The 272,851-nt window shown below is 36.8% G+C and overlaps 10 protein-coding genes, 1 long non-coding RNA gene and 1 other non-coding gene across 26 annotated transcripts; 9 read left to right on the top strand and 3 right to left on the bottom strand.

Annotated features, from left to right (window-relative positions):
* Window positions 1-1,383: 1,383 nt before the first annotated feature.
* On the top strand, window positions 1,384-15,772 carry LOC139967298 (rRNA N(6)-adenosine-methyltransferase ZCCHC4-like). Of its 4 annotated transcripts, none has more exons than XM_071970954.1 (12): window positions 1,384-2,051; window positions 4,626-4,714; window positions 5,504-5,711; window positions 6,022-6,205; window positions 6,604-6,695; window positions 7,257-7,332; window positions 8,070-8,265; window positions 9,269-9,372; window positions 9,788-9,909; window positions 10,420-10,547; window positions 11,595-11,733; window positions 13,443-15,772. In XM_071970954.1, the coding sequence occupies exons 2-12, from the start codon at window positions 4,630-4,632 to the stop codon at window positions 13,699-13,701; spliced, it is 1,593 nt and encodes a 530-aa protein (XP_071827055.1). In that variant the 5' UTR covers window positions 1,384-2,051; window positions 4,626-4,629; the 3' UTR covers window positions 13,702-15,772. The 4 variants fall into 4 exon arrangements, with proteins under 4 accessions (XP_071827055.1, XP_071827056.1, XP_071827058.1 ...); XM_071970955.1 differs by lacking the exon at window positions 1,384-2,051 and adding an exon at window positions 2,109-2,345; XM_071970957.1 differs by lacking the exon at window positions 1,384-2,051 and adding an exon at window positions 2,391-3,083.
* LOC139968154 (uncharacterized) lies at window positions 2,858-3,193 on the bottom strand. Its single transcript, XM_071972549.1, has one exon. The coding sequence runs from the start codon at window positions 3,191-3,193 to the stop codon at window positions 2,858-2,860; it is 336 nt and encodes a 111-aa protein (XP_071828650.1).
* Window positions 15,773-46,036: 30,264 nt separating the features above from the next.
* On the top strand, window positions 46,037-148,409 carry LOC139967297 (slit homolog 2 protein-like). 6 transcript variants are annotated; one of them, XM_071970952.1, is made up of 34 exons: window positions 46,037-46,602; window positions 52,579-52,650; window positions 54,458-54,529; window positions 72,562-72,633; window positions 93,379-93,450; window positions 97,292-97,363; window positions 101,884-101,955; window positions 102,928-102,999; window positions 106,976-107,139; window positions 110,864-111,002; window positions 118,350-118,421; window positions 119,826-119,897; window positions 120,958-121,101; window positions 122,186-122,257; window positions 124,987-125,150; window positions 126,404-126,554; window positions 126,953-127,027; window positions 128,387-128,458; window positions 129,979-130,050; window positions 133,468-133,539; window positions 134,333-134,404; window positions 134,798-134,961; window positions 135,503-135,635; window positions 136,550-136,618; window positions 137,511-137,582; window positions 138,339-138,410; window positions 139,103-139,174; window positions 139,798-139,961; window positions 140,218-140,431; window positions 140,834-140,973; window positions 141,331-141,424; window positions 142,008-142,720; window positions 143,053-143,302; window positions 145,694-145,851. In XM_071970952.1, the coding sequence occupies exons 1-34, from the start codon at window positions 46,430-46,432 to the stop codon at window positions 145,704-145,706; spliced, it is 4,188 nt and encodes a 1,395-aa protein (XP_071827053.1). In that variant the 5' UTR covers window positions 46,037-46,429; the 3' UTR covers window positions 145,707-145,851. The 6 variants fall into 6 exon arrangements, with proteins under 6 accessions (XP_071827053.1, XP_071827051.1, XP_071827049.1 ...); XM_071970948.1 differs by lacking the exon at window positions 97,292-97,363 and adding an exon at window positions 96,468-96,539 and having other exon boundaries at window positions 46,039-46,602; window positions 143,053-143,262; window positions 145,694-148,409; XM_071970947.1 differs by having other exon boundaries at window positions 46,040-46,602; window positions 143,053-143,262; window positions 145,694-148,409.
* An 8,759-nt stretch (window positions 148,410-157,168) lies between these two features.
* LOC139967296 (uncharacterized) lies at window positions 157,169-164,730 on the top strand. Of its 4 annotated transcripts, none has more exons than XM_071970946.1 (3): window positions 157,169-157,592; window positions 159,406-159,723; window positions 163,245-164,730. In XM_071970946.1, the coding sequence occupies exons 2-3, from the start codon at window positions 159,620-159,622 to the stop codon at window positions 164,173-164,175; spliced, it is 1,035 nt and encodes a 344-aa protein (XP_071827047.1). In that variant the 5' UTR covers window positions 157,169-157,592; window positions 159,406-159,619; the 3' UTR covers window positions 164,176-164,730. The 4 variants fall into 4 exon arrangements, with proteins under 4 accessions (XP_071827047.1, XP_071827046.1, XP_071827045.1 ...); XM_071970945.1 differs by having other exon boundaries at window positions 157,170-157,592; window positions 163,242-164,730; XM_071970944.1 differs by lacking the exons at window positions 157,169-157,592; window positions 159,406-159,723 and adding an exon at window positions 162,295-162,664.
* A 10,221-nt stretch (window positions 164,731-174,951) lies between these two features.
* LOC139967292 (nose resistant to fluoxetine protein 6-like) lies at window positions 174,952-189,335 on the top strand. 2 transcript variants are annotated; one of them, XM_071970937.1, is made up of 16 exons: window positions 174,952-175,321; window positions 176,264-176,500; window positions 177,082-177,224; window positions 177,739-177,832; window positions 178,333-178,438; window positions 178,852-179,057; window positions 179,976-180,161; window positions 180,522-180,618; window positions 181,578-181,670; window positions 181,939-182,101; window positions 183,270-183,349; window positions 184,162-184,275; window positions 185,633-185,768; window positions 186,881-187,070; window positions 187,304-187,446; window positions 188,253-189,335. In XM_071970937.1, the coding sequence occupies exons 2-16, from the start codon at window positions 176,287-176,289 to the stop codon at window positions 188,364-188,366; spliced, it is 2,079 nt and encodes a 692-aa protein (XP_071827038.1). In that variant the 5' UTR covers window positions 174,952-175,321; window positions 176,264-176,286; the 3' UTR covers window positions 188,367-189,335. The 2 variants fall into 2 exon arrangements, with proteins under 2 accessions (XP_071827038.1, XP_071827037.1); XM_071970936.1 differs by having other exon boundaries at window positions 174,953-175,321; window positions 176,259-176,500; window positions 188,253-189,333.
* On the bottom strand, window positions 188,904-251,151 carry LOC139967293 (uncharacterized). Its single transcript, XM_071970938.1, has 6 exons — window positions 250,995-251,151; window positions 250,137-250,405; window positions 248,466-248,533; window positions 241,991-242,240; window positions 241,106-241,446; window positions 188,904-189,033 (listed from the first exon to the last, which is right to left on the bottom strand). The coding sequence occupies exons 2-4, from the start codon at window positions 250,399-250,401 to the stop codon at window positions 242,004-242,006; spliced, it is 570 nt and encodes a 189-aa protein (XP_071827039.1). The 5' UTR covers window positions 250,402-250,405; window positions 250,995-251,151; the 3' UTR covers window positions 188,904-189,033; window positions 241,106-241,446; window positions 241,991-242,003.
* LOC139967294 (uncharacterized) lies at window positions 189,266-218,438 on the bottom strand. Of its 3 annotated transcripts, XM_071970940.1 has the most exons (9): window positions 217,965-218,438; window positions 216,031-217,346; window positions 211,134-211,402; window positions 210,633-210,706; window positions 193,450-193,617; window positions 192,589-192,857; window positions 190,920-190,987; window positions 189,919-190,168; window positions 189,266-189,373 (listed from the first exon to the last, which is right to left on the bottom strand). In XM_071970940.1, the coding sequence occupies exons 6-8, from the start codon at window positions 192,851-192,853 to the stop codon at window positions 189,932-189,934; spliced, it is 570 nt and encodes a 189-aa protein (XP_071827041.1). In that variant the 5' UTR covers window positions 192,854-192,857; window positions 193,450-193,617; window positions 210,633-210,706; window positions 211,134-211,402; window positions 216,031-217,346; window positions 217,965-218,438; the 3' UTR covers window positions 189,266-189,373; window positions 189,919-189,931. The 3 variants fall into 3 exon arrangements, with proteins under 3 accessions (XP_071827041.1, XP_071827040.1, XP_071827042.1); XM_071970939.1 differs by lacking the exons at window positions 216,031-217,346; window positions 217,965-218,438 and adding an exon at window positions 215,354-216,000; XM_071970941.1 differs by lacking the exons at window positions 216,031-217,346; window positions 217,965-218,438 and adding an exon at window positions 213,579-214,353.
* Window positions 198,172-206,980, top strand: LOC139967289 (uncharacterized). Its single transcript, XM_071970912.1, has 3 exons — window positions 198,172-198,801; window positions 200,617-200,836; window positions 203,031-206,980. The coding sequence occupies exons 2-3, from the start codon at window positions 200,636-200,638 to the stop codon at window positions 204,627-204,629; spliced, it is 1,800 nt and encodes a 599-aa protein (XP_071827013.1). The 5' UTR covers window positions 198,172-198,801; window positions 200,617-200,635; the 3' UTR covers window positions 204,630-206,980.
* Window positions 230,105-237,722, top strand: LOC139968153 (nose resistant to fluoxetine protein 6-like). The gene is made up of 8 exons (XM_071972548.1): window positions 230,105-230,305; window positions 231,225-231,410; window positions 231,771-231,867; window positions 232,827-232,919; window positions 233,188-233,350; window positions 234,295-234,374; window positions 235,185-235,298; window positions 237,566-237,722. Exons 1-8 carry the CDS (start codon window positions 230,128-230,130, stop codon window positions 237,720-237,722), a joined length of 1,068 nt encoding a protein of 355 aa, XP_071828649.1. The 5' UTR covers window positions 230,105-230,127.
* Window positions 234,665-234,736, top strand: Trnay-aua (transfer RNA tyrosine (anticodon AUA)). The gene has a single exon. It is a non-coding gene; the product is annotated as a tRNA-Tyr (tRNA).
* LOC139967295 (uncharacterized) lies at window positions 238,948-240,439 on the top strand. Its single transcript, XR_011792961.1, has 3 exons — window positions 238,948-239,139; window positions 239,369-239,511; window positions 240,312-240,439. It is a non-coding gene; the product is annotated as an uncharacterized lncRNA (long non-coding RNA).
* Window positions 251,152-255,712: 4,561 nt separating the features above from the next.
* LOC139967287 (uncharacterized) lies at window positions 255,713-264,500 on the top strand. Its single transcript, XM_071970911.1, has 3 exons — window positions 255,713-256,347; window positions 258,163-258,382; window positions 260,577-264,500. The coding sequence occupies exons 2-3, from the start codon at window positions 258,182-258,184 to the stop codon at window positions 262,173-262,175; spliced, it is 1,800 nt and encodes a 599-aa protein (XP_071827012.1). The 5' UTR covers window positions 255,713-256,347; window positions 258,163-258,181; the 3' UTR covers window positions 262,176-264,500.
* Window positions 264,501-272,851: the final 8,351 nt, after the last annotated feature.

Genomic DNA, 272,851 nt, shown 5'->3' with positions numbered 1-272,851 from the left:
TTAATTACTAATTAGTCCTTGAAGTTTTCAAGGTGTTGAGGATAGTTTTGAACGTAGATTTTCTCATAGATTCAGAGGAAGTTACTCTCGATGAGTTGGATTTTTCGTGTCATGGCCTCTTTAATTGACGGCCAAGTAGTTGAGAGGGTAGAAAGCTACAAGTACCTGGGAACGTATACTATATTGATAATAAACTTAATTGGAATGTTCACACAAAAGCTGTTAAGGGTAAAGCCTGCCAGCGAATTTATTTCCTTAGAAAATTAAAACAATGCAGAGTTAATTATACCATCATGAAATTATTCTACCAGTCAATCATCCAAAGTGTCATAACTAGTATTATATGTTTCTTTGGCAGTATGCCGAAGAAGTACAGGGCAGAGTTGGAACGTGTTCGGAAGTTAGCTGAACGTTGCATTGGTTCAAGCCTTCCGTCACTCTCATCCATATATGAAGAGAGTCTGATGAAGAAACTAAAAAATATAAAAGAAGATCACACATACCCTTTTCATAGTCTTACCATTTCAACAGATCCGGGATACGATTACAGGTGCCCAATACTAAAACGTCCAGGTTCCGTAATTCTTTCTTACCTGAGGCAATACACTTATTTAACTCGCGGCGTGCAAAGCGATTTGGCCACAGTGTGTGATCTGTCACTTGCAGCCCTCTGTGCTGCCTCTGTTACTGTTCTGGTTCTGCTTATTTAGTTTTATTTTCGTAGCTGTTCACTTATAGTTTGTTTATTGTACGATTGTGTTTGTATTCACTACTGTTTTATGTTTACTGTCGACGGGAAATAATTTCCGTTTTCTGTTTTCTGTAATGGACAATAAAGTTTCTTTCTATCTATCTATCTATGAAATCACAGATCCTCTTGTGTGAGCCAACTTCCTGGAGTAGTTTAATACGTGTTTAGCCAGTCAAAATAGGTTACATTCAATCAATCGTATCTCAAGTAAGTTAGTTTTTGTTACAGTTTAATCAATCTATTTATTAAAGCCTTAACAGGTTTTAAAGGTATTTTCTCGGAAAATTTTAAAGTAATTCTTCTTTCTGATAGCAACAGTATCCAGTTTTGTGTTTGGCAACTTGATAATTAGAACGGAATTAGAAATATCTAACAGTTGGGGAGAGCCCAAGAAATATAACGAAACTCTGTAGCTAATGGGGACATCAAGGGAAATCTCCCATGGCTCCCAGTGGGATTCTTTGGTGACTACCTGCAACCCAACAAATAACAATTTAAATTATCGAATGCATGAAGTCAACCGTTGGGTGAAACTTATTTTACATCAATGCAACCTTTCATGCTGGTTCGCATCGAGGTAAATGAATCTGGAGAAACTATCACACAGTAAATACGCGCGTACCATGCATGGAGGGTCATGTGATGTGTTCCAGGGTGGTACTCATATATTACTCTCCCCATTACGCATGATGATTTCACCCAACTAGTACGTAAATGTGTATGCGTGCTTAGAGCAGCAGACGACACCCGTTACCTAGCAATAACCGTGCCTGTAGCCTAACGTGATAGCTATACTCCCGTCGAGCAGCATTAGGCTCTGTTCCATGGAGAATTCCGTGGTTGCACTGAACTAAACATTTCCCCACATTTCCCATTTCTACATTCACTTATAGCAAGTAGTAATAACGTTAGGCCATATGAGACAAAGCTTGCCCCTGGAGCTGTATTAATAAGTAAGATCTATTATGTAGAAGGCCTGCCTTCATCAAGAGAATAAGGTTGAACGTTAGCATATTAGCACTATTTCGTAGGCCTGAAGTACCAGTACCTTCTTACGCCGTTAGTTCCCATGTCCGATCCGTCTTGGTGCAAATCTTTCACGAAGTCACGAACACTGTTCTCGAACTGCTACAGAGAAATATCAGTTTGGTACCACCCTGGAACACATCACATGACCCTCCATGCATGGTACGGGCGCCCAATTGACATGAATCCTCCAGATTCATTTACCTCGATGCTAGTTCGCGCAAAAATCTGCTGGTTCGTGGTTTCCAAAGGCTTTACTGACATCATTAATCGGGTAATTATTCATAGCTGTTGTATTGATCTTAGCTTCTAATGTAATTTGACAAACTTATGCTTCGTATTATGTTTAGTTGTTGCCAAACATTTTAATAGGCAAGTTTCCCCTTGATCTATGTTTACCTTTTGAATATGGTAACTGCCGTGTTTACGTTGTTGGTACTAGTTTAGCGACTACCATACGATCTTATTGAAACGACATCAGGACAGATAAAGCGTACTTTTTACTCGTCCGGCTGTGGGGCGAAAACATCATATGTTTTCATATTTGACAGGCAGTCAGGAAAAAATTGTAAGTGTTAGTCCACATTCTCCTGGCCATTCAAACATGGAATCACATATTGAAACCTGCATGTTCTGTGTCCAGTGAAATACTAATAGTAGTTAGTACAGATAGTCTTGGTCTTGGTGTGATACTGCACAAATCGCCCCTGATGTGGCTGTTGATGTGCAGTCCTTCAAGTTTTGCTAGTGGTGCTGCTGACTTCCCAGCATGAACTTGAAGGAGGCGGTGTTTGGTACTGATTTTAGATCAGGTGGGAGTGCGTTCCACTGAGGAATGGTGCGAGGATAAAGCGAATATTTATAACAGTTCTTTTGAGCTTGAGGAATTTTATAATTCAAACTGTGAGATTGACGTGTAGTTGGTTTGTCTTTGTCTTCAAGAAGGTTATTTATGTTGCTTGGAATTAGGGCATGAGCCTCTTTATATATGGTAACAAGTCGTGCTTTGATTCTTCTGTTTTCGAGAGTATCCCAATTGAGATCTTTTAACATGTCTGTGACACTACTAAAGCGACTATACTAATTTTTGACGAACCTGGCAGCTCGTCGTTGAACTTTTTCCAAGGATTCTTTGTGGATTTGCTGATGAGGGTCCCAGATTACACTGGCATATTCCAGTTTGGGTCTAACAAGAGCTTTATAAGCTGTTTCTCTTGCCGATGATGCACAATTCCAAAAATTACGTTTGATAAGACCAAGGATTTTATTGGCACTGTTTACCGACTGGTTGATGTGTTTTGACCAGGTAAGGTCGCTTGAAAGTTCGACTCCAAGGTAGGGATGGTGTTTAACCTCTTGAAGGATGGAGTCGCCCATTGAGTACTCATGATTTGGAATATTCTTCTTGTGAGTCATCCGCATAATGAAGCATTTTGATTTGTTGAATCTCATCTGCCATGCTGACTCCCAGTTACAGAGTGAATTTATGTCTAATTGTTAACATATTATTTGCATGTGTGGATCAAGAGCTATAGTAGAGAAAGGTGCTTAAAACCTGGCATTTAACTTATGGGAGTTGACTCTCATCACCACACTGTTTTGAATTGGGGACATCATTGATCTTTTATCTCTCACAACATGCCAAGTGTTGTGTTGGATGGAAAAAGTAAAGCACCATACAGTATCGGTTACCAGTCAAAACGTCCCTTTACCAAAACGTCCCTTTGCCAAAACGTCCCTGTACCAAAACGTCCCCGCTTGTGGTCAAAACGTCCCCGTTGGTAAAAATGTCCCCGTTGGTCAAAACGTCCCCGTAAGTCAAAACGTCCCCGTCTATCACATTCATTCACAGTTGTGAATATATATTAATTTTAAGTTATAATTTGGCTAAGTTATCAGCATGCAAGTTGGTTTACAGGCGCTAAATAAATCATGAAGGACTATATTGTTTAATTATATTTGGTATGAAAAAGGTATACACTATATGTTTTTCAGTGAATTAACGATATAAGGAAAACAAAAAATATTATACAAGAGGAATAAAAAAAGAATTTGGATGTGTAAACTATACAATATATATATCTATATAACATTTTAAATTGAGTGAAATCACTTATCGTTTATTTTTACGAAGTAAAATTTTGTCACAGGTACGTGCACCTGTTGATATTTGACATTTTGAAGTATAGAATATATCGTTCGATTACCTTTCCTATTACCCTACAGCCCTCTTTCCCTTTTCTATTTATATTATCTTACCTCAGAAAAATATACTCAAAAATGTTTCCGCCCTCATAACCGGCACTTCCAACTCCAAAAAACTGTGTTTTCAACCTAAACTATACTTATCCTTACTCTTTGATTTGAACTAAAAACATCCACACTTGCATTCCAACTGATTATAAAAGCGGGGACGTTTTGACTCACAGGAACGTTTTGACTGCGATGACGTTTTGGTAAAAAGCGAGGACGTTTTGGTCTTAAAAAAGCGGGGACGTTTTGGTAAAGGGACGTTTTGACTGGATACCACAGTATCTTAGGATGTATGGTAACCATACCTTTTCCACTCATCATGTGATATGATATTCTATCTAACAAAACACTTTGGTTGTTGGGGGAGAATGAAGTTTAGACACAATTAATGATATCAAACCAGAGGTAAGAATAGGCCACTCTCCAAATTGGAGGAGTTAGTTTATATTGTAACTATCACATGATGTATCACATTAAAGTGACGGTTAACCATGTGTAATTTAAAGAAATTACTTGGAAATAATTTAGTTTATCATCTAACTAAATAACGAGGCAGACTGATAAGCATTTAATCTATCTTTCTTTTATGCCACAGAGAGATGTCTGGGAAAGACAGAAATCTGCAAGGGTGTGATGTTCTTATCAGTGAAGATATCTTGTCTACTTCTCCACACTGTGAACACGGTACGAAGCCACTTCATAAGTTATTTAACTTCGGACCATTTTACAGATATTGTGAACATAGCAAATATGTTGCCACGAGTGGACACTCAATTAATCTTGGCCGTGGTGAAATCATGTATGCAACACTTAATGATGTACCATCTCCCAAAAATCTTATGATTAAAAGATCATAAGATAGAGATATATGCATTGTCCTTCTGTTATGTTGAAATATCCTATAAATCACAAATAAACCCAGATAAAAACTTCCCAAACTTTCCTATGCACATGTGAATTTTATTGTTTAAGTTGATGAATGGTTGGAGAATAACATTGCTCCCATATTAAAGGATCCCAAAACCTCAGAATTTGTCTATCTGTGTGCTAAAGACTTAAAATGTGTCTCTTCTAAGCTTGAAAACTTTGTTGGGTTTATGTTTCACTCTCTTCAGATGTGCAACATTCCTGTCACTTTATCATGCATATGTATATTATATCTATCCTAGTCTATCTATCCTGATGTTTACTCTGTTCTTTTCTTTTGAGAACTGTAAATGTCTGTTCAAGGAGTTGCCCATCTTGCACTTACAACTCCTAGATCTCAGGTTCAAGACTGAATATCTCTTGATACCAAGCTAATCTAGTTCATTTAAGGTGTGGTTCCTCACACACAATTGTTATATAAGAACTAGTGTTGTTCCCAAACTGTAAGATATAATTAAAAAGCAAACTAAAAGTCTTATTTGTCATGACAGACTAAATTTATCGTGAGTTCCATTTTTTTCTATATATGTCATTCTAAACACACAGGTCCTACACTGCTCTTTGAGAAATACTATGGCAAAGGCAACGTTAAAAGATTCTTTGCTTGCTCAGCCTACCGTGATCGTAAATATTGTAAGTTTTATCAACCATTTGATGAGAAGTCTTTCATTCATTTGAAAGGGCAGAAATGCTCAAAGATGAATAAAACAGAAGACAACCAGGAGAAGGAAACTTCTAGTGATGCATATTCACGGTGAGTAAATTAAGGTTAATGCACAAGTAAAAAGTCACTGGAATAAATGTCATCAATTTATACTGCTGAGGTAGAAAATATATCCTTTGGCAAGCCTATTGAAGGAATAACTGGGTTAATCTGCAACTGTTCTCCAATCTGTCAATCTGTAACTTACAGTTCAATCAAGTTGGAAGCAAACCTGACCACTTTGGTAAGAGCTTATAAGAAAGTGTATCAATAGGTTACCAGCCTGAAGATTTGTCATTATAGGTGTTTTCTGTGATTATTCTTAATGCTTCATGAATTTTTATTTTGCTTCCATATACAGAATGGAGACGTTGAGGCTCGTAAAAGAAAGAGACCGTTATTATTGCCATTCTTGCAATTTGCTAACCACCAAGACTGAAATTGAAGAGCACAGGAATCATGTGATTACTACTGGAATTTCTGATACCCTGTTGAAACAACCTAGCAAATTGCTCTCTGCCAGAAATAACAACAAGTCCCAAGCAGTAAGTCAGCAAATAAAATGAAAAGATCAATTTCATTTAGGTGTCAATAGATGAAGGATGATATTGTATGTATGTTTTCAATATCATATTATATATATAAAAAGGTTAATATTTATAGATTATTCCTTTACTATGATATTTTACAGGTTTGTCTTTATCTTTGTATATTTTACAATACAATTAATGAAAACTGTTTGAGCAGCCTTTAAAAAAAGCAGAAATTAACAAGAGAAAAACAGTTTACACTTTGGGAGCTGCATGCTGGAATAAAATTTCTCTCTGGATAAGTGTATCCTGTTTGGTGCACTGAACATACATTTAGTACTGATTCAATGTATTCATGTCTGTGGATAATATGTAATACTTTCCTGCAATTACTCTTAACTTCTTCTCTTCAGCAATACCTGTTTTCAAAAGGAACAACTGAATTCTTGGTGAAGACGATTAAGTCTCTTCATTTTGACAAAGTCCTCTGTGTTGGAGTTCCAAGGTAAATGTGCAACATACCACACAGTATGAGCTACTTAATTAAATCTCAATGTTTTGAATGTATTACTGGAGACAACTGTGAAGTGTAAAGCATTGTTTATTTGTTTTAAACTCCTTCATCACTCAAAAGAGCAAGCCTGTGCTCTTTGCAACATATTGGTTGTTCTATGATAATGAAGACACATCTCTCTATAGTCATAATATTTCCGCATACGCAACAAGAAACATTGATTACCGTGCTAAGTTTTCTGCTTTAGTATATCAATTCACTAGTTGACAAGTTAAATCATTACTATACACATTTCTTCCAAAGTATCCTATTGATTGTTCTTTCTTTTGTTTCAAATTAATGCTATTGTTCCAAGCATCAGAAATGTTGTTTCTGAACACCTCCATTGTGAACACATGATTCATGTCATAGGGCTAATAGTTTAAACTTTGATCAACTGTGGATAGGCTTTATCAAAAACCTTGTGCTAAGCAATCACATGAAGTGAACTTTGTCTTCCCACATGCATGTTTACTGATGAAAGTTGAAATATTTGATGATTCTCTTCTTCAGACTTCATGAGACTCTGCTAAAAGACAAAGCTCAACTCAAGATAGATAGCTTGCTGCTTGATATCGATGAGAGATTTGTAAGTAAATAATTTATTTACCATTTGCGAAAAATAGTAAGTACACTTATATGCTAAATTTTGATGAAATTGTGATTTAAAATTTACCTTGTATGTTACATTTGGTACAAATGATGGAAGTTTATGTGTCCTCTGATTAATACAGTGGCTTCATTAGCTTGCCTTCATATTTGATCCCTTTGAGATTTTCCTGATCCGATAGATCTTATTACTTTTGGTGTTTTGTTTTTGGGATTCCATTTTCTGAGGTACCAGTAATTTTCCAAAAGGAAAAAAAGATCCTGTTATAGCAGATAAGTCATGGTTCATGTCCATCATCCAGATTTCAGTAGAAGGTGACTTTGATTCTAAATCATAGCTTAGTTATGTTTACTCAAGTCACTGAATCATGTTTACTCAAGTCAATTAAGCATGTTTACTCAAGTCACTTAAGGATTTTTACTCAAGTCATTTAATCATGTTTACTCAAGTCACTGAATCATGTTTATTCAAGTCACTTAATCATTTTTACTCCAGTCACTTTTAGCATGTTTACTTCAGTCACTTAATCATGTTTACTCAAGTCATTTAATCATGTTCACTCAAGTCACTTAAACATGTTTTTCAAGTCACTTAAGCATGTTAACTCAAGTCATTTAAGCATGTTTTCTCAAGCCATAATCGTGTTAACTCAAGTCACTTAATCATGTTTCTTTCATCTAACTGGTTGTTGCCTTCTATTTTTTTTATCTTACTAGGCTCAGTTTTTCAGCTCATCTGAGTTCTGTAGGTACAACATGTTCAACGATTATTTCTTCTGTGGTTCCTCGCGAGTCACCCTTCAGTCGTTTCTCCGAAACCAAAGGGTGCTGTTAGTGATGGATCCACCCTTTGGGGGTTTGGTAGAGGCTTTGGCCTTCACAATATCTCAAATTACAAATTCCTCTAGCTTAGGTAAGATGTATTTTCTTTTCCTTTTGTCTTTTGTGTGTGTGTTAAAGTGCATAGAATTTAGGATTGTAAATAACAAGGAAGTATTGAAAGCTATTTTTTTAATGATCAAGAGGGGCAAGGCAACCTAATAGATCAAATAAGAACTAATAACCTTGGACTTCCAATAAAATGGCCAGAAACCAAAGGCAATGCTTCAGCTTTCATGAGAGCACCAAATCCATTTAGAAAATTTGAGAGGACAGAATGGCAAGTTTGTGAAACTGCTGAGTAAATGACAGAAACCGCATGAAATCATTCATAAATTTGTACATCTAGACAATATTTTAAACCTGTTTGCTGATATTTTGTTCAGATATTTCTGGAATTGCCAACATTTTTTAGCTTTGATATATATTGAATTTGAGATAGCTATGAAGGCACTTACATCTGTTTGATTAAAGGGCGAGGCATATGATTTTGAAGGGCATTGCAACAAGTGTTTTATCAGTTCAGTTAATGCTCAGATTGGTTAGGTTAAGCTCTGGTTGTCTCATTTCTTTTAGGTTTTAGTTACAATTGAGTGTATTTGTGTAACTATAATCTGTTTGTTTTCTTGATTTATGTAGTTGGGAGGAATGATTAATCAAGCACCATTATTGAATTTGCAATGGCCTGGTGCATAAGAAACACTAAAAGAGAAAAAAAGAATTCGTGAAGACACTCACTTTAATGAAGAAATGTGGAATTTCAAAGAAAAGTATGCTAAACTTTTGATCAGCAACCGGGTTGGCCGCTCAAATAAAGAGTTTTCCATGCAATTGTTATGCACTCTCTTGTGTTTCTCCCAATATTTATTTAAGCAGGTCACCATTTATGTACTTTTCATTACCTTTCTGTGATTTACCTACTATATGGGAGACTCTTTGTATTTCAGTTTAGGTTATCAATCACTGTACATACTTCTGTAATATTAACATAATAATAATAATCAAATACATATTTTACTCTCCTCGTCGTTGCAAAGATACCAACTCAGCAGGTAGTTTACCAGTGATGTGGATATTTCCATATTTCATGGAAAAGAGAATATTATCAGCTCTTCCTAATTTCCATATGCTTGATTACAAGGTAAGAAAGCAATGGTGCTTCTTTTTCATGTTTGATGTTCCTGTTTAATGTTTAAGGAAGAATTTTTTCAAATGATTCAAAAAGCTTTCATGACCAAACACCAATTTCACTTTGATTGCTCAATGACTATGATATAATTGAACATTTAATAAAGAGTAAATGAGTGAAGTGATATAAAGTAAGGAGAATTATTATTTTTTCTTGTCTTTGAAAGAGGAATGAGAGGGAGGCGGGGTGAGGGAGGAGGGTGAGGGAGGAGGGGTGAGAGGGTGGTACAAGAATGTATAATGTACCCACAACAATGTTAAAATGACTTTGCCTGTCTTATCCTTCAAGCATTTATCAAGATATTGATAAAAGTTAATGTCTCGGAAAAGTTAACAACTTCAAGAATGTTTATCTGGTTTGTTGTCAGGTGTCTTACGATAACCATGTGCTCTTCAAGAATGGTTCAAAATCCAGCAAAAATTCACCAGTCCGTATATTCACCGACATCTCCCCGGCAAAAATTTCATTACCAGCTGATGAAGGTTACTGGTAAGGGAGTTTACTGATCCCACAGGAACTTAGGAGAGAATCGTATATGAGATTGCTTGACTTGATAGTATTATGCAGATAATAATAACAACATTGATAACCATATCCATTTGATATCTGATTTTATCCATTACTTTGTTTATATATAAGGTTTCTTAAATATGTTATCTAGGTCATACCTGAAGTGCTTTGGGAATGATTTCTGACATGTTGTGATATTAACCTTTCTTCAGGACCATTAGTAGGTTATACACAATACTAGTGTCAAGTATTAGAAATACTGGCGTATTCTGTCATCCACCAATCATCACTGTTCCATGCCTTCCACCTCCCCACATGTGTGTTCTCTTCTACACCTCCCCCACACCCCCCTCCCCCTCCCTCATCTGGTTTACATGTAAAAAACTTAAATGCTTTGCTAAGTACATTAAATTTAACTGTTCACAATGCATTAATAATGAAATCACAATAATGTCCTGTTGATGGTCTTTCTTTTGTTGTAAACTAAAGGTATTGTTCCAAGTGCAAACTATTCTCCGCTCCAGAAAATCTCCATTGTGACAAGTGCAATAAATGTCCCTCAAAGGATGGCAGTACATATCGCCATTGTACTAGCTGTGACCGTTGTGTTAAACCAGGTGAGAGGATCTCATACCTGATGCCTTCAAAGGGAGGTACAGGGTTTCAAACAGCAACCTTGTTGTCTTTTCTTTGTATTACCTCAATTGTTATAAACCTTGAATAAAGCCTACCTACAAACCAAGTTTGTTCTAAATGTGTATAAATTAAAACATACAATTACTTAGTAATGCTTACCTTAGATCAAAACCATCTAGGGTTTTCCCTTACAGACAAAAGTTGGCATTTTCTTTCGTCAATGTTTTACTTATTTTAAACTGATGTAATTTGGTATTTTTTGTTTGTTCTGAGACATTCCATTTAATAATAATTCATCTTACTACCATAATACGATGGGGTAAAAATATGTAAATTGCCTTTAGTTTCTACTCTGTTATTCCTAATGTAGTAATCCATTCTCTTCATAATGTAGTTTAGCTGCAATTAGTTTCCCATATTATATTGAGTTTAGTTTTTATGAAAGGAATTAACTCTTACCAAGTTATGACATGCATTAAGAAAAGACACATTCACTTAATATCCTTCCTTCTCTGCTCTGTGACTTTGTATGTTAAAGGTTATTAGTAGCTGGATCATTGAAGTGTTTTTGTTTCTTTCTCTGGAAAGAGTATAAACTAACCCTCCAATTGCAGCTTCAGGCTAATACTTTCGCCTACATACAAGTTATTGCATTCTTGTTACAAAAGGACAGTTTCCTATGATATTTAATATCGTACTCATCCAGTTTTGTGGGTCAAGGAAGAGTTTCCAATCTGTTAAGGTCATCATTTATGCCTCCAAATAGGTCATGAAGGCAAGTATTGCTAGTCATGCTCAAAACTACTGTACATCTCAGAAAGTACTCTTTGAAATTTTTAACTAGTTGTAGCAGGCTGAAAATTTGTCAAATGAGCTTTCCATAAAGAACATGTGACATATTCTTAGGTACAAATGCTAATACCGGTAACTGCAGCTCTTTTAGGTTAAAATGTAAAATTGAGAGAATGTTGATAGAAATATTACTATAAAGGGGCAATTTAACTGTTACCAAGCATTTCTTTTTTCAGCCTACACTCACTGTGCTCTCTGCAAGAGATGTGAACTCCCTTCTCATAATTGCAATCGAGTTTTAGCAGGCTGCCATCTTTGTGGAGATTCAAGTCATAAAAGAAGAGAGTGCCCTCAACACAAGACTTTTCAATTCAGGTGTACACTTTTGCAAAAAACTGGAATCAATAAAATTGAGACAAACAAAAAACAGAAAGAAAAACTTTTAAGTATTTCTCCTTACACTGAACAACAAATGAGATTACTTGATCGTTAGATGAGCAAGACAATACTTCCTTAATTACTGCCTTAATTACCTTAACTATACTGATTGTTTCTCCAGTAATGCTGTGACATCCTAATAGTAATAACCTCAGAATGATTTGTGAATCATTCCTTAAATCTCGTTATTTACTATTATTGTCCTTTTCAAGAATTTATACTCTCCGAATATCTATTTTGAATTTTCCAACCTTCCGATTTTTAACTGCCAGTTGCATTTCCAAAATGATTCATTGTTTTTCCTCGGTACGTAGTTTACATGGACCTCCCATGGCCTTTTCACCAGCTGCTTATATTGACAGCTTTTAACGGGTTGGTTGAGAATGCCCATGGTCAACATATTATCATGTAGCTGCTTATTTACATGTTAATATGTCTCTAAGTAAAAGCCTGATGTTATTTTGCCATGACTGTCTTATCCTGCTCTCAGTAGATAGTAAACGCCAGAGTTTGCACCTGTCAGAAGTGTTTATTTGGCATTAAAACCCTTCAAAGAACTCTAAGCTTAGCATCTGCGTCATAGTTTATTTTATATGTGAATGACTGGATAATAAGCATGGTGTGGATAGCATGTCTTGATGGTTTACACTGGCATTAATACCTCACCATCATGCGTTTGAATAATTTTTAGTTTTCATAAAGTGCGTAGCGAACGGCGGCAGGCTTAGGGATTCGGTCAAGTGGAAGATATTACTGATTGTCCTTACGTATTATTGATTTACTTTATCTATGTTGATGCTTTGACTGAGCTTGCAGTAATAAAAGCACACTACCAAAGACTAGCATATCATGATGGAAGGTATAGCGATATGGCAGGCCTATAACGAAACGTTATTAAAAATGAACCAAATAGTAAATCTTTAATTAACAAAATGGCCTGTACACAAGAAAGGAGAGATGTGGTACTGAGTGTAAGCATAATGTCTCAGGATATTGACAAATGTACGAAACAGATAAAGTAGTGCTTATAGTAGGGATAATATCAACATGAAGATGAATGTAGAAAAGGAAGATGTATTCTCAAAATATGGTTTGGAAGGAAATGTTCTGATGAAGAATTTGAATATCATCTCAAATGTAAGGTATGTTTGAATTTACTAACGTTACGTTTGTTGGTCACCTGGGTTCTCTATGTGTGGCTTTTACAACGACATAAATATTGTTCTATTGTTCCATCATGGGAACTGTTAATATCAGGATTTTGAAGAGAAAGAAATGGTTGATTTAACCCTTGTCAGATACAAAAGTACAGATGCAACAAAGAAAATAATAATAATAATAATAAAAATAGTACTGGCTTAAAGAGAAAAATGTTCGTTTTTTTGGACAAAGTATTAATGCATAAACATGTTAACATTTGCTTTTAATGTAAAAACATATCAGATTATCAATCGATGAAGAATGTATGCTTTCTGCGTTTGGCATGAAACAGCTTCCAATAGTATTTCTCAGCTTAGGACCACTTACTACTAATATTTGCATCACTGGGTTTCAGAGTCAGCCCAGTCAGGAGCAAGTTTACCCTGCAATTAATAATGAGTTTACTAAAGAATTGTTTTGTGACTTTTCTTCTCATTTCTTTTCAGAACAACAGACAAGCCTAATATTCTACATAGTAGAGAGGAGAAGAATTTGTCAGGAGAGGAAGGTCAACCGAACGAAACAGATGAAAATTTAGAGAGAAAAAGACACTCAAAGAATAGATTCATTCTCGGAAGCAGAAAGCTCGAGAAGAGATCTTATTCCAAACACTTACGCAGAGGTTTATACCAGGATTACATCAGGGAATACGTCAGTAGGCGGAGATTAAGAGGCTTGAGATCAACAATTAGCATCACCACTTAAAAAATGATTGATAATGAATTTAAATCAAGATACAATGGAATTTACCCTTTACATGTTGATTACATGATTTATGTTACTGAATATTCATACAGATGTATGAAATGATTAAATCAACATAACAGGAGATTTAGCAATGTATGCTGATGGGAGGAAGAATGTAAGATCAATCCAAGCAAGAATGTTTCAAAGATTGCTTACGGATGTAGAGACTGAGGAGTATCTTAAAATAAGGTTATGGACCTTATCTTATGAATAGAGAAAATGTACAAATCTGCATGGAAGCTGGAATCTGAAAACTTCTTTAATACTCAGCCAGTAATGTGTATGTGATATTATTGGACCTCTGACATGTGATTATCACAATCTCTGAGTAATGTTGAAATGGAAGGCAATGTAAAATAAATAGTTCCATTCATCTATCCCACTACTGACACCAGCAAATATAAGTCATTTCTTATGTCTATTATTTGAAGGCATCATCTTCCAACTCTTTACTATATTGTGATAAAATCTTCATTACATAAAAATAATGGATAAAGAAGCCATTAATATAAATCATATAATGTTACATTGACATCTTAGCTTCTTAAACTAACTGAAACATACATATTGTAGTAATGCAGCAATCGAGACAATATATTGACAAAAGTCTAACCATACTCTATGCGCATGTTAATGATCATACACCCGTATATGTGATACATTAAAAACATTAATGTTACATTGACATCTTAACATCTTAAACTACTGAAGCATACATATTGTAGTAATGCAGCAATCGAGACAGCATATTGACAAAAGTCTAACCATACTCTATGCGCATGTTAATGATCATACACCCGTATATGTGATACATTAAAAACATAAATGTTACATTGACATCTTAACATCTTAAACTACTGAAGCATACATATTGTAGTAATGCAGCAATTGAGACAACTTATTGACAAAAGTCTAACCATACTCTATGCGCATGTTAATGATCATACACCCGTATATGTGATACATTAAAAACATTAATGTTACATTGACATCTTAACATCTTAAACTACTGAAGCATACATATTGTAGTAATGCAGCAATCGAGACAATATATTGACAAAAGTCTAACCATACTCTATGCGCATGTTAATGATCATACACCCGTATATGTGATACATTAAAAACATTAATGTTACATTGACATCTTAACATCTTAAACTAACTGAAGCATACATATTGTAGTAATGCAGCAATCGAGACAACATATTGACAAATGTCTAACCATACTCTATGCGCATGTTAATGATCATACACCCGTATATGTGATACATTAAAAACATTAATGTTACATTGACATCTTAACATCTTAAACTACTGAAGCATGCATATCGTAGTGATGCAGCAATCGAGACAATATATTGACAAAAGTCTAACCATACTCTATGCGCATGTTAATGATCATACACCCGTATATGTGATACGTTAAAAACATTAATGTTATATTGACATCTTAACATCTTAAACTACTGAAGCATGCATATCATAGTAATGCAGCAATCGAGACAACATATTGACAAAAGTCTAACCATACGCTATGCCCATGTTATTGATCATACACCCATATATGTGATACATTCAAAACATTAATGTTCCATCCAAATTTCGACACACCTTTATGTTGACACAAAAGAAAATGTCAGTGCTGTAAATTATATTTTTCATGTCTGTTACTGTGTTTCTTCAATTCTAAAGTAATCGCTGGCAAGGATCCTTTATATATTTCGACGTCTTACTGCTCACAAGTTGTACACACGCCCTCCTCAATTATTTCGAACTTATTCATAAATCCGACCCGACAAAGTCAAGGGGAGATCATTTTGTGTGTTTCATGTTCTTTTAAAAAAAAAAAAAAAAAATGGTGTTGTCTTCGTTAACAGCTGAGAGTTTGTCGCCCCTAGCACAGAGAGTTGTATCTTTATAATTATGTCATGCCTAAATGTCACTTGTTGCTTAAAGTGTAACTGTGAATTATGGCGCCATATACTTACAGACTAACGGTCGTGGAATTTTTCCAACATATAATAACTGATCCTCTGTCTTTTCTTTCTTTCTTTTTGTGTCCGAGGGTTACACAGTTAAGTGAATGTTATGTTGGCCTCAGCATAATCCACAGACTGGGTCACATCATATATTTCTCTTTGAAGTGTTCATATTTTTTTTTTTGTCAAACACGTAGCACATGGTTGGAACTTTCGCCGTCTTTGTGAGAATTGCAATATGAGCATGCGCATGTTTTCTACCCTCCTTTCATATTGGGACGTCATTAGTAATCAATTACACAATTATGTACACAATGTGTTATTTATTTCGAGACCGTCATCGTTCCTACGGAAGCATTAGCGAAAGAGAGAAAAGAGTTGATCAAAATGCCAGTAGCGTCCCTTTCTAGATAATGCCTGCAGAGTAATTTAAATGTCGGTCTTGTGGGCGCGCTTTGTATACCGAAAGAGGGGTCAGGTGGACTACAGTCCCGACGGCGTCCATTCGGGGATTCGAGAAAATATGGGATAATAATAATTCACTCTCATCTTCATACTTACGACTTCGAGAAAGGGTGGGGGGGGGTGTCAGTGACGTACCGAATTTCCCCGGGGCCCACCTATCTCTTGACGCCGCACTGTATACCAACATGAGCCCTGCGAAGTCAATCAAACACGATCTCTTTCGCTTTAAATGAAAGTAGTTCAGTTTTGAAGTTATTCAATAGTTTCTCTGTACGGGAGACAACCGCCCCGCAAGCATACAGCTGCACACGGCAGGAAAATGACAGACGACATAATTGATGTAGTTATCGCTTACATTTCAAAACATTTCTACTGATAAGAGGAGCTTATCCTCCGCCTTCCAGCAGCATCTTCAGATAATCTGATATCATTTGTCGAGTAATTTTGCAGCTATTTATTCCTTTACAATCCTTCATCAAATAAATCTTCGATGGCGATTAAGCAGAGGGGTAATAAAATTGTAACTGTTAACGTCGCCGCATGTGATCACCGGTATATACTGTATATGTATAGGTTATGTTTCATGTATAGGGCAATGTAACTATAATACGGGCATGAAGAGCATAACACATGTCAAGTAAATTAATATGCGCATGTTGAGACTGAACTTTACAGCATTAAAAACAACTCTGTCTCAATACGTTTTAGTAAATGTGTGTCAAACGGTTTCGCTGTTCTGAGAAATTAAGACGTACACAAAAAGTAATCCTGTACGGTGCATTGGGGCCTAAGGCTTCTTTCGTGGCATCCAGTTTTCAGAAGTACTATTACGGTAACATTGTATTTTGAGATTGAACAACGTGGTATGTACTTGTTGGCCATAAAAAGTAAAGGACATTAATTAAATGGCTTCCTACAGGGATTTTGAGAAGCAAATTGCGCAAGAAGTACGAACACTGGTTCTGTTTGATAACTGAATTTTCTGGCGGGTATGCCAGGCAATGTCACTTTTGGAGCAAGCGAAATTGGTTTGCTTGTCGTGAACCCACCACAACCTCTGGCTACGCACTTACGCACCTTATGTTTCAAAACGTTGAGCCTCCACACAAGATCACCCACGCTGTGAAACTGCCCTGTTTTTCTTTTTTGAACAGAACGTACCTGGCACCTTTTGTGTTTGTCTCATGAATTGTCAACCAGAATTTGTAAAGGTCTTCGAGTCAACAGAAGTCTTTGATATAATTTCTTTCCGAAAATATTAACTGAAAGCCTATTAAACTGTAGGGCCTACGCATATCTTGCAAAGAACGAATCTATGAAAAATAATCCATATACCCGAAGAATTCAGAGCTAAGTTATTGAGTCAGATCCAAATCCAACTATACTATTATGATTCCGAGACGACTTAAAAGGAATGCAAGTCAGGCCGATGTCGAGGCAAATCAGAACCCTACATGCCATCTCGCATATGCCCCTCTCCCCCTCCCCACCCCCCCCCCCCATCACCACGACCATGAACACTATACATGCATATACAAAATATGTGAAGTCAAGAAAAGCCCGCACACAGAAAAAAAAGAGATAAGATTTCTTTGGCTTGCGTTATAATGTGTACCAATCTTTCATAACATGAATACGTTCGTCAGTACTTTCAGATGTGAGTGCTTTTCAGATACGTATAGAAACTTGGACTCGGTCTCATAATCCGAGCTATATAACTCAATTACATTAGATCTTATTACGTCACTCAAACCCTTTCCCTTCATGTCTCGAACTGTAAGCTCATGGGCTTATATGAGTGTCCTAAACAGTGAAGTTAGTATGAGTTGTCAACATATATGTTGTAGTTGAATGTCACTATACAGGGGCGTATCCAGGATTTTCTAACCCGGGGGCGCGAATTACTATCTAAGCGGAGCTCCACCATCGGTTGGCGCGCAGCGTACAAGAAAATTTCGGGTTTTGATACCCCCCAGATCACCGGAAATGGCACTTCTCGGGCTTGAAATGACCAACCAAATGTACACTTTTGCCTGAGAACCAAGAATTTCCCAACAGTTGTTTTTTCTTCCATAACCTTTTTGAAGATTGTCACCAGTCACACATCCTGTTCGACCTCATTGCATCTCCTGTGGATCATTGCTTTTTGTAGGTGATTCTACGTCGCGGCCCACAATACCCGTAAGCACCATTTTTCAAGGTTTTAAGCCCATTATTTGTTCAGAATTTGAAAATTCACAATTCTCGTGAATAAATTCACTTCAAAAATTACCCATAATGTTGCACAACATTTCATCTATTGACACCAATATAGAAAAACCTCCTTCAACCCCTAACAGACCGGTCAAAATTGCACGAGTAGAGGCCGGGAAGTATGATGAAGAATGGTGGTCAGGGAATTTTCGAAAATTCAGACACAGTTAATTTATTGGTGTACAAATATTAAACCTCTCTTAACGGCTACTAATACTATAAAACTTCGTTGAAGGAAATTAAAATATACCAGATATTTCCGGACCGGAACCGAACACTACGCACATCTACAGTTTTGAGGCTGTTGTCCCCGGAACGCCATTTTCATGCTCACTGATATGATGTGATATCTGCAGTTTGCTTTAAATATTCGAATAATTGAAATGAGACTGAAATAAATAACTATTATCTGTTTATTGTGCAATGCTCCACCAGTGGCGTAACTATGAGCCTTGGGGGGGGGGGGCTCCTGGCCCAAAGGGGCCCCCTACCAGGAGGCCTAGCAAGGGCGTCCGCAGAAACGTAGTACAAGGGGGGGGGTGGGTCAGTAGGTCATATAGGTGTAACACACTACTTGATACTATCTAATCGGAGCGCCACCATCGGTTGGCGCGGAGCGTACGACGATTTTTTTTTTGCCAAAATATACTCCTAGATCGTCGGAAAAGACACTTCCCGTTCAAGTTGCATTTACACATCGGTTATTTTGAGATCTCATGTCTTACTGAGGATTTTGACTTTCAAAAATTTCAGTAATGCATTATGGGTCAGTATGCAATGAACATAACTAGAGAACTGTTGGTTGAGGGAAATCATTGAAATGTCAAATGCTTAACTTTTTAAAAAATTTTCCAGGGGTGGGCAAGTGCACCCCCCATACTGTATGGAGTATAATGGAGACTACTGTACAAATACAGTTATCAAACCTAAGCATAGGGCCCATAGGAGTTGCGCCCCACATTCTTTTCATTTCGAAAGACGCACAGTTTCAAGTTAATTACACACTGAAGGCTTCGATTCTCTATCTGCCTTCAGTTTAGGGAAGATATTGGGATTTTCATCCCTAGATATCGCTAGATATTGCTAAATGTCCATATACAGTACAGTGCCCTTTGGATTTTCTCGGGGCCTGATCTTGGGAAATTGCAAAGTCGGGGGTGGTCACACTCCATGTAGGTCAGTGCACGACCTCTAGACGTCACTAATACGCAACCCAATCACTTGTTATCGATGAAGTGGTGTGTTGCCGGATTTTGTCAAGAGGTCTTGGTACTACTGGTGAAGGTCATTAATTAAGTTTCGTAACTCATTGGGAAGCGATGAGAGGGGTGGGGCCGTAGGGCTGTGGGCGCGCGTTTTCATGCATATGGGAACAATCTCAAGAAGTGGTGGGTGCGTCCTTTTCTCCTTTTTTTTCTCTTTCTTTTCCCTTCCTTCCTCTCCTTCCTCCTCTTTTCCCCCTCTTTTTTCCCTTTTTTCTTCTCTTTTTTTTCTCTCCTCTCTTTCTTACCCGGGGGGGGGGGGAGCGCGCCCCCAACGCCCCCCTGGATACGCGCCTGACTATATATGATCAGACTACTAGAATATCTCAGATTAGTTAAAATAATAAATATTTCAACAAGGAGATATCACAGAGCTTTGGTGGTTGATGGCTACTCGAGTTTTGAGGTGGGTTATATAGTGACGTCACATCTATGATAGCGTGGTAACGCTTCTCGGGTCCTACTGAACAAGCAAATTTTAAAATTCACTGGTATTTATAAATACGAGACCTATGCATGTGATTACAACCATTGACTCTCAAACCAGTAATTACAAAGAAGGCCGTTTCATTCAATATTCGAAAAGCTCTGTGCCAAAAACTTATATGTTAATGAACTCTCTTTTGTTTGCAGACCTTATAAGTTTATGACATCGCAATTTCACTGACCATTCATGAAATGAATTATAGATTAAAAGAACAGATAACATTTCACGTTTGTTGTTTCTTTGACTGGTATCGCATCACCACATTAATGAAGGCCCTATGTGGCGAATTTAACGCAAACGCTTCTTTGATAAAGAGGACACGTGATGCCTTTAAACGAATTATCTGATTGAAATAAAACTATACACTCCTCTGAATTATGTTTACTGGTGATTGACTTCGTGGGTGTCACAAAATAACAGGATGTGACGTCACAACATTGATCGGCCTTTGATCCTTCGTGATATCAAATCAACAACATAAAGTTGAATTTATTTGTAAACAAAGTCTTCAGTTGTAAAGAATACTATATGAAGAAGGCCTAGAAGTGGTGAAATAAACTGAAGAAGAGGAACAATCTGCAACTTTTCAATGTTTATCAGGATTTTATACAACCAAGGATGGTACAATGTTACTATAGTCTCGTTCAAGTTTAGGTTAAACCAAAATATATCTGAGAGAAAATGCATATGCATGGATTTGCCCAGGATTTCCTGAGTGCCGGGTATACTGATCGCCGTCCTGGGGGAGGGGTCTAAGAGGGAGGGGGTGAGATATTGTTCGATATTTGAAGGTGCTCAGATGCCAAATGCTGGCACTTGTGTAGCTTTTTAAGCACATACACAAGTACTAGTTTTGCTAACAATTTACATTTTTAATTTTTTCTTGTGTGAAATATATTACGTACCTGGGATTGATTCAAATGCAGACTGCAGTAGGTTGTACGACAATGCAATGACGGCCTTAACAAATTTACCCAGACATTCAGATGGCAGCTCCCTGGTATAACAGAATCTGTATAACATGACAAGGGACAATGATAAAAACTGTGTATCCCGCCGCCTTCTGAATTCCGCAATCTCGTTAGCTAAAGTTTATCGCCCGTTATCGAAGCGATGTGACGTTATTCACGGATGTCTTGTTTCTTTCAAAAGAATTAAAGGTCACTTTTAATTTAATGATGAGTAATAAAATTGCCAAGACATGATAAAATTTGACATGAGGTCACGCAATGCTCGTACTTGATTAAAGTGCAATGCTCGGGCCACACAATGATTCATGTTTTAGGAGCTTAAAATCACCGCTGCGAGAATGCTGGTTTCTTAAGAAAACTGGGTTATCTTTCAAAGCGATATTTTGCCAAGAAATGAAATGCATTCGAAAACAATTTTTCGTCTTTATGCCCGGATTTTAATCCGATGTACGTAAATATATAACAGTATGTGTTTCTACCTTAAGTTGGCCTTTCGCCATTTCGAAGAAATTTGTAGCCGTATCATCGGCAGACATTCACACGGCGGTTTAGTGTAGTACTATTTCTACTCGAATGGACTCGCAACTAATAATTTGGGGTTTGTATTGCTATAATTGAGCAGATGTGAAAATGTGTAGTTTGGTATTTATAATATGTAGGCGAATCTGTAGTTTGAAACAGAATCGGGACAAAACAATGAGATTCATGCCGACAATGAAAGTGTGAAGACGAAAATACACTATTTACTACTTGATTAAAGAAACTGAAATAAACTGCACTTCAGTTTGTTTCGATCAGTCGACCACGATCGCATCTTTTGTAGCGGCCCAAAGATCATGCATAGAGACGATGTGTTTGTGTGCATGTCCACTCTACAAGGGCGTATTCTATGTAGGCCTAATATCTGGAAAAAAAAACAGAAACAATTTAAATAATTTATTTCCAGGTTTTAAGTAAAAGTATAGGTCTATTATGCCGTTACATAAATCCTTTGTTCTTTTGGTCAGTATTAAAGAACACATGTCCTACTTTAATCGTGGGTTGTCATGGTAACAGTAATGAATAGTCGGCTATCATTTAAACCACTTGCCGTCTCCGCTTTCCTTGGCAACTTTGCCCTCAGCTTGTGGCCCATTAAAACAATCATATTGTGGTCACCCTCGGAGATATGGTCTTTCTTCAAGGTCTTTGGTTAATATAAAACAAAACATCGATTTATTATGTAGAAGAGAAATTACGATAAGATGTCATTTTCATTTAAATTATAATCAAATCTGATTGGAGAAGCCATGGTAGTTTAGAACTGCATATACTGGAATTGGCAATGATGTAACCAAGCATGGCATACATATATATAAAAAATACAGCTATGTACTTGGCTATAGGTTTGACGCGTGTTGATGCGTGAGTGTATGTGTATGGGAGGTAGAGTGCATACCTACTGGATTACGTGACGCGGTCAATATACAAGGCTTGTTATGTAAGCAAGTCAGTATCCCTCTCCAATTCCATATTGGTAGGGAACAAAATTATTACGGCCTAAGAATTACAAAGTGGAGCGGGCGGTGGAGGGGGTTCCAAGAAGGGACTTTTACCAGGACTAAGTTTAGTAAAGTACTCGTCAATCAATATTCAGGGGGAAGATTCGTTGGAGGGGGGGGGGGGAGAGTTGAAAAAGTTCATCCCTTCTTTTTGGATAGAAAAATTTATCACATTTAATGATAAACCGTACGTTTGCTTCACTTTTGTGGCTAGCATTTTCAGTCGGAGATTTCCAAAACGCTGAAAATATTGTTTCATTAAAGTTTGCCTATAAATACGAACTATTTTGCAAAAAATAACTTTGTGAGACCACACTAGAGGGCAAATTGCTACAACAGGTCTATTAAATATAGTTTATAAAGCTGTGGGGAATACATGTGTTCTTATCTCATCTGCTCATTCCTGCGAGAACCGATGTATTGTTTCAGTTGGCGATATCTAGTGTTTTTCTTTAGTGCATATTGCATACCGTATAGGCCTTACTCTCAGTGGTCACTACATTTGTTACCGTAGCCATAATGATTACTTTTGTCAATTAAATTTCACTTAAAGAAGGAGCGTGGTTTGAATTTCACTGTGTGCATATAGTAACATACACAGAATGGGTTGAACCCATCATGGCACTTCCCCCTGGTTATGACTCATAAAGTATAGACTTTTAACATAATGACAGACATCGTATTTGGGGGGGGGGACATTTGATGGAATGTCGTCCCCATTTACCCCTCCACTGTGACCCCTCCCCCCACTGAAGTAAGTAGGCAGCATCTTTTGACATTATTATGAAACACATGGTTCTGTGTGTGTTCATTTGTATGTCACGTTGCGACCTGAGAAAAGAGTCCAATTGAATTATTATGCGAAACATCACGTTTATTGTATGAACAACACATCCACACACGGAAATTAATTTTAAAGTGTGTATTAACATTTAGTGAATGTGTTATTTTTCAGTTCATTATGGAGTGACTTTGTTACACATCTATCTATTGAATTACATTTATAGAAAGGGCACACGGTGTGATTCAAACTATAGGAAGGTTACAAACCGTACACAAGTTTGGGGGCTATATGTATATAATAAGCCGTACGTAATGAAGATGCGATAAATCAGGCAAATAGTGGTTTTATTTCTTGTTATGCTATACTCTTTATTCCTTAATAATGTTTGGGAGTTTTCTTGATGGGCTCCCTGTGCTGGGGTGCATGAACCCCCAGGGGGTACGTGAGTCCATCCCAGGGGGTTCGTGAGACGTTTCTGAAAGTCAAAACTAGAGTACTTTTGTTGAACTAAAATCTGATATATCATATAATTTAGTAATGTACAAAAGTATCGACAAACTCTTTTCGCGTTCCATACGCATATGTTGCCATAGTGGTACCGTACCGTGTATGGAATAAAATAATTGAATAATGGAACAGCCTGTTATGCGTATTATAGTATAATAATGACTCAGATCGTGTCTCGAAAAGTTGGAGGTTCGTGGACAATTCTGACATCCACTGGGGGTTCGTGGGGGGGGGGGATAAAGTTAGGGAACTCCCTGCTGTAGAGTCCTGGCGAAACACTCTCTTTGCCCTCGTCGCTTCCCGTGATTCTATTAATTATTCAGAATAAATGCTTCATGATAGAATGATTTTCGCTTATACATCGTCATGTTTGACGTTTTATCCCTAATTTTCGACACTGTATCCAAAATTGTCGACATTTTGTCTCGAAATGTTATCTCATATGTATACATAATTGAAATTTCGACGGGTTATGAAAGAAAAATATTGTTGACTTTATTGTTCATTATTTTTTTGGTAGCACGGACAGTCAATATCCATGACGCCTGAGCTATAGGAGCATGGGCTATGGGATATTCGGGACGAACAGATGTTTGTCAAGAAAACGTACCAACACCTCCCCCCCCCCATGCAAACACCCCCACCCAGTCGTAGAACCGTGGTGACGACCAATAACAGTAATAGATACTGTCTCCAAGTCCCTTGTCTTTCCAAGAGTACATACTAACGCCGGAGTGTGACAAATTTAACACAAAATTTGTGCATCTGCAGCTGAGCCATTACTACAACACGTTATAATGAAGAGTATGTTTCAGTAGTATTTGGTGGCGAGAGAAGAGGAACGTTAAAAATACAACAAGTTGGGTTGTCTTAGAGTAAGATTCAACAGTTCAATTCAAGAAACAAATGATGTTGCCGATACTAAATTTGAGCCAGTGTTCGCTTTGACCTACCTTATGATCAAATAATCAGCACGGATGAAACAAATTTGTCTCTTTTTTATCATAACCGTATGCAGGAACTATCAACTAATAGCTAGTTAAAGCGAATGACTGCGGCATAGTTTAGTTCCATTAACTGCAATCATATTTTGACATGGCCTACCGGCAGAGTCAGTTTTGTCCCTTCAATTCTGTGTAATTTAACGATAAAACACAAATTGTTGCTCATATTACTGATATTATGTAGGGCACCTCGGCGAAATAAAAAACCTTTAATAAACAAACTAGTTCAACCCCCTCTCCCCTGGCCCAATTATACCCCCCCCCCCCTTTCTGGACGGAAACAATGGTCGCTTCGTAGTAATATTGCCGATTCACACTAGAGGACGAATGTTTACTTCACGATAAAGTGCTGGCTTTAACGGACACTACAATCTGTCTTCAGAGCTTACTTTATAGGCTAAGCCTCATCACTTTTGGCCCCAGATTTTTTTTAAGTTACTTCTAGACAGTCGGAGAGTTAAATTTCCCTGGTTAAATTAGACAATTAAATGTTTCAGAGAGGAAAACAGTATGTTGAGTGTGGTAGTAAAATGCTTGCTGAAGTTAGAGTATGAGTGACCAATTGTTTGATTATCTAGCCATATTTGCGACCAATAGCGATGATCTTTAAGGACCCTCCATTCTCTGTAAGCTTATCTATACATCGCCTAATCACTGCTGACACGAGACGCTATCCCTTAATCCGGGACAGGTCCGTAAATGTACGGCTGTGATCTTGGGGGACCACAGGTAAACACTGTGGAATATCGTCAACCAAATCCTGTACATATCCCTCCCCCACATAGGCTTGAACGAAATATTTTTCGACCTGACAATCTTAATCTTCGTAACCACAGTCTATGGATTGATATGTCAACAATTAATAGACCACCCAGGCCTAAATACTGGCTAGTCAAAACCCAGGTCACGGACAATTTACTGTAAACTCCTTCCGCAAAGGAAAATTTGATAGTCATAATATTCAACAATTTTTGATAATATTTTGCTATTTTTTCCGAACACATGGTGGCCACCTTTATTCCTCCAAGGTCAATGTGCTAATCAGAAGCCAATTCAATGGAGAGGTTGGTTTACACTGCTACAAATGGTAGTTTTGCGCCCTCGTCGTTGGGGGTTGGGGTAAACTATGTGACCTTTAGCCCCGAAATAATAGCAAAATGAATATTCGATGACTCGGTGAGTGTCTTAACTGTTTAATGTTTAGACAGCTTCATAAAGAGGGAAAATGAAATTACAGGATTTGATTTGAAAGATAAACTTTAATATTTCTATGATTTCCACAGCCATTTGCCACACTCTGATGAAACCATAAATGAATATTGACAGAATTACAAAGTGAAGCCTAAATATGCATTATTTGTTACGTTAGTTAAAGGAAGGGACGCGGTTTGAATTTCCCTGTATGCATGGTTATAGACACAGAACTGGTTGAACCCATGGCGACCCCCTGGTTATGATTCATACAGTATAGACTACCCATATACATAATGTGAAAGATTCTTACAGATTGATCCTGTGAAGGATTCTTACAATCTTACAGATTGATACTGTGAAGGATTCTTACAGATTGATACTGTGAAGGATTCTTACAGATTGATCCAGTGAAGGATTCTTACAGATTGATACTGTGAATGGTTCTTACAGATTGACACTGTGAAGGATTCTTACAGATTGACACTGTGAAGGATTCTTACAGATTGATACTGTGAATGGTTCTTACAGATTGATACTGTTAATGGTTCTTACAGATTGATACTGTTAATGGTTCTTACAGATTGATACTGTGAAGGATTCTTACAGATTGATACTGTGAAATATTCTTAGGGATTGATACTGTGAAGGATTCTTACAGATTGATACTGTGAATGGTTCTTACAGATTGATACTGTGAAGGATTCTTACAGATTGATACTGTGAAGGATTCTTACAGATTGATACTGTGAAGGATTCTTACAGATTGATACTGTGAATGGTTCTTACAGATTGATACTGTGAAGGATTCTTACAGATTGATACTGTGAAATATTCTTAGGGATTGATACTGTGAAGGATTCTTACAGATTGATACATTAACAACATTCTCGGAACACATGACTGTTCGTATACGACCGTCAACCCGTTTCATGATGATCTTTGAAGTTGATGAATTTGGAGCAGAAAAGGAGATAAATCAAAACTACAGTATTAAATGTTTTCCCGAAAGGTAATTTGGGCGGTATTGAAGAAATTAGCGTGCATATAGACTCCGGAATTGTGACCCGATTAATTCGCAGATGACATTACAGGGGTTCTACCTGTACCGCATAAGATTTGTCACGGGGGTTCTACTCGCATTGTGTTAGGTTGGCATGTAATATACATTTGTGAGTAGACAAATGAGAACTTTACTTCAGAAAAGGCCTACATAAAAAGGAAATGTGTTCCTTATACGCCATCTGCCAAACAAGCAGTTATTTTCTTATAGATATATACATCCAATTTTGTTTTTCATTTAAAGCCATCTAACGTTACCCATATCAACATAATGGACTAACCTACAACGCTTTCGGTACATGGATTATTGTATATGTGGTTAACAATTTCTGTATCAAACACAACATATTTTAACATTGAAGGATATGTTAAATACATAATATTATCAACATTTACTAATTTTAATAGTACCAAGTACAATTTTAATACTCCTTTGATAATTTTATCCTAACTGCTATTTTTTTCTTCTTCTCACGTTGACAAGCAGTGCTGGCCCTATGTTTTTAGTAATAGCAAACTTTCTGAGGAATGACCGTCTGGCCTCCGCTGGTCAAAGGATTTGTACCAATGAAGCTTTCGGCTTTGAGTACAGTGTTTCTGCATGTTGCCGTGTTAGACAAATCTAACCGTAATAGTATGAGCGTTTTTCAGTAGAGGCATATTGGCTAGGCTATGTAGGAAGAATATATGTAGTTAGTGGAATAACTATAGGAAATGATTTAAGGGAGACAAGTAACGATAAGGGAGGAAATAACGCGTTTGGAAGTTAAGGAAACTAACATACTATTTTCAAGGGAGGAGACTGTTTGTTCTGGTGTAGGCTCTGACGGCATATTTTCTTTGTAGAGTAAGCTAAAGAAAGTTGTGTGAGTGTATATAACTTGTATAATATCTTCCAACATAGCCTCCGAGTCCCAGAAATATGTTACTTTCTTTCACTTAAAATCTACTTAATCATAAATGACATTTACTACAGTTGCTTCACTACCTTAATAAACGCTTGCCACATAGCCTAGCCAATGTGCTTTCTCTCTTTCCTCCCTTGAAAAACGTTAGTTTCCTCCCCTTAAAAACGTTACTTTCCTCCTCTATGGTTAAGGGGAGGAAACTAACGTTTTCTTCCGGGGAGGAAACTAACGGGTCCAGAAACTAACGGGAGCTGTAATTACCGACTATGCGATCAGTGGTATAGTCGCTGCTGACATTGCAATCCCCCCCCCCCCCCCCCCCGCTTTCCATCTCTCCACCTCTCTCTCTCTCTCAATGAGCTTAGATGATGATGAATTTGCATCAGAAATGAGATAAATGAAACGACACGAGATTAAATATTACTTTTATACATTCCATTTAACTGATGATATTGCTCAATCGATTATTCTACGATGAAAGAAATGCTGCACACATTTATAAAGATGAGTAAACTACGTAGAAATGATTTGTTCTGTCACACTTTCAACAGTGACAATCGTCATCTTTCTATACAGTGATGACAGTATATATCCTGTGTTTTTGCTGTTTATTTATAACACTACGAACCCAGATTAGAAATGCAAGCAGAGGGTCATACAACATTTTCTATATAATATGTTTGAATAATGGTACCGTACATTACATCGATGCGCGCCAAGTCAAGCACATTTCCCTATATCCGGTGTTCGCTCGCTCTTCCACTAAACGGCTCAATATTAAAGCAGCATATAACCCGATAATATATACTTATTGATGTATTCTTGACATATGCACTAGGGCCAGGATGGCTGTTACATCACTACTGGAGACACTTCTCACGTTATAAACAAAAAGATATATTAAGTACAATTATAGTGATGGTGATACCTATCGCAGCTTGCTGAGCTACAAATTCTTCCACCGACGTTCTGACAAACTGTCCTTGTTCTTGAAGACTGCTTCCAGATTCTGGAAAGAGCCTTTCCTTCCCAGTCCAACCCCATTTATTGTGTCAAACCATAGTAAGGGGTGTACACCCCCCCCCTTTTTTTCAGCCTCAAACAATGATGCGATTGTACTTTTTTAACACTTGCGTTAGACCTAATTATACACCTATAATTTATTGTCTACATATGCCTCAGAATACACCATTTAGCATCAAATATTCTGATGTTTCTTTAGAGGAGGTGTGTCTTCTCCAGCTTCGCCCCCCTCCACCCCTCCACCTCTCCACCCTTACACACCTGTTCAATTAATTACACTGTAACGTCAGTTCGCCCGGATCTCGTCCATATACAGTATTAAGCCATCTGTGGTATGTATGATCTCGGTATACTCCTTTAACTGGTGTAAGCTGTACTCAAGAGCTTTTGAAGTTTATTAAATCAATGTCATATAATGTTTAATCCACTTTACCGGTTAATCAGATAATGTGATATGCAAGCCACGGATCTGGTAGTCGTAGTCTTTATATGTTTAAAGGGATTGATATGTCTCAGTAATTATTGGTGTCTGAAGGATTCACTTTGTCGGCTCATTGGGGAATAGAATAATTTCATAATATTTAGCTTTGCGTGCGTGCCAGATGAAAAAAAATAGCATATTTAGGAGAGTTAATAAAATTGTCTCCTTGACAGTGAGTTAGCATTTTTCTTTTCTTTAAAATAAATTAATCCTTCTGACCAAAAGTAGGAGATGCATGGATTTGAGAGTCAACTTCTCGTGACCTTTATATTTTCTTCCAGTTACCATGTATTTGTTGTAGACCGCCTGCGAATTTCAAGATAACAGATTTGTAAAGTAGAGTTTACCCACAGCATGATAAAGTTGACTGCCATCCTTGATTAGGTCGGTTATTAGTTTACCAAGAAATTATGTGCAGATCAACTAAAAGTATTATATGTAAATTGTAAATATTTCAAGAAATGACATGTACAACGTCAAAGTTTGTCAAACTCAATGAGGGAATAATCACTCTATGTTACGTCATCATTGCGTCATCCGTTAGTTTGTTGTTGGTTAGTACAATGCATGTTCTCTTAAATCTGCATGTTTGGGTATGTACTTTGGGTTGTACCTTTTGGTCATTCTGATTAGACCACGTGATATTTTAACACAATTGGAAACGCTACAATCATAGTATGTAAGTTATACAGCCATTCGATATACTTAAACTTAATACTTAACGGTTGACTCAAACCAAGGAAATTTTGTGTTTCGCAAATTGAACGTATAGGCTATTATTTTGTTTCAGTTGCAAACCTTAAGTTATATTCCGATGCGGTTTTGGTTCACCAAAAGGAACAACCTTGCTTTTACGTACCTGTTTTCCCTTTGGCGGTCGTGTATCACCAGCCTATAACACCTTCAACACAAACTTCACCCAGAATCGTCGCTGCCGAGGGCACGTTCGACTAAATCGAACGTCCCCCGCCCCCAACCCCACTTACTTTTGCGAAAAACCCTATTCATAAAGTGTTCCTTTTATAAGAACGACACCTTTTCCCGATTTTTTTTCAATAACAAGGAAATACACTTCTGTTATTTAAAAGTGCCCGTTATTGACAATTCCATAAATTACTTAAAAAGTGCCTTATTAGTGATAAACATTCAAATACAGGAATTTGTGGTACGCATACTAGGGATGCACCGGATATCCGGTCCGGCCGGACTATCCGGCCGGATAGTGAGAAATTATCCGGTTCCGGTTCCGGCCGGATTTTGAAAAATATCCGGCCGGATCTTTTTCAAAATCTGGCCTGAATTATTCCTTGAAAAGGTGTTGGTATTAACTTAAATCAATGTAAACTATTATAAAAAATTAATAAAAACATTCAAAGTAAGGAAAAATTAGGTTTAACATGTTTAATTTAATTTTCTCAATGGTCTGACCCACTGTTTCTAAAGATCAACCAAAATAATACAACTACTGTAATAATATGAAGCTGTATATAACAAATACAGTGAAATCATTTCTTGCAGCCTTCATCAGTTTAATATTGTGCAGTTAAAATAGACCATTCATATACTTATCAGTCAAAATACTGTTCCATTGAATCTTTACTTTCCCATTATTGTTGGCATTCATGTTTTCTCTGAATTTTTATGTGTGAAACAATCTCTTATATGGTCAGAGAGAAACACTTGCATGAAATGAAATGTCCAAAATCCAAACATGTGCATTAGGACCTTAAGTCAAAACAATGGATCTTTTTGTGGACCACTACAGTCCATTTCCTGTCTAGAAAGCTGTCAATTGTTACTTATTGTTTGTGGTCATGGCAATATGCAAATTGTAATCTTTGCACTTTTATAAATAGATGAAGCAATGGACCAGAAGAGTTTCCACCAAATGGGGTGCCAGTCACAGAAAAACAGTGTCTAATTTTCTCACAGAAAGAGATATCTCTTGTCACCATGAAAGTTCCTAAAAGTTCATGAAAAACCTAAATCATTAAGTGTTCTAATGAACATTCAATTCCATTTTAAAGGATAGATAAAAGATAGATGAGAATTTTCTTCCACTTCTGGAAAGGTACAATGCTTTTTCTTTTTTTTTACAGATAATATTGCAGTGTAAAAATTTGTTACCAAATAATGAATAATGAAAGACAATTCTAAATCCTGATAGTAGTGTTACTACAACAATTAAATAATCTTTTTATTCAGTATAAAGTATGAGATTTGTGAAATGTAGCTTCCCGTTTTAAAACAAACTTCATAGGTAGTATGCAGTATTTTTCCAGCAAACAAATTTACATACTGTATCAAGCTTCAAGCTTGTCAACAATTATATTGCAGTTATTTTATTACAGAATGTAGATTACACCACTTCAAGTCATATTTAATCTCATAAATGGGGTCTTAATTTCACCTTCTTTATAATATGCATATACCTCACCTAAGATTTGCTCCTTGTTTCATACTTCTACTTCTTATTAATGATTTTCTTTTGTGTAATGAAAAAATCCGGTTCCGGCCGGATTTCATGTACTATCCGGCAAAATCCGGTTCCGGCCGGATCCAAAAATTTGGATCCGGTGCATCCCTAAAGCATACCCATGGAGATGATCATCAATTTTGTGGGCGAGTATCGCGGCCACTTTGTTGTTTTCCCCGTTGAAGTTACATGTCTCACTGTCCTTCTAAGTTTGTGCCCCCTCCCACCCCCTCCTACCCCTCCCACCCCATCTCCTCCCAGGTTAAACGTCTTCCTCCACACCTGAATATTCTTTTAATTGTAATGTGCATGTTATAAACCATGTATATTAAAATACATCACTTGGAAGGGGGGGGGGGGGGTTGTTCGAAGAGATCTGTCAGTGAATTTTACCAATTTCTAAATCAGTCGAGTCAAGCTTGGCAATCATTCAACATAGACGTTATTCACTGCCAGCTACATCCGCAAGGTATTTCCGCCCTGAGGCAAGCGGATCCTCAGCCCTTCACAGTGACCACGATTTTTCTTGAACTAACAATGAGAACTCTCGCAGATTACTTAGAATTCCAGCATAACAACACTGGCTGGGTCTTATACAACCATAGTGAGGTTTTATTTGTTAAGTTGATTGTTAGCTATAATTTTCCTGTGATGTGTACTTGCTTTCACGAGTTCCCCAAATATGGTTTATACATATATATTACAAAAATCCCTAGTGTTACATGTACAGTACACATAACATATATGTGCGGCAACAACTTAAACAGTCGAAACTTCTTCAATGTTGTTTCAAAAGTTGCAAATTAAAGAACGTTTGTGCAACTAAGCACCCTCCAGTTTCCAAACATTTCTCAAATGGGAAAGGACACCCCTCCTCTTAGACCACTGCCCTGCACGACATGCCATCATATCCTATCCCCCTCCCCTCCCCTCCCCTCCCCTCCCCTCCCCTCCCCTCCCCTCCCCTCCCCTCCCCTCCCCATTGCTATAAAAGAGATGGTTGTGCCCCTATCGCGCAATAGTACATGAAGAGGACCAGTGGCGTAGGAAGGTACTTTTGAGTGTGGGGGGGGGGGCTGAAGACTGATGGCCGGCCTGGGGGAGAGGTCTAAGGGGGTGTCCCCCTCCCCTTTGGAAATTTTTTGCATTTCCAGGTGGCCTCAGATGCAATTTGGTGCAATATAGCACACTTCAAAACCCACTCCATTTTGTAAATAATTTTGCATTTTCACCTGGCCTTAGATGCAATTTGGTGCTCCAAATGAGACTTTTTTTTCTGCCAAAATGTTCTGAGTAAAATGACGAATGTTGTTATCATTTATTGAGAAATGAAAAAGGGGCTTTCTGACTTGCGAAGCGGGGGGGGGGGCGGAATGATACTTCCGCCCCCCATATTTTTCACTGGGGGCTACGGTTCCTACGCCCTTGAAGAGGGCACAATAACGTCAGAAATTTTACTTTTTCAGAATAAAGGTTTTGCTTGGCGTGACCTACATATTAGTGTACAATCCTCCCCAAGAAACACCATAAATGGCAGAGTGTGGCGGCGTCACCTTCGAGTAAAACATAAAGAGGTCAAAGGTTACGAATCTCCCGATATGATTCATATCATCTAGAAACACATGTTCGCGTTTACCAACTGTATATAGACGCTTTTGCCGTTTCGTCGAAAATGGCGACGTAAATTCGATCAAACTATATATTTTACGATTATATATCTCATAAATGTAGAGGTTGTTAAGAACAAGCCGAGTGTCGTAAAAATGTTCAGCGGTGGGTATTATGCAGTCAAGAGAATTTTACTTTTCTCACGGGAAGCCGAGCCAACGACCAAGATGGAAAGACGTTAGTAATGATGAGACGATGGTTGCTTCGACATTTCGGGAAAGTAGTATCGATATATATGTTTTTCTTTATACTGACCATAGGCGTAGGAGGCGGGGGGTGGCTGCAGCCCCAAACCAAATATTTTTATGAAAATTCGGTCAATATGATGAGAATATTTCGGGCACCTACTGAAAGAAAAATAAATCGCAATGCGTTTTTCAATGGTTAAACTTTTATTATTATTATCATTATTATAGTAACGACTTCCCGAAAAATTATAACCAATATGGAAAGGGTAACAACACGGCAAATGATTGTATGTAATTGGCATGCGATGTAATAACCGATGCATGCCTATATGATATGTACATTAACATGTTAACGCACGCGGATTGGGCGAAAAATGTTGGTTATATTTTTCGCGCAAGTCGTAACAGCCCCCCCCCCCTTCCCCCAAATCAAATTGGGCTCTTGCGGACCCTTCGAATTACAATTAATCTTGCTGATAGTTATAAACCATGGCTTTGTCCATTCATAAGGAGTGGGATGAATATCGTCACTTTGTCTAAAGGGGGGGGGCGGGGAGGTGGGGGTCAAATTCGGCAGCTGCAGGTAGCTCCTAACTTTTTTATTGCAGGTTGAATCTCGCAGACATTTCATTCTTTCTTTCTTTCTTTATTTTGCTCGGGGTATCTGAATAAACACCGCCTTTCTGCCCCTGTTTTTATTGTGATTACATCAAATTTTATCTGCCAGACTGTTACGTATATTTAAGTTTCAAAAATATTAGGACGGCCAATGATGCAAGAAGTACTATAATGTACTATAAGTCATTTGTGGCCAAAAGACGAGTGAGAATAAAACTAAATCATAGCCGGGAAAAATGTGCCGCCCTCTATCGCTTACATAACATCCAGCGTCATGTGGCTCTGATATCATCCGATTACATATTCTCGTATTCAGCGCCATTTGTTTTGGGTGATCGAGGGCTTAATTCGAAATTAAATTATGGTGAAAGTCGATCATTCCATTTTGGTTTTCTCAAATCACACAGACTATATAATCATGTTATTTGGGTTGGTGTCTCCTTCAAACCTTGCTCGAATCACGCACATGTAATGCAGATACAGTTTTCTATATACAAATAGTGTAGTTTTCTCGTTTCCAGCTTTTGCTTAGTTCTTTCATTTTCTGTTTTTTGTGCAGCTGCAATCTACAAATGGAATTACAAGTAATTACGTTTTCTGAATCAGGAATACGTCTCAAGCGGAATTGACTGAACGATATTTCCACTGCGAGTTATTTTCGGCCGTTATGAAAATTGTCTCTCTCTTAATTAATTTTATTTTCAATTAATAGTTAAAAGATGCGTGTTAAAGATAATATTAAAAAAAAACAATGGTATTGACTGTGAGTGGTCGCAATGACAACTTTCAAACGTGGGAAAATATATTATCTGATTATTGAAAATACAGGAAAAGTAAAGGCATCTACATAGCTTACGTTTTTTTTTCAGATTCAGATGTCTGTTCTCTCGATTCTGAAAGTTTCTACAAATGCGGATAAATAATGTATATTGTGGTTACATTGGTAACATTCCAGAATCTAAGTTTGTGGAATATATATATTTAGGTATTTTTCACTTTTTTAAATTACCATGCTCATCACTGACTAACCACGAGTCTCTGGTATCTCTCTGCCAAGATGAAATCATTAGTGGCAGTCCAGTAATTAACCGCTATATAAGTTACAGTTGATAATAAACAGTTCCAATTCTACTTGCATATAACTTACCTTATGCAGTGTTTACCGATATTAGTGTTACATATATTGTAATTACCTGTCTCTTAGTCGTCCGTCGGTATCTGTGTATGTTCATATCATTTTGTTAGATCACGACGGAGAGGTTTGGCCGGAGGTATTGGAATATTCAACCGCAAGGATTCCCTACTGGGGCAGCTATAAATGGGCCACGGGTGTCCGTGACGGTGCGCAAGCCTATACTGCGGTGATGTGCAATGCAGCAATCTCACGTAATCTTGTACGACTGTATCTTATAGTTGCCTTTCATGTGGTTCCTTAAAGCAGTAAGGTAATGATGGTCAGCTTCAGTTCGTTTTGGGCAATCTTTGCCGTGCGTCAGTTCTTGCCATAAGCAAACCAGAAATGATCGGTTACTTTATAGTGTTGTAGTATTCAAAAAGTACTCGGTATACTCCAGAAAGGAAGGACTAGAATATTACAGATGTTTTTCATGCAAGTACCCGGTACTCGCACTTGAATAAAGTATTCTGATGCTAAACTACTCGTATTCGTACTCGATTTAAATTACTTGATACTCAGTACGAGTACTTCACGAGTCCTAATAAAAAAGTTGTGTAAAATGAACGTTACCTCAGAAAGACAAATGCTACTTCCGGCCCATATGACATTTCATTTGTACTGTCGGTACTCCATACAACGTTAATATACCTGTGATGAGCGTTGCTAACATATAGAACAAGTATAGAAGCATGGTTGCAGTGTTACTGTTAGTCTGACAGTAAGTCGTACACGTCAGGAAGCTGCTTGCTGCCGTTTTGTCATTCCAAAAATATCAAAAACTGTGGTGAGCAATAAAAAAGGTCCGAGCATTGCCGTTACATTCCACTGTTTTACGGATCATTCGCAATGACAACCAGTGAGCAATTTCACTTTCATACTGAATAAATCAAAGTACTCGGATGAAAAAGTACTTGGATGAAAAGGTACCCGTATACTCGGATTCTAAACTGCTGTACTCGGAAATTTGTTCTAAGTATAGTTGGATTCTAAAAAGCAGGACTCTAGCTAACTATGTTACTTCACACTAGAAACCTCAAGTATACCATGCTCGCTCTGCTATACTGTGTTTTATGAAGAATATAAGAAGAAAGCAGTGGGCAGGTTTAATGTCCTTGGTTAGTAACTCACATTATTTATAATTCCTCATTAAATAATTTGTGTAACCTATTAGCATCATAGGCTACTATACCTGTCCTACGGGACACCTTTCAGTCATAAAATTATTGTTGTACGATTCAGTAATGTTACCGGTATGTACGACTTTACCCTGGAAATACGAGAATAATTTAATAGAGACAAATTACCGACTGGGTTTTAGATATTGATGTAACCAATGGTGCTATACTTTAACGTCAAATTATAGTCTCAATAGGCCTGTCTCTCGTTAATCCTCGAGAATGAACCCTTTGGGATGAACTCTGGTGACTGACAAGATGCCATAGTTACACGTCTTTTAGCTCAGTGAGATGGCGAACATACCAACTCCATCAGGGGTGATGTAGGCCTATATATAGTCCTATATAATTATATCAAAGTAACCTTAGGCTAGACCTACAATATAACCAAAGGTCGTCGTGGGCTAGATCGAGAGCATATATGTACATAGTTTCAACTACACTGAAAGTGGAATACATATCGTACAATGAAAACTCATCCCCCCTTCCCCTCCCCCTCCCCGGGTAAGAACGATTCATTGCTTGCTGTAGTACATTTGCCAACGAGCCATTCCTCGTCTGTTACTTTGGCAAAAATGACGTAACGTTTTTCTCGGGGTATTGCAGGTCAATTCAGCTTATTGTAATATAACTTGTGGTGTTCCTCAGGGATCTATTCTAGGACCGCTCCTTTTTCTCATTTATATCAATGATCTCCCTAATTGTTCAAATATTCTTAAATTTTGTCTTTTTGCTGATGACACTAGCATACTATTTAAGAATAATGATTTGAATGCATATAATCGTATTTTAAATAATGAACTTTCTGCTATTGCAGATTGGTTCTGTGCTAATAAGTTGTCTCTTAATGTCAATAAAACTAACTTCATAGTTTTTCACACTTACCACTCCACCAAACCCAAACTAAAACTTATCTTGAACAATACAACTATACATGAAACAAAAAACGTTATGTTCCTTGGAGTTCAACTTGACCCACTCTTAAGCTGGAAAACCCACATTGATTATATTTGTACTAAAGTGTCTAAGACGATTGACATTCTTTATAAAATTAGGTTTCAGGTTCCTCATCAGGTATTATTATCCCTTTATTATACATTGGTTTATCCTCATCTTTCGTACTGTAATATTCTCTGGGGCAATGCGCATACTGTTCACCTGAATAGATTATTTGTGCTCCAAAAGAAGTTGATACGACTGATTAGCAAATCAGATTATCTTAGTCATACTACTCCTATTTTTAAGAATTTAAGTATCTTAACAGTTTTTGACATATATCAACTCCAACTTGGAAGCTTTGTTTTCAAATATCTTCATGATTTACTTCCACCTCCGTTTAAGTCTTTTTTTAATTTAAATAATCAACTCCATAGTTATAACACTAGACACTCAACTGCCATTCATTTGGATTACCCACGACTAGTTTTAAATACTAAGTCTGTAAGATTTACTGGTGCCACATTTTGGAATACTCTCGAACCCAAACTTAAAAAATCACCAACCTTATCAATATTCATAAAGCAACTGAAGCTATATTTGTTAAACAATGATTTGTAATATATGCGTTAAATTTATCACATTTAATAATGCTACTTGTGCTTCCCGTTTGGGAAGTGGGGGAGGGGGGGGGGGTGTAGTTAGCGTATTGTATTTAATTTGTTCATGGTGAATCTGCACTTTATGAGTGTACAAGCGTAGCTTTTTCAGATTTTCCATGCTTTTTTTCTTTCTTTGACATTGGTATTATACATTATTGTGAATGTAATTGTAAAAAAAGAAAAAAAGTGAAATAAACGAAACGAAACGAAACGAATTTATTGGTCATCAAGAAGACTCTTTGCGCGGCACACGTAGTTCTAGGACACTTATCTGACCTGGAACGTAACATGTATCAGTTTGTCGTGACCAGAAGAATAATAAATAGGCTATTTGATATATTTGGGAATCTGTATGTTAGCATTCAGCGCATATGAAACGTTCATGTCGATAGTCAAACCGGCTATTTGCGATCGAAGGATGAAGTGCAGGTAAAGATGGGGCAGTTGGTTCAATCAAGACGGGTTAGGTTAACGGTCGCAAAATTATTGGATATACCGTTAACATCCTTACATAGCTTCCGAACAGTTTGTCTCGGTGACACCATATATAGCTTACCATTCATACCCGAAGAGCGAGAGAGAGAGAGAGAGGTGGAGGTGGAGGGTGGGGCGGTACAGCCTCGGGCCCAGGGTCAATTACGGGTCCGGTAAAACATGGGATAAATAATATATTTTCGTTTTAATGAGTGCATGAAGAGTGTAAGAAGGAGACTCGGTGTCATAACTGTTCCCGGGGTCAGAACTGGTTTCGTTGCCTCTATTACTATTATCCGACACGTTTAATTAAACTACTGGCAAACCTATAGCGAGTGTCAGTGCAATAAGGTTCTTCATTACTTGACTTTTTTGGATCAGTGCCCCTATTACGCAGTCGTTGTTCTTTACTTGTCTGGGATATCGGTACTTGCATCATCCAAAGGGACCCCCCCCCCCCATCTTATAGCCGAGAAACATCGAAACACGTGGAGGGAGTGAAAGCCTTCATTTTTGCTAACGATTATGTATATATGCAATAGAAAAGGGGTCTAAAGTGTGTTTTGTAAATATACATAGTCTCTTGAAATTGGTGATTTCTTTTTGTTAATACTACAGTAGGTTCCCCCTCCCCCTCCCCCACCCTCTCTCCCTACACCCCTTTCAACATTCCAACGTTCGATCATAATAACTTAGTATTCTCTCCCTTCAAAAAGTTCCAGTTGGCAACGACACTGCTCTGGGAAACCTTGTTATACATTCCTCTTTGAATTATTTGAAATCTTTGGAAATTTGTGAGCTGGAAGCTACAATAGGAACCCCTTGTAAACCGGAAAACACGGACAACAAAAATTAAACAATACAACCTAAAAAAAAGGTAAGACCATTGTACGACAAAGTCGAACGGTTTAACGAGGGTAAACAGTATAGAAAAGACGGAAATCACATCCGAAAAATAAGTGACACTACATAACCCTAATGGTCCTTTGCAACTTGTTGTGACCTTTATAACTCAGATCGACAGTAATATAATTCTTAGCAGAGTTGGTGATTCTTTGACGATCGTGCTTCCTCTTATTGCTACATGGATTACTACAATTCCTTGTAAAGACCCAGGGTACTCGAAATACTTGAACGCATTGTAGTCTTCTTGTTCAGGTTTGACTCAATACTACCACCTATTATATAGAAACGGTGTAATCAATTGATGGGAAACACAATGATGTGTCCCTGTTGATGTCATATTTTCAAAAACTGGTGTTAAAAAGACAAATTTGTCAGCGGCACCAGAATTTGCACAGAGAGAGAGGGGGTGGTAGCAGTGGTGGTGGGGGGGGGGATGGGGAGGGAGTGAAGGGTAATCAAATAGTTCGAGGGGGATAAAACTACGGGTAAATTTAGGAGGGGAGCATAGGGGATACGTCCTCCCCCTACTTTCCATGGAGCACGTGAAGAAATAACAGAAGCGCTTTTTCTCGCTGCGTAAGTAACATCTACCACAAGTTCCATGTCAGAATTGCCAACTTAACGAACGTTAAAAAGCGATACTCTCGACTCATCGTCACAAGAACCTACCTCTGCACTTCTCTTTGCAGGAGAGACTAAAGCTAAATTCAGGATGACTTATTGATACAACAGATGCGGCTAAAAGGCTTTGTTATATTATACAGCCACACATTGTACTGGCCCACCTCTGATCTAAAGCCCCTTGGTTTCCTCTTTCTTTTCCTTTCTTTCTTTTGTTTTGATTACTTCTTAATATTTTTCGAATTAACAAGTTGTTGTTTAACTTCAATTGCATACATGTATTATCCAACATATCCAATATATGATACGCTTACTACAATAGGAGAGTACTTCAATCACGATATTATTTTCATATGTTTTGGTCTTCGTCGATTACTTTAAGGGCGCCGCCCTTTTGTACTCATTCTCGCGATAGCGATACTTTTACTTCCTTCACTCTGCAACTTTTGTTCATGTCACAACACAGAGCTAATTCGACTTAATTTTTAAGTTGACCTAAAATTTTTAAGTACATTGAAAACTATATTTACGCTCGATGGTTAAACGATCTCTCTTTCCAAACTTGGGAATTAACAATTTGGTCAGCCTAAACCGAACTTCTTGCCGCATATGGATTTACAGATTCGAAGTCATTCGCATGAAATTATAACAAATAAATTGGGTAAATGACCGCAATTAATAATCGTCATTTTGCGATCGACGTTAGTTTCAGAAACTCCGACTGATTGCAATCTCCAAATGGCTAATCAATGCTGTAAGATACGGGGCTACAATAGAGCAAAGTTAAGAAGTATGGAGTTAATCATCTTTGTGTGATGGGCAGGCAGTTGGCGTCTTTTGGTCACCCAAACTCCGCCTCATTATGCGGTTGGCTGATCCTTGTCGCCTTTGGTCACAATCGGCTCCTAAGAAGAAAACAGTCTCGTGTGTTCGTCAACATCCAAGTACAGGCTGACAATAGAACTGTCTACGTCCCTGTTAGGTGCATTGTAAACCATCAACAGTATTGAAAATTTAAGTAACCATTATGTCCATTAAGCACTTACGATGTTTGCTGTTTCATCCGAAGTAAAGATGCCTTCCTTAATGATCTTATTCCAAAACGAACCGTTCAGTTTTACTTACCTGGGATTCATCATCCTCTGCCTACAGAGTTCAAGGGCAAATCGTTTAGATGGGAAACCGAAGACATAACTTAATTCATTGTCTTAGCAGTCGGTGACTCATTGTAACCGTATCGAACTATTTTCCAGGAAAAATGGTTATGTTAATGACAGGATACATTAACTATTCTGTTTTTTAGCTGTTTGCTACAAATGCCAGCGAAACATCAACATGCAGCAGCTTCCATTGATGGTGTACAATCTTCGGTCTGCACCTGGGATGGTATTCTATTCTTGAACTCAGGGATATGCTGGGGGGGGGGGGGTCACCTATATAACTTCAGTTCTGTTCTTGTGTGTGTAAATATTACTTTTATAGGGCAAGGTCTTCAAATCAAATATATTTTGCATAGAAAACATTTTCTTTGCGTTTGGCCACACATTTCCCACTTTTACCGTAGCATACCTATGCTGAATATTAATCATAAGTTGATTGCAATTTCATCAAACCAAGACATGCCTTCCTAGAGATTCATAACATAGAGTATTTAAGGTTTGCTAAACACACGATTTTTACAAGAGTTCACAGGACCAGTCGATGAAAAAAATATTAATAAATATATTATATAAGAAGAAAATTCAAAGAACATCCTACTGTATGGCGATATTGATATACCGAATATCAGTCAGGTAATGGAAGTTGAGCAACGCATGCAGTAACATCCCACTCCCTCTATTGGTCACAGTTTTCATGTCATTGACTTAGGCCAAACCCAGATTGTCAGTTTTCGTATATGTAACACTGTGACCCTGTCCGGTGCAGACGGCTATATAAGCTTAATTGTAGCTTGCATAGAATTTGCCACTCGACAAAATTCACGATCGATTAGAGGAGGTGAAGAACTTCGGTGCCTTTGAGATAATCTGCTATGTATCCGTTCATCTTGCATACATAACAATGTTAACTGGCACCTCTTATCATCCTCTTGTTCATTAAAGCCATCGATACCCCAGTAATCATTCGCGGGTAATGTACAGCAGTTGACATAGGTAGAAAGGGCCGTACAGACGGATGAGCCTTCAAGGTTTGTCATTGTTTGCTCAACCACGAATGTAAGGCAAAGGCGTATGTCGACTATTGAACTACTTGCAAGTGAAGGTCTTCTCAACGCAATTGGCCAATAACAATATACTCGGACCTCGTAATGAGCAATAGTTATGTTAATTAAGTGCTTAAGAATTTGAATGCAGTGATAATATATGGTTAATACACATCCCATGATGTTTAGTAGGGAAAGGACGGAACTGTTACGGTTTTAAAATAATCCCGCAGGAAAGTGTTCAAATTAACTGTGAACTGAGAAATTAAGTTAGGTATATTTTGTCCAGACGTACTTTATATTTCCTGGTAAAAAAATCCGACCGAACACATTTTAAAGACGGACGAAATGTACTGTAACACCGGGCTTCAACAGAAGTATGTCAACACCAATCAGTGTTCAAAATGGTGGATGTCTGCACAGGTTGGCATGGAAACGTCAGACTCGATTTCAAATACTTTTGGATATGCAGCTTGAAGACGAACACTTGCATTATACATGCTTCACCTTTCTTCGTGATTTCTATTCCTTAGTGACGTCACTTTGAAAATGTTATTTTACATGTATGTATGTATTTTAGATCCTCCTGCAAGCAGAAACTCGCGAAGAAGCCATAATTGGCTTATCAAAGCCGCAAGCTAACCGAAGGCAGTCTCTTAGATTCATATTTAACGTCCATGATTATGAATTGTCAACTCTGTGACTGGACGACATACATTAATCTTGGAGTGACTCGATATCACTTGTGACTTGACTTGCGGTCACTCCTAGAAACAAATTCGTTTGGACAATACCTTAAATACAATACGGTGTTCTGAATTATCCAATAACCTATAGGCCTACGTTTTGGCGATAGACCTAACTTAAATACCCTTTTTCTTTGGTCAAATTAGTGAAAGCGATCGTCTTGATTATACAGTTCATTCAACTTATGAGTGGAATTTGTCTTCAGTATTTCCGAACCCCTTTTCGGCCTTCTCTGAGTGGCCCTTAATTCTTTTGTGTGGATACTGTTGACAACGAAGGCTTTTCTTCAGTGACGTATCCCGCCACTTGTTGTCAGACATGCGAGAAACAATGAGAGGTAGCATACATCAAGAAGTGTAACCATTAGCCTTCACTCGGTAAATTTGCCTTTCAAATTATTCTTTCTCAAGATGAGTAATGAGCATTCTTTGGTGGGTTTTAAGCTTTATTTTGACACTTCAGCCAACGGTAAACAAGCTAGTATCTCACACACCTGTGTCGGTAACCCTCGAAAACTCTCTTTGAAGCTATTACCCATCTACTGGCACAGCTATATAGCAAACAGTCGCTTGTTGGAGTGTTTACTCGAGTAACGATGGTATCGTTCTCTCTATGCCAGTTCAATGAGGGTTGGATGACAGCAGTAACTTCATTACAACAAGGGTGCATCCGAGCGAAACCAACCCAGTCTCTCTGCTCTACTTAATTCGATATTCGATTTCGCTTCGTACTGTCATAGTGGCCCCGCGTAATTGGCCTGTCTAGCAGGGTCGGGTTCCATATCAGTTAAGCATGTTTATCTTCTGCAAAACGGTCCTCAATCTTATAGTCTGAAGGAAATGAAAGACTATCACACAGAGAGCGATAATATTACACTTGCAGTCCATGACAGACATCTTCACTAGTAAACATTGGCAACTTGTCCAACGAACAGAAGGAATATAAAGAAAATAAAACGACTCCAATGTATACGATTGTTGACGTTTAACGCGTAATCACGTTTGTAATTTGCATAATGAGTTCAATCGAAGACAAAGGTTTTGCTAATTTCATGTGTACGGTGTGGTGGCATTTGGACTTTGGAAATATACAATGAAAAACATATGGTTCCCCATCCCATAAAATAATGTTAATGATGTATAATGGATTTAATTATGGAATAACAGGAATTAACAGGTGTTGATAGACCGGTGCTGTGGCCGAGTGGATAAAGGCGGTGGCACTTGAAGCAATGAGGCTTAGCAATCGGAGGTTCGGGGTTCGATTCCCGGCCGGGTCATAGTAAGGTGGGTTTTTCATCCAAGAGCAATCTACGGTTTTCCCATCTGAAATGACTTTCTAAATTGAAAAGATTCCAAATTTGAGTTAAAATGTTGAATTGGAAGCCACCCGACGTGTAAGTTGTATATAAACCCTTGTGGGCTTCTCCCCACATTTGTGGTCGCTTATGCGTCCTAAAAATAACTGCTGATTATCTCGAGAGATGGGACCAATAGGGCGTCAGATAAATACGGGCTTTGTGAGTAGAGAGATGGGACCAATAGGGCGCCAATGGTGTATGGTGAGGCAATCAACTGGTGACCCACGATAAAGATTCTGACAAACACAGAATAATCAAATGGGCGGTTGTTTCCATGAACATATTCGATGTTGACTTTGACATTGCTAGCTTCATGCGGGCCTATTATCATAACTTCCATTTCGGTTTCGTCGCGTATTCTCGTAGAGTATCACTGGCTTACCAGTGATGATATAACGCGTGGGGGACTATACTTAGCTTTGAGTCGCTGGGAATATTTGGGGTGGAGGGAGTCTTACATATAAAAGAGGACTGGTATGCGGATATGTCATATAGGTTACACACATAAAGATTATATGGGGATAAGACCATCTAAAAGAGCGAGAGAGGAGGGGAGGGGCAGAGACATAGAGAAAGGACGGGGAAGGGGTGGTGATAAGGGTGACATTCCCCAGTCCTATCCTCCTACCCTATCATTCCATCCCATGCCCCCCCCCCCACTTTCCCTGCTATATCCGCTCTAGAATTATTTAGAGATAACATCTTTACAGTGAAATAAAGTATGATAAACTTTCCTTTTCCCTTCGAGTTACGAAAAACAAAATGCCTGAATGCACTCGGGGAACCTTCTAAGTTGTACGACACTGTAGTCCCATTTCACGGTTTTTACCGCACTTGAAGTGGGAAAGTAACTTCAACTGTGTAAGATACCTTTCAACCGTTATAAGTTACCATCACGAGACGATGAAACAGACGTTTGTTTACATTTATTACACGTCACAGCAAGGACAATTTACTGTCTGCAAAGAAAATTTGTATTTTTTCCACACGAGTAAGCACGCCACTTCAAGACCTAGATTCGGTATTCTATGACGGGGACACTGTTACATCAAGTTTTGACTGCGCTGTACTCGAAGTTTTCAGTGGCAATTCCGGGAAGCGAACGCTGATTGGACGACTGTGTAAGGGTTACGTTACACTCAACTGACTGGTAACTTTGCTGCAGCAGTGAAGTCTGTGGTGAACTGTATACTGATCTACTGCTATTCGGTAACACTACGTAACTAACTCTGATAAAGTTCGGACACAACCTTTTGGAATAGCCGCGATAATGGAATTACATACGCTGTCTATTTCCCTCCCGTGGAGTTAATGAGTAGCGGCTTGGTGAAAAATACGTGATTTGCCTTGTTTTTTTTTTGGGTGGCGCTTACGAAATACAATCAAGTAGAAAATAGCTGTAAAAAATAAGAAGGGATATAAAAAAGCTGATAGCACCTCTCCGGCGGTACTCACGGCCAGGGACCTTGTGGATATTTATTGGAATTTAGCCGTTCGTGAGGATTTTGGTGGTATATGTTTTTGCAAATGCAAATGAAACTTGAATAACTACTCAAGATGAAATTAATACATGCTTTTGGATATTTATTGCTCACTTTAATTTTTTCTTCATTTGTGGAAGCAACTGACACATGCCCGCGTCCATGCTCCTGTTATGGTAGTGTCATGGACTGCCGAGAGCGTGGATTACTGGCAGTGCCTAATGGTATCCCTCATTCAGTGGAAAGATTGTAAGTATTAATCAAATATACATTTGTGTGTGTGTGTGTGTGTGTGTGTATATATATATATATATATATATATAAATATATATAGATATATATATAGATGTGTATCTATATATATATATATATATATATATATATATATATATATTATATGCATGGTTGTAAACAAAACTTTGTTTACTTGTAATACTTGATCTGTATGATAAACCCTCTGAATACAAATAGTGTTAGTGTTTCGTATATACATACATACATACATACACACACAATGACTACCCCTGTATAAATATGACTTTTATGCTATACGTGAATTGTATGACTGTCGGTATATTTGATGATATTTTCTTTTATTTCCTCTTCGTAACCATAGTTATTGTAGCATTTATTTCAGTCATTTTGGATGATTTGTTAGGAATAAGTTGTACCCAATGTATACTACCGTCGCAATTTCGTTCCCTCAAACATGTCATCAAAATATACTAAATAAATAAAAAGGTTGAAGGAGATAAAGGCCGAGCGTTTAGTTTAAAATTCGTTGTAACTCATGGGGTGCTCTTTCCTATGTGATTAATTTCGGTACATCTAACAAAGTAAATCGAAATGGATGACCTCATTAGAGAAGAGACAGCCTAGTTCAGGGTTCTTTAGTGAGGCCCATAATAAACCATGTTTGTAACACTGGGCAAACATTATGAGTACATGGAAGCAGTTGTGTGCGTATTATGTATGAGGCTATTTATGGACATTTCTTCACGGTAACAACTTTAACGAAATTTCAAACGGTTTGGGTCATCCACAACAGTGGCGTCGCAGAGGATTTCAAATTTGGGTGTAGGGGAGGTAGAGGGGGGGGCGTACACATTCTAAATTAACCCGGAGGTTCCCAACTGATTTGGGTAGGGGCATGAACCTTTATAGAAAGCTAAGGGGGCCGAATCAAGGATTTTTAGGAAGAGAAACATACAGTAAATGTTGTTTGTCTGTAGTGTCACACCTGCGGTCATCGAGGGAGTTGTTTTCTTGCATGACATTATACCCCATGCACATAATATTCTCATGGCAGTTTTTTTTTTAATACTAAATTTACATTACAAATAGCCTCGTATGCATCATGGACCATTATAAGTTCGTAATGTTCCTCTCACTGCAGCATGCGCTAAAATGCCCAAGCGTGTTACGACGTTTCATTAAAAAAAAAAAGTTTCCAATGGCATTCCACATTTCGTTTTGTGGTATAAAAGCAAGGGCGTAGGAACCGGGGGGGCTGGGGGGGCGCCAGCCCCCCCAGTGAAAAATGTGGAGGGGCGGAAGTATCATTCCGCCCCCCCGGTTCGCAAGTCAGAAAACCCCTTTTTCATTTCCAAATGAGAAAAAAATCTCATTTGGAGCACCAAATTGCATCTAAGGCCAGGTGAAAATACAAAATTAAGTTCACAAAATGGAGAGGGTGTTGAAGTGTGCTATATTGCACCAAATTTCATCTGAGGCCACCTAGAAATGCAAAAAAATCCAAAGGGGAGGGGGACACCCCCTCCCCTTAGACCCCTCCCCCAGGCCGGCCATCAGTCTTCAGCCCCCCCACTCAAAAGTACCTTCCTACGCCACTGTATAAAAGTATCCAACTCCCGATCGCTTACATGCTGTTATTCGACGGTTTACAATATTGATTGAGTGTAAACGGTTTTTTTTCTGAATCGGCATCAATCGTTGTTGTTCATTCAGCTACCGGAAGCGATAAAATCATATCATACATAAATCATTTTGTAAGTTAGGTCCATTTGAGTACCTTGTGTCAGCTTGTAAAATGTTAGCCTAACGTCGACTGAACAGAAATTAGTCAAACATCTGCACATTATTTGGGTCGCACAGTATCAAATGATATTCTGCATCCTCCCCTAAGTTCCGGTTAGTCGCTGCTCTTATCTTGAGGTTATCTGCACACATTCCATCTTCTGGCAGTTTTCGTCTCTTGCCGAGCAAGTTGGGTCTTTGAAGTTGGTTGAGATTTATACGATCCTTTATAGAGTATTTACATCAATATGCCACATATCTTTGGCTTTGGAATTTGTCTACAAAGTCTATGAGAAGGGTTAGGCTTGTAACCTAAGTTCTTTGTTTCTCGATGATTGCTTTTGCTGAGCCGATAGATTATATGCGTCTGTATATAACCGAAGCAAAAGAATGGCTTAACTTGAATTCCGAAAAGTCGTGTTTTCCTTGTAAAGTTCTATTGCGTCATGACTCGGGTAGTTCACTTCCGTAGATGTAAATAGGCTAGTTGTTCAAAAAAGTATGAGAGAGAAAATGACATTATTATCATGCACCAAACAGTTTAGATTTTTCTTTTACCAATTAAGCACGATTATTTCAAGTCTATAGGCCTAATTGAAACTGCATCCCAGTTCTTAATCTTCGACAAACTCTGAATGTTAATTTGATAGTATGTTACGCACATAACGTGTGTGCTGTTGTTTTACAGAACGTTAATAAACAATGAAGGCATATTTTCATGTTATTTTTAATTACCACAAAATACCGTCCTAACGTCGTGCCAAAGTATTATTACCTCAAAATTGTACCGTACTTTTATGTACATGTTTGTTTCTTAACGAACTTGCTGTACCTTCAAATTATTCCATTCATGCAGTTAGTCATTGTCTAACTTAATTTTTGAATAATTTTGACGACCAGTACATCTTGGGAAGGAGCCGTTCATTTTCATAAATGTGTAACAATTATTTTTTATATATGCATACTTCAAATTTGAGGGCAATACTGCGCAGGATCTTTCACTGTGCAACATTTTATTTTATATGCTGTGAATGACGGATCACAGACAAGACTGGTTTTGAACAATTGCATTAAAATGAAGGCGAAAGTGATTTTTTTAATGCCGTCTATGTCAGTCTATAAGGATAAGCCGTACGTCGGTTATCTGAATCATTGTCTTTCTAATAGCTTACGCGTTTTCATGCTCACGATATGTATCGTTTGCTACTTTTGTAGATGATGATAGAAGCGAGGAGAACACTTCTAACACAATTATTCATCATATTCTCTTTTAGTCAGCCACCTGAACAGCTGGCTGGCGCCCAAATCTATGGCCGCATTTGCTTATCATCTTGCAAAACATTTCTTTTAACCTATAATTCTTACATGCAGTTGCTGCAGGAGCATTATCTCTTATTCGGACAAGTATGGGAGGGATGAATGATTGTTTTTGTGGTTACATTATGCGACTGTGGAAAATGCAAACCCATCTGCTCTCGCCCTTAAACTTTCTGACCATTAACGGGTGGGTGTCGGGTAGGGATGATACGATTGACACGGGAGGAGGGAAAGCTTAAAGGAGGTTTTAGCCTATACTTTGTTGGATCAGTGGTTAAAGGATAACTTAACTTTTGAATCTAACACATTGAAGCCCTTAACATGACCTAAATAGTAATGATGGCGGTTTTACCTTGAAAATATGAAAAGATCAAAAAAGATAAAAATATTTCGTTCCTTTAGTGGTACGTGACATCACAAATTTACAAAATGACAGCTCCAAGACATGACTCAACAACCAAACGGGGCAAGAGTTTCAGGACTAGCAGTTTGGGCGACTTGTTCTTCTCAAAGATGCCCAAACGTATAGGTATATGTATAAGCTAAAGATGACGGTTGGTTTTGTGTATCATTTAACGATCCTCTTCATCAGAAAAATGGAGATTCAGAACGTCAAGAGAAGAATTTTTCAAATCTGTTAGCAATATGTTTAGCATATCCTTAAAGTTGGGGCGAATAGGCCTATACTTCATGACCTTTAACCTAAGCTGTTTAAATGGTCATTTCTCAAACTTAAACGTGTTACAGAAATATCCAATCTGGACTGATGGCAGTGTTTATCGATTTCAACCATCAAAATTAATTTCGTGCCTAATTCATCATTTAATTTCACATACAATGCAAACCATTGAACCCAGATCTTTCACTCGGGCTCATCATAATCTTTACAGTATAAATGTGTGTCGTTCTTGACACTTGTTGAACAAGCGAGATCTATCCACGTTTAGTCTGATCTGATGTTTACGACTTAAGTTTCGGAAAAGTACCAATTGCCTATAGCCTATATGAAGAAAGAAAATTTTATCTTTTAGCCTATGTGTAGGCAAATTATGCTGTGTAATCAACACTCTATTCAGTATTTAATCTGTTATATGTAATTGTAGTCTGTATAGTCTGCAGCAGACGATCATGTAATATCATTATCAGGAAACTTCAAAGTATATGAATATTCAAATTATGCTGTGTACTAGTCTAGTAGTAGTAGTAAGTACTATACTCTATGCAGTATTTAATCAGTAACACATAATCTGCAATCTGTCGTCTGCAGCAGAAGATCGTGAACTATCCTTATCATGGAACTTCAAAGTATATGAAGATGGGCTTGAAACATTGTCTTTTTATCTTAGTTTGTTCTCATTATTATGTCTATACACTTTCGAAACCTGAAGATTCCGTTAACCATTAATTTTATGTAAATTGCACCTGCCGAAAGTTATGCCAGTGATGGCCTAAGCTTAAGTCAGTACTTACTAGTAGTAGGCTATTCTCCATAACTTAATTGGTTCGCTAAAAGGATGATATTATTGTTAGGCGTTTTGTGGTCACATTATTAATAAGCCTATTAACACTGACTTAAAACTATCGTATACTGGTATGAAAAGTACAGGAAACAAAATACGACTTATAATTATTCATATTTTGGTCTTTGACACAGCTGCAATGTATTTCTCAGGAATGTATTTTTGCTATTTAAACAACAGGCTAAAATAAGTGTAAGCCTAGGCTAGTCCTACTCCTACTCCTAGGCTAATCTGAATCTGTATTATTTTGCTAGAGTATTGCAAGGGTCAACCCTATTAATGTGGCCCATGGAACCTTATAGTAATGAAAACATGACATATATGTATACATTGGTTGGGAGCTTAATTATGCTAGGAAAATTCAACATAATAGATGGAAGTAGAATGCAGTATTTCTATTTTCATGGGAGAAGTTACAACCTTAAGTGCCTTTGAATTGAGTACAAAGTTTTTCTGTTTCCCAAAATATAATTTTGTGCCCACCCTCCTCTCCCCCTACCCCCCACAGGGTACCCAGCTCTAACCCTTAGTCAGTAAACATGAGGCCTATAGCTATACCAATATCTAAAATCCAACAAAATCAATAATATTTATGGAAGAAACTTAGCTGTTTCATACATTTAGTAAATTTTTGTTTATCCTAGAAGGTAATCTTCATATATTCTGGTGGCAGATGCAACCAAGGCCATATAATTACAATTTTATAGTCTAATCCTTGGGCATGCGAATGGCTATGCAAACTTATACCCTGTACATATTCTTGATTGCTCTGAGGTTTTGTGACGGAGATTGAAACAGCTAAATGTTTCGGTATACTTGTATTATGGTATATAATCATTGATCGTGCCTGTGATGAGAATGCATGCTTGGATTTTAAACTGCAGTGTAGAACATTTCAAGTTCATGATCATGGTTGATGTAAATGTTTTCCATATAAAATTCTTTAATGAAATCTGAGGTTTGTTCTGTTTCATCAATTAAAAATTGCTAGTTATGCATATCAACTTGACCACTATTGCATAGCTCACATGTCAGTTTCCCCTATTAATGCAAAAAAGTAAAGTGGATTCAGGATTAGAAAGTAATGTAAGCATCTGTAAGAACTAAGAACTCATAGCCTTCTAAAATCCTTTGTATAATTTTAGCCTAGGCATAGTTCATTGTTGAGACTATGAATTTGATTCTCGTGGACAGAAAATAGTCTGTGCTGGTAAGTAAATATTATTAAGAACCTCCATTTTCTCTCTGTAACTAAGACCACTTAATACATTCGCAGTTTAATAAATATGGACATGCAATAGAATCTTGTAGATTCATCAGTAGTAATGAATTCAATGTATTTTACTTTCAGATATTTGGCAGGGAACAACATCACAGATATTAGACGTGATGATTTCAATGGACTTAGAGCGCTCAGAGTCATGTAAGTTTCATGCAAGTTTATTTTCTTGGCCAGTTCTATTAGCTGGATTCAGTTTTCAACTGTAGGCCAGTCTTTTCATTCTCATGCATTGACTACACAGTACACATTTTCTCATCCAAGCAAACACAAATATGCTGGGTGCCAATTAATATAAAACTGATGAACTTTAATTATAGCAATCTAGCTGCAACATGTTTTGAATAGACAAAAATGAACTGGATTTGAGATTCCCGCCAAGAGATGGACTTGGAAACTGAAGACCATCCAATGTGTTGTTACTAACCATGAAGAGTGGTATCAATTTAGAAAGTATTGTTCAATGTGTAAATGGGAAATTTAAAATGGTATGTGAGACTCTCTCTAGACCATAGATTTACGGATTGTTTGTGTAAGGTACCACTCTTTGTTTAAAGGCATTGAAGACTCGCCCCAAACCGCGTGCGGCCATCTGAAAAAGTTAACTTTCTGTTGCTTGCAAGTGATGTTTTGTTTGTGTCGCTAGTAATGCAGACAGTAATGAAATGTGATACCTTACCTGAGATGTCCATCGCTGTATAGCTTCTACACTGTCCTGTGGGTATTGACCGCAGCTGTATGTACTGACTGTACACTAGTGTCTAATTACTGAGGGTAGCAAGCTGTGTGTGTATTTTCTGGGATCGATGGTGGTGTCTAACACTTCTGTTACACCTCATTCGAAACTAGGTCAAATTACCGGCATTAGCCGTTTCTTTTTGCGTGAGTCTCACACCCTTTAATTGCAAAATGGGGAAAAAAAGGTGTCCGAGAGTGACTTGTTGATTCATACCTTGAGTGTTTATTTGGTATCTACCTCACTCCATAGACCATGCAAATCTACCGCATGCTATGTTACCCAAAACAAAAATTAGAAATGTCAACTTTTGTGTGCAGTTGCCTATCCTATTTGGGGACTGAAAAGGTACATGGACCACCCAAGGAATCACTGATGGGATGGTAATTACTTCATCATTATTAGGTCCTAATCCATTGTTGTTGTTTACGCATTTTAAGAAGATGGGGATAATGGTGGGGCTTCTGTTGTGACCAACCTTTTGTATTCCATTGTCCTCAATCACAAGACATTTACCATAAGTTTGCATCAGGTGTTCCATTTGCCATTCACAGTCCTTTTCACCCTAGTTTTTATATTTTGTAATGAGAATGCAACACAGATCAAAGTCACCAGTCATAGTTAGGCATTTTGATCGCAGTTGTGTTATTGGGACTGCTTGACAGGTTAACCCTGTTGAGTTATTTAAATTCTAAAGCTAAAGGCTGGTCTCCAATCGCCTTAGCTTTTAGTTGGAAACAGTTCCTAAGATTCTTAGTTGTGCAAATAATTGTTGTAGCGGTTGAAACCGTATAATAATTTTGTTAATTCAAACAAGCTGGATTCAGAAGTTTTATAAGATTAGTTTTATCATCAAAAAATATTTATTACTTTATTATGATGAGGTAGATAATACTTTAAGATTTAATGTCTTTAGTAATACCTACAGTATAAGCTTTTTTTCTCTTTTTGCCCATTGCCTAACACCCATCCATGCAGGAATTTCATCCATACAGGAATTTGGGGTTGTAAACATTTTCCCTAATTAATAATTACTTTCCAAATGTTTGGAGAGAAGTTGAAATGTTAGCAACCATCCACTGCCAATGTTTGACATGTTTCAATGCTTAGTATGTATCTTCTAAATTTGAATATTAAAGACAGCACTTCATTCTTTTAGTTAATATTTTCTTCTTCTTTTCTTTCATATTTGCTGTAAACTTGACTACGTTGCAGCACGTTGTCAGACAATGCCATCTTAAACATCGAGAGGGGTGCTTTCCATGGGTTAATATCTCTAGAAAGATTGTAAGTACTTATTCCATCATGGTATCACTTTGCTCTTGTTTAATTGAAAAGTAAATTCCAGTGAAGCAGCTAATCCATAATCCATAATCCCTTTAAAAGCAAATTTATACATTCAGTATGAAAAGTTTTAAATGCTTCCCTTGACCTCTTTTGAAAAGTAAAGAGGCAGATTGATGGAACTTATATCTACCAAATGGTTTTGAGATGAGTAATCTGTGAGTGGTTACTTTGAATGAACTGCTGGACTAGTGGTCATCTGTACAATGTGTCTGTTGGGGTTTCTGTTTGACCAAGGAGATTCCACATTTGACCAATGATTAGGTGGAATAAGAATGTAGGTTAGGTTATTATATTCAGATAACCTTAACATAGGTGAGTCATACAGAATACTTAGCATGTGTCAGTAGCTGTTGATGTTTATTTATCAGTTCCACTGAGCAGTTGTGTACATGATAAGATTAATAGTTATACCTGCACAACAACAAATAAGTCAAAAGTTCTTGAGCACTGCAAGTCTAGCACTAATGAGGTTTAGTTTAGATACATAATTCTACTTTGCAAAGTAGGTACAGTGTGGAAGGGTGTCGATAATTGTTGTAGCTGCATCTATTAGAGAAACAGATTTAAAATGAATGGTCAGTGGAGAAGTTTTGTCATATTTTAGGCTTCCTTTTGAGTGCACAGCAATTAAAATCTAGCAAAAATCTCAAAATAACATGAGGAATAGTTGCTGCATGAGTACTCTCCACCTCATCTGTCTGGTAAATTATGAAACAATCCCAAATGTTTATCATGTGAACCAATTTATTTTCAGTGCTCATATTAGGCTATGAAGGCCTATTTCTGATAGTTACAGTTAGTGTCTATACCAACAGTACAGTATCTAGGATGGCAGTTATGTGCATTGCTAAATAGATAGCTGCTAGTCTTCGGTATTAAAGTAATGTTAATGTTTACATTTTGGGTCATTTGTCTCTGTCTCTGTGTTTGCAGACCAGACAGGTTATTTGGGTTAATTGCTCTATTGAGCATTTTGTTAAGACATGTCAGCGAATTGTTTCCTCATTTTGCACTTTGCACTGTGTGAGATAGTCCTTACCCAGTGGAAACAATCATTGATAGAGAAATGAGCTGTTATGTACACAAGTGCTTCTGTCTGGTTTATTATGGTCGGTTGCCTTCACCTGGAAAAAGATTTATTGGCTTTGTCACACATTGTGGTGGACATCTTATTTATATGTAGTTCAGGATATTTGGAACTGCTTTTCTTTAAACAAAGTTTGCAAAGCATAAGGTATAAGAAAACAAACCTTTCCTGAATTTTGATGTCACAAAGTGTTTGTTGGTCATAGATTGAAAGGAACATATTGCATTTAAGTATCACCCCAAAGTGATGCCAGCCTACCATTTGTTATGGTCCTTATGCCACTCCAAACATATACCAAACATATTTTGTGCGAAAACATCTTAAATCTTACAAAATTTAGCAAAAAGGATGAGCACTTTAGTCAGCAAAATGGCTAATTATCCAACGATAAGCCACGCCTATAAACATTCTCTCTATTACATATGCATTTCATGCATGAGGTCACATCGGGTTGCCTCAGTACTGCGCAATACGTATGAAATTTCTGGACTACTGACCGTCCCATATACTGTACCAGTGTGTGAATGATATGTACACAGTAAAGGGCATTTTTATGCCTATATGAATGTTATAAGATGAGCTTGCCTATTGCATTGATATCTGTTTAGTTAGCAACACTTATCAACTTTTCAATAAGACATTAAACCCTTTAAATTGTAAGTTGAAACTGAACTGTACAAAATTAACAAGATCAAAAAGAAATCATGACTAAAAGTCTAAAACCATCGTTAATATATGGAAACTTCAAGGTCAAAGTCAGCAATGATTCACAATGCTATAACGTGAGGTCAATAATAATCAAACATGACAGAAAATACCCACACACTGATTGTTTAATTTGAACAAAACGTTAAATTGAAATTTTGAGAAAAGGTAGCAAATTTTTGGAACATACCATGGGTTATATTGAATGCCTTATAATGTCTAAGGACTATAGCGTATTAGTCTAGTCTATTCTTTATTGCATTAATACGCCTTGCATTTGCTGTGCTTGATTCGTTAACTAACGTTACTCATTAACAATACAATAATAGTATACTTGTACAGGCTGCAGATCATATACCTATAATTTGCCCGGTTGGCTAGCTAGCTAGCTCGTTTGTGTTAATGAAAGCTTCAGTACACGTAATATATACAAGTTTGTATACATCTATTAAGAGCTTATTTTTCTTCTTTTCGGAGGTTTAGATTGGCAAGTTATCATTACTACTGTACTGGAAATTACCCAAGTATAAATTTGTGGTTTGTAATGGATGACATCAGCTAGTCCCCAACAGCTTTCATGCAAAATTTGTAAGTGAAAGCCCTCTTCCATAAATGTTGTGGGGGTCCATGACCCTTCTCCAGTGCTGGGTATGGCACCTTTAGTCATATTCCCTCAACAAGTTACCTCATTCTCTGAATATGAGGACAAATAGTCCAAGTTCAACATACTATTACTATACAGTCTCAATAGATACTGATGTTCTGGTAGAGACAAACAAATACCTTTGAATTGTCTTTGCATTAACGTAATAGAAATAATATACCAGTGTCTAAGTTAGTTAAACTTATGACTGATCTAAAACTACTGGAGCTTCAAATTATAGTTCCTGCCGCATTTTGTTTGCAATAATAACGACCATAAAAAGTCTCTTCTGCATGGGCAAACCTTTTTAGTTATCCTCAGTGTGGGCAGCCAAATATTACAATAGGTATATACCACGTGGTTGCTGTGTTAAAGTATAGTAAGTTAAGGTGAGGCAATTGGAAAATATTGTAAAACAAGATTTAACCAGTAACCAGTTTATTCAGTTGTAATCAGTTTACAGTCCATGATTCCTTCTTTTATTTCTGCCCTTTCTGCTTGATTTTGACTCTGTACAGCTTTGAAATTTACCAATTTCTGTACAGTGCAAGTGAAGACACGGATGTGCACACAGTGTTGCATTTTGTGATCAAGCAACGATAACATTTGATAAAATTTTGTCTGCTGAGTTCCTCCTCCCTATTAAGGTGTTCAACTATATCCTTTATTACCAACAATTTACCTGGTTTGATTGGGGTGTGTTCTTCCATGTAGGGCATATGAGTAATACTAAAAGTTTCAATTCGGATGTTTATATGCTGTTTATAGTAATCGCACTTCAAATCATGTTGTAGCTTTACTGTATGGTAGAAATCTTTTGGACCCCAAAAACATGTCTGGACGAAAATGTTATTATATGCTTGTAAGTTTGGGAAAGAATTTTCCGTACACAATCTAAAGTGAATTAGTATGAGATGATGCACAGTGTGTAGTATTTTGGCAAGTAGAATTCATATCTCGAGAGTGTTATTTTTCTATGTCACTACATCATGTGGAGAATGGTGATATTTAATCAAAGAGAACTTGAAATGTGCATTTGTAAAGATCCTTCATAGATTTTATCAATGAGCAAAGCCAAGAAAAGAAATTGATAATTATAAGGAAGGAATTATTGTAATCAATAAACTGGAGGCTGCCGCTGTTATTTGAAATGATGAAGCTAATTTTCATAGGAGGTAGCAGTGAACATTTTAAGTGACAATGCATTTTGATACGGTAATTTGTCAAGCAAACTTGTCAGGAAAAAATTCAACACAAATGGAGGAACCCACTAATTCTGTACACTTCCTTATAGCTGACTCACTTTGGCATTCTTTTTGGGAGACAAAATTCACACTTGTCTTCAGTCTTCTATTCAACTCTAACACTTTCAGTTCATTGTGTGTCTCTCAGCCTGCCATACAACCAACAAAAATATTGGTCAAGAGAGGGATTATGTATAAAATTTCAGATTTAATTTTGGCAGCAAACACACATGCTCTCGACAAGGGTTTGCATTTTGGATTGGGTCGTGCCTGTTGGGACTGAACAGGAATTGAAAGAAGTCTGCTTTCGTCAAGGTTAAGATGTGTGGTGTTGAGAGAAGGGGAGTTTAATTGTTATGGGTGTCACTTCTGAGCCGAGTTGTAATTTAGGTTAGCAAGTGTTAGTTTGATTGACATACTGTAGACAGAGTCAACTTGTCGATAACCCTGATTTGCTTGGTTTGCAACTTTGCCCTGCGATAGTCAGGTAACAAAGATAACAGGTCAAAGAGCAAACACAATTTTGTTGTTCAGATGTTTGTGGCAGCAACCGAACATAAATCATCCTTGTTGATATTTACATGTCTACTTTGTTTCTTGGTTTAAGTTTTCCTTTGTTTTAGAAGATTTGTAAGATTGAAAAGAAAAGATGATTTAGACGAATGGAACTGAAATGTCGTGTGATGGGCATCCTTAAATAAACTGGAAATGAACTGCAGTTAGGTATTACTATGGCTCCAGGCATGATAGTAGGACCAACATTCAGGGAAATACAAAATACTAGTATCATGTATTAAAGTATCACATGTAATGGTTGAAAATTCAAAATCTGTTGGGGCTAATCAAGTTTTTGTGTCGTATTAAAGGTGGGTTTATTAGCATCAGTGTTTCATGTCTGTAGGGAGATCAGCTGTCTGTAGGGAGTGGTCAGCGGTCAGCGTCTGTAGGGAGATCAGCAGTACATGACTCTGGGTTCATCATATAGAACCTACAGTACTGCTAATGTAGGGAACTGGATAAGATCACAGAAATTAAGTTTACAATATGCATATATATGCTAAAGTGACTGATGTAACAAGCAATCACAAAGTGAAAATGTCAGAATTGTTCACAAATGCATAACAAACTCTTTAAGTCTCATTTAATACACATTATAAATGTCTGCTCAACAAGTCAGTGTGTATCAACTGCACACTGACTTGTGAGTCATAAGCTAATTTTGAATACAGGTATTTATTTACTTTTCTCATTAACGAGTGAGGTTATAGTATGGATTTTTATCTTTATGTGATATAGTATCTATTGGAATCATATAGATTTGATTTTGTGATAATACGAAAGGAAAGTCAAGACACTACTAAATTATACTACTTAGTAAGACTGGGTTTCCATACAATTATTCTGTCAATATTTCCTGCCTTCAGTTGAATTCAAACAAGAAGGATGGTTTGTATGGGTGTGTTTAGCCTTAGATTGTGCCTATTCTGGTTAGTGCATAATTAAGTGTAATCAATTGTACTATTTGTGTTGAAAGAGAATTTGGTTAATGTATGGAGTTTGACAGCGTGGGAGATATGTGAAACCAGATTTTTATGTTGATGATTGATAGGAGTATAACTATTACCATTAAAATTTCATATCTGTCGAAAGATTTAAGAAAGTGTGATGCGTTTAAATTTTTGCAAACTTGTTTTGCTTTACCTTTTTGCATTTAATGTTGTCGATTTTTGTGAAACGTACAACAAACTGACAGTGTCTTCCTAATTTCAATAGAGTAAACGTTTCTTTGATTGCCCTTAATTGGTAATAATGATGCAATGATGCTAATTTATTCTATTTGTGTGACTGTTATTTTCTGATACATCTATCTGTTCTGGGTTTTATGGTCTTAAGAAGAGAGAGAAAGAGGGACTTGGAGCTTTCCACATTTGTCTAGTTTTTGCCTGATGTACCTACATGTGGCAAATTCTCAGTTATTGTGTGAAGTGTGAACAAAGGTCACAGGGTTTATATTGACTATCAGTAAGAAGCTTTTTAAAATTCCATCTTTACTCTGGCTTCTGTTGTTGAATCGGTGAGCTAATCTCATGGAAAACAGAAGTGTTTTGGCTAAATGAGTGGTAGACAGGATTATGCAGCCTGAGTTGTAAGGATGGCACACATGCTCATTATCTATCCTCTACAGTTAGCATCTCTGGAGTAGTAGTAGTAGTAGTACCAATGTCTCCATTCATTTTCAGAAAGAATGGATTTATTTAAAGTGTGAGGTATCTATGGCATGCCTGTATGGACTTTGACTCAGCTGATCCTGGTTGAGTAGTATTATTTGCTAACATTTGACAGTTTATAAGTCATTCTCTACCTGACATTCTTGATAGCACAAAGCCATCTGAAGAAGAAGAAGGGGAGGAAAAAATCAATGCTAAGCCCCAGAAGCTTTTCAGACCTAACTGCAAAGACCCTTGGGTGATAATCCCTTGTGCTAACAGATTGCTTTCAGGAGTATTTTGAGAGACACAGTGGGTGGTTGCAGTGATAACTGGATCCCATTGTCCCCTGTGTCATAGTGTCCCCATGTGCCTACCAATGTACCTTTGCTACTTACAAGTAAAATGGGAGGAGTGTTTCTTAGTATTCTGCAAAGCCTGAAGTGCTGGGCCTCAGTGGCAAACTTTTCTCCAGGTTTATTTCTATTATCACCAAAGGCTTTTTACTCAAGTGTGCATGAGGCTAATTGTTAGCACAATACAGATCTCCTGAATTATTTAGTGAAAACAGACCGGTTTTTGAAGTAATTGGGTTAATGTATGTAAGTGCAACTGTTAATCACAGGCCAGAGTGTTTCACCGAAAATATTTGTTACATTGACGACACAAACTTATTAAAGGTTTATTTTGTGGGTTTATTGAAAAAGTTTGACTCTCAGATTTTATTAATGATATGGAAGACCAAAATGCATTGAAATAGCCAATTTCTGACAAAAAAAACTTTGTTGTAAGTGTAAAAAGCAAATTGGATGAAGAGGTGTATGTGACTTCATGCCTGGAAGTGCACAAAGTAATGAAAAAGTAGTTAAATACAGAAATGGTTTTAAGACATTCTTCAATAGCGGATTTGATCTTCCTTTGACAAGATACACGGATGGTGGTAAAACCGCAACAACAATCCACTGGTACCTCTGTAAACCTACACTAGGCATCATCAACAAAGGTCTTTTAATATTTCAAGAACCTAGTCAAAACTAGCTCTCATTCAAAGAATTGATAAGAGTGTGAAAGGTCAATGAGAGTTCACAATGACCTGATGTATGGACCATTGCCTGAGGGAGGGATCTTCTTTCCAGCTTTTGATTTTGTAAAGGACCTCTGGCATTTCTGTTTTCTCAATGTCTCCATTTTGTACAGTCTAGCACCTCCCAGTTATTGCTGTCTTTTGACTCAGCATCAACCAGACTGTAGTGTTTAGTAGACTGTGCTAAATATTTGGAAGTAACAGACAAATTAACCGATTCATTAGTTTGGCTGCATGCATAGTGAAATAGTGTATAATGAAAGTTTGGATTCATGCACATGTTTTGCATCTTTTCTTTGAGAGTAATAAACTAAACAATTGTAAATGTGGAATTTCTAGACCTTGATGTAAAACTAGTGTAAAACTAGTGTAAAACTAGCTCTTTTATTAATGCCAGTACTTCAAAGAAAGTGGCCATACAATATAGACCCAAATTCAAACATCATATTGAAATTTCTGCTTCCAAATTGTCAATTTATTTTACTGATAAGTCTAATTTCTCATTGGTCTACTATTAGTTATAAAACCATGTTTGATCAGCCCCAGGGTGATGCGGAGAGAATTGTTTCAATTCAGGATTCTAAATCTGAGGTTTTATCTCAAAGGAGCCACTCAACCCTGATGCTCTCTCAATCCTGAGACACATGTGTGGAAGTTTCTTTGAAGTTGCGCAAGTTTCTGTTGCAATAGTTGACCAGAAGTGGACTCCCAGTTATTCTGTGGCTAGTGGTGCATCACAGCTGAAGCCACCATCGGGTTTTGAGTAACCTGAACTCTGGTCATAAATGCTGAAATATGCCACTTTCTATTGTTTCAGGGTTTTTTAGGTTAAAATTAAAAGAAAGATTTATTCCACAAGTTGACTCAACAGTGGAGGGTTATGACCTTGTTTCACTATAGGTCAGTGACCCATCATATCTGAAGTTCAAGTTTGTAGCAACATATTTGGGTGTTTCATAAAGGGTACTATAATGAGCGAGGTAAAGTTTATTTGGAATTCTTTGAAATTCTCTCAAGGATGGCAGATAAAATTGTTACTATTTTTCAACATCCGCTTTGCTTTTGAGGAAAATCCTGAGCTAGCTGGATCAGAAATGTCAGGCCCTCCAACTGATACATTTACCTTCACCTGTAGACTACATTCATAATGTTATTAGTAACAGTTTTTCCTCTGTCAATTTTTCAAAATAGATCTGTGGGGATAAAGAAGCCAAATATGAACATAATGATTGTTTGGGAACAAACCTCCATTTTGTTGAACTGATGACTTTATTTGCAGTCAAAATTACCACAAGAAAAAAAAAATTTTCCTTGCTTTGTTGTTTATTTAAGTATTTAGACAATAAAATCACATGAATGCATACTGCATCATGTCTTCAATGCCATCTTTAAAACAGCAACAAGACGATCAGTAAAATGCTGTCTTTCCTTCCCAGTGACGTGTGTTCCATTTCAGGAGGGTACAGGATGGGAGGGGGGTTGGAGGAGGGGGTGGGGGTGGGTTGAAAATGACAAATAGAGAAGATGAGAGAAGTTGACTAAAGTTGAAGTTTGCATTATTTCCAACCAGACAATAGTGCGGACTATCAACACATCCCTATCAAGCGACTGCATGGATGCCAGAGAGCATAAAAGAAGATCTATCAAATCTATCAAATGTAACAGTGTGGTCAGAGAATACATTTAAATGTCATTGAAATGGGTTTGCTTGATGACTATGTGCTTAATTTCACAACAAATGCAGTGTGGATTTCTTCATATTGAAACATGTCCAGATCCTGGATATGTTAGCATGTTTGAACATCAATTTGAAAATTTGTGAGCAAGTACAGTATCTTTGCTTTAGAAGGCACTTGTGTGTGAACTAGCAATGTTGTCTATGCATTTGATTATTTAACCTTACCATTACAGGTGAAAAACACTTTATATATACTCCAAGGGTTTTAAAATGTATTTGTCTTTCTCGTTAATTCAACATCTACATTCACTTCTTGAATATCATTTCATAGACTAAATTAAAGAAATGTCAACAAAAGTTTATAAGTTGTAAGTTAGGAGAAAATACCTTCTATAGAAACTTGTTGACAAGTACTGTAGTAGTACTCAGACCTTTGAAGTTGGACAGACATAGCAGAGCCTTTGTGTTTTATCCTGCTACTGGTTATAGTGTCAGGACACCTTACTGTTGTTACTGGAGAGTTTAACAGGTTTTATCTAAAACATGTGACATGTATAGTGAATAGGGGCATCAAACAAATGTTGAATGCATTCATGGAATTCTTACCAGGACCAGTATACTTAAAAACTTAACTAACATGGACTTTGATGCAACTTGGTGGTAATGTTTAGTCAAGTAGGTTTCACTGAACATAACGTCTCGGCTTATAGGTTAACATTGTAAAGATCTCATTTTATTTGGAGATTAGTTTCATATATTTAGCTGACAATAATATCAATGATTACTGTCGATATTTCTGCTGCTAGCAGACAACCCCAAATATTTGGGTGAAATATACAGTATGTAGATTTTTAATTCAAAATTGTTTATTCAACTGCTTCGTATTTGGCAGACTTCATACGTTTACTGCACAGTGTAAGCTCTATAATGGTGTTTTCCATTAGCATGACACACTGCTTTTCTGTAACTTTTTCAGCAGTGCTTTAAAACCTGTTTGTAGAGTCACTGGCATCATCTGCAAGTCAAATTGTCGGTGCTAAGTGGAAGTTTATCCCTCATTTTAATCTTGATATATAAAGGCTTGGCTGTTTTGCATACTTTCGTTTTTATCAAAAACGTGTTCACTTCAGTTTGGCATTCCGGGTGGAAAAGATGTCAACATGACATGATAATAGGAAAGGTAAACTTGTACACTAAACTTGATATTCTTGCTTGGTGTTAGATCCATCATTCCTGTCATACTTGAGAAAATTAAGCCTGTATGCTATCATTCACCATTCATTGTGTGGAATACAAAAATAATGAATTTTGATCCTTACTATAAATAATGCCTCCAAGTGACATACCTTAGAGGTTTTGTACAAACAGATACTAAACTGAATTGCAATATTCATTCTGATGGGAAAGTTAGACGATAAAATTCTCAGCCGAGAGGGATATTTCAGTTTGAAAGGTAGAAAGTCAACAAGTAAACCCACACGCTGAGCCCCAATTCTGAATACCTGCTTCAGGGCTAATGGTAGTACTGTCCCTCAATTCTTTGGTGGTAAAGCTTCCACGAATGGCAATAAATGCACTTAAATGCATTGGATTTCACAGTTCAGGCATTGATGTTTGTTGTTGACATAGTTTTTGCCTCAGATTATGATTAATGGAAATCGTTGGGAAACTATAGTTTCAAATTAACCAAACTTGTAATACAACACGTTGAAGTACAGCAAGAAACACAGTACTGTGCCGGAACAATCTCTATAAGTAGGTACGGTAATAGTTGCATTATTACACTGCTCCTATTTGACCACTGTAAATTCTGTGATCTCCTAACCCCTCCACCTACTTTCCCCACCAATTGGTGGGAGACCTGGTCCCTCCCCTCCCCCCCCCAGCATATTCATGTTGTAATTCCACAGATCATTGCGTTGGAGTTTAGTGGGAAAAATATTGCTGTCCCAATTGTTTGTGGTATCAACTTGCAATTGCATGTTTTGCTTTAAATTGTTAATAAATTTGTAAGGCCTGTTTGAATATAAGGTCTTATTTGTACGATCAGACACTCTGCAGTTATGTTAGTGTACTGTACATACATTTGTTTTCCATGTCCTCCAGTTAACAGTCCTCCTTCTTTTCATGTTACTGTGACTCACTAAAGGTGGTTGCTTTGTTGGGCTTTTATCTAGTCACCTTTATTCCTGACAGCTTGTTTTTATTATATACTAATATTGGTTACATCAAAGAAAGTTTTGACTTGATAGGAAGGTTTTCAGGATTTGATTATAGACAAAGTGGTTTTAAGGGCAGCAGCTTCAACATCATAAGATGAAACTGATATGGGACAATCTCTAGGAATTTCATGCAAGAGCTGAGAAGTATAGTTGCACAATTCTGTCACCACTATCTCTTAAAAGTGAAGCAATCTGTAATATGTAGGTGTGTAGGTTATTATTAGGATGACAGGGGATTCTATCTACCTCCCTTTACAGCATAGATATGTTAGTGAAATCGATACAAAACATTGTCACCATCAAAGTCTAAAGTCCTTGTGAGTTGTAAACATTGCTCCAAAAGTTCTGTTTTTTTTTTTTGCTTGGTGTGTGGATCCACTATATATTTTGTGCTAGTCAGTTGAAGTTAAAAATGCTCAAAACTTGAAAAAAAATCTTGTTTACACTGTAACATTATATAAATGTTCTCATGTGTATTGCAAGATATCACCACTTGGCCTGTTGGAGTCCTGGTTGTTGGTAGATTCATATATCCAGTTTAAAACTTATAACCCTGAGCACTGATAATAACATGCACCGTGATACATACAGTACATTCAGCGCTATAACTGGCAATGTCTTTGTTTTTTGTTTTTTTTCACTGCATTTCACTTTTTGCCAACCATTATGATTTCATCCATAAAAGGGGAGAAAAAGATCCAAAGACTCGCTGTCATCTGTCATTTATTGGTTACCATTTTAATTTCATTAACACCTCATACTCCCCCTGCCATAGTACAAACGGAACCAAAGAAATCTAATTAGCTATAAACTCCAGTCGGAAGAGAAGTTGAAGCTTGACGATTCCTCACCTTACAAGGTGAAATGATTGAATAGTGCAGGAAATATCATGATATATATATATCAGGCTCTGGAAATGTTTCATATATAGACAGAACCTCAGATGTTGTCTTGTCAATTTACAGAATATATATGAGTATGGGAGTTGCTTGTGTCATCACCATTGCAGAGCTTTTGACAGTCTGTTGTGAAGGCCATGCATTGATTTGATGTCTCCTTCCCAGACTCAAACTTCTGAAGTGTGGTATTTGTAAGTTAAATACCACTGGGCAACTTCTCAGATAACCATGTTTAATACAAATTGTAACATCACAAGATCTTGTACCAAGTCAGTTCTAATAGTACTATAAAGATCATGGTGAAGCAATTTTTAGTTTTCAAACTTTGAGTAGCAGTTTTGAATGTTTTGAAATCTGCCTCATATCAAATGCTATGTTTCCTGTGTACAGAAGATGCTACTTTGTGCCCGTATAGCAAGTTGCCGATATTGAATAGCATTTTGCGGTGAAATACTGAAGAAGAATGTAAACACACTTTTTGTTGGCTTTTAAAAGTATGGTTAAATTCAAAATCATATTGGCAAGTAAGTGTCTAGCTGCAAATTGACTACTAGTGTGGAAATGTTGAAAATGAGACATCTCAGTCCTAGGAAATACATTTATAAGTGAGAACTAGCAATGAAAGGGACACAGCTTTGTTAGTAAACACTGGGAGTTGCTGACTGATCACACTACTGAAGGTACTGTTAGACCTGGTTAGACGGAGAGAGTAACTTGAACCGCAATGAGTGAGGCATTGGCTAGAACAGAGAGAACCAGTATCTCTCTATACCAAGATTAAACAATTTGTGCAGGCTTGGCTGACAGGCTGCTCATGCCTAAGGATTCGTGCAAGGTTGTCTCCGAATTGTTTTTGAGGGTTGGATTGCAGTCTTTGGCAGGCCGAATTTGGCTCAAAAACAGCTTATTGAGAACTCCTGGTTTAAACCATACAGTATGGTTTGATGGTTAATGAAAGGAACGTGGCACTGTGGCAGACAATCAAGGGATTTCCTTGTAGCATTATTGACGTCTGACACAGGCCGTGGATTAAACTATGATCTGGTAATGAATTCCACAATATATAGCAATATGGGTTAGAATTAATCATATATAATACACGTTACACATATATAATATGGATCTATCATACATTCTGTACACATAGCTAACAGCTATGTTATCTGAATTGCCATGGATTAAGGACAGTGGCAGTTCAATTATGTACTATATCGCATGAGTTTCAAGTCATACTTTTGTCTAATGATACCTTTGGTGTGTTTTCAAAAGATTCCTCTGTCCATGTCAATGTTTACACCTATAATTTTAATTTGCTCATTCTTAGCATTAGAGCTAAAATCTTTGGAAATTAGTAACTGGCTCAAGATAGTGATGTGCTCGTAAGGTACACCTGAACAGAGATGAGTTAGGCAATCGGGATAGGTATCCGTCTGTGCCTATTTATAAGCAAATGGGCCTACAATGCATGTGTCATTAATGGTTGATATTGTCATAAAGCCCTGCATGGTGATATTGGATGATAACACCTGTAGGTGGTGTGTAGATCGAAGGTGCTTCAAACAACATGTAGGTAGATAGCTCTGTTTGCTTGTTGGCTCAATGCTATAACATATTTAATGGAAGTTTGACTATTGTATCTAATGTCAAGTTTGAACAATCACTGTTTAAAGAGAGAGGGCTGTGCAACATTTCTGTGGTCACATTAATATTGCAAACTTTAAATGTCAGTGGTGGGGTTTCCATATTTGATGACTTATTTGCCTTACATTTCAGGTCAAGGAAATTTGTCTAGTCATAGTACCTGACCCAATGTATGTTTGTTTTAGGTGGTAATGAAAAAAGCTGAAATGTGGATTTTCATACCTCATCTCTAACTTCTAGTTAACATAATTTATGGTCACAGGTAGACCTAAACTAATTGTAAGGTCAACAGAGGTAAATAACTTATACAGCATGCAGTGGTGAAGTACAACATTTGACCAAAAACATCTTGTAGTATGTCCTTATATGACTATTTTACTGGCATAAAGATAGGGCTAAGAAATAAATAAATATTTCATTTTTTTATGAGCTATTAATGATTCTTTTTGCAAACTTGATTCAATATTTTGTCTTAGTGACGAACAAAGTTTGGCCAAGACTTGTCAATGTAATTACCAATTGATTCCTGTCATGCTCAACTTTAAAGGAAAAACATAACAAATATTGTGTGATATGGAACAGTTTTTTCACTCTCCCTGGAAGATTTGAGCTTATTATTTTATATATTACCATAGAATTCTATAGTTCCTATGTAGAAGACTGCTATACATCTTCACCCCTCTATAGCAACGTGTCCATTTTGTATAGCACGTTTGCAATGGGATACTGCATTAATTTTTCTCTGACCACTGATAAGCATAGGTTTACAGAGTTAGACAACCTATTTTATAAACAGTATATGTTACTCAATACAAATGATATATGCTTGGTTTTCAGGAGACAGTCCTAATTATACTCTGTGTGTTGGCTGCATTTCTGTGTAATATCACAATGAAATAAAATATATACTTAGAAATGATAAGTAGTAAAAGACCGGTTGACAAATGTTTATCAAGAAGGTCAGAATTTAGAGAGCAAAGGGTTTCATGTGGAAATAATTCTTCAGTATAAATAATCTAAGTTTAAATGCCATAACAAAGAACTGTAGCCACAATTCTCTGATGTTGTTGAGTTGCCCGGAGCATAAATAACCTTAGAACAATGTTTGCAGCACCTGTTGGAGCTAACATCCCAAATATTTGAGAGCATAAGGGCAAGTCCTGAGAGGAAACAACTCAGGTTCCCTTTTTTTCTGTTACTGATATTTTTTTTCCTCTTTCAGTTTGATGAGGAACAGCCTAGATCTTTGAACTGCTTGTTAAGCACCACTTGGCATACTCCAATCTTTTCATAATTCAACTGTTCAGATACTTTAACTGTCCGTTTCGCACCTAGCCTGACAGGAAACTCCCCTGTTGAATTCTCTTTTGCAGACAATTTCTTTGTGTGAAGAGGTCTTTCCAAGACGACCCATCCATGAAATAGATTGCATTCTTGCACACATCTCGGATAACCTTTTCATATTTTTGCAGAAAAGATGGCTGGCCTTCCTTTTATCCATAGGACTCATAGAATTTCAAAAGCTCTTCTAAGTAGTTTACTAAAATGGCATTCAATGGCGGCGGAAGTTTACATTTGGTAAAAAATTAATTACATGTTGCCTCAGCTCTAGTGTGTTGTATTTTTGTACTGTGCCCCCTGAGAGCTTATCAGTATATTAGGACATTCACGAAAGAAGGTGCTGTAATACCAGGAATGGTTGCTTTCAAAGAAGAACTATGAAGAAGGTGCTATCAGCTTCCAAGAGATGTCATGAAACAGTTTTCGCTTTCAAATTCCTGCATTGCTTTCCATTCCAATATTTCAGAAGTGTTTAGCTTTAGAGGGGTTTGTAAAATTCTTTAGATAATTTGAGAGATTTCTATAGATCTGGGTATGTTACGAGTACTAAAGATTGTTACAATTCCACCCAAGAAGAAGTGCATTTTAAATCTACTTTAACTAGAACAAGAGGTCGCTATAACAAGAGGTCGTCTTCTTTCTCTCTGCTAAAAGCAGTGAATTATTATATTTCACATATTTTGAGAAAGGTTTTGATATTCCTAACTCACTTTTTCCAGTTAATATTGTAATTCTTATATCGATATGTTCATCAAACTAAAAGCCCTCTGTGGTGTTCCAAAGTTTCTTATTATCCACTGAAGATAGATAGTAATTGAAACTGACGCTATTATGGTAGTTTAATATTGGCGTCCTCTGAGTTCAAATAGAAGAAATAGTTAGAACCAAGTAATCAGGGATCATGATAGTTCAAGGTTATTATAGGCAGCATGGGTCTGGCAACCTCCTACAGTGGACATATTATTGGTCAAAGGTTCTTTCAGAGAGCTCTCTCCACTCAGATTGTATTGTATTGTATTTTAGATCCTCCTGCAAGCAGGAACTCGCGAAGAAGCCTCATTGGCTTATCAAAGCCGCAAGCTGACCGAAGTCAGTCTCTTAGATTCATATTTAATGTCCATGATTATGAATTGTCATTTGTCAACAACTCTGTAACTGGACGATATACATTAATCTTGGAGTGACTTGAACTCGGGACCTTATGATTGGAAGGCACCAACGTTAACCACTGAGCTAACACTCCAGATCTGTTTCTATTTACTGTAACTGAGCAGGTTTGTCATGATGTATAAATATATAGGAATCTGCATTATCCAGTTTATCTTCCATATCTGGACCAACCCTCTCGTCCTGACCTGTTTCGATACAGATTTTCACTAATTATTGATGTAACACTGGCTTTAGTTCAAACTCCATGAAATAGAAGCTTAAAAAAGGGGTGTTTCTTCAGTTCCTAATGTTACACTATGTTTTAACCCTTTAATACATATCTGTGTTAACTCACATCATTCAAGATCTACTTGCTTTGGTGGTCAGTATTAAATGGTGACTTTTGGCACAGAACATTTAACTTTAATATGTACATTCCAAAAATAGTTGCATATTTTAAAGTTGATTATTTCAAACTTTTGAATAACTGAAGAAACATTACTAGTACAGTAGTACTTAAAATTTTGTTTTCTTGCAATATGATAAAATTCTGCCTAAAATAACCCTTTAAGTTTAAGTACTTAGCAGTTTGGAATCAACCAACATCCCACGATAAAATTCTCTGGGTATAGTCTGTAATTAATGTAAAAGCATCATTATAATTAACACTTCAACCTAATTAGGTATTAACACAATTGGTCTACTTCCACAAACCATTACAGTGTAAGAAAGTACTACAGAAGAAGATCCATACACTGTACAGTAAGTGTAATGTAAAACATGTGTAAGCCCAAAGGTTTTACAACAATATTTATTAAGTACAGTGGAGTGGGGATGCTTCTCTTCTTAAGTCTGTCAAAATAAACTTTTTCAACTGAGTTCTCTTCTTAAGTCTGTCAAAATAAACTTTTTTTCAACTGAATTTTTACAGACTTCACAAAGAAGATTGTTGATAAAGTTAAAAGTTGTTCTGTATGGGTGTTGTGAATGCCCTGGTCCAGTTTTACTCCTATTGTCATGAAGGTGGTGATTGATATGTCTATGAAAATGTGGCCTATTGTCCATCCTGTGAAAGTAGGGAAACCTGTGGTGTGCTAGTGGTTTAACACTTAAGACAGCAAGAATGTGGTGTCAAGAAATATTCCCATTATACAATAGGAAACGTTTTTGGGAGGCATGGGAAAAATTCTGAAATATTCTCATGGTATTGATGATGAGCTCAGTTTCAGTATTGACCAGCAGTGGAGCAGCCCTGTATCTGTCCATATGGTTTATAATAATAATAATAATAAATGAGACTTATATGGCGACAAATCAGTAGACAAAAGTCACTGCTCAAGGCGCTTTACAAAGAAATCAAATTAATTTACAAGAGAACAAGTGAAAAAATGGTATAAAATGCACATCAATTGACAGTTTCAAAAGTCAATAACAGGTAAATAAGGGTGGTCTTGGTTGCATCTTCGTTACATTTTAATATGATTTTCAAGATACGTATACTTCTACTTCTAGATAAATCATGGAATCAATAGGCAAAGCTGCCAACATTCAGAGTGGAATAGAAATCTTGTTAAGTTGGTATTGGTATTGGAAAATACTACTTCTGAATGGTTGAAAGTTTGCAACTTTACCAAATGCTCACGTTGATGTCAGGAACAAGTGTTTGTTGTCACCATGAAAATGCAAAGAGAAAAATAAGAGATTTCACCTCCCAGTAGCAGCCTCCTGATAATGAGTTTTGAACCAGGATATCTCCCAATCAGAAATCAAGTTGTATGGGGATTAAGTTGTATGGGGATTAAGCTGTATGGGGATTAAGTTGTATTGGGATTAAGTTGTATGGGGATTTCCAGCATCTCTATCATATAAGATGAATATGGTACGTGGGTTTGCTTTTCCTTTATGCAAATCCCTGGGATCATAATTCAAGTTGTTTTCAAGTTGGTTTCAGAAACTTCCAAAGTTACAGTAGCATGAAATTCTTAGATAAAGACTGAAAACTAAATTCTGTTCAACAATGAGTCTATACAATACAATGCTTAATTATGTTTTCCCCATTATTTTCCTTGCAGGAGGTTAAATAACAACAAACTTCAAAATTTGCCAGAGCTTCTGTTTTCGAAGATGGGAAATTTGTATACCTTGTAAGTATATACCTTGATTTTGTTTTCATTGATTGGATCGGTTACTAGGGTAACTAAGGTGTGTTACAATGCACCATCCCATTGTTGGGATGTGGTTACAAACAACTGTGAGAAATTCACACTGTTTTACAGTAGTGTAGCATGAATTGAAGGAATTACAGAAAATACTTTACATTTTTACCATGGAAGAACACTGACAGCTTGTCAAAACTGGCAACTATTTGTGCCACAGAACATGAGATTTACTGTCTCTAATTAGCGACTCTCAACAAAACACTGCTTTACATGATAAAACTCAATTTTAGGCTAATAATTTCTTTTCATCTCAAAATATATCATTTATTTGACTATCTATTTAATATTAAAATTCAGTTTGGACAGAAAAAACTAGTGAAATCTAACTATGTGAATATTCTCTTTTGTATTACACTTGTCTTGCATCTTCTATGTTCAATAGTACAAACAGATACAAACTAATACAAACAGACTTATTACTTTAAAATATTAAAATCGCTATTATAATAATCCATGTTTGTCAAATCTCTTGCACAAGACAAGAGTCTTCCAAACAGGTTATGACATAACTTAAAGAAGTCACATGGGGGGCACATTGGGTATACCTCAGAAAACTAAATTCCTTGACATGTCTTATGGAATGTAGAATGATTTGGTTTTAGTTTCCAGGAGATCAAAACTAGTCTGCATGGGCTGTGTGATTCAAGTGTTTCTTTAAGCATCTTGTATTGATGGAAAGCTGTTTGTTCCAGCCTTGCATAGTTGTCAATAGAATGTAATGATAGATACCCATTGCCAAATCAGTCTTAGATACTAAGAACATTATCAGTAATTTGAGTACCGTTCATAGAGACAGCGCGAACTAAAGGTCCCAGCAGAAGGAACAGGACAAGTGAAGAGCAATTTGGGATCTCCAATTTCTTTTCTGGCTTTGTGAGGAGGAGTCACCAAATAGAATTAAAAGGATTTGTCCATTGATGGCCCCTCTAATCTGGGATTTGTAAGTTGTTTTGTCTGTCAAACAGAATGGGTATCATTGGCACTGGACAGTGATGTGTGCTCTATGCTTTGACACAATGACTGAAGGCTAATGAAAGGGCACATAATACCTACAACCTGAAAGCAACCAATTGATTTGATATGGTGGATTGCTAATGATTCTCATGTCTAGGTCAGAATGGGGCAGCAATTTATTGATTGCCAGGCAAAACCAAAACTTCCTGCTTAAAATAATTACTAGAGTCTGCATGGAGTAAGCTTGAAAAGAATTCTAAGAAGTCTGCTGGAATGTTTTCCTCAATATTAAGAGACGGGGGAGGGGGGGAGGGGTCTTTGTGTGAGTTTATAAACACCATTTGATGAAGGTGGCTATATGTCTCTTAATACATTATCAGTCTGTCTTACTGTACCTTGCAATATTTTGCCATGTCATAAAACAAACAGCAAAGTTACCCTGTTATTTAGTTGTGCGTACTGGCTTGCCATGATACAGATGGATCTAACCCAAGCTGTCAAAGGTTTACACTTCCATGCTATCTTTCTTTCTATTCTTATTCTGCGTTTCATGTTACATCGCTCTGTGAATCAGCGATTAAATATGCACTACTGTTGGTTACCACACATCACAAGTTCCACCTCCTCCAGTGGGGTTTAAATACAAACATAAGCCCTGAGTTAAAAAGAAAAAAGTATGTTTAACACAGCATACTGTAATTGCTTGCTCTGATAATGTGAGAACAGCATACCATTCCCTAGCATTGTTAAATACGAGTTTGGGGGTTGTGTTCCACAGACTAATATAAGTCTGCTGTTTTTAAATTGAGCGGATCTTACCTTCATTAATTGAAATATGAAAACATAACCAAAGAGGTAACTGTGTACACAGTTAAGAACTTGATTGTCAAATGCAGTAATTTGAGTATTATGCTTACAGTTCTAGGTGGACTCCCTCCCTACCCCCCATGGTGTCCAAAGCTGGTTGTGTAAACTCCCGTAAAAGCTGCGTGCTGCATTGGAGTGTGTAAATACATGGCTCAATCTACATAGGAGATCTGTGTGGTTTCGCTGAACATTCATAGTGCATCATGAGCAGTTTAATACAGAGAATTGGTTCCCCCCCAACATGAAATACGATCAACATTGCAGTTACATAATTTATCATCTACTTTCATTATTCTTACGCTCATTTTGGTATTTGATAGAAGTAGACATATCATATTTTCAGGTACCTTTCCATTCTTCTACTGGTCAAAAAATATGGTATTGTGACATTAATTGAATGGAAAATGCAGCTTTAAATCTGATAGTGGTTTCTACCTACCATCATGACAAAACCATTTTACACAGCTGACTGGGCTACCAAATTGATCACATAGTGAATACTCTGGGAGAAGTGATCATGCTGTGAGGTTTCCATTCATGCCTTTGATCTGTCTAAGTGCCGAGAATGTCAATCAATACGGAGATCTCCAGGAGCAATGCTTTACTCCTCTCCCATCCGTCATCCATCAGCCTCACTGTCATGTCAGTCAGGGTAATGGGCCAAAGTGTGGTTCAAACTGTGAAGGCCATCACGTCTGAATGCGGGGGAAAGACTAAGAGATTTGCCGTAAATGAGTTAATTATTGGATAACCTGGCAGGATCTATATCAGTTACATTCATTCCAAATACTTTGGATATATTTCATCTCTATGAACATTGGCTTATGAATGCAGTTTAAGTTGAAAGTACGAGTGCACCGAACGAAACAAGAGTTCTCGACCGGTATCATGTATTAATGATTGTAGTCTCAGTAAAGGACCCCCTGTCAAGTTTGTTTCTCTTCCACTGGTTCAGAGATGTCATTGATTTGTTTGTGACATCCCAAAGAGCGGGCATAATAGTTTGGCAAGTGTGAGGGGAACATTGATGTGAGGTTTACATGCTTTAATTTATAATGTACACAGTACACTTATATTACAACGGGTTGAGACTATAGTGTTAAACTTAAATGAGTGGTGATAACATAGACTTGACGTTGTCACTTTAAAAAAACATCATGATATGCTTAGCTAACAACTGGCTAAAATGAATATGCTGAGATTTGTTAAAGGAAATGCATTTTAAGCTGGTACATGACTAATAGTATGACATTGGAATGTGTGTGTTCAGTACTGTGACAAAACAGACATGTCCATAACATATATGCACAGAAACAAATAGGAAAAAAGTTAGATAAGGCTGGATCTCAATTCAGGGAAGTTCATAGAATTCTTACTAGATTGTAATTTGTTTGTCCCAACAGCAACCAAACCATTTTTTTATTACAAACAATTAAACTGCATATTGAATAGTTACAGTAAAATATAGCAAGGTGTGATTTTATTGGTCCATAATTTCACTGTTCACTCACCTTCTTTGGAAATTCACATAACTCTCCTTAGTGATGAAACTTTTAACAATTTTTTTAAATTGGTCTAAAATGTACATTTTAGGTGATCTTTCTTCAACTTGTTCGCAATACAGTGAAATTCATGTATGCATGTAGGCCCCTACATTGGTTTCAAATGAGGAGCGTTGCAAAAGGTCAAAGTTACAGTAGTGAAACAGGGATAATGGCGTCTAATCTGCCTGTTTACCATTTGCACTTTTTGTTAAATTTCAAGGTACTTTGGAGACCTCACGCATGAAATCCTGTTAAACAACCAAATACAGACACTTACTCAAGTTTGGGGCCAAACCAAAAGAATTTATATTACAATTTTCATGTCTTTTCAAACCATTTTGGGCAATGCCCCATCCTCCTTAAAGGATTAAGGCATGAATCCAGGTGCATTGGAATGTTGCAGTCCATGAGTAGGAATCGCTGAAGAACTCAGCAGAATTGTCAATGTTGAAAGCCAATGTACCTCTTCAGAGGTAGAAATGCTGTTATCTCTGATGTTTAGTGACAAATGTACCCCCAGTGAACTGGTTTCTTTATTCTTCTTTCATAAGAAAGAACTTAAGTACCACCTAGGCAAAACAGTTACCTACATGGGACAATGGCAACTCACAGGAATATCCGTTTCATGCTTCATCACCCTGTAAGTCAAGGATAAATTGATTTTATGGATGTATATTGGTGAAGGGTTCAATGGCCTATGATAAGTTAAGGTCCTTTTAGAGTCAACAAAGATAACAGGTTAAGCAGGCGATCACTCAGGTGTATCTAATGGCTTGCCAGGAATCCATATTGGTTTATATGCAGTTAAATCTTTAACACCTTGAGAGATAATAGAATCAGTTGAGTACCCTTTCCATATGTGAAGGTTGCATTCATGGAGGTCTAATACACCACCTCCTGGAGATCTATGGAATGCCAAAATGACTAAAAATAAGTCCCTGTTTGAATCCTTGACTTGCATGTACCCTCACAATCCAGAGTGCCATACTTTAAACTCTACGCCACTATTTTTAGTTCCCAAATTTCCATTTTTATTTCCTTAAAGTCTAGGATAAAATAACCTGTGCTTGTGCTATAATTTTGCTGTGTTCCAGGCCTTTACTAGTTATCACAGTCACATATAGAGGGCTCTGTATATTGTGATTTACAGTAGTGTTCCACGCATTGTAAGACACCTTTAACGTTGATATAACCCCGAACTTGGTCTATAAATAACCTGCGATGTTATGTTGTAGTTTAGTACTTGTTAGCTGTGATAGCAGAATGATGTCAACTGAGTTAAGTAAATATCCAGAGTGCAATTGGTTTGTATATTTTGATGAAGTCATCACTGCAATGTAACTTGACAGCTCAGCTCACATTCCAAATGTATCTTACACTTCAAGGCCATATCAGCAACAGGGTTATGAAAGGTCAAACTAAGCTTCTAATGAACAGTCACGCTGATGACATCACAATCTACCCAATGTGATACATTTCCAATAACAACAAGTTATTTAACCATTTGCCTTTAAGATAGATTCTATTCGGATTTAAACGTCAGGCGCCATAAATTATTTTACTATCCAAAGTAAGTCACTGGAAAACATCCCTGTCTTAGAGTGGTACATAGTGGAGTTTTATAAGGAGCAGCATTTTGCAAACTAGTCATTTCTTAATTGCATAGATCCACTGTCTCTGATAATAGACTACGCTGTGTTCTTGTTTATTACCTACTATTATATGTTTGGTCAAGGAATTAACCCATTTACTGTAATCCATGGTTTTCCCACAACTCCTATAAAGGCAGTTACTAGTGACTTTTTGTAAGAGGAAACCTAAAGGCTGATTGAATATATACTAGTCCCTTGTGTGATATTAACAAGGTTTAAAATTGTTTCAAGAGCTGGATGGAACTAACTAGGTTATGATAATGGCCGATAGAGTTTGTACCAGTTGTTTTTGTGGATGGTAGCTGGAATTACTGTTAACTGTACAAGCATTAGATTAGAGGTTTTGCGGTGCACTCATTTCATGGGTAGTAATATGCTTTGGTTAGCATCTCATGTATTAGTATGCAATCAGTCATTTCCAATTGAAAAAATAGGATATTGCGGTGCTTAGTCTACAAAAGTGTGGCATGTCAGGAGATGTACCGAGATGGTGGCAACCTGATGAAACACTCTGTGAAAGCCTGTATGTAGTACATAATATACAGGGTAAATATTCTATCCCAAAACATTGAAGCATTTTCTGTGACCTGATAAAAGAGGTAATGTCTTCTTCCCCACTTTATGTATTACGAGTACAATAAGCATAAGTATGAGTACAATAGCATGAGTGCGAGTACAATAGCATAACAGCTTGAGTACGAGTACAATAGCATTATTGAGTACGAGTACAATAGCATCATAGCATGAGTATGAGTACAATAGCATATTAGCATGAGTACGTGTACAATAGCATCATTGCGTGCGAGTACAATAGCATTATTGAGTATGAGTACAATAGCATCATAGCATGAGTATGAGTACAATAGCATCATAGCATGAGTATGAGTACAATAGCATTCTAGCATGAGTACAATAGCATAACAGCTTGAGTACAATAGCATCATAACATGAGTATGAGTACAATAGCATTCTAGCATGAGTACAATAGCATAACAGCTTGAGTACAATAGCATCATAGCATGAGTATGAGTACAATAGCATTCTAGCATAAGTACAATAGCATAACAGCGTGAGTACAATAGCATCATAGCATGAGTACGAGTACAATAGCATTTAATAGCATGGGTACGCAAATGAAACCTTTTCATGCTTGCAGTCATACATCTTCCTCCTGCAACTGTGCAAGTGTAATGGCATATTACTGTATGGTGTGCTAAAAGTAGTCACAGCTTTGACTGTAAAGTCTGGTCAGTATTTCTACTTTTATAAGATTTCTGTCGATGCAATGTGTGCCTCTTAAAGTGATATGTCTCTTATTCCCAAACTATATTTATTTATCCATGAAGAGTGTGAAACATTTACACAATTAAAACCCAAAAATTCCTCTCAGGTCTATAATGAAGAAACTTTAGACAGTGTTTTTTCTCTTGTGTGGTTATTTTTGTATGAATACAGTTTGAGAAAGGCTTGCTGAAATACTAATGTTAGAATGTTGCATACCTTTTTGCCAGCTTGACAACACCTGGGAGCCCTGTTTCGTTCTGATTTTCAGTCTGGAGATAGACATCCAAGACTGATTTTCTGAGACAGGATATATTATGTAGGTTTTTTTCAGTAAGAGTAGCTGTAAAATTTCAAAATGTGAAAAGTAGTCAAGGTAGTTTGATGTAGGTTTGTATCACGCAGAATGACCACATGATTTATGAATACATTTTGGTAACGTTGTGCAAGAATCTCTGTATATACTGTCATTAGTGTCTTATAATCTGAATGGGGAATTTGTATTGTTCAAAACAACAAACAGATACTGTTGGTATTTTGTTTAATGACATTTATGAGGTATTTGGTAGTGCATTTGAGCCCTTTAGACAACTTTTAACTAAGCCAAAGGATATGATATTAATTAGGTGGTGTTATTGTGTAACTTGGGATGAGCTGTAACGATTCCATGAACTGCATCTCTATCAATCATATACAGTAATGTACCACTTGTGCATTGCAGTCTAGTTTTTGTCAAGCTCCTTTGTTTAATACATTAGGAGTGTAATTTCATTTCGTTTCTCATGAAATACTAAGATTCTTTGTACAAAATTGCTGTTGTCATTGCGTTTGTGAAGCAAATGCTATTTACTCATGTTTACATTTCAAAGCGGAAGTTTTATTCCCGGAATATATAAAGAAGTATAATGATGTGTGTTTTTAGTTTAGTTAGAAGCTGTCTTACTTTGCTTAATCATCTGTGAACACATCAGGGGGCCAAGCTTTTTGCTCTTATGTCCATTCAACCACCTGTGGGCAATTGGGGTTCCCATAGGAGGCACAGCAAGGGCGTTACATGACATTATTCCCTTGAGAATGCATTGAAATATGTCATACAGCTTGTTAAAGCTAAGAATAGATAAAAAGTTTCAGCACTCACTAATGGGATTCACATGGAATTAATAAGTTAAAGGCATGCTGTGAGTACCATGTGTTGTATAAAACTTGTTTGTTGATGTTACTTCGATCCAAAACAGTATACATATAATCTCCAAACCTTGTACTAACAGAAAGCAGGGAACATTATGCTGTTTATATTTTAAATTGAGATTTAAAACTTTGTTCGCAATAAAAAGGGTTTTTTTTTTTCCATAAAAAATATACGATATTATCACATCATAAAGTAACAGGTCAATTTCTTCTTTTATTGAAAGTTATTCAATGATTTTTCATGACAATCAGGAACTTTTTTTACCATTTAATCACTTACATTGATTTACCGAAGACAAAATGAAAGGCTTTTATAAGCAATAATAAATATATTAATATTGTCAATTTAACAGATGGGATAGAAGCTGAGGCAGGGACATTGGAGTTGGGGGGGGTGTGAGGATGGGGGAGGATGGGTCCTACAGTAGGGGAGGCAATAGCTATAGTCCCCATCTGCCAACCTCAAAAGGGGCTCCACTACATTGGGGGAGGGGATGGATTGGAGAGGAAGCTATTTTTTTTTAGATTCTCATGTCACTGACTGGAAATCCCACAGATCTAGCCAAACATTTTATTGCTCATATATGCAAATTCAATTTTAATTCAATTCCCAGAAACTTGCACTAGCACAAAGTTATTATCTTCCTGGTTGGGCTGGTTTATGCAATAACATTGGACCCTTGGGATATTTATACTTAGATCATGGAGCTATAAACAGTTTATAGCTCAATGCTTAGATTAAGACCTAGATCCAAGTCATCCTTGTGAAATATTAATTTACATTCATGATGGATTTATACATAATTGTTAGGCAGAGAACCTTTTTCTAAATCACACAAAATTCCTAATTATGTACTCTCTTATTATTTGTTTTTACTTGAAAATGAGAAAATGATTTTTCCCCAAGTTAAACATATGGAGATATTGTTTTACATTCATTCAATCACCAATCGTTAAATGCAAATTAGACAACATTTTCATGCCCGATTAAGGAAAAATCATACTGTATGTAATGGTGACCTTTAAAGCCCATGTCTAGTAACTCCTTGGGAGATCTGGTAATTTTGAGTGATTCAAGTATGGATTTAGTAATACATCAGGAAGCATGTAACCCCAATTAACCTACTTGACATTTGAAAGTGACATTTTTATGACATCTGTCAAGCATTAGAGTTCATGTCAAAAAGAGGTAATCCTTCTTGATGTCCAGGGTGTTCATGTATTTAAAGCTATATGTATACTACCCTTGGAAGGCCAATTCTAATTTACTTCCTTTGGTTTGGACTTAAATAATCTACAACCTGCATTGGAGTTTTCATTTGGAGGTAACATCGTCTTGCTGTACAAGAATAGAGAACAACATCTAATACCTAGTCCACTATAAAGGATGAAACCAACTGGTTGCTATTACTTGGAGCAACCAGTGGTTTTACCCACAATAGAATTCTTTGCAGTAATAAATAAGAGTGAGGTGTAAAGAATGATTTGTCCGTAATATGACATGAGTTGGCCTAAAGTTACAATTCAATGAGAAATGCATCTTGAAAGCAACTTTTTGCAATAATTGCTAATTTTTGAATTTACTAGCCAACACACAAACTTGCAATCTGTCATTTGAAGCAAGATTATCCTAAATGTTGTACCCAAAGAACTGTTAATTAACTATGAACTAATGTATCTATTGAATTCTGAATTTTGAATTGGGAACTCAGGGAAAATTTACTGTTTTCTCTGCCCTTATGTTTTTGAAATAAATTTGACTAGTCAAGACAAGAAACTGCTATATTGTGAAACTTGAGTATCAAACATTATCATAAGCTAACAACAACAACAAATCAAGGCCAAAAAGTTCTGCAGTAATGACTTAGTAACTGTTCTTTTCTTCTTCTTTATACTCTGATATGATATGTATTTAATCACATTCCATTGTTTGGTTCCTTTGTTGGCAAGGGCGTAGGAACCGGGGGGGGGCTGGGGGGGCACCAGCCCCCCCAGTGAAAAATGTGGAGGGGCATTCCGCCCCCCGCTTCGCAAGTCAGAAAACCCCTTTTTCATTTCCAAATGAGAAAAAAAATCTCATTTGGAGCACCAAATTGCATCTAAGGCCAGGTGAAAATACAAATTAAGTTTACAAAATGGAGTGAGTGTTGAAGTGTGCTATATTGCACCAAATTGCATCTGAGGCCACCTGGAAATGCCAAAAATTCCAAAGGGGAGGAGGACACCCACTCCCCTTAGACCCCTCCCCCAGGCCGGCCATCAGTCTTCAGCCCCCCCCACTCAAATGTACCTTCCTACGCCACTGGTTGTTGGTCAGAAACGAAAGGACCTTTTAATAACACAGACCGATAGCTTCTATGTCAGTGGATCGGACCATCATATCGCTTTAAACTATTCTTCTATTTGGGTCATGAAGAGGAATGAAACAGCTTGGACAATCAGGTTAAGTAAAGAAGATGTTGAAAAGTAGCAATTTGCCTTGAATTTGGTCATTATTTGACCTTTCACCAATGTTGGTTATTTTGAGGAATGCAGGAATTTAAGGCAACTGGTCAATTTTACAGTAACTTTTATTTTCTGACTGGCAAGTAATACCTATTTCACAGAGCTGGCTGGCTTTGGTTGTCTTTTGCTTGCAATAATCTGAGTTTTCATCTCCAGAACAGTGTCTATTTGACTTAGCTCAGCAGACAATTATATTCACAGACTTTTACCTTTCCCCAGATATTCCTCTATCTCCACTAAGTAGAGAGGTGTCTTTATAAATTATGCAAACTTAAAATCTTGAAATTCTTAGTGGTATTAAAGTCAACCTGTGAACAACAACTAACACACACACAAAAGAATGCCCAAGTATAGAATAAGCAAAGAGATAGGTTTTGATAATGAAGTGAAAAGTCCTCTCTAAATGAATCAAAGCCAGACGGTTTTTGTTGATTATACAAAGAAAACCCTTTTTACAGTTGTGTCGCGATCATGTCGTAGTCACCTTGAGTAGGCTCAAGTTCACAAACCAATATTCTTAAAATGTTCTCAAGGACAGTCAGTACAAATACTCATTCAAAGGGAACTGTGTAGTGCTGTACTATTTTGTTCCTTCTGTAAAGTTATAGAAAAGGGAATATTATTCAAAGCACTGCTGTCTACCAGGCTAACAATTAAGTGGGAAATTTCTCCACAAATGAAGTTGCTTCATGCTGCATATATGTACATTAGGCTTTTACTTTTTCTCTTCCAGGATTACTCAAGTGTTTATTTCTAAGTAGGTAATAATGTTTTGAACCACTGTGATACAAAATTGATACATGTATAACTACTCTGATAGTTTCCTGCATTAAAAACTGTGCCAGAATGGCATTGCTTGTTACCTGCCCCTTAGTTCATCCAATTGTAAAGACTATTCTCTTTCAATCCTAGCTGTTTACTATTTATTAATATATATTAATATATTTATTACAACATGGAGTTGTAGAGCTCACCGTGATTACACCTTCATAATGATAGAATCATGTTATTAATCACACTAAGCAACTAATAACCTTCTATTATTCCCATTCAGTATTATGGGGAATGTTTGAAGCATTGAGTTTTTGATGTAACTGGAACAACTCCCTGATGTAACCATGGAAGTGGGTATCCTCCTGTTCTGGTGTCAGCTGAACTCTTATTTAGATATTGGTAGATGGCTATTTTAAGGTGGTTAGATAGATAGTACAGTAGCCATTAAGTACAGTACATGTGGCTAGGGTTGTTATCAAGGGCTATATCCTTCTGTTAATATAGGTGTAAAACACTCTACATATGGTTGGGAGACTATAATAGACTCATGTGATTGATATTGATGGCAGCTAGAAAACTTGTAAAACTTTCATAATGCTTGAGTGACTTTGCCAAAGTTGAATTTTTTATTTTAAAGAATTGACATAATTGGTTTGCTTTGTAAAAGGTCACTGCGTCTTGTAAGGTGGTGTAGACAAGGTTCAGTGAGAATGAAAGACACATTGTGGGGCTGTTCATGCAGTTGTCAAAATTACTTCACCTGTTATGTTTGTAACAGTGATAGATTTTGGAGATAGGAACCTTAGTAATAAAGTAACCTCATTTGTATGCAAAGTAGTCCAGGCCTAGCTTGATCTGCTAACAAAGCTTTGCAGGCATAGAATACGTGAACATACATTTATTTTGATAACTATGGACGTTGTTGTGTTATATATGGTGCGAACACCAATATCACTAAACTAGTAAGAAGGAATTTTTTTATAGAGGTCTTTTGCATGACAAATGTTAGGATAGAAACATAACTAGCTGCAAATGGATAAACTGCATTGATCTCTGTCTAAATGCTACACCCGATGTGTCGGAATGTCACTTATTCCATGTTGTGTTTCTAAGAATTCTACCAAGTATAAATAAAGTTCATGTTTGATTGTAAATGCTACTCAGTGTAGGATTTCCCTGGTTTGATGCAACACTGTTAACCATAATACCAGAGAGTTTGCAAACCAGCACGGAAATATTGACAAGAATGAAATACCTGGCAGGTCAGAGGAATGAATGGTCATGGTAGTGGCTGTTTCAGTTTATCATCAAGGTCATAAAACTTTGCTTGGAAAAACCTTTTAATGCTTTCACTCAGGGGTGGTTCCCAGAGTATGATTCCCAATGGAGTTGTAAATACATCCCACAGGTCCTATGTTTACCCATATAATGAACCTTGGGAAGGATGATTGGACATATGCAAGAGCAGGGCAAGGTACACTGTAATAATGTGTGTGGTCCTTTCAGGAGGTACCTGTAAGATGTCCATCTACCAACATATCAGTTAGTTGGTTATATCTAGCATTATACAGCAAGCATTCTAATAGCGTACAGCAAGCATTCTATAGCATACAGCAAGCATTCTAAATAGCAAACAGCAAGCACTCTAATAGCATACAGTAAGCATTCTAATAGCATACAGCAAGCATTCTAATAGCATACAGCTAGCATTCTAATAGCATACAGCAAGCATTCTAATAGCATACAGCAAGCATTCTAATAGCATACAGCAAGCATTCTAATAATATACAGCAAGCATTCTAATAGCATACAGCAAGCATTCTAATAGCATACAGCAAGCATTCTAATAGCATACAGCAAGCATACTAATAACATACAGCAAGCATTCTAATAGCATACTAATAGCATACAGCAAGCATTCTAATAATATACAGCAAGCATTCTAATAGCATACAGTAAGCATACTAATAACATACAGCAAGCATTCAAATAGCATACAGCAAGCACTCTAATAGCATACAGCAAGCATTCTAATAGCATACAGCAAGCATACTGTAGCATACAGCAAGCATTCTAATAGCATACAGTAAGCATACTAATAACATACAGCAAGCATACTGTAGCATACAGCAAGCATTCTAATAGCATACAGCAAGCATACTGTAGCATACAGCAAGCATTCTAATAGCATACAGCAAGCATTCTAATAGCATACAGCAGGCATTCTAATAGCATACAGTAAGCATTCCAATAGCATACAGCAAGCATTCTAATAGCATACAATAAGCAATCTAATAGCGTACAGCAAGCATTCTAATAGCATACAGCAAGCCTTCTAATGGCTTTAGAATAATACTGATTTTTACAATTTAACTGAAATTTGCTGAAATCTTGTTCGTCATCCTGATTACAAATATATAACTGAAGAAAACAGAAAAGCAGAATTGATAGTGCCTTATAAAGGCAAAGTTTGTTCAATTATTATAATAATTCATAATTATGCCATCTAAAGACATACCTTTCATGAATACCACATTTTTTTAAAACTTAATATCTTTAAGAAAACTTCTTCAAATACTACATTGAGTTGCATTTCCATTGCAATATTACAATAATAGTCTGCCACTACAACACAATGACTGAAATGTGTCTCCATGGCTCTAGAAAAAAAGTTGTGCAGATTAATTGTGGATCTACACACAGAAATGAGAATTTTGTTGGCAGGCCTTCAAAGGAAAAATGTCAATATCTTGCAAAGTGTATCAATGGAGAGTGTATAGACCAATCAATAAATGGCTTCATATTTCAGTGAAGCAGGAACAATGGACCTGAGAGTATTAGAAGAAAACCCCAAAATGTAAAATACACAAAGGTTAGGGCCTCCTTCCTCAGCATCAAAACATGTCTCAATTTGTACAGTGTTCCTTAATTTGTAAGCTTTTGGAAATGCCATTAGTGTAATTTCACTCTGGAAATTGTTATTGATTTCTGGTGTTGGATCAGCTTTTCAGGTGTGGCAACATGAAAACAATTTGTAAATAGATGCTTGGTGTGTGTTACTAATCTGAGGCTCTAAAAGAGAGATATGCATTTTGTTTACATATATTGAAGAAGTGTTACAAGGCTACAAACAAGGATTTGATGATAGAAGAAAGTAGATCTTGTTTTATATTTAGAATTTGAATTAGCGTGGATAGGAAGCAATTTTCAGTATTGTTTTGTTTGTTAATTAATAGATTAATAGTAGAATACCTTTCGATACCAACTGGTTCAGGGCATTAGATTTCAATCTATCCAACTAACCAGAATGCCAACCTAACCAGAATTTAGGGCAGATGTAATCATGTAACCAGTTTGGGTATATTTTAAAACTCTTACTTCTTATTTCTCAACTATTTTTGGTGTCTTCACTTTAACTGCAGTTTTCAAATTTGTGTTGCTACATAAGATATCCCTGAAACATATTTTGCCATTGTTAGGCCTAAGTAGTTTGTGTAATTATTTTTTTCATATTAACCATATATATGAAAGGTTTTCAAAAACTGATTGTATTCCTTAAAATTCAGTCCCCAACAAGGCTTACTATTGAAGACAATTACCAATGATACAGATGATTCATCCATCCCAATCGTTATATCAAAATATATAGATCTTAATCTGTTCTTACTTCTTTCCAGTGTATAAGATTTAACACATGTCAAAAAGTTAATTGCTTACATAGATTAGGAAACCTAGGAAAGATCTGTAAACAGTGGTCATTCATACGGCCTAGAAGATGGGTCAATAGCTAATTACCCTTCAGTGTACTTGCTATTGGATTAAATTAAATGATAGCCTTGCAAGCATCAATTAAGGAATTACAAGCAATACAAAAGTGCTGTACATGGATTTGGATGACTCTGTGTGAACAATCATCATCGCAAACCTGCAAATAAACTTCTTGTGAAGCTGCATGCAGCAGAAATCAAATCCATCAGCAGATTAATCTCTGTAAAGTAGATTATATCAAACACAAGGCTGTTGGGTCAAACTGCTGTGTTAAGGCCATTAATTATTTCAAGAATCACTGAGGCAGACAGCACATATATGTATAGACCATAGGATGGATATTAACAACTGTATAGTAGTGATTGAGTAAGCAATTCAAAGCAAACCAAATGACCCAAAAATAATTCAACATATTTCAACATACTTCTCAAAACTTCCTTATGACAACAACTATAGAATATTTACATTTGCCAAAAGCAAAAGGATGCGCCGCTTTCGTTGGTGATGTAAATTTGTATGTGTGTTACACCTGACTGTAAATATGACTCAAGATAGTACCTGCTTCATTGAAGTTCACACTGGATATGAGCTAACCTTTGGTGTCTGCCAGAACCATGTCAAGATTTGTGGAGGTCAAATGTCATTTGAGGTCATAGGTCAAAAATTCTGACAACTTAGCAAATAAAATAATTTCATAAGGGTAAAGCTTGGATCAATGTCATGGTATGTGGAAGTTGGAACCACCTTTGTGAATAAAGAAAGTAGGGCAAATTTGTTTGGCATGGAAATCAAAGGTCATTTAAGGTCAGCATGAGATCAAGGTATGAAAACCTTGTAAGAATGATAAATCCAAAGGGAAGCTTGTGTGAATGTTATTCTTAGTGTGTGGATCCACCAGACTAGGCAAATCAATAAAGGATGTGTTTTTTTTCTCGGAGATCAGAGGTCACAAGAGGACGAATAATCTTTTAGACCTGATAGCTCCAATCAATAATGAAGCTTGGATGAACTTCATACAAGGTATGTGGATCAACTGAATCAGTTTGAGAACTCTGTTGTTTAGTGAAGAGTTAAAGGTCATTTGATGGGACCAAGAGTTCAAGTTCTTATAATCTCTGTACAACTTTACAAATAAGGTTGGATAAACTTCCTACTTAATATGTTGATCCACCCTGATGAGCATAAGAACTCTTTTGCTTTCTGTGGAGGTCAAGGTCATTTCACAGGCCAAAGTCTTAAAACAATGTATTAAAACACCTCAGCTCCAAAACGTGAATTATGAGTGCAAGAACCTTGCCGGTGGTCACTGGAAGTCAATAACAGGCACGATTTGAAAATCTTGCAAGCATTGATGCACTCAGTTTTCAAGTTCATTATGTATGGAAAGTAATATTTAATTGTATATATCACATAAAATATGGATTATACTGTCCCTAATTATCCAGATGCAATGTCCTTTAAGTACTCATAATTGCATAATACTTCACCTGCACCGTGCTGTAAGTTTGTTACAAGATCAAGCGCAGTAAATACAGAATATGACGCTAATGGTACTTTAATGCTGTAACACTGTAAATGACTGGTATCAAGTACATTCTATTGTTCATTACAGTAGCAATCTGCAATATGATTTAAGACACTGAACTATCTGGATTTTCTCTCATTGCTGGATAGCCTCGGTACCCAGTGTGTCAGTATCATCCAGGTTTAACTGTACCTATCTTATATATACTCCCATACATGTTCTCCTCTATGCTATCTTGTTGGGTTCTAAATTAAGACTTTAAGTTAAGAAATGTGATTGAACAGAATCCTTTAAATGTTTCAGCAGGCTTAGTTTGTCACATGAGTAAAATTATTATTATTGTCATCTTTATGAGGGTAGTCCTGCTCAGTGCAGAAGCACTGCTTTCCAGAGGAGCCCTCAAAATTAACTATTATACAGAAATTATATGATGTAGAAACTTTGTGTAAAAGACAACACTTTAGTTGCATGCATTTGTTTAGGGGAAATTGCTCTGAACTATGTTGGGACTTCACAAAGATTTGTAATTTAAAAAGAGTAGGGCAGGTTGAGTAAAGGCTTAATGAAAATGGGCTGGGTTAAAGGATAGCCGACAGGTTTTAATTGATCGGATATGTTTTGTGCCCTCTGCCTCACATTTATCTGTGTCAAGCTTCATGACCCTCAGAAAAAAAATCCACAGAATGTTGTAATAAATTGAGTTTTCCAAGTCATATTAAACTCATTCGATGAGAAAGCAGTTCAGAGAGTGTATAATTTCATTTTGTGTGAACAGTAATCTTAATTTGACGTGTGATTAATTGAAGTAAACTGCTGTTTGCCATATGGCATTTCCTACCACACACTTTGACACGAACAAACATTATTTGCTTGCTTTAATATTTAGAGAAGAAAAAGTGGTTTGGGGAAATCTTAAAGATGTTCTTTCCTGCATTTATATGTAAACATAAACAAGTTTCAAGAATGTTCACAGTAGCATGTTATATCCATGCACTAAACCTGCAATATATATATACTGTAGAGTCTCTACTGTTGCAGCTTTGCATATATGTAGCTTTACCAGATTTGGGAAAATAATATTGTTTTTTTTGGCCCACTTCCCTCCAGGAAGTTTGTCTAACTTTTAATGTGGTCATTATACCATTAGAGTGATTTCTTTATTTCAGGAAAGACCGTATTCCCTTGTGCTGTAGGCCGCCATTCCTAGGAGTGTCATAACCCTAAGCTTTTCAACTCTGAATCCCTCTGCTCAATTTGTGGAATATTTGCAAACTTAAACCAAATTTGAACTGTACTGTAGTAGCTTTAAACCCAACGCTATCCCTAGATGACGACCGCTGCCCGAAGACCACGAACACTGTGCTCTTGCATGTTATCAGACAATCAGCAGTATTTTGCCAGGTAGAGGCCTAGAAAAATGCCTGTTGATCAGCATGTTTGCATAAAGTTTTGTTACAAGCTAGTCTGTGAGTTTTCATTTTCTTTAAAACCCGGCAAGACTGTGATGTCTTGAATGGAAAGTTAGATTTCCTGAGGAGATTTTGTCAACTTAATAATGACTTTGTGGTGTAGCTCTTTGCTCACTGGAGGGTAGTGTCTTTATTACTGACCTGCATTGGCCCCAAGGTGCAAACATTGACGCCTAACTGTCGGAGTGGATTGGCAAAAATGTCCACTATTCTAGCGGTTGTTTTGTGTGGAAGTTATTGCTCTGTGGCTGCAAATCATCAAAGACTCATTACCCAATTTAAACCTTTGATGAACAAAAATGAACAGTTTCACGAAAATTGCATTCATATTTATTGTACTAAATGGTAAGAGTTTATGATGTGACAAAGTTGTGTACAAGCAACCATTCTATTTTATTTGGTTGAATTTATCAAACAATCTAGGTTTTTTGCAAACAACAACTGTTAAAAAAAGATAAAAGATAAAATGTTCATTTTATTCTACAGTATCAACTCTAGCACTGCCTCTTTATTTATGATTTATGGAGAGGATGACTGAGCAGAAAAGAAGTTTGACACAAATACTGTTACACAAAAATAATGAATGTAATGACAACATGTCATATGACCAACTTGTATGTTTCACAAATTACCTTTAAAATATTTCAGAGTTTGAAAACCAACATTCTATCTATATATATATTTTCTTTAGCTGATTGTTGACTTGAAACTAAGTGTATGGTCTTTAAGTGTCGGTAATATGTACAAACCCAAGACAAACAGCAATGAATACAAAGCCTATTTCCTTCCAAAATTTGTAAGCTATTCCAGCTGATATTATGGAGGATGCAAAGCAAAAATGAGATTATAAGGGTTAGAAATGTTGAGCTACTTTTTGTACGGTAATCTAGGTCACATTGAGAAGGAATTAGGACACACTCTCAATCTGACAGAGTAAATGTTTGTAAAGCTATGGTTAAGCAAAGCACAAAAGCTTCGAGAATTAGCTCCTGGACACAGTCGGACGATGATAATATTAAAGTCTTTCAATCCCTTTAGCAAAGAAGTTCTGTCAGGGAATGGAAAGTTTCCAGTGAACTTTAACCCACTTGTGTCTCTCTGTGCTCTACTTCTTGCCAATGCTTGGATAGCCAAGAGGAAGAATTAATGTATCAGTGCATTCTACAAAAAAAGTAGGGTTCCTGGTATTTACAGGTGCCATAATATTCCTGGCAGCAAACATCAATGAAATTGATTAAATGCAACTTTTTGCACTTTTGTCTACCATTTTGCCAAACCTACATATTCCCAGTGATCAAACTGTACGGACACGTACCACCCTGACCCTCCTACCCGTAGATGTATAATGAAACAAAGGTTTAATGATGAGTCAGTAATTAATGCAATTAATATGATTGTCAACATTACAACTGCCAGACACTTTTCATCGTGGTAGTTCTCTCATGAAAAAGTATTAAGTGAGAAAGTCAAACTTTACAAATGATATGTCACTTAATTCCAATACTGGGAAATTAAGGAACTTTATTGTTTAAAATGTGTTTTAAGTGTTAGATTGCATAGAAACAAGATCTGTCAAAATCAACTAAAAATGCTGTTTTAAGATGATTATTATTTGACAAAAACAGGAATTTACAGGAAAAGGAGTGTGTTTTAGAAACATTTCGGAAAGCATAAATTTCAAGCTTATTTTTATTGCATTGTGCAGGTATACAGTGATTGTTCTCTTAGTTGAACATACATGAATATATATAGGGCTTCAAAATACAACCATCGGCCTGGGTTTATGATAACTTGAGATGCACTTTTCTTCTCCCTTTTAATATTCTGCTATGCAACTTGGCTCAAAGTAGCAAAATTGAAATATTATTAAATTACTACCTTTTATATATATATCTTTTGTGAAGAGTGCTTGCTGTTTGATATATTCTCATTGACATCTCCATATAACCCCTGGCAACCAGGACATAAATTCTCAGCATCCTGAGATATTTAATTGTCAGCAATCAAATGTCCCTTTTCTCCTATCACCTGTCATTGGGATCTCTACACTTCTTGGATATTCTGTGCTAAGAGTTATGGGGACTTGTCATATTAAGAAACAACATATTGCAGGTTATGCAGACATCTGAGTGAATAAATATATCTGGAGATGAAAGCTTTCTTAAACATTAAACAATGTGAGGGTTAAAGGTCAAGAGGTTAATCATGAACTGTGAAAGATGAGGAATGTAGGAAGAGGTGAGAAAAGATAGAATTGTATGTCTCAGTGTGGGACCACTAGACATTCATAAAATTAGATACCACAATTGACAGGGAGATGTCAAATGATAGGCTTTGAAGGGAGGTAGGTGGGTTGATTGGTGCTTCTGGTTGGTCGGTCGGTAGGATGCTAACATTGCAGCTAAAACCATGAGACTGCTACGCTGGGAAAATACCTGTATTTATGGGCAAGCTGCTTGATGAACTTACAGTACGTTTGCTGTATGTAAGTTATTGTGCAGAAAAACAAATGATTTTGCCACAATGTCGATACTCTCTCACACACGTGCAGAATGGTTTTATTATAATCATGTCTGCTCATAAACTGTATTATGATGCTGTTGATTGTGATCTTTAGCTGCTCTTTACTTTATTATCTTACCCAGTGACACATCACAACTTTAGTGTATTTTTTACCAAGTGAACACTGACAATCATGTTCTATACCAAACAACATAATTAAGAAGGTTCATTTAACTACATAATTGGTATGTAGAGTCCATGAGTACAAGAATGCATATGTTGAAGGTGAAGGTCATTTTGAGGTCATAGTCATAGTCTTGAATCCTCATAAACACAATAACATATTATTTTAACTTGATACTTGGATATTTGGGGTCCACTCAATAAGACTCTTTTCACACTTATATTAGTCTTATTTCTTTAAAGCTATCAAAACATTTCTGAAGAATGTGGTTATCTATTTATTCCTGAAGAAAGTTCTCTTATTAATATTTCTACAGTCCATTTTCCAAGTTACATTCAGATTTGAACGTAATTATGTGCTTAATACATGTTGACATCAGCCTTAACCTTTGAAGTAAAAACAAACATTTGAAGGTATTCTAACTTTTCTGTGTTATTTCTTTCTTTCTCGCTTCCAGGGACCTCAGTAATAACAGGTTGCTGGTTACATCGAGGAAATTATTTCGAGGGCTCGGCTCACTGAGAAATTTGTAAGTATACCGAGGTACAGACTGTCAGTAAAAATCCAAGTGATCCTTTGAAATAATTTGAGCAAGTAAACTGTAGAACTTTCCGTTGGTTTGGTCTGACTGACAGATATGTGTTCAACTAATGGGTGAGGAACTATTTATGTACTTTAAAATACTTCCTTCCAGGTACCTTTTCGTTCATTATTTTTGGACAACTTCCCGTGTGGGATTTCAAACCATCACTTCTAATCCTTTGATTGTTGTTTAATACCCAGTGAAAAAAGTGGTCGCTATGGATCAAAATATTGCGAAATGGTGAACTTTCAATGTAGATGACTGAAACCTTCACATAATTACTGAATGCCATAAAGTAAGTGACATTGAAGGACAATATATTCTGCCCTAGCATTGCAAAGTTAATATTACCTACTGAAGAAAAGGAAGACTAAGTTTCATATTGTGAGACAGTTCTGTTATAGAAGGCATTTGCAATTAGCTATCCTGGTTTTGCTAATGGACTATAGAACTATGCCATTACTTAGAAAATTATTTTAATTAAATTATTTTTATTCCTACTCATATTGAACATTCATGTTTGATACCTTTTCTGGCGTACCCTCGGACATAGTTTTTCACTGTTGCCTTTTGCTATGAAAACTTTGGTATTGAGAGTGTATATTAAAAAGTGACAGATGAATTCTGATTGGAATTGGAGAGAGAAATAAGATTGCTTCAAATCTGGTAAAAACAATACAAGTCTTGCTTGATGTGTGGTTGAAGGCATGTCCTCCACTAACATGAGTTTTCAACTTGGCCCATTACAAGCTTCAATTTATATGAGGTTTGTGAATTATAGGAACAAATAACTGACTGCTTGTCTGAGATTTGAACATCTTGCATTTCTTCTGTGCATAACATTAGATCCAGAAAAGTATCCCACCAACAAAACAAAAGTTGAAAGATCGTAGAAAAAAACATGAATGTTCCAACCCAGATGAATATCTATCAATGTTTATTTCAAGAAATAGACAGAAGTTTAGGACCAATTTTGTGTTTGTTTGTTTGACCATTTAAGCATAAGAGAGGGAAGTGTGTGTAACAATGTTGTACCTGTTAGAAGTATTGATGTGAGTTGATTTATAGAGTTCAGGACATATCAGTTGTGAGTGGACGGTAAGACCTATTATTAATGTCTGTGGACAGTAAGACCTGTTATCAATGTGAGTGGACAGTAAGACCTGTTATCAATGTGAGTGGACAGTAACACCTCTTATTATTGTGAGTGGACAGTAACACCCATTATTAATGTGAGTGGACAGTAAGACATTATCAATGTGAGTGGACAGTAAGACCTGTTATCAATGTGAGTGGACAGTAAGACCTGTTATCAATGTGAGTGTACAGTAACACCAGTTATTATTGTGAGTGGACAGTAAGACCTATTATTAATGTGAGTGGACAGTAAGACATTATTAATGTGAGTGGACAGTAAGACCTATAATTAATGTGAGTGGATGTTAAGACATATTATTAATGTGAGTGGACAGTAAGACATATTATTAATGTCAGTGAACAGTCAGACATTATTTATGTGAGTGGACAGTAAGACCTGTTATTAATGTGAATGGACAGTAAGACATTTGGATAGTAACTTTTGATGTGAGTGTACAGTAAGAGTTATTGGAATATCAGTAGATGTTTGGACATGTAGGAGTGCTATTGGTATCAGTGGATTGTAAGTCCTATCTATATAGGACCATTCCACGTGAATCAACCTGATAACCTTTAGGACCTATTGATGTAAATGCATGGACAATGAAAAATGTTGGACATATAAATTAAGACGGTCAAGTAGACCAATTGGACATATTGATTGAAGTGGGACAGTAAGACATGTAGACTCTTTTGATTTCATGTGAAACTATGTTTCATTGCTCCTTCAGGTTTGCATCTTCATGAAGATTTAATTCCTTCATAGATATGCTGTACTTAATGTTTTAATCTCTGTTTGGCTATATATATGGAATCATGAGTTTGTATTCTCTGTCTTTTCAATGTGTGACTACTGACAAGTCGTTCACTTATTGATACCTTGGATGCGAGTGTGATGATGAAACGAGACAATAAATGCTCTTCTCTCCTCGTCTTTGTCTAGTTAACATAGTAACTTACTGTGGTTTGGAAAGTTAACTATCATTTCTATTTATTTTCTGGAATTACAGCATGACAGAAATTGAGTCTGGATCTCTTGTTTGTAACAGATAATGCAAATGTTTAGAAGTTCCCTTTCATATTCTGCATAATTCATGTTGATATTTTTGCTTGTGCTATTATCAGATCTGATAAAATGCTTAGATATATTGTCATATAGACCATAACAAGTCGGTTAAGCACATACTCTTAGCAATTGTGTTGTAGTTTTCATTAAAATAGTACTATCTTCAAATTGTCTTGAAAAGCATGGCAACCTGCAAGAGATGCTTCAGGAAGAACATATTTTGAGTCCCCTGCCCTTGCCCTGCTCTTAAAAATAGACACTAATTCATGCATAGTCTTGATGAATTAAGACAATCAATTTAACAATTTAACTAGAAGTCTTCATTGAAACTGGAATTCACCAAACTGTCAGTTCATCTCTCCACTCCAGCAAATTTAATGTGTTGTCTTCTTGGACATACACATATATATGCTCTATACGGTACTTCTCTAAAAGAAAAAAATGGAACTCTATCAATTTAATAATTGCAGCAAGGTACAGATAAAGGAACCTTCTTTGATTGCCCCAGATTTATCATTCGCCTCGTTTCAAAACAATGCATGAACTTTGGACAATGGATTTATGTTTCATTATGCAGTCAAGAATTATCATGAAATCAGAGGACTCAAATCTTGGGCATATGTGACTCATTTCTCTAAAATTTAATTCCAAGTTACCTTGATATAATATGTCATTTGGCATGGCAACTTACATGATAGCCTGGAATACAGAACTTGCTGACGGTTGATAGGGGTGGGTTTGTATCTCTTTTCTGTTTCAGAGCCCTCAGCCAGAACGAGCTGAAGTCTTTGCCTAGAAAGGCTTTTAGGGATCTAGGTTCTCTGAGGAGATTGTAAGTTGTAGTAGAACCCCCCTTCAAATAACCCACAGAAGAAACAGTCAATGTTTTGCTTGTCTGCAGGTTTGCACAATTATCAGTAATAATGGTAGTGAGTTGTTTGCTAGCATTCAGTAGTTACTAGTCGTATCAATTTACCTCAACAAGTTTGCTTTTTTAGTTTTGTACGACGAAACCTTCCAAAATCAGACCTGTTTTCTTTGTCCCCCTTTCACGAGTCTCTGTAGATATATATAGTGATGGTCGCACTGTTATGTTTTATTCCATTGTTGTGTGCTTTTAATAGTAAAAATATTAGACAATGTTCATTGTTTGCTTTGTTGCTAGCGGTTACCTTATTCCTTGTGTGTTCCAAACTGAATTTTGATGGATAGCCCTCCTTAGCCAATGTGATATCATGGGGATTATTATTATTATTTTTTTTTTCGATAAATGTGATTTTGAAAAATATGGCTTACCCAGATCTTTGAGCAAACTCTGTGGCAGCATACTCCTTCATTGAAATTAGAAGAGTCACACAGTATTATGAGTCTGCTGCTCTGTGCATGCAGAGAGAACCCCCCCCCCCTCCCATCTTCCTCTTTTATACTTCCTAATGTAGTCGAGCTTCTTGCAGATTGCTGTGTTCTATCAAGCTTTGTCTATAGTAGTAGGGATACAAAGTAGTAGCAAGTATGTGGTTAGTTATGCAAGTCACACTTGTATGCATGTTGTCGTCTGTTCAAGCAACGTTTAATCTATTACAGAAACCTCAGCAAGAACAAATTGATGTCTTTACCGAGACAGGCCTTTCGGGGTCTTAACTCGCTTCGGAAACTGTAAGTCTGTGCAGTAGTTCCAGTGGCAGTAGTTCCCATCCTGTTTGGCCAGCCATCTTTGTGTATTTCAAACATATTTCACTCCTATCTATATTTTATCAATTTTGCACCAGAATTTTTCACATTTAGTTACATAATCCTTTCTTTTGCGGTTCATGTAGCGTTCTGTTTAGAAAATGTGTTTGTTTACATATAAATATCTATATCTGTATATATACTCACCCTCTGCTTTTTAACCATATATTTTCTCCTTCATTTTAGCTTACTTCAGTTCCAGATTTTTTCTGTAAATTTTGCCTTTTCTTCAAGAATTTGCTCAAATTATTATTTTATTCTCCAGAACAGGATAGTTGGTGTACATTTTGGGCATTTTTGGATGAGTAATGCAAATTAATTGAATGTACCTATTTGCTTCATCATGACTTGATTGAAGCAGTTTTTATGTATCAAACAGTCTGTGTGTGTGAATATGTGTCCATGTCATGTGACATCCCGGCAAACTCTACCCAAACGTTTGTCATCAAGTGAACTTTTTAAAGTTGTCTTAATTGTTTGTTACCCATGGAGAGTTCATACCATGTTGCATTAATACGAAAGTTGTGCGTAAAATGGAAAGTGCAGAAAGTTAACAACTGCATTAACATAATGCACACATGTTCAATAAAACTGTTTAAAATTATTAAAGAATATTTACCAGGGGAACAAAATGAATGTGTGCAGCCCTAAACATTCTGATTTACAATTTTACAGGAATGCTCCTCTGTGGGGATTAAATTGTTTAGTATTTAATGGTGATCAATCAATTTCAAACTTTGAGAGATGTCGGTTCCCTCTCTAAACTCTCCAGAAAACTTTATTGAAACTAAAGGGAGGGATGAAACAAGCTCACCAACTTCATAAGATAATGGATAATAAAAACTCAAGAGGTTGTAGGAATAGAATTTATTGTACATGGTTGATTTATAATGTTTTCAACTTTGTGGTTTATTGTGTACAATTAACAGCTCATTGATTGCAAATGGCATTTTAGATCTTTCCAAGATCATGGTACACTGCATGAAAATGCTACAGTAGGTTGGCAGAGAGTAATTGTTATCAAATTAAAGAACAACTTTAAAACTTTGTGCAAAATTGAAGAAAAACAAAAAAATGGATGTCTGGATCTTGGATTAGCTACAGGAAATGAAGAGGAAATAAATTTGCAGATGGAGCTAATAAATAAGATTATTAATCATTGTAGCAGCGCAGTGGTTTGGGGCTGGATTGCTTGAACTATTGGGAAACAGGTGAATGGGCTATTAACCGACAATAATTGCATAGGTAGTTTAGATACCTTTGTTTTTTGCTGTTTTTAATTATCAAATAAATGTGCATGTGAAGTTGTTACTTCCTTAATAGAGTAAATCCATTATTATTTATAACTGCGTGAAAATAATAAGAAACTTCCAATGATTCTGGATTGCAGGTAATTTATTTGTTTGTTCGGGTTTAGAAAGAAAGGAACTTTGGATTGACTTTAAAATATTGAAGTGCTGAAAGAGGTACACACAAAGAGACACTTGGTGTATTTATTTTGCTCTCGGTGTATATTCGTTCGGTTGAATAATTTAATTGAGACAAAGGAACCGTTGGTGGAAAGTCATTGATGTATTATCTGGATAATTGCAGAGACTTTATGCTGTATGGAATTATCTTCTTTCTGATCTGATATAAAATTTTATACTTGATCTATTCATGAGGTTGGTTCATAGTAGCAAGATCTCCCATAAAGTGCTGGCATGAGCTATCTGGTGTATTACAATACTTAGAAGTACTCCGCAGGTTGTAACTTGAGAAACTTCATCTTTTGGTTCTAAGGTATCTTACATGTCTCCAAAAGAATGTTCTTGACAGGGAGGTCAAGATCTTCCAAGGAAGTAACAGCTGACATGTGGTTCGTACCACCCACCAGCTGTACATAGCAGAAAATCGTCTCTCACAATTGAGGTAAACAAAAGATACACCAACCCAACATAATAGACATTGCTGAATTTACATGAAAAGAGGACAAGACACATTGGTGTTCTGTTTCCAATGCTAAACGCCAAAACGTACGTTTTACTGAAGCAAGGAAGTTCCATGTTGAAGTCAGGGTGCAGAGGTGTTTCTTCTGATGCTATGCTGCTCTCTTAGTGATTACAGATTCCCAGTGGCAGCATACCTCATCTCAGTTAGTGCCAGTGTTTGGCAGTATAACAGGCTTTAGTAATCCATTCCTTGGACACTTCAGAACTATTTAATCTGTTAGCAGAAGAGTTTGGTTTGGGAGGCCCACTGTCCACCTCTACTACACAAGTGATGTTACATTAATTTGAGTAATTGCTCTAAAAGAGATAAAAGGCCACTTTAGCAAAGGATAAGATACCGTCTGTTTGTAAATTAATATACTCAGACATCTAACATCAGAGATAGGATTAATTCATGAAAGCAGATGACAGGGTCAATCAACACACAACACAGCTGGTGTGGAAATGCAGACATGCAGATATTTTATCTCTCATACCAACAAAGAAGTACACATTTTATGTATAAAATATTAGGTTTTAGTTGTTTCTGTTCAGTTCTGTCCTGCCATAATAAAGTGACTTAATTGAGTCATATAAACTGTGTGCCAATCAATTTTGGATATTTTATAGAGGAGAGACAGATTTTGGCAATTTTGGTATTCAGACTCAAGTTGTGTGTCTGGCTGGAGTCATTTTAAGGGTAGCTGCTGCATGCTTTTATGCTGGTATTATGATGGGATATATATGCTGTCCTAACTTGGTAGCTTGAGGGCATTAAAAAACTTATATACTACTGAGATTGTTTAAGTATTAATATTGTGAGTATACTTGGATATTAACTAATATTGGTATTATATTGTGGATGTGCTTAGACACAGAATTGTAACTGAGTTGTTAACAGCAGGGGCAGCATAGCTGGTGGGAGGAGGGGCATTGGGAGGGAGGGGAGATAAGGGCCATGTGTTCCCTAGTTCTGTGATAAATCTCAAACGTTACCATTTTCATACATGTATACGAAGTGTCACGTTTTGGCAATCATATCCATTTTTCAATTTTTGTAATTTAAAAAGTGCCTGTTGTTATTTGAGAGTGTCCTTTGTTGAACAATTTATGTTAAAATTGTAATTAAAAAGTATGTCTTCTGGGAAGGCATTCAAGTACTGGAGTATGTGTTAGGGAATGCACATACTGTAGGATCCATTTTTTGCTGAACATTTTTGAACGAACATTGCAGTTTGCAGCCTGAAATTAAAGTCACATTTTGCACTGCCCCTTGAATTTCCCCCCTCCCCTCCCCAACCCCCATAGATTGAAACCTCTTGCGCTATCCTCTGGTTGACAGAATTTCAGTCCTCATGTTCCACTTGGATATGGATGTTAAGTCATGCATGCAGTTGTTGTTCTTCCCATCTTTGGTTAACTTCTGCTGATGAAGTGATCAACATTTATCAGATACACATTTTAAATCCTTTCATTTTGTCACTCTATTATGTAGCTGAGATCATCATTTCTGTATATTCACAATTGTGTACTTCATAAAATCATATCATATGAGCCCAGCAAATCCATATATATAAGAACACAAATGCAAGCTATTTTATTATGTTACACCCCAAGTAAACTGTTTTGAAAGCTACACTATATATTGAAATTAAAAAGAAAAATGAACTTACAAAATTATATTTTATGAAAAGATAGCAAAAGTACTTGCAGTGAGCTTGCTTGACCAGAGGTAGTTGATCCATAAGGCTGCATGTTAATACTTGAAGGCAATATATCAGATTAGTACTTGTGATTGGTCACTTCTCATGCTGTAATCTGTTGAAAGATCATTTCATTACATGGAACTGTCTATTGCAACTGATAACACAGTGACCATAATCCCTGTCATGCATATTCAGACCTACAGTATGTGTAACCTTTGACCTACTGCTCCTTGCTTAATTTGATTTAAAGGCCACAAAATTGTGGGCAAGAGGCAACCATAGTTGTTTATACTTCATATTTTTTAGATTGTCCAACTGTTTTAGTATTTCAAACAACAATGACAACAAATTCCAGCTGAACATGAAATGTTAGATTGAATATTTCTACCACTTGCATGCATGTTCCATGTTGTTTTCTTGTTTCAAACATAATATGATATTATGAAATCATCCTACTTGTTGAACTGACCTTCATATCCCCCCCCCCCCCCCCCCTCCATGCAGTAGCAAAGAGCTACTCATTAAAAAAAAAAAAAAAACCTCTTCTACCAATCACCAATCCCCTTCCAACCCCAAGCAATCTAAATTTTACCTTAACAGTTGTCAACAGATCTACCCTTCTCAGATGAGGAAAGTTTTTAACTGCACCATTTACTTCATCAGCTCCTTGAGAAATACTATGAAATTTCTTCTAGCTTCTTTTGGTTATGCTTTTTCCATTTTCCTTTCACCCTTCCCCAATTTTCTGTTTCCCCTTATTGTTTCACAGGAGGTTAGACGGCAACAGAATAACCTGCATAATGGAGGGAAGCTTCAGGCCACTACGGATGCTTGAATCACTGTATGTAAAAACATATTGACCCTAACAATCTAAATCGAGTAGGTTTTAGATGTGTTGCAGATGTATCTCTTTTTGTGTTAGCAGCAAATATGCCAGAGAGATCATAAAAATAGTCACTGAGAAATTGCTTTTCTTATTAATCCTTATTTATGTAACCTCAGTGATATTCCTCAGGAGAGCATGAACTACCTAATTATATGGAAATATTTTACAGATTTAGAAACATTTAGGAAACTATTTTGGAAACATTTGCATTACATTCTCACTCTGACAGTTGGGGCCATTATAGATGACCTTTAGTTCCACAAACTGCAGGAAATAGATAATCACACATAGATCACAGTTTTGTGAAGCTTTTTGATCATCAGTTTTGGCATACCTGCAGCCATAATCAAGTTTGTGTACTTAAAAGCATAATCAGAGCTCCAATGTAACAAGTTTCTAAAAGTGTACTGTCATATGTGATCCTGATGAAATAAAAGGTTAATTAACCAATTTGAACTTCAGTTTAAGGCCGTTAGAAGTTATAGATATCAGAATGTTTTGCTGCATCAATGAGGGTGCAAAATAAGGGCCCAAGATTTTAGCCTCAAGATCTCCAGGAATACCTGTTTAGTAGAATTGCATTTACATCCAGATGTACAAATAAAAAACATTCTTGATTCTTGCCTCTGGATCGTCATCAGCAGTGCACTTTTCTTATGTAAAATGAGGTAAAATAAAATAAGGTAAAAATAGGTTTGTTCCTGTCTATAGTATGCAAACAATGTGCTTCAAACAATGATGAAAGTTCAGGCACAAGGTTGCATGTATCCCACTGCCTTATGAAAGTCACAGGGAAGGACAAACGTGGAATTAGGGAAAGTGAAACGTGATGGACGTAACCAACTTCATCTAGAAATTGAAATAAACTACTTTGTTTTGAAACTAAGCTTTGATTATTAACTATCCTGAGTTTGATTTTCCGTACAGGGCTTTGAATGAGAACAACCTGACCACATTATCCAGCAGCAGTTTCACCCATATGAGTTTCCTGAAGAACTTGTAAGTTGCATCACTTTTCAATCTATAACAGCTGGGAATCTGGTTTTGTTCCAAGAGTCACTGAAATAAATACTCACAAATAACATAGTCATATAGGAGTGTTTGTACTATGTAGTATGTCAATGATAATCAACTTTTAAGCAATTTGTGAAAATTAAAGGAAAATTACTGCATGCTTACATTGCAATATGTTACTAAATGTTTACTTTCATAGTTTGACTGTAGATCCACTTTAATGTGTACAAGAATCCTATATTGTAGGCTATATCATGGTGGTCAAAGGTCATTTGAGGTTACCATAGGTGTAAGCCTGAAAAGTTTGTGAAGCATAGCTTGGATGAACTTCATACTTTGTGCATGGATTCAAAGTACTCACTCAATTGTTTTATGTAGAGGTTTAAAGGTCATTTCAGGTCACCGAAGGTCAAGGTTTGTAAATCTCTCCACCACTCGAATGTTCATGTAAGAGAGAAAAGAGACATGCGCAGAGGAAAAACCCGAGTATGAAGTCAGTAATGACGTAAATAGTCTTGCTGAGAGTATCCATGGAGCTATACCCCGCTTGATTATGAACTTTACAACATACCTTGAAAACCCAATTCAAAGCTGTCTCAATACATAATCCTTAAGCTTTATCCCTTAGAGAAGGCATGCATTGAGCCGTTTGCATGTGGTGTAAGGCTTTAAAAAGATTGAATGACTTCCTGTTTCTGAACTGGGACAAATATTGTAATAGGAGGTATAGTCATATTATGCCATTAGTGTTCACCTGAATTCACAGGTATATTATCATCCAACGTAGCTCAGAGTTTTGTCTGTATATCCCATCAAAAATATACTCAGGAATGGTTATTAACCACAGAATCAAACTAAATTGCCTTAAAGAGGAACCCTCCACAGGTTTATTCATCACAAAAAATTGTTTTCACATCCCCAAGAGGATCAAATTTCATGATCTTGGTAAAAGCCACATTTAGTTTTCATGAACTAGTGGATAACTGTCCTGGTTGGCTAAATTGTCTCTGTCAGATTCATGATGGGATGCTTTTGCCCGAAAAATATTGGCGCCTTCACAAAGGCGTTAATAAAATAAGGCTTGGTCATGGACTCATGGTTGTTGTAAATGATAAAATACTATTGCAAGAAACGTGTCCTGATACAAAATTGTGCGAAGTGACACAAACCTATTTGCAGTAGTTTGAAAGAAATATCTCTCCAAGGTTTGGTTAGGTGTAATAATGTTTTACTATTACTGCAAAGAAACTTTGTGATGACACAAACCTATTTGCAGCAGTTTGAAAGAAATATCTCTCCAAGGTTTGGCTAGGTGTAATAATGTTATACTTTAAATTTCTAGGAAATAAGTGAGCGATGCAACTTCAAGAAAATCTTAGATTGACTTCATGACCGTTTTAATGATTGGCATGTAACTTAAGTCCTTTTGCAGGTGCCTATCTGGTAATTCTCTGTATATAATGACATGAAATGTTGGATTTCCGACTTCCGTAGAGTAATCTTCAGTCCTTCTGGTGTCACTATTAAGGCTTCGCTATCAACCATTGCTTTTGTTGTGGAGGACAGGAACTGCCGTATCTACAAGATTTACATCGTGATTCCTTTTGATGGGAACCTAAGTTAGAAGTGTCTCGTTTACGCTTGTCACTTTACAAGAATGATCTCGTTTTATATCTGATTTGAAAAGTGGATAAGGCAGATTGGATGGTAATGTGTTGGGATGGCTCCTTTGTTGTTGTTATTGGGGGCACTTGATAGGCTAAACCCAAAGGTCATCTGCCATGAAAACCATCTCATGGATTCAAGCTTCATTCATCAGCAGCATAAATGTAATGGCCGTATTATACAAGTTGTTTTAGTAGTACACATGTATGTGTACGGTTGTGGCACATATTCTGCAAAGTCCAGGATGTTTCTCTACCATTTGATTCACCCTATATGCTGCCCTTACTGCCTGTATAAGCATACTGAGAGAAACATGGTTTCACTTACTGAGTGCTGGGTGAAATCATTGGAAAAGGTACAAATAATCTGTTTTATGAAAACACTGATGCCTGATGGGGGAGTTCTCTGCAGTTTGCCCAAAGGAGTATTCTCTGTCAAGTTAATTAATACCAGAAAATTAATTTGGTGCAGTTTTTATAGCCAAGAGATTCTTTAACAATGTCGCAAGTTTTCGTAGGCATCAAATAATTTGCCCTTCCTCACTGTTCAATTGCTTATCTGTCCATATCATTTAAGCCTTATGAGTGTCTGAAGTAGATCTATACTTTATAATGAAATAAGCTGAAAAAAATGTCTAGCTTTAGCAGTAGGGAATGATGTAAATATAAGCTTGTTATAAGTGAATAAAAATATCGCCTTCTTCCCCAGCAAGTGTCCATCAATTACAATAAATTCCCTTCATAAAGGGATTTATGAACCCTCTCACCAGGCAGATGGGTTGCCATGCCAGTTAAATAGTCATTTTAATTGATAGAAATGTGGTGGGTACTTGCAAATTTCCAGCGGTGTCGATAATTTCTATCAAATCATTAAGGGTACCAAAAGATCTTTGTTGATATGTTTCTAAGAGGTATAACTGCCAGTGTTTATGGTGTAACACCTCCATGGAATGCGGTAACTTGTGTACCTGCAGGTGAACGAAGGACCTACTCAAGTGTGTTACACAGTCTCAGTGGGTCAATGCCATTGCACTAATCGAACAAAGTCTACGAATTCTGAAACTCGCAAATAAAACTCAGCATGGTTCCAGCTAAAGTTTTCTAAATTGGCAAGATTATACAAATGAATACACCAAACTAGTAGTTTTCTAATGAATAATAGAGACAGCTTTTCTTGTTATTCATACTGTAGCTGTTAGAGTTAAACCTCAGTGGTGTTTGTTAGTCTCCCGGTGGTATTTCAAAGAGTGTGTGGGTTGGTGCGGGTGTCAAAGTCAGGTAAAAAGAAGAATGTAACAGTGCAAGGAAAGGTTGGCGGTGTTCTTCTAACTCCATTGAAGATGAAGCAAACAGGATGTTTTGACCACTGAGTGCTGCAAAGTGCTATTCTGTATCTTTGCAAACATAATGCATGTAGGTAAATGGTAGCGGTGATTACAAAGGTTACCTTGTTTCTGAACTTTCGTATGCGAGTTTAATAGTACATGTCGGGTTAAATGCACTTATAAATAAAGATTATTCCTGAAAGGGGTCGAAGAGGAGTGAAACATATTAAAGTAAGAAATATATATCATTATAGGAACAGACAAAGCTATATATATCCCAGTATTATTGTATACCAGCATTGCAACAAACACCTCAGAAGGATACAAAGTTACTATAGGGAAGTTGGTTTTCTTTGCACATCCATTCTTCAACTATAACTGGAGGGAGAATAGAAATTGAGCATGCATAAATAACCCAGTAAAGATTCATTGGTTGCAGACAATTGTGGAATATTCTGATTCTTGCCTGCAACAACCTGAAAATATGGCATCCCCTCAAAATACAGAAACAATCGTGAAGTATTGCTCGCAACTCAGCAGCAACTTGTTTCAGTGAATTGTTGTTCTCTGTGCAAAATTAGAAATTTTTTAGTCTGAACCTAGGCATGTCTCCCTCTCACCATCATGGGTCTAGATATGCATAGCGTGTGCTGAGCTGACAAAGGCCTACTACATGATAATGATTGGAGTATGCATAACCTGAAAGTTTAGTAAAATCAAATGATTTTTCATAATTTGGATAGGTACAGTACATATGGTGATAACAACTTGGGTAAGCTATGTCAGTAATGTGATAACCCTGTTTGAGTGATATCTGTAATAACATTGGTGACCAAATGCAAAGAGCACTAATAAACTATAGAGTTATATCCAGCTATATCAAATTGTGTGCATTAGTATGTCAATGTAAGTTTCTATTGTCTGTCTTCATTTCATATGTGTAAATGAGGTTTTTTCTGATGTCTTTTGCAGGAGACTCACAAACAACAACTTAATGTGCGACTGTTACCTTTCATGGCTCTCTGTCTGGCTGAGGCTCCGCCCCCAACTGGGACTGCAGACTGAATGTGCTGGCCCAAGGCATGTGAGGGGTGTCAAGATTGTTGAGTTACAGCCAACTGACTTCAGATGTCCAGGTAAACCGATTTTAACCTTTTAGAATAAGCAGAAAGAGGTGATTGCCTTTGAAGAGACCAAAAACAGTCAGTATTCAAACAGTGTCTCCCGCACAGAAATGTTGCTCATCCCTGTATTTGTACTAAAGGACATTTTCTGAACCTAAATCTTAGCTTTCATACATGTGGAAAACATGATGAAATGTTTTTTGCTCCATTAAGTTTGTGGGTTACAGAAGATTCTTGTATTGAATTAAATGGTTGATACCCTAATAGGGAGTATAGGGAGTAGCCAGATGGGGTGTACCTCAATCCCCACATGATGGTTGACACCCTACTAAATAGTATAAGGAGTAGCCAGATGGGGTGTACCTCATACCCCACATGGATCTCTTGTAGCCAGATGGGATGTACCTCAATCCCCACTTGGATCTCCCGGCATTCCATGTGTTAGTTCATAATGGAGCTTGGTTGCAACTCAAGGTCCAACTCTTAATTTAAAAGGGAAAGTCATATCAGCCTTTATAAGCTGCTATTTGAAGGCTCCAATCCATTAAAATTTATCCTGCATTTCTACTGCAAAGAAAGAAAACTTGTGTTTTTGTCTTGTTCATGAAATTCTTTCCACCTTTGTTAAGTTGAGGGATGGAAGGGGGGGGGTGCAGAACTGTTTTTGTTTGCTTCATTAATTGCTAGGAGTGCAGTTTATAGTGTGTTTAGTAATGGACATTTCTTTAGGTGAAGTACCTCCCCCCCTGCCCCCACTATATTATATATTGGGGTCAGTCTCCCCCATGCCTTTAAAACACTTTATAATTTAATTGACTTTGCCAAATTCTTATTTCAGTGGTTCTGTCATTTCTTTATTTCTGGTTTTTGTGTTAAAGTTGAGGATGCCTTAATTCCTACGCTTTTCCTACATTAGCTGGAAAACTGATGAAAAAGTTTGTAAAATGTTATGAAGTAATTTCTGTAAAACATTCTGACAAGGTGGGTTTGAAATTAATACAACTCCCATTATGAACTATGAGTCCCTGGAGGTCACATGTTCTTCTCAATTTAAGCAGATGTTGACCAAACTATGTAGAAATATTGGGCAGATGCATGGCTAGTACACATTCTTGCCTTCCCATGAACCTCCATTAGACACTTTAAAGAGATAGTTTGGAAACGCTTTGGTGATCCGATAGTTGCTTTTACCAGACAGTAGAGAAGTTCCGTTTTGATGTTTTATAGAAAGAAGATTTTATAGGAGTAGTTCTCTACCAATAAACCTATGCAGTAGTTGAGTATTAATGTGACGAAGGATTTGCAAGGTGAACCACAGTCGATTTGACTTTACTTTTAGGAGGTAATATAATCTTTGACTCAGCCCCTCTTAAGCTTGGGGTGATTTTTGGAGGAATGGGGAAGAGGTAAGTGTGATCTTTTACAAGTCGCAGCTGATGCTATTCAAAGCTGGATTCTCTGTTTACTGCCTCTTTAAATGGTTGTCATGTTTGGGTCACTGATAGAGTCACTCATCCAGGGTAACAGGTCTGGACACCAATCCCCAGAGTTCCAACTCATGTTTTTGGTGTTCAAGTGTAAGAGAATCAAGTTGCAAGCCGCGAAAATTAGAAAATCATCTGCTAGGTGGGGATCTTTGTCTTGTGGAGTGTTACATGTTGCGAGAGGTAGTAGGTAAGCTGATTGAATTACATTAGTAACAGCAGGGACTGTGTTTGCTTTAATCAGCTTTAACTGGTAAGTGATGACCTACATGATGGGGAAACTTTCTCCTCAGGAAGAAGGAACACCAAGAAAATTGAGGTCTTTTAGAGAAAAAACCAGAGACCTGTAAAACTCTGTATGAAGTGTTACTTCGAAGAAAGACTGGTATCATCATGAGATTATACCAAAACATAGCATGATAGTCTACAACTAATAACTAATATTACTGCATTGTTAAAAGATTCCCTCATGACCTGTTCTGATTACAAACACTACTGTCCCTGCCTATCACTGTCATAGTGTCCATCACTTTTAGTGTCACAATGTTCACTGCTTTGTCGATTGTTTGAAGTAACTAGACTGAAAGCAAAAGCATATAGTGAATGACCAGAGAAGATGAAGGTAAAATTCTTCAAACAGGTACATGTTTTATCTTGTAGAGGTTACACTAGCTGAAGACAACCAATCTCTTCGGGATAATAGCTTCTCACGAATGTAACGTTAACAGTTGTGCAAAGTTAAAACCAGTACTGAACTACTAAGCTGATCACAGAATTGCTGAATAGTGTCCTAATAATCCCAAATTGTGACTGATCTCTGTACTTTTGCTGTGATTAGAATGGAGTCTACTATACTCTGATACTTATGATACTATACTCTGATACTTATGATATTGCTTCCAACATTGTGTGTTCAGAATAAGGTGTTGTGATGAAAATACATCGTTACTCTATCAATAAGTGGGCTCTTTCCTTGAACTTAACTTGTAATTTTACCACTAATACCACAAGTGCAATAATACATTCAACATGTTTCAAGCAATTGGAATTATGTTAGGCTCTAAGTAACCAAAAGTCCATGCATACTATAAAAACTAATTTTGATATAAAATACAAGAAATGATTCAACAAATTGTTTATAGAATCTTCCTCCAAAGACACTGTATATAACTCCTCTTTAATGGGTAAAACAGGCAAATAAAGTTCACATTATTATCGGACACACTCAACCACCGGCCTGGCTAAGTGGACTCTCTCCCTTTTACATCCCAGGTTAATGGATGATATTTCAAAGACAGTCGGAGGACTGTAACAGGTCGCAGGAGTCAATGACTCCTTCATTCATAGTCCGTTACCAACAAAATATCATCCAGTTTACTTAAATCTACCTCTTCCCTCTGGCAAAATAGTGAAAAGAGGATTTAACTAATTGTGTGTTTGACAAGTTGTGAAAATCATCCCTAGCATTTCATCCTGGCATGTTACATTAACAGCAGAGGAAATTGGGGGACATGTTGGTAATATGAAAGAAGAGATAAGTAAAAGTCTTCAAAAGCCAAAATTCTTGTCAGTTGTGAAAGATTGAAATAGAGGGAAATGGTTTTGTGTGAGGTTGAAGAATTTCCTTTAACCTTTAAGCTTGCCCCGTGAGGTGCACGAGGAAGCCAGCCAAACCTTGAAGCAGTCAACATGCTACGTTAACAGAGTTAGAAAGTTATGAATTATGGACAAATGAATCTTTTTTAAGTCTACAATCTTTTCGTAAACTTACCTCTCTGTTTGATCTGTTCTATTTCATAGTTATTGCTCAGTGCTCAATCTGAATTTGAGCTTTGTTGACTGAAATGTACATTCATTTCTCTACTTGATAAACTAAAAGACATAACTTCGTCAATGTACTATTAAAAGATTCTGTTTCCTCTCCCCCTTCCTCTGCCCTCCCCCCACCCCATAATTCCCTCTCTCCACGTAAACTATCTATCAATCATTTGATAAAGCTTGAGCACATTCAATCGTTTATCATAAATTCTTACAAGCCTTTTGTAGGTTATTGTGTTCAATTAATTCCAGGGATGGATCCATGAGAATGGTACTGTATATCAGTAAGCAGTAAGGAGAACTATGTGGGCAGTGAAGAGGTCAATATAGGATTGAAATGTATTCTGAATACTCATGTTTATCATATTTGATGACAGTCTAATGTATAAGATTAGTTTAATACCACATATCTTTTCCCTTGTATCTACCCACAGGAGGTGAAAGTCACGAGGACCTTTGTGAGGTGGAGCCTCTCTGCCCGAAGGAGTGCAGTTGTCAAAATGAAATCGTTGACTGCAGGGGAAGAGGACTCTCAGAATTACCGGAGATGTTTCCATATGATATGACAGAAGTGTAAGTTTTCTAAGATATTATTTTGAGTTGAAAGAGTGATGAAAGGCTTGACCTGATCTTGTTTTTCCCTTTTATTATCCGACATCAAAGAGTACAGGTGTTTCCTTAATCTTCGAGAAAACAAAGAAGATTGATTTATGGAGAAATAACCGTCCTCCTAACCACCAACTTTATGGTATGTGATAGAAATGCCTGTGATGCACACATCCCTTCCAAACAGCGAGGTACAAGAACCAATTCATGTGTGAGAGGCAGTAAGGTTTCAAACTGATGTTTGTCATATGTTTCTATGTGTCATGTACATTTATGTTAGAAATCAACTAAATTGCTTATGTAAAAACAAAGCTTGTGAAAGTATTATTTTAGCAGCAGCCACAACATTTGCAGTAAAGGATTCAAGAAAGGAAACCATTAAAATGTACAAACATTTGAGGTTCTTTGAAGTCATATTAGACTTGGTCAAGTCTTAAATCAAGGGCAAACTTGCAAGGATCATAGCTTAATGGAAGAATAGAAAGCTATTTCAAGATAAGAAGTTATTCATGCCTTTGTGCAGTATCTGACTGATAATGCTCTCTCTCTCTCTAAAAGACAGTTTTTGTTCACATATAATTTTCTTTTCTAGGTAGTTGCAGCACTTACAGAAAGGACAAAGCGCAAGCTAAATTTACTTTTACAACGAATCAAACCTATTGTCTGCATTATCACATTGTACAGTGGCTAATGACATCTGATCGCCACAGATCTAATACTATCTCCCAGACAAAGTGCTTGACTGTGTGTAGAGTGTATTAGCCATGAAGCCATTAGAAATTCAAAATCTCAGCCACAGTTGGAGATCCACCTTTATACATTTTCTCAGAAATATCTGAAGGGGAAATAATAGGACTTGATTTACTATATACATATATACATACTGTATTCTATATGCATACTATGTATGTGTATTTTTGTGTGTATAATCTCATGATATGTTGATGGCCCTGAGAACCTGTATTCTCATTTGCAGATTTATAGTTTGCAGAAAACTGATTTGAAATATCTCAAATGAATTGGTCTGGGAACCTAGCATATTAGATGTTTTATAGCTAGTAAACAAAATAAGGATCAGTTCATGACTATGAAGGAACCATAAGTCGACCATGTCTCTGGTCAACAAGTGGGCGGGAGGGAGTATTGGGAAAGAGGTCAATATAAAGTTTACAGTCCTCAGTCTGGTAATGCGACCCTGTGTTGACCTGAATGATCATGCTGTTTGGTCACCTGACCTTGAGTCATACATCCCTAGCTGGTCACCCTGTCCATCAAACTGCTCATCAACTCACCACAAAATTGCAACCAAACAGATTAATTGCTGTATGGGATGCTAAGATTTGGATCATGTTACTGACCAAAATGCACCCTAAGGCCATGTGCCTTGTGATAACTATACCACTGATCTGTTTTGTTATCCATTTGTCAGAAAATAGTTTAAAATATTTTAAGACAACAGGACTGTTCCCAAATACACAGGGCAGTGACTCATGTGTTTCTGTTGTCATGATATTATCTTCAAATATTAATATTTTTGTTGCCCATAAAATACACAATATGAAAGTTCATGTACAGGGATGATTTAAAAAGTGAAAAAAAAAAAACACTTTTTGAAGAATTTCGAGTGAAATTTCACATGCATTGCTTGAAGTAGGCATACATGTGTGTTTAGAATGATGGTATGGGGAGAAATAATGGGATAACGGTTGTTTGTCTTATAGTACAAAGTCACAAGATCACATGAATTATCTAAGGTTAGAATTTTACAGAATATCTTCCTTGTAACTTATGACCTCACACTCGCTGTTTTGCTTCTTTGCAATATCTGTATCTAATATCATCAGGAGTTTGAAAATTTGAGAGATTCACACATCCTGTTATTCTTCAGTTTGGGGTCCACATCTTATAGTTTTTAACTTCAAATTTTCAAAGACCATGGACATTGCAGTGTTTGCATACTAGGTCCTTAGATTTACCATCTCCTGATTCAGGTTAACTGTTTGTCGGTTTTAGCATTAAAAGTTATGATTCTGTCTAAAAACCATTGCAACATATGTTGTCAATGAAACCCCCAACTCCTGAGGATGTGGCTGGATCAAAAAACCTCTAATTGGGCCAAGAAGCGATGATTCCAAGAAGTAGTTTGTAACTGATCGCTACAAATAAAACTTAATTTTAAAGAAACATGAAAAAAAAAAAAAGTGATACTACTGATAAAATTTATCCCTATCACAAGTAACGGCTACTGAAATCATTGCATGATTTGCATCCATGCAGACTTCTTTCCAGTTAGTGCAGTTTTCCTCGGTGCAGTTTGCCAAGAAATTCTAATTCAGTCAACCATTTTGACGTATCATATCTAGCTTTTGAACTCTTTTGAGTACATTATAGAACAGCTCTCTTCATCCTCGTATCTTCTTTCCCCTCTGCCTGTCTTTCTATTGTTCTCATAAAAAAAGTGCAGATATCCCAAGATATGCCACATGTTGTCCACATTTCCAAAGAGTCCATATTGATTTGAACTGATGGTAGCTTGTTATGTTATTAATTTAAGTAGAAAATCAAGAACAGTCCATGCGTAAGTGGTGTATCAAATGACAGAGTGAAGTTAAAGTACTTTTCAAGCATTCTTATGGGTTTTTTTTTTCTAGCCAACTGATTGGACGGTGGGAAAACTGGTGAAATCCTTTGTTTGCAATTATGGACAAGATAGTGCAAAGCAGCTGTGGTATAAGGAACATAAGAACTTCATATCAAGTTACTCCTTTGAGATTTCTTTTGTGGCAGTCATCTTACAGTTTACAGACATGAACAGTATCTCTTTTAGATAAAAATGTTTAAAGAGTTTAAGAAAGAATTTAAAATTTTAGTGATAAAACAGGGCTATTGTTGCAAATGAAATGACACTGTACATAAAACCAATGGTAACACAGTATTAGTTGTAGTGCTCTTTGGAAAATGTTGGCAGTTTGTTAACAAATGACATTCTCAAAATATTAGAAAGAGAAATTTGAAATGTTAGAAGAATGGAATTGACATTAATATTAGTGTGCTTGCATATTGGTTGTCTTTAAGGGGAAGTGAACCCAACCGCTAACCTTTAGCTTGTATCGGTTATTAAGCTGTAACTCAAATATCTGAGGAAAATGTTGTTCTGTTTAGGGACATCAGGGTTTCAAAATCTTGTCAGTGGGTGTTGTCCTTGTTAATAATAAATAAATCATAATAAATACAAAAATCCAATAATTATTATGCATGTCAGCATGTGGCTCGATAACGTCATATTTAGACTTGTTCAAGTCTTAGGGTCTTGTGTGTGAAGGAACTTTAAGTCTGTGATATCTCTCAAATGGAATAAGGTTTTCCCCCTTTCTTTCTGAGAGCTGTTTAATGTGGAAGTTGTTCTAAACTAGTATCTGTCTAACTAATTTAATTATAAATTGGATAATAATTTGTTTTGTATTAGTGGGACCACTTTGAAGTTCAATAATACAATACCAATGGAGGACTTATCCTTGTCTTTGCCTTCATTAATGGTTTACACTTTTAAATGTTTATTTAATTCATTAATTTAATGTGGATTTATCCTAACAACAAGTTTCAGAGTTAGTTCATTTTCCTTTAACTCCTCCTTGCAATAAGGACACCACCATTAGTAACCCAGATTTCATAACTGGGGCAAGTCTAGCATTAAATGACAATGAGACAAAGGTGGGAAATATTTCTTGATTTCCATCATTGGTGTGAAAGTAAGCCCTGTTGTCACTTTGATTGCAAGTTGTGAAATGCTTGGTTACAAGTTCCTGGTGTGTCTGAGATTTATGATCACCACTGTACATTCTTCCGTGAAGGATGTGAAGAAATGATTTATCCTGCCTCTGTCAAACATGACATATTAATAATCATTGGCTGTTTACTACTGTTGACAAGTAGCAGAATTGAAAGTTTCCATCCTCCCTGTAGCAGTAACAGAAAGCTGACATTATAGCTACATCAGCCAAGAAATATTCCAATCTGGTTGATGCTGGTCATCATTACATCAGTAAAAGCCATCTGCATTTATTCAACTTGACAAAAATCACTGGGGTAATAATATCAGGTCCTAGTTTATTAATATGGTTAAAAACTTTACTGATGACAACTAACATGTCCTCTGGGGATCCCAGTATTTTAACAAGGACCTATGACCTTAAGATAATCTACTCCTACAACAGTCTCAGCATGAGTTCGTAGTCTGTAGTACAAGGATATGTCCACAGAGAAGCAAGCCTTGCCAGAGGCTGATCAAGGTATCAGCTCCTTCAAACTGTTTTACACATGAAAGACAAAACAATACTCAATGCAATGGACCATGAACGCTTTGATGTAACCGGGAGCTGACCATAGCTCCAACTGTTCGCTGTGGTCAAATCTGTTGGGGTTTGAAGGCCCTCAGGTAAAAGATGGGCCCAGATTTAGTAAGATGAGACAACTGATTTCAACTGACCTGGCAGGCCATTTGCCCCAAACCATGATGGGTATCATGGCCAAAAGTGCATTAAGTTCTAGTTTTGGATGTTTTTCACTTAGATAACAAATCTTTTAGAAGGAACATCTAGATAGTGTCCTTTGTTTATAAGGTCTCCTAGTAGAGACAGAAATTCCCTTCCCAAGTAGTAGGATGTACTCACCTCTTGGACAGGAAGTTATATCTTTACACAACTACTGCCCTCTAATCTACCAAGTTCTGCACTGTGTTGCTATCAAATGATTCATAGTACAAGGTTTGCTGAACCCCTTGAGGAATCCGTCTTAAACTCTATTTATTTATTTAGTTATCTATCTATTTATTGATTGTTTTATTGTTTTATTGTTTTGTTATGTTCTGGTACTGCTCACTGATAAATGGTGAAATGGTTACTGGATGCCCTTCTATCCAATGGATGTGTGAATGATTCTGCATGAGATGCAGTTCTGACATTGTAATGCATCAATATGGCATGAATATGTTGGTTTTGAGATATCTTAACAGGTGAAGCTCTCAATATAGTAGTAGAACCTCCTACCCAGTATCAGAACAATGTGAAAATGCCATTTAGAGGCAGAAACTGTACTGTATAAGAACTGATAAGTGAACCAAGTGTTTAATATATCATGTTTACCACAAATAGTAGGGTAGAGTCAAGGAACCATACTTTCTAACCACAACTGCATGTGGAGTAGACACTGCATGGGAGGAGGAATTTATCATATTGTCTAGCTGACCCTGGGATGCTACTAGATCTAAAGGGTGCTAAAAAGTGAAGTAGATAGTGCATGTCATTGATTCCTTGTCTTTTGTATATAAATCATGGCATATGGTTTGACAGATTAAAGACCAAGGTTAAAGGAGTAATTTGAGTAGGAAATAAAATGGCAGATACTATACAAGGCTCTATTGAAATCCTCTAGTTGAGTGTACATGATTTCATCTACCACCTCTATCTGGTAAATTTCTTCAGCTTACTGCCTCCTAGTGGGAACTGTTATTGTGAACTATTATTTTGGTGGTTTTGACATATAATAATGACAATGACAATGACAACAATTTATTTCAAGCAATTGTGTACAGTACATGAATGTTTAACAAAGTATAAAAGAATATTTTGATATACAATACAATCTAGAGAGACAGGTACAAAGAAAAAAAAAAACATTCATCATGATAATTTATATACAATATTGAAGCTATACAAATGCATAGAAAAGGAGAGAAAAAAAGAAGCGCAATGCTTATAGAATGTTTTCCCATTTGAATATAATAAATATATACATTTACTGGAGAGAAATTGGTGAAAGGAAACAAACCTCCAAAACAAACATTAAATAATATAAAAAAAAAGAAAAAAAAAAGAAAAAAGGAAATGATGATGTCAAGTTGCCTTTTGTCTTCAAATCTTTGTCACTGTTACTTGCCATAGTGGTTGGTTACGATACCAAAGGCGTTTGCAGTCGTGCTGGTGTGTGTGTATGTGACGGCCAGCTTGTAAGCACGATATCTCAAGAAGCACAAATTGAATCAATGTCATACTAGGTAGGAAGGTAGATGTCCCATGATGAGTAGATGTGCCCTATTGTTTTTGGTTCCCATCTCATGAATATTAATGAGTGGGCAGGGTTTACCATTAAATTGTTAAAAGGTCAATATCTCTGCAACTTACAAATATTTCATACATTTCTGGACATCTGTAGATTACCTGTCATGAGAAGAGGTTTTATTGTCAATTCTTAATTTAACTCTCAAAATCTGCAAAATGTCTTAAAAAAAGAGAAATTTTTGATGCAGCTTGGACAAAAAATTCAAGGTCAATCCTTGAAGCAACAAATTGGTAAATGGCAAAGCTCCTTTAAACTTGGTGAAGTATAAATCTCAGATATGAGTGGGTGCTATGACAAGGAAAAGACTAAATACCTTTGCAGAAATAAATCTTTCATCTCTCTTTAGCCTGTTGGTCACCTGTACAGAATGTTGTTGGTTTAACTTTTATGCTGTTCAAACAGTCCTTAAGATCATATAAATGGTATTACAGGTAAATGGTTGCAATAGTTGAACTTTCATCATATATATATATATATACTGAATTGTAGGGTGAAGATAGGGTCCTGGGATCATTAAGACCAATTTAAGGTCAGATGAAGGTGGTTTGTTTATTGAGTGCTGTGAAGTAAGACAGATAGTGGGAGATTTAGGGTAGCTGGAGACAAACCCATGACAAAAAGAAGATAAATATCATCCTTTCTTGCCTCATGGGTTGCAGACAATATAAAGGTTCCCCAACAAAGAGGGCTATATTCGTTACAAAAGTATGAAAATGCCATCAGGCTTCAAAAAAAGGTGAAACATTTTTTTCTTGCATCCTGTTGAAAAGTTGTAAAAGTTGTTTTTCCACTGTCTCCAAATATTCATTTTATTTTATGTTGTGTCATTGTAGCTGCTGTCATTTACATCCACAGGCCATATTTTCAAGGTAAAATGCGTGAGTTATCTGAATTGTCTGTTAAACATCACCAATTAGAGATTGGCTGGGATAATTGTTTATTGGATTGTGTCAGGAAAGCTGAAGGATAGAAGCAGTGAGTTGCTGCTGCATTGTCAGGTGACTTGACAGAGAGATGGATAATTCAATAACTTATGACATGAGAAGACAGTTTACCTCACAGGGTCCCAGACTGTCAAGGTTTGCCACAATCTATAGCGGGAAAAAAAGAGCCAGCCAATCCTAAACCTTAGTGGAGGTTTACTGTTCAAGTTGTTATATATTTATTTATTCATCTTTTTGTTGTTATTATTTTCAGAATGTTTGGACAGAATCAGATAAGGACGATTGGGTCGAGAGCTTTCAGCAAGTACAAGAAATTGACACGATTGTAAGTAGTAGTGTTCAACCTGTTGCACAACTCAAGATAAAATTAATGATGATATGTTATTAAGAGAGGATGCTAAACTTACCAGTCAATGGATTACATTCATCCATAAGAGCTACTTGCCTCTCAAAGTATACAACCTATTAGCTGATTTAGTACTCTCATCTGTGTTTCCTGGAAAGCTGTTTGTTGTCTGTTAGCATCAATAAATATATTTGGGTCAAACATGTTTATTGCTTCTTCAATCCTGGGTCAATCCAGTGCGCCTAATGTATGCTTTTGTTCTGCTGATAAACATTGCTCTGTAGGATGGTAACAGTGACCTTTAAAGTCCTCTTTTACTACTTGATAACTGGCACCCTTCATTTATGTAGGTCTAATACTTAGTATAAACCTAAGTAAATGGAATTTGTAAAGTGAAAAAGATACAATTTATTGAGAAAAAGACATTTTGCACCAATGGCTTTATAAACATATTTTTTAAGGATTTAGAGGAATTGCCAGAATGATTAATTTTCTGATATATTTCCATAACATAGGTAAAAATATTTGACAAATTGACTAAATAACACAGAGTAGTACTTTGATGCTGTGCTGAAGGCGTAAGCAATCTGTCTGCCTTGATGGACATTTGTGTGTGTGTGTATATATAAGTGTGTGTTTTGTCTTTTGTATGTAAACACAGATAAACTGTTAAAGATAGACAGTAGGCTGGAACTGCATACTTGTAGTTGGGATCTGAGAGTATGAGAACCCTTTTGTCTTTCTTCTGATTTTAAGGGGTAGGGGAGGAGGGAAAGAGATGAGAGGTCATTTGAACTCAACAGAAGCCAAAGTCTGAATAACTTACAAGTCTATAACATGGTCCTGGTAAGAAGCAGTAAAGAAAAGGCAAAGAGTACAAGAAACCTATTGTATTTTTCTGGATGGCAAAGGTCATTAGAGGTCAAGGATCAAAGACCTTGTACATACAACTCAAAAAGGAAAGTATCGTGGACCTTCATACATGGTGTGTAGATCCGCTTTAATGAGTACAAGAAACCTTTTGTTTTGTGTTATTGCAAAGGTCATCTGAGGTTAATTGAGGTCAAAGTATGAAAGTTTAGATCCATCTTAAATGAGTACATGAAGGCTACATGATTCCCTACCGTTAAACTATCTATCATCATAAAGCTCAATGCACGTTGTTTGTTTATCATGGTTTGTTCAATTGATGTTGGGAAACTTGATATCTTGCTATGAACATTTTCAGGCTTACTTTGTCGATGTTAAGTTTTGTAATATATGTTAGTAAACAGTGTTGAAAATACTTTTACTACTACATCAATATCATATGTAACCAATCTAATTGTAAAATGGTATGTACCTCTACAACTGGATTAATTAATTATTCGTTATATTCTGCAGGGACTTCAGCAACAACCAAATTGAGACAATTGCTCCTGATGCTTTTCTTGGCCTCAGAAATCTCCATGCTTTGTAAGTTCACTTGTGTTTAAATGAAGTAAGACATGGACAACAGACAGTTTATTTGTGAATTAATATATCAGGAAGTATCTGGTCATTAAGTCATGGATGCTCTCAAGGGTTTGGCCTCTGTGAGTAATCTCTGTCATCCTTTAACAGCATAGATGAACCAGTTTGTGCTGCAACCATTGTTCCTCCCCATTAAAAGTCTACAAACATTCAACAAGAGAAACAGGAAACACTTAACAGATTTGGATGTTGAAAAAATAGACATTAACCTAGTCTTTATCGGATGCAGCAATGACAAATGATGGCCCATTTGTAACAGAAAGAAAGTTTTGATTTATGTCAGAAGTTCTTGATATAAGTAGTTTAAACCACAGAAAGGAATGACATGATAATCCCAAGTGGTGATAACCTGTCCAGACTAACAAGCACATTACATATAATCTTGCTCTCCGAAGAGCTTTAGATGAACCTTTGGAACCCTGTCCAGGCTATCAGCACATGAAATATTATCTTGCTCTCCGAAGAGCTTTAGATGAAAATTTGGTTTTGGCTCAGGTCAACATTTAGAATTTCTGAGTGACTCTACTGACTTCACACATTTGATCTTTTTGGGTAGTCGCTTAATTGCGTCAAAACTAGTAAACTTAAATCACGATTGTTTTCAAGGGTTTGAAATCTTTCAATCAGCTGGTGGAATGTCAAACCAAAATTACCCAAGTAAATTCCCACTTCCCTTCAGATTAACTTTAAGTGACGTAAGCAACTCGTCATTTTATAGTGAGAGTTATTAAGCTGCAAACATCACTGTTTGCATTAGGTACTCAGGTTATGTTGAGGTAGCTGAGAATTTTGTGGGTGCTAAATGCCAATTTGCTTCACATTGTGAGATCGTTTATCTTTAAATGGAGAGAGAGATATGTAGAGGATAAAGGGATGAGTGAAACCTAACGTATATGCACTCATTAAATCCCTGAGTTTTATTGTTAGTGCCTAGGCTAGGCTTACTTATTATATTAATATTATCAATGTGAATTCCCTACATTCTGATCTCTATTTTTTGCAGAGTTCTGTATGGTAACTTGCTTCGTAAACTACCCGAGGGTATCTTCAGGGGACTGACATCATTGGACGTCCTGCTTCTCAATGCCAACCAACTCACCTGTGTTCAAACTAATCTCTTTCAAGATCTTGTCTCTCTCACTCTTCTGTAAGTATATGTCTGATTGGAAAAATCCATTTTGTACCCTCTCATGGTTTTTATATTTCATATTAAGATAAATGATATATATTAAGAATTCATAATAGCTACCTTGAGACGTGAATTCTGCATTTTCTTCATCTTCTTGACATTTTACTCACATGCATAAATTATTAATTGCTCAATAATTGCACCATTGTCTTGAAGTGATAAGTTAGTTGATAGTTCAGTATCTTTGTTACATTAAGGTGATCATACAAAAGCAGTTCCATGTACCTTTGTAAAATCAGGGCATATTTGATCTTTTCAAACATTTTATCTCATTTTTGGACTTCATGCCTTACCCTCCAATTATTGATGCATAGATTATTATTTATATCAGAAATCATGGTTTATTGATGGTTTTGTATTTTATTGTACTCTATACTATGACTAACTAGTCACAACAACTGTCTTCATGCTGTCTGTATGATTTACATATGCCTGTATCATCAACAGTTGATGTAAACATCAACAGTTAGAACATAGATCATGTTTGAATAGTTCTTACATGCTGCAGGTAAAATCTTCAACACCAAACATTCAAAACTTGCCCACATTTTGTATTTTAGTTGGTATGTAGTATGAGAATCCTCTGTTAATGATTCCCAGATGAGTAAGCTTGCAAACTATTACCATGACTGATAGTTGAGAGAATGCATTAAGGAACTCAGGTAAGTTGTAGACACATGTAGCAAGATTATCCTTTATCCGAGTGGCAATTGTTTGTTGGCCTAGATATCTCTTAAACTTCTAACTTCTGCTCTAGAAATATCGTTAGATGTAAGCAACTTATCATTGTACACAAAGAGGATACAAATGCCCTTGGGGAAGGTGAATCTTTGAAACTATGATAATTGAAAGAAGGGATATCTTCCTGGTTTTCAGAAAAAAGTCATTTTTTGAAATGTCAGATATTAAGTTCCTTGTTTGGGCCTTCAAGACAACGATTTACACATGGTCTCATACAAACATCTTTTGTGATGACCACAGTTGCTCAGATTGTGATATTCCTATCAACATGTTGAGCTTGTCTTTGTTTTGTTTTTGACAGATCCCTGTATGACAACCAAGTCCAGTCATTAGCCAATTCAACATTTGATTCCATGAGGAGCTTAAAGACTTTGTAAGTATAAACTGGATTACCATCAAGCATGATGTGAGAGGCCCCGAAGGGCTGTAATTGCCATACATTTAAAGATCAACTGTACATTCTAAAGATTTGGAATTCTGGATTGTTGTCCAGTCAACAGTGTTGAAATAATGAAGGTGTAAGAGGATGCTCCTATCAGTGCTAGGAATACAATGAAGTCATAATATGAACCACATGAGCCTGATGCAGTGGCATTGTATTTCATAAGAACAGTTTTATTCTGTCAAACTTATGTGGTGTGGTTGGGATCCCTTTTCAAAATGAATTTAATCTATGCAGTCATTCCATTTAGTGTCTCTGATGTAAGGTGTGATGGAATTTTTTTCACATGGTAGTAGGATAGTTCAATGTTTTTTGAGTAGAAGAATCCTATTGGTTTTAGTGGTATTCAAAGGTCAAGAGAGGTCATGGTATAAAAACTTTCAAAGTCGGTGAGGTGTTACTCAAGATGCCTACCCTATATGTAAAATGTACTTGGGTCCTCCTTTCTCATTGTCAGAGCCTTATTGTGTTGATAGTTTAAAGTTACTTCAGACGAAAGGCTGAAGACTTAAGCAAGTATAATTAGTGAGGCATAAATGCAGCTATTAAAATAAACTTGACTTTGTAATGGTTATCTTAATGTATTATTATTACATACTGAATCTAAAACATTGGAGTTGTGAACATTACCTAATGATGTCATTGTTTCATTGCCAGCACTGTTTACATTCACCTTTGTAAATGTGAAAACAAAAACAAAGGGAAGTTAAATGGTTCAACCCCTAGTGTTAGTGTGACATCACACATTTACAACACGGCAGATCCCTATACAAAAATCTTTAAAGTAGGAGTTTTCTCAAACATGGCAAGATCTTTCTTAGCTCCTTGAGGAATTATTCTTAATTTAGACCTGTCTTTTAAAGTAAAGATGTTAGTTGGGCTTGCTTCTCCTTTAAGGCTAGCTAATTTGATGATGTGGCCTGTCCTCAATGAAGGCCTATATGTTTAATTATAATAATTTATAAACCTATATTTAACAACCAAACCAAGTTGTTTTATTACTTCATATTAACTTCAGCATACACTTGGATAAAACAGAAGTTGTCCTTGACAAATTTTTAATGCATTTGTAAAGCATGATACCTGAAGCCATTAAAATGTTCTCTTATGGAGTTTTGGGTTGCCTCAGAGAAACTGAACTAGATAATGAATGATCTGCATGCTAGACTATAAAGTATAATTGGTTTTATACCTCACCGACTTTACTATAAATACTTGAGGAGTAAGTAAAGTACCTCAGCTCTAATTCTATAGTTTACTCCACCTTAGACAGCACAGTATTTGTATAAAACAATGCATAATGCACAGTATATTGTAAAACAGATGCTTGACTCTGTCATTGCTATGCAAACAGAACATCAGTTGTAGAGTCATTTTCAAAATAAACAAGATACTTGTCTTAAAACAGAGTGGTGTCACCAAAATGAGGGTAGTGGAGTGCCTCTACAAATAAACTATAAACCATGCCAGACTGTTCCCCTTGACCCCGGGCTTGCCCTTTTCATAATCCTTGCCTGTCATCTAAGGACTGGAAGAGCCCTCCAGGGGGGTAATTACTTGGCAATCTGGCCCTTTCTTTGCATCAAGTGGAATTTATGGGTGTTTTCTGCTGGTAAATAGGGTGGTACTATGTGACTATAAGATGGGGTAGTTTTATATTGTAAAAGAAAACCCTTCCATTTACTGTATCTCTAGACTTTCATTCGAATATCAAATCCTTGTGGTTGATGTTTACAATCATAATAAACCGGTTTTACCAGCAATATAGAACTTTATGATAAACTGAGAGGTGGAGAGAAGACGCCAAAAAAATGTTCCTCTTTGTCCTAAGTGTGACGTTAAAAGGAGAAAGTTATGAGGTGAACTTCAGTAATTTGTTACATATAAACTATTTTCAGAAGAGGTGGAGTTCTGGTGTTTTCACTCTGTTGCATACTTTTGTTTAACATATGATTTATGGTGAACCTACAAAACCAGTGTCAGTATCTACTAGAAAACCTTTATGTAAAAATGTCTGTATGACTGCTGTGATTACTTTCAGTGTTGTAAGTGGCCACGTTTTTCAAATGACATGATCTGACTGAAATTTTGAGAATTTATTTGTCCTTGAAGGTGATTAGCAATAAAACCTTCCAGTGTGAGGTGAACTGGATCGCACTAATTCAGCAGACATGCTTGATTTGATTCATCCACTCCCTCTTCCATCTTGGAAACCTTTGAATTTTGAGGAAATCGATCAAATGAAGAGAGAGCAAGCATGCAGCTGACTTTATCAAGTGGCAAAGACTTGTTTTACAGATTTAGTCTTCACTGTGTAACATGTGCTAAGAAAAATATCTCCATAAGCTTCACTCTTTCAGAAATATTATCCATCAGTCAAAATTCAACATATTTCAATTGCTTAGTTGGGAATGAAGTGAACAATTAAACAGTTTGAAGAAAAATGTTGAGTTGACGAGATACGATAAGTTGTCAATTAAACATTTTGCAGAAAAATGTTCAATTGCTCAGTTAAAGCAACTTAGCAATCCAACATTTTTCTGATTTTTGATAAGATAACATATTGTTATCTAAACAGTTTACTGAAAAGTTTTCTTATGTTGATGGCACTTTTAAGCTTCCGTATTACAAGAGTTTATTTAATTAAATTAATTTTTCAGGCACCTTGGAAGGAATCCTTTCATTTGTGATTGCAACTTGAAGTGGCTAGCAGATTATTTGGATTCCAATCCAGTAGAGGTCAGTGGGGCCCGATGTACTGCCCCGGCTCGCATGAACAACAAGAGACTGGCAAAAATTAAGAGCATCAAATTTAAATGCAGAGGTTTGTTTGTGTATTTTATCCCTGTATGCTTTTTAGGGCAATGCTCATTACAGCACTAGGAAGAAAGAACATATGAAAGAAAGATTATTCTACTGCTGTGACTTTTGATGTATCAAGAATTTTATTTGGGGGGAGGGGGGAGGGGGGAGGGGGAGAAATTGTCAAGACCAGTGGCAGAGTTAGGGGTATTGGTCAGGGGGGGCAAGAATGGTCTGTAGGGGCGCTTTCCACACTATCAGGTTGGCGTGGAGCGTACAGAAAATGTTTGAGGTAAAGATACTCCCTAGATCGCAGGAAATGACCCTTTCCGGGCCTTGCTAATTTGCAGATAAAAGAAGAATAAATAGGTGTCATCGCCACTTTGTCATAAAATTACACCAACAGAATGTGACAAATTTCAATAGGTAGATGAGAGCGCAATAAAAAAAGTCAATAATCGCGAATAAGTAAAAAGTAGTAAAAAGCTGAAAAGGGCGCCAGCAGTCCATTTGAGTCCGTCAGGGGGGGCATCCGCCCCCTCCGACTGTATGGACGCTCCACCACTGGTCAAGAAGCAGTCATCAAAAGGACAGTTTTCTTGATGAATCTGTCCTGTCAGCACATTGAAGCCATGATGTGTCATTTATTGTGAAGTGAATGGATGTACTATGAACTTCTGCAAAACTTTGTTGTTGACTTGTAAAATATTAAATGAACTCCTGGAAAGTTGGTCAAAGGGTAAGTTAGCATAAGCCAAATTGTTTTAAGACATGAGCTCAAGTTTAGCAATATCAATTGTTTATAAAATGCCCCGATTTGTTTCTCATGAAACATTCTGGGAATTTAATATTCATGAATGTCCTGTCTGTTATACTTTAGAAAACATGATTATCGTTGTTAGCATTACAGAAATAATTATTATCATACATTTATTATCCATCAATCTCAAAATTTGTCTTCCCATTGCTAGTGCAGCTGCTTATTAGGCTTCCTCACAAATGATCTGTGAAGTCTTGTACCCTTATGTCAGTTCCTGATGAACAGACATACCTTATGAACTCACTAAAGGAAGACAATCTTTATGATACAATAATGCTTGACCTTCCTTGAATTCAAACTTTAAAAAATCAACCAATGATCTCGTTAATAATGTAAGTTACTCCTACCCTTGTCAGTGTGAAATCTTATGACAAGAATCTCTCCAGGAGGTACTCAAATATTACAACCAATTAACACATAATTTCAATAAAAATTGTGGCTTAATCCTGTTGCAGGAGCTGAATCCTTCCGTACGGAGCGAGCTGGAGAATGTTTCATTGACCACGATTGTCCGGAGGAATGTGACTGTGACGGTGCCATTGTAGACTGCTCAAACAAAGGATTACCATCAATCCCAGAGGGTATTCCTACCTACACCACCGAACTGTAAGTCATACTCTTTCATTGATTTGTGTAAGATTAAAGAAATAAATAGTTGTACAATGTAAATGATTAGGGTAACAGAAAGAGAGGTAAACATTTATCAGTAAATATTTACTGCCAGCATTGTGTCACTAAGTCTTCTGTCTTTATCATACATTATATCCTACTATGGTATACAGTACATTATGTACATATTATATCCTATTACAAAATTACATACGTCCTGTCTTACTTTTACATTAATATTGCTTCAGGCAATATGCTGAATTATATAATGCAATAAATAGCTCAATATGAACCTGCCCTGTAAAAGAGGTTTGGTGTTATGCATTACCCATAAACCTGGAAACATGTCACTTGTCTGTGTTGGTGTGTCTAATTTCTATTCTCTCTCTTTGCAGACGAATGAATGGTAATGAGCTCACCAGGATATCAAATGACGGACTGTTTCACAACCTGCAAAGGCTGAAGAAATTGTAAGAAATAGGTTACTGTTTCAAAATAGTTTGTTACTGTCACTAGAACCTAGTGCAGACATGTGTTAAAGGCAAAAGACGGGGCAACGTGTGTGGACAGATGGACGGAGCAGAGGGATTAAGAGGGGGTATTTAAAGGCATTGAAGACTCGCCCCAAACCGTGTGCCACCATCTGAAAAAAGTTAACTTTCTGTTGCTTGCAAGTGAAGTTTCTTCTTGTCGCTACGAAATGCAGACAGTAATGAAATATGATACCTTCTTATCTTTTTATCTAGACCTGAGATGTGCATCGCTGCTATGTACACTGTGTTGTGTGTATTGACCGTAGCTGCATGTATTGACTGTGTACTAGTGTCTAATTACCGACGGTAGCAAACTGTGTGTGTATTTTCAGGGATCGATGGTGGTGTCTAACACTTCTGTTACACCTCATTCGAAATTAGGTCAGATTACTGGCATGAGACCTTTCTTTGTGCGCGAGTCTTCAATGTCTTTAACAGTCTTATAGCAGCAGTCATATAGACCACAGGTCACAAGGTGGTATGAATAAATTTGACTTTTGCAGGTAGAGACTCTCTGTTATATCAAATAATTTCTAATACGGAACCATCTAGGAGTTGGACAGTATCAACATCCTAAAATATAATCTTCGTAAAAGCAATGTTGACAATTTTAACTCATTATCATTTAAGTAGTATAATCAACTCGCTATTCTTGGTTCGATTCCATCAACTTGAATAAACACATAAGCTTCAATTTGTTATACTACAGAAAACCAATCTCTATCTTGTTTACTGGTATGAGACATACTTCTGTTCCACCGCAGCTGGTTGCACATGGAATAGAGGGCGGTATTTCAGAACAACATTGGTTAGGTGTATATTTGACCAATCTGTTTCAGGCTTGTAGCTTGATAGACAAGTCTTTCTTTCTAGTGCCATCATGATGTTGACATGTGGACACCAATGATCTTGGAGATCAAGACAGGTGTTTGCAATGCTCGTGAAAATCATGCTGGAAATGTGAACCTCATAAGTACTTTCACAAGTTCAACTTCAGCAACTATTTCTCTAAGTATGTCTGGGAATTGAAGTCATCAACCCACTATGAGCAGTTTGTACAGATTAGGCACAAGCAAGTCAAATTCAGTTAGTTTTAATATTGCAAAGCTATGTTTGCTTTCCCATCAGAAGTATTAAAGGGATTATTTAGTTTCGGTTTTTGTTCTCCAAATATTCTCCTTCCCCCCCCCACCCATTTGCCCCACCCATTAGCTCTTTAGGAGATGGATGTATTTTGGGTAAATTATAGAGTTTGGGCTTCCCAGTTTTTTACACCACACTTAACTTTCCTTGCAGAGATCTGAGAGAAAACAGAATATCAATAATTGAAGAAGGAGCGTTCGATGGAGCTGTGTCCGTTGCAGAACTGTAAGTGATGTCTTGAGGAATTCATGATATTTCAGGATAAACATAAAAAAAAAACCCATATCCTGTTGAGTTGATTGTGGATGGTTAAATTACCTCCAGTCACCCAAATCCCTACCGACCCAACCCATTATGATTAATATACTCAGCTTGTTTCAATGTTATACCACCAATTGAAATTTGTGTCTGTGGCCGATAGATTTCAGTCTGTCAGACGAAGAACGAGGGTGTAATTTGTCTGCTTACCATTCAACTTCCCTTTGTTTGTTTTTATCAGCTCTGTATTACTGAAGAGTTATCCCAAATGAAGTATAAAGATGTCTTCCTCCATCTGCATGCATGCTATCTGTGCTTCGGTTTCACGTTACCTATTGTGTTTGCATGATCTGTTTTTGTAATCTCCTTTACCTTTAAATAGAGCACTTGTACAGTGAGATTTCAAACATAAACATTTTGAACTACAAAAGGTGAACTAGAAAATGGCGATAATGGCTGGTTTGAAACAACAGCAATGTATACTTGCACTCTCCCTATCTGTCTTGCTCACTCACACCTCACGACTGTTTAATGATAGTCTATCATAGTACTCAGTGACGACACATGCTCCCTACTGGCACAGTGCAACACGACATAGATGCTCACACACTTCACAGCTGTGCATCAAAATTTGCCTATAGCTCCTGCAACCTTCCCTTCAGAAAGACCTTAATTACATTTATAAAACTCTAAAAACCTGCCAAAACTTTGTCTGAAATATCTTGATACTATTGTACTTGACATCACAATCGCTGCACCCCTGAAAAATCTGCACACGAAAGATGTATGCCACTTGTGAAAGCAATGCACCCTTATTTCCACATTGAAGCTCCAATTCTCACTTTCATATATAAAGTTCTTTGCAGTTTTTATGAAAAAATGGAAGAATAAAAGCATGCCAAAATTGTTGCTAAAAATGTCTTTTCTATTAATGTTTTCACATTTGTTAAATGAACTAATAGGAATTTTTTATATTGCCAATGAAACATACCCCTTTCAACATTCCTACAAGCTTTTTGTGAGCCTACACATTCTGATTAAACGAAAGAAAACAAATCAAAATCGATATTTAGGATATAGGATTGGGGGGTGGGTGGTGGGGTGGGGTGATAGAGATGGAAGGGTTTGTGGGAACAGTCAAGTGCAAGTATTTCCAGATCGCATTATACAAGCTGCTCAAGGATGTCTTAGTAAAAACACTTCTCTCTCCTCTTGTACTTCCGTCAAATTTCATGAATTCTCCTCAGAATCTGTGATCTCAAGTGGCACAGATATAGCATTATAGAAACACACGTTCATCAGCCTCAAGGAAATCACTGTTCTTAGAGCTTGTTATTTGATTGGAGTTTCCAAGTGCCCACAATGGACCCATTTCCTATCTAATCGTTACAAAAACGACATGTACCCTTGTCGAGGTCAAGCTTGCAACTGTGTGGCTCATTTGTTGACCTTTGACCCCTGTTGCATTGTGTTCTTTGTTCGTCAAGGCTGTTGACTAGTAACCAGTTGACCAAACTTCCTGACCAGGCATTCAGCGGCTTGAAAAATCTACGAATTTTGTGAGTATTTTGTTTGTGATATTACGTTGTGTTGATGTGTACGCATGTTTCCTCCTCATGGTTTGTGAGTCATGTGCCTCTAACATATATATTTTCTTTGTTATTTCATATAAGTCGCTTTGTCTTTCTAATCTTCTCTCTTTACAGCAGACTGCAGTTACGCACATTCTCTTCTCTCTGATTGGCTATAACAGCGTGTTTAATAATGATGAAAGTATTTTGTGTTTAATAGCAGTTTAAATAACATTGATAAAAACTAAGCATTCACAAACTTGAAGCAAAAGTTTTTACCCTCGTATCATTTAGAGTGGCACACACTTACAACAGGAAGGGTTTCCTTTTTTTCTTATTATCGTTATTATTTTTTGCATCATGGCTCAATCTTAAGTTTTAAATAACATATGTTGCTCAAAGAAAGGTGAGGAGAGGTTTGACCTGGCATTTTGTTTACATGGATATGGCTTGAGTTTGTGCATGTAGGATGTCCTGTTGCAGGGTTGTTCATTAGTACCTAGTAGACTATCAGTTGGTTTGTACATTAGTACCTAGTAGACTATCAGTTGGTTTGTACATTAGTACCTAGTAGACTATCAGTCGGTTTGTTCATTAGTACCTAGTGGACTATCAGTCGGTTTGTGCATTAGTACCTAGTAGACTATCTGTTGGTTTGTACATTAGTACCTAGTAGACTATCAGTTGGGTTGTTCATTAGTACCAAGTAGACTATCAGTTGGGTTGTTCATTAGTACCAAGTAGACTATCAGTCGGTTTGTTCATTGGTACCTAGTAGACTATCAGTTGGTTTGTGCATTAGTACCTAGTAGACTATCAGTTGGGTTGTTCATTAGTACCAAGTAGACTATCAGTTGGGTTGTTCATTAGTACCAAGTAGACTATCAGTCGGTTTGTTCATTGGTACCTAGTAGACTATCAGTTGGTTTGTGCATTAGTACCAAGTAGACTATCAGTCGGTTTGTTCATTGGTACCTAGTAGACTATCAGTTGGGTTGTTCATTAGTACCAAGTAGACTATCAGTTGGGTTGTTCATTAGTACCAAGTAGACTATCAGTCGGTTTGTTCATTGGTACCTAGTAGACTATCAGTTGGGTTGTTCATTAGTACCAAGTAGACTATCAGTCGGTTTGTTCATTGGTACCTAGTAGACTATCAGTTGGGTTGTTCATTAGTACCAAGTAGACTATCAGTTGGGTTGTTCATTAGTACCAAGTAGACTATCAGTCGGTTTGTTCATTGGTACCTAGTAGACTATCAGTTGGTTTGTGCATTAGTACCAAGTAGGCTATCAGTCGGTTTGTTCATTGGTACCAAGTAGACTATCAGTTGGGTTGTTCATTAGTACCAAGTAGACTATCAGTCGGTTTGTTCATTGGTACCTAGTAGACTATCAGTTGGTTTGTGCATTAGTACCTAGTAGACTATCAGTTGGGTTGTTCATTAGTACCAAGTAGACTATCAGTTGGGTTGTTCATTAGTACCAAGTAGACTATCAGTCGGTTTGTTCATTGGTACCTAGTAGACTATCAGTTGGGTTGTTCATTAGTACCAAGTAGACTATCAGTTGGGTTGTTCATTAGTACCAAGTAGACTATCAGTTGGGTTGTTCATTAGTACCAAGTAGACTATCAGTCGGTTTGTTCATTGGTACCTAGTAGACTATCAGTTGGTTTGTGCATTAGTACCAAGTAGGCTATCAGTCGGTTTGTTCATTGGTACCTAGTAGACTATCAGTTGGTTTGTGCATTAGTACCTAGTAGACTATCAGTAATGGTTGAAAAATGGCAAAGTACATAGTATTACTCAATAAAGTCTGGATATTTGAAGAGAATGTGGTTTTTAGTTCTGTAGAACCTGATAAAGCTTCTCAAAATTGAATAAAACATACAAATCTGAGAACGGTTTATCCATGATTGAAGAACTGCAAAGTACACAGTATTACTGAATAGAGCCTGGAGTATGTGAAGAGAATGTGTCTTGTAGTTCCCTAGTAACCTGAGCCTACTTCAACCATTCAACCAAACACAGTTGTGAGGTGTATGGCATCACTTCATTGAAGTGAAATGGTTCACATTACTGACCTAGAAGACTTCATTAATAGTGTATTACTCTTCAAGTAGTGTTCAGTATATCTCCGTAGTTTCTTACCATCTCATCCTCAAGTAAACTGTTTCATTTATTTCTTTTTTTCACTCTCATCATATCACTTGATCATGACCTTTCTATTCTTCTTGCAAATCACTTCGTCTTGCTTCTTTTTAAACTTCAATCACATAGTTTTTAGATGAGCTGTCTCTTACAATCTGTCAGATACATTGGTACTTAAGTTGAGTGTCGCACTTCGTGGGATTACATTTTGTATTCAAAGATAGTACTTCATCTGTAATACTTATTTGCTGTCATTTTGCACAACATTTCTTAAAACAAAAGGCCAACTTGCTACTTTAGTCATTCCTGTTTCTTAACCTTGCACATATTTTTTTGGTGAAAAATTCACAGAGGTAGCACAGTTGAAAATTGTAACTCATCTTCATCTTCACTGCTGCATGCAAAACATTAAAATGAAAATCAAGCCAACATGTTCAAGAGTATCTGTGATTCTGGTCCATCATGCAAACGAGATACAAAGGATTTTCTCATTTATGTCTTACACTTTGCATGCCATTAAGAACAAGAAATTCAGAGTTATAAAAACTACAGATTGATATGTTTTTCTATCTACGTGCCATGTGAAGTATAAATATAAATGCTTATCCGTCACTAATATGTTGTTAAAGGTAAATACATCAACTGATTGAATGAAGGACTTTCATCTCAAAGTACTGATGAGGAAAACATCAATTTTACGGGATCACCATATCACTTCTACAGCACGCACTGTTATTATCTTTTTTATCCTAAATGATTCATTTTATTTTGGGTCCCCAACTTTTGGGAGATTAATGCAACGTGATTTGAAAGCTATGAAACTATCATCCACGAATCATCGTCATGAGTTACAAACATCTATGATTATTCATAACTGAAGATAATTGATGTACAAATTAGCAAGCTGCACTTCTTGAAGTATCCGTAAGCACTAACAGTGGTGTATCTCAGAGTCTGTTTGACCTTCTATGTGTTGGATGGTGGCCTATGCTACATCACATTGATAGCATTATGTGGTGGATGGTGGCCTATGTGCTACATAACATTGATGGCATGTGTTGGATGGTGGCCTATGCTACATCACATTGATGGCATTTTGGAGCATGTAAACAAAGTGTCATTCTTTGCTTGTGACTGTGAGAAACTTTGACAAACATTTGTTGTTCACAAAAAGTTAAAAGGCACACACTGCAGCACACTGACAGCATGTTTTTGAATTGCTTCAAGCATGGCACTTTTACTTCTTCTAACAGACGTTTGAGAGGAAACCGGCTGACCTGTATAACTAATGAAACCTTCCTGGGATTAAAATCCATGCGTGACTTGTAAGTATGCCATGATGTTCTTTTTTCATCATTTAATTTGACTGTAGCTAGCATTTTGAGACTGGACGACATTTTGTGCAGTTGATGCAGAATTGATATCCATATTTCGTACAATGTGGCTTCTCCATAATAAATAGTACATTAATAGTATGACTTCATGATTTTGACAATATCATGTGGAGTGGTGTGTCAATGGTGAATATAGATATGTGAAGGTTTCTTTTGAAATGTATTGATTTGAAACAGTCCATCCTCTGATATTCTGGTATAAATGGTTTTACTACTAGAGAGCCAAAGTTATTTCATCCAATTTAAAGGTGATATTTTCAAATTTGCAAATCATATCAGTGCAGATTTATTGGGACTTTATTTACAATGACTGTTTCCTTAGTATTCCCTTCTCATACTCAGATCTCGTCGAATACTGAATAATTTAACTGGTGACAACTTGACAAACTCTCTCATTTGATAAACAAGAAACATTTCCATGATTGTGAAAAGCAGAACTGTATGAAGGCCTCAGAGCTGATTGAAAATAGCCTGACCTTTCGATCCTAGCAGGATCTTCTTCAGAGGCTAACTGGTTACATATTTACATACATAGGCCTTTTGCAGTAGATAAGCAATTAGCTAACATTTTCTTTGATTTTTCAAATATATCATAGGACTGTCAGTGATGAGAGGAGTATTAACTGGAAGGTAAAATTAAATAAATTAACACTGTACTTAATGAATTCCAATGACCTATTAAATCTCTGATGTTAATTGTCTCTACATCGATGCTCTCACACAGGTCATTGTACGACAACAGCTTGACATCAATAATGCCAGATGCTTTTGAGTCACTCACAAATTTACACACCCTGTAAGTATTTTACTTCATTGGTTTTCCATATTTAGAACTTGCCAGTTAGTTGTGCAGGAAACATAACCTCTCTCCAATTTCTCCATCTCTTTTTGTTTGTTTTGGTCTTCAATTTCGTTCAATAAAATTTTTGCTATTATTTTATAATTTTCAGTTGATGATACATATCTCTCTGGCTGTTATAATTGAACAATACAACATCTGCTTACTTTAATCAGGAAACAAGGAATTAAGCTAGGTCAAAGCCTTGTTATTGTTTGCATTTTATGGTTATGTTTGCGACATATCTTTTGCTTTGTGTATAGTATTTGTAATTAAGATTCCTCTTTGAAAGGAGGTTATTGTTCTGCAGCAATAAATCTTATTTATGTTTTTTCTCTCCCTTACTTTTAGAAACCTACTGGAGAACCCTCTCAATTGTAACTGTCATCTGTCATGGTTGCCAGACTTCTTGAAATCAAGAGAGATAGAGACGGGAAATCCTCGTTGCAATGAGCCCAGCAGTATCAGGGATAGGACTATTGAGGATTTAAGAGCAGAACAGTTCTCTTGCAATGGTTAGTCATCTTTTACAACTGAAATTTTCCTTACAAATATAGGAATTTCATTACCTTTTATCAAAAAAAGTTTTATATACTGTTAAAGGAGGATTTTAGGTACAAAATTTATTTTGGAATGTCCTTTAGAAAGGCCTGAAATGTCATGAGTAGTTTGAATTTACATATATGCTATCATATTTTATCAATTTGAGGGTCATTTGAGGTCACGAGAGGTCATTTTCTGAAATTGTAAAAAATGCTTCTCCTAGAGCGTTTGTCCAAATCTGCTGAAATGTTGTGGATATAACGTTTGAATGGTGGTGAACCAAAGTTGTTCAGGAAATATATTTTTGTTGTCACGTCAGGGCCCAAAACAGGTCCTTCTGTAGAGTTTTCAGTTATGATGAAATGTAAACCACAGATCATAAAACAATGATCATGAAATTGGTTTTTCACTCCATCTTAATTTTGTCGTCATTTTTGTGAATAATGTATATGAATATGTATGTTGATGCTTCTATGTGTAGGAATATCAATTTTGTTTGTCATTGTTTTTCAGGTGATGACTTCAGTAGCTGTGAGCCTGCTCCAGATTGTCCCAGTGAGTGTGCATGCATCAATACAGTCGTCAGATGCAGTAGGAAGGAGCTTGTCACACCTCCGCAGAACATCCCTCTGGAAGCCACAGAATTGTAAGTAAAGCTCTCTGCATTTAAGTATTGGAACATGCTAGCATTCTAACAACCTGATGATCACTTGTGCTAAGCTCCTTGCAAACTGCAGAAAACATCAAACGAGTGTTATATTACTTTTGGAACAATGATAACTATGGTAGTTGTGTGAGTTGCTATATGAATGACAACTAAGCCTTCAACTCCGTCCAGATGTCAGCAAGAAAGGGACAAGCAACAAATTAAAAGTTTCAATCGCTTCCAATGTATGAGGAAATGATGCCAGTAGCAGAAGCTTTTCCATTATTAATCACCTATCCAAGCAAAATTAAAATTGTCAACATTGTAATTTGATATATGATAATTTGACAAAGTTCATGAACTAGTTAGATATGATATTTGTCAAATTTGATTGCATTTTGTGAATGCATCTTTCAACAGCAGAGTCAATGATTTTGTCATATCAGTTATCCTGAAATTGTTTTTGTTTTCCTTTAAAATATCTCAACCATGTAAGCATCGAGGAAAATAATATTTCTACAAATAAAGTGACATTTTGAAGCAACTTCCAAGTGCAGAAAATATTGACAGCTCAGCGAACATTATTATAAGCAAAGTTTAGGACACATGTCAAGGATAAATCAACAAGAAAGATTGTACCTGGAAAGTAACATTTTTGAACAATATCACCATGATGTCACCAAAGATCACTTATTGAGATCCACTTTCTGGAGTACTGCAGTGTTAGGGAGGGTTTAATTAGCTGGTCAACCATATCTCTCGTTAGGGGCAACATTCTTGATATGAGGTGTTCAACTAATAGTGTGGAATTTGTTTTCTTTTTGAGATAAATGTTAGATATCCCTTTTGATTAAATACTCTTATATATGAAGAGTATTAACCAGTGTGGATATTCTGATGTGATTGATTGATAGATACCTTGATGCTAACATGCTCACCACTATCCCAAATGGAATGGAAAGACTCAAGTCATTGCACACATTGTAAGTATCTTCTCTCATTCCACTACATTGTATGGTGAAGCTTGCCTGGGGATGGGTTTTAAGTGATGGGGGGGGGGGGAAGGAGGCATCCCCATCTCTGAGTATTTTAAGAAGAAAGCATATGTTATTACCTGGGGATGGGTTTTAAGGAGGGGAGGAGGTATCCCCGTCTCAGCTGAGATTGTTTTTATCTGGTTAAGAGCCCTTTGTTGCAATATGGGTGTTATATTTTTGTATTTTTGTTGTAAATTTGTAAGTAAATAATGTTTATATGTCATCCACTTGATTGCTACAAATATCTGCGATTTCTTTTTCTTCTGATTGTTTTGGAGATGCTCCAAAAGTTTCTTGATGAACCACAGCTGGTCTTGACCCATATTTTAAATACCAGGGGTGTAGAGAAATGTTTTAGAGGTGTTATTGTTGTAATACAGTCCAACGACCCCGGTCTCACCTCAAATAATTGGTGGTGCCAATTCTGAATATGAGGGCAGGCGACCATGTGACGGACTACCCAGTGCCTGGGATTGATTCAACCTTTAAACTGTATATAACACCAAATTTAATTTACAGCATAAAAGAAGTAATTACCAAGGCTGTAACCCACACAGACACCATTGAATAGACACATTCTTTGCATCACTAACTTAATTGTTTGTCAGTGTTAACCCAAAGACCAAAACGGTTCCTCCAAATTAAAACAGCTGTGCAAGAATTCATAGAAATAAAACCACAATTGATATACACACCCACACACTATTTGCTTGTTTAATACAAATTTCAGTCTCAAAATAGAGCTTATCTATGAAGCTGTTTTTGTTGCCCCTGTGAATCTTTTTAAAATTTTGAAACAATATTGTTAGAACTGTGACCACTCCTTTTTCTTTTTCAGGGATTTGAGCAGAAATAGAATTTCCATTTTGCCCGAGAATGCATTTGCAAACATGTCTAGCTTGTCCACCTTGTAAGTATTTAAGCAGGTTTTAAAGGTTTTAAAGTTGGAATAAACCCAGTGTCAACATCCATACTATATATATGTACCCAGTAGCAAGAAATATCCCACCATTATTCACTGGTTATGTCTTTTTATGAAAATGTTTCCTTCTTGCTTGCACTTTGCTACACTGTAATGAGTTATTGAAATGTGTGCTGGATTATACAGATATCATTTATTACCAAAGACAGAAGTGGAAATATGACTGAACCTTACTCCATTATAGTATGATGATAATCAAAATTTTATTGATTTTTTGTGTCAGAAATGAACTAAAATATCTTTTATCCAGGTTTTCTTTTTTTTTGGCTTTTGGGGAGTTTTCAAGACTGTTTGATATATTTTGCAATATATATTAGTTTGTGTAACATCCAGTCTAAGGTTTGGATAAAATTTAATGGTACTTATCAAGCTAATGAAAGTATTTAACTATAGTTGGATAAAGCTGTTAGGACTGGAAATGTTTTTAGCGTGCTGTTTGATTCCCATGAGCAAAACTCCATGTTTAAAAGAATGTAATAGTATATATTTGCTATGTTTACATCAACAGACTATTTGTTTTCTTTATTAAATCAACAGACTATATGTTTGCTATGTTTTAATCAACAGACTATATGTCTGCTTTGTTTGAATCAACAGACTATATATTTGCTGTATTCATCAACGGACTATATGTTTGCTATGTTTAATTCAACAGTCTATATGTTTGCTATATTAAATCAACAGACTCTTAAACGTCAACCAGATTGGCTGTATTCCTCCGGGTACCTTCACAGGGTTGCACCAGCTCAGAATTCTGTAAGTACCTCCATTATCAGATGACAGGACACAGAGGTTAATAGGATCATGTTAATATCTCAGTGGTGTAGTTATTGTCAGTGGACTAGGTCAGACACTCTTTATCATTTACTATTGTCTGTACTACTTTAAACTTAGCGAAGGAAAGTATATTTCAAGACCTTTACCAGGAAGAAGAAGAAAGAAATTTGATACCTTTTCAGTTTTTGGCATTCCATTAAACTCTCTTCTTTTATTAGAACATAAAAGTCTATCTGTTATATTTCTTATACATCTCTTCAGAAGCTTGGGAATATTTCAGTAGTTTCATTAACTGTGTATAATGTGAAGAGCTATAAGATGGGTCAAGATTTCAAATGAAACCTAACGAAAAACACGGTTAGGGAAGGGAACTTTCAAGATTTAAGATAATTTTGACAATTTCCCTTATAGTAAACCTTTTGCTTGATGTATTACATATTGCAGAGTTATCTGCCCAGTATTAACAATTTCTTGTAGACCTGGGTGTGAGGAGTGTGTCATTAGTCACTAATTGGAAAGGTTTGACTGCTGTACTAAGACATCTGTGAACTGATTTTAATAAATATCTGCAGAAGTATATTTTAAATCTGGTTGGAGGTATTACTTTACAGCTCATGATTGACTGTAAACATTAAAATAAATTCTCTTTTTCTACTCTCTTTTACATCAAGCTCCCTGTACGACAACAACATCTCAACAATTCCCCAGGGTTCATTTACTGATATGGATTCACTCACGCACATGTAAGTACCACGTAGTATACACAGATTTACATTTCTACTCCTTTAATTTACTTTTAAGTTTATTCCCATTCTCCTGATCTTTCAGATCAATCTCGCTTGTAGTCCCGATGGTTTTGCAAGGAATCTTCATAATTGGGGGAAATTTCATGCTCTTGCTTTCTGTTATTCAGGTTATCGTATATACCAAGAGGGCTTGGTGAAAAGTTGAATGGGTATTGTACCATGAAGCAACATATGTGTCAAAACATGTTGGTGCAGGATTATAAATGATTATTATTATTAATCGTTTAGTAATCGTTCATTAATTATTCATTATTATTATCTGGTTGGAAGTAACAAACTAAATGTTACATGACATTTTATGGCATGTAATTGCAAAGCGGCAAGGTTTGGTAGGTTGGAGGGGTGGGGGGGGGCAGCTTGTTATTTGGCTGGGTTCTTTGTATTAACTGTCATAAATGTTCTGTATGCAGACAGTTTTCAACAAGTCACTGTGTACATTCTATTCATGTATTAGATCATCCAATTGTACATTTGATTCAATCGGCAGCAATCTCTTTGATACTTGACCCTGTCTGTAATTTTCAATGTTCATTGAGTTTCATCTCTTTCCTTTTCTGTAGAGCTCTGGGGCTGAACCCTTTACATTGTGATTGTCAGATGGAGTGGCTTTCAGAATGGGTGAAAGATGGATTCAAGGAACCAGGCATTGCTTCTTGTGCGAAACCCGATGTGCTCGCTGGAAAACTGCTTCTAACTGCCCCTACACGCAAGTTTGTATGTACCGGTAAGTATCTCTATTATCTGTTCTCTGTCTGTATCTGTACCCTGTCTGGTGATACTTGAGGGTTATTTGCACTGGTTCTGGATGCCCTTACCCATCTCATTGTTTCCAGTCATTGAGAGAAAAATGATGAAAACATTCAAGTAAACTTGAAAGCAATAAAGTTGACTTTGAATTACTCACTAAGCTGTCCAACATTTCAAACTTTAAGAGAAGCTGATAAAGTCAGACACTTTTTTATGATTTTTCCTTTTTACAGAGGAACCAGATATAATGATGATGGCTAAGTGTGATCCTTGCATCTCAGAGCCGTGTATGAACAACGCTGAGTGCAGAGTAGATCCCGTGGAGCAGTATATCTGCACATGTCCTCCTGGGTTCAAAGGTCGTAACTGTGAAGCAGAGGTCAATGAGTGTGAAGACTGGCCTTGCATGAATGGAGGATCTTGTGTGGATCTGCACGGTTCATTCAGGTAAGTGTTCCTTAACCCCCCACCCCCACCCCCCATAGCATACACACACAGACACATATGCACACATACACAGAAGACACTCAAATACCATACAAAGTGAAGACAAGACATTGCCATAAACAAAGCCTGCTATTATGTTTTAGTTGAAACAGCGAAACATTGAAACAGCGGGGCAAAACAACTCATGTCAAGGCTGAGAGCTGAGATTATTTGTAGAGACTGATTTGTCTTCATCATTCTGTAATAGTTAAGCATGTTAATAGTATTTCAGTAGTTATTGTAGAACCCAGTTGCAATACACCAAGAACGTTGTGTGTATTGAAACCACTTGGTTGGGTTGTGAAATGTTTGTTATCACTAATTAGTTATCGTCAACTAACATATTACAATGTCCATGTCTAGGTGTGAATGCATGATCGGTTACGAAGGAGAGGTTTGCCAAACCAACACAGATGACTGTGCATTCCACCAATGTATGAATGGAGGGTCTTGTGTGGATGGAATCAACTCTCTCACATGCACCTGCCAGCTAGGTTACAAAGGTAAGCAAAAACTACTCTACAGTAATATCACAGAATCTTCTGTGTCTTGATGTGTCTGTTAGTATCAGTTTCATACAAGTCATCTTATGATAACTAACTACTGGTTTGCCACATGTATGTCAAATAACTCTCCTCTTGTGTGTCTTTACATCAACTATTAAAATATGGTCAGTTGTTCCATGTGAAAAAGAAAACGCTTAAACTTAGCTACTGTATTATTTAATAGTTAATCCCAAGTTGTACATTATATCACTGCATCTGACGTCTCCGTATTCTGTGCTTCAGTGTTTTGACCATCTTTTGTATTAATATTTGATATTTAATTGTTCTTGTATTCTTTTGTTTTTTTATCGATAGGAGATAACTGTGAGATTGATATTGACTTGTGCGAGACAACCATAAACCCTTGTCAAAATGGTGGAGTCTGCTTTGACCTGGGGGACCATTACAGGTGGGTGCATCTTTATTAATTAACTTAATTAATTAGGTAATTAGTTAATTTATTTATAATTAGTTAATTCATTAGAAACACAATCAAAACTGTCATTACATCTTTTATCTTTGCAAATGGTGTCGAACCACCTACAACTATGACTGTTGTTATGGTAATAAAATATGTGGAATGTCTCTAATACATAAAGAGCTTTGTTAGTTTAATCATCCCGTTGATAGACTGGTACTTTGCAGTTAAAATCAGGCTCATATGTTGATTGAAGCTCCTTGGCAACCCCCCCCCCATCCGTGCCTCTGCCCCCGCTCCTCCCAAGTCTCCAGGCTTCATCGCTGAAAGCTTCTTCCTGTTCAGTTCTGCTATAGACCTTGCCTCAATGAAACAGTCCATTTATGAATATAATCGATAGCAGGTGATAGGCACTATGTTTATATTCTAATACCAGCACACCCACAGACGGTTCATTGTTACGGTAAAGTCTTTGTTTCAGGAAATGATGGCATTTTGTTGGTTTACAGTTATATAGGTGCTATGGCAAGACAGTTTTAATCACATCATTAGTATTTATTTTTCTCTGCAATAGATGTGAATGCCCCCCAGGATTCCGAGGCACCAACTGTACGGAGAGCTATGAAGATTGTAGGACCAGAGAGTGTGCGAATGGAGGAGAGTGCATTCAAGAGAGGACACAGTTTGTCTGTAGGTGTCCTTCTGAGTTCATGAATGAATTCTGTCATCCCATGGGTGATCTCTTGTTTTCAATCTCCCCCTGCGATTGTCAGAATGCCGGCAAATGTGACACCAACACGAGTCAATGTCTGTGTAGACCTGGCTACATCGGAGACAAATGCCAAACCGTCGTAAGCATGACCTTCTCACATCGTAGATCTCTATTGGTCGCCAACGGTCCCGACACCAGCTCCATGGTCAACTTTGCCGTATCATTCGCAACAGAGCAGGAGAATGGAGTTCTGTTGTATCTCGGGGACGAAGAACACTTTGCGGTTGAATTGTTCCGTGGCCGTGTCAGAGTCAGTTACGACGTCGGTAACTTCCCAGCCGTCACCATGCACAGCCAGCAGAAGTTAAACGATGGAGAGTTCCATACTCTCCAGTTAGTGGTGGCCATGAGGAATGTTTCTATGAAGGTGGACACAGGACCCTGGAACACAATAACAAATAAAGGCGAGCGGGAGAGGTTGTCCCTGGATGCTCCCCTATATGTTGGTGGCTTACCTGCAGATAACGAGAAGGCTGTCAAGAATTGGCACCTTAGGAATGAGACAAGCTTCATGGGTAAGCAGTGGATTACATGGATTTGTCTAATGTCTGAATGTTCACATTGTTTCCTGTCCTCTCCTCTCCATCCATTCTCAAATCTATTTATCTTTTGTCATCTCGAATCATGTCTTGATCCTTATTTGTTATGTCCTTATGTCTCTTCATCTTTTCCTCATCTGTATTTTGTCCTCGTGTCTCTTCATCCTTCTATCATCAGTGTTGGTCCTGTCCTCCTGTCCATGTATCTAGTTTTCTTGTCCCTGATCAGTCTTCATCTGTTCTTCTCTCATTAAAATGATCCTACCACATTGCCAAATATTTGAAATAATTTTCTTTTATCATTTAAGGTTGCATGAAAGAGGTTAGCATCGACGGAGTTCACATCACTCCATCCCAGGCCGTGTCCAGGCATGGAGTGATGGAGGGATGCGCTGTGCTGGAGGTACCAAATCCTTGCATCGACCACGACTGCCAGAGGGGCACATGTCGGCACGTCAATGACTTCACCTATTCCTGTGACTGTCCAGACGGTTGGATGGGAGAACGGTGTGAACAACGTAAGACAAATTTAGAAGTCTCTACCAATGGCGACAGAGGGTGAGCTACGCATGCAAGTCTCCTACGACTGGCTGCTACTGCTGCATGTTCCTCCTCCCTCCATCCCTCCCTCCCTCCCTCCTTACCTGTCTTCTGCCTAGTCTTACTTGTTCAACCTCTGCTTTAGCTTCTACTTAGACTACATTGATAGCTTGGAATGTTGCCTTAATACTAGTAGTAGCAAGCTTTTGCTCTTGGTGTGGTCTTTTCTAAAGTGCTGTTTTCTAAATGTGTCGGCAGTAGAATTTGTAGTTAAAATTGTTTCAGCGTGAGCTCTGATAGTTATTCCAGAGGTACATGAACAATAGCTGTTGACAGGAACAGCAAATGCATACGAAGACCTAATACCATTATTGCGCATAGAAAGAACACAAGATTCTGGGTCCGTTTTAGAAGGCTTCGTGTATTGCTTTTGTCAAAATTTGTAGATTTTCCTAGCACTTGTATCGAGTGACCAGTTTCAATTAAATAGTTGCAAATATCTGTCAACATCCCAAAAAATATTTTCGTAATGATTTGATATGATATGGTAAACCTGTCTTAGTTTGATGTATAATTAACTGTTCTCGCCAAACTTCTTAGATACCAATTTCATATATGTTGTGAAAAACAAATGCCAATTTTATAGAATCACCTTGATCTTCCTTTTAAGTTGCAGTCTAGAGTATTGTTTCTTACTAAATTGTTAATGAAAATTTATTGTCAGAAGATACAATACTTTGATAAGATTACACTATGCATCACCTCTGGAATAGTGCTGCTTTTACACCTAAATATATGAATAGCTCCTTCACTTATTTGTCTCTATGCAACCACTGCACTCTTTCTACTGTGATATAGCTTAGAGAAAGCGTAGGTGAATGTGAAGGATAAAGAAGGTTTGCCCTGTTCCCTCAGCTAACTGGATGGATTGCATGCATGGCTCTTCTTCTGTCTTCATTGTCTTTGATTGTCAATTGTTTTATTAATTGCTTTTAGATTTAATAATTGCTGATTGTTTCATGTGAATTCAGAGTAGATTTGGTGAGTACAACAAGTTTTCATTTACATTATCAGACCTCCCTTAATAAGCTGTTAGATACAATTCAACACTATTTGTCTTTTAAATATTTTGGTATGTTTTACCATGTTATTTGAGGCCATGTCCTCCTGAGATATGCCGTGTTTTATGAGGTGCTGGTGTAATGGTGTCTTCTTGTTTCCAACAACTAGTTAAGCAAAAGACTTGGTTTATAATTTTGAAACAAAATGTAGCTGATATTGAAGTTAAGTCTCTGCGTTGTTTCTAATGACCTGCCATGTATACGTCATGCGATGAATTTCATAAAGCCGTCCTTACCGGGCATCTGAAACAATTAACTCTCTTAAAACCAAATAGTTATCACTCTCATACAATTCTACATGTTGGTTATAAATGAGAACTGTCTAGAAAGTGGCAATATGTTCTTGAGTACTTGCCAGAGGCAAAAGGAATCTATGAGATGGTGATAGCATGTGTATGTAACACCTGCTTGTAAACACGGTATAGTCAAAAACTATATCTTGCTTGAACTTCATACTTGGTATGTAGATCCTGCTTGCTGAGTACAAGAACCGTATCGGTAAAGGTCAAAGTGCGAAAACCTTGTAAATATGGTAACTCAAAAGATACATCTTGCTTGAAGTTCATAGTTGGTGTTTTGATCCCCCTTGGTGAGAATAAGAATGATTTTGAAATTGGTAGATTTCGAGGTTCAATTGAGGTCAAAATAGCTCAAAGTCAGAAAACCTTGTATGTATGATAAGTCAAATATGCATCAGGCAAACTTGACACTTGGTATGTAGCTGCTGCTTGGTGAGTACAAGAACCCTTGTGAAATTGGTAGAGGTCAATGCAGGTCATTTGACGTCAGAGTTTGAAACCCTTGCAAACACTTTAAGTCAAAACATAAATCTTGGTTTAACTTCATACTTGGCATGTATATCCTGATTGGTGAGTATAAGAACCATTTAGATATTGGTAGAGGTCAAAGGTCAGTTTAGGTCACCAGAGGTCAAAGTGTGAAAACCTTGTAAACATGATACCTCAAACAGTGCAGCATGGTAGCAGTTCATACTTGGTATGTAGATTCCCCTTTGTTGCATACACCAATCCTTATGACATTGTGAGGTCAAAGGTCATTTGAGGTCAACAGAAGTCAATGTTTACATTCTTATTCAAATTCTTATCCTAGAGGAAAACATTGCTTGAATGTGTTTAAGTAAATATCAGCAGATGTAGGCTGCAGTAATTTGAGAGAAGTGGAAAAGCAGAGGAGGTGTCAACTGAAGATACTCGTTTTAATCTCTCTCTATGAGTCATTTTCTACTCATTAGCTAAGCTAATAACTGGCATCTTTCCTTTAATTTCAGGAACAACATGTGAAGGCATTAAAAGAAAATATTATCACTTGGAAGATGGCTGTAGAAGTATTCAAGAAGTCGCTGCTGTAGACTGCTCTGGAAATTGTGGCAGTGGCCGTTGTGAACCTAGTCGAACTCGATTTCGTAGAGTTAAAATGGAATGTCAAAATGGCAACACTTACTCAACTACCGTAGAACTCACAAAGGACTGTGAATGTGGGTCCTTGTAGTGTCAAATAACCTACATATTTCTTTATATATATATATATATATATATTTTCTTTTTCCTTGTGGGAAGTCTGTATTTATTTTCTGATAGTCATGGTGAATGTTCAAAAAATAATAAGTAAGAAGGACTGCTTCTGGTCAAGCCAATTCAATGTTTTAAATGGATTCTTTGAAAGAGCTAAAAGCTATTTTTGTATCTTATATGTGTTGCTCATAGTATGGACAGATCTGTGAACTCTGTTACTGTTCATGCCATAATGATATGGCATTAACAATAATGATATGTATAACGATAATGATGACATAATGATATGGTGGAGACCAGGTGCCATCCTCATAGTAGCATTTGATCTGTCAACTCTGTTACTGTTACAGCCATAATGATATGGTGGAGACCAGGTGCCATCCTCATATTCACTTTTGATCTGTCTACTCTGTTATTGTTACAGCCATACTAATATGGTGGAGACCAGGTGCCATCCTCATAGTAACATTTGATTTGTCAATTCTGTTATTGTTACAGCCATACTAATATGGTGGAGACCAGGTGCCATCCTCATAGTAACATTTGATTTGTCAACTCTATTATAAAGTATATATGTAAAATCAGGCGTCTGCACTTCATACTTGGCAGTGGAGTCAGTTAGAGTTTTCATATATCTATTCATGCACACTGCTGACTGCAATAGTTATTTTTATCTTCATTTAAGTATAAATTGCAGGCTTTTAGCTATATAGCTACTTATTTTCAGCAGAATTTGCTGATTATTTGTACTGTTTACCTTTCTTCTTTGGGGGTGGGGTGGAGTAGGAGATATTCTTACACACTGAATGGTAAAGAACTCTCAGCCAATGATGATGTATATAGTTTTAATGAAAAAAGAAATCTTTACTAGTTTTTCTTCTTTTCAGAAGAGAAAACTCATCCCACCACTGCTATTAAGAAGAAATAGACCTTTGGTTTTTGGTTGTGTTCATTTGACAAATGCTCTAGAAAATGAGCGCCTTTTATAACGTGAAGATGTTTGCAGAGTTGCGCTGTGGTTTATATTCAGTAAGAAGTAGAATAGTAAAGTTTTGAGAAAAGTACGAGCTAAAATGGGTTACTGCTTTATAATGAGAATAGATTTGTAAGCAAAGTTTAAAAACTGAAAACATGAAGCGAACAATTTCAGAAAAGAATTGATTTAGTTAAACATCTGGTGATACATGATCATTTGGTAGTAAACACAACACTGTGTATAAAATATTCCAATCAGAAGTTAAAATTAAACTAGTTCACCTAATATCATTTATAGTTCCCTCATTGTTACAAGAGTATCTTGGGTAGGTAACACACACAGAATAACATACGCATAGGTTTTACTGATGAATCAGTATATATATATGTTAACTTTATAATGGAAGGCTTTGGTGTGACAAGTTATTACCTTGGTTACCACAGCATTCTGAGTGGTCTCAGAGGTGAGATGAGCAGTTGTGTTTCTATGCCAAAATGAAGTTTTAAATATATTTATAAAACAGTTAAGTATTGAAGACTGAAAAGTTGGTTCCTTTCCTTAGCAACATTGGATGTTGCGTGTATAGTTTTTTTTTTCTGTATTTTTATCATTAATATGAGTATATATCGAGTCTAGCAAATCTGCAAAATGATGACTGTTTGTCAAAATGTTTATAGAAGGATTCTTTGTAATTAGCTGTAATGTTTGGTTTTTATTCTTTTACTTTTTCTTTTCCTTCTCTTTATTTTTGTTTTATTGTTGTTGCCATTAACGTTTCTAGTGATATTACTGTAAGTAAAAGTGATATGTAGTTCCATGCTTAGTAAGACAGACTTAGTGGGCTGAGGTTATTTGACAATGCATTGTATATAAAGTATTAGGAATACTTTGAACACGGTGCAGGGTTTATTCCAATTAAGAGGTATATATATAGTTATTTGAAAGGTCACCAGAGAATATAAGCAACCATTCACTTTATATGACAATGGGTGTAAAATCATTGGAAGTGCTAGTACGACTCAGACAATTGTTACAGGTTGTAAACTCAGCTCTGTGTTAGAGTTACACTTCCTGGAGATAGGTTATACACAGTAGATTCATAAATACACTGGTTTGAGTGAGTGTAATAAAGCTAAACTGAGCACTCATTGTATTGCTCCTATGGGGCGTGAGTTGAACCGCAGTTTAACCAATGGAATGTTGGCTTGTGGTTGCGAATGATAAGCCAGAAATCTTCAAGTCGGACAACTTCTTCCACTCAAACTAAACTGTTGAATTTAAATTCTTCTTTTATGTAAATAACAATGGTCAGTATGGAATATTCCACTTATTATGCTGTATGGTCCTTGGCACAATTCATGATGGTGATGGGATTGGCTATAGTGTCTGCAAGAGCCAATATTTATTTCAGCGAGGATTCTTCTAACAAGGAGGCTATGTATCAATATTATTGTGGAAATATTTTTAGCATTAAAAGCATTGATGTTACCAAGTGATTGTTTGTGTTTGTCCTTTCTTTATCAGAGTTGTCCCAGTGATAAGGTCATGTGGTATGAGTTATCTCTTATTATTCATCAAGATTTAACATATATCTCATGTACTGAATCTTTCATGGATGTGTGCTAAGGCATGGTACCACATACACTGAGCCATAATGAACGTCGCATAAATAGTTATCTGGTTACCATTATAACCTCCTAATGAAATGTTTTGCAAATTGTTTACTTCAACCTTAAATAGTTTACCAGTTTGAACTTTGAACCATGCTTGGCTTTTAGTTCATGAGATGACAAAAGACCTTCATGTGAGGTCTCAGACCTACTAACAAACCTAATATGGTGTTAAGAAATTGCCCCAAAAGGTCTACAGATACAGAAATAATGTTGCAAAAATAGCTGCTCACAATGAAGACAATATCGATTGCATATATCCAAATGAAAATTTATACAAAGACAAGGAAATTTGTGACAGCTAAAACAGGAAATGATGAGAAAACGTTTAGTGGTTTTGATCCATGCACAGTGCACACCAAAATGTAGATTATTTATTGACTATTGCGGCAACATACAAAGAAAGGTACTAGGAACTTACTGTCCTTATTGGTTTGGTTTGTGATGGCAACCATAACATGTACCTTGCACAGATGCGTAGATTATTGTGATGGAAACTCTTTGGAATTAAATGTAACTAAAACCAAAGAGATTTTTATTGATATTAGAACTAGACATAAGGTTTTAGCAAACGATGTGATAATTAAAGGTAGTATTGTTGAAAGGGTTAGTAGTTACAAATATTTAGGGGTTTTAATTGATGATAAATTAAATTGGGGAGAACACATAGATTACGTTGAAAACGGCTAAAACCAAGATTGTACTGCTTACGTAATCTGAATTCTATTAATATAAATCCAGATATTCTCGCCAATTTCTATAACTCCATTATCTGTAGTGTTTGGACCTATTGTATTACTTGCTGGGGAGGTAACGCGGGAAGAACCAGCATAAAGGTTCTAGATGTTGTTATTAAACGTGCTGGTAAAATTATTAGGAAGTCTGCCGTCAGTGGCCTCGGTCTACTAGAATTGTGAACGAGACAAGCTGCTGTTCATGTGGAAAGATCACAGTCACCCATTGCACAATCATCTAACCAGCCGTATCATTGCTCGTAGCGGTAGATTGAGGGCTTTCTAGTCACTTCGCCCAACAACCATTTCGCCCAACTGCCATTTCGCCCAACCAGCCTGGTCATTTCGCCCAACCAGCCTGGTCATTTCGCCCAACCAGCATGGTCATTTCGCCCAACCGTGTTGGTCATTTCGCCCAACCATATTTTTTACTAATATTCAGTCACAATAATATTACTTTTTCTATTCCACTAGTTAAATTTGATTTATTTTGGGTTAGGTTACTTCGTAATAGGTGAATAAAGTGAGGTCCGCTCGATATCGATCGGAGTCTGAGCAGTTATTTCGGGTATAATGGGAGGATTACACTACTTTAGGCGTTTACGCATACAATGGAAGTTATATTATTATACAAAGGGGAATCGGTGTGGAATAATATAACCATTTCTATTTCACTAGTTCAATTTGATTTATTTTGGGTTATATTATTGGTAGTTATATTATTATTATATGGAAGTTATATTATTATACAAACAAAGGGGAATCGGTGTGGAATAATATAACCGTTTCTATTTCACTAGTTCAATTTGATTTATTTTGGGTTATATTATTGGAAGTTATGTTATTATTATATGGAAGTTATATTATTATACAAACAAAGGGGAATCGGTGTGGAATAATATAACCGTTTCTATTTCACTAGTTCAATTTGATTTTTTTGGGTTATAGTATTGGAAGTTATATTATTATTATATGGAAGTTATATTATTATACAAACAAAGGGGAATCGGTCTTCATAAAAACCTATCAAACCTAACCCCTTAAACACTGATCCATCCTACTGACTAAAAATTCCCGAACGTTTCCTTATTAAATTGAAAAAAAAAAAATATATATATATATATAAAACCCGTCCGTAATATTGAAGTACTATATTTAATCAATGTAACCACTTTATCAATGTAACCACATATGTTATCACATATGTAATCAATTAAACCACGACTTCAAGTTTCCTTGATACTCGGTTCGTATCCCGTAACGTTAACAATTCCCGAACGTTTCCTTTTGAAGTATCATATTTAATCAAGGTTGGGCGAAATGACCAGGCTGGTTGGGCGAAATGACCAGGCTGGTTGGGCGAAATGACCAGGCTGGTTGGGCGAAATGACCAGGCTGGTTGGGCGAAATGGTAAGGTTGGGCGAAATGGCAGTTGGGCGAAATGGTTGTTGGGCGAAGTGTCCTGCTTCCGCTGACATCACACACAAATAGACATCGTTCTTCGTTTATAGGCACTGCCATTCGTGTTCACAACAAGGACTTCACGCGGTAGGGGTGGCCGTTCCACTTAGTTGCGCTGTTGGAACTAGTTAGTGCATATATTGTTTAGAATGCATATAACTGTTGTACATAATCAATGTTCTTTGTATTTTGTATCATTCATTGTACTGCTCACCGGAGTCACCGCAGACATATAATTTGGGATTCAATAAAGGACTTACTTAACCACTGATCATGTTGACAAAGTCTGTTTAGTGACACAGTATAGCCAAAAAGCCAGTTGGCTTTGTGATTCCTTGCCACACAATATTCTCAGAATTCAAAATAACTATCTGACTTATGCCTGACTAATGCAAGTCCTATAGAGACCCTTCACAAATCTGAACTGAATTGACCAAACTATATGTTTACAAAGAGAAAACCACAGCATTGGAGAATTTCCCAGATTAATTGCAGCTTTACTTTTGGACTTATCATCAGTTTGAAAGGTTTTCAGACTAGACACGTGTCGACGTCATGTGACCTTTGACCTCTACCAATTTCAATAGGGTTCTTGCACTCACCAAGCTGGATTCACATACTTCGTATGATGACATTGATTCAACTTGTGTTTGTTGAGAAATCGTTTTTACAGCTGTTTTTGACGATTTCCCATTCAGCCCCACCGATTCATGAATAATAACGAGGTAAAATTTTGCTGCAAAGAACATGCATGTACTTACTATGCAGTTACATCACCTTACCAAGAATGAACTAAATCGGATGTGCGGTTGAAGAGATACTAACATTTTAATAATTCTCCTTTAAGTCCCGCCCACTCAATTATATTCATGAGATGGGAACCGCAACCAAAAAGGCGCATCTACAAATCATGGGACATTTACCTACCAAGCATGACATTGACTCAGCTTGTGGCTGTTGAGATAACGTGTTTACAAGCTGGCCATCACAAACGAACACGCGCCCACACACACACACACGATCGAAAATGTTAGTGAGCCTTCGGCATCGTAAACAAAAAGGGTACACGTTGTCAGTCCGACACGTTTTCAGTCCGAAAATGAAATACACGTTTTCAGTCCGAAAATGAAATACACGTTTTCAGTCCGAAAATGAAATATTCGTTTTCAGTCCGAAAATGAGATACACGTTTTCAGTTAGGGAATGAAAGCAGTTTTAATGCCATAATATCACCAATAAACGGTGACAGCCCGAACTGATAGTAAAAAAATCGATTGAATCTTTTGTATTAAGTCTCACATCACCGGCCTCAACAAAGACTTGGGACCCCTTAACAACTATCAGTTCTACAGACATATGTAATCTGTTCTTCGCTCCTTAATCAGCTTCCTTGTACAGTCATGGTTTGTTTGGTTCTAATTCCATCAATGCAATTTACACTTTAAACCTAGCGTCATACTTTCATTGTGTTACATTTTGTACTTTTCATTCGACTGCCAATATTGCTGACGAAGGTCCCAGGGGGACCGAAAATTCCAATATATTTTCTAAAACTTTACTCCTTATTTGTCAATTATGAGTATATACGAAAGATTCAATCGATTTCTTTACTATCAGTTCGGGCTGTCACAGTTTATTGGTGATATTATGGCATTAAAACTGCTTTCATTCCCCAACGTGTATTTCATCTTCGGACTGAAAACGTGTATTTCATTTTCGGACTGAAAACGTGTATTTCATTTTCGGACTGAAAACGTGTATTTTATTTTCGGACTGAAAACGTGTATTTCATTTTCGGACTGAAAACGTGTATTTTATTTTCGGACTGAAAACTTGTCGGACTGAAAACTTGTCGGACTGAGGGGTGTACCCCAACAAAAAGGGAAAGGTAATATCCCATTCGGCACAGACTATCCTCAAATATATTAACATATCTTTCCTTTACTTCACATGAAGTTGAAGAAAATTCTTATCACAACATTTGACGAAACTAATTTCGGTCAACATAAATGTTATCATTTTCTATTGAAATTAAACAAATCAGGGCAATGTCATCCGTTAGTGTTTACTGACATTTGATCATCTACCATCTGAAAAAACAAATTAGTGACCAGTGGTGCACCGTTATTATAGACGAAATCACGTACGGCACCCAGAAGATGGAATTCTCGCTAAATTAATTAGATAATGATAATGAAACACCCACAAAATATTTAAAAACATAGTTCAACGTGGGAGTTGAGAAATATCATCCCTTGTGTTACGTTTAACCCAGTTTAAGCAAGTTGCAATAGGCAATCACCTGCCATTGGATTGAGATGCCTTAAAACAATGCGTTCACAAGCTTTCCACTGCAACAGAAAGGAAAGCAACAGGTATAGTGTCGTTCATGCTAGTTTTGTTTTTCTTTGGAACTAGAATAATGCAGAACGTTTCTATACTGCAGACATTTGTTTTTATACAAAATGAAAGATTCAAATATTCATAAAACTTCACGATTTGCTTTGTTGGTTTGCACAATAGTTTAAAATCCGAGACGCGTGCTGGTCCGGATGAGCCTTTTCGTAAATCGTAATTCCAAGTAAGCTTTATTCTTATTTCCAGTTGTCATCATTGTACTTCCAAATGCCAACTATTTATTCAAAAATTACGACTATGTTCCCAATATGACACAAAAGGAAACCGACCAATCATAGTCGAGTTCACGAGCTACCGAATACGATCGGATATCATAAAAGCAAGACTGAAACTCAAATCATCAGGGATCGCCATCCAAGACGAATCGGGCTCTTTTGAGAATTCCAGTGATCATCCTAAGACTACAGCATCCTGGAATTTAGACGGAAATTACGGAAGGGTCTTTGTCATAGTTATAGGACCCAATGGACAGGACCTAAAGAAAAGGATCAATGGTATGAACGATCTCTCCAGTTTGTGATGTCAAGTTTTTCTTAAACCTTCACTTTTAAATGAACTCTACTCACAATCATCTAAATACATGTCTCAAGTCCCCCCATGATATGTATGACTTTAAAGGATTGGTTCATGTGTTTGACATGTCTATTTTGTATGAAAGAGCACAAAAAGAACAGTGAAGAAACTACCATGATAGCATGCTCTGTTAAGGAGATATGACACATTGAAGATATCAAAATTTCTTTGAAAACGACTGGTGTAGAAAGACTTACTGTGAGGGTGTGACGTCACATCCTCACTTCCTTAACATTTGTGAATATATTTCTTTAAAAATTATTTACATTTTTTAACACATTTGAAAATAATATAATAAAAAATTCTTCAGATGTTTAATCTCAAATACTTCCTTTTGACAAATAAGAGATCCTGACATATCTTTTGGTTGAAAGTCATGAAATCTCACAAAATATTTAGAGAAAAAAACAAAGACTTTTCAGGAATGTGAATATGTGACATCACAGCTAGTCAGATTTCAGCAGTTTCTACACAATCTGATAAAACTTTACACTTGAATATCTCTTTAACCGAAAAAGATATTTGAACAGTTTTTTTCACCATTGTGTTTCTTTTATTGTCCTCTTTCATATAACATAAACATGTATGACAACTGAACCATTCCTTTTAGACTTACTTACCAGCTTATGATGCACCATGGTCTACAGAGGAAAGTTACCTTTGCTTTTTATTTTGGGGTATCCCAATCGGCTTTATTGTCCGCTCATATATTGTTGTTTATTTATTTGTTTGTTTGTTTAGTTGTTTCTTTCTTTCTTTATCTTATTTCATGTCAAACCCTCCAAGTGGACATAAATCTTCGTCATCATCTTTATCCGATTCTGAATGTTTACCAATATTATCAACATTGTATCTATGGTAACGTTTTAATTCTAACTATCTTGGATGTGATAATAGCGATTTCTTATATGTTTCTACTCAATATGCTGATTTCGATCAATTGAATAGAGAAATTGGTGACATGTTAAGAGACGAAGTCTCTTACAAAAAAATGATTATCTGTGTAGTATACTGAATTCATCTGTAAATTTTCTGTTCTTGGAATTAGTGAAACGTGGTTAAATTCAGTCTCTCCCATATATTTTCAAATGGTTGATAGCTACCACTTTGTTCACAATGACAGGAATATAGGAAAAGGGTGGTGGTGTTGCATTATATACCAATGAAAGTTTTAAGGGAAAATCTTTTTCTGATCCTGAAGCCATATCAAACGCTCTTAATGATTTTTTGTTTTGTAAAACATTGGCCCTACGCTTTCAAGCAACATTCCCAATATAAATCTACTGATTCAAATGGTGATTATTGCAATGCTAATTCTATGTATGTTTCTTATACTGATAAATGTGAAGTCTTAAAGACCATAAATTGACTACAAAATTATAAATGTCCCGATTACCGTGATATTTCTTCAAAGCTTATCAAGGCAATATCTCCCCGAAATTTTTGAAATTCTAGCACATATCATCAATGCCTCAATTGACCCTGGTAACTTCCCTAACGGCAAGAAAATTGCGAGGGTAGTTCCAATATTCAAATCAGAAGATAACCCCAAATTGTAACACTATACAGGCTAATATCAGTGCTTCCAGCTATGTCAAAGTATTTGAACGGCTAATGTATAACAGGTTTTGATTATGTGAAGAAGTTTGATGTTCTAATCGATGCGCAATTTTCGTGAAAAACACTCAACGCAAATGGCGTTCACGAAAGTTGTAAACTTGATTTCTGAGGCCGGCATAGATCACAAAGAATACGTAATGCCTATATTTCTGGACTTGTCGAAGGCCTTTGACACAGTCAACCATAACATTTTACTTATGATATTATATTCATATGTTTCAAGAGGTAATATATTCACTGGCTTGGCAGATTATCTGACAAACAGGTCCCAGTATGTTAATGTTAATGTTTGTGCCTCTACTGATAAACGTATCACATGCGGTGTGCCACAGGGTTCCATTCTTGGCCCTCTCCTGTATTTATTGTACATTAATGACATTATCTCTGCTTCTGATAAATTACATTTGACATCATTTGCCGATGATACGACAATTCTGATTAAAGATAAATATCTGGATAAGGCCACACCTATTATGAAGAGTGAACTAGACCAAGATCCGACAGTCGGTCCTAGTCGTGACATAATCGGGTGTAGGCCTATCAAACATGTTTGATATTCGTCGTGGCGTCGTGAGTCGTCGCGCCGCAGTTGACTCGGTTCGTGGCAGTTTGCGGTTGTCCACGACCCGTCTGCAATCCAATCCTAATGGATAGTCAATGAGGAAGTGTCGTGTAATCAGGTGACGGCGCTAGAAAGTCAAAATGGCGGGCCCCATATGGACTGATGAGCAGGAGATTGAACTGTTGGGCCGCGTCGGGTTAAAACTAGAACTTGAAAGAATCGTTGAGCCAACGTTAGGTGATCAGACGTACAAGTTGATATAAACTTATCCATACCTAAGTTGATGAGAAGGGCCAATCAGAGGCGTACAACGAGTTAACATAGGATACACCAGTGGCGGATCCAAGGGGACCAAGGGGGGCCATGGCCCCCCCCCAAAGGTGAGCCAAAAAGTGTTTCCGAACATCCGCTAAATCATATGATTGGAAATTAAAAAAATCGAGAGGAATAGCAGAGGTAGACTAGTCTAAACCTTTTCGTTTTCTGGTTTAAAATTAAATGCAGAGCTCCCAACTGACCCGCAATTCGCGGGAATTAGACCCGCATTCTAACACCCAAACCCGCTGACCCGCACAAGCGTCCGAAAAAACCGCATTGTAATTGTCAAGTATACATAAAAAAATTTGCATCAAATTTTGACTTAGCAACCATCATTTCTTTAGCATTTAGCATAATAGAGTATAAAACCTCCTTTACAGCATCATTTGAACCTCAAATTAGCCTATATTTCTTTTCATTGGGGCGAGCAGGGAACATTTCCATGCCACGGGAAAGAATGAATTATCACCTACTATTCAATGTATTGATGTTACACACAAAAAAATGCATAATTCTCAGAAAATTTTGGGTGACAAAAGCCTTTCTAAGTGCCACCAGTTTACATGTAGGCATCACCAGGATTCCAAAAAAAATTCAAAAGGGGAGGGGGACACCCCCTCCCCGTGTCCCCCTCCCCTTATACCCCTCCCCTTAGACCCCTCCCCCATATCACTATAATGCCACTTTGGCCCCTCCCAAACAAAGGCTCTGGATCCGCCAGTGGGATACACTATTCGCTCAAATACATATAACGTTGTTTTACTAGGATGTGAGTATTTTAGGTGTTTTACTTTTAAGATGGATGTGTACCTCAAGTTGACCTTAGCCTGTTTTGTGCTTAGTATCACTGTTACGTACTGTTACGTACAGGAACTCGCAAAGAAGCCATCATTTGCTTATCAAAGCCGCACGTTGACCGAAGTCAGTCTCTTAGATTCATATTTAACGTCCATGATTATGAATTGTCAATTTGTCAACAACTCTGTAACTGGACAACATATTAATCTTAGAGTGACTCGAACTGGGGACCTTATGATTGAAAGGCACCGGCGTTAACCACTGAGCTAACACTCCTTAACTACAACTTCCTCGATATAAAATCATAGGCCTTGACGTCAATGTGTGGGATTCCGAGTTTACATGGCGTGTCGCTGTCTTTGTTCACTGCTACACCTTACCTGGCATCACTCACAGCAAATCTAATTGCACCATCATATATATATGTATATGTATAAGCCTGCGCATTGTAGCATACATTTTATGTTATTTTGGAGCCTGACATTAGTCTTCTTCTTCTTCTTGCCCCTGATTATTCTGAAGGGGTGAGTTCAATCATGATTCTGTATCTATGTATTATTCACTAATTATTGAAGTTCATGTGAATTAATTAGAGTAATTCTATAAGTGGCATGACATTTGAACCATTTGGGTACCACCAGTGTGAATATAAGTTAAGTCTGATTATTATTTATAGCGTGGTATTTCGCGAGATTCATCGTTAGAATATTAGCGTTAGGTGTTGTATTGCATGCCAATTTTGTGTTATTCTTATGTTGAAATTACATTTATGAAGGGATAGATGACCATCGTGATATATGAGTTTCAAAATCGAAGAGTGAAAGAATTAACTTTGTTTTGTTGATCAACCATTTTTATTTCGGATGAATACCCGCCACCAATGATATTAGGTTGTTCAGAGTCAAAGAGATTGTGTTCTGATGTGCTAATAAAGGATATAATGCATTCCACCTTGGCATTGAATTTAAGACATTTACTCTCTAAATAATGTTGGAGTTGAGGGATAAGTTAATATGTGGCTATGGTCATGACATAACATGCACTATCGGAGCAGTGTACAATTTGATTTTTATCTTTTTTTGTGTGTGTGTGTATACGTGTTATTTTCATCTTTTAGGCCGATGCTAGGAGGGGTTAGGACGATTATTATTATTTACCGTACACAACCTCATGGTATTTTAACCGAGTTGGTTCTGTAGTTGAGAGCGTTATAACAATTTAAGTTGTTGACTTTACCCCCTTGTGTAAGTAAGGGCGCTATATCAGTTTTATGCCAACTGATTTAAGTATATAGTGGTTCATACAGTATGTCAATGCATCTGTCGGGCGTTCATGCTTATTCACTTTATGATTTAATTGTTTCAACTTTCAACTTGTTTATATTTGTTATTTTATGAAGTTATTTACTTCATGTTTACATGTATGTGTGTGTATAGTTCGGCTACATCAAGAGTTTGTTTCTATGTTTGACAGGTTATCGTTGACCAAGGTAATATTGTGATGCGCTTAGAGACCTATATCGTAGGATAAATCTAATTATTATTTCTGCTGTTTTACGTATTCCTTCCGACGATACATGAGAGAAGGCCTAATAGTGTTGGTGTAAGGTCATATAATAGTTAATTGCGTACGTTTATCATTATTTGTTTCTAGGTGAAAAGTCGACAAACTGATTGTGTGTTTATGACGATAGATGTGGTCGTATAAAGTATTTACATGATGCTATTGCATATTCATTAATGACATTCATATATGTTAGATTGTGAAGTACAATTACAGTGATTCGATATAAGTTATTATACATTATTGATATACTGTTTCAGCTGTCTTATGCCCAGTGCTCTACGTATATAGATTATTGTGTTATTCCAAGGGTACTGTAACATTGTATGTTGAGTAGTGATGATGTGTCGTAGAATCGATATTCTTAGTTTAAGCTGACGTTTATGATGTATGTATTTTATATCCTCCTGCAAGCAGGAACTCGCGAAGAAGCCATCATTGGCTTATCAAAGCCGCAAGCTGACTGAAGTCAGCCTCTTAGATTCATATTTTAACGTCCATGATTATAAATTGTCAATTGTCAACAACTCTGTAACTGGACGACACACATTAATCTTGGGGTGACTCGAACTCGCGACCTTATGATTGAAAGGCACCGGCGTTAACTACTGAGCTAACACTCCCTTAGTGTGAGATATATAGATTCACGAAATGCATAAAACTGATATTCGTCCAAGGTTACATTCATTATATGTGGATATCGATAGAGAGCTATATCCTTTTCTATTGACATCGTATTTTACGGTTGCTATATTTTTGTGTTCTCTATTACAGATGCTGTTCTTCTATTGCTCCGAAATTCTATTCTTCTAGGAAGAACGTTTCTACAAGTGAGAACCGTGATTTATCTGTACCGTTGTCATTGATTTGACTGGCCAACGTGTCCCTCGCCATCCTTAAAGGCCCGGTACATTTCACTTACGAACACGATAGATTTTTTAACAAACATATCTCAAATCCTCCGCTGAAGAAACAACACCGTCAAAACATGCGAGTCCGATTACGGTATATAACATGGAATGTTACCATGTCAATAACATGTATCCTGTTCGTCGTTGGTTTCTACCGTTATAGTAACTTAGGAAGTGAAAGGTAAGTTTGAGTAAGTTAATCATAACTGCAAAAGAGCCGTATAGGTCTCTGGTTCTTCACGATACTTGGATGCCCCATCTGCCGAAATCAGTCAGAAATAAACTAATGTTAAACATTGTGTTAAGAACAGAACTTGCAACTTTACGTTACAGTTGAGTAAAGTTCATCATTAAAGCTCCAGTTTGAATCAAGGGTCATCTCATGTTATGTCCTGCTGTAACAACCGTTTAAAAACGGGACCCGGTCAAAGGCACTGCGAAATAAGTTCACGTGCTGCTCGCTGACGTGGAAAGGTATATGGAATGGAAACCCGCAACGATATGGTGATACCAGAGATATCAATATCTTCCTCATGCATATTACCATATATATTTGTTTCGCTACTTCTACTTTTGATTGCCGAACATGATCTGAAGATAACCATACGACAATACCAAAGAAGTATATTGTGGCTTATCAGTATAAAACCTGAATAAGATCGTGACATCATCACGTGGTCAATTATATATGGAACGCAAAAAGGACACCACAACTTAGGATGGTAATGTAAAAGTACACAATGGTCATGCAAAAATATATGATGACCATGTGTTTGACAAGGTTCATTGTTGCTTTTTGGAGTTCCACAAAGAGTTATCACATGTAATGAGCCTTTTGCACGATGACAGAACGCGACACCATGACTTAGGATGATAACATAAAAACACGATGATGATATAAAAAGCACAAAAGATTGTTAAAATCTTACGATAAATTAGACTTTGAATCTTGGATTTCGTTATTATTGGAAAAGATAGTTTATGATCTTTATAATGTTAGCACATATTCTGGTAAGACTTATTAGGCTTTTGAAAATTCCCATGAATATGGACGAAACGATCTTCAATTACGTCCATTATCCAACTAAAAATTGAAAGGGATCTTTGCGACATGCACGTGACAGTTTCAGTCTTTTGCCGTCGAGACATGTGAATAATTAAAAAAAAAAAAAAAAGGGTTCATATACTGAATAAGGATCAGGGACTACACTTTGTGTAGTCAGCCTGACGTGCGTGTATTTGTATGTAATGTGACTCTCGGGCTTGCAAATCTCACGAACCGTAGGTCAGTTTGAGTTAACCCTTGGTACAATGATATCGTATGACGTAGTGGTATTCCCTAATGATTTTGTGCACTTTACATGCTTGTTAACGGTGGGGGCGAATTCAATTGAAAATTTAAAAACAAAATCATAACTGCAGTATTTGTGTGGTGAGATAGACATTTTCAGTGCCACTTTAACTGTTTGGAAAAATTATTCATTCTATAGGTGACATGTGGTTAAATGATATTTTGGCTAAAGCCACCTTGTAAACATGCACGAAAATCTCAAGAACCGTAAAATCGGTTTGAATTAATATTTGCCTTAGATATTGATATCCCATGAACCAGAGATGTTATCTGTTGATGTTGGTGCATAATTCATGCATATTAATGAGTGGGCGGGATTTAAAGTAGAAATGCAACATCTCCAGGAGCGTTATTGGAGGTGGACCATGCCAACATTTTCGGTGTCCTCTTGATTAGGTGGGAAAATAAACATTAGGGAGGGGCCAAAGGAGGTTTAGAAATCTCAAGAATCGTACTTCAATGTACAACTGTGATGTGCGTAAATAGAAGAGTGTCTCTGAATGTGAAAACAATTTATCAATAGACAAAAAGATAAGGTTTTACATAATATATACTACTCACCACGAACACGTGGGAATCCCCTACTTCACTGTAAACAGCACTGAAAGTACTGAACACATTAACAAGTGGTGTCGCACTATTAAATATCCATGACTTAATGACACACACAGATTTTATAGATGACAATTATCAATATATATATATATATTAAAATATATTATATAAATGGTTATATATATTTATATCAAAATCATATATATATATATATATATATATATATAAATATATATATATATTTATATATATATATAATTGAAAATCGCAATGAGTTGGAAATTAAGAACAGTGAAAAAACTCCCAGCCTCCACCAGGATTCGAACCCGGGCCTCCCGCTCTATACGCGGACACCCTAACCGATAGGCCATGGACGCTTATTGTATATCCAGAGGTTCGAAACCGGCAAGGAAGGTCGTAATTCCACTGTAGGCGTTTGCCACATGTATCGAACATGAACATGAATACTAGTTCTGTTTATATATATAAATATATATATATATATATATATATATATATATATATATATATATATATATACATATATATATATATATACATATATATATATGTATATATATGTATATATATATATATATATATATATACACATATATATATTATTATTATTATTATTATATAGGCCTATATATATATATACTTCATTGTAACTGCTCCGTCTCAGTGGTTAGCAATTATAACCTTATGCAGTTGTTTGCATTTTTACGTAGACACCAAAACAAATCACAATGAGAACAAAGAAAAGAAAAATGGTTTTGATCAAAATTATGACAATACCTTTGGAACGATTTTCATATAAGGCGGCCCACCTGTTTTGAGGTTAAGAATCACTCGATACGGTAGATACATAACTAAAAGGTGTGGAGTGTCGTACCGCAAATTTAAAGCTGTTCAGATATGTCCGTTGAAGAATAGGAATCCGTTGGCAAAAACTAAAAGCATTGCTTGCCAAATTTTGGAGCAAAATTTGACTTGGCATTTTGGGGAAATGTTCACTATCGGAAAATATCCGAAAGAGTCTTAAAGTGAGGAATGTTCGTGACAATTTTAAAGTCGCCGGAAAATTGCTCGCAATGAATATCCGGATGGATTTTATCGTTCGTTTGATATTGTTTACGATTGGTAGCTTTCTTTGTTTATATATGTACCTGGTGTCGAAAGAAAAGGTGTTCCTCGGGGAGCACCTTTTCCAAAGGTAAGAAGTATCGCTTTTCCTTTTCTCATCGTTGAAATAAAGTTAAACTTAACGATATCATATTCTGCCCAGTGCATTTTATTAACGATCCTCCCCTTCATGAAATATATTTGAAGGATATATTAGTGCTGCCTCTTCCCCCATCTTCGCTTCCGGGTCCTTCTCTTCTCCCTCTCTTTTCACCCCGAAAACGTAGAAAGGTTCTCAAACTATCTTTTACCAAAATGTTGTATTTTATAAGGTATACATCAATCCCCCACCCCTCCCCGCCAGTGTTTAAGACTTAAACACTGGCGGGGAGGGGTGGGGTGACTTTAAGTAGCAGCTTTCACTTCCCGTCCTTTCCTAACCTTCCCGTCCCTCCAGTGCACCAGTCACCCATGCCCAACTGTTCCAGCCCCTCCCCACACCAACCCTATAGGTGATTGGACTGTTTTTCAAGACCTAGTCTAATCTGCTCACACACTTACCCAGTAGGCAAATGAGTGTGTCGACCTAATCTGATTGCCATCTAGTTTGGTGTTGTATGGTTTCAATTTAAGGTAATGTTTGTCACTTTTTTTTCTTGTATTTTCAGCAGATATAGCCGGATTATAACTTGGGAGAGTCGATCGAAATCTACTGGAATAGGATGTCGTGAAGTAGCGGCAGTCAATACTTGTGATTCCCTCCCAAATTTCTTTTTACATTCCAACGGTAACAGCGACACTTTCCGTAATTCCGTAATAACCTTCGTGCATGTGCCGAAGTGTGGTGGAACCACGATCAAAGAATGCCTATCAATGGTCGCCAAACGAGAACGGAAATCAAACCCATATTTATTACACTTGGAGAAACGATTTGATATAGAATTGACGCCTCTCGCTGAAACATGTCCATATGATATATTTATGGGTTCAGACAGTTTCGGCATATGCGGTCATGTTCAAGCTAAGGATTGTTCATACTTCACTTTAGTGCGAGAACCATATGATAGGCTGGTATCTTTATACTTCGAATGTATACAGCAAAACGACCCACCCGGAACGGGCAAGGATGATTGTATCAAACTGCCGATCACAGAATGGGCACAGCGAGTTCAACATAGTCTCTTTTTCTTTCAATTACACCGTACAGTAATGTGTCCAATGAGCGAAAAAAGGACTTGCGAGTTTGTAACAGAGGAGGAAGTTTTCGCATCAGCTAACAACGAAACTTACGTTAATTATGTAGCGAGTCAACTCGATAAAATATTCGCTGTTATCGGCTTGCAAGAGGAATTAAAAATGACCTTGAAGCTTTTAAGAAAGACATATGGAATGGAATTTTTTGACGTATGTAAAGGACTTTGGATGAATAAAGGGATTTATGGTGATGATATAGATGAATCTGTAGAACATCAAAACATAGAGGATCTTAAGAAACAGTTGAAAGATAATCCAGTTGTAGTCAAATTACTTTATCCTGATGTAGTACTTTATAGTAAAGCACAAGAAATATTCCAAAGAGAAACTGAATTGTTGAAGGAGTGAAACTGATACATTTTGCTTTATATTAATGTCAGACACTGTAAATTAGCATACACCCATTAAAAGCCCCATTGACTTACACACTAAATCCTAAATGTAATCTGGTCTCTTAGTCTAGATAGAAGTTCTCACTAAATCTAAATGCAACCCATCACTGGATAGCTGACAAGTTGGCCTTTCATGGCACCATCGAGTTTACGTATCATGACCATGCAACAGTTTGCTATCCGATCCTGAACTTGTTTTCGTCACTTGTAAACAAACCTAGTTTCTCAGTAGCAATTTTCGTACGCTGCTCCTGTAGGCCTAAAGAGGTCAAACATTGCCTCTATTGACCCAATGTTTGTACCACTTGTACTTCCATTCATGTTCTTCAACATACAAGCCACAAAAACCAGATCCTGATTGATAACTTATCATATAATATGTTCTTCTACTGCACTTTGGCACTTTTCCTGAGATAGGAGAAAATTCAGGCGGACCGGTGTAGACTCTAATAGGAGTATGCCACCTGTATAAGTACCCTTCATCTCACAGTGACGTAAGAGTAGACGCATCCCGCTGGCGAAATTATTTTTCCCACTTCGACGCGGCCACATGGGCGTGGCTTATGAAATACGTCACAGGCCGGCAAGTTTGTGACTTCGACTTCGAGCTCTTACGTATAGCTCTTTAATAATATACTCAGGCCTAATATACTCAGGCCTAATATACTCAGGCCTAAGACATGACTTCATGAGATCCATGATGATGTGCGACTGCTCCTCCCAGTCAATCGGGTCTTATGGAGCTCTTGAGGTAAATTCCATCACAAAATCAAACTGTGTTTGTTTATTAGATGTGTTATGAACCTCCCGTGTCTGGAAAAGTTTGGAGAAGAACCTCCCGTGACAGCAGGGTCTGGAAAAGTTATAAATGAACCTCCCGTGGTATTGATTATTACACTTCATATTACACCAGGTAGGCCCACTGACCTTTCAATGCTAGAAACCTACAAAGATACATGTATTGTATTGTGCCCCATATTGTTTTATCCATCATTCTAAATTATTTGTTCATTTATAAATGAACCCCCTTTTAAACGACAGTAAGGAGCCTACGTGCTTTCATCATTAGTTTACGTACGCTACTGGGTATTGTTACGGACTTGAAATATTCTACCCATTTGATTAAACAGTTGTCACTTGCGTCTGTATTAACTATAACCAGGGAGCTGCTACTGTTAGAGTAGCAGCTCCCTGCTATAACTATGCCTAAATAGCAATGTCCCTCTGTACTATACTATTTATTGTACTGGTACGTGTACTAGAATCCCTGACATGTAACTTAATTGAGAACTTTCAGCACCCAAACAAACACCCGAGAGATATCACTGCATAGTCTGTGACGTAGACCAATAAGCCGTAACAACGACCGATAGTCCACGCCCATTATGCTAATATGGCCGCGTCAAAGTGGGAAAAATAATTTCGCATCCCTCTGCCATCACTGAAATGGTACGTGGAAAACGCGTCACAGCTAAGTCCACTTCAAACATTGCATCTGTGGTGAAATTTGTAACCAAGCATTGGCAAGTGTAAATTGGCAGCTGGAACAGTAGGCCTAAATGGTTTTCCGTTATCACAAACTACTCCTTTTCTGTAACAGAATGATCAGTGTTTTTTCTCTTTGCTGTTACGTTATTATTATTAAATGATAACATATTATGAAAAGTAAAGTAAAAATTGTTGCTTCAACACATTCATTTCATAAAACTGTTATTGTCAATATTCTATAACAAAGCCTTAATGTACTGTTGCATATTATAAATTTGTCAGTTTGAATTATATCATATTGTTGTTACAAGCTAGTTGTTACTTTAAGGAGGGGAACAATATTCGTGTCTTGTAAGCATTAGTACATATGGTAGTGGCACATATGAGGGTACAATAGTCTGCACGGTAGAAGTTCTCTCCCCCACCCCCACCCTCCCCCTGTCCATTGCCCGGCCTAGCTACGGCATTGTCCCGACTCCGCGTAGTTATAGTATGGTGAGTATTGGGAACAGTGCGCTGTGATATAACTTTGCAGGGAATGGTCACCGATTGTTCCTATAGTAACACTGTTTATAGTGACTTGATTTGTGTTGTGTGAACTGTTTTTTATTGGAATTTAACTGAAGATCTAAACGATTAAATACAAGAGATTTTTAGAGACCCGGTGTCAAAGTTCACATGCATGGGTGAACTACATAATTACGATTATTGCTGCGGGGCAAACCACTGAATACCACACTCACGGAGCCTATAGTAAAAAACCTGTTAGTAAACCCGTTCGTGTGTGTCTTTCACAATTAAAGGAAGTATAGGCATACCCGTGTAATTAGTTCGTAATCTAGACAGTTATCAATATTGAACAATATATATACCTAGTCTATTCAGGGAGTTGTTAAGCAACTCCCTGGTCTATAATAGCCATTATACAGGTTACTTCTTTATACGGTATTATTTTGTGCACTTTAATACGTGCAGACTTGTTACAACCAGGGAGTTGTTCCATAACAACTCCCTGGTCATAACTGCCATGCATTTTGGCACTGAGCCGTGATCACGTGTTATATCACCATCAACCATGTATAGGGGAACCGTGATACACACCTGACGATGATCACACAGTCACAGTTTGGGGGCAGGGGGGGGGAATCCCCCGGACCACTAAAAAAATTAGTATTAATTACAATACCTCAAAGATAATTCTATCAAACGCATGGCTATAATCCAAAGCAAAGTTGTAAAAGAATGGCAAGAATTCAAAGTACACAGCCGAGGGATCACGCGATCAAAGTGGTACCGAATTTGATTGCCTTAAATGATAAATTAGTGAGAGAATGCAATAATATGGAATAATATTTGCACTTAACCAGAATGCAAAATGTTTTGAGGTTTCGATGACTTCAATGCACTAGACTCCTGCTTGTTAGTATAACCAGAACTACTAGCTGTTACAATACCACTATGGCATGGTAAACACAGGTCAGTCTCAAAACTCCTTAAATTGTTCGATACTTTGCGAATTATGACTGATAGCCAGTAGGAAAATACCTTAAGAAATAATTAAGGACATGGTTTGCCATCTTAAGTGTGTTGGTATTCTGACTGGTATTCTTCACGTTGTTGTGTTAACGTACCCTATTCTACCCAACCGGATGGCCTAGACAACATAAAATTGCTCACAGTTACTTTTAAGGCCTAGCTATGCTGAAACTGGTGGAAGAGACTACACAAATTGAGATCAACAGCCGATCCAGACAAAAGCTCGTGAACTCACTGCCAAACTAAGACCGTTTAACACAATTATTTCGAATTGGTCATATTAAAAAATCTAACTAGACGAACTGTTAAGTTTCATTAACGCTGCCTGGTCACAACGAACTACATCCAACCTGAAATAAATACGACGGAAAACGTCCAATAGAACCGCTGAAATACAAAGCACACCTTTCTGCGCGAAAAATAAGGTTCCGAGCGGCACGTTGAAGGCATTGCAAATATGTTCGTCTTTTCAATTTTAGATTATACGGATGCCCATAAGCTCATTTCCAATTGCCGATAGCCTCCTATTCGTATGAGGCGTAACGCACATGTATCTGAAAGGCTGGTCGGTGGGAGATACGGTAGCTTATAAAAGAAGGTTTCCACAATTTGGCGTCTGGTGACTCCAACTGACCTTTGACCTCAATAAAATCTTGTACTGAACATGTACCAACTACATACTGAATATGAGATTCGTCCAACCTTCCCTTCTTGAGTTATCGTGTTTACAAGGTTTCACAATTTGACCTCTAGCGACCCCAAATGGACTTGGACCTCCACCAAAAACAATAGGGATCTTGAACTCAATAGGGTACTCCTTCACACGAAATGCGAGATTGATCCAAGCTTTTATACTCAGTATTCAAAAGGCTAATCGGTCTATAGTTACTCAGCTGTTCATGATCTTTATCTGGTTTACGAATTAGAGTAATTATACCCCTGTTTGGCTCCGGAGATAAACAGTGACGGTTGTAAGCAAATTGAAAGATTCAACAACATACTTCCCTATAACAGGCCAGAAGTGATAATAGAAATCAGTCGAAAACCCGTCGGTGCCAGGAGACTTCCCATTCGGCATAGAAAATAAAGCCTGATAACATTCCTCAAGTGAGAGTCTGCCGTAACAGAGGTCAATATTGATATCATTTAAAGTGACTGAATCAGGAAGGTCAGAGATTAAGTCATAACTATAACTCGAAGAGCGGGCATATAAGGAGCTGTAAAAATTACGGATGTCCTGCACAATCTCCTCATTCTTGTGAATAAAACGACCATTCTCTAACTGTAAACGGAAAATACTTTTTGTTACTACGATTTCTCTTTTCAAGGTTCAGAAAACATTTGAAGCTCTTTTCTCCAGCCTCTACCCACCTAGCCCTAGACCTTACGATAATTCCCTGAAATTTATCGTGATAAATAACATTAAGCTTATCCCGAGCATCGGAAAGCTTGCCACAAATCTCTTCAGAGTTACATGCATAGGAGAGCCGCTCGAGAGTTGAAATATTACGCAAAACCTCATTTTCATAATTACGAGATTTCTTCGCTTTTTGTTATAGAATACTTAATAGTTACGTCCAAAAAATACTGAATTTAATTCCATCCCAACTAGATGAAGGGTCAATGTCATAAAGATTGATAAACTCAGTTACAAATAGATCATTGTCAAGGTTATTATGGTTGATATCATATAAAAGAGAATTATTAAATTTCCAATACCCCCGTCCCCTATACGTTCTTCATGAGTACTAATTGAAAGTACAACAATATAATGATCGGACTGAAGAGGAGGATGAAATTAATATTAATAACATTGGCTACAAAACTGCGAGAAACAAGAAAAAAACCTAAGCGGCAGTGAATATCAGCAATGTTGGAGTGCCAGGTGAAATCTTTAAGTAGGGGATTCCTCTCTCTCCAAATATCAACAAGATTGTGGACGGAAATGGCAGAAAGACACTCGTCCCGGGCCTTGAAATTGGTTCTTAGCTCACCCCGAGCTTATCTAAAGCTATGTTAAAAACGTTACTGGATACCTCCTCAAGTCTGATCACTTTCCCATCAAGAGAAGAGCATTTCTCCTCTAAGGCAGCGTTCTCGTTACGTAATTCAGACATTGAATGCCTTAAATCTAAATTCGACTTGAATGGAGTTAAGCTCACGCACAAATGTCCTACGTAGTCTATATCATGTGTAGTATCTGTTCCCTTTCGAGGGGAATGGTGATGCACACCTGACGATGATCACACAGTCACAGTCCCGATGCAGGGGGACTGGGGTTGAGAGCGGATCAGTTGTTTGGTAGTTTGGTTTTCGTACCCAGGTTCTTTCCCTAAAAAAGGCTATATCTACACTTCCATTAACATCTTGTGCAAAATCCTGTTCTGTGTCTGAGTCCACGTCAACACGTATACATGGGTTGGGTTGGCTTAGCGACGTTAGGCTGGAAATTAGCCTAAGCTGAGTTGCAGAGTCGTTGACAATTTTACGATTTACGCTACCTTTTGGTCGTCCTCGTGGCATTTTTTGATCAGTTCACACGGATAGTGCAATAAGAACAGAATATACTACACAATCGAGTATAGTGGAATATTTTCGCAGGATTTCTAAAGTAAAATACCTGGAGACCGGTAAGCCGAGGTACTTGTCACGTTGACATCACTGGCTCGTAATCATATCAATCCATTATTATTATTACTATTATTTTTTTTTCTCTCTCTCTCTCTTTTTTTTTATTTCTCTTGCAACTATAACTTAACATAATATAGCACTCTAGTGGTGACTTAGTGAAAATTCCTAGATAAAACTAAAAAGTATTTATTTTAATACATTCTGAAGTTGTAAACAATTATACCAAGGGTACCAATATTTCATCCAAACACTGCTTTTCATATTACGCAACAAAATGTTTTTTTGTAATAGAAAATAGTCCCTCAGAAACAATAGTAACTTATTCTGCAGTGGAATTTCTTTCCGTACTTTGCAGTTGAAAATGAATTTCTTAACTAAAATTATAATCAAATTCAGCTCTCTGGCAATGTCCGCACCAAACAACACTGTCTTAATGTCTAGTACTATACCAATATCTATATTGTTTAACAAAGTTTGGAGATGATTCCAAAGCCTAACTGAGAGTGGGCAATAATAGAACAAACGTTCAATTGTCTCAACATACCTATGACAAAAAGTACAAGTGTCATGAGTAATTGCTTTTATTAAATGCAAGTACTTATTGGACGGGATAATCCTCTGAAGCAGCCTATACTGAAACCACCTCAAATTAACATCACTAGAACACTTGAATGGCACTGAACAATAAAAAGACCAATCTTCCTCAGTAATATAATTATTATTATTATTATTAAATCAAAGACTGTTAAGTTACTTACGTTGGGGTGATTTCTGAAAATGCCATGTGGAGACACAAGCTGCATATGAAATGATATGAAAAACTGTAGGACAAATGTTATTTAGCAGAGTATACTCAGACAAACAAATGAATCAGGTGGGACAAGGTGTCCCCATCAAGGAACTTATGAAAAACAAATATTAAGATCTCGGCCCTTGATCATAAATCCATTGAGATGTGATCTACGGGGTCGAGAGGATGGGCATAGAGGGGGGGGGGGCGGAAAGGGGATGAGGGGGAAGTGGTAATTGCAAAGCTCTCTTTACTCTACAACGTGGATAAATCTAGTATTAACCACAATTTGTATTTGCTTTATATCTCCAGGGTGGATTAATAACTTTCTTAGTTGGCATGCCTGGGTACCATTGAGCCGTTTGTCTTACACGGTCTATCTCATTCATATAATTGTATTTCGGACATTCATCGGCAATCTAGGACAGCCATTTTATACTACTACTCCTATTATGGTAAGTATCAGTGGTATAGTCCAACTGGCACTCTCACCCACCATCCCCCTCCGCTCATTCAACCCACTTCACCAACCATACCCTTTTTTTTTCTTTGTAACCGCCTAAAAATGCAATAGCAACACTTTTAAAGAGACAGATCGTTTAACTAAGGACTTTAGCACAACGAATCCCCATTTCTTCCAGTTTGTCAAGGAACTCTCTTGCTGATGTTCGTGAGAGCGTTGTGGTCAAGCGGTTAAAGGCAGTGGACTTGTGATCTATGGTTTACAGGTTCGAATCCTGGCCAGATCATTACGTTGTGTCGTTGGGCAAGGCACTTTTTATCTCCTCTCTTCACCCAGGTGTATAAATGGGGACTTGCGAGGTAACTTGTAAATATAGTTCTCTGCGCCGGTTTGTGGCTGCACCCTATGGGAAATCTCCCGGGGGACGCGTAGAGATAGTGCTCTATGAAGGATTGTTTGAATTGTGTACACTTTGGTGTGTGGGTGTGACAAGTTACCAATGACCAGGGGTTACGTGTTGCAAAGTCGTGGGAGGGGGACTTGGCCTCAAACTTGACTGTAAACCTTAAACTTTGTTTGTTTTTGTCTGCCAAAGGCTAGTCTGTTTCTTTGCTGTTTCAATTTTGTTGACATCGTCCTCCGCGATCTCTTTTCACAGATTTGTTTAAAATTCAAGGTCAAAACAAATTATTTTGCCTCCAAATTGCAGCACATGATAAAAAAAAGTCAATTTCTGGGGATTCATGACCAACCATAAAAAATCCATGAGAGTGAAATGGGTTACTTTTTGAAAGACTATTAATGTCTCATTTTAAAGATTCTACAAACTTCATTCAATATTTGCAAGCCCTTCCAAACAGATCATGTGCCAATCAAATCTCTCTGTTTTGTTAACGAGCGTTGGATTTGTGAGCTAGCCTGTGTTAGGTCCATTCTCTTGAATAGTATATATCTTTCTTTCGGTCTTTACCGATGTAGCTTGCGAAATTGTGTCATATCCTTCCATTGGAAGGAATAAACAGGTGTTTTCAGACGTTTCCTCCGAGAAATTGGGTAAAAAAGTGGACGTTATGAGTATATATAGGTTACATTTGTGTAAAGACCATGCTGATATGGGCGGTCGCAGTGATTTTACGGTAAATTGTTCGCGCCAGAAGGGCAACAGAAAATAAATTTCTTTATATCGATTGCGACAGCTTTTCTCCATTAAACCCACCTGGCCAGAATGCATTTAGAATAAGAAATATTGAATCTGATTCCGAAGTTTGTTTTCCAAAAATAATCAACAAACACACATTGAGATTTTAACTAATTATTGATGTATACCACAGTCCGTTTGATTTAATTAATTCACCCATTAATTAATTAATTAATGGTAAATTTATTCTGTATTTCTTCTTCGTGTTACAGATTTTCAACTATGTAGCAGTGACGTGTGTATCGTTCATGTTTGCAGCTTTCCTTTATCTCTCTGTGGAACTTCCACTGGCCAATTTAGAGCAAACGTATTTGCCAAGGCCATAAGCTATTGTAAGCTACTTTACTATTTCTCAGAACAAATGATGGTACTTCCATCAGAACATCGTGACGAAATTACAACTGAGCTATCGAACTTTACAGTAAAGTTGAGCGTACGTGACTATACACCCAATGGGATGTTTCAAATGAGACGCATAGATGTCACGTACTGTATTATTGCCTGATAGCCTGATAGTATGAGGCACTCCGTGGGGGTTTTATTATTTTTTAATGATCAACATAATTCTATATACAAATCATAAACAGAAAACTGCCTAAGATATTAAACAACTAAAGTCTTAATTTTACGATTAATCTGAAACAATACATGGGTGAATATAGCGCAGTTGAAAGACATATTTAAAGCACCTAAACAAAGCACAATACGAGTAAACAAGAAACTAAATGATGGGAATAAAAAGTACAAAACAATAGATTTAATATTGCTGGGGAAAAGATTTACTTTGGAAACGGTTCAAATTTGGATTTACATTTCCTGCTATTAGTTGTTTTCATATATCTATAAAAGGCACTGGTGGCAAGTTTGAAATAATATATTGCACTGATATTGCATAAATGAGTTCTTAGCTAGTAAGAATAAACACAATGAAGACTTAACTAAACCTCTGCCCTCTCAACCCCCCCTCCCCACCCCACTCCAAACCTATTGCATTTACAATTTACCATCATCCTGTAGTTTGCCTTTTGTATATTGTTTATTATGTTGTTGTTTGTCTAGTCCACAAGTGGACAAGAGTCTCAGGTTTATTGATTTAACACAAATTTATTAAGATGATTTTAACATAAATATCTTTTCTCTGTAGATGCAGACATCTTATCATTCATAACTTTTGTTGTAATGACAAAAATTCCACCCCTTCCCTTAGAACCCTCCCCCAGGACGGCGATCATTAGGGTGTTGTGGGCCTTCACTACTGAAGGTTGCCCACGGGCCTCCATATGTCTAAATACGGCCCTGCATGTCAGGGAAGTTAAGCTTCTTATAATTTACAGGAGGCATGCGGGTTTACCGGTCTGCTTAAAATGGCTAAAAGAGGCCCGCATAATCATGGAATAAGTGAAGTATTAAAATGAGATCCGCGTAGTCATGGTTTAAGAAAGGTAAAAGGCGGTTTGAATGTCGTTTGGAGACAGGTTCTTTTGGTTTTAAATTGAAATACACAATGACAGAAATCTTAGTGTCTTTTATTTCAGCTACCACCTATACTTCTTTTATTGGTGAAGACACTTTTGGTCTATTATATTTGGGACTGTTAAAAGAAAACCTTTCTCTTGTTGTGTCGGAATATATATACAATAGTGCGGTTGAATTTCTCCTGAAAAGCAATCTTGACCAAACTATTCCATACGGCAGCTCGACGTCACTTTTTTTTTCAGGACATATTTATAACCAACTGGTGGTGCTGTTTAACTATAATTAATTATCACCGCCATTTGTATTAAATCAGCATTCCTCGCCCGAAGCTAATCTATCCTGAGAATCTAAAGTCTCGGAGCCAAATTCTATCCTGCTCCCGACAAATTCTCCCCTCCTCCATCCTCCTTAATCATTCCAATGTGCGTAATTAGTTCGGTAAGCCATTCTGCTCCTCCAAAAGAACTGCTATTTTCCGCTGACAAAAAACGTAGTTTTCCGCTGAAAACTTTGGTGTGCGGAAAGCACCGTGTTTTCTTTAATACCAGTATAACATTCTTTTAGCATGTCAACGTTTCTTCTAGATTCAGTTTGCACCGAGAGACTTTCTAAGCAAACCATCTAAACCATCTTTAAAAAAAGATAAATATTTCGATACGACCTAAGTTCAAGTCGTTATATCTAAGTTCCAATATATGTGAATAGCCTTTTGCGTACTGGACAACTATTGTATTGATGTAGCATAATATCTTACTCATTGCCTGGTACACCATGTACCATAATTATAAGTTATTTTTTAATTAAAATACTTATAGTTATACTTCTATAAAAAAAAATATACATACCCTCAGAATAATATACCCACAGAAAGAATATAATACCGGACACACGAGAGATATGAAGTACGTCGATTAGTTAGAGTACCACTTACCCGATGGCCATTGAAACCCAGAAATACTCGTCATGTCGTGAGTATATATATATATATATCCAACTCATTACGATTTTCATATATATATATATATATATATATATATATATATATATATATATATATATATATATATAACCAGTTAAACCAGTTTTCCGGTGGCTGAAATATTTTAATCTTCCACAACACAATATCGTCTGTCTTAAGTTTGCCATAATCGTGGGTAATTTGTCTGACCATAATAAAAGAAACTTAAAGTACGTTCCCACTGTCATGGTCTCAGTAGGGATATGGCTTTTCTTTCCGGGGTCAAGCACTTTGAGAGCAGGGAGTTGCATAACAACTCCCTGATGAGAGTAACCTTTATGGCGACAAGATCTCTAGCGCAAGACTGGCGCAGGTGTATCACACCTTTGACATTCGGCTTGGAATACATGTGAAGTGGATAGTAACAACTAACGTAAAAGGAAATACAGGTCTTGTGATTAGACTTGAAACTGAGAATCAAACGCATGATTCATTGTGAGGCTAGTTGTTGACGGGCTTGTGGAACAACGAGTACAGCAAACAAGTAAGCAGTCTTCTTTCGGTACGTATAATCTTAATTTGTCGTTTAAAGAAGATATTAAACCAATTTATCATCTTATTCTTAGCCTATGATAGAGTTCTTTGTGATTAAAGAAAGAAAGACATTGCCCCAAAATTTGTCATTTCTCTATTTTGTGATGTCATAGTGACATAGTGTCACAATGGCATCTGAAAACTTTAAGGGTCTCTTTTTTTTTTTAAATATATTCAAATTAGAATGTATAACAAATTTCTGAATGTTTATTTTTCTCCAAAAAACGGCACTTTTTAATTGCAAGTAGTTCCATATTTCTCGGTAAAAGGGTCCTTTGTAAATATATTTTTCTTAATCTCTTACCAAGAAAATAGGAAGGAAATATTGTGCCTTCATTTAAGAAAACAGTTTGGTTCTAATCTACGAAAAGGGGTCACTTTTGGGGTTTTACCACAGAAATTGAAGTTAAATTTCAATGGGTTTTCCACAATTCTGGCTGCATCTGACCACCATCCCCCCCACCGACCCTTGTTCCATCTGACCGGCTCCACCGTCTATGTTTTCATTGCTACTATGTATAAGGCGTCATGCTCTGTATCCACTGGAGTAATATGATTAAAAATCACATCGGTGCCGACTTCTATTTAGCTGTGTATTTCATTTTGTGAAATAAACTAGAAAAATAATAAAGATGTTTGATATTTTGCAGTTTCACAAACACATAAAAAAATAAACAAAATAGGTAATTTTTTCTCGCGATCAAAACTTATCATTTTGGCCATTTTTTTGGAATTGAAATGTATGGTTTATTATTTGATGTGACGAGTTTCGTACCCTCCTCTTAATAGCGTAACTTGTAAACATTGTTGAAACGCTGATTCCAGTCTCAATCAAAATGTCCCTTCATGTGATATTCTTCCCCCTCCTTTTTATGCTATTTTTCTTTGTTGTCTCTTGAATCAAGCATAGACAATAAAACTTACGACTCAGCCATGAACTTCCCCACCAAGTTGTTGAGCTATTTGCTAGTTATCGTGATCACTGCAGAGGTAAATCATTGTGAAACTGTTAACAATGATCCTGATAAGAAAGAAAATGATGTTGAAGATATCAAGAATCATGTTACGTATCAGGAAGGCGATGGTAGTACCTGCAAGAACGAATTGTACAACGTATTGTACAATGCAACAAACGCGCAAGTGGCAGGTATGTCTTTGACTGAGCATAACACTTCAGAGAGTCATGTGCTTAAAGGAGTAAGAGTCTCGTGATTGCTCGCCAAGTAATACGGTGTTTTAATTTGATTAAAGAAAGGGCACGGATTGATATTTCATACGAAATCTAAACGTTGTTGGTAAAATATCAGCTAACATAATTGGATTGATGTGAATCCGCCCAAATAACATAACAAATGGTTATGATCAATGAATCAAAAGTTTAAACTGACCGAACGAATTGATTATTTGGGCATATTTTCAGATATCGTTGTTGCAGCTGTAGTTTTGTATTTGCGTGTATGTTAAGAGCATAAGTCGGTGTCTGTCTGTATGTTTGTGTGTATGTTTGTCTGTCTGACTGCTCCTAAGCCTAACTGCTCGTCTGTCATCGTCTTTCTCTTTCTCCGACTCTTTTATGTCTATCAGAGTTTGTCTTTATATTATTTATCTAATCTACATTCCATTTTCAAATATAAGTTTCTGAAACTGTATAACGTTTTTGCAAACAATATATATATATATATTTTAATAATCTTCTTACTCATTTATTTTTATTTCTTTCGCATCCAGCTCTTAATGCTTTCGGGATACCTAATACTGGATTACTAGCAGGAACCAGAAGCTGGTACGGACATTTCAGTGGTTGCACAGAACTACCAGATTTCCAGTACTGTATGCTAACTATGCATGTCAACGCAGCAACTCTCTCAATGGTAATGTTGCAAACCTGCAGACTTTACTTAACGTTATCCAATAATTTATACGTGTTTGTTGTATATTCATAGTTGCTTGTTCATAAAGCTGAATGTTCATAGCCAATAGCCTGCAACAACCCAATCAATTATCCACACCCTCGTTAGGAAATATACATACAAATGTTCTTGTTTGTGAAGGATTTATGCGATGAAGTGTGTGTCAGCCAAACTCTGATAATAAGGTGCATCTGTCAATACTGGACATCGATAGGCCCCTCATCCCCCTCCATCTTATGCCCCCTCCATCTTACGCATCCTCCCCTACATCTTAAACCTGTGCCGAGAATCACGGACGCCAACCGCACGTCCAGAGGCCCGATGCCGGCAATATATATATATATATATATATATATATATATATATATATATATATATATATATATGTATATATATATATATATATATATATTTATATATTAACAACTTTAAGATGTTTTATGATTTTGGTTTATTTCTCCGATTACTTAATCAGACGGAGTTTCATCAACTTTCCATAAGATGGGGAATTTGTGCACCGAAGATCTGTTCAGATAATGGCATACATGATAACGTGGAAATGCTCACTAGTAAGTCGTGCATAATGGATGTAACAAGATAAAAGACGTCGCTTGATACCGCATATACAGAACAACAATGGTACTGTCATTAGAGCAAATGACCGGGTATTGAAATATCTATCAACATTTGTTTCATATGGAAAGATTAATCATCAGTTGTCAGGGAGGACCCTCCAGTGTGTAGAGGGGGTGGAAGGGGGTGGTTCACCAAATAACAGCAATGATGTTCAACACCACTGAAATATTGGTCTGACTCCTACCACCTCCCTCCCCATCTACATACATGCAAATTTTGTGTTGATTGTATAAGTAGCCACTGAGGCACATTTCATCCCCAACACATCCACCGCCACCCACCCCTCCTCTCATAACTGTTCAATGTAGATAGTAGATACAGTCTCTGAAGAAACTTGCATTCAAACATTTTTCTACCACATAAATCTTTGAGGTTAGATATCTCCTCGGTATATATTGATATGCATTTTTCTCTCGTTCCCGTTTCAATGTAGCATATCTACGTTCCAGTACCGGTGTGAATTTAACCGGTGTATCATCTAAAGCCTACTGTGTACAGAATAATCGAGTACCGTATTCAACCGGATTTTATATCACAGGGTAAGGCTTCATAGGTCATTTCGACACAATAGAAAACCGAAAAAAAAAATTTTTTATTGTTGATTCCGTGAGACGAAATAGGCTCATATAACGACTCCCAGCCCCTGTTATGAAGCATATGCCGAGTTAGTAGCGTACTATACGTACACATACACCCACACGCACACCCTCCAACACAGACACACATACACACACACACACACACACACATATATATATATATATATATATATATATATATATATATATATATATATATATATATATATATATATATATATATATATATATATATATATATAAATATCCACTCAATCGCTCTTTGAGTACATAAAGCTTCCAATTGACAACAACTAATAACTACCACGTAAATTGTCATGTAAAAACGTTTTAAATGTTCCGTCCTTTTGCAGGGGAGTCTTTGGATTAATATGTATTTTGATGATCATTGGTTCTATAATTGATATTATTGATGATGATGATGATAATGAAGTTAAAGACCCACATGGTACAGAAACAGAAGAATCATTGCCACTTATGACGATAGCAATCGGCAAGGAAGAAGAAAAGGAAGCAATACAAGAGATGAATAAACAATCGGTGAAAGGAAAAGTAGCTGGTAGGCATGTTTGTCTTGATTTTTATTTCTTTTTCATCTTTTTTATTCTGATACTTACCAGGTAGGGAATCTTCCATTGGAAGATAATCAAGTAAGCTCATGGAATTTGATACAAGATAATACAAATGTTACGCAATGTTGTTAATTGACTGTTTTAGCGCAAAATTCATGAATAAAGGAGGGTTACAGTATTTTTCAAAATCATTCAAAAGTCGCTCGACAAGCGTGCATTTGCGTGACGTCCCCGTTGATAGTTGATGAAGTTTTATCATAATGAATCTATGCAAATGTTAGGCTGGTATCTATCTTAGTTATATCTTACCAAAATACATAACTTTGTTGAGATGAGTGAATTTATATAATTGTATACTTTGCAATTTAATGTCGACATGTCACTTGTCACGTACTTTGCATTTCTACAATCTCCTAAAAATATATACTCTTTAATCACTCATTTAGAAGAACTTAATTTAATTTTTTTTTTTTTTTGGGGGGGGGGGGGAGTTATAAGCTTACTTTTTTACATGCTAAATAAATTAAATAGTTTGTTGTAAATTGTATATAGAAAAGTGTATATATGAAAATGGCAGGATCGATCATATCATGTTAAATGAAAAGATTTTGTAACAAAATATTGAATTTTTTTTTAGGTTAAGTGATAGTTTTGTTGCAACTACATGACTAGGTTGACAACATAACAAATGCTTAAGAATTGATATAATTTCGTTGAAAATGGAAAGTTATAAACTTAATATCCATTCAACATTTCGCAGAAAAATTCTTACCTTCCTCCAATGAACACGTTTTCATTTCGACGACAACCACAGCGTGCCCACATGGATAAGATGTGAATCAAGTACTGGATCAATTCAACTTAATGACTCCTTTCTTTCTTTATTTATTTCTACGTTCCTCCAGCCACCATAAAACAAATACTTTTGTCGTTTGCGTTTAACCGCAACTTGTCCAAGTTAACTGTTGTCGGTTCTTACGGTAATCGAGACATTGGATGTTTACACGGTATTCGAGTAATCTCCACGATGTGGATAGTGCTGTTACACGTGTTCCTTGCAATAGATAAGAAGTTAGGATATCTCGATATGTGTAAGTTATAGTACAATACTAGCTATTCATTATAATACTTGACAACTTGTTAAACATACTCGAATCTCTGATTGGTAGTTGACCGATTGATAATACACGGTTAAACTCACAGGCGGATGGATATTAAATTGCATTACGTTTCATAATCATTTTAAAGTCGTCTACTGTATCGCTGAATTTAAACCTACAAAGGTGTTCAAAATTAATGATCTTGCAGTTATTAATTTCGAACTCAAGTTCCATAGGCATGGTACGTAGCGATTCAGGTGTAACACAAGTTACTATTTTTCTACCGTGACGACATCGAGTGTGCGTGCTCAAAACCTAACTTACGTGTGTACTTTCCATCTATACGAACAGTTAACCCACATGACGGATGGAGGATGTTTAGATCAGCCATTTACCAGATAATTGTATACAACGGTTGTTTACCTGTAGATACTTTTCTCTTTCTAAGGTAAGTGTATACATAGTAAACACTACATATTCTATGCGTACAGCAGCCAATATGTTTTGCCGGAATTTCGAAGCGACCACACCATTTGTCCTATACAAATATTCAATATGGACAGTATAGTGATTTATTCATTAAAGTGTATATTAACATTCCTTCTTCCAATATATCCTCCTTCTACTTCTTCTCCTCATCATGTGTTCTCATACTTCTCCTCTTCTTCCTGCCTCCTCTTCTCCAGTGTTCCTCTTCCTCCAGTCTCTCCTTGTCCTGCTTCTCCTCATCTTTCTCCGCTTTCTACGCTTCTCGCTTCTTCTCTTCTGTTACCTTCTCTTCTCATTCCTCCTTCCTATATTTCCTCCTCCTTCTCCCCATTGTGTCTTTCCATACTTCTCCTCTTCGTCTTGCCTCCTCTTCTCCAGTGTTCCTCTTTCTGTTCCTACAGTCTCTCCTTTTCCTGCTTCTCCTCATCTTTCTCCGTTTTTTAAACTTCTCGCTTCTTCTCTCCTTTTCCGTCCTCTTCCCATCCCTTCTTCCTATATCTCCTCCTCCTCATCCTTCTCCTTGTCTTTTTATTCTCATTCCCTCTCCGCCCTTCACCTCCATCTCCGCCTCATCTTTCCCTTGATTCGCTTCATTCACGTACAGTATCACATGGGATACGTCACCTACACAAGTCATTTTACTTGCCTATAACGTTATAGACCTACAACGATTTACATTACAGAGGTAACGTAAGGCTATGTCAACTTTGCAGATAAGATGGCGGGTGGTATTACCACGGAGAGATTTCAATGAATTACCGACTAACTGCATCTTTTATTTCGCGAAGAAATATCCTACATCATATTCCGCACCGAATAATGAACTAATGTACATGAAAACATAAAAAGATTCTTAAATATGTTAAGAATGGATAACACATAGTTTGTTTAAACTGATATTGTATTTTTCATTTCTAGCGGCCTTTTAGTGTGTTACGCCACTCTATTTAAATTGGAAAAGAACAATGGAAGTCTTTCCTGGCCTTGGCTTTTCCTGCACAGATACATAAGGTATGAAACTATGAAACAGAAGTGAGATTAGGATAATATGAAAATGAATTCGATATACAGCCTCAGCTCCCCTGGCCCCTCTCATCTCCCCCTTACACCCATCCTCCCTACCCTTGCCCCTACTCCTCCTCGTGTTTGGGTAATGAAATACAATAAACCGGTGACGTGTTCAAATATTTAAAACATAATCTCTACCTAAGTCTTCAAATTTCAATATAAATGCTTGGTTATGAAAGAAAGTATAACGGTCATCTGTGCCCCCCAACAGATTGACACCAATACTGGCCGTTGCCATGGCAATATGGGTATTTGTTGCACCACATACGTACTGGGGACCAATGATGGGTACTTTGATGGACAGGTCACGTTGTGAGACTTCATGGTGGACGAATTTATTATACATTCAGAATTTTTTCCCGTGGCCCATTCATGTGAGTATTTATTACAAAGAGTGAAGTTTTCTTTATTGTGGTTAAAGACATACGCAAATTTCAACTTATACGGTACTCGTTTAATATGCAATTTGAAGATGATCAATATTTTCAACATGAGATCTGTTGACATTATGTTATCATATTATGTTATGTTCTATTTGTACCAGTCATCGACACTACTCTTACAAAAGAATTGATCAAGATGTTTGAACGAGGTACCAACTGTGCACACGAGCATGTAAACCTATACCTGGTTTGTTTGTTTTGGGTCAGAGATCTAAAGAAGTAGGTCGGTGGAAATTCTGAACGTCCCAACGCCCCTTACATCCTATAGCCTTATTGCGTATCGTTCGTGTATCATTCTTTACCGAAACGCCCATCAGATCACTTAGTCTACTGCACCTTGTGCATATTCTTTCCCTATACAAACGCCCTCAAACTGTCAGACTTGACAAAAACGTGTCTGTGTTTCATGTATCATCCTTCACCGAAACGCCCATAAGACCACTTAGTCTACTGCACCTTGTGCATATTCTTTCCCTATACAAACGCCCTCAAACTGTCAGACTTGACAAAAACGTGTCTGTGTTTCATGTATCATCCTTCACCGAAACGCCCATAAGACCACTTAGTCTTCTGCACCTTGTACATATATTATTCTTTCCCTATACAGACGCCCTTAAACTGTCAGACTTGACCAAGAACGTGTCTGTTTTCACGTAACATTCTTTACCGAAACGCCCATCTTATCGCTAAGCTTACTGTATTATTCTGTACCTATAGGCCCTCCGAAGTTACCATTACTGTGTCCCATTCGTCCATCGTTATTTACTCATACAAACGCCCTCAAACAAACCAAAATGTGTCTTTTTCATATATCATTCTTCACTGAAACGCCCTCCCAACCTTCAACTTATACTACCATAGTCTCAAATTCCCTCAGACCACTAAGCCTGTACTGTATCTTGCGTACGTGTATATATTAATATTTTACTGTTTCTTTGGGGGGGGGGGAGGTGATGGGTGGGGGTGTGTAGCATTCTTTACCACAACGCCGCTCGGGCCACTGGGCCTATACTGTATTTTGCGTGCCCTGTTTATTATTCTCTAGTTATATTGGACCTATATGTTAATTATTGCCTTGTTTGTGCATTATTCTCCACAGTGTTTAGACGTAACTTGGTATCTTAGCGTAGACATGCAGCTCTTCCTTGTGAGCCCGTTTATAATTTACTCACTCTACAGGTAAGTCTAAACATGCAAATTCTTGATAATAAATAAAATTTTGATATTTTATTAAAAACACTTTTTTTAAAAGTATCATAAAGCTGAACATTTATAAGGCTCAAATAATATTATTTTAAATGTTGATGAAATATTTAGTACAATAATGAAATGTAATATTGACGGATTTACATTACGTCCAATAATATATATAAAACAGAACTATAGTATTGTTCGATACAAGTGACAAACGCCTACAGTGGAGTGAATACATTCCGTACCGGTTTCGAACCTCTGGACATGCAATCAGCGTCCATAGCCTAGTGGTTTGGGCGTCCGCATATACAGCGGGAGGCCCGGGTTCGAATCCCGGTGGAGGCTGGAATTTTTTTTTTTTTTGCACTGATCTGGATTTCCCAACTCACTACAATTTCAATTCTATATATTACATATATGTTAAAATTCCGTCATTTGGCGTCGACTTTATAAATTCGCCTGTAATTTACAATTTCTGTTCCCTCATTTGTATCAAAGCAAGGCCCTCTCGCACGGCCCCCCCCCCTCCAACAAATTAACCCCTGGTAATTCACTCACCGACCACTACAATGAGTCACATCGACGTATCTCCTGCGGAACTTCCCGTATGGTGCATTAAACAAACTGGCGCACATAAATATATTTAAAGTTACCTCAGAGGTAACTCACGTCAGGACTCGAACCGTTAAAAAGTTTATTGCCTTTTCATTGGACCTCCACTCTCTGACAAAGAAACACACAATAAACACGTTTTCGTACTTTCTCTTACATTTCATCACAATATATTTCCTCCACAGATCACAAAGGCTGGGATTGCTTTTGATTGCTGTTCTGGTAAGCGCTAGTGTGATCGTCAATGGGATAATAGTAGCTGAGTATAATTTTTATGCGTCTACAGCAGCTAATTTAAGGTGAGTTAATATATACGTCAATGTATCATTTGTCATAATACGTATCACTAATGATGTAAACGTCATTCCAACACGAAGTATAAACATTGTTCAAAATAAACCCTTTATATAAAACAGAACAATGAATAAACGTACAACCAGTGTGCACGATAACATGAAGAGCAGTATCAAAACAATGACAAGAGGGGGGGGGGGGTATTCCTCACTTCTAACTGGATTCTAAATTAATTTAACCTAAAATACAGTAACGCGTAGTTTACTTAATGTAGAGGTATGTTTATTGTTACGAAGTCCAGGTACAATGAATTGGGTAAACGAACACAAGAAAGTAGATATAAGAGAGGAAGTGTTTAAAAATTAATCTAATCAGTGTCTCTTGGTGAAAACAAATAACTAATAACATAAATATATTACGTACCGGTACTTCACGTTTAACTTAGTGCGCCGGAGGTACCTCCGGTTGGCCGGCTGCCGATGGGCTCCTCGTCGGCGTGTCACGTCACAGGGAAGTCGGCGATCGCATAAGTTTCATAGAGGGCGTGTCCGGAAGCTTCAGGAAACCGTAAAGTAAATAACAGTTCAGGAAGAGAATATGTCCAAAGAGAATCGGTCCAAAAGGTGGTAGCAAAAGTGGAGCAAGTAAGAGTCAAACACAGACGGGTTGGTAGTATAGAGAAAGGCCGGAACGGAAAGGTTTATTTTAAGGGGTATAGGCAGACCTCATAGTGAATTTAACGTGGCGTGACGGACAGGCTGGTGCCACTAGGAGAAGAGCACGAGCCTCACGAGTATACCATAAGGTTACTCGACCGTAACTTGATTGTGCTCTATGCTAACAAATTAGTATAATAATAGTAGTAAATACCAGCAATGAGCGTGGCAAACTCTTAAAGTAAAATGTACATAACAGCAATTAGTACGGCAAACTCTTAAAGTAACATGCTACATCATAACAATATTCATAAGGTTTTAAAGTCTGAGTAGTGTAGGCTCTCCATTTATTTGAAAAGCTGACTTTTGTTTTGGCAGTCTGGTCAAGCAATGATACAATATTCACACATAGCTAAATGCATGGATTCACCTCAGTCTAACTAAGCGATTTGAGTGCAGGTTAAAACAGTTTGGCTTCGGCTTTGGTTCCTAGTGCGTGAGTTATTAAATCGATCATCAGAAAGTTTTGTGTCCCATAAATTAGTGTTTTCAATGTAATAATTGACGTGAAAACTAGGTCCGATAGTCGAAAATAACTGTATTCACTTTCGTTAAAGTTTATATAATCAGTATGGATGAACAGAAAAAAATATTCAAAGCATGTACAAAATATTAACAAAGACCCTTTGTTTTTTTTCCGTTTTAGGTTATATGCAACTGTAGGAGATTATATTGATATAATATATACTAAACCATACATCAGAATGCAGGCCTACCTCGTTGGTATGGTGGTTGGGTTTATTATATACAAAGCAAAGGACAAAGAAATCATAATACCTAAGGTAAGTAGTGTAGCCTCTTAGTGAACTACACGGGTCGCGGTTGAAAACGCGCCAGCCACAAGAAAAGACCTTAATATCCCAATCGGTTACAAGCGGTTTACTGTAAAAAACTAGGATAAGAAAAACTTTTTTAGCACTGCCTATTAAAGTGGGGCTACACTAGCAATATCGTTTTTAAATAGCGTCCTCTTCCATGGAGTTGACTGGACGAAACATATGAACACAAAATGGCCGGGTACCACACGACAACGAGCTGTCGTGCCCCGTGTATAAGATGTAGCAACCTCCAACCAAAGCAATCTTTGTACTCGCCCTACCAGAATAGGTGCAGAAATATATATGACCCAAGGGTACACAATAACCATAAAATAGCTTTCCACCGAGATGATCATACATATGACCCGCTCAGACAAGCGATTTACTTAAGAGAATTACAGGAGAAAACATAAGACATAATCAAAGAACGGTAGATTGGCCCACCTGTAAACATTCTATGTAACATAGAGAAACATCAAAATGCTTACGGGCCCTACCCAATAATCGAGTTTCTGAATTCAAGCTTTAGTATAATGACTGAGTAATTATACTAATCCTTTAGAGGGAAAAGGTAGAAACCTTGAATAACTCTCCAAATATTCGGCAACCATGGAAACAAGGAAAATGGATGTAAAAACTTTCGAGTTACTTATGTATTTTTTTACGTGACTTAGTGTTTGACTTTTTCTAACAAATAATTTTTGGTGGCGCAATACACAATTGCTGTGCCACTACAAGTACCAGATTTGGTCTCATACACCGAAAGATACATTTGCCATCTCATCATTGTCATGATATTTGTCATCTTTAGTGTAGCATCACAATATCAGTCGTTGTCGTCGTCGTCATCATCATCATCATCATCATCATTTTACCCCTCCCCAGCCTATCTTATATTGTTTCTTATTCCGATTTGGATTACCACAATGGATGTATTAGGCAGATCCGACGATATAGGCAAAGCTCAGTCAACGAATTACCAAGCTTCTAGTCACCCCTGTTGTCATGGCAACATATATTATTTCCCCTACTTCTTGTAGACTAACTTCAATATTTCTTTCATTCTCTCCCATCAGCCCGTTGTTGTGATTGGTTGGTTGGTTGCTACGTCACTGATTGCAACCGTTCTCTGTGTTACCATTAATCACCATACGATAAACCCATCACTTGGTAAAGTAGGTGACGTCACGTACCAATCTCTGCATCGAATTGCATGGGGAGTGTTCCTGGCATGGGTCGTCATATACTGCCACCTTGTCAAATCAGGTAAACCATCTTTTACCTTTATCACCAATAATTGTTCCTCCAATAAACTTGCGACGAGAAGGTAACGTTTATTATTTATTGTTTAATATTATTATTGTTAATATTCTTATTTTTATTATTATCATCATGATCATCATGATCATCACCATGATGATGACGATAACGATGATCATCATCATCAACGTGGATAAATCTAGTATTAACCACAATTTGTATTTGCTTTATATCTCCAGGGTGGATTAATAACTTTCTTAGTTGGCATGCCTGGGTACCATTAAGCCGTTTGTCTTACACGGTCTATCTCATTCATCTCATAGTATTTTACACATTCGTCGGTAATCTAGGGCAGCCATTTTACACTACTACTACTATTATGGTAAGTATCAGTGGTATAGTCCAACGTGCGCTCGCCCCCACCGCCCCTCCGCTCATTCAACCCACTTCACCAACCATACACTTTCTTTTTCTTTGTAACCTCCTAAAAATACAATAGAAAGACTTTTAGAGGGACGGATCGTTTAAATAAAGACTTTAGCACAACGAATCGTCATTTATTCCAGTTTGTCAAGGAACTCTCTTGCTGATGTTTGTGAATGCGCTGTGGTCAAGTGGTTAAGGCAGCTGATCTAAGGTTTGCAGGTTCGAGTCCTGACCAGATCATTATGTTGTGTGTGTCCTTGGGCAAGGCACTCAATCTCCAATGCCTCTCTTCACCCGGGGGTATAAATAGGGAGTTGCGAGGTAACTTGTAAATCTAGTTGCCTACGTCGGTTTGTGGCGGCACCCATATGGGGAGTCCCCCGGGGCACACGTAGATGAAGTGCCCTAGGAAGGATTGTTTGAATTGTGCACGCTTTGATGTGTGGGTGTGACAAGTTACCAATGACCAGGGGTTACGTGTTGCAAAGTCGTGGGAGGGGGCCTTGGCCTTAAACTTGACTGTTCACCTTTTTTTGTCTGCCAAACGCTAGTAAGTTTCTTTGCTCAGCCTGTTTCAATTCTGTTGACAACATCCTTCGAAAATCTCTTTTCAAAGATTTGTTTACAAATCAAGGTCAAAACATTACTTTGCCTCCATCCAAACATATTGATGTAAACCACTGTCCGTTTGATTTAATTAATTCGCCCATTAATTAATTAATTAATGGTAAATTTCTTCTGTATTTCTTCTTCGTGTTACAGATTTTCAACTATGTAGCAGTGACGTGTGTATCGTTCATGTTTGCAGCTTTCCTTTATCTCTCTGTGGAACTTCCAGTTGCCAATTTAGAGCAAAAGTATTTGCCAAGGCCATGAGCTGTTGTAAGCTACTTTACTATTTCTCAGAACAAATGATGGTACTTCCATCAGAACATCGTGACGAAATTACAACTGAGCTGTCGAACTTTAAAGTAAAGTTGGGCGTACGTGGCTATACACCCAATGGGATGTTTCAAATGAGACGCATAGATGCCAAGTACTGTATTATTACCTGATAACCTGATTGAATTAAGCACTCTTATGGTGTTTATCATTTTTAATGATCAACATAATTCTATATACAAAAATCGTGAACAGAAAACTGCCTGAGATATTAATCAACCAAAGACTTAATTTTACGATTAAACTGAAACAATACATGGGTGATTATAATGCAGTTGAAAGTCATATTTAAAGCCCTAAACAAACAAAGCACAAAAAGGAGTAAACAAGAAACTAAATGATGGGAATAAAAAGTACAAAACAATAGATTTAATATTGCTGGGGAATCGATTTATTTTGGAGACGGTTCAAATTTGGATTTACATTTCATGATATTAATAGTTTTCATATATTTATATAAGGCACCGGTGGCAAGTTTTAAATAATGTATTGCACTGATATTGGAGAATGAGTTCTTAACTGGTAAGAATAAAACTCATCTTCCTGAAAACTTAACTTACCCTCCTCCCCTCCCTCACCCACCCCTCCTCCCACGCCAAACCTGTTGCATTTACAATGAGAGAACAAAAGATCTTTTCTCGTCGTGTCTTCTTTTGTTCTTTTTTATTGTCTTTTGGTATACTTATCATTGTCTAAAGATAGTTGTTGTAACAAGTTCCATTCGCAAAATATCATCCAACTTATTAAAAAATTATTGTAATTAAAGTATATTTTCACATATTTTGTTTGAATTTTTTAGACATTTCATGCCGTAAAATTTAAACTTGGTTTAAGATCTCTACATTCTTGGGTCTGCTTATACTCTCGGTATTTTGCTTAATGTCTTGTCAGTAGTTAAAGGGTCTCCGTCAGTTAAGAAAATATTGTTGTAGTTACAATATCTGTGAAAAGACAATAAAAAGACAAGAAATGTTTTTACTGGGATGTATACACCCTGCATAACCGTTGTTCTTAGGAATCAAGTGTTGTGTGAGGAGTGTCAAGTGTTGTGCGAGGAGTGTTGTGACTAGACTCTATTACCCCCACCCAAACATTTCCTAATTAGAAAAGGTTTACGAAAATCCCATTTTAATGGCTGCTTGTGTCAAATCCTTGAAAGCAGAACTCCAAGTCACAGTGTAACAAATTACTCTTTTATATAGTAAATTAAGCTTTTGAAAAAGTACGGAAGCTGACAGAATCTACCATTACAGACTTTTCAATAATCTCCAAACATTTTCAGACTATATATAGTATATGGCTCATAATATCCTGATGTTTTTTCAAGTCTAATAATTTCTTGTTTGCCGTTACAAAGTGGGAAGTAAACGTAGTATGACAACAACCCCCCCCCCCCCCATGCAACTCCACCCCTCCCCTCGAAAATGATATCAGAGTAAGAAAAAGTAAAAGAGCACCAAATGAAAAATTTTCGTCGTTAGCTCACCGAGTCCATAACTTTAATCTGTGTATGAATAGAGCAACCAGTGTGATTCTACTCCTTGGCCAACAGCGATACCAAAGTTGATAGCTTGGAGTCCAATGTTGTTAGGATATGTGAGGAATGCATTCCCATCATGCATAGTCCTGCCACCGTTACTCACCTCAATGGTGAAGCTACCGATCTGTTTTTCAGAGTCTGTTACCAAGATCCAAATCTTGGCGCCTTCAGCCTCGCTCATGATCCTGGGTCCGTTCTATGAAAACACGAGTAAAAAAACCAACAATCTTGAATCCAAATCATATATATGACCCATCATGCTTATAATAGCCCCCCCCCCCTCCTTTCTTTCAAACAGTGCTTAAGTAATTAAAGCTATATGGATGACAAATTCTAGTTTCTGATGTTATCACCGTCTACCTCACCCATGGTCACTTGTCCGTTCTTGAACAGAGAAATTCAAAACACTGTTGAAGTCAAGCTAACTGACCCAGTATTTCTAGTGAGCCCTATAGTCTCAAAAAGTGCATCACCAACTAATTAAAATGTAAACAGAGTAAATAAAATGTGAACACAGATTTTACCACTGAGTGAACATAACGTTCAACACAATTTGCAGTGTGCACACAATGTTTACCGCAAAGTGAACAAAAGCTTAGAATGTGAACATAGTGTCTAACACAAAGTGAACATGAGTTAAGAATGTGAACACACGTTCTAAAATGTGAACACAAGGTTGTCATTCCTATGCCCCACCTGCCCCGCTGATGATTACGGGTGCATTCTATAGAAGAGAAAATAAGCATGTTGAAACCAAACAACTAAATGACCCAGTAGGCCCTTAGCCCCCAAACTGTAAGGCCGCCATTCTATAAGTTATATATGGCAAAAGGCATTTTCTGATATAAGCGCCATCTACCTAACTCATAATCATGGGTTTTGAAGTGTGAATTATTTTACATACACCTATTTACTCTATCAACCATAATGCTGAATGGGATACTCACATCTCCGCCGTATGAAGCCAGAGAGGGACATCCTCTGCATGTTCGTACTTCAATCATGTTCTCTCCCTCTGGAGCAATAACGTAGATATTATAAAAAGAAACAGGAGCAAGCGATTATTCAACACAAAATAAACGCATGCTTATCTCCCTAAAACGGATTTCCCCACCATTCCATTACTTTGGTTTTTAAATGTTCCCTCCCACCTTCTTGGTTCCATACTCTTTTCAATTGAATCACTCGAAAACTCGAAAACTCTAATGATGACATCTACAACGGTATTCACTAAGTGCCTCTCTGTGTCCGAGCTAACTAAATCTGTCTCATGATATGCGTGTTTCAGGTAACTGCAGTCTCGACAATCCCGGACAAAGATGGCTCGAGCCATTCCAAGAGCTCTTATACCTGTTACAAAATTATGTCCATAAATGAGTTATCATTGTTGCGGTAGAGTATAAATTATAAAAACATGGGGGAAAAAAAGACAAAGTCGATTGAAACTACAAAGAATTTTATCTAATATCTAAAAGGACAGAAACTTCACGAAATGTGACAATGTCAATTTGATTGCAAATTGAATGGAGAGATACACATTATTACATAGGCTGGCTAAAGAAATGTTTCAAATCTTTCAAATTTTAGTCATCACGTTCCCAATGTTTAAAGATATCGGCTGAAATAATTGAAACCACTTTCCTTTTCGTTTTAATTTCTTGCGAAAATGGAACTGTCAGAAAAGTTTCAAGTTTTCCAGTCCACAAAACAATACAAAAAGAAAAAATAGAGAAAAGCAATTCAAATATATTGGTAATTTTATTCACTTTAGATTACCTATTTCTATCATGCCATCGGCATCTCCCTTAGTTGGTGATAAAACGATCAATACCTCTCCGTCAGCCTGTTTATCAAAAATTGGTTAAAATGCTACAAAATACATGCAAAATGGTCCCGACTATTCTATGAATGTCCATGTGTGGTTTACAATGTGATTTTTGACTATTTATATTTAATTTCTAATTCTCCTGTGATTGAGGGAAAAAAACATGCAGTCCACTTCTTAAAGTACAGTTTAACTAGAGTAAAATACTTGTTTACATACATTTTGGACGTAAGATAATGACTTTAGAGGAGGTTATTGGGTGTGTGGAGGAGGGGGGGGGGGAGGCTACAAAACAAGAATGTTACCAGTTTTTAGGCTAGGGTAGATCCGAGTGCTGAAGTATAGGAGACAGTTAAATGAGAAGTGGTGTAAATTACTTTTTACGTACATATTAAAGCTTTTAACAGATCAAACTTATTCAAGGAGCACTTTTTCTTGTCTAATCATGATCTCCCAGATCAAAAGCAAAGAATTCTTTATTTGTCCGGAAGATTAAGTAAGAGATGAATAAGAGATGATAGCGTTGTTCAGCCTTAATATTAGTATTAATATTCCAACAATTGGAAAATATCTTCGGCACATCAGAAGTGCCTATTGCATGTAAAAAAGGAGGAGGAGCACACATGATTATATTCCTACGTGAGCCTCGCTGCACTGTTACTGCAACCCCCTCCCCCACCTCTGTATCTTTATACTTTTGACAGTATGCCTTGTAATAATTCTCAAGAGTAAATATAATGCACCCCAACATCTAAAGATATAAACAGAAAGGGTAAAGGGAGAAAATTTACCTCTTGCTTGTGAGAAGTAGTAGTATTTGAACACAAACCAGTAATAAATGTTACTGGCTGAATGGATTCCACTTTCAAAGAATGCAAATCTTATTTCGGGCAGAGAGCCTTGCCATGACATAAACTCAAGGGAGCCAACTTTTCCTACTCTGATTGCTCCACTTCTAGACGAGATCCAGAACTCGACGTAATTGTCAGAATCCAATATGTCAATAGTATCTACCTCAACAAGAATACTTCCTCCATATTTGATAATGGATTCCATATTACTTTCGGCACCGATTTCAGTAAAAAAAAAAGAAGAAAAAAGGAGAGTTACTGATAAGTTTAGTGAACAGATTGAACTCTAGTTGATTCAGGCTTGCAGTTCTCATCAGATTGTTTTTCAATTGTAAAAATTTCTCACAGTTTGATTTTTTTTAAAACTTGATTATTAAAATTTTAATGTTCCTCTATAATCCCATTGTTAAATTTGATACAGTTCACTTGCTATTAACTCATTAAAAGTTCATTTAATAACTCAAATAAACTTTTGTTATTATCTTTTCCTTCTTGTTCTTTTGCAATATGAGTAACACTGTTATAAGCAGTGATGAGAATTTCATCATCAAATGGAACCTTTAATTTATTGCTCACTGAATTTTATACTTTTTTAAATGAATACTTTTTGTTTTAAATGGGTGATAAATATAAAAAAGAGGACATCTCTGTACAAATAGTTGTCATCTTACTCTGAGCAAGAAGTTAAGATTTGACAAAACTACCAACCCCACAGCCCCCCCCCCCCCCTTAAAAAATTGTTGATTTAAGCTCAAGGTATTCACTTCTTACTCCAAAGCTGACCTACTATATATACCATACCGATTTCATAATGAGCTCCGCTTAATGATGAAGACTCAGAAAGAATCATGACACCGGATGCTGCATCTTTGATCGCAAAGTTTAACTGTCTTTCGTCGGGTCCTAGTTCTGGTGTACCCACGCTGTGTGAGTTCATGTTGGTCTGGAAGAATGTACGCAGTATGGTACCTGAAGAAATACAACGGGAAAAAGTCGATAACATTTTCTTTAACACCCCTATTTTTGTTTCTTTAAACGTTTATTTCTCTTGATTTCTCTCAAACCTAATATTTATTATTATTATTACACCAGTACTTATAGAGCGCAATATTCCGAGGCTCAATGCGCTGAAAAAAAACAAGTAAACTATACAACAATTAACCATAGACTTCCTTGAAGTAATGCGTTTTCAACAAAGACTTAAAGGTAGAAACAGAACATGCATTCCGAATGTTTGACGGGAGTTTGTTCCACAGTTCAGGAGCAGTGTGACTGAAGGCATGGTTTCCAATTCTCTTGCTGGAAGGTTTCGACGCCAGAATAGACTTGTCAGATGATGAACGAAGTGTGCGACGCGGTTGGTACTGAGTGATGAGGTCACGTAAGTAGGCCGGTGACGACTGGTGAAGGCAGTGGAGACAAACGTCAGGAATCGGAATCTAACCCTGTAGTCACACGGAATCCAGTGAAGATTCGCCAGAACTGGTGAGATGTGATCAGGAGGACTCACCCTTGCAATAATGCGAGCCGCTCTATTTTGGACCACTTGTAGCCTACGGATTTGGTGTGCAGGGACACCTGTGAGTAAACTGCAACAGTAGTCCATTCGAGATACTACTAGACTTTGTACTGCTGTCTTGCAGGCTTCTGTAGTAAGGTACTTGCGGACCTTCCCTATATTGCGGAGATGGAAGTTGCATGATTTGATGACACTCGATATTTGATTGGCCATTGAGAGATGTTCATCGAGAATAACCCCGAGTGCTCTCACACACTGAGATGGTCTGATGAAATATCCATCGATATTGAGTAATAACCACCGTGACGTAACAGGTGACGGGGGGATGGGACATTTAGTAATTCAGTTTTATCACTGTTAAGTTTGAGATTATTGACAGTTAGCCAGTTACTGATGTCCATGATGCAGTTGTGCACTCTGTCCACAGCTGCTTCAGAGCTCAACGAGTCGGTTGGATCATACTCTGTGTACAACCGTATATCATCGGCGTAACGGTGGTAGGATAATCCATGGCGCTTGATGATGAATGAATTTATCATCATGTTCCAGTGACTACAAGGCCATATTAAAAATCAGTATTTAGTCTGAGCAGTGGTGTAGCCACGGGGGCGTGGGGCGACAGCCCCCTACGAAAGCCCCCAGTCGCCCTCCCACTGGGATTTTGGGTGTCGAAAAAAATTACATGTGTGAAAAATATATCATTGGTCTGAATGGTCTCCAATCTCCATGATGACCATTCATGAACGACCCCTTGACCGCGGACCGGCAGTAGGCTATAGTTGCTGAAAAACCTGACGAGAAGACATCTTCAGTAGTCGCACTGCACTGAAAACGCATGTTAACGGCCGTCGAATTATATAATTCCTGCTCTAATAAATAAAGGCGCGTAGCCAAGGGGGGGGGGGGCGAAGGGGGCGACCGCCCCCTTCCCCTTGAGCATATTTTTTTGCTGATTCTTTACAAAAAATAAAAAAACGTTAAGGTGTTTTCCATTGCGTCACTTGCCAAATATTTTATCGTTAAAAAAACGTTGATAGGAATAATGGTTGAATAATTTTAATGAAAAAACATGTTGTTCAAACTAAAGACGTTATAATTAAAAACTGTGTAATAGCCAGCTATGACCTAGTTTACCAAGAGCTATTACCAAGCTACGACTGCTATAGAGGTATCTGTCCAGCACGTTCTATTTTATATTGTGAGATTGTCATGTAAGTAGGTCGATCTACACTAAAGCTTACACTTTGTAACACATTTATTGACTATGAAGTGCTTTCATAGCCAATAAATATCCTCAAATTCTGTAAGTTGTATTAGGTATATTGAATATCATATTTATATATATACATATATATTTATATATGGGTGTGTGGGTGTGTGTGTATGTGAGAGAGCAAAAATGTGTTGCGAACTCCTCCTACATCGTATACAACTCCGTTCAACTACAAACTAACCGTGTGAACAAATTGCATTCTTTTTTAGCCAAAATTAGGATGCCAAGAGTAAAGTCTTGAAGGAGTGCAGATCTATAATTCAATGGGTTGCCCTCTTTGTGTTTTCGTGTATTCGTTTTGATTTGTTTAATGTTAAATGTTTTCTTCAAATTTGGTAGGAAGTTACCCGTGCTAGGAACTTCACAATGGAAGACCAAAGGTCAATTGCTGGGACAACGGTGACTTTTTGCTATGAGTACTATTATTTATGATGGTGTTATGCGATGAAATATTTTATATATATGTTGTTCTGTAACACGGCAATGAGTAGGCCTAAGTTAAAATGGGTCTGATTCAAATTTAATAAAAGAAAAAGAGCTCACCAATCTGTAATTAATCTTAAACATACAATTTACTACAGGCCCATATGCAGCCTCCGTGGGGTGAGGGGGAAATGACAGTTTTTTGTGCCCATTCGAAATTCAGAGAAATTTAATTTGATTTACGCATATAGTGATATTATTTTGCATTACGCAATATAGGCTCTACCTTCTGTTACGCTGTCCGTTCAGGTCGGCAGGCCTTGTGTTTAGCCTTCTCTCTATATGTAAAATACGCAACATAGGCTATTCCTTCTGTTACGCTGTCCATTTAGGTTGGTAGCTAAATAATGTTAGGGGCACACCATTTAGTTATAGGCTGTCCGCAGGAGGGGTTTAAGTGTTCCCTTTGAGAATGTTTTGTTTCGGTAAGAGGGCTAAGATTCAAAATGGTGCTATTTATATTAACTTTATGTTGTTTTGAACGTGGTTGATACATACGACTGTGTGTGTGTGTATTATAACCTATTGGCCAATTTGAAGAAAGTTTGTTAGTTGGGATGTGGGTCGGAAAGAGACAAGTTTCCCACCCCAGTGGTCACGACCTTGTATATATTAAACATATCAAATATTTTACAACTATATAATAGTATGTGTGTACAGGTACACGCAAGTCTCTCATGGCTCTATATAACAGTGATCCAAAAGGCGATGTTGTGATTTCATTAAAGAAAACAATTAAGTTTCAAATGACGCACTGAACGTTGACTAAAAGAATCAATTACTGAATCAAAGCTAAGTTGTTAACTTTAGTGTCATTCTATGCTTATAGTTTTGCTAGTGTGGAAAGCCTTCTGTGAAGCTGATCACACTTTGCTATAAAAGCAAGTAGCCTATAATAAAGTGCTTCGAAATTAGTTGATGACAAAGTACACATTTCTATATGTGAAGTATTTCGAGTTATCACCATTAACCCATTCCATAACGTAGGATTCGCGGAGGGGAAATTAAGATTTAAAAACTGACCAGAAATCACCTGTTCCTTATGGACCATATACTACGATTTTGCCAAAATGACCACAAAAAAATCTATCATACCTAATTGGTTAAGAAGAACTTGCCTTTGAAAATATAATAATCAAAACCGTTGTCCATTGTTTCTTTCGTGCATGACTTTTGTCAATTTAATTCATTAAGGCGATAACAGCTTAGTGCTCTACTGTCAATATATCGCACTTCACCTTTGGAGTTATCATTTACATAAATCGATATTATTTTCTCTGTTATAAATATCGAGGTTTTTCCTTCTATATAGCACTTTTCATCTTTTCACTTTGGCTCTTGATATGAAAATCTATAACCAGATATACTAGCCACATCTCATTCTAAGAGTCACGTGTTCCCACCTCAGGGAACCCCTTGTCTTCCATCCCTTAATTAGCTCATCCCATTTATTTACCAAGTAATTAAGTTGAAGTTTAGTCACTGAAATAAATACTTTTTTTGCAGCTTCATACTTGTAGCCCAACATTACCTTGACAAACGACATGCAAATTGATGTCATCCCTTATGGAAAAGTTAAACCGTCAACCTGTTGAGAATTTCTTGTAAATACAGTATCAACTTTCATCAAATTGACAATTCACCTACTCAACGTTTTTGTGGCAAAATGATCAAATGATTGTTTATCAAATGTCATTTATTTAACAATTTGCAGTAAAATTATAAAATTGGCATTTGGTATATTTCAACAGTTCAACATTTTGCAACAAACTGACTCATTACTCTCATCTGAATGTCTATATTTCATCATTTTATTGCAAAATGATGGACTACAGCAAAATTGCAGAGCCTAGATCTCAACACTTTAATGGCACCTTAGCGTTTCCATAAATCCTGAATATTTCGTGGAATATTCGTGATATATTATGAGAATAACCACATTGTATTGTAGCAGTTTGAAATTTGATTTGTAAGGACGTTCCAATTTACGTCAACCCTGTAATGTACGTACCAGCACATTGGTTGTATTGTCTACACTCAGGTAAGTAATGCACCAATCAACGATACTTAGCTAGGTGCCTATAACCAGGGAGTTTTTCCATAACAACTCCCTGCTATAACATAGTTCAATCAGGGAGCTTGTCTAACAGCACCCTGCATAAATGACCGTACTCGGCGCATTGCGCAATTATAACGGAAATCCCGGTTCTTATTTATAGACTATAAGCTTATTGACGTGTTCATCGATCCCACCCACCTACCTATCATATGCAGCATTCAGCATGTATATTTGTGCATGATATATGTTAAACGAATAACGACGTTGATAAATTTAGGCTACTTCAAGATATGAAGATCGTTCTCCTTCTTTCTAAGGCTCTCTTTCATCCTCTTGGTCACTGTAACTGCCATTAGCTTCGTGGTCTATATTTGAACTGCTGGAAATACACAGATCGCTTTTAATTTCTAAGTTAGGGAGTTTTCAGATACACTACTTTTCACCAAAGGCACCGTTTGTACGAACGCATCAATTTGGTGAATGACGTAATGCGGAATCGTTGTCAGAGCTGAATGTAGTACCGGGAAGCTTATAGGCTTCGTAGAACTGTCCGATTGTAAACGTTAGAGTAGCCTACATTGCGAACATTCTTCGCATTGGAACTGGACAGCGCAATGTAAACGACGAAGAGTCTGCTGTTCAAACTTATCTTGTGTTACACAAAGACCACGAAATCACCGATGCACTACGATTTCTTTAAACCATATCTTGTTCATAGTAATCTTAATACAGAGGGAGAGATCGCATCAACCTAAATTCCTCCCCAACGGAGGGCGGGTACAGGACAGGCAACAGCTACAACAACAAATAATTGCAGAGGTAAAAGATTACGAACTTAAACAAAGGTTAAAACTTCATTGTAGCCGTTTTTCTTCAACACAGTGGGTAAGATTTAGCAATTATGGTAACTGTACTTTATAGGTCTACGAGAGTTGCCTAGCCAACATGAACTTTCATCCGTGCATAAAACTCATGATAGGACGGGAACCGTGGGTCTTTATCAAGTTACATCCTAAACGAAAAGAAGACAACGTTAAGAAAAGAAGACAGCAATTAGGTTATCATAATTTCAAAAACATTTACAAGTTGCAGAGTGTGCCTTGACTGTTGTTTTATTTCCATTGATTTATTATGTACATAGATCTAGATAAAACTAGTGGGATATCTGATCAAAACAGGGTGTTACTGGAGCCAATTATTGTTACTTTGCATATACATGTAAATGTTTTATAAACCATAGTGTACCATATGTACAAACACTTAAACCACTAAACCAGAAAAGTGGGACCACCAACTTACAACTATACGCCCATACTTGTGGTTGCTCTGCAGTTATATGCCAAAGTGTGGTTTAAAGGTACGCTGTATCGGCCCTAATTATGCTAGATATTCAAATATGGTCACTTTAATCAAAATTCTTAAACTATTTTTTATTATCACACTGGAGGAAGTTTACCAAACTATTCAATCATCTTGAATGTTCATTTGCAATGTCTGAGCACAATTTGAAGGGTTAAGACCAGAATTTATGGCTATACACACTACTTTTATTCTTGTAAATATTTTATTTGTCCAGACAGAGTGACATTAACTAAACTTGAACTGTCCCTCATGTTGTGGACAACCTGTACAATTAGAACAGCTGGAGAATTTTCCTGTTACCATAATCCAGTTATAGGAATGCTGTGGAGACTTGTTCCTAAGACAGGACAATAATCATTTGACCTCTTGGCACATCTTGCAACGTTGAACGTATACCTTGTAACATCCACGTTGATAGTTGCCAATAGAAACTAGACATACTATTTTGTGTGGTTTTAACTCTGCCAAGATGAGCACCATCAAAGAAATAAGAAAATTCATGATCAAGGAAATATCATCTTTTTTTGCAAGAAAAAACTGGGCTGCAGAATTGGTAGTTATAGCTGAAGTGCCACTGAAATTTAATTACAATCTATATCAGTGTCTGAAAATAGAATATTCCCATTATTGTACATACTACATGGCCACTTCATTGGTCAAGATTGGTTTATTAAGTTTTCTTTCCGCAGTGAGGTTGGCATGTAGAGAATATGATACACCTAAAATAGGTACTATCAGGCATTCAATATCTCAGCAACCACAATGAATCTGAATTTGTTACATACAGTATAAAGTACCACTTTCCTATGGCAGTAGGCTAGGCTATAGTCCATTAATTGCATTTTTATATTGTCGCATGCATGCAGCTAAGAATGTCTTTGTAAGCTTTAGTGATATGATTTTGTTATACTTGTTAACTTCTATGATAGGCAGAGCCATGAAAGGTGAAAATTTATGATATTTTCACAAATGTGTTATGACAATTGGGTAAACAAAACGGAAAAAATAGATCCTAACAACTTTGTTCATGCACTAGCAACTTTGCTCAAGCATTCAACTGATTGTAATGTACTATAAGCAATTGTTGAATTTTTGGGAATGAGTTTATTTTACAACTAACCAAACGTGGTAAAGAATATAATTTTTGCACCAATCAGGCCTAGAGATTTTATTAACTGTGGAATATTACATGATGTCAAATTGCGAATAGCCATTTATCATTCGAATAATTGCAACTTACACATCCACACGTTGACTAATTATTTTCCTTAGGTTTGCATTATTATAGAAAATGGACGTTAAAGAAGGTTTCTGCTGGCGTTGCAGTAAAGCATTACGTCGGAGTCCTGTCAACTGTGATTCGTGTGGTATTGCAGAATATTGTACTAACCAATGCAGAGAAAATGATGCAGTTCGTCACAAAAGCGTTGAATGCCCAAACTGGTCTGTCAAAAGTTGTGCATGTTGTCAGAAGGTTGGCGCTAAAAGTGAGGTATGTGTATAAGCTTCTTTTATTTGTAAAGATAGCGTGATTCATTGCTGCAGGGTTTCAGTGCCTTTATTGCCACGTTTAGATTCATGTTGTTCAGGTCAAAGATCGATGGGAGGTAACAAAAGGTATCAGAAGCCATTACGGAAATTTCGTAAATACCAATGAGACAATATGGTCGAATACCTCTCAGCCCATGTAGTAAACCATACTCTTAAAGTACATATCTTATTAATTGATACAATATGCTCAAGCTCTCTTTGAGTTGCCTCGTGACAAGTATTAAGGATTGTTTTGATAAGATATGTATGAATCAGTTAGGAAATGAATATAAAAACTGAGCATTTTAATTTAGCACATATGGAAACGTTGTCGTATTTGCTATTCGGTACCACTGAGGGGCCCTTAACTACGTGGTTTGTTGTGTCATTTGTGGGGTAACCGACTCTTTCCTGCAATTATAGCGTTGTTTTACTTTGGGGTACCAAGATTATGTATATGGAGACATTTATCTTTGCAGCAACACTAAATACATCAACTTCGTTAAGTTTTCTTGTCGGACTGAGGTTTACAAAATAAAATATAAAGTCGTTTATCAAAGGATAATATCCTTATCTTACTCACAACGCTCTTACTTAGCCAAAACGAATGTAATTGATGTGGGGCAAACGGTTTTAGATAAGATATTTTGTAATATTTACAACCATATGAAAAGTGCCGATTGTTTCAGTAGTTTTATCGGACTCGACATCCCTTTTTACGAAAGCCAATTGACAGATCGCTATGTATTACCTGATTGATATGCAACCTTTGTCACATGACCAAGGTCGTAATTTTGTGTGTAGTGTTTGTTTAATTATATAAGTATTTGAAGACTTTAATTGTAAACAGTCAAACTAATCAATCATATGATTCATCTCTTGTAAACTAGAAAACAATATTCTGCGAAAAATTACAATTTTATGGTTTTGCTGACTACGACGATGGTACTCTGTCGTGGGGAATACCATAATGTGCCACAATAAACACGCTTTGTACATTTCGCACGTACGTACGTAATGCAGTGTACCCTTTGTCGTACTTAGGCTAGCATTCTTACATACGATCGTACGGCGATTTTGCAGTACACATACTGTTGGTATGGGGGTTAAACAGTAGTGCAAATCACTGAAAATATAAACAATTTCACACGGTAACTGACCTACTGTTCCAGACTATTTGGTATAGAAAGGTAGCAGTTGGTCCAGGCGATGAATTCTGCTTCGTATATCTTATACGGTGCTAATGTAGCCTAGTCTATCAGTACTATGCGTATCTATAACATCAGACTTAGTAATAGTGTATGACTAGGATGGTGGTCACCATATTGTACATTGATGTAAGTTAAGTGGAACACGGAAAGAATTAGCAATAAGGGCGCTTGTCTGTAAATGTCGAACTGTGACGAGCAATGGATATAAGCATAAAACACAGTGTCTGTAGTAACGTGATCCTACACCCCCCACCCCACCCTCCCCCTTAACGCTAAGGGAACGTCTTTGTATGAATCATAATCTGTGATGTACATATCGCGCAATGTTCCATGTAATGATACAAATGAAACCAGCAAACTTCAAAACTGTTAGCATATTCAGTATGGAATTAAACTTACCCAACGACCTGACAATCACCTAATTTGAAACATTTATATGGGAAATTTTCCTTTTTGTGACATTTTCAAATGGGGACTACATATCCTATGGTATCGTTGCGGACCAAATTTCCAATGATATTAGTTTGGCTGGACAATCTTTCCTTAGAAAGTATGGTCCGGCCGGACACTTTTTAATGCTACACCGGAAATAGAGTCTACAAATAGAAAGCCTGGGATGCGTGTACCTATATACTAGTTACATGTGGATGCAGCTAGTAGAAATAAGTGCGACACTTGGGTGGCTGAGGTTGCTATGTTGATCAATCAGCGCTCAAAATCTGGAGTTGTTTAATCTACTGTTAGTCGCTAGGCAAGGTTGTTTTTCGCGCTAAGATTATATGAGCCTAACATATGACATGATTCAGTGTTCCATATCTTCTAAACGGAGCTGTAGTGTAATTCTCGTTCTCATATTTAGTAATTACAATCAACACGGACATAACAGAATGAATGGTTATTTCATTTACAAATAATTAATGAAGTATTGATTCTTTTCTTACATAGTGTTCTGGCTGTTACTCTGTTTGGTATTGCAACATAGAATGTCAACGAAGAGATTGGACGAAACATAAACCAGTGTGTCGAAAATGGCAGAAGATCGTTAAACAAGTAGCATCCAGACCGATAACGTCTATGGGTGACTACCCATTCTATTTCAGTAATTCTTTTCCAAACGATCTCTTGAACCTACAAAGTAACGAAATGAAAAGCGGACAGAGTGTCCTAAAAAACTTTAGCATTTTGTTGCCAGCTTGTGGTGATTTGCGTCACGTGATGAAAACTGTCCAATCACTGCCAGGCGAATTTAATGGTAGTCTCAGATTTGTCTTGAACGATCTCGATCCTTTCCCTATGGCACGAAATGTCCTTCTACTCTTCCTGATTAGTTCCTGTGAAGCAGAGGAGGTTTCAAATGTTTCTACAATATGGTTGTCATTTCAACTCCCTCGTAAAGATTACTTGCTACTCCAGGAGACTCTTTCAAAGCTCATTAAGATGAATTCTTTACATTTGAAAATGGAGTCTGGAGGAATGATTGACGTCAATGAGCAATCATATAAAGCAATGCGTGAGGTTTGGGACGGATGGAGAAGGTATTCCTGCCAAATTGGGACTGAGTCCTGCGCTAACATTTTTGAGGAGAGAAAGGCCATATTTGATTCTGATCCAATGGTCAGCGTCGGTATACAGAGTCTATTGCATGACGTGCCACAACAACATTCCTCCTCAGTAAAAAAGTGGTTTGATGATGGTGTTATACTACCCGAAGCACACGCGGAGAATACGGTGACGCACTACAACCCGACGTTCACTGGCAGGGGACGGGAATCTTTACTAACTACAGCCATGAGGCTGCCGTCAAGTTACGACTTTACCTACTGCATTAGATCTGATTGTATTCCTTTTCAAATGTGGGACTATTTGGATATGGTTCAATTCAAAACGTATGACTCTATTAGTGCAATGTGTCACGTATTTAATACTCACTTAGTTGCCAAATCTCGGACAATGATTCGAAATCAACGACTTTCATTCTTCATCAGTACAACTGAATACTCACTCATAGGATCTGTCATCAATCGCCCTGAATATGAAGGAGGCTTTGACAGAATATTTGCTTCAAACTTAATTGACTATGTCAGAGTAGGAAACGTTCTCGAAGCACTAGAACCGTTCCTTAGTATGACAAATCCACATGCTGCTCTCTTTACAGAAACATTTAATTGGTATGTAGGTATCGATGATGCGGTTTGGCCAACAGACGAAATGACCGTAATAACTGTAACATTGAGAGGAATGATAGATTGCAACGTAAGCATAAGTGATCTAAATTCTCGAAACTCTAGTTGTTTTCACGAGTACTACAACAACACTGCGTTCTTCATCAACTATTTGAGGGGTGACAAGTACGCTGAAGCAGAGGGCAAGGGAAAACTTCCTAAAATCTCGGATGTCAGTAATCGTCGAGGGTTGCTTATGCGGGACTTCCGAAAGGGGAGGAATCTTGTTGTCCCGTTTAACCGACGAGTGGCTGTTCGCACAGTGAATATGCTGAAGGGAGATGTCAGAACACTAGAATGGTATCGAGCAGTCACTGAATAAACAAGGAAACATGGATACTTGTGAAATGTAAATGATTGACTGGCTGTTGGGGAGACTTTCAAATAGCTAACATGACTGTAATGAAAGAAAGTTGACCAAGACTCCAAGAGTTCACCATTGAGTACAAGCTGTCCAAGTATGTCTGTATGCATCAGTATACGTGAATCACCTCAAATGTTACGAACAAAATGTGTAATTGCGTATCAGGTTGTGTCAAAAGGAAGTGTTATCGGTTCCATGAACGTATAGCTGTAGCGATTGATATTCCAATTTCTTCTTATTATCAACTTTCTGCCATTCGTTAGAGCTCGTAAAATAGGCTAAGCAGTTTAAGCTCAAATTTGTTCAACGCATTATATTCCTTTTAATTACTCAGTGCTTTGCATTTGTTAAATTCAGTCTATTTTATTAGATGAGTTTCCGACTCCATTTTAGCCATTATCTTACATAACAAAACGGGGGCGGGTGAGACAACGATTCCTTGAAATTTGTTCTCTTTGAAGTCAAAAGCAAACTAGAGCACCAACTGCAGTTTGGGTCAGGTAAAAGGCCCAGGTGGGTGCTAAATTTCTAAATTTTCTCCTCAAAATTTCGACTATCCCCCTACTCTTCTTGAACTTGTTAGGACTTTTTCTTGATTTCTTTTCATACCAAAAGATTTTTTTTTGAAGTCTCTGTCTCGAAATTTCGACGATTTTATGTCAAACCTTCGACTACTTTCAACTTACTATTTTCGGGAAGTTGTGAACATTATGTCTGTAAAATTTGACTCGTTCCTCAATATTACAACCTATTTATCATTTTTAGTTTAATCTTTTCATTACTTTCATCTTTTCTTATCTTAAAACATTGTCCTCCAGTGTTATGATATATTATTATATGTTGATATCATTGATATAAATGCATGTGTTTATTGCTTTCAAATTGTTGTTGTTTAAGCTCATATTAAAGTGACAGTGTTCACAAAGCTTTCATCTCAAATAGACATCGATATATAGTTGACTGTTAAGTAGTTGTTACTTGCAAAACTGTAAATCGCCTAACAGTTAGTAGTTACAGTTGAATAAAATTTGGTATCCATTCGTAGTTACACGAAATAGGTATAGCCGATTTATGAATTGATTGCAATAAAAGTATATCATGAGCTAAAAAGGAACCTTTTGACAGTAGAAAACGTTTCTTTAAAGGAATTCTAAAGACGTGAATTAACGTTTTGAAAAATACCACTTAAAAATCTCAACAAAAAAAAAACGATTTGAACGAACTGCTTAAATTACATGTTAACTTCGGCGTCGCGGCTGCTTGTATTCTAACGTAAAATACAATAAAAAACTAACAGTAAATATGATGTTACTTTAACATACTAAATCATGATTCAGTTTCATGGGAGGATTTACATTAATGTCCAAATTGGTCATAGAGCTATGTATCTACATTCAATCACAGGGCGCTGTTTATGTGCATTTGGATGCGGACATGTGGGTTTAATGAAAGTGTCGCGTATATATGAAGTAGTAGTCTTGCGATATTCGTCACCCCCTTTGCGATCTGAAGATACTCGGTGTAGAGATTCCTGTCCCGATAGTGTATAGGCCTACTTCAGTTATGTATATAGTTTATCGTGTTTAGTTTTTAGGATAAACTTATTCACGTTGTTCATTGTTGTTGTTGATATGTTTAATATTAATGTAATTTGCTTTCAATATTTCGCTGGTGATGTGATGGTACCTTTTTAACTTCATTTCGGGTAAATACTTATTATTATCGGGAAACTGACTATATGAATTATGAACAAACGTGAGAATGAGCAAAGAAGCCAGTGTTTGTACCTTTGATCTGACTGGTTCAGAACCTTTTGTTGTAAATTTTGTTTGTCCAGTTCTAATTTTTATTTTTATGTTTATGTTTCAGTTTCTATGTTGCTGTTGTAATCTCATACCTACGTGTAATAATATACTGGAGGTGAGGTTTCTTACCACCATTGGCTATTTTTGCAGAAGAATGATTTAAACGTCTACCCTCCTCGGACCAACGGTGGCACTGTGAACTTAACTTTTTAGGGCAGTTTGAATCTTTGGTTTTGATATGGTGTGTTTTGATATGGTGTGTTTTGATATGGTGTGTTTTGATATGGTGTGTTTTGATATGGTGTGGCCTTCCTCTTTGGGATGGGATCATAAAGTGATAGGCTACGTGTGTGTAAGTATATATGAACAAGGACGTGTGTCTTAAATTCATCTTCAACTCTTATTTGGTAAATGTATGGCTGGGTTATATTCGCTAAAGCACCGCTTCTAGCCCAGGGACGGCAGGGCCGACACCCCCCAACCCCCCCTCAATAACAAAAAGAACTTCGAACATGTATAAATATACACAATACTTTACTTGCATCGTACTAGATACCGCATTGAACTGAATGCCTCGCTTCAATTTCCATAGGCCTACTTAAAAATTCACCTCTAACCGTCAAAATGAGTTTCCCCAACACCCCAAAGTTCGTCGAAGTTTTGACTTCTTCCCTCAACATCTCAATAGTTAGTCGAGATTTTGCTGAAACACCGAGATCATTCAACAGTATATTTGGACTATTCGTTACCATACATGCCCAGACTACCGTTGTTTTCTGCTTTTGATAATAATATTTCTACATTTTATTTCATTATTACATTCAATATTTTTTAAGAATTCGTTTTCAAAAACATCTTTCTAAAATGACAACTATGCTGTTTATTACAAGCATTTTATATCGTCATCATTCTTAGTGACATTCTACTCTTGGGACGAACTCGATATTTTCTTGTACCTGATAGCAAGTAGCTTAAAAAAAGGCAGTATTTATCCAATGATATTAATACCTTTGACGATTAACTATTTAACGAATTAACAAAATATTCGAGTGCTTAGAACAAAATTAACAATTATAATGAGTATAAGTTGTCAAATGGTGCAAAGAAGTTAATTTACAAATTTCAACGCTGGAAATTCGGGTAATATAGTCAAGAATGTAGGAAATGTAGGCACATGCATGCACGTTTGTCCGCACTGCCTGTTTCCAGATAACATATCTACTTGTATACAGAAAGGAAAAGCCGTATAGAAAAACGTGATAGTCTGTCACTAGTAATTTATTGTGAGCTAATCCATTGTTTTATTGACACCTATCTGGGGGTTGTAGAATCGTCACAATTATTATGGATATTTCAAAACCTATCAACAGATGTGGGTAACATGCTGACTGGGAAGAAAGTGTGCGAGGTCAAATGGTACTTCTATATAATGCAAATATGTATCAATCTCATTGATAAATGCTATGTATGTGTATAGGAATAGTTTGCCGGTTTGCATTCTCATAACGTATAAACTCGGAGATACTGCAAATGCTAATTCTTTCATCATCTGAGGGTATCAACGCCTGATCATACTGTGTTGGATCTGAGGAGGAAGGCGTTGGGTGTTGGTTGGGTGTGGGAGGGGGAGGGGCGTAGGGTGTGGGTGGGTGGGTGGGTCGAACGGGTTTGGTTAGGAGAAGAATGTTAATCTGTTTCGTCTAATTACTTGATCTGATCTGCTGATCGACAATTTGAAAGAGAGTAAGTCTAAAAGAAGAGGAGAAACCATTACAAATAGTTCTCGTGTTTACTTTCTTCTAAGAATGACTTTTTTTTAGAGTGGACTGGACTATTTATGATGAAGAAGGCCGGACGAAATTTACAGTAACATTTTTAATATTTTATTCATTCATAATTATTAACGAATAACAAAAACTTGACTTGACTCAGATGGTCCTTGTACCGATCAATGTCATTGATATATTCGTTAGTACAGGGTTCAATCGGGCGGGGGGGGGGGGGGGGGTCACACATTCAATTGCAGATTTGAAGAAGCAAACCGCAAATTTATCTCAAAACGTTCTCATTACATGGACGCTCTTATATTCTATACCGCAAATTCCAACATTGATTTTTTCCCACAAAACGGCACCCTTTAATTAATATTTTTTTTTCTTAATTTCTTCTTACAGTTCTTTACGTTTCAAATACTACAAGGACATTATTCATTACCAAAACTGTAATTAATTTATTTATTGAATGAGGCTACATGATTTTCGTTTCAACAAAACTGAAGGAACATGTGTCTCATGCTCCACCATGGCTCCCATTTATCTTGATTATTTAGCAAACTATGCTCTATTTTTGGTAATAGTTGACCGCTTTTGTAATATAAATATTTTGACAATGTTTCATACAGGTAGTTGCTTAGACACAAGACTTAAAGTGACCAAATTGTAAAAAAAAAAGAATATCCAAACAATAGGGAAAGTTTGCATGATTTTTCAATATATAGATTATTTCGCACAGACTCATCAATTCGAGAGTCAATATTCATTTCCGCAATTACATTTTACGTGAAACAGTTTTGTAAATATTCAATACCAAGGAACCACAACATCACGGAATGGTTACAATCGTTACAAATATGAGAAAAGAGGTTAATATTTACAATATCAGAATCATCTCAAAAGTTCAAATTAAATGTGTAATCGTAGTGTTCATGCATGCAGAGAATAAAGTTGTTGTAGAAATTCCAATAACATATTTTTTATCTGTATTATATATGCTTAACATATAAACTACTTAACACTCAAAGTACCTTCAACCTACCGTGAAGAAATGAAGCCTAAGTTGTTCCAAAAACAAGTTTCTCTCTCACACTCTTGGTAGATACACACAATGTAGGCTTACTCGATATGTTTAACTTTCTTTGAAATAAGTGAATATGTCAAACTGGCATAATCAACATAGTCCTATTGTGTTTGATTTTTTTTATTCCGAAGGCTACATTATTACTAGGCTGCAATTACAAAACACAGGATAGCGGTATCAACGAATGAAAACCGTCACTAATAATTATACCATACCTTGACCAGTGTTATTTAATCTAGATAAATCTTTGAGACATGTGGAAGTTCCAACACTCTCTAATTACAGGTATTCACCATGTTTTCGTCATTTACATTTAACCAATAAAACTATTAAAGACCACAACGTTGTCTTAAGTAATTATATACATCATATCAAATGCTAAGCAATATACGTATTTATATCAAGAGGCAATTCAAGGATCTTATAAAAGAGTGTCTATTGCGCGCTATAGGGTCGTTGAAGCCGACTCCCGTGTAAGGGGTCAGGGAACTTCGTCAGAAGAAATGTTTTTAAGTTTTCAGAAGAAAATTAGACACATTTTGAGCCATTTCTATAGACTATACATTAGCCCTTTCATACGGTGTAATCATGTACGTGATATTGTATAGATAAATTGAGATGGGGAATATTATCCGTGATGTCATCGTTCTTGAATTGGCTTAGTTTGTAGTCTTCACTAAATTGTGTAGAAACGATGCGTTTTAAGAAAACTATATTGCTGGCTTTTTTCTTTCTACACTACCAATAGACTAACTGACTCGAAGTTGAGTATTGTATAGCCTACATAATGGGCATTTAGTGTCAAAGATAACTTAAACAGACATGAATACCTAGACGATGATGATAATAATAAAGAATTATTAAGCACGATGTGTATTGTTGAGAGCAGATATACAATATCATGTTTTTGTCACATTTATTACTACATTAATTTTAACTTGCAAAGTCCTAAAGTCTTTTGCTTAATAACTGAACCATATATTCGGGCAGTGACTTTTAATGCTGGTTGTTTTTAATATTTTGTGACCTATTTGTCACCTTTTGCAACGAAAAATTGTCTCAATCAACAAATCACACGTATTGACGGACGTATTCTTCAGAGAGGTTTGATTTTCATTTCAGTTGTAACAATATCGCAGTCAGAAATCATTCGTTCCCAGTCGTAAATGTACAGTCCAGTTTTCCACTGTCTGCCAAGCTCTCCATTGAAATTCGCTGTAGTACATATTCCCCCCCCCCCCCCATTGATATTATACCCATTGTACCACCAGCCACCAGCATGTTTCGCCGCGCAACTTACTGATGTAGTGTTATCATTGTCAGTGTCATATGTTGAAAAGCCAATACCACGATGATATCCCATGTAGTCATAATCTGTGTAAAATGAGAACGAAAACGTAACCAGCAAAAAAGAAAAAAACATACATCTTTCTTCTAAATTTACTTTTTTCCGCAAGAAAAATCGAAACTAAAAGAACTTTCATCATCGTCTATTATGACGATGGGGATGACAATGAAGAGGAAAATGACAATTGAAGACGGAGACGAAAACGAAGATGACGATGATAACGATGGCGACAATGATGACGACGATGACGATGACGATGTTGAGAAATTTTGATAAAATTTACGTTTTTTTTTCTTCTAAATTATGCTAATGCTCCTTAAATATCCGAAAGTGCCAGTCGATCATTAACCCCCAAAAAACAGGTTCCACACTTTATCATGTAGGTTTACAAATTTCTTTCATGGCAAATACCGTGCATTGCATTATAGGCTACGATGAAAATGTTTTACTCACCCAAGCTGCCTGTATAACTGCCGAGCTCTTCTAGTGCAAAGTTGTTGACTTCTGAAGCAATTCGAAAGAGATCATACTAAAGATAGTGGGTAATGTTACTACTGCTGTTCTTAAATTCCATTCTCAGTTTGTAGTCCCGTTGAGCAGTTATGTTGGCTAATTGGTCGTTTCCAAGCCAATGTGAATTAGATTTGCGTCTACGGAAGCCGGATCTGTATGCATCCCAGTCTTCCAAAAAACCCAAGTTATCGACGCGGAGCTGAAAAAAACTAAAAAACAACAGCAAAAAATAAAATAGGTTGATATCAGTATGCTTTAGTTATGGTCCACTTGAAGCCAGATTAGTCAAGAAAAGTACTTCTGTGATGTTTTGTATGGAATATACGAATGGTCTATATCGTCCCCGTTCTGGCGTAGTGACGAATGTTCAAAATGTGAGTTTTGAGAAAACGCGCTCTAAAAATTTTCACATTTTGACTTTAGTATAGCATAATTAAAAAAGGATCTTTTGTACCGAAAGTTGTCAATATTTTAAATATAACGAATAGAACTTTGAGTTCTCATGTTTGTTGCTGATCGAAAAATTTCTTACAAAGTAGTAATTTTAGTGTAAACATATTCGTCGTTATGTCATGTCATTTTCAGTTAATTTTATACATTCGTCACACATTCGTCACTATGCTAGAACTAAATTTTGAAGTTTCGTCCTCTCACAGACTTGTATTCGTTGTTTGTGTGTAGCAGCCATAGGGTACACCGTGAATGTTCACTGTCCGGGGGAGAGGAAGGGGGGGGGGGGTAGGTGGAATAACCTTACGATAGAAGAAAATAATCGAAGGGGTGGTACATTGGTCTTATTAATTTTAAAAAGAATGTCCACGGTTTACTTTAATGTATAAAATAGACAAGGAATGGGTTATACGCAGGTATCAACATACGTTTTTTAGTATGCTTTTCTCGAATGGCATGTATGGAGTCGGATATGACAAGGGGAGGTGGTATATAGGACAAGGAGAGCCGGCTGTTGAAAGGGGTGGTATATTGGTCTTAATTTTAAAAAGAACGCCCACGTTTTGTTGCAATGTATAAAATAGACAAGGAATTTGTATGGGTTATGGGCGGATGTAAGTGTTTTAGTATGTTTTTCTTGGGTGAAATGGAGGGTGTCGGATAGAGAGATGTTGAGGTAGGGAGGGCAAGGAGAGCCGGCTGCTGAAAGGGTGATATACTGGTCCTATTTATTATAAAAGAACCCCCACCATTTTCTACAATGTATAAAATAGACAAGGTATATGATGAAATGTGAACACATGCAGTTGCAAAAGTAATAGTTCCAGTGGCGTAATCTGTTAAGTCGGAACTCTTATAGAGCACACAGACTACGGAAAATTGTGTGCAATTTTTCATTTTCAAGTTAGTGTATTGCGTGAAATGTCTCTGACAATAGTTTCTAAGTATCCTTCAAACGCTTTGGGAAGCTTTTCACTATACTATCCCCTTAAACGGAATGTGAAATTTTCTTACGCCCACAGGCACATTCATAATATCCAACCCAACAACTGTGCCATTGTTCAAGTGTTTCCAAGTTGTACTGTAGTACGTTGTTCCTTCTTTTCATTTCCTTCCAGTATACATATAAAAAAATTCTTACGCTCACAAGCACATTTATAATATCCAACCCAACCTCGTGTAAATCCTCAGATTTAAAGTAGGAAACAACTGTGCCATCGTTCAAGTGTTTTCAAGTTGTACTGTAGTATGTTGTTCCTTCTTTTTATTTCCTTCCAGTATACATATAAAATTTATAGAGAGGAGTCATATAATACCTCAACAAGAAGAATAACTCATATCAAAGTTGCTTTTTTTAAGATGATAGCATACCAAACAGTCCAAGAATAACTACTATAAAAGGGGAGAAAATGTCAAGATGATAGGATATCATATAAAATACATCTACTAATACAAAAGTTAATACATAAAACGATATAACAAACAGACTTCAACAAACATTCTAAGTGCTCGAGTGGAATGTAAAAAGCAGCACGGTAAATAATGAGTTGCTGTAAACTTACGTTCGGTATTTTGTGAGGATTACTTAGATATCCGCTCGATTTGTGCAGGAGAGTTTTTAGTACAGTATACAAAGGGTTATTCTGGTCACTGTAAATCTTATTAGCCATTCTTGTAAATTCAGGTCTTGCAGCAGCATTTACTTTTTCTAAAAGTATATTGTATTCTAAATTAATATAGCTGATGTGTATTTAAGAAACTTCATTCTACTTTTCTTTGCTTTTTTTGCAATATAAAATGGTACCAGACAGGTACTGTATAGATCACATGTGCCAGGTTGTATAATATAATTGAAAACATTTTCCTTAGCATTTTGGTTAAAGAAAGACACAACGTAAGCCACACTAGATACTTTGTAATATACTTTTTTAATACCTTGATGCTTTGCAAGAAAAGGTCAAACTGTCGTCGCTGTATACTCCCAGTACTCAGTCTTGGAGGTTTCTTGCCACATCAGATCCCTCAATAATAATAATAATACGTTGCGACCTTGATAGAATGACTCCTTCATGTTATATGGTTTATTTTCAAAAACGAATTTCCTTTATTTATTTTTTTTTTGGAGGGGGGGGGGGGGGTTACGCAATGAAGTCTTGTGGTCACATGTTGGAACTATGTCATTTAAAGAACACTGAAAATGTCATTGGTCAGTTTCAACAGAGCTCTTATGAATTGTGCATGATACAGCAGTATCATCGGCATATTTTGTTATAGAAATGTGTGAGTTTGACCTAATTTCATCAGTATATATAGTAAATGATATAGCATGTAATGGACCCCCCACCCCAAGGCACACCAACCTTTATTTCCAATATTTCCGATAACCCTTTATCAACTTTCCCTTTTACAATCTTAATGAGACACAATATCATGGATTAATCAAACGTTTGATATGGATATGGACTCTTCAAGTGGCTTGAAACTTCCGTTCTGGAACAGCAAGTGCCTTCTCCTTTCTTATGTCAAGCAATCCCAATGTATGGAAACCAGGGCTGAGGGTGTATCAGTTTGGTGATGTTCATTTGGTTTCTGTGTCCATGTTTTGACTTGGTTTATTTTTCCAAAAAGTCTGGTACAACTTCCCCTTATGACCCTGGACTTCTCAGCATGTGGAAGAAAACATCCAAGATTCTCTAATTTCTAAAGGGTGCTATACAGATGTTCTACTAAGTCCGTCTAACGCCGCCACCCCCACCCCATCCCCCGACCCCCGCAATCCGACCTCCTCGTCCTTTGTAGCATATTTTCTATACTTAGTAGAAAAACTATGCTACTACCTTCCAAAGTTTCATGTAAAAGTGTGTGACCTATATCTATGTCACTAGGTATTACTTAGCCAGATAAAGGTAGTTATAAATTAGGCTAGACTAATGTTTATGAAGAGCAGAGCCGCCAATAGCTATGAAACTGAAGACTGGAAGAAGTCTAAAGTGGAAATGAGCTGGTGTTTTGATGTTTTAACTTGTCATAATACTGGTACTTGTGTATTGGACTGTTAACATTTACATTGAGACTGTGACAGAAAACTAAGAGAATTAATGTATACTACACCCTCCTCACTCCATCCCAAGTCTCACTATGACTTCAAACATTGGCAAAAAGGTAGCTCCATGCCAATTTACTCCCGTACCGTGCAAGATAAAGGTCTTAGATATGTTCGGGATAAGTTCATCACAAGGATCTCCGTTATATAAGTTCATTACGATGGTTTGGATTCCTTCTATTTAATCCTAAGGTATTGTTAGGCTGACACTAAGAATGGCTTAAATTAATTAAACTTGGTCTAAGTATTGTGGTCTTGTCAGTCACAATTACAATTTGAGTGGTTTTTCATAATTTTTATACAAGTTACATCCATGGTCATCATGCTCCTAACTTACACCATGGGTTTCCTCATTTACATAACTCTAATTAAATGTACCGACACTGTTGTTACACTGATTCAATAGAGAAATAGCGTTACTGTATTGTCTATAGCTACTCGCGCAACAGGTATAAGCATCGAATGTATTGCAATCATAACACTAGGCTACTATTCAGGTATACTATTGTTGACCCACTGGTCATTCCGTTTTCACGATTTAGGCTATCGTGTGGGAGATACTGCATTAATTAATTAATAGATGAGGTGGAAATAATAAAGATATTACCTTCTCATAGTCCGGGTGCTTTCAAATGGATGTATGTTGGTTCTAAATTCACTATGATATGGTTGTTACGTTCGACTTGTCCCAAAGGGTAATATTCGTCGTTATGCAAAAACGCAGAAACTTTGACAAATTGTGTTACTGAGTGGTCATAATGACGAAGTTAGAATTCGTCAGTATGTGAAAACGAGAATGCGCCTTAGATGGACATTCGTCAAAAACCAGTCAGAAATAACTAAGAAACTAGACATTTTTGAACTTCTAACCCGGCTCAATCGATTCTTCACCCTCGTAATAGGTAAGAACATTATTTAACTCAATTTCGCCAAAAGTGCATATTCGTCACTATAACGCCAAAACGGGGACGATATATTAACAGGAAAATACACTCTCCCCTCACATTTCTAAGTGGATATTTGCAGCCCAGCCATATTGTCAAAGTTGTTTTTGCTCTTTGGAAATATATAGTTTTACTTCGTTCATATTATGTTTAGAACAAATGCACAAAATAATACTTTTTCTTCAACACTCTGTTCTTTAACGTTCAAGTTAGTAGGTTACGTAGTCCCGCGTATAGTAAATTTCAGTAAAGAAGTACAATGTGTAGTATGGTATATGTTATTTCTCGTACATAAAACGACAACTATCATGGACATAAACTCAAAAGAAAGTCTTCTTACAGTCCATCCGTCTTTGCAATAAGCTTTAAAAGGTTCTCCTGACCATGTAAGCGGGTATATAAAGTGAAAACCTTCACTGATTACGCCGTTGTCGTAAAGATCTTGGCAATCCTGTACACGTTTACATACTGTCCCATTTCCCATATAGTTCACGTTGCAATCGCACGACATATTGCCATTATGGTTTTGGCACATCGCATGTTCACTGCATGTATAGTTTATGCACACAAGAACATTATTCTCACGTGAGCATGTTTCCGTGCAGTCCATGGTCACGTACGATCCGCCATTCTTAATACAGAGAAAAAGTGCATAAATATGAATATAGTGTTGCCACTGTGATGATATTACGTAGATTACATCTCTGGAATAGTGTTCTAGTCTGTTTTCAAGGAAAACATTACAACTTTAAATAATTGTTTTTCATATGACCTTTATTTAGTCCGTCCAGACATATGCACAGTTGTTCGATTAAGTCAACCCGTGCGTAGACGGAGTATTACTTGTAAAGTTCTTGGCTTCACTTTTGATTGGCTATATGGGGAGCAACATGCTTGATTTATAATATGCTGGATTTATTATTGAATGAGAAGGGTCTCACAATTACTTTTTTTATTTAACATGAACAGCCTTTAATAATATCGCTTGATTAAATCTACTTTTTTATGTTTTTAATTCAACTTCATGATCTAAGAACAGAAGGAGAGAATGAATCATCATAAGATCAACAGGTATTTTGTGTCGTCTATTGTAGAGTGATTACTTCGTGAATTAATAAATTTGTAGCTTGATCATGATGGAATCTCAAATCTGTTCAGCACATTTACCCGAACAGCAGAAGTTACTAGTAGCACGACAATTGCAAAAAATAGCAAAGGTGACGTCATTTGTTTATCATCACCTACTATAAAGACATGTCCACTGTCTCCGTCAATGAAATTCAAATATGTGACATTGGCAAGTAGAGAAACTTTCCTTTTATCTGTGTTTTGTAAAACCCTACAACTGCTACTTTGTTGGAACAAAGAAGACTGTTTTTTTGGCGGATACGATTGTCAAGGAACGCACATGATGAGTAGACTAATAACAGTTTACGAATACCGGTATGACTCCTCCCGTTTCGTGATAACACCCACAAGCACTCTCCGGTATGCAATTCTGTCCGAGTAATAAAAAGCCGGCTGGACAAACGCATGTTCTTCCTCCAGTACATTTTATATGGCAGCCAAACCACCCATTAGGGACTTCACATGTACCCTGGCATACACAGTCAGCAAATACTTGATTCAAATGGCATGGTGGCGAGGTGGTCGCCGCTGAAAATGGAATATGGAATTTGTCATCAGGATGTTAAGGCAATGTTCCCTTTGGTGTCATTCACATATTGTGCTAGTGCGATGGTGTACACGTATACTAGTAATAACTGTGACAATGGATTTAAGTCTCATCTCCTGGGTTTATACAGGAGGATAAGAAATGAGCTTAAAGTAAAACACAGCACTTGGTCCGAAAAAAAGTGTTTCTACTCTCTCGTTCCCTTCCGTCAACCGCACATGATATCCAACTCGAGATTTATCACGACGATACTTCTTATCACTAAAAAAAATGGTACCGTATACTTAGTCTATCGACAATAGAGTTAATTTCTGCAGTTCTGAATGTAAGGAAATATTCACCAAAATTCAGTCCAATTTATGCTTATCAATTAAACTTACTTTTCTATTGTATGTGCTTTAATGTACAAGACATTGTTTTCATAGCTCTATAAACTCATCTTATGCAAAGTTGCTTAATTTTTGTCATACCTAATAGAGAAGAATGAAGCAGAACAATGAATACAAAAATTATACAATAGCCTGAAATCAAATAAATGTTTATGTCGATTAATTTTTATACATGTAGGAAATGTAAGATGTATGTAGCTTTGGCCATACCTTCTGCCGTTATTGATGTGGTTACCGGTGAACTCGTGGATTGCAAGAAATTGTCAGTCGACATTCGTCCCAACAGTCAAGAATATAAAAAGAGCATGATGTTAAAATAATGGGTGATTTTATTTACCAAGAAAATAGTAAGATTAAATGGTAAAGTATGATTTTATAATGTTAGGATGTAACTTGAGAGTCCTGATGGGGAAACGGACCTATAGATTCCTTCCGATTTAACCCCTCTGACTGGCTTTTTCCACAGTCGGTTAAAGAAATGATATAAAACAACAGTTTGGTAAAATAACAGTTTAATACAAAAGATATTAAAAAACTAATGGAACAATTTGGTATGGTAAATGATCTTTTTCCAGAAACATGACACCAAAGCTAAAGGCCTATATACAAATGCATAGGTCAATCTAAGAATAATCGTAGTACTAAGACAATGGTCTTCGAATGAAAACACTTAATATAGCCAGTAACTCGCGAATAAAGTCTGATTCTAAACTTATTTCTGTCGTCTAGCTACATGCTAGTAAATCGGATATTTTCAGATTGACTTTGATTTTCCCCCTTTCATTCTTTGAATGGAAACTCTACCTATGAAGCTGATGAATATATCATTTCTAACGGATGGACTATCAAGCAGTATCAGCAAGTTTACAAGATTAACAAGAATATATGCTTTACAAATGGTGAAATTTCAATTTATTTTACGCTACATAAAAGTACCGGCTGTAGCCTACCGAGAATAGTTTGGATATGATGTATTACTAAGACTGCTTTAAAATACTTAACAATGGTCAAATTGAAGAGTCAATAGAAACTGTTCTGTAACGATAGTCAGGAACAGAACAACAACAAATCCCCGAAATACACAGCTCTGATAACCCAGCACCGCTTATATGATTTGCACAGCTTATTATAAAACTAAATACCAACCTGTTGTGGTTATTGATTTCGTTGAGGACTGTAAAGTCGACTTGGATGATGTCGAATCTGTAATCGAGTGTAAAATTATCTCTTCCTTACTTGAATATAAATAATTGCGAACATTTGGAACATTTCAGTAATTTTCAGTAACGTAAGAAAAAAATAAAAGTTAATGTGCTCCGAACTCCAACTACTACAATATTTATATGAACATTATGTATAATAGTTCTTCCCGCAACAATACTGGTGAGTAACCTTTAGTCTTCTATCCGATTCCTATATATATATATATGTATATGTATATATATTATATATATATATATATATATATATATATATATATATATATATATATATATATATATATATATATATATATAGGAATGATTAGAACAACCAGCAAATTTTTAGTGAATATTTTTAACTTAGGGATGAATAGAACAATCAGCAATAAAAAGTAAATAGGGATTAGAATATATATATATATATATATATATATACTGAGATATTTTGGATTGTCAAATACATGTTGCAAATCTGTCAAATTAAATGTTTGATTTTTTGTTCATCTTAAAAGAGATTTTTGATGTTGTTTTGTTATGTATTTAAATGATAGTTTTCTGCTTTTTATCGCATTCCATTACCACATTGCATATGTTGTATATTAAGAAAATGTCAATATTTGGCTTCTGCCATCTTGTTTTAAATTCAGAATAATAGTATTCTGATCGAAGTTAAGAATAATGCATAGAGTTATAGACGTTTCATAACTGACTTGTCACTGTCAGCACCGCCCTGAAACGCTGACACGTAAATGCAGCCAAATCTATTGCATTTCCTACACTCCTGTAATAATCAAATCAATCAATACTTGTATGATGTAGAAAAATGTACAGCACCCCTGTTTACTACTCTTAACGCTCTTAGTATCTATGACATAAATCGTTACTATGTTGGTATTTTTATTTTCAATTGGTTACATGATAATGCTCCGTTGACTTTTCGCAAATAATACGTAACAATCCCTATCCTAACCGTGCGCCAAATCATTTTTCTGTTCCTTAGTTTAGACTTAGGTCTTCACAACTTGGTATTCGTTATGTCGGCGTAAATCTTTGGAATTCCCTCCCTACTATTATTACTGGTTGTAAAACTTTGAACACCTTCAAATAACGTCTTAAACAGTATCTTATATCAAACTATCATTGATTTTGTATTTCCTTCCATTGCCATCTTTGTTCTGTTTTCTCTGTATACTTAAGCTTTCATTCTATATTTTATTTGTCAAGGGGTGTCAACGTAAACAAGCTCTACAGAGTTTCTTGTTGGCACTCCTCAATCTCTTGTTCTCTTGTACATGTACATCTATTGTCAAATTGCATACTTTAATACAAGAGATTGAAATAAAGTCTTATGAATTGAAAACAATTGGATTAAAGTTTCAACACGGTCGTAATCACAAAACAGTCGTCTTCATAAACATCGTCGAAATCAATCAAAATGCTAATTTCTTATTGCTCTATGATGATGAACTACAAATTTCCATTTTTTAAAGAAAAATGAGCGAGTTATAATATACTGAGAAACTGTCTCAGCACTACAGCAACTGCCTTTCACGTTTATCGAACTAACATCTGTTAATAAATTACGTCAATGTTCCAATGTAAGTGACCAAAGCGTCAGATGATACTATCAATTTAAACACACTTTATTTTATAATTAATATGTGACTGAATTGATTTCATCTATCATTTCTATAAGATTAATTATAGCTTAACACCATTTTTTAATAGAAATAACTATATCTGCAAATTCCAGTACGATATTATAGAAGGACAATACATTTAACAGATAGTTGATTTATTTTTTTCGTTACGTAGCAAATACCTGTCCAGAACATTCCGAATATATGTATACTTAAGCGTTCACTCACACAAAAAGATATAACAAACTTTTCTATTGTGAAGTTTAAATGCACAACTCTTTATTATAGACTTTAGTTGAGTTTAAAACACTCTTACTTAATTTAATTTAAGAGGAACCTACCTGTGTTTGACATCATAGAAGAAATCCCCGGAGAAGTCTCATCAAACATACCATTGGTTTGACCGTCTTCTAAAAACAAAAATATTTGATTCAACAGTAAACTATTATGTTAATTGTCAAACAAAAACATCTATAATCATTTATATGAGGTACGAGTTAAGGAAACTCGACTCAAAAATCATCTTCGTAATACATGTTGTATTATGCAATCGCATTTAGACACGAAATAATGATAGAAGATAAATAAAGACTTCCACTTTCATTTACATACAATACATATATACAAATTACTCAAATAGATTAGCAAAGACTTCCGCTTTCAATTACATACAATACATAAATACAAGTATACAAATAGAATTGCAAACAGAATAACAAGGACTTCCATATTCAGTTACATTAAAAACATATATATAAATAGAATAACAATGCCACCAAAGGTTCAGGTGATACTATATGATATTACAATCACCATATCATTTAATGCTAATCGGACCCGACTTTAGTATAAAACAACTTAAATCTAGGGGCATTGTCATCCAATTGAATTGTAATCTCTTGAATGTCGCGGTGGATTTCGATCCCAGCCAACTGTGAACATGGCCTTTCTTGAGTGTTTACTATATAGACATTGAATTTAATTTCCCAGCTACACAGTAGATCAGTATGAACTATATTATCTCACTCATGTCCTCACATGAAGTTCGGTCATCAGTTAAAACTTACTCTCCATCAGTAGGATACTTTATTCAAACTTAATCAACTGCCTGGATGGTTTTACCTACAATATAGTCCATCGGTAACAAGCATAATATATTGATATAAAATACGAGGTATCCCCCAAAAGTCTATCCGGACCAGGCAATGAAATAACCCGGATTCACATTTCATGCGATTTATCATCTCAATGGATGCACATAGTCTCGTGAAGCTTCACTAGACTGAGAGACGTATGTCCACGTAAGTCAAACATGCACTACATTGAGAGACGTATGCCAACGTAAGTTTACCATGAACTACACTGAGAGACGTATGTCCACGTAAGTCTACCATGCACATTTAATATCCACCGCCTGCTTTGCCAGAAATCCAAGGAATGCATTCATAATTTTGATAAGCGGGATTTTCAAAATATGCGTAATTGTTATTTTTCATTATTCCCACAATGAATAGTAAGGTTTTATCTCACAGAGAAATACATTACTCTGAAGGGAAATGACAGGTCAAGTTGACATTTTTTTTTTTTAAACGGGTTCTGTAATGTTTGCCGAGAATTTTTCGAAAGAATGTTTCGAAAGCAAAGTACATATTCTTAATACTTATCTGCTTGCTGCGTTCTTACTGATATACAACCCAGCAACGAGAATTCATATCGGGCATTTCGTTTGACTTATTACCATGCGTTAACATATATTACAACACTTAACGGAAATAAATCAAGTTTGTTTACACAATAAAATAAAAAGTGAGTTCAATATCAGTGAGTCTGTTTATATTTAGAGAGGATGGTTGTAAATATATCATCACTATAACTTTACATGAATAAGAAAAGCGTTTAACTAAGATTCAGTTATTTCGGGATTCTCTATATATTCACCAAACAGTTCATAAGAATTTCTATTATGCATATGATATATACGTTTGAATATAATATGTAAATGAAGCTTTAAATGAAATCACTGTTCCTTTTGCAGTGAAAGAAAAGTCAGATTTTACTTTGATACATGTATTACTTGTCTACATTTATAACTTCTTAGATTACCTTAATAGCAACTGTTACTTACCGATACTCGGTATTACCTCCATTTGATTGCTGCAGTTACCACCACAAGGCATAACGGCATCTTTAAATGAGTGTGGTTTTGTGCACTTGAAAAAAAAAGCTGAAATCATAAGAACCGTTAGTTTAAAGATCACCATCGATGCAGTTGCATGACGAATATTTGCTGCAATTATAATAACTGATCCGTGTTTGCAACATTCATGTTTTGTCTTTAAATTCACAACGTGAAAGTAATGCGATGAAATGTTAGATCTACTTTCCGTTATTCTACTTACCAACGCTTCCCGTCATCGAAGAATAAATGCAAAAATCAAGAAGGAAGCATGAAAGATACACAAAAACTGAATTTCACTCATCTTCCTTCCTCAATGTTTAGTAGAAACTAAGATTTTTTCTGGATAATTCCTTGTCAGCTCATCAATGTTCTAAGTTCCTTTGAAAACCCTCGTGTCGCTTCGCAGATACCGAAGTCTGAGGGAACACACAACCGATCACGTGATTCATGTTCAGCTTATTTTTAATGTTAATATTTGCCGAAAACGAAAAAGAACATGGAAACAGCCACGCCATTGATCGAAGGATATTGACGTCGTTTGGATTACAATATGAAGTCTACTTCTACAGAATTATACACAGAGACACAATATTAAAAATCTATGATATACAATCAATAACAGACCTAATTCTTTATAATTGAATTCATTAATCTTTATGATGTCTTAAATGTGTGATTTTTGGGGTCGTGATTTAAGAAAACGTGTTTTGTTTTAATTATTTTTTATATGAATCCTGAAGTAACTGAATCATAGTTAAACGCTATGTTTATTCATGGAAAGTTATAGTGATGATACATTTGATACCAGCCTCTCTAGATATGAACCCTATTTGGCATACAACTCTATAGGTCATGGCCCAAATGGAAGAGAAAGAAAAGGCATCATAAAATTTTGTTTTAGAATAAATTTGATATGCATATTTTCGGTTCAAACGAACCACTTTTTTTTTTAGTGGCATTCGATGTTCTGTTATATGTTTCTTTAAACAGACTCACTGACATATAAAGCTTACTTTTTATATTTTTATTGTGTAAACAAATTTTATTTACTTCCGTTTAGTGTTGTTATATACGTTAACGAATGGTAATAAGTCAAAACAAATGCCCGATATGAGTTCTCCTTGCTGGGTTTTATATTAGGAGTATTATATGCGAGTACTAAAATTAGATAATATATTAATTATAACTAATTCTTTCTAGGCAGAGTCACTGACATTAAGTTAAGTTCACCTTTACGTCCTAAATGTTTGAAGATTAATATGGAAAAGCACAATTCGCTTTGTTATTTCGTTATGTTAACAAAATGGTTGTGAGTCAAAAGAAATGCTCGAAATAATTTTATTTGTTTTTAGGTTGCATATCATTATTACATGGATCAAACTTATTTTAACAAATTCATTCATTATAATGACTACATTATTTTACAACTACCATTGATGAATCCCAAATACTAGAATAATACACAACCTCAAGCATGACATATACCTTGGGGGAAATATCAACAAAAGGTAAAGTAAGAACGCATCAAGCTGGTTAGTTTTAAGTCTATATGCCATTTGCGATTCAAACATTCTTTCGAATATTCCTCGGCAAACATCTGTAATTCTATATCTCTGACAGTTTGACGAGGTAGGTTACATTTGTTCTTAGATGGTTAGATATTAATGTATAGGATTTAAAAAGTTAACATGCATTAGAACAATAGAACAACATCTGACACTTATCATTTCTGTTCACAAATGAGAAAATAAAAAAGGAAGCAACACTGGGTGGATTCAAATCAACATGGATAAACTTTACTGATGAAATGAGATTATTTATGTCAAACGGTGAAACGTCAACGACAACAAAAGGAACGTTGAGAACGGATATGACTGACCGATCAACAACTGCGGCGCACTCAACAGATGGGATGCGAATATTACCGTCAAATGATGAAAGGTCAACGCGAATCAACAGTTTGTTGTCAACAACAGGGATGCCTACAACAGGTTTGTGATAACACGTGGTGTATTTTTTTCAGTATTTGACTCAGTTATAAAACAGATTGATATTCATCATTATTATGTTGGCATGGACACATTTACAATCGTATGCTAACGTCCAATCATATGTCTAATATTTACTTATTACGGGACCATTTAAAACTTAGCGTTATTATTGGAAATTATTGGAACAAATGTGATAATTTATCATTCAGTCATTGGATTCAATCAATAAAGTAGCAACTAATTATGATTCGAAACTGCTTATCGCACCTTACTGTTCACTTAAGGAGAGATAATGTATACACGGGTAAGGTGCCGTAATAGGAAGCTGGATCATGCCATACTTTCAATACCACATTTAATGTGCTAGTTCGGTCACCAAAACATATTTTCAAGGTATAAGCTGGAAGACAAAGGAGGCATTTATAGGAAATTAAAATTAATCCCAAATGATGCCTTGACAGAATGCAGAATCTTAATTTACGATATCTGTGCATAAAAGACCTCTAAAAACCGTGAATGAAAATGAACTTTAGTATTGAAATTGTTTTATTGAAGAAGGATTCAATAAAATTGTTCTCTTTGAAAGATGTTTACACATAACTCAATTGGTTTCCTTCTTTTTCGGATTTTCTGCTTTCATCATCTTAATTTGCTGCTGCTGGAAATGCTTCCATTTTTTTCAATCTATTAAACCTACTGAAAAATACTAAAAGAATGAAGTAGATAAATCCAGGTTAAAGTAGCAGAATTTCGCTCTTAGTTATAAAATATGATGTATTTTCACTATTAAAAACACAATGTTACTGATAATTGTCTTGATAAACACGACTGGAGCATAGTCTAACGGAGTGTCCCAATTACACAAAATGGCGCCTGTGGTAATTATAATAAGCTGAATACGGATGAAGCAGATTGCTGTGATGGGCTTCTGACGTCTGCCGAGTGTTGCAGCTCTGAATTCATTGTCCATTGGTAAATTCCCTGGTAACGATGGACTATTAATCGATTTCCACGCTAATACTAAGTTTTAATTGTCTGCCGAACAGGAACGTGCAATTATTACCTTAATTCCAAAGCATGGCAAGGATAAGGACTTTATTTAGAACTATCGTCCAATCTCACTCCTTAACACTGCCTACCAGATATTCGCCAAAGTATTATCAACAAGAATTAAACTTATTCTCCCCAAAGTGAATGATTAGCAACAATCAGACAGGTATCCTTAAAAACCGCTTTATTAGGGAAAAAAACATCCGCTTCGTTTTAGATGTGATTGAGTATTGTAACACGAGTAACAAAATAGGTTTACTGTTCCTCGTTGACTTCAAAAAAGCATTTGACAGTGTGATATGGGAGTTTATTTTCACCTTTCTTAGATTCTTTGGTATTGGGGAAAGTTTTATTAACTGGGTAAAAACTTTGTATTCTAACAATTCCGCCAGAATTATAAACAATGGATAGGCTACTCATTCCTTCTCACCCCGCGGGTTACGCCAAGGTTGTCCCTTAAGCCCTTATATATTTCTAATATGTGCTTAGGTTCTCACACTGTGTGTTAATGATGATAATAATGATAATAATAGCGATATATAATGCGCACATATCCGCCATGCGGGGTGCTCAATGCGCAAAAAAAAGGAGAAAACAAAATATATGGTAAAAGAACAGCAAAACTTAAATTAAATCTAAATCACTGAAAGTTTCACGTATGAGATGAGTTTGAAGGAGTTCTTTGAAAGTCAAAATGCTGGTGAACGACTTCAGTTTAAGTGGTAGTGCATTTCAAAGACGACACCCCATGAGTGTCTGGATCTCTGTTCCCGAAGAAGAAACATGTTGCTGGAACGAAGTTTCCGTGATTGTGAGTAAAGCTCTAGTAACTCAGAGATGTAGATTGGAACCACTTTGTTCAGTGATTTGAAACCAATGATCAGAACTTTTTAGATGATTCTGTAGGAAATTAGTAGCCAATGAAGTTCTCGAAGTATAGGTGTTATATGACAGGATTTTCTTGACAAAGTAACAATACGTGCAGCAGTAGTTTGAAGGCGTTGAAGTCTGGAAAGCTGGCATTGAGGTAGACCATATAAAACTGAATTTCCATAATCAAGACGAGAAGTAATACATGAGTGAACGATTTTCTCAATGGCATTACGGTTTAAGAATCTTCGAATTCTACCAATATTCCGAATGTGAAGAGAAGATGAACGGATAACACTTGAGATCTGTGGCTTCATGGTCATGGAAGAATAACAAAAATTGGGAATCACCTATTTTAATGTAAGGGATACTAATCTTGAGAGCAGTTGACGGGATCCAAAATGCAAAAATTCAGTTTTGTCATCATTTAATTTCAAGACATTTTGCTGCATCCAATCACGAATTTCCTGAATACACCTTTCCATGGTTTTAAATGATGAGTCAATGATAATATTGCTATCTATGATATACCCCTATTTGACAACAACATTAAAATTTTACAATATGCGGACGATACGACCATCTTTTTAGACGGTAGTTATAGTTCTTTAAAATAAACTGTTAGTACTTTTAGTACTTTTGAAAAGTCGTTGAGTCTAAAAGTCAATATGGACAAATATGCCCTTTTTCCAGTAGGTAGAAAGACACAGAGCGAACCATGGTTCCATAACATATTTGGGTTGAACTGGTCTAATGGTCCTGTTGCTTTATAAGGCCTCTCGTTTACCAATAACAGATCAGACCTTTTTAGTTTCAATTTCACTCTTAAGCTTTCGAGGCTCAAACGTTTACTGGGTGTCTGGTCGCAGAGGGACCTTACTCCAATTGGAAAAGTTACCATTGTTAAAACACTCGGTCTTTCACAGTTGTTTTATCTCTTTCAAATTCTTTCAAATCCCCCACATGAGTTTATTAAAGAACTAGATGCCATTATTTTTCGTTTCATTTGGAGTGGGAAACCAGTAAAAATCGCCGTTCCTCTATGAATGGTACTATAAATCAGGTGGACTAAAAGTCACACATAGTCATTATTTTATATATAGTCTTAAGTGTACCTGGGTGAAGAGATATAAAGACAGTAGCGATAACTTCTGGAAACTGTTTTTCGATTTTCATTTGAAAAAGTACGGCAAATCTCTTTTTGAACTGTAATTATAAAATAGACGACATTCATATTAGTAATTCATTTATTTATGACGTCTGTCATGCATGGTCATTGCACTCTTTTATTAGGCCTTATTCCAATTATGGTGTACAGATAATTTGGAACAACTCGTTTATTAAAATTAACAATAAGATGGTATTTTACAACTCAATGTTCCAAAAAGGGATCAGGCAGGTGAAGCATCTATTTAACAATGACAATCGTACATTGTCAATACTGCGTTTCTAAGAGAAGTATAGATTAGATTATTGTCCATTAATTGTTTACTATGGAATTATTTCCTCTATCTCTAGAGCATGGAAGGATGGACTTGTGAAGGTTAACGAGGATATTGTTGATAGCTCTAGTGATTACCCCAGTTTATTACCTCTGTCTCTAGACACATTTATAATAACCTTATTAATCGTGTTAATGCTCCTCCTGCGGCTGAAGCCAAATGGAATCTTTATGTCAATAGCACAGCCACCCAATGGGAGAATACTTTTCAAGCCCCGTTTCACTCTGTCAGAGATATCAAGATGCAATATTTCCAATTTTGCCTCCTCCATCGCATTATTGGAACAAACCACTACCGCCCTAAAATAGGGCAAATCGATAACCCGCGATGTCACTTTTGTGGTCGCTTTGATGAGACCCTGTTACATCCGTTTTGGGATTGCCCTATTAGATCGAAATTCATTTTACATGTGGAGCAAGCTATTTTTGGCAGTCAGTTTATATTTTCGAAGAATGACGTATGCTTCGGGTATCATTTTTCTGTGAATCACTCACATAATTTTTTAATATTTCATCTCAAGTACTTCATCTTCAGTAAAATATTACAAACACGGAAATGAGATGTAGGAAAAGCTTTTATTTCTCACGAGCAGTTAAAAGACTCATTTAGTAATTGCACTATACTGTTGAGTTAATTACGATGCATCATTGTTTTTGTATGTACTCATCATTACTTGTAAATGGTTGTTGACCTTATTGTATTCAAATATGTTCAAATTGGCACAAGAATGTTACCAATAAAGATACTTAGCGTGGTAAAAAGAAAAAAGACTAAGAGTGCTACTAAAAACAAACAATTGTCGGTCAGGCAGGTCAAAAGGAGAGAGGCGAACCCTCTTAGAGAAAGTGTGATAAAATATGGTGCAAAGATAAAAATGGTGCAATATTTTAAAACTTGTGAGCAATATTGTTTAACAGGTTATTCTAATATGTTTCTACGAATTACGTATGGATATCTGATGGTTTGTTCAGGAGGGGTTTAAAGAAGTGACTATCTTTTAGTTGGTCGGGAGGTATGATTTGCCTTTATAAATGTAACTTGATTTTTGCTTTGGAATTACAATGTGTCAATGATTTGGTCACGAAGTGTAATCATGTATTGCCTAGCTATACAGCACTATTTTAAGAATTATGATGTACTTATTAAGTTAAGTTGGCTGCATACGTGTCGGCATAACAATTTATAGTTATATATGCGGCATGGAGTAAACCTAGATGCCAAATATGCCCCCATATTACCCCAGGCACCGTGGTCAAGATTCCCAAGACCCCCTTCCCTCTCTTGTGATTCTATTAATGTTATTTACATTTTCTATTGTGTACTTTGCAAAGAGGGCAATTATGTAGGTGAAACAGGCTCCCGATTCCGCTTACGTTTTAATAATCACAAAAAATCTATTCGTGATAATTTTGCAGGATTCCCAGTTTCCGAACATTTCAATCTTCATAGTCATTCTCTAAAAAACCTAAAATGTATTTTAATTGCCTCGAACTTCAAATCAACTACTGAACGTAAACGTAAAGAAATCGATTGGATCTTTCGTATTAAGTCTCACATCAGTGTCACATTTTGTACTTTTCATTCGACTGCCAAGTATTGCTGACGAAGGTCCCAGGGGGACCGAAAATTCCAATATATTTTCTAAAACTTACTCCTTATATGTCAATTATGAGTCATATTTTATTTCTCTGGTTTTCTCTAATAATATATATATATATATATATATATATATATATATATATATATATATATATATATATATATATATATATATATATATATATATATATATATATATATATATATCCACTCAATCGCTCTTCGCGTACATAAAGTTTTCAATTGACAACAACTAATAACTACCACGTAAATTGTCATGTAAAACGTTTTAAATGTTCCGTCCTTTTGCAGGGGAGTCTTTGGATTAATATGTATTTTGATGATCATGGGTTCTATAATTGATATTATTGATGATGATGATAATAATGAAGTTAAAGACCCACATGGTACAGAAACAGAAGAATCATTGCCACTTATGACGATAGCAATCGGCAAGGAAGAAGAAAAGGAAGCAATACAAGAGATGAATAAACAATCGGTGAAAGGAAAAGTAGCTGGTAGGCATGTTTGTCTTGATTTTTATTTCTTTTTCATCTTTTTTATTCTGATACTTACCAGGTAGGGAATCTTCCATTGGAAGATAATCAAGTAAGCTCATGGAATTTGATACAAGATAATACAAATGTTACGCAATGTTGTTAATTGACTGTTTTAGCGCAAAATTCATGAATAAAGGAGGGTTACAGTATTTTTCAAAATCATTCAAAAGTCGCTCGACAAGCGTGCATTTGCGTGACGTCCCCGTTGATAGTTGATCAAGTTTAATCATAATGAATGTATGCAAATGTTAGGCTGGTATTTATCTTAGTTATATCTTACCAAAATACATAACTTTGTTGAATTGATTGAATTTATATAATTGTATATTTTGCAATTTAATGTCGAAATGTCACTTGTCACGTACTTTGCATTTCTACAATCTCCTAAAAATATTCACTCTTTAATCATTCATTTAGAAGAACTTAATTTAATTTTTTTTTTTTTTTTTTGGGGGGGGGGGAGTTATAAGCTTACTTTTTTACATGCTAAATAAATTAAATAGTTTGTTGTAAATTGTATATAGAAAAGTATATATATGAAAATGGCAGGATCGATCATATCATGTTAAATGAAAAGATTTTGTAACAAAATGTTGAATTTTTTTTTAGGTTAAGTGATAGTTTTGTTGCAACTACATGACTAGGTTGACAACATAACAAATGCTTAAGAATTGATATAATTTCGTTGAAAATTGTGAGTTATAAACTTAATATCCATTCAACATTTCGCAGAAAAATTCTTACCTTCCTCCAATGAACACGTTTTCATTTCGACGACAACCACAGCGTGCCCACATGGATAAGATGTGAATCAAGTACTGGATCAATTCAACTTAATGACTCCTTTCTTTCTTTATTTATTTCTACGTTCCTCCAGCCACCATAAAACAAATACTTTTGTCGTTTGCGTTTAACCGCAACTTGTCCAAGTTAACTGTTGTCGGTTCTTACGGTAATCGAGACATTGGATGTTTACACGGTATTCGAGTAATCTCCACGATGTGGATAGTGCTGTTACACGTGTTCCTTGCAATAGATAAGAAGTTAGGATATCTCGATATGTGTAAGTTATAGTACAATACTAGCTATTCATTATAATACTTGACAACTTGTTAAACATACTCGAATCTCTGATTGGTAGTTGACCGATTGATAATACACGGTTAAACTCACAGGCGGATGGATATTAAATTGCATTACGTTTCATAATCATTTTAAAGTCGTCTACTGTATCGCTGAATTTAAACCTACAAAGGTGTTCAAAATTAATGATCTTGCAGTTATTAATTTCGAACTCAAGTTCCATAGGCATGGTACGTAGCGATTCAGGTGTAACACAAGTTACTATTTTTCTACCGTGACGACATCGAGTGTGCGTGCTCAAAACCTAACTTACGTGTGTACTTTCCATCTATACGAACAGTTAACCCACATGACGGATGGAGGATGTTTAGATCAGCCATTTACCAGATAATTGTATACAACGGTTGTTTACCTGTAGATACTTTTCTCTTTCTAAGGTAAGTGTATACATAGTAAACACTACATATTCTATGCGTACAGCAGCCAATATGTTTTGCCGGAATTTCGAAGCGACCACACCATTTGTCCTATACAAATATTCAATATGGACAGTATAGTGATTTATTCATTAAAGTGTATATTAACATTCCTTCTTCCAATATATCCTCCTTCTACTTCTTCTCCTCATCATGTGTTCTCATACTTCTCCTCTTCTTCCTGCCTCCTCTTCTCCAGTGTTCCTCTTCCTCCAGTCTCTCCTTGTCCTGCTTCTCCTCATCTTTCTCCGCTTTCTACGCTTCTCGCTTCTTCTCTTCTGTTACCTTCTCTTCTCATTCCTCCTTCCTATATTTCCTCCTCCTTCTCCCCATTGTGTCTTTCCATACTTCTCCTCTTCGTCTTGCCTCCTCTTCTCCAGTGTTCCTCTTTCTGTTCCTACAGTCTCTCCTTTTCCTGCTTCTCCTCATCTTTCTCCGTTTTTTAAACTTCTCGCTTCTTCTCTCCTTTTCCCTCCTCTTCCCATCCCTTCTTCCTATATCTCCTCCTCCTCATCCTTCTCCTTGTCTTTTTATTCTCATTCCCTCTCCGCCCTTCACCTCCATCTCCGCCTCATCTTTCCCTTGATTCGCTTCATTCACGTACAGTATCACATGGGATACGTCACCTACACAAGTCATTTTACTTGCCTATAACGTTATAGACCTACAACGATTTACATTACAGAGGTAACGTAAGGCTATGTCAACTTTGCAGATAAGATGGCGGGTGGTATTACCACGGAGAGATTTCAATGAATTACCGACTAACTGCATCTTTTATTTCGAGAAGAAATATCCTACATCATATTCCGCACCGAATAATGAACTAATGTACATGAAAACATAAAAAGATTCTTAAATATGTTAAGAATGGATAACACATAGTTTGTTTAAACTGATATTGTATTTTTCATTTCTAGCGGCCTTTTAGTGTGTTACGCCACTCTATTTAAATTGGAAAAGAACAATGGAAGTCTTTCCTGGCCTTGGCTTTTCCTGCACAGATACATAAGGTATGAAACTATGAAACAGAAGTGAGATTAGGATAATATGAAAATGAATTCGATATACAGCCTCAGCTCCCCTGGCCCCTCTCATCTCCCCCTTACACCCATCCTCCCTACCCTTGCCCCTACCCCTCCTCGTGTTTGGGTAACGAAATACAATTAACCGATGACGTGTTCAAATATTTAAAACATAATCTCTACCTAAGTCATCAAATTTCAATATAATTGCTTGGAAATGAAAGAAAGTATAACGGTCATCTGTGCCCTCCAATAGATTGACACCAATACTGGCCGTTGCCATGGCAATATGGGTATTTGTTGCACCACATACGTACTGGGGACCAATGATGGGTACTTTGATGGACAGGTCACGTTGTGAGACTTCATGGTGGACGAATTTATTATACATTCAGAATTTTTTCCCGTGGGCCATTCATGTGAGTATTTATTACAAAGGGTGAAGTTTTCTTTATTGTGGTTATAGACATACGCAAATTTCAACTTATACGGTACTCGGTTAATATGCAGTTTGAAGATGATCAATATTTTCAACATGAGATCTGTTGACATTATGTAATGACATTATGTTATGTTCTATTTGTACCAGTCATCGACACTACTCTTACAAAAGATTTGATCAAGAAAGTTTGAACGAGGTACCAACTGTGCACACGAGCAAGTAAACCTACACCTGGTTTGTTTGTTTTGGGTCTGAGATCTAAAGAAGTATGTCGGCGGAAATTCTGAACGCCCCAACGCCCCTTACAGCCTTATTGCGTATCGTTCGTGTATCATTCTTTACCGAAACGCCCATAAGACCACTTAGTCTTCTGCACCTTGTACATATATTATTCTTTCCCTATACAGACGCCCTCAAACTGTCAGACTTGACCAAGAACGTGTCTGTTTTCACGTAACATTCTTTACCGAAACGCCCATCTTATCGCTAAGCTTACTGTATTATTCTGTACCTATAGGCCCTCCGAAGTTACCATTACTGTGTCCCATTCGTCTATCGTTATTTACTCATACAAACGCCCTCAGTCAAACCAGACCTGATTATAAATGTGTCTTTTTCATATATCATTCTTCACTGAAACGCCCTCCCAACCTTCGACTTATACTACCATAGTCTCAAATTCCCTCAGACCACTAAGCCTGTACTGTATCTTGCGTACGTGTATATATTAATATTTTACTGTTTCTTTTGGGGAGGTGAGGGGTGGGGGGTGGGGGCGGGAGGGGTTGTGTCGCATTCTTTCCCACAACGCTGCTCGGGCCACTGAGCCTATACTGCATCTTGCGTGCCCTGTTTATTATTCTCTAGTTATATTGGACCTATATGCTAAATATTGCCTTGTTTGTGCATTATTCTCCACAGTGTTTAGACGTAACTTGGTATCTTAGCGTAGACATGCAGCTCTTCCTTGTGAGCCCGTTCATAATTTACTCACTCTACAGGTAAGTCTAAACATGCAAATTCTTGGTAATAAATAAAATTTTGATATTTTATTAAAAATACTTTTTTTTTTAAAGTATCATAAAGCTGAACATTTATAAGGCTCAAATAATATTATTTTAAATGTTGATGAAATATTTAGTACAATAATGAAATGTAATATTGACGGATTTACATTACGTCCAATAATATATATAAAACAGAACTATTGTATTGTTCGATACAAGTGACAAACGCCTACAGTGGAGTGAATACATTCCGTACCGGTTTCGAACCTCTGGACATGCAATCAGCGTCCATAGCCTAGTGGTTAGGGCGTCCGCATATAAAGCGGGAGGCCCGGGTTCGAATCCCGGTGGAGGCTGGAATTTTTTTTTTTGCACTGATCTGGATTTCCCAGCTCACTACAATTTCAATTCTATATATTACACATATGTTAAAATTCAGTCATTTGGCGTCGACTTTTATAAATTCGCCTGTATTTTATAATTTCTGTTCCCTCATTTGTATCAAAGCAAGGCCCTCTAGCACGGTCCCCCCCTCCAACAAATTAACCCCTGGTAATTCACTCACCGACCACTACAATGAGTCACATTGACGTATCTCCTGTGGAACTTCCCGTATGGTGCATTAAACAAACTGGCGCACATAAATATATTCAAAGTTACCTCAGAGGTAACTCACGTCAGGACTCGAACCGTTAAAAAGTTTATTGCCTTTTCATTGGACCTCCACTCTCTGACAAAGAAACACACAATAAACACGTTTTCGTACTTTCTCCTACATTTCATCACAATATATTTCCTCCACAGATCACAAAGGCTGGGATTGCTTTTGATTGCCGTTCTGGTAAGCGCTAGTGTGATCGTCAATGGGATAATAGTAGCTGAGTATAATTTTTATGCGTCTACAGCAGCTAATATCAGGTGAGTTAATATTTACGTCAATCTATCATTTGTCATAATACGTATCACTAATGATGTAAACGTCATTCCAACACGAAGTATAAACATTGTTCAAAATAAACCCTTTATATAAAACAGAACAATGAATAAACTTACGACCAGTGTGTACGATAACATGAAGGAGCAGGATCTAAACAATTACAAGAGGGGGGAGGGTATTTCGTCTGCCTCACTTCTAACTGGATTCTAAATTAATTTAACTTAAAATACAGTAACGCGTAGTTTACTTATTGTTACGAAGTCCAGCTACTATGATTCGGGGAAACGAACACGAGAAAGTAGATGAGAGAGGAAGTGTTTAAATATGAATCTAATCAGTGTCTCTTGGTGAAAACAAACAACTTAAAATAAATACACCGGTACTTCACGTTTATCTTAGTGCGCCGGAGGTACCTCCAGTTGGCCGGCTGCCGATGGGCACCTCGTCGACGTGTCACGTCACAGGGAAGTCGGCGATCGCATAAGTTTCATAGAGGGCGTGTCTGGAAGATGTCGATTTCCAGCAAATTGAAAGTTCTAAACAAAGCCCCCTTTTTTTTTGCAAACCGATGGTTAGGCTACATTTCCCATTGACGTAGTGTGGTTGTAAGGCTAAAATAAGGTCTACTGTTTTTGATTAAATGTAGTTTTAAATTGTAGGCCCCTATTCCTAAAATAAAGATTAAGAGTATGAGTCGTGTGACCACAACACACGTACCTCCTTTCTAGCACAGCGCTCTGAAGAAAGTCTTGGCTTCCTTGTGGGAATAGCATGCCTACTTGAAGTTGGAGTTGGAATTGTTCCTATGCAAGTTTCAGTAACGTTAGGCCTAACCAAGTTAGGGCTTACTTCCACTTCTGGTACAGGGCTACTTGCAGTTCCACTCACGACACTCTCTTGCAACTTTATTGTGGGTACTAATCCGGGTATAAGTGGCAGTCTTAGTCACCCGCCACTTAAATCTCGTTTATAACGATCGAATTGGGAAAAGCATCGATCATCAAAATGTTCGTTACAAATAATCGATGGCCCTTTGAAGTCAGCCCTAGTGAGCTGCACGAAACGGGTCCAAAGACGTTGAGTTTTTATATCCTTTGGCCACTGATGAAGGCTTATTCTATCAGAACTTACATTGCTACAACCTCCAACAACACAACGCCTTGGCATTTTAATCAATCAGTGTAAATTTGAAGACAGAATAGCTACAAAATGGAGGATGTACAACCACGTTTACACCATAAACCACACAAACTCAACGAACAGTGCGAGTGTTGTTTACATCCAGCGTTCACGATTTGACGTCAGCGCGTACTTCAGCTGATTTCACTTTTTTTTACAAGGTTACATAAAGTAGCCAATTTCTTTTACAATTTTCTCGCGAAAGACTAGGTTTTATGAAATAGGAGTTATATTTTTGGAAAACAAATCCTCCAAATTAGCTATCCAATAACCTGGAATACCCCATGGCAGGACCACTTTAAGTAAATAACAGTGTCAGTTCAGGAAGAGAATATGTCCAAAGAGAATCGGTCCAAAAGGTGGTAGCAAAAGTGGAGCAAGTAAGAGTCAAACACAAACGGGTTGGTAGTATAGAGAAAGCCCGGAATGGAAAGGTGTATTTTAAGGGGTATAGGCAGACCTCATAGTGAATTTAACGTGGCATGACGGACAAGATGGAGCCACTAGGAGAAGAGCACAGGCATCTCCTTGGAAATTAATTTATACCATTCTTTAAGCTTACTCGACCGTAAATTGATTGTGCTCTACGCTTACAAATTAGCACAATAATAGTAAATACCAGCAATGAGCGTGACAAACTCTTAAAGTAACATGCTACATCCTAACAATATTCATAAGGTTTTAAAGTCTGAGTAGTGTAGGCTATCCATTTATTTGAAAAGCTGACTTTTGTTTTGGCAGTCTGGTCAAGCAATGATACAATATTCACACATAGCTAAATGCATGGATTCACCTCAGTCTAACTAAGAGAATTGAGTGCAGGTTAAAACAGTTTGGCTTCGGCTTTGGTTCCCAGTGCGTGAGTTATTAAATTGATCATCAGAAAGTTCTGTGTCCCATAAATTAGTGTTTTCAATGTAATAATTGACGTGAAAACTAGGTCCGCTAGTCGAAAATAACTGTATTCACTTTCGTTAAAGTTTATATAATCAGTATGGATGAACAGTAAAAAAAATATTCAAAGCAAATACAAAATATTAACAAAGACCCTTTGTTTTCTTCCGTTTAGGTCATTAGCATCTGGAGGAGATTATTTTGATATAATATATAGTAAACCATACTTCAGAATACAGGCCTTCCTCGTTGGTATGGTGGTTGGGTTTATTATATACAAAGCAAAGGACAAAGAAATCATAATACCTAAGGTAAGTAGTGTAGCCTCTTAGTGAACTACACGGGTCGCGGTTGAAAACGCGCCAACCACAAGAAAAGACCTTAATATCCCAATCGGTTACAGGCTGTTTACTGTAAAAAACTAGGATAATAAAAACTTTGTTAGCACTGCCTATTAAAGTGGGGCTACACTAGCAATATCCTTTTTAAATAGCGTCCACTTCCATGAAGTTGACTGGACGTAACATATGAACACAAAATGGCCGGGGAGTACCACACGACAACTAGCTGTCGTGCCCCGTGTATAAGATTCAGCAACCTCCAACCAAAGCAATCTTTATACTCACCTTACCAGAATAAGTGCAGAAATATATATGACCCAAGGATACACAATACCCATAAAATAGCTTTCCACCGAGATGATCATACATATGACCTGCTCAGACAAACGATTTACTTAAGAGAATTACAGGAGAAAAAAATAAGACATAAGCAAAGAACGCTAGATTGGCCAACCTGTAAACATATCATGTAACATAGAGAAACATCAAAATGCTTGCGGGCCCTACCCAACAATCGAGTTTCTGAATTCAAGCTTTAGGATAATGACTGAGTAATTATACTAATCATGTAGAGGGGAAAAGGTAGAAACCTTGAATAACTCTCCAACTGTTCGGCAACCATGGAAACAAGGAAAATGGATGTAAAAACTTTTCGAGTTACTTATGTTTTTTTTTACGTGACTTAGTGTTTGACTTTTTCTAACAAATAATTTTTGGTGGCGCAATACACAATTGCTGTGCCACTACAAGTACCAGCTTTGGTCTCATACACCGAAAGATACATTTGCCATCTCATCATTGTCATGATCTTTGTCATCTTTGGTGTAGCATCACCATATCAGTCGTTGTCGTCATCGTCGTCGTCATCGTCATCGTCATCATCATCATCATCATCATCATCATCATCATCATCATCATCATCATCATCATCATCATCATCATCATCATCATCATCATCATCATCATCATCATCATCATCATCATCATCATCATCATCATCATCATTTTCCCCCCTCCCCAGCCTATATATCTTATATTGTTTCTTATTCCTATTTGGATTACCACAATGGATGTATTAGGCAGATCCGACGATATAGGCAAAGCTCAGTCAACGAATTACCAAGCCTATAGTCACCCCTGTTATCATGGCAACATATATATTATTTCCCCTACTTCTTGTAGACTAACTTCAATATTTCGTTCATTCTCCCCCATCGGCCCGTTGTTGTGATTGGTTGGTTGGTTGCTACGTCACTGACTGCAACCGTTCTCTGTGTTACCATTAATCACCATACGATAAACCCATCACTTGGTAAAGTAGGTGACGTCACGTACCAATCTCTGCATCGAATTGCATGGGGAGTCTTCCTGGCATGGGTCGTCCTATACTGCCACCTTGTCAAATCAGGTAAACCATCTTTTATCTTTATCACCAATAATTGTTCCTCCAATAAACTTGCGACGAGAAGGTAACGTTTATTATTGTTTATTATTATTATTATTCTTATTTTTATTATGATGTTCATGATCATCATGACCATCACCATGATGATGACGATGACGATGATGATCATCATCATCATCAACGTGGATAAATCTAGTATTAACCACAATTTGTATTTGCTTTATATCTCCAGGGTGGATTAATAACTTTCTTAGTTGGCATGCCTGGGTACCATTAAGCCGTTTGTCTTACACGGTCTATCTCATTCATCTCATAGTAGTTTACACATTCATCGGCAATCTAGGGCAGCCATTTTACACTACTACTTCTATTATGGTAAGTATCAGTGGTATAGTCCAACGTGCGCTCGCCCCACCACCCAGGCTCCGCTCATTCAACCCACTTCCCCAACCATACACTTTCTTTTTCTTTGTAACCTCCTAAAAATACAATAGACACACTTTTAGTGGGACGGATCGTTTAAATAAAGACTTTAGTACAACGAATCGTCATTTATTCCAGTTTGTCAAGTAACTCTCTTGCTTATGTTTGTGAATGCGTTGTGGTCAAGTGGTTAATGCAGCTGATCTAAGGTTTGCAGGTTCGAGTCCTGACCAGATCATTATGTTGTGTCATTGGGCAAGGCACTTAATCTCCAATGCCTCTCTTCACCCGGGGGTATAAATAGGGAATTGCGAGGTAACTTGTAAATCTAGTTGCCTACGTCGGTTTGTGGCTGCACCCTATGGGGAGTCCCCCGGGGCACACGTAGATGTAGTGCCCTAGGAAGGATTGTTTGAATTGTGCACTCTTTGATGTGTGGGTGTGACAAGTTACCAATGACCAGGGGTTGCGTGTTGCAAAGTCGTGGGAGGGGGCCTTGGCCTTAAACTTGACTGTTCACCTTTTTTTTGTCTGCCAAACGCTAGTAAATTTCTTTGCTCAGCCTGTTTCAATTTTGTTGACAACTTCCTCCGAAAATCTCTTTTCAAAGATTTGTTTACAAATCAAGGTCAAAAAATTACTTTGCCCCCATTTAAACGCATTGATGTAAACCACAGTCCGTTTGATTTTATTAATTCACCCATTAATTAATTAATGGTAAATTTCTTCTGTATTTCTTCTTCGTGTTACAGATTTTCAACTATGTAGCAGTGACGTGTGTATCGTTCATGTTTGCAGCTTTCCTTTATCTCTCTGTGGAACTGCCAGTTGCCAATTTAGAGCAAAATTATTTGCCAAGGCCATAAGCTATTGTAAGCTATTTGACTATTTCTCAGAACAAATGATGGAACTTCCATCAGAACATCGTGACGAAATTACAACTGAGCTGTCGACCTTTAAAATAAAGTTGGGATTACGTGGCTATACACCCAAATGGGATGTTTCAAATGAGACGCATAGAGGCCAAGTACTGTATTATTACCTGATAGCCTGATTGAATTAAGCACTGTTATGGTGTTTTTCATTTTTTATGATCAACATAATTCTATATACAAAAACCGTGAACAGAAAACTGCCTGAGATATTAATCAACCAAAGACTTAATTTTACGATTAAACTGAAACAATACATGGGTGAATATAACGCAGTTGAAAGTCATATTTAAAGCCCTAAACAAACAAAGCACAAAAAGGAGTAAACAAGAAACTAAATGATGGGAATAAAAAGTACAAAACAATAGATTTAATATTGCTGGGGAAAAGATTTATTTTGGAGACGGTTCAAATTTGGATTTACATTTCCTGATATTAATTGTTTTCATATATTTATATAAGGCACTGGCGGCAAGTTTTAAATAATGTATTGCACTGATATTGGAGAAATGAGTTCTTAACTGGTAAGAATAAAACTCATCTTCCTGATTGTTTAATGAAAACTTAACTTACCCTCTCTCCCTCCCTCACCCACCCCCCCTCCCACGCCAAACCTGTTGCATTTTACAATGAGAGAACAAAAGATCTTTTCTCGTCGTGTCTTCTTTTGTTCTTTTTTATTGTCTTATGGTATACTTGTCATTGTCTAAAGATAGTTGTTGTAACAAGTTCCATTCGCAAAATATCATCCAACTTATTAAAAAATTATTATAATTAAAGTACATTTTCACATATTTTGTTTGAATTTTTTAGACATTTCATGCCGTAAAATTTAAACTTGGTTTAAGATCTCTACATTCTTGGGTCTGCTTATACTCTCGGTATTTTGCTTAATGTTTTGTCAGTAGTTAAAGGGTCTCCGTCAGTTAAGAAAATATTGTTGTAGTTCCAATATCTGTGAAAAGACAATAAAAGACAAGAAATGTTTTTACTGGGATGTATACACCCTGCATAACCGTTGTTCTTAGGAATCAAGTGTTGTGTGAGGAGTGTCAAGTGTTGTGCGAGGAGTGTTGTGACTAGACTCTATTACCCCCACCCAAACATTTCCTAATTAGAAAAGGTTTACGAAAATCCCATTTTAATGGCTGCTTGTGTCAAATCCTTGAAAGCAGAACTTCAAGTCACAGTATAACAAATTACTCTTTTAAATAGTAAATTAAGCTTTTGAAAAAGTACGGAAGCTGACAGAATCTACCATTACAGACTTTTCAATAATCTCCAAACATTTTCAGACTATATATAGTATATGGCTCATAATATCCTGATGTTTTTTCAAATCTAATAATTTCTTGTTTGCCGTTACAAAGTGGGAATTAACGTAGTATGACAACAACCCCCCCCCCCCCCCATGCAACTCCACTCCTCTCCTCGAAAATGATATCAGAGTAAGAAAAAGTAAAAGAGCACCAAATGAAAAATTTTCGTCGTTAGCTCACCGAGTCCATAACTTTAATCTGTGTATGAATAGAGCAACCAGTGTGATTCTACTCCTTGGCCAACAGCGATGCCAAAGTTGATAGCTTGGAGTCCAGTGTTGTTAGGATATGTCAGGAATGCATTCCCACCATGCATAGTCCTGCCACCGTTACTCTCCTCAATGGTGAAGCTACCGATCTGTTTTTCAGAGTCTGTTACCAAGATCCAAATCTTGGCGCCTTCAGCCTCGCTCATGATCCTGGGTCCGTTCTATGAAAACACGAGTAAAAAACCAACAATCTTGAATCCAAATCATATATATGACCCATCATGCTTATAATAGCCCCCCCCCCCCCCTTTCTTTCAAACAGTGCTCAAGTAATTGAAGCTATATGGATGACAAATTCTAGTTTCTGATCTTATCACCATCTACCTCACCCAAGGTCACTTGTCCATTCTTGAACAGAGAAATTCAAAACACTGTTGAAGTCAAGCTTACTGACCCAGTTTTTCTAGTGTGCCCTATAGTCTCAAAAAGTGCATCACCAACTAATTAAAATGTAAACAGAGTAAAATGTGAACACAGATTTACCACTATGTGAACATAACGTTCAACACAATTTGCAGTGTGCACACAAATAGTCCAGGAGCCCAGAAGGTTTATTCAGCTGAAGAGGTACAAAAGGTTTGGTGGCCTGATTGTGTTGGTAGGTGACCAAGCTTCAATAAAATGTGTTGCTGCCGGGGCACACCCTGCATGGTAGGTGAGGGGGTCACAAAATAAGGGGGCAAAATATGCTTTTATTTAGCTGAAGAGGTACAAGCACGCAAGTTTGTGGGTTTTATACCCAGGAGGGTACCTTGCATCATGGTGGCAATGACAGCAATATCTGACTGCATGGGGCCCCAGACAGTAGCCCAAAAGGGGCCCGCCCATATGGTATTATTCAGCTGAAAAGGTACAAGGGTGAATTCTTTTGCATTTGAACTATTACACATTGGGGTGTACTAAAACACTAATGACAGTAACTTTGTCCTGCATAAGGGCCCAAACAGTAGCCCTAAGAATGGGCCATGCGGTACAACCAGCTGTTGGCTTATTTATCTAGCTGAAAAGGTACATGAACAAAACTTGTTGGATACTGCTCCCAGCAAGACTAATTACATTGCTGTAGCAACAACAGCAATATCTGACTGCATGGGGCAAGAAAACAGTAGCCCAAAAGAGGCCCGCCCATATGGTATTATTCAGCTGAAAAGGTACAAGGGTAGATCCTTTTGCATTTGAACTATTACACGTTGTGGTGTACTAAAACACTAATGACAGTAACTTTGTCCTGCATAGGGGCCCAAACAGTAGCCCTAAGAATGGGCCATGCGGTACAACCAGCTGTTGGCTAATTTATCTAGCTGAAAAGGTACATGAACAAAACTTGTTGGATACTGCTCCCAGCAAGACTAGTAATTACATTGCTGTAGCAACAACAGCAATATCTGACTGCATGGGGCAAGAAAACAGTAGCCCAAAAGAGGCCCCGCCCACGTGGTATTATTCAGCTGAAAAGGTACAAGGGTAGATCCTTTTGCATTTGAACTATTACACATTGGGGTATACTCAAACACTAATGACAGTAACTTTGTCCTTCATAGGGGCCCAAACAGTAACCCTAAAGATAGGCCCTTCGGCCCAACCAGTGGTTAGCTAATTTTTCTAGCTGAACAGGTACATAAACAAAACTTGTTGAATACTGCTCCCAGCAAGACTAATTACTTTGATGTAGCAATAACAGCAATATGTGCCTGCATTGGGCCCAAGACAGTGGCCCAAAAGGGTAGATCCCTTTGCATTTGAACTAATACACATTGGGGTATACTAAAATACTAATGACAGTATCTTTGTCCTGCATAGGGGCCCAAACAGTAGCTCTAAAAATAGGCCCTGCTGCCTTATCAGTCTTTGACTGATTTAGTAGAAGGTACATAAATTCAACTTGTTGGAGACTGGCCCTAGCAATATTTGTTATATTATTATAGCAATAACAGCAATATTTGCTTGCATGGGGCTCCAGACAGTGGTCCCGAAAGGCCCGTTTGGTGTTATTCAGTCAAAGTAGTACAATGGTGAATCTTTCAGCATTGATGCTGATACATTTAGGTTTACCCAAGTAGGTCTACCAATTACACCAACTTCGTTCTGCACTGGGGCCCAGACAATATAGCCCAACATGGCCCCTCCTTTCATGTTTATTGTATCTTGCCACGATTGGACGAGCAGTGAGAGAAAACAGAAATAATATAATTACAGGAGGTTTATGATTTATTGGACCTGGTTAACATCGTTATTTGTCTTCTTCGTTAGAACTCCAGTGTAACGTACCTTATAAGTGGATTACGAGGCAATTCAAAACTGTGAATGCCATACCTGAACGCTATGATAGGTGCACTTTTTGAAATATAATTTAATATACTTTGTGTAGCCAGAATTGTATCTTTCAGAATGACCTAAAACATTGCATTGGCCCTAATTAACTGGTCTTAAGTTGGTCTCCATCGTTGTAGCATTGTACTGATATACTTTGATTCAAATTGCTCAATCATTGATCGTAATGATTTATCAGTGATAATCACATGAAGGCATGTTAACATCGTCACTTGCTGAAATAACATATTTACATTTTTGGTTAAAATGATAACATATAGTAACATCCATAATACATGTACACTAGGATAATGTACCGTAAACAGTCAATATGACACCATTTTGTATATCTTAGGCAACATTGATTTGCTTTATAAGATCAAACGTACAGCCACCTGCTTACTCCCATGCATGCTATTTCACTAATATTTGTATAATTTTGATAACATAAAGTTTAGCACACAGGATTATAACGAAGGAGTGTTACTAGATGCCCATAGATAGGAACAAAAGTTACGAATTCATGTACAGAAAAGTAAGAAGTACTGTAAGTCAGTGGAATTTTCTGAAATGTAAGCTGTTGGCATTATTGTTGTCCATTGTCACAGCAGAACATGGAAAATACAGCAGTTGACTTAGCGAGTAATATTTTGCAGTAATTTTTTTGCCAAACAATATTACATGTTAGGGTCAACCAAGAAAAGGCCAAATATTAAAACTACATCAATGTTCAACAGCCTCACAGGTTCTGGGTTACAGGTTTTGTACATGTCAAGCAGATGAAATGTTGCTCCAGGGTATGGTGGAAGTTTTGTTTTTAACCACTGCAAACAGATGGGTTTTATTACATAATAACTATGAAATCCATAAGTTCTTGTCAATAGAGAATGTTACCTTTCTGCCCGTTCTATTGTGTTGATGTATGTCACAGTATAATGATTATTTACGACATAGAAAGCGCTGGCCTGGTGAATGTTTTCCTAAAAACAAAATAATCGATCTAGACAAGAAATTCTCAACTAGGCCTAACGTTAAGCTAGTTCAACTGTTTAATTTCATATATTTCATAATGAATAAACTGACCGTATAATTCAACACAAAGTTACACTATGCTGGACTAGATTTTCCGTCCACTCGTTCGTTGACATACATGTGAACGTACGTACGTATATGTGGGATATGATATACGTACGTAGGCCTAGGCCCTATATGTTCCGAGAGGCGCGGTTGCTATGGAAGTACGAAGAATGTTGATTAACTGTCCATGTAAATATTTGTGTTCATGTTAATCTATAATCTTTCTTATTGATTCCATTTCCATGTTTGATGCATTTTTTATACTGATAGCCGTAAAATTATTTTGAATATTCGTGATCATTTGGGCGTTTTTTTTATTATTTTGCACATGTGCATTGTTGTTTTGGTAGTTAATAAACTAATTCTACGGGTAACACTTTTATCAAATCTGCTAAAAAATGTTTGTATTTTTTGCCTTTTTATCGACAAATATCATAAGGTATGAATGAACAGAGTTAATCAACGGTCAGCGTGGGTTTATCTATAGGATAATGCACGATCGGGGGTTAATTAGACTACCGTGATTAAACACAGATACTTTTATAATAACGCAAGCGATGCACGAGGGCGTAGCCCGAGTGCATCCAGCTTGGCCCTAATTATAAATACTACCCGAAAATCCTCAAAATATGAATAAAATAATATTGTTTTGGAAAAGGGAAGCTTGTCAATTGAAAGGGATGGGATATAGTTATTTATGGCAATTGCTAGAAATGTGGAAACCAGCAGATGTAATTATTTTTGTGAAGGTACCCCCTTAACTAGAATTTTATAGCTAAACTAATGAGTATTTGAGAAACAGAAGAATTTGTAGTCACCACGATTTGATCATTTAATTGTTATCCACCGTCTTGCCCCATGCAGGCAGATATGCTGTCATTACTGCAGCAATAGAGTTAGTCTTGCTCGAAGCGGTATCTAAGACGTTTTGTTTATGTACCTGTTCAGGTACGGAAATAAGCTAACAGCTGGTTGGGCTGCAGGGCCTATCTTTAAGGTTACTGTTTGCGCATATATGCAGGACAAAGTTACTGTCATTAGTGTTTTAGTACACCCCAATGTGTAATAGTTCAAATGCAAAAGAATTCACCCTTGTACCTTTTCAGCTGAATAATACCACGTGGGCGGGGCCTCTTTTGGGCTACTGTTTTCTTGCCCCATGCAGTCAGATATTGCTGTTGTTGCTACAGCAATGTAATTAGTCTTGCTGGGAGCAGTATCCAACAAGTTTTGTTCATGTACCTTTTCAGCTAGATAAATTAGCCAACAGCTGGTTGTACCGCATGGCCCATTCTTAGGGCTACTGTTTGGGCCCCTATGCAGGACAAAGTTACTGTCATTAGTGTTTTAGTACACCACAACGTGTAATAGTTCAAATGCAAAAGGATCTACCCTTGTACCTTTTCAGCTGAATAATACCATATGGGCGGGCCTCGTTTGGGCTACTGTCTGGGGCCCCATGCAGTCAGATATTGCTGTTGTTGCTACAGCAATGTAATTAGTCTTGCTGGGAGCAGTATCCAACAAGTTTTGTTCATGTACCTTTTCAGCTAGATAAATTAGCCAACAGCTGGTTGTACCGCATGGCCCATTCTTAGGGCTACTGTTTGGGCCCCTATGCAGGACAAAGTTACTGTCATTAGTGTTTTAGTACACCACAACGTGTAATAGTTCAAATGCAAAAGGATCTACCCTTGTACCTTTTCAGCTGAATAATACCATATGGGCGGGCCTCTTTTGGGCTACTGTCTGGGGCCCGGTGCAGTCAGATATTGCTGTTGTTGCTACAGCAATGTAATTACTAGTCTTGCTGGGAGCAGTATCCAACAAGTTTTGTTCATGTACCTTTTCAGCTAGATAAATTAGCCAACAGCTGGTTGTACCGCATGGCCCATTCTTAGGGCTACTGTTTGGGCCCCTATGCAGGACAAAGTTACTGTCATTAGTGTTTTAGTACACCACAACGTGTAATAGTTCAAATGCAAAAGGATCTACCCTTGTACCTTTTCAGCTGAATAATACCATATGGGCGGGCCTCTTTTGGGCTACTGTTTTCTTGCCCCATGCAGTCAGATATTGCTGTTGTTGCTACAGCAATGTAATTAGTCTTGCTGGGAGCAGTATCCAACAAGTTTTGTTCATGTACCTTTTCAGCTAGATAAATAAGCCAACAGCTGGTTGTACCGCATGGCCCATTCTTAGGGCTACTGTTTGGGCCCTTATGCAGGACAAAGTTACTGTCATTAGTGTTTTAGTACACCCCAATGTGTAATAGTTCAAATGCAAAAGAATTCACCCTTGTACCTTTTCAGCTGAATAATACCATATGGGCGGGCCCCTTTTGGGCTACTGTCTGGGGCCCCATGCAGTCAGATATTGCTGTCATTGCCACCATGATGCAAGGTACCCTCCTGGGTATAAAACCCACAAACTTGCGTGCTTGTACCTCTTCAGCTAAATAAAAGCATATTTTGCCCCCTTATTTTGTGACCCCCTCACCTACCATGCAGGGTGTGCCCCGGCAGCAACACATTTTATTGAAGCTTGGTCACCTACCAACACAATCAGGCCACCAAACCTTTTGTACCTCTTCAGCTGAATAAACCTTCTGGGCTCCTGGACTAAATGTTTACCACAAGTGAACAAAAGGTTAGAATGTTCACATAGTGTCTAACACAAAGTGAACATGAGTTAAGAATGTGAACACACGTTCTAAAATGTGAACACAAGGTTGTCATTCCTATGCCCCACCTGCCCCGCTGATGATTACGGGTGCATTCTATAGAAGAGAAAATAAGCATGTTGAAACCAAACTAAATGACCCAGTAGGCCCTTAGCCCCCAAACTGTAAGGCCGCCATTCTATAAGTTATATATGGCAAAAGGCATTTTCTGATATAAGCGCCATCTACCTAACTCATAATCATGGGTTTTGAAGTGTGAATTATTTTACATACACCTATTTACTCTATCAACCACAATGCTGAATGGGAGACTCACATCTCCGCCGTATGAAGCCAGAGAGGGACATCCTCTGCATGTTCGTACTTCAATCATGTTCTCTCCCTCTGGAGCAATAACGTAGATATTATAAAAAGAAACAGGAGCAAGCGATTATTCAACACAAAATAAATGCATGCTTATCTCCCTAAAACGGATTTCCCCACCATTCCATTACTTTGGTTTTTAAATGTTCCCTCCCACCTTCTTGGTTCCATATTCTTTTCAATTGAATCACTCGAAAACTCGAAAACTCTAATGGTGACATCTACAACGGTATTCACTAAGTGCCTCTCTGTGTCCGAGCTAACTAAATCTGTCTCATGATATGCGTGTTTCAGGTAACTGCAGTCTCGACAATCCCGGACAAAGATGGCTCGAGCCATTCCAAGAGCTCTATACCTGTTACAAAATTATGTCCATAAATGAGTTATCATTGTTGCGGTAGAGTATAAATTATAAAAACATGGGGGAAAAACAGACAAAGTCGATTGAAACTCCAAAGAATTTTATCTAATATCTAAAAGGACAGAAACTTCACGAAATGTGACAATGTCAATTTGATTGCATATTGAATGGAGAGATACACATTATTACATAGGCTGGTTAAAGAAATGTTTCAAATCTTTCAAATTTTAGTCATCACGTTCCCAATGTTTAAAGATATCGGCTGAAATAATTGAAACCACTTTCCTTTTCGTTTTAATTTCTTGCGAAAATGGAACTGTCAGAAAAGTTTCAAGTTTTCCAGTCCACAAAACAATACAAAAAGAAAAAATAGAGAAAAGCAATTCAAATATATTGGTAATTTTATTCACTTTAGTTTACCTATTTCTATCATGCCATCGGCATCTCCCTTAGTTGGCGATAAAGCGATCAATACCTCTCCGTCAGTCTGTTTATCAAAAATTGGTTAAAATGCTACAAAATACATGCAAAATGGTCCCGACTATTCTATGAATGTCCATGTGTGCACGGTTTACAATGTGATTTTTGACTATTTATATTTAATTTCTAATTCTCCTGTGATTGAGGGAAAAAAACATGCAGTCCACTTCTTAAAGTACAGTTTAACTAGAGTAAAATACTTGTTTACATACATTTTGGACGTAAGATAATGACTTTAGAGGAGGTTATTGGGTGTGTGGAGGAGGGGGGGGGGAGGCTACAAAACAAGAATGTTACCAGTTTTTAGGCTAGGGTAGATCCGAGTGCTGAAGTATAGGAGACAGTTAAATGAGAAGTGGTGTAAATTACTTTTTACGTACATATTAAAGCTTTTAACAGATCAAACTTATTCAAGGAGCACTTTTTCTTGTCTAATCATGATCTCCCAGATCAAAAGCAAAGAATTCTTTATTTGTCCGGAAGATTAAGTAAGAGATGAATAAGAGATGATAGCGTTGTTCAGCCTTAATATTAGTATTAATATTCCAACAATTGGAAAATATCTTCGGCACATCAGAAGTGCCTATTGCATGTAAAAAAGGAGGAGGAGCACACATGATTATATTCCTACGTGAGCCTCGCTGCACTGTTACTGCAACCCCCTCCCCAACCTCTGTATCTTTATACTTTTGACAGTATGCCTTGTAATAATTCTCAAGAGTAAATATAATGCACCCCAACATCTAAAGATATAAACAGAAAGGGTAAAGGGAGAAAATTTACCTCTTGCTTGTGAGAAGTAGTAGTATTTGAACACAAACCAGTAATAAATGTTACTGGCTGAATGGATTCCACTTTCAAAGAATGCAAATCTTATTTCGGGCAGAGAGCCTTGCCATGACATAAACTCAAGGGAGCCAACTTTTCCTACTCTGATTGCTCCACTTCTAGACGAGATCCAGAACTCGACGTAATTGTCAGAATCCAATATGTCAATAGTATCTACCTCAACAAGAATACTTCCTCCATATTTGATAATGGATTCCATATTACTTTCGGCACCGATTTCAGTAAAAAAAAAAGAAGAAAAAAGGAGAGTTACTGATAAGTTTAGTGAACAGATTGAACTCTAGTTGATTCAGGCTTGCAGTTCTCATCAGATTGTTTTTCAATTGTAAAAATTTCTCACAGTTTGATTTTTTTTAAAACTTGATTATTAAAATTTTAATGTTCCTCTATAATCCCATTGTTAAATTTGATACAGTTCACTTGCTATTAACTCATTAAAAGTTCATTTAATAACTCAAATAAACTTTTGTTATTATCTTTTCCTTCTTGTTCTTTTGCAATATGAGTAACACTGTTATAAGCAGTGATGAGAATTTCATCATCAAATGGAACCTTTAATTTATTGCTCACTGAATTTTATACTTTTTTAAATGAATACTTTTTGTTTTAAATGGGTGATAAATATAAAAAAGAGGACATCTCTGTACAAATAGTTGTCATCTTACTCTGAGCAAGAAGTTAAGATTTGACAAAACTACCAACCCCACAGCCCCCCCCCCCTTAAAAAATTGTTGATTTAAGCTCAAGGTATTCACTTCTTACTCCAAAGCTGACCTACTATATATACCATACCGATTTCATAATGAGCTCCGCTTAATGATGAAGACTCAGAAAGAATCATGACACCGGATGCTGCATCTTTGATCGCAAAGTTTAACTGTCTTTCGTCGGGTCCTAGTTCTGGTGTACCCACGCTGTGTGAGTTCATGTTGGTCTGGAAGAATGTACGCAGTATGGTACCTGAAGAAATACAACGGGAAAAAGTCGATAACATTTTCTTTAACACCCCTATTTTTGTTTCTTTAAACGTTTATTTCTCTTGATTTCTCTCAAACCTAATATTTATTATTATTATTACACCAGTACTTATAGAGCGCAATATTCCGAGGCTCAATGCGCTGAAAAAAAACAAGTAAACTATACAACAATTAACCATAGACTTCCTTGAAGTAATGCGTTTTCAACAAAGACTTAAAGGTAGAAACAGAACATGCATTCCGAATGTTTGACGGGAGTTTGTTCCACAGTTCAGGAGCAGTGTGACTGAAGGCATGGTTTCCAATTCTCTTGCTGGAAGGTTTCGACGCCAGAATAGACTTGTCAGATGATGAACGAAGTGTGCGACGCGGTTGGTACTGAGTGATGAGGTCACGTAAGTAGGCCGGTGACGACTGGTGAAGGCAGTGGAGACAAACGTCAGGAATCGGAATCTAACCCTGTAGTCACACGGAATCCAGTGCAGATTCGCCAGAACTGGTGAGATGTGATCAGGAGGACTCACCCTTGCAATAATGCGAGCCGCTCTATTTTGGACCACTTGTAGCCTACGGATTTGGTGTGCAGGGACACCTGTGAGTAAACTGCAACAGTAGTCCATTCGAGATACTACTAGACTTTGTACTGCTGTCTTGCAGGCTTCTGTAGTAAGGTACTTGCGGACCTTCCCTATATTGCGGAGATGGAAGTTGCATGATTTGATGACACTCGATATTTGATTGGCCATTGAGAGATGTTCATCGAGAATAACCCCGAGTGCTCTCACACACTGAGATGGTCTGATGAAATATCCATCGATATTGAGTAATAACCACCGTGACGTAACAGGTGACGGGGGGATGGGACATTTAGTAATTCAGTTTTATCACTGTTAAGTTTGAGATTATTGACAGTTAGCCAGTTACTGATGTCCATGATGCAGTTGTGCACTCTGTCCACAGCTGCTTCAGAGCTCAACGAGTCGGTTGGATCATACTCTGTGTACAACCGTATATCATCGGCGTAACGGTGGTAGGATAATCCATGGCGCTTGATGATGAATGAATTTATCATCATGTTCCAGTGACTACAAGGCCATATTAAAAATCAGTATTTAGTCTGAGCAGTGGTGTAGCCACGGGGGCGTGGGGCGACAGCCCCCTACGAAAGCCCCCAGTCGCCCTCCCACTGGGATTTTGGGTGTCGAAAAAAATTACATGTGTGAAAAATATATCATTGGTCTGAATGGTCTCGAATCTCCATGATGACCATTCATGAACGACCCCTTGACCGCGGACCGGCAGTAGGCTATAGTTGCTGAAAAACCTGACGAGAAGACATCTTCAGTAGTCGCACTGCACTGAAAACGCATGTTAACGGCCGTCGAATTATATAATTCCTGCTCTAATAAATAAAGGCGCGTAGCCAAGGGGGGGGGGGGCGAAGGGGGCGACCGCCCCCTTCCCCTTGAGCATATTTTTTTGCTGATTCTTTACAAAAAATAAAAAAACGTTAAGGTGTTTTCCATTGCGTCACTTGCCAAATATTTTATCGTTAAAAAAACGTTGATAGGAATAATGGTTGAATAATTTTAATGAAAAAACATGTTGTTCAAACTAAAGACGTTATAATTAAAAACTGTGTAATAGCCAGCTATGACCTAGTTTACCAAGAGCTATTACCAAGCTACGACTGCTATAGAGGTATCTGTCCAGCACGTTCTATTTTATATTGTGAGATTGTCATGTAAGTAGGTCGATCTACACTAAAGCTTACACTTTGTAACACATTTATTGACTATGAAGTGCTTTCATAGCCAATAAATATCCTCAAATTCTGTAAGTTGTATTAGGTATATTGAATATCATATTTATATATATACATATATATTTATATATGGGTGTGTGGGTGTGTGTGTATGTGAGAGAGCAAAAATGTGTTGCGAACTCCTCCTACATCGTATACAACTCCGTTCAACTACAAACTAACCGTGTGAACAAATTGCATTCTTTTTTAGCCAAAATTAGGATGCCAAGAGTAAAGTCTTGAAGGAGTGCAGATCTATAATTCAATGGGTTGCCCTCTTTGTGTTTTCGTGTATTCGTTTTGATTTGTTTAATGTTAAATGTTTTCTTCAAATTTGGTAGGAAGTTACCCGTGCTAGGAACTTCACAATGGAAGACCAAAGGTCAATTGCTGGGACAACGGTGACTTTTTGCTATGAGTACTATTATTTATGATGGTGTTATGCGATGAATATTTTATATATATGTTGTTCTGTAACACGGCAATGAGTAGGCCTATGTTAAAATGGGTCTGATTCAAATTTAATAAAAGAAAAAGAGCTCACCAATCTGTAATTAATCTTAAACATACAATTTACTACAGGCCCATATGCAGCCTCCGTAGGGTGAGGGGGAAATGACAGTTTTTTGTGCCCATTCGAAATTCAGAGAAATTTAATTTGATTTACGCATATAGTGATATTATTTTGCATTACGCAATATAGGCTCTACCTTCTGTTACGCTGTCCGTTCAGGTCGGCAGGCCTTGTGTTTAGCCTTCTCTCTATATGTAAAATACGCAACATAGGCTATTCCTTCTGTTACGCTGTCCATTTAGGTTGGTAGCTAAATAATGTTAGGGGCACACCATTTAGTTATAGGCTGTCCGCAGGAGGGGTTTAAGTGTCCCCTTTGAGAATGGTTTGTTTCGGTAAGAGGGCTAAGATTCAAAATGGTGCTATTTATATTAACTTTATGTTGTTTTGAACGTGGTTGATACATACGACTGTGTGTGTGTGTGTATTATAACCTATTGGCCAATTTGAAGAAAGTTTGTTAGTTGGGATGTGGGTCGGAAAGAGACAAGTTTCCCACCCCAGTGGTCACGACCTTGTATATATTAAACATATCAAATATTTTACAACTATATAATAGTATGTGTGTACAGGTACACGCAAGTCTCTCATGGCTCTATATAACAGTGATCCAAAAGGCGATGTTGTGATTTCATTAAAGAAAACAATTAAGTTTCAAATGACGCACTGAACGTTGACTAAAAGAATCAATTACTGAATCAAAGCTAAGTTGTTAACTTTAGTGTCATTCTATGCTTATAGTTTTGCTAGTGTGGAAAGCCTTCTGTGAAGCTGATCACACTTTGCTATAAAAGCAAGTAGCCTATAATAAAGTGCTTCGAAATTAGTTGATGACAAAGTACACATTTCTATATGTGAAGTATTTCGAGTTATCACCATTAACCCATTCCATAACGTAGGATTCGCGGAGGGGAAATTAAGATTTAAAAACTGACCAGAAATCACCTGTTCCTTATGGACCATATACTACGATTTTGCCAAAATGACCACAAAAAAATCTATCATACCTAATTGGTTAAGAAGAACTTGCCTTTGAAAATATAATAATCAAAACCGTTGTCCATTGTTTCTTTCGTGCATGACTTTTGTCAATTTAATTCATTAAGGCGATAACAGCTTAGTGCTCTACTGTCAATATATCGCACTTCACCTTTGGAGTTATCATTTACATAAATCGATATTATTTTCTCTGTTATAAATATCGAGGTTTTTCCTTCTATATAGCACTTTTCATCTTTTCACTTTGGCTCTTGATATGAAAATCTATAACCAGATATACTAGCCACATCTCATTCTAAGAGTCACGTGTTCCCACCTCAGGGAACCCCTTGTCTTCCATCCCTTAATTAGCTCATCCCATTTATTTACCAAGTAATTAAGTTGAAGTTTAGTCACTGAAATAAATACTTTTTTTGCAGCTTCATACTTGTAGCCCAACATTACCTTGACAAACGACATGCAAATTGATGTCATCCCTTATGGAAAAGTTAAACCGTCAACCTGTTGAGAATTTCTTGTAAATACAGTATCAACTTTCATCAAATTGACAATTCACCTACTCAACGTTTTTGTGGCAAAATGATCAAATGATTGTTTATCAAATGTCATTTATTTAACAATTTGCAGTAAAATTATAAAATTGGCATTTGGTATATTTCAACAGTTCAACATTTTGCAACAAACTGACTCATTACTCTCATCTGAATGTCTATATTTCATCATTTTATTGCAAAATGATGGACTACAGCAAAATTGCAGAGCCTAGATCTCAACACTTTAATGGCACCTTAGCGTTTCCATAAATCCTGAATATTTCGTGGAATATTCGTGATATATTATGAGAATAACCACATTGTATTGTAGCAGTTTGAAATTTGATTTGTAAGGACGTTCCAATTTACGTCAACCCTGTAATGTACGTACCAGCACATTGGTTGTATTGTCTACACTCAGGTAAGTAATGCACCAATCAACGATACTTAGCTAGGTGCCTATAACCAGGGAGTTTTTCCATAACAACTCCCTGCTATAACATAGTTCAATCAGGGAGCTTGTCTAACAGCACCCTGCATAAATGACCGTACTCGGCGCATTGCGCAATTATAACGGAAATCCCGGTTCTTATTTATAGACTATAAGCTTATTGACGTGTTCATCGATCCCACCCACCTACCTATCATATGCAGCATTCAGCATGTATATTTGTGCATGATATATGTTAAACGAATAACGACGTTGATAAATTTAGGCTACTTCAAGATATGAAGATCGTTCTCCTTCTTTCTAAGGCTCTCTTTCATCCTCTTGGTCACTGTAACTGCCATTAGCTTCGTGGTCTATATTTGAACTGCTGGAAATACACAGATCGCTTTTAATTTCTAAGTTAGGGAGTTTTCAGATACACTACTTTTCACCAAAGGCACCGTTTGTACGAACGCATCAATTTGGTGAATGACGTAATGCGGAATCGTTGTCAGAGCTGAATGTAGTACCGGGAAGCTTATAGGCTTCGTAGAACTGTCCGATTGTAAACGTTAGAGTAGCCTACATTGCGAACATTCTTCGCATTGGAACTGGACAGCGCAATGTAAACGACGAAGAGTCTGCTGTTCAAACTTATCTTATGTTACACAAAGATCACGAAATCACCGATGCACTACGATTTCTTTAAACCATATCTTGTTCATAGTAATCTTAATACAGAGGGAGAGATCGCATCAACCTAAATTCCTCCCCAACGGAGGGCGGGTACAGGACAGGCAACAGCTACAACAACAAATAATTGCAGAGGTAAAAGATTACGAACTTAAACAAAGGTTAAAACTTCATTGTAGCCGTTTTTCTTCAACACAGTGGGTAAGATTTAGCAATTACGGTAACTGTACTTTATAGGTCTACGAGAGTTGCCTAGCCAACATGAACTTTCATCCGTGCATAAAACTCATGATAGGACGGGAACCGTGGGTCTTTATCAAGTTACATCCTAAACGAAAAGAAGACAACGTTAAGAAAAGAAGACAGCAATTAGGTTATCATAATTTCAAAAACATTTACAAGTTGCAGAGTGTGCCTTGACTGTTGTTTTATTTCCATTGATTTATTATGTACATAGATCTAGATAAAACTAGTGGGATATCTGATCAAAACAGGGTGTTACTGGAGCCAATTATTGTTACTTTGCATATACATGTAAATGTTTTATAAACCATAGTGTACCATATGTACAAACACTTAAACCACTAAACCAGAAAAGTGGGACCACCAACTTACAACTATACGCCCATACTTGTGGTTGCTCTGCAGTTATATGCCAAAGTGTGGTTTAAAGGTACGCTGTATCGGCCCTAATTATGCTAGATATTCAAATATGGTCACTTTAATCAAAATTCTTAAACTATTTTTTATTATCACGCTGGAGGAAGTTTACCAAACTATTCAATCATCTTGAATGTTCATTTACAATGTCTGAGCACAATTTGAAGGGTTAAGACCAGAATTTATGGCTATACACACTACTTTTATTCTTGTAAATATTTTATTTGTCCAGACAGAGTGACATTAACTAAACTTGAACTGTCCCTCATGTTGTGGACAACCTGTACAATTAGAACAGCTGGAGAATTTTCCTGTTACCATAATCCAGTTATAGGAATGCTGTGGAGACTTGTTCCTAAGACAGGACAATAATCATTTGACCTCTTGGCACATCTTGCAACGTTGAACGTATACCTTGTAACATCCACGTTGATAGTTGCCAATAGAAACTAGACATACTATTTTGTGTGGTTTTAACTCTGCCAAGATGAGCACCATCAAAGAAATAAGAAAATTCATGATCAAGGAAATATCATCTTTTTTTGCAAGAAAAAACTGGGCTGCAGAATTGGTAGTTATAGCTGAAGTGCCACTGAAATTTAATTACAATCTATATCAGTGTCTGAAAATAGAATATTCCCATTATTGTACATACTACATGGCCACTTCATTGGTCAAGATTGGTTTATTAAGTTTTCTTTCCGCAGTGAGGTTGGCATGTAGAGAATATGATACACCTAAAATAGGTACTATCAGGCATTCAATATCTCAGCAACCACAATGAATCTGAATTTGTTACATACAGTATAAAGTACCACTTTCCTATGGCAGTAGGCTAGGCTATAGTCCATTAATTGCATTTTTATATTGTCGCATGCATGCAGCTAAGACTGTCTTTGTAAGCTTTAGTGATATGATTTTGTTATACTTGTTAACTTCTATGATAGGCAGAGCCATGAAAGGTGAAAATTTATGATATTTTCACAAATGTGTTATGACAATTGGGTAAACAAAACGGAAAAAATAGATCCTAACAACTTTGTTCATGCACTAGCAACTTTGCTCAAGCATTCAACTGATTGTAATGTACTATAAGCAATTGTTGAATTTTTGGGAATGAGTTTATTTTACAACTAACCAAACGTGGTAAAGAATATAATTTTTGCACCAATCAGGCCTAGAGATTTTATTAACTGTGGAATATTACATGATGTCAAATTGCGAATAGCCATTTATCATTCGAATAATTGCAACTTACACATCCACACGTTGACTAATTATTTTCCTTAGGTTTGCATTATTATAGAAAATGGACGTTAAAGAAGGTTTCTGCTGGCGTTGCAGTAAAGCATTACGTCGGAGTCCTGTCAACTGTGATTCGTGTGGTATTGCAGAATATTGTACTAACCAATGCAGAGAAAATGATGCAGTTCGTCACAAAAGCGTTGAATGCCCAAACTGGTCTGTCAAAAGTTGTGCATGTTGTCAGAAGGTTGGCGCTAAAAGTGAGGTATGTGTATAAGCTTCTTTTATTTGTAAAGATAGCGTGATTCATTGCTGCAGGGTTTCAGTGCCTTTATTGCCACGTTTAGATTCATGTTGTTCAGGTCAAAGATCGATGGGAGGTAACAAAAGGTATCAGAAGCCATTACGGAAATTTCGTAAATACCAATGAGACAATATGGTCGAATACCTCTCAGCCCATGTAGTAAACCATACTCTTAAAGTACATATCTTATTAATTGATACAATATGCTCAAGCTCTCTTTGAGTTGCCTCGTGACAAGTATTAAGGATTGTTTTGATAAGATATGTATGAATCAGTTAGGAAATGAATATAAAAACTGAGCATTTTAATTTAGCACATATGGAAACGTTGTCGTATTTGCTATTCGGTACCACTGAGGGGCCCTTAACTACGTGGTTTGTTGTGTCATTTGTGGGGTAACCGACTCTTTCCTGCAATTATAGCGTTGTTTTACTTTGGGGTACCAAGATTATGTATATGGAGACATTTATCTTTGCAGCAACACTAAATACATCAACTTCGTTAAGTTTTCTTGTCGGACTGAGGTTTACAAAATAAAATATAAAGTCGTTTATCAAAGGATAATATCCTTATCTTACTCACAACGCTCTTACTTAGCCAAAACGAATGTAATTGATGTGGGGCAAACGGTTTTAGATAAGATATTTTGTAATATTTACAACCATATGAAAAGTGCCGATTGTTTCAGTAGTTTTATCGGACTCGACATCCCTTTTTACGAAAGCCAATTGACAGATCGCTATGTATTACCTGATTGATATGCAACCTTTGTCACATGACCAAGGTCGTAATTTTGTGTGTAGTGTTTGTTTAATTATATAAGTATTTGAAGACTTTAATTGTAAACAGTCAAACTAATCAATCATATGATTCATCTCTTGTAAACTAGAAAACAATATTCTGCGAAAAATTACAATTTTATGGTTTTGCTGACTACGACGATGGTACTCTGTCGTGGGGAATACCATAATGTGCCACAATAAACACGCTTTGTACATTTCGCACGTACGTACGTAATGCAGTGTACCCTTTGTCGTACTTAGGCTAGCATTCTTACATACGATCGTACGGCGATTTTGCAGTACACATACTGTTGGTATGGGGGTTAAACAGTAGTGCAAATCACTGAAAATATAAACAATTTCACACGGTAACTGACCTACTGTTCCAGACTATTTGGTATAGAAAGGTAGCAGTTGGTCCAGGCGATGAATTCTGCTTCGTATATCTTATACGGTGCTAATGTAGCCTAGTCTATCAGTACTATGCGTATCTATAACATCAGACTTAGTAATAGTGTATGACTAGGATGGTGGTCACCATATTGTACATTGATGTAAGTTAAGTGGAACACGGAAAGAATTAGCAATAAGGGCGCTTGTCTGTAAATGTCGAACTGTGACGAGCAATGGATATAAGCATAAAACACAGTGTCTGTAGTAACGTGATCCTACACCCCCCACCCCACCCTCCCCCTTAACGCTAAGGGAACGTCTTTGTATGAATCATAATCTGTGATGTACATATCGCGCAATGTTCCATGTAATGATACAAATGAAACCAGCAAACTTCAAAACTGTTAGCATATTCAGTATGGAATTAAACTTACCCAACGACCTGACAATCACCTAATTTGAAACATTTATATGGGAAATTTTCCTTTTTGTGACATTTTCAAATGGGGACTACATATCCTATGGTATCGTTGCGGACCAAATTTCCAATGATATTAGTTTGGCTGGACAATCTTTCCTTAGAAAGTATGGTCCGGCCGGACACTTTTTAATGCTACACCGGAAATAGAGTCTACAAATAGAAAGCCTGGGATGCGTGTACCTATATACTAGTTACATGTGGATGCAGCTAGTAGAAATAAGTGCGACACTTGGGTGGCTGAGGTTGCTATGTTGATCAATCAGCGCTCAAAATCTGGAGTTGTTTAATCTACTGTTAGTCGCTAGGCAAGGTTGTTTTTCGCGCTAAGATTATATGAGCCTAACATATGACATGATTCAGTGTTCCATATCTTCTAAACGGAGCTGTAGTGTAATTCTCGTTCTCATATTTAGTAATTACAATCAACACGGACATAACAGAATGAATGGTTATTTCATTTACAAATAATTAATGAAGTATTGATTCTTTTCTTACATAGTGTTCTGGCTGTTACTCTGTTTGGTATTGCAACATAGAATGTCAACGAAGAGATTGGACGAAACATAAACCAGTGTGTCGAAAATGGCAGAAGATCGTTAAACAAGTAGCATCCAGACCGATAACGTCTATGGGTGACTACCCATTCTATTTCAGTAATTCTTTTCCAAACGATCTCTTGAACCTACAAAGAAACGAAATGAAAAGCGGACAGAGTGTCCTAAAAAACTTTAGCATTTTGTTGCCAGCTTGTGGTGATTTGCGTCACGTGATGAAAACTGTCCAATCACTGCCAGGCGAATTTAATGGTAGTCTCAGATTTGTCTTGAACGATCTCGATCCTTTCCCTATGGCACGAAATGTCCTTCTACTCTTCCTGATTAGTTCCTGTGAAGCAGAGGAGGTTTCAAATGTTTCTACAATATGGTTGTCATTTCAACTCCCTCGTAAAGATTACTTGCTACTCCAGGAGACTCTTTCAAAGCTCATTAAGATGAATTCTTTACATTTGAAAATGGAGTCTGGAGGAATGATTGACGTCAATGAGCAATCATATAAAGCAATGCGTGAGGTTTGGGACGGATGGAGAAGGTATTCCTGCCAAATTGGGACTGAGTCCTGCGCTAACATTTTTGAGGAGAGAAAGGCCATATTTGATTCTGATCCAATGGTCAGCGTCGGTATACAGAGTCTATTGCATGACGTGCCACAACAACATTCCTCCTCAGTAAAAAAGTGGTTTGATGATGGTGTTATACTACCCGAAGCACACGCGGAGAATACGGTGACGCACTACAACCCGACGTTCACTGGCAGGGGACGGGAATCTTTACTAACTACAGCCATGAGGCTGCCGTCAAGTTACGACTTTACCTACTGCATTAGATCTGATTGTATTCCTTTTCAAATGTGGGACTATTTGGATATGGTTCAATTCAAAACGTATGACTCTATTAGTGCAATGTGTCACGTATTTAATACTCACTTAGTTGCCAAATCTCGGACAATGATTCGAAATCAACGACTTTCATTCTTCATCAGTACAACTGAATACTCACTCATAGGATCTGTCATCAATCGCCCTGAATATGAAGGAGGCTTTGACAGAATATTTGCTTCAAACTTAATTGACTATGTCAGAGTAGGAAACGTTCTCGAAGCACTAGAACCGTTCCTTAGTATGACAAATCCACATGCTGCTCTCTTTACAGAAACATTTAATTGGTATGTTGGTATCGATGATGCGGTTTGGCCAACAGACGAAATGACCGTAATAACTGTAACATTGAGAGGAATGATAGATTGCAACGTAAGCATAAGTGATCTAAATTCTCGAAACTCTAGTTGTTTTCACGAGTACTACAACAACACTGCGTTCTTCATCAACTATTTGAGGGGTGACAAGTACGCTGAAGCAGAGGGCAAGGGAAAACTTCCTAAAATCTCGGATGTCAGTAATCGTCGAGGGTTGCTTATGCGGGACTTCCGAAAGGGGAGGAATCTTGTTGTCCCGTTTAACCGACGAGTGGCTGTTCGCACAGTGAATATGCTGAAGGGAGATGTCAGAACACTAGAATGGTATCGAGCAGTCACTGAATAAACAAGGAAACATGGATACTTGTGAAATGTAAATGATTGACTGGCTGTTGGGGAGACTTTCAAATAGCTAACATGACTGTAATGAAAGAAAGTTGACCAAGACTCCAAGAGTTCACCATTGAGTACAAGCTGTCCAAGTATGTCTGTATGCATCAGTATACGTGAATCACCTCAAATGTTACGAACAAAATGTGTAATTGCGTATCAGGTTGTGTCAAAAGGAAGTGTTATCGGTTCCATGAACGTATAGCTGTAGCGATTGATATTCCAATTTCTTCTTATTATCAACTTTCTGCCATTCGTTAGAGCTCGTAAAATAGGCTAAGCAGTTTAAGCTCAAATTTGTTCAACGCATTATATTCCTTTTAATTACTCAGTGCTTTGCATTTGTTAAATTCAGTCTATTTTATTAGATGAGTTTCCGACTCCATTTTAGCCATTATCTTACATAACAAAACGGGGACGGGTGAGACAACGATTCCTTGAAATTTGTTCTCTTTGAAGTCAAAAGCAAACTAGAGCACCAACTGCAGTTTGGGTCAGGTAAAAGGCCCAGGTGGGTGCTAAATTTCTAAATTTTCTCCTCAAAATTTCGACTATCCCCCTACTCTTCTTGAACTTGTTAGGACTTTTTCTTGATTTCTTTTCATACCAAAAGATTTTTTTTTGAAGTCTCTGTCTCGAAATTTCGACGATTTTATGTCAAACCTTCGACTACTTTCAACTTACTATTTTCGGGAAGTTGTGAACATTATGTCTGTAAAATTTGACTCGTTCCTCAATATTACAACCTATTTATCATTTTTAGTTTAATCTTTTCATTACTTTCATCTTTTCTTATCTTAAAACATTGTCCTCCAGTGTTATGATATATTATTATATGTTGATATTTATTGATATAAATGCATGTGTTTATTGCTTTCAAATTGTTGTTGTTTAAGCTCATATTAAAGTGACAGTGTTCACTTTCATCTCAAATAGACATCGATATATAGTTGACTGTTAAGTAGTTGTTACTTGCAAAACTGTAAATCGCCTAACAGTTAGTAGTTACAGTTGAATAAAATTTGGTATCCATTCGTAGTTACACGAAATAGGTATAGCCGATTTATGAATTGATTGCAATAAAAGTATATCATGAGCTAAAAAGGAACCTTTTGACAGTAGAAAACGTTTCTTTAAAGGAATTCTAAAGACGTGAATTAACGTTTTGAAAAATACCACTTAAAAATCTCAAAAAAAAAAAAAAACGATTTGAACGAACTGCTTAAATTACATGTTAGCTTCGGCGTCGCGGCTGCTTGTATTCTAACGTAAAATACAATAAAAAACTAACAGTAAATATGATGTTACTTTAACATACTAAATCATGATTCAGTTTCATGGGAGGATTCACATTAATGTCCAACTTGGTCATAGAGCTATGTATCTACATTCAATCACAGGGCGCTGTTTATGTGCATTTGGATGCGGACATGTGGGTTTAATGAAAGTGGCGCGTATATATGAATTAGTAGTCTGGCGATATTCGTCACCCCCTTTGCGATCTGAAGATACTCGGTGTAGAGATTCCTGTCCCGATAGTGCATAGGCCTACTTCAGTTATGTATATAGTTTATCGTGTTTAGTTTTTAGGATAAACTTATTCACGTTGTTCATTGTTGTTGTTGATATGTTTAATATTAATGTAATTTGCTTTCAATATTTCGCTGGTGATGTGATGGTACCTTTTTAACTTCATTTCGGGTAAATACTTATTATTTCGGGAAACTGACTTTATGAATTATGAACAAACGTGAGAATGGGCAAAGAAGCCAGTGTTTGTACCTTTGATTCCCTGACTGGTTCAGAACCTTTTGTTGTAAATTTTGTTTGTCCAGTTCTAATTTTTATGTTTATGTTTATGTTTCAGTTTCTATGTTGCTGTTGTAATCTCATACCTACGTGTAATAATATACTGGGGGCGAGGTTTCTTACCACCATTGGCAATTTTTTTCAGAAGAATGATTTAAACGTCTACCCTCCTCGGACCAACGGTGGCACTGTGAACTTAACTTTTTAGGGCAGTTTGAATCTTTGGTTTTGATATGGTGTGTTTTGATATGGTGTGTTTTGATATGGTGTGTTTTGATATGGTGTGGCCTTCCTCTTTGGAATGGATCATAAAGTGATAGGCTACGTGTGTGTAAGTATACATGAACAAGGACGTGTGTCTTAAATTCCTCTTCAACTCTTATTTGGTAAATGTATGCCTGGGTTATATTCGCTAAAGCACCGCTTCTAGCCCAGGGACGGCAGGGCCGACACCCCCCAACCCCCCCCCCCCCCTCAATAACAAAAAAAACTTCGAACATGTATAAATATACACAATACTTTACTTGCATCGTACTAGATACCGCATTGAACTGAATGCCTCGCTTCAATTCCCATAGGCCTACTTAGAAATTCACCTCTAACCGTCAAAATGAGTTTCCCAAACACCCCAAAGTCCGTCGAAGTTTTGACTTCTTTCCTCAACATCTCAATAGTTAGTCGAGATTTTGCTGAAACACCGAGATCATTCAACAGTATATTTGGACTATTCGTTACCATACATGCTGCAGACTACCGTTGTTTTCTGCTTTTGATAATAATATTTCTACATTTTATTTCATTATTACATTCAATATTTTTCAAGAACGTTTTCAAAAACATCTTTTCTAAAATGACAAATATGCTGTTTATTACAAGAATTTTATGTCGTCATCATTCTTAGTGACATTCTACTATTGAAATGAACTCGATATTTTCTGGTACCTGATAGCAAGTAGCTTAAAGAAAGGCAATATATATCCAATGATATTAATACCTTTGACGAGTACGGTGACTATTTAACGAATTACAAAATATTCGAGTGCTTAGAACAAAATTAACAATTATAATGAGTATACGTTGTCCAATGGTGCAAAGATTAAGTTAATTTACAAATTTCAACTCTGGAAATTCGGGTAATATAGTCAAGAATGTAGGAAATGTAGGCACATGCACGTTTGTCCGCACTGCCTGTTTCCAGATAACATATCTACTTGTATACAGAAAGGAAAAGCAGTATAGAAAAACGTGATAGTCTGTCACTAGTAATTTATTTTGAGCTAATCCATTGTTTTATTGACACCTATCTGGGGGTTGTAGAATCGTCACAATTATTATGGATATTTCAAAACCTATCAACAGATGTGGGTAACATGCTGACTGGGAAGAAAGTGTGCGAGGTCAAATGGTACTTCTATATAATGCAAATATGTATCAATCTCATTGATAAATGATATGTATATTTCCCGGTTTGCATTCTCATAATGTATAAACTCGGAGATACTGCAAATGCTAATTGTTTCATCATCTGAAGGTATCAACGCCTGATCATACTGTGTTGGATCTGAGGAGGAAGGCGTTGGGTGTGGGGTGTTGGTTGGGTGTGGGAGGGGGGGGGACGTATGGTGTGGGTGGGTGGGTGGGTCGAACGGGTTTGGTTAGGAGAAGAATGTTAATCTGTTTCGTCTAATTACTTGATCTGATCTGCTGATCGACAATTTGAAAGAGAGTAAGTCTAAAAGAAGAGGAGGAACCATTACAAATAGTTCTCGTGTTTATTTTCTTCTAAGAATGACTTTTTTTAGAGTGGACTGGACTATTTATGATGAAGAAGGCCGGACGAAATTTACAGTAACATGTTTGATATTTTATTCATTCATAATTATTAACGAATAACAAAAACTTGACTTGACTCAGATGGTCCTTGTACCGATCAATGTCATTGATATATTCGTTAGTACAGGGTTCAATCGGGCGGGGGGGGGGGGGGGGCGTCACACATTCAATTGCAGATTTGAAGAAGCAAACCGCAAAATTATCTCAAAAAGTTCTTATAACATGGACGCTCTTATATTCTATACCGCAAATTCCAACATTGATTTTTTCCCACAAAACGGCACCCTTTAATTAATATTATTATTTCTTAATTTTTTCTTACAGTTCTTTACGTTTCAAATACTATAAGGACATTATTCATTACCAAAAATGTAATTAATTTATTTATTGAATGAGGCTACATGATTTTCGTTTCAACAAAACTGAAGGAACATGTGTCTCATGCTCCATCATGGCTCCCATTTATCCTGACTATTTAGCAAACTATGCTCTATTTTCGGTAATAGTTGACCGTAGGTAGTTGCTTAGACACATGACTTAAAGTGACCAAATTGTACAAAAAAGAATACCCAAACAATAGGGAAAGTTTGCATGATTTTTCAATATATATATTATTTCGCACAGACTCATCAATTCGAGAGTCAATATTCATTTCCGCAGTTACATTTTACGTGGAACAGTTTTGTAAATATTCAATACCAAGGAACCACAACATCACGGAATGGTTACAATCGTTACAAATATGAGAAAAGATGTTAATATTTACAATATCAGAATCATCTCAAAAGTTCAAATTAAATGTGTAATCGCAGTGTTCATACATGCAGAGAATAAAGTTGTTTTTAGAAATTCCAATAACATATTTTTATCTGTATTATATATGCTTAACATATAAACTACTTAACTCCTAGTACCTTCAACCTACCGTGAAGAAATGAAGCCTAAGTTGTTCCAAAAAAAAAGTTTCTCTCTCACACTCTCTGTAGATACACACAATGTAGGCTTAACCGATATGTTTAACTTTCTTTGAAATAAGTGAATATGTCAAACTGGCATAATCAACATAGTCCTATTATATTTGATTTTTTTTAATCCGAAGGCTACATTATTACTAGGCTGCAATTACAAAACACAAGTTAGCGGTATCAACGAATGAAAACCGTCACTAATATTTATACAATACCTTGACTAGTGTTATGTAATCTAGATAAATCTTTGAGACATGTGGAAGTTCCAACACTCTCTAATTACAGATATTCACCATGTTTTCGTCATTTACCTTTAACCACTAAAACAATTAAAGACCACAACGTTGTCTTAAGTAATTATATACATCATATCAAATGCTAAGCAATATACGTATATATATATCAAGAGGCAATTCAAGGATCTTATAAAAGAGTGTCTATTGCAAGCTCTAGGGTCGTTGAAGCCGACTCCCGTGTAAGGGGTCAGGGAACTTCGTCAGAAGAAATGTTTTTAAGTTTTCAGAAGAAAATTAGACACATTTTGAGCCATTTCTATAGACTATACATTAGCCCTTTCATACGGTGTAATCATGTACGTGATATTGTATAGATAAATTGAGATGGGGAATATTATCCGTGATGTCATCGTTCTTAGATTGGCTTAGTTTGTAGTCTACACTAAATTGTGTAGAAAAGATGCGTTTTAAGAAAACTATATTGCTGGCTTTTTTTTCTTTCTACAACACCAATAGACTAACTGACTCGACGTTGAGTATTTTATTACATAATGGGCATTTAGTGTCAAAGATAACTTAAACAGACATGAATACCTAGACGATGATGATAATAATAAAGAATTATTAAGCACGATGTGTATTGTTGAGAGCAGATATACAATATCATGTTTTTGTCACATTTATTAGTACATTAACTTTGACTTGCAAAGTCCTGAAAAAGTATTTTGCTTAATAACTGAACCATAGATTCGGGCAGGGACTTTTAATGCTGGTTGGTTTTAATGTTTCGTGACCTATTTGTCACCTTTTGCAACGAAAAATTGCCTCAATCAACAAATCACACGTATTGATGGACGTATTCTTCAGAGAGGTTTGATTTTCATTTCAGTTGTAACAATATCGCAGTCAGAAATCATTCGTTCCCAGTCGTAAATGTACAGTCCAGTTTTCCACTGTCTGCCAAGCTCTCCATTGAAATTCGCTTAGTACATATTTTATTTTTTTTCCCATTGATATTATACCCATTGTACCACCAGCCACCAGCATGTTTCGCCGCGCAACTTACTGATGTAGTGTTATCATTGTCAGTGTCATATGTTGAAAAGCCAATACCACGATGATATCCCATGTAGTCATATTCTGTGTAAAATGAGAAGGAAAACGTAACCAGCAAAAAAAAACATACATCTTTCTTCTAAATTTACATTTTTTCCGCAAGAAAAATCGAAACTAAAAGAACTTTCATCATCGTCTATTATGACGATGGGGATGACAATGAAGAGGAAAATGACAATTGAAGACGGAGACGAAAACGAAGATGACGATGATAACGATGGCGACAATGATGACGATGATGACGAAGACGATGTTGAGAAATTTTGATAAAATTTACGTTTTTTTTTCTTCTAAATGATGCTAATGCTCCTTAAATATCCGAAAGTGCCAGTCGATCATTAACCCCCAAAAAACAGGTTCCACACTTTATCATGTAGGTTTACAAATTTCTTTCATGGCAAATACCGTGCATTGCATTATAGGCTACGATGAAAATGTTTTACTCACCCAAGCTGCCTGTATAACTGCCGAGCTCTTCTAGTGCAAAGTTGTTGACTTCTGAAGCAATTCGAAAGAGATCATACTAAAGATAGTGGGTAATGTTACTACTGCTGTTCTTAAATTCCATTCTCAGTTTGTAGTCCCGTTGAGCAGTTATGTTGGCTAATTGGTCGTTTCCAAGCCAATGTGAATTAGATTTGCGTCTACGGAAGCCGGATCTGTATGCATCCCAGTCTTCCATAAAACCCAAGTTATCGACGTGGAGCTGAAAAAAACTAAAAAACAACAGCAAAAAATAAAATAGGTTGATATCAGTATGCTTTAGTTATGGTCCACTTGAAGCCAGATTAGTCAAGAAAAGTACTTCTGTGATGTTTTGTATGGAATATACGAATGGTCTATATCGTCCCCGTTCTGGCGTAGTGACGAATGTTCAAAATGTGAGTTTTGAGAAAACGCGCTCTAAAAATTTTCACATTTTGACTTTAGTATAGCATAATTAAAAAAGGATCTTTTGTACCGAAAGTTGTCAATATTTTAAATATAACGAATAGAACTTTGAGTTCTCATGTTTGTGGCTGATCGAAAAATTTCTTACAAAGTAGTAATTTTAGTGTAAACATATTCGTCGTTATGTCATGTCATTTACAGTTAATTTTATACATTCGTCACACATTCGTCACTATGCTAGAACTAAATTTTGAAGTTTCGTCCTCTCACAGACTTGTATTCGTTGTTTGTGTGTAGCAGCCATAGGGTACACCGTGAATGTTCACTGTCCGGGGGAGAGGAAGGGGGGGTAGGTGGAATAACATTACGATAGAAGAAAATAATCGAAGGGGTGGTACATTGGTCTTATTAATTTTAAAAAGAATGTCCACGGTTTACTTTAATGTATAAAATAGACAAGGAATGGGTTATACGCAGGTATCAACATAAATTTTTAAGTATGCTTTTCTCGAGTGGCATGTATGGAGTCGGATATGACAAGGGGAGGTGGTATATAGGACAAGGAGAGCCGGCTGTTGAAAGGGGTGGTATATTGGTCTTAATTTTAAAAAGAACGCCCACGTTTTGTTGCAATGTATAAAATAGACAAGGAATTTGTATGGGTTATGGGCGGATGTAAGTGTTTTAGTATGTTTTTCTTGGGTGAAATGGAGGGTGTCGGATAGAGAGATGTTGAGGTAGGGAGGGCAAGGAGAGCCGGCTGCTGAAAGGGTGATATACTGGTCCTATTTATTATAAAAGAACCCCCACCATTTTCTACAATGTATAAAATAGACAAGGTATATGATGAAATGTGAACACATGCAGTTGCAAAAGTAATAGTTCCTGTAGCGTAATCTGTTAAGTCGGAACTCTTATAGAGCACACAGACTACGGAAAATTGTGTGCAATTTTTCATTTTCAAGTTAGTGTATTGCGTGAAATGTCTCTGACAATAGTTTCTAAGTATCCTTCAAACGCTTTGGGAAGCTTTTCACTATACTATCCCCTTAAACGGAATGTGAAATTTTCTTACGCCCACAGGCACATTCATAATATCCAACCCAACAACTGTGCCATTGTTCAAGTGTTTCCAAGTTGTACTGTAGTACGTTGTTCCTTCTTTTCATTTCCTTCCAGTATACATATAAAAAAATTCTTACGCTCACAAGCACATTTATAATATCCAACCCAACCTCGTGTAAATCCTCAGATTTAAAGAAGGAAACAACTGTGCCATCGTTCAAGTGTTTTCAAGTTGTACTGTAGTATGTTGTTCCTTCTTTTTATTTCCTTCCAGTATACATATAAAATTTATAGAGAGGAGTCATATAATACCTCAACAAGAAGAATAACTCATATCAAAGTTGCTTTTTATAAGATGATAGCATACCAAACAGTCCAAGAATAACTAATATAAAAGGGGAGAAAATGTCAAGATGATAGGATATCATATAAAATACATCTACTAATACAAAAGTTAATACATAAAACGATATAACAAACAGACTTCAACAAACATTCTAAGTGCTCGAATGGAATGTATAAAGCAGCACGGTAAATAATGAGTTGCTGTAAACTTACGTTCGGTATTTTGTGAGGATTACTTAGATATCCGCTCGATTTGTGCAGGAGAGTTTTTAGTACAGTATACAAAGGGTTATTCTGGTCACTGTAAATCTTATTAGCCATTCTTGTAAATTCAGGTCTTGCAGCAGCATTTACTTTTTCTAAAAGTATATTGTATTCTAAATTAATATAGCTGATGTGTATTTAAGAAACTTCATTCTACTTTTCTTTGCTTTTTTTGCAATATAAAATGGTACCAGACAGGTACTGTATAGATCACATGTGCCAGGTTGTATAATATAATTGAAAACATTTTCTACGGAGAGCCAAACGTTCCATAAATGTCGAAAAAGAAAGTGAAGTGTCCAAGTTAATATATATATGTCCAATTCGATATCAACATGTTACAATTCGATATCAACATGTTACAACTCCATATGAACATGTCGAAACAAAATACATTATGCCATTGCGTCTATCAACATGTCAAATTCAGCATCAGCATGTCGAAAACTTGTAATAGCATGACACGTACTACACTGGCCATGTCAACATGCTATATTTACGTCGTGCTATAATTTTGGCACTTCGGCGCGCGCCAACGTTTCGTATATGTCGAGATTTATTTCAGTATGTCCAAAACTTGTGTCAGCATGTTGAGAGAAGGAAATAAAATATTCAAGCCAAAGGGATCACGTTGATGACTTTGTGCGAGATAATATTTGCCGGACCTTTGCACACCATCCCACGTACGATCAGAGTAAGAATTTGCGTTGAATTAATATTATGAACAAAGTCGGCCTGGACGTTCGGCATCGATACCAACAAGGGTGAGGAGTTGACAGGCTAGTTAACTATACCACAAAACTGCTAATTTCCAGTTCCATCGATGCTAAATACACCGTACACATCCGTTCACTGGTCAGTCTGTTCCCCCTTTCTCAAATTACAATTTCAGCATAGGCTACATTCAAATTTGCCGATAAACACGCCGCCACATGCCTTGTTGATCCATTCGTGAGTCATTGGACGCGGACACTAACAGTAACATGGTAATAATTGAAAGTTTGTAAGAATATTCTTGGGGAAATTTCACTAGGCCCCTTTCTCCCTTTGATCCAGTCCGTGCTCTGTCTTTGGGATTTACTTCAACTAAGTTCTACTTGTATTTAGCCTATGCTAAGTTAGGCAATGCCTAGACTCAAGGGCGGCGGAAGCACTTTTAATCTGGGGGGGGGGGGCACCGACATCAAAGGGCACTTTGCAGAAATTCGATTGGAATGATACAGCCTTATATTTAGTACCCTTTATAACTCTTATTGTATTATCTTATTTGCGTATACACATCACTCCATCAACACCCCCCCCCCCACCCTCAAGGAAAATATGCATACTAGCACTGCAATATCCAATGTGCAAATTGGGAAACAAGGAACAAGTTTTCTTTTGAGACAAAATGAAGTGAAATCATGCTATGTTGCTAATGTAGGAATCTTCCGAATTAGAGTTTATTTCTTGATAATATCTTTTTTCCATTCGAAATAGCTTTGAGTTTGACCCACAGAAATTCATTAAAAGTCAGGGGCGTAGCCAGGATTTGCAAAGTTGTATGCACGACTATCTGAGCGGAGCGCCACCATCGGTTGGCGCGGAGCGTACAAGAAAACTTTTGTTTTACAAACCCCTCAGATGGCCGGAAACGGCCCTTCCCGAGTGTTCATTCTGGTTCCCTGGCCTCTTGCTAACTTGAGACACCTCAATTTGTATGTAGAAAAAGGGCACATTTTTAACCTGAGGAAAAGTGGGGGGCACGTGCCCCCTGTGCCCCCCCCGGTTCCGCCGCCCTTGCCTAGACTAAGGCTAAAGTTAGGGTATGCATACTCTTATTTCTAACGTTGCCTCTAGACGAGTTCGGAGGCGTGGTGCTATCGAAAGCTGGTTTTCTCTGACGCATTGGTTTATTTCTCCAACCAAACGCGGTATGGAAGAAAAAGTTTCTTGCAAAACATTCATTATGAATGATTATATTAAATGAACTGCTTTGTTTGGACAAATCTTTGGCGCGACTAATACGAATAAGAGCTTGAAGATATTCTCAATGGTATATTTTTCACCTACTGCAGCAGTTTAAAACGTATATTCAACCATAGTACCGTGTGAACGACACGAAC

Source organism: Apostichopus japonicus, chromosome 5 (assembly GCF_037975245.1).
Source record: "Apostichopus japonicus isolate 1M-3 chromosome 5, ASM3797524v1, whole genome shotgun sequence".
Classification (NCBI taxonomy): domain Eukaryota; kingdom Metazoa; phylum Echinodermata; class Holothuroidea; order Aspidochirotida; family Stichopodidae; genus Apostichopus; species Apostichopus japonicus.
Note: the sequence above shows the minus strand (reverse complement) of the source record. Positions and strands in the feature narration are given on the sequence as shown.

Coding starts and splice junctions, on each gene's coding strand:
- LOC139968153 (XM_071972548.1), top strand. CDS start 230,128: ATGATCATGGGTTCTATAATTGATATTATTGATGATGATGATAATAAT. Junction 231,411..231,770: donor GTTAGGATATCTCGATATGT/GTAAGTTATAGT, acceptor CTATACGAACAG/TTAACCCACATGACGGATGG. Junction 234,375..235,184: donor ATAATTTACTCACTCTACAG/GTAAGTCTAAAC, acceptor TTTCCTCCACAG/ATCACAAAGGCTGGGATTGC.
- LOC139967296 (XM_071970943.1), top strand. CDS start 162,543: ATGAATATCCGGATGGATTTTATCGTTCGTTTGATATTGTTTACGATT. Junction 162,665..163,241: donor GGGGAGCACCTTTTCCAAAG/GTAAGAAGTATC, acceptor TTGTATTTTCAG/CAGATATAGCCGGATTATAA.
- LOC139967297 (XM_071970948.1), top strand. CDS start 46,430: ATGAAATTAATACATGCTTTTGGATATTTATTGCTCACTTTAATTTTT. Junction 136,619..137,510: donor CTCAAGTCATTGCACACATT/GTAAGTATCTTC, acceptor TTTCTTTTTCAG/GGATTTGAGCAGAAATAGAA. Junction 141,425..142,007: donor GACCTGGGGGACCATTACAG/GTGGGTGCATCT, acceptor TCTCTGCAATAG/ATGTGAATGCCCCCCAGGAT.
- LOC139967293 (XM_071970938.1), bottom strand. CDS start 250,401: ATGGAATCCATTATCAAATATGGAGGAAGTATTCTTGTTGAGGTAGAT. Junction 248,534..250,136: donor CTACTTCTCACAAGCAAGAG/GTAAATTTTCTC, acceptor TTATTGCTCCAG/AGGGAGAGAACATGATTGAA. Junction 242,241..248,465: donor TGGCTTCATACGGCGGAGAT/GTGAGTCTCCCA, acceptor GTGTTTTCATAG/AACGGACCCAGGATCATGAG.
- LOC139967289 (XM_071970912.1), top strand. CDS start 200,636: ATGGACGTTAAAGAAGGTTTCTGCTGGCGTTGCAGTAAAGCATTACGT. Junction 200,837..203,030: donor AGGTTGGCGCTAAAAGTGAG/GTATGTGTATAA, acceptor TTTCTTACATAG/TGTTCTGGCTGTTACTCTGT.
- LOC139967287 (XM_071970911.1), top strand. CDS start 258,182: ATGGACGTTAAAGAAGGTTTCTGCTGGCGTTGCAGTAAAGCATTACGT. Junction 258,383..260,576: donor AGGTTGGCGCTAAAAGTGAG/GTATGTGTATAA, acceptor TTTCTTACATAG/TGTTCTGGCTGTTACTCTGT.
- LOC139968154 (XM_071972549.1), bottom strand. CDS start 3,193: ATGACTCACAAGAAGAATATTCCAAATCATGAGTACTCAATGGGCGAC.
- LOC139967292 (XM_071970937.1), top strand. CDS start 176,287: ATGAACTTCCCCACCAAGTTGTTGAGCTATTTGCTAGTTATCGTGATC. Junction 180,619..181,577: donor GATACTTTTCTCTTTCTAAG/GTAAGTGTATAC, acceptor TTTCATTTCTAG/CGGCCTTTTAGTGTGTTACG. Junction 187,071..187,303: donor CTGCCACCTTGTCAAATCAG/GTAAACCATCTT, acceptor TTATATCTCCAG/GGTGGATTAATAACTTTCTT.
- LOC139967298 (XM_071970954.1), top strand. CDS start 4,630: ATGTCTGGGAAAGACAGAAATCTGCAAGGGTGTGATGTTCTTATCAGT. Junction 8,266..9,268: donor TACAAATTCCTCTAGCTTAG/GTAAGATGTATT, acceptor GTCGTTGCAAAG/ATACCAACTCAGCAGGTAGT. Junction 10,548..11,594: donor TGACCGTTGTGTTAAACCAG/GTGAGAGGATCT, acceptor TTCTTTTTTCAG/CCTACACTCACTGTGCTCTC.
- LOC139967294 (XM_071970940.1), bottom strand. CDS start 192,853: ATGGAATCCATTATCAAATATGGAGGAAGTATTCTTGTTGAGGTAGAT. Junction 190,988..192,588: donor CTACTTCTCACAAGCAAGAG/GTAAATTTTCTC, acceptor TTATTGCTCCAG/AGGGAGAGAACATGATTGAA. Junction 190,169..190,919: donor TGGCTTCATACGGCGGAGAT/GTGAGTATCCCA, acceptor GTGTTTTCATAG/AACGGACCCAGGATCATGAG.